We start from the raw sequence: 288,358 nt of genomic DNA on the forward strand, positions 1-288,358 counted from the left end.
AACTGGTAATGGATCTTTTCAATAAAAGTAGACTGATGTGTGACTACCTTAGGACACAGTTAATACTTAAACCTGAAGAATTTCATTTATTCGTTTGTGTGATATAAGGTTATTTCATATATAGATAAGGACCTTTACAGGGAAGAGTAGGGCCTCCTCTTTCCTCTCATTTTCCTCTCCCAAGTATCTCCACTGATAGATTCCTCTGCAAATTGCACCTTGAGGGCATCTTCTCGCCAAACAGATTCATTTTCGGAGAATGCTGCTGCTGCCACCACACAAGGCTGCTCCACCCAGGAGCTTCTCAATTACTGCCTAAGGACAGCACTGGTGGACTGCTAATGATTGTCTGTATGTTTGACATGCAGAATTACGGGACCTGTTTTTTCTAAACGCACAGCTGATACCTCTACACATAACACTATTTTTAAAAAACAGATACGGTACTTGAAGTTGTCTTGATTAACCAGTAGGGATCCACACAATTCCTTGTGTCGTGATCATATTGCCATATTAGCATGTGCATGCATGCGTGCACAGACACCTCATTCTAGCTAGTTTGTAATGGTAAATAAAACACTGCAATATTTTCATGTTTTGTATATAACCTCTTGCTCATTTCTGGAATATAGCAAGATTATTCTTTTGGGTAATCAGTCTGTTATTAAAAACTATGTTTCCTAATGGGTAAATAAGTAAGAAAATGAAACTACGGTGCTTTGATTTTAAATAAATTTTATTGTCACATGATTTTTAATAAAACACTTTCAAAACATTCTGTACATTTCAAACTATTTAGAACTGCAATACCTGTTTCTACAAATGCAGTTGCATTTCAGTGCCATGATGATGTCTCTGTACAAAGATGTACAATATGTACAGTAACATGGGAGTGCAAGCTGTGCAAAGCCAAGCTCTGGTAACTAATTCATGCCTTTGGGATGAGAGGCGAGGTCTGTGCATAGAACTTAAAGCTTGAATCAGTCTCCTGTGTGCAAATGATTAGCTGTGTTTTGTATAGAAAGGAGTGATTCAATGTCAATTCTCCGTTCAGCTAGAACATCATGCAGCTGGCTGGAGGAGCAGAGTACTATTCGCAGCTCTCTGTCCATTGCACCACCTTTGTTTGGCTTGAACAGTCAGCTCAGGATTCAGCTGCTGCTTTGGGTTGGGCTGAAGCAACACCTGCTGATCGAAACTTTGGAAGAGAGAGGCCAAACTTGTTCTCTATCCCAGCAAACGTAGCTGTGGCAAGTCGATATCCACCTATGTGTTCAGGATTAACAGGAGGAAGGCCAGAGATTCGAGACTTTGGTGTAGGTTCTGAACCAGACGGTTTGCTGAGGGAAAGGAACAGGAAAGTGTAGAGTTCAGCGTCAGCAGATAACAGCAGTAAACTTGATCCTGCATAGCACTATTCTCTTTAAACACGGATCTCTGCACATACTTACACCTGCTTGCTCAGATGCTTAACACCGTCAGCTTTAACAGTGCTGATCACCTTTTAGGGTACGGGTGCAAGTAAATCCAGACCAGGTGATCAAAACTGACCCTTTCAATCACCTATTAGGGCAGGTGTGGGGAACCATTTTGGGTCTGTGGGCTGGATGCCCTCCCCCACAGACTCCAACCCAACAGTCTGGATGATGTTAATGGGCAGAGCCCCACCCCCTAGTCTCATTGGGTTACAGGCTGAAGTGCCAACTCCAGCTCTTCCAGGCAGGGCCTCACCCAAGAAGTACCTTTGCTAGTCCTTCGCCTGCCCCATGTAGGGAAAGCGGGGGATGAGTGCAGTGCCCTCTGCCGGTGCTTCCAGGAGCCTGCTGAGCACTAAACTCGGGACGCAGCTAGTTCCTGGAAGTGCGGGCTGCGTGCCCGTCACTCATCCCTGGCTTCCTCTGCGTGAGGAAAACGAAGGATGAATGGAGTGCACTCAGCTGACACTCCCGGCCGTGTTCCTAGAAGTGCTGGCTGAATGCTAAGGAACTAAGCACCCAGTCACTCTCCCATTCCCTCTCTCTTTGGAAGGGGAGGGGCCTTGCCTGACTGCAGCTAGACGGGCCAGTTTTGTGGGCCAAATTGGCCCATGGGCCGAAGGTTCCTCATCCATGCATTCGGGAATGTATAAGCAAAATTATGTAGCCGGAATCAGGCCAGATGTTGGACGCATGGTACCCACCCTCCTCCATGAAGCATTCTTTTGTACAGGTGGCTCATATCAATCCCGATTACATTGAATACCTGAAACTTTTTAGCAGCTAACAACTTAGTTCATGTACATCTAGAATTAATGTATATACCTTGGCCACCACTCAACACAGTGTAAATGGCACTTAATACTTAAGACCATTGATTTCAACAGATGCAATTCAACTCTGTCTGATTGTGGCCCTTGACTTTAAACATCAAATAAACATAAACATTGTAATTATATATTAAATTTTTGGGAATATTGCTTTAAATACCATTACTTAGTATTTATACATAAGTCTCCCGTATTATAATGATGTACTCATAGATGCTTTCAAACTCCATAGGCTTGGATGCAGACCTTGCCTTCTACAAATGGAAGGGCTCTTTTTGTCCTCAGAACATTACTGATGCAAGGGAGCATTTCTCCTGGTGGTACAGGACAGGAGGCAAGTTTTGCTGATTCCTCACTCTGTCTGCGGCCACCTACGTCCCCTGACAATTTGCTCTGGGGAGGGAAAACTAGCAAAAATTGCCTCCCCATTGCTGCCAGAGTGCAACTCTGTTTAGGGTGTGATTCTGCTAGTAGGAGCAAACTCTGAATTCAACGCATAATATTTTTGGGAAAGTTATTTTGCCTTTAAAGGTAAACCTTTTTATTTCTTGCTGCTTGGAAGTGGGGAGAAATAAAGATCTCCAGACTTCTTCTTTCATTGTTCTAAATATCCCAAGTCTTTCTGTGCCAGCAAACGAGTTATTACTGTGGCACATAGCAGATTCTGTGCCACAAGCAGATACTAATGGGAAAACTAATATTTAAAACAAGTCATTGAGGTATCCAGTAGCTGGTAAAAGTGCAGAAAAGGGCAACTAAAATGATCAAGGGACTGGAGCATCTCCCCTATGAGGGAAGGTTACAACATCCGGGATTGTTTAGCTTGGGAAAAAAGGAGGGTAAGGGGAGACGTGATAGAGGTGTACAAAATGATGCATGTTGTGGAGAATGTGGAAAGGGAGACATTTTGCTCCCTCTCTCATAATACTAGGACCCAAGGTAATCCCATGAACCTGATTGGTGGGAGATTCAGAACAGATAAAAGTCCTTCTTCACACAGTGCATAGTTAAACTATGGAATTCGCTACCAGAACATGTAGTGATGGCCACCAATTTGGATGGCTTTAAAAGGGGGGTAGACAAATTCCTGAAGGAGAAGGCTATCAATAGCTACCAGTCCTGATGGCTATATGCCACCTCCAGTTCAGAGGCAGTATGCCTCTGTAGACCAGCTGCTGGGGAACATGGGCAGGAGGGCACTGTTGCACTCAGATCCTGCTTGTGGGTTCCTGCAGGGAGCTGGTTCTTAGGACTTTTTTGTATTTCGAAACAAATTAATGGAAACGTACCTAGACGGGTCATCAGCAAAAACGCTAATGCATGGTTCCTACTTCAACCAAGACTTAGGGGATGATCAATTGTACTTACATGCCTCCAAAATCAACATAGAGCCAACGCTGCAGAAGTTCATATGTCAGTAGAGTAACTCCAAACTGGGGTGAAGATCTGAACACTCGTGCTGTTGAACAGAAGAAAGGCAGTGTTTCTAGTACAGCAGTAGAGCAGGCTTTGAAGGTGACCACGGTGGAAATAGCTACAAGGCTTGGTCCACTACACTCATATTGTTTAATCACATTAATTAAAACGGGTAAGGGTTCCCCCCACCCCCATATATGAAATACTTTTCCTACCTGCAGCTCCTTTCCAGAAAGCAGCAGGGCCTTCTTCTCTAAGTATCTTCCCAAAGCAGTCAATAACTCCGCTGTACGTTGTTTGACCAGCACGAGCAGCCACTTGCAGTCTCGTCTTGATGACATCAGCAGGGGTCACCAAGGAAGCAGCAGGCACACCTTTCAGGAGAAATGAGTGTTTCGTTGAGACTAAGCACCAGAGAACTGTTTCTGGCTCCAAAGAATGCATCTGTAAACTTTTACACTTTCGAAGAATAGCTGACGCTGTTTATTTAAAATAAAATGCGAAGCAAACAACAAGAAGCTCTTCCCGTCTCTCCTCTCCTGCACAGCTTCACACTTAATGCCAGAATACATTTCGCCACATGCATATGTGCTAGCAGGAGCTGTGGCAAAGCAGAGGCACCTTGCAGCATTTGACTACACTGACGTGTTTTAAAAGATGTATTTTCGAACATCAAACACTATATTTTTAGTATGTATAATTTGAGGAAAGTGGTCCCAAGAGCATTTGGGCCAGGTTTTTTCCCTGCCAGTGTTTTATCTAGTAACATAGTACATTGCTCCAAACTGATACTGCTAACTAAGCAAAATTACTGCAAACAAAGGTCAGTCTTTATCTTCTCACAAAGACCTGGGGTACCATGTGCCACTGCAGGCACGGATAGGAGCAGGCTGCAAGTTAATACACATATGAAGCATAGGAGGACATGTTATCAGCAGTGACTGGATGCACTGCATTGTGCCAGGCTGAGAGCTAGCATGGGGAAGGAGAGCAGAGGCTGCAAGTAAGAAGCTCTGTGTGATCCCCTCCACACCCATGGTCTCTGCGTGCATGTGCCACACGTTTGCTTTCTGCTTCTAGGAAAATATTTTAATGGCTTCTCCTTCTGAGTTCCAGCCGAAATGAATTTAGCTTTCTTACAAAAAGATCCTGAATGTTAACCCTGCCCCTGCACCTGAAAAAAGACTCTCTCGCTCTGCATATACTGTCAGATTAAGAGTTTCTTCCCAACTGTAGGAAAATGAGACTCGACCATTTTTACTTTCCCCAGTATGTTTCCCTGAGATTTAAACACTGTCTCCAACGCAGAGCGCTTTGAAACAACTGCCACCCCCCTGTTGAGGCCAAGAGACCAAATTTGACTACAAGTTGCTGAGCTGCATTAAGCTGTTTATCCACATTATGCAAATGTAATTAGCTCTCATCAAAATTACACTACCTCCCACCAAGGATAAAAGTGATCAAATTTAGATTAAGTTAGATACAATAGTATATTAGCTTCCTATACATGGGTCTGATGAATATTAACTATTGCCAGGAGTGGGGAGACGGGGGTGGGGAGAACAGTCTGCAAATTGTGCTATAAAGTTACCTGCAACAGCACCAGCTGTAAGGAGATTAAACCCTCCCACGTGGCCATTTTCATCTGCAAGCATCAGTTTACAGTGGGCATATACAGGGAAATAGATGGCAGAAAAGGGAATGTCTCGGAGGAAACATGCTTTGGCACCCTGTCACAGGAAAAAGAGAAAGAGGCACAAGTCAGTCATATACACAGGAGACATTCAAGCTGTCTCTGCACACAAGGCTACTGGGCAGAGACCCAGGGACTTCCCAGGCGCAGTGGAGAGGTGTGTGGCATATCTCTCCCAGAGCTTAAACAGAAACATTTTGGCTATGAGAGAATGCGACTGTGCTGCAGCAAGTGAGAGATACAACCGTGAGTGCTGGGCTCTTTGCACTGGTTGCAAGGGGGGGGGGGGGAGTCGGCGCAAACAACTGAAAAGGGAATAGCAACCCTCCGACAGAACAGGAGGAAGAGATCCTGTGTGTAGTTGGGGCAGCGATCGAGAAGACCTAAGGGTCCTTGGCGGCAAAAGCTATGGGAGATGCTCTACAGCTGTAAGTGCCAAGCATCCAGAGTAATCTGTTGGGCTGAAATAGGAGATGGAGAAATAGCAACTCCAAAGCCAGAATGCTTTGCTGTGGGACTAGTACCCAGTTTGCGCGTCGCAGCTGCCCAGAGTTTGTTTATACCCTGGGTAGCCACATGAACAAGTGAGGGCAAGCAAGTGTGCTGGCTCCCAGCTGCCCTCCCATGGAGCTAAAAAACCCAGGAAGGTTCCATCTGTGGATTGTTTAGTGTGATGTCAGAACCCAGAATTGTGGATTGTTGGGGGAGAGACAACCCAGAGCTTTAATCCATGTTCTAACTCTGGGTTGTCCTTCCCCCAGCAACCCACAATTCTGGGTTCGGACATTACAACAAACAACCCAGGGATGGAGCGTCCCTGGCTTGTTTAGCTCTGCCTGGATGCAATGGGGGTGATTGGGTGGCATGAACTAGCACTTGCTCTCTCCCCCTTCATTCACAACAACCCATGGTTTTAAAAACCGGATGTTGTTGTGACTTGCGAACTGGGTCAATGTGTGCAGTGGGAGGTGGCACTCTTCAACATCTTTTCTGGACTTCATTCATGACCACTGCCTTTCTCTACCCTGCGGGCAGTAGATTCTACTTGACTGACTCCAGTGTTACCTCCCCTTATCTCTGTTCAGTGACATCTCTGTTGCTACCCCTACAACAGGCCCAGTGCACTAATGGTGAAATCCATGGGCAGTTTGCGGAGGGAGAATCTAAGGGGCATATGTTATGGGTGGCTTTGTGCAGACACTATTTTTGGAATTTACTTCAATCTCAGCCGTAGCCAAAATTTTTATAACCTGCCCCCTTCAAAATCTGTTCGCTCCATTCGGATGGGTCTGGGTTGCATTTTTAGCAATCTGCTCAAGCTTCATTTAAAATGGCTGTGTGGTTTATAAGGACAGAGTCCCATTCTTCTTACAAGCAGCAGTGACAGCCAGTTGCTCCACTTATTAAAATGCCTGTAGAAAAATGCTATTGCTGTATGATTCTTAACTGATGAACTTCTGAAGGAAAGCTGCCATTGCAGAAGCAAATTTACAAAGGTGTCATCACAAGGCCATAAATAAACATGACGTAATGCTATTTCACAAGGGCACAGCTGCTTGTACTGGCTGAATTTACGTATTAGCCCCTTGCACTGGCAAAGGGTGTCAGAAGAAATACTCTTCCTAGTTTAAGAAAACTAATAGCTTCTGCTCCATTACCTCTGATCTGTAATGATGGAAGTAAGGAGACCTGCAGGGAAAGAATCTATTGACTGGCATTCTGCTAAAGTACAGTACAGTATGGGTCTGGCTGTTTTTTGTTGTTGTTGTTTAAATGGAATTCATTATTGACAAATCCCATCACTTAACTTCTTAAAGATATGAATCCTGCTACTCTACTACTGTTTCACTACTGTTGCATTATTAAGACAAAGAGAGCAGCCTGCTGCGAATGTATCAATAGAGATGATGGAGACAAAAAAAAATGTTAACAATTTGGGCCTCCAAATCAAACATAAAATGGAAGCAAAATAAACTTTTTCTCTCCCCCCCGCCCCATCTGAAACAATCCGTGCCAGAAGCCAGCAGACCTGCAGTACCAGACCCCTGCAGCTCAGTACAAAAGCCCATGGAAGAAAGCGGGGGAGTGTTTTTGTACATCCCACTGCCACTAATATAAATGTGGGCTTCTCTCCATTTTCAACTATGGGGCTACCCTGCAGGAAGAGATTGTTTTCAAATTTGAAAAGATTTCTCCTCCCTACCACCACATACACATCAACCTCTTTTCTGTTTTTTTTCCAACAGCCTCTCTGGTAAATTTAGCACAAAACTGATTGGGTACAGCATCAAAAAAGAGAAAATATACCTTATAAAGCCCGAAAATCCCCAGGTCCTTTAGAACGGTGAGGGAACTAACTCTGGGCCCAGTGGTGATTTCTCCTGCCACCTGCAAGCGGATCTTGACAATCTCCAGGGGATTCGTGAAGATGACCTGGGAACCTCCTGCCTGCAGGGCCACAGGAAATATACAGTTAAGCCATTGCCCCAAAGAACAGCATATCTTGATCCGGTCCCCAGTTGGTCAAACAGCCATGTTTTGCAATGCAAAGCACTCATTGCCCATTATTCAGAATCAGCCAATGGCTATGAATAACAAACAGCTTGCTATTCTAGAGGCTGGAACCCCAAGGCAGTTTTGCAGTACAAATAATCCGCTTGATCTGAGGCTTAGTGTAGCAGGACAGAATGGTACCACTGCAGCTTCACATTGGCTCTGTGCCTACAGCCTGACGCAGCAAAGCACATTCAGCCACTGAAGTGGGGGAAGAGAGGAAAATCAAACATGTGACTGGCCAGCAGCAGCTGACTACATCGTGTTAGCCCGTAAGGCTGTTCACTAGGCAAAACCGCTGGTGGCCATGGCACAGTGACAGAGGGAGGAGCGGACATCCCACCCTTATTCTTCAGCTCCGGCAGCAGTGGTGGAGGAGGGGAGTGCCGCAACCAGCACTGTGCAAGTCCACAGTTGCTGAGCGGATGATTGCCCCAGGAAGGACACAAGCAGCCAATGTCATCAGGGGTGACCCTCCATTTAGCAACAGTGTGCTTGCACAACGCTGTCCCGGGCCCACACCCCTTATTCCACCATTGGGCCATCCAAAATAAGGGCAGGCACGTCCTTCTCTCACTGTGCCGTGGCTATCAGCAGTTTCACCAAGCACAGTGTCTCACCGGACAGCACTGTGACTACACAGTAACAGCCAGAATGTGGTGGCGGCAGTTTTAAATATTGCAGAAGAGCAGCTTCGGAGCAGGAACAGTCTAACCGAACAGTGAAAATGTGGAAGTTCAGCAGCCCTTTCCTTAAAGGCCCACAACCATTTCCAACTCTTCCCAGTGCCGATATCTGGGGAGGTAAGATACAGAATTGGGAGCTTGCAGTGGCTGTTGTTCCGAGAAAGAAGCCTGGCTCCCCACAAGCCTGGCAAAGGAGACTTTTCACTTCTGTGCCTAAGCCGCCTGCCCCAGGGATCAGAAGAATGCAGGAGGACACAACCATTTAGGGCAGGGATGGGGAATGTGTGGCCCTCCAGAGGTTGATGGACAGCAGCTCCCAGCATCCCTCACTGTCAGCAATGCTGGCTAATGCTGATGGGAGCTGCAGTCCAACAACACCTGGAGGGCCCCACCTCCAATTTAGGGCATGCAGATTTACTAACACAGCCCCTTAACATGAAAGCACTATGTACAACTGTAAAGAAATGGAAAGCATTAAGGGTGTCGCGGGGCCATTTTGTCAGTGTTTCAGGATTCTGCTTGGTGGTAAAAAGTGAGCTGAATGAAAATGGGCTTTTGTTACTTCAAATAATTGGCAGAGCTCTTAGGCTTGGATATGAGAGCTTTTTACCATTTTAACTGGAAATTCATTGTTTAAGAGTGAATAATGGGTGCACCTCCATTACCACATCTGTTACAGTAAAAAGAAAGAGAGGGGGGGGGGAGAATACAGACAGAAGCAAGCAGGCATTACCCATTTCTCCAGCCTGGGCATGACACAAATTTAACAGCTGTCAAGTTGTTTTATATTTCATTAGCAGAGCAGAAGCACCATCCCTCACAGGATGTTGCTGCATGAGCTCCTCTCTCCAAGTTGTGCATTTTAACCTAAGACATTCACAAAGCTGCATTTCACAGGGAGATTCAATGTGACAGTTTTGCTCCAGAAGCATGTAAATGCACTGGGATGATTAGACTTTCCCTTGGTATGCCATAGGGTCCACCCTCCACTTCTGGCAAGGTGCAGGGGGTCACTGCGGGGCAGAGTGCCGGACTTCTCCGTCTACTTGATTAAAGTGCTTGTCTGCTTCTACCAAAATTAAACCTGTTAGTACATTTAAAACATGCAGCGCTAAACCTGGCCAGGATTTGTTAGCACTTTTCTGTTTTAGCTGAAAACATTTTTCACCTCTTTAGCCTGAGATTTTCCATCCCAACTTGTCAAAGACTCCATTTGACAGACAAGAGAATGGCACCTTCAGGAGAAACTTTTTTTGTTCAGCCTTCCCCTCTGCACAGCCCTTGGTCCAACGGGAATGTAAGGGATGGCCTATATAAACAGAAGGCCATCTGGTAAAACTGTGTGTGGCCTGTGTCACTTCAGGCTACCGGTGGTGGACTACATACGCCCTGCTGGTCTCAGGGCATGGTCTGAAGGCACATGATACAGCCACCGTGCTGAAGCTAAGCGGGTGTATCAGCAGTCACTGCCTGAGAGTTCTACTATACACACTGCTTTGAGATCTATGATGGAAAGAAGTTGGGATATAAAGAAATGTTATATACGCACACAGTACCTGCACACAGAAAATGAGATGTTAGGAAAAGAGTTCTTGCCCAGCTTTCTCCTTGACACGCATCTATCTATCTCAACTAATCTATCTCAATGTGCAGGAGATAGATTGTTCATAGAGGAGCATTAACCATTCAACCAGTCCACTCCAACAGTCTCAAATAGGACAGTCCTACATCAGTTTCACCCTGTGATCCGTTTGTTTGTTTGTTGGTTTATTTACTTAATCGCCCATCTGGCTGGTCACCCAGCCACTCTGGGCGATGAACTATTAAAAAAACAATTAAAAACGACAAAATTCTACATTTAAAAACATCATATTTCTAAAATACCCTAACCCACCCCAAATGCCTGCCTGAACAACCACATTTTTAATGCATGGCGGAAGCTCATTAAAGAGGGAGCATGGCGGAGTTCCCTAGGGAGGGAGTTCCACAGAGTGGGGGCCACCACAAAGAAGGCCCTCTCCCTCATCCTCACCAGTCTAGCTGTCCTGGCTGATGGGACAAAGAGAAGGCCATCCAAGGCTGATCTTGTTAAGCGGCCTGTCTGGTGTTGCTGGAGGCGCTCCTTGAGATAGGTTGGGCCAGAACCATATAGGGTTTTAAAGGTCAAAACCAACACCTTGAATTTGGCCTGGAAAACAACTGGTAACCAGTGCGACTCCTTCAGCACCAGAGTGATGTGATCACACCAGCGGCTGCCTTTAATCAGGCAAGCTGCCGCATTCTGTACCAGCTGCAGCTTCCGAACCGTCTTCAAGGGTAACCCCACGTAGAGTGCATTACAGTAGTCTAAACAAGAGGATGTATTACCGATGGGAGCAGATGGTCGGGAAGGTAGGGGCGCAGCCGCTGTATCGGATGGACTTGGAACAGCACTGTCCGGCTCACAGCTGACACCTGAGCCTCCATGGACAGCTGGGAGTCTGAAATGACCCCCAGGCTGCGGACCTGGTCTTCCGTACCCCACTCAAAACCAAGTCAACATCCCCCAACATCCTCTTGTCTCCCACCAAAAGTACCTCGGTCTTGTCAGGGTTCAGCGTCAGCTTATTCCTCCCCATCCAGCCACTCACTGTCTCCAGACATTTGGACAGGGATTCTGCGGCCAACCCTGGTGAAGATTTGAACGAGATAGAGCTGCATGTCATCCGCATATTGATGACACCGCACCCCAAACCTCCTGATGATAGCCCCCAGTGGCTTCACATAGATGTTAAATAGCATCGGGGAGAGGATGGAACCCTGTGGCACCCCACAAGTGAGCGGCCATGAGTCCGAAACCTCCTCTCCCAGTGCTACCCTCTGGTACCTGCCAGAGAGGAAGGACTGGAACCACCGTAATATGGTGTCTCCAATGCCCAACCCCTCCAGGTGGTCCAGGAGAATATCGTGGTCAACGGTATCAAAAGCTGCTGAGAGGTCGAGGAGAACAAGGAAGGCGAATTCATCCCTATCCAGAGCCCTCCTCATATCATCCACCAAGGCGACCAAGGCCGTTTCCGTCCCATGCCCAGGCCTGAAGCCTGACTGAAATGGATCTAGATAATTGGCTTCTTCCAAGTGTGCCTTCAACTGCATCGCCACCACCCGCTCAATCACCTTGCCCAAAAATGGCAGATTTGAGACTGGGCGAAAGTTGTTCAGAACTTGAGGATCCAAGGAGGGCTTCTTGAAGAGTGGTCTTATCACTGCCTCCTTGAGGGCTGATGGCATCACTCCCTCCTCAAGGGAGGCGTTCACCACCGCCCTGATCCCCTCACCCGTTATTTGTCGACAGGCTGTCAAGAACACTGGCCTGCTTTTCCACCATGAAGCCAGGCCTTGCTCTCACGTCAGATGCAACTACCTGGGAGTGTGTTATCTGGGGAGCTCCTCGGTCCTGCAGCTCAAGGTCAGGCTCAGTCCTTGTTAACTGGGAAAGAGAGAACAGCTGGGCTTGGTGGGAAGATCCTGCCCCCTCTGGGGTGAGGGTGGTGGACCCAAGAACTGGGCTGGTGATTGGCTGGGGGGAATCTGCCTTGGGCTGCTGGGGCTGAGCCTTAAAAGGAGCTGAGGCATAGGTGTGGTTGTCTCCCCTCGTTATGGTGGCCTTTGGACCTGGCTCGATGGTTGGACTCTATCTCGGGAGGCCCTTACTCTGGTATGTACAAGGATAGACCAGCCAGCTTTTGATATTTTGCTTGGGTGTGTTGTTAAAAGGCTCTCTATGCACAAGGGTTTCTTTCTCGAGTATTTCAGCTTTGTACTCCTCTGTACAATCTATTACCTCCACCCTTCCCTTTCCCTCTACCCCACTTCCCTAAACTAAGATTTATCCAACTTAAGGTTGGGAGTGATTCCTTCTGGGTAACCTCGGTGCTAATTTCAATGCCTCTTGGCCTGGGACGGTGGCTACTGGGTGTCTTGTGGGGACCTGAGGCCAGACATGGCCTGTCCTACCTTGCAGGCGAGTTGGGACTACTTGCAGCTCTCCTTCACACTGGCCTTATGTCTGTTCCTTGCACCTGCCACAGTTCTCAAGCATAGAAGCGATAAAGAAGCCAAGCCGCTTCTACTAAGCCACATCAATAGTCCATTTGGCTGAATACTACCAAACTGGACTGGCAAGAGTTCCAGCCGGCCCCACTCCTGCTACCAGAAATCCTTTAACTAGAGATGCTTAGGATGAAATCTGGATTAAGTATGACACAAAACAAGTGCTTTGGGGCTACTGCTCCCCCATCATCACCACCACACAGCAGCCTCACTTCTCTCTCTAAAAGAGTAAAATCAGTCCACCAGTAATCCTTAGACGTTGGTAGAACTGGGTCCTTTTTGCCAGGAGGGTACTGGAGCATTTACAAAGAATGAACACCACCAGCCTTGCCCAGCAGATGGGTTGGATGGCAACTCCCATCATTCCCAGCCAACATGCTGGCTGAGAATGATGGGTATTGCCATCTAACACATCTGCAGAGCAACAGGCCAGGGAAGGCTGGCTTATGCCTCCTTCTTTGCTTTCGGAGCCTTTCCACAGATCACAACTCAGTTGTTGAAGGAGGTCCAGGTACATTTCCTCTACAAATGCCCCCCTGCCCCCGGTTCCCCATGCTAAAAAACCACACATTTTCCCAGCATTCAAAACCACCGTCTCTTGTTGCTAGGAAAAAGTATCCACTCAACCCCGTCATAGTGAGTTTTGAACGGCTCCAAATGTCATAATGGGAATGTCACAAGCACCCCACCAAAGCCTTTGGATACTGGGGGCGGGCTGCGGCGGGGCAGGGCAGGGCAGGGAGAACATCCAGAAGAAGACACACCTCATTACAGATGCCAATAAGTAAAATTCAAAGTCTGCTGTGCAGTCCACTTAAGAACATAAGAACATTAAGATCAGTCCTGCTGGATCGGACCAAGGGTCCATCTAGTCCAGCGTTCTGTTCACACAGAGACCAAACTGATGCCTGTGGGAAGCCCACAAACAGGTCATGAGTGCAACAGCTCGTGTTCCCCAGGAACTGGTGTACACTGGCATGCTGCCTCCGATACTGGAGCTACTATATAGCCTAGAACTGGGGAAAGGCAGGCCTAGGGCCAAATCCAGCCCTCCTGGGCTCCCAATCTGGACCACTGGGGCTCCCCAGATGGCCACACCCGCTTCACCTTTCCGCTAGCCAGCTATGTTGGTGGTTTCCCAACCTTTGTGCAGTTTTGTTCCCATGCTAAAAGGCTGACATGCCTCTCCTAAGGTTTAGTTACTGGCAGAAAGAACTTTAAGCTACAAAATGCTGGGATTTTTTGTACTTTTGGCCTCACCCTTTTTGTCTTTGGTGCCACCCCTTTGCCCCTGGCCACCACTGGAATGCAGTCCCCAGGAGCTTCTCTGAAACTGAATTTGGCCCTCGGCCTGAAAGAGGTTCCCCACCCCTTGATAAAGCCATAATGACTAGTAGCTATTGGTAGTCCTATCCTCCATGAATTTGACTCATCTTTTTTAAAAGCTATCCTAGTTGGATGTAACTGACCTAGGGCCCATCTCATCTGGTTCTACTCCAGCCTCAAGTCAATCGTGTCAGATGACGCACACCGCTCCCTGTAGCTAGCCTGGTGTTTCTTGCCTCGAATCTGGTTTTTTTTCAAACTCGTTTTGTACCAGATTTTCCTGTCAGAGCAGCTTCAGTGCAGTGTGGGAGTCCGTGTGACCTCAGCTGGCTTCGGTGCGGGCTGGTGGAAGTGGAGCTGATTGGCGGAAGGGGAAGTTACGTGGGGCAAGGGTGTGGGGAGAGCAGAGGGCTAAACATGTTTACCCGGAAGTAACTCATTGCCTGCAATTCCACTCAGCTGAGTAGGAGCAGCCCTGCTGCTTGGAAACTGCACTGTTGCGAACGTGGGCTCAGTCGCTGCCTCTCCCTTTAAATGGTCATTGAGTGTGAGAGTGGGGAGGGGAGCCGGCCCTGCTGCTCTGAAACTGCGCAGCTACTAAGGAACACCGCTAAGAAAGGGTGGATGCCTGTGGATTCGAAGCTGCGCACCTATGGAAGGGTGGATGCCTGTGGATTCGAAGCTGCGCACCTATGGAAGGGTGGATGCCTGTGGATTCGAAGCTGCGCAGCTACGGAAGGGTGGATGCCAGGGCGGATGATTTTCATGGACGTGTACTCAGAAGCGCTTCACTGAGCCCGTGTGCGTGTGTGTGTGTGTGGGGAAGCCTGTTGATCGGGCAGTTAATACACATCAAAGACAAAGTGCTGGTCGCGTGCCCTCTTCCCCGCTCTGCGCTCTCTGCTCTCAGTGCCTCTTGCACTCCCGCTCATTCTGCTCAGTTTCCAGGTGGCGGAAGCTGCCTGCCCGCCTCATAAATGTGTGCATATGTGGGGTTTGTCATGAGCATCTACTCGTAAGCAAGTCCTCCAGTACACTTTGTTGCACACACAAGGGAGGCGGAGCAAGCCTCCACTCGTCGGCTGCCCCGCACCTATGCAATTGATGACGTTCATTTCTACCCGCCACCCCACCCCAACTACGGCAGCTTCAGTTCCTGTTTGCTCTGCAAAAGCGGAGGAATACAGCACTGCGTGTGCCGTGGAGAAAGTTAATTCGTTTCTGTGAAATTGCAGATTTTGCCCAAATCGCTTCACAAAGCGTTTCCATTTAGATTGGCCCCTAGATTCTGTGGGGTCAAATTCCATAGTGACTATGTGCTGTGTGAAGAATCATTTCCCATTGAATGACCCTAGGCTCTAGTATTATGAGAGGGAAAAAATTCTCTATCCACTTTCTCCATACCATGCATAGTTTTATATACCTCTATCATGTTCCCCCTTACTTGCCTTTTTTCCTAAACTAAATGGCCCCAAATGTCATAACTTTTCCTGATAGGGGAGCTCCAGATGCACTGTTCCTTTTACAGAGGAGCTCCAGATGCACTGGCTCTTTGGTACATGTAGTGTACACTATGGGCCTAGCTGGCATTACTCTGACACCTCAGGAATCCATGTTGTTCTGGAAGGTATGGCTTGACTGCTGGCAGGAGCAATGTTAAGACTCTGGAACCACCTCAGAGGCAAAAGAGCCACAGAATGTATGTGCTTCCTCCTGTTGCGACATCCAGCTGAGCTCACAGAGCTCTCAGTGTGCAGCAGAAGATTCTGATGGGGATGAGGCACAGGCTACTTCCTTAGGGGTAGGACTGTCGAATTCAGGACCTTCCCAGCCAGAGGACACAGCCCTGCCATTGTCCTCTGGCTTGGAGGATGATCCCGTTGCAGAACTTCCATCTCCTCAACCTTGCTGAACTCTCAGTCTACAAAATCAGGTGAGGGCCTTTCAACACTCCAGTCACTCCTCCAGGAAGGGTGGAACTGACAGTTGGCTTTAGTTCCCTGCTGAAACAACATCCTTCTATTGTTGTAGTAGGAGAGAATTTGGAGAAATCCTTTTGGAGCTCTTCACAATCCTTTTTTGTTTTTGTCACCCTGAAAAATTTGGCATCATCTGCAAAGCTGGCCACCTCACTATACACCCCTAATTCCAGATCATTTATGAACAATTCGAAAAGCACTAGTCCCAACACAGAAGTGGGAGAACCATGTATTCCTACTCTCTGTTTCCTGTACTTTAAACAATTACTCAGCCCACTCACCAAAAACAAACAAACAAACAAAACCCATAGACAAGTTTCCTAAATTGTCAAACTCCAGGAACTGATTTTGGCAGCAATGTAATATTGCAATTCTAGGTGTAAATGTTGGGCTGAAATAACATTATCACTCTTGATAGCTCACAGCAAGCATCAAACCCTTCCAGTTCAGAGTTTTTGTTTCATAATGTAAACCTAGATATATCTTTACTTTGATTTTTCAAAAAGGCCCTGGACAGTGCAAAGACATCAACTGCTGTTACAGAGCCAGAATATTAAACTATACCCGCAACAACCTGAATCCCAGGTACTCTCTAACACTCTCTCAAAGACAGGAAAATGAGTGAATGATTGTCAGTGCAATTAATAAGCCTGATCCTAGGTGACAAGAAATCCTCTTTGGGCCTTCCCAGGTTGTAAGAAAGGGAGATTTTCATTGCTGGCGGTAAAGTAACTCAGATGTGATCCACCTTATGCCATTCCACATGTAATACGGCTGGGAAGAAGTAGCCTTCCTGCCAGAAAGGATTCTGGACAGGAATTAGAAATGTAGGTATGGTGTGAAAAACTAGTTCCAGTGAATTTGAGGGGGAAAAGACAATGTTCGAGTTTTACTTGCCTTTTCTTGGAATGGCAGCTGTGGGACTGACCAGTTCCTACTTCTGTGCTTTATCAGCTGCATGGCAGGGAGAAATCCATCCACTATAGGTTTTTCTGCCACAGTGCCCTTTGCAATGGGAAAAGCAGCAGGTACTGCTGCAGAACCACCTCAGAACTCTTGAGGACCTTCTTGAGGGAACCTGTCCAGGATTTAGTATGTCCATAGACATTTTCCCTTCATGTGTCCACTGTTGCTCTGCAGAAAAATGATGCGCATCATGTGTGTGAGTGTGTGTGTGTGTAGTCAGTAGTTCATTCTGAGCTAAATAATTGATAACACATTGACATAAGCATTTTGCAAAATAATAGTCAAAGTATTTTTTCTTCACTTTCCATTAGAAAACAAAATTGACTTGAAACCAACTGATACTCCATTAAGTTGCTTCGATCATAGAAATCACTGCCACAAAAAACAAAACACCCCTAAGGAAGGAAAAGAAATTGAGTTCTGAAAGAAAAGTACTTGGGAATGGCTTGCTAGAGATTACTGTTGCACCTGCATATACAGGAAATTCTGCTTGGCTGAGCTTTGTTTAGTTTTTATTTTTAATATTTAGAAATTAGAATGCCAGCTCACAAAATAACCCAGTAAAGGAAGTAAATATGCCTATTCATAAATATTTTTATTTTTGAGAGAAAAAGAGGAGCCAGTTAATTTCTCCTACTCCTTTCCTGAAAAGCGGTTTAAATGGTTTTGTATATAAACAATCAAAGTAAGCTCTATTAAGGAACAGAATTTCTGAACAAAGGCAGCTTTGCTTGATGAAACCTACATCAGTAGTTTCATGGTGAGAGAAATTTTATTACAGAAGCATCTTCATAAAACTCTCAGTGGCCTAACAAACACAACGTAGTTTGTTTATTGCAAATAAATACCAATTCCTTTCTAGGGATGTGCCTAGGCTGAAATCCTAGACCGTCGTCTGTGAGGCCAGAACAGAATTGCCTGCACAGCTGTGAATGCTCTGAAAGTTTCTATTACAGCCAATCACTCCATTGAACAGACAAGGCTATTAAATGAGAGTGCCAACTGCTCCTTCCTTCTGCAAGATGAACTTCCAGACACTTCCAGCTATGTGTGCACTTCTTCCTTGCCTATGCATTTAGCTGTCTATGTATGTGGGCCCCAGGCCCTGATCTAGAGATCCCTGCACACGGTGCTATGCTGCTGTACCTGAGCATCTGTGCTAACACACCCACCCAAAAGGTGGCAATATTGCTTGCTTGAGCAACCCAATCAGCTTGTAATCTGGTTAAGGAATATTGGGAGAAGATAATAAAAGGCATCAGAGAAATTACAGGCTATAAGCTACAACTAACCCCAGCAACTGTACTTCTGCATGATATTAAAGATTGGATCCCTAGAAATTCAGTGGTGCCAGTGAGTTATATGTTAATAACTACAAGGATCCTCTTAGCAAAAGCTTGGCAAACAACACATATACTGTCTCTTGTACAGTGGAAACAAGAAGATTGGGGGTATGATGGTGATGAATCAAATAACAAGTTAGCCATTTCTATGGAAGGGAAGAATGAACTCGATCCAGACTTTCCCCAAAAGCTGGATACTATTTATCAACTATTGGAATAGGGTTAGGCCAGGAGTTGTAGCAATCCTAGATATACTGTATGAGTGTTAAGTTGAAGCATTGCAATCAGTATGATTGTAGTGTCGGGGGAGAATAAAAAGTTTACACGCACACACACACACACGTATCAGCTAGGAGGGTACAAGGACTTGGATTCATTCTACCACCCCTTCAAACAGGTGATTGATGCTGTCAACTGTAAATCCCTGTTGCTAGAAGACACATGGATGCAGGTATCCAGCCACACAAATTGCTGTACCCAGAAGCCTAACTGTATGCACTGCCCTTGCTGGATGAGAGTGAATGAACTGTGGAATAATTTGTATTAATGTTCCACTGTTTAAATTAATTTATGGTCTATTTATCATCAAAGGTATGCTGTTCTGGTGGCACTGCAATCCCTCTGAACAGGTGCCACATTACTCAGGTTCAGTAGAGTGCTTGGCATAATACTGGCATCCAAGAAATGTCTCAGGGATATTTATCACTGTTTTAGAAATGGGAATGTATTCAGAAGGAGACTTGAGTCCAAACCAGGCTGGGTGGAGAAACAGTGAAAAAGAAAGGAAGCCACATAGACACTCTGAGGGCATTAGCACGATTAGCATAGTCTGCGCTATAAACAACGGCCCCATTCAAACAGGATGTTCAGATAATACCCCCAATACAAGCCCAACTATTTGCACATGGAAAATTGTTCCTAAATCATGACAGGCACCTTTTAAAGCAACACATGACAAATTCAATCCTGAATGGAGGTTATTCATATAGATCAGGAGTATGAACAATTCAAGCTCCCTATTTAACCTTAACGTCATGTAAAATAAAATCTCCATGAGGAACAAATAAAAAAAACCTCAAGTTGACAGCAAAGGTTATGAGAGAAGAGATGCAGTCCGAGATCCCACTGCAAACACCTCTTGACATGCCAGAGGCTGGAGGAAATGCACAAATGACCCTGCAACAGGAGACCTCTTGCCCTTTCCAGTTCCACCCGTGAGGCACAAGCCAGAAACGGGGAGGGGGAGGCGCCTGCTCCCAGGCCCTGCTCGACTTCCTCTTGCTCAGAACAGACTTGGCCGGGACCAAAACGTCTTCCCACACTGAAAGCTTCCTTTAATGCAGACTGCTCTTTACAACATCAAGGTATTTACACTACCTTCTGCCAGCATAACTCCAGCTCTTTATGCTGACACTTTCATACAAATACACTTTAAACTCCCTTTATATTTAGGGACCTTTTTGGAACAGCAACAAAGGAAACCCGCTCTTAAAAATGCAAAGCCGTCTAAGCACAGAATCAAGCTGAATGTTGGCTGTTCACAATGGCTGGATATTAACAAGAGAAGATTTGCAGCTAGGTTTCTATATGTCTTGCAACGTGCTTCGCCATTCAAAACACATACACTTTCTCACTTAAAAATGTGCCCTTTCCAAATCTGCCATGGCGGCAGCAGCACAACCCTGTTCAAATTGTCTGCTGTGCAATGGTGTGCTGTTTGAGCCAATCGTAAGCAGTTTAAGTGCAGATGCACAGGAAGCCTTAGGGTCAAACTGCCTAATTAGAGCAGTGATGTATTTGTCTTTAAAGCAAATAAAGACAAGACAGCAGCAAAAGCCTTTTTATATTTGTTAAATAAATATATGTATATATTTATATGCATATATACCTCCCTCCCTACAGGAGCCAGGGCAAGCATTTCTGACAAGGGGCAAGACATCATCCCTCCAACTTCACTTCTCCAGTGGCACATGTAACTGGCTACGATAAACCAGACTGAATATGGTGGGACTTACTCTGGAGTACACTTGCACAGATCAGGCTGTACAACTGAAATGCGAGCTGGCAAATCTCTGGTTCAAATCTCACTTCAGGCCTGAACTCACTCGGTGGCCTTAGGCCTCTCAATCTCAGAACACCAATTTGTAATATGGACATAATAACTGATGTACTTTACTGGGCAGTTGTAGGGCTTAATGAGATCTCACTTTCTGAACACTCACTTGTGATATAAATGCTCAGTGTTACCGATATGGGTGCCAGCAGTGCTGTAACCCAGCTGCCACTGGAGCTGAGGGTGTGGCGGGTGAGATGTCTGTACCAAGGAGACTAGAGCCAAAGCAGTCGCTACTGTCAGTTGATACAAGGGCTGTCAGTACCAGAGTCGGTACGGAGACAGTCAGACAGTCAGAGTTGAAGCAGTAGGGACCAGGGCAGCTGCCAGAATCAGGAGCATTGGTCCCAAGGGCAGTACCGAGTCTGATACCACGGATACCAGAGTGGTGTAAAGGGGCACTGGACGGAGCCAATGATGGAAGAGTCAAAATCGGCAGCACCACAGAGGTGGGAACTGAGGACAGTGCAGCCAGCGGTGTCATGGTGGCTACAGGTTCAAGATCAAGCAACCTGGAAAGTGTAGAGGTGACCTCTCACTGATGGGAGCAGCACTCATAGTGAGGTGAAGGGGAGCGGCTCAGGAGGTACTAATGGGCAGCACAGCCCCAGCCCTGGCTTTGTGGATCATAATACCAGAGTTCATTGTGGGGAGTATATTGAGACAAACTTTGGTCCCAGTGGCAAGGTGATTCCCTGTCCAAGTTATAAGAGTGTTGTCAACAGTACCTACATCTAGGGTACTCTCTCCAGGAGGATTTCCAACCACAGAGTGTACTGTGGCCAAAGTCTGAGCCCCTGGAATAAAAGGAGGCCAGTGATGCAACCTGAGAGCAAGGAGAATGTTACAGTAGGTTATGGCAAATGCGTGATCTCATGCATCACGCGAACAGCGGTCCAACAGTGATCTGTTGTCTGGTGACTGGTCTCAAATGTGGCCCTCTGAAATGGAGCCAATTATCTGGATGTCCTTGGAAGAAGGATGATCCAAGAGACTTCAGATTTTATCCACTACAGGTATAGGTGTCTGAAGGAGGGTGGACGGGCAGAAGTCCCCAGGAGAGTTAGTTGAGCTGCGGAGTCCTGTTGGTGCTGAAACAGCTAGCACCAAAGTGGCCGGTACAGAACTAGCTGGTGTCTGCTCCCTGTCCTTCTTACTCTTCTTCAGCTCAAATGACCTTCTTGGTGTTGGGGTCTCAGAGGAGACAGTGTATACTGGCATCAGTCCTGAGCTCCATAGCGAAGGTGTTGCTGGAGCTGAGGAGATGGTCAGTACCAAAGACCTAGATCGGGGTCAACAGAACTCAACAGAACCGATGTCTTTGATTGCACAGGCCCACTTGAAGCTGTGAGTAAAACAGTCTATGCTTGGGTGACCAAAAATGGGGATGGATCCAGATTCAAGGGGGGCATCGTTTGGGCCAGGTTAGAGCACAGACCCAAGGCAGGAATCTGTGAGTTCCAATTTTGGGCAGCAGAATCAGTGGCCTGTAAAGCCTGTTTCCACAGAAAGCCCCCAAAACGCAAAGACTGATTCTGCCAACCTGTGTTGTCATCCTTGGCTGACACGACTCAATGATATGAACCTCCTCAAGGCACAACAAGCACTTGGCGTGACTGTCAGTTGAGGGTAGCTTCCTACCACCACTAGAACGTTTATGAAACAGTACCTTAAGAGGCCATAAGCTCATAGGTGTCAGGGAAATTCCTGGAAGTGTAACACGATAGAAAGATGAAAAACTGAAAGGGGGGATGAAGGAAGAGGAATCAATCAGAAGCATAAAAAGAGGAAGGAAGACTCAACTCAGTCTCAAATGCAAATCACTTGAGACAAGAATGTGCCTGATGATGCTGTTGTGGCTGGAAAGGAACTGAGCAGAAAGAGTGGAAGCCATGCCCTTCGAGCATGTGCACTGAAAGGAGGCAGTGGACTCCTGCCAAAATTTCACTCAGTTCTAGAACAGTCGGAATGAGGCTCTGTGCAGGGACAGAAGCCAAATGTGTGGGCCACATAGACCACAAAGAGGAAGCGTGGTGTCCAAACCCTGGCTTGTTGCTCCACTAACAAGCCAGGACCTGTAAACCAACTACAATCCCTGGCTTCAGACTCTGGATTGTTAGAGGAGAGACACGGCAAGGTGTTCAGGTTCAGATGCAACAATAAACTTTTCTGACCTAGTATGTTCCTGGTTATTAATTAATTAATTCTTATATGTCGGTTAATATAATCAAATCTCTAAGCAGTTGCAGGAGGAGCCAAGTGGGAGCAATCAGATAACTTGTCCCATCATGCTTGCTCATGAACGATAAGCCAGGATTCTGAAGAATTCTGGCTTAGCATTCCTGTCCCCATTACTTTGGTACTTTGTGCAGAGGACATGAGATTCAGCATCAGAAAAGCTTTCGATGCCTTGCCTGTAATCCAAACATTTTCAGGGTGGCAATTACTACTCTCTGGTCTAAAACACTTTGGGAAGAGACGGAGAGAGTGCTTAATGCAGGCTTTGCTATGCGTGAAACATATTTTGGTACAAAATGATATTAAGTTAGTAACCTTGATTATCAGATTTCATTACCAAAACAGAAATTGCTAACATTCTTGACTGAACACATGTCACAGCAGGGGGGGAAATATCCTAATGAATGCATACCTGAAAACATCCTCAAGCAATTTTTTTAAAAATAGGAACCCAGTCTAATTTAAAATGTGCATACATTTTCATAAAAATTATACTGCTATAGACTGTACAGGCTTCCTCATGAAACCACAGCAGGCCCCAGCAGTCTATAGCAGACTTAGTAGTGGGGAAAGTTAGCAGATGTGTCAGGCCTTTGAATTACATTTATTTGCAGAGTTGAAGGGTTTCTTACATATACTGTAGCAGCTTCTAATGGGCCTTCAAGAACAAGATTAGATCCTCTCTGGGGTATGGTTATAACTTGCTTGCTTGTTACCTTTCCCAAATGTAGATTTACGTGTTGACAGGTGAAGACTGAGGTGTCTACAGGGCTGCCACTCCTAATCAGGGAGAGCAAAGAGCAACGTCACTCTAGGGCTGTCTCACTGGATTCAGAGTCTGCAGAGGTCAACAGCCTTTATTGGCCACGGTTTTGGTGACAAGCTGAAGCGATTTTCGCCCAGCCTCCTCAACTGGAAGTTATTAGGGCTCCCAGGTTGAGACCTTGAGACAGCTGCTGCCCCTTCCAGAGGTGCTTAGAAGGGACAATACTACCAAACACAACCTAGTCCATCACCTCGCTGTGGTGATGAGAGAAGACACATCTGATGACATCTTCTCTTCTATTCAAGTCTTAAAAGGGACAGAGGTCCTCACAGGGTTTGGACACAGCAGTGCTAGAGGACCTGGTGGGCAACATGCAGCCTTCACTCCCTCCTGCCCTGCCAACTGTGAATGAAAATACTTAAAACAAAATGGTGCTCCAGAGCAGCTACGGAGCCCCCAAACAGACAAATGTAGCTCATTTTCAAGCTAAATTTGTCCATTTTACCACTACTGAGCACAATGCAGCCTTTAAAAATTATTTTATTATTTAAAACATTTGTATCCCACCCTGTATCATTAAGATCTCAGGGTACCCATCCCATGTGGCCCACGGAGGAAGGTCCAGAGGTCAAAAATGGCCCCCGGACCTCCTGCAGTTGCCCACCCCCGCTATGGACCCCGTCCCACCAGATGTTCTAAGACAGTAAGCAAAGGTTGGGTGATCCCTCAAATTACATTTAAAAACACAAACATCTGATATAATTCAAACCCCATTACAGAAATGTTCTGGAAACTAGCAGGAATATTCCGGCCCATTGGCAGGCCTCACCTGAATTCCACAAACCAAGTGCACAATCCAACTGAAGTAAAACACTGATAAGCTCCACTGACTTCTCTGGGACAGAATTAAGCACTTACTTAAATCTCTCCCATGGAAATCAAGGGGACTTTAAAGTACTTAACTTTGGCTGGCATATGCCACATTCTGTGTAAGCAGATGTTTTGATCTGTCATGAAGGAGATAATTCAAGCTCATCAACTTTCAGACAATAGCAACTTTTTCTGCAGAAAACACAGTGAATCAATACAGAAGCCCTCCACCCCACCTCACACCCCTAGCAGCCTTTTCAGATTTTCATTGGCTGTCCAGTATTTACAACCAGAGCTGTTCTGTGGAAACAAACAACAGGTTCGTGCAGATAGCAGTACTGTAAAGAAATGATCCATTTTGCTGTAACCTACTTGGTGTAGTGGCCCACTATAATGGGAGTGTCAATAGAAAGGGACGGACAGCATAGTTGCCTTGAAACTGTGGCAGCTCTTCCCATGACACAGCTATGAACTGCTGTATGTTGGCTGTTGTTCTAACAGAGATATGCAGCGGAAAGGCACTTTCCTGTCCAGAACAGTAGTACTTACACAGCCTCCCGCAAGGATCTCTGCAAACAGTGGAATGGAACCATCTCTCTGCATGAACTTGTCTCTGACAAAATCATTGACCTAATATAAAAACATAAATTAATACCACTGTGCTACTCACTGAGTTTCTCATACACAACTTGATTTAACACATTCAGGAGATCTAATGCAAAAAGCCAGAGGCTGGAAATTCTTACAGTGGAGAAATCACCTGGGAAACATTTGTGTATTTTACAGCAGTAAAGCAGTAATTTTATATATCCGCTTACCTGAGAGTAAGCCTCATTGAGATCAATGGAACTTACTTCTGAGTTGACATGTATAGCATTGTGCTGTAAATCTTTCAAAAAGAAGTAGTGAAAAGGTGCCAACTTAATATACTTACTGTAAGCTTTATGGCTTTTTCTGGAGCAACGCCAATGAGTTGTGGAAGTAACCCTATATAAATAGAATAGATTTATCACAATTAGTGTACATCCATATATACAAACACACACACACACAGCTAGCACAAAATGTGCTTCACTATTAAATAGCTTAATGCATCAATTTCCACTTAAAGGAGTTCCTTTGACAATAATGCTATTTCTCCATTTGGATACAACTGCAGTGCTTTGTGTTTGGTGAACCATTGTGCAAGCTAGCATTTCAAGACTTCTGCTGCGGCAAATGGCAAAGATAAGTTTGTTGACACAAGGATTTGTTCATGATGTATTTTTGTAGATCTATTTGCTCAGTCTCCATTCCCTGCCATGCACTGAAATCAGCTTTATTGCTGCTGAGTTATTCCCAAACTGTTCCTGCAGTATGCGCAAAGTACCCAGTGTGGCTCTCTTTTTACCACAAGATGCTCCTTGTCGGTTTGATCAATCGACAATCGGTCACTGGGAAGCTTCATTCATTCCCAATCAAATCATGTCGCTTTCCCTTTTTTATGTAACTACCGCTTGGAAACAAAATTGAAAAGGCCAGGAATTGCAGTGAGCTCTGTAGATGCTCAGGCGAGACATCATTACATACATGGCAAGGCAACGTCACTCCCTGTAGTTACCTCATTCATAAGGCAAAGACAACCTGAGAACAGTGAGCAGAGGGAAGATTGTGGAAAGGGATTTTTACAGTTCCCTGCTTCCCCCTGCAGCCCCTGGGAATAGCGAGGGATGGGGCATGGCCTGGGAACGTCACTCAAAACAGGGAGGGGGGCTGCTCACATGATGTTCTTCCACCTGATTTTGGGCAATAGCCGAGAAACAGGAAGCATGAAGCACTTGTGTGCTTCCTGTCCTGCACCTCACTCCAACGCCTCTGAATGACCAGAGTTGCACATACTTTGTCTTTGAAGCAACACAAGTCAATAGTATAAAGTAGGAGTAGGCAACCTGGTGCCCTCCAGATGGGACTACAACTCCCATAATCCCTAGCCACTGACCATGCTGGCAGGGGCTTATGGGGGTTGGAGTCCAAAATATCTGGAGGCCAACAGATCACCTAACCCTGGCACAGAGCATAATTAAATCAGTTAGGAGCATATTAACAGAAGCATTTGGTTATATCTGGTTAGAACAAATTAATCTCTGAGGCATGATGAATGATTGGAGGACTTCTTGTAGTTCTTTCCAGTGGCAGATCCGTGGGTATATTAGCCCTTTGCCAAGGTCAGCCATGTACAGGATTCCTATTTCTGGCAGGGGATTGAATTCAATGACCTAAGAGCTCCTTTCCAACCCTACAATAATACCAGTTTAAGAAAAATAGATCAGTAGAGGGCAGCCTTAACTTGCTTGGCTTTAGGAGGGCCTCTTGTAGCTTTTAATCCTTCTCTTTCCAACCATGACAGCATATTCATGGGTTACCTGTCTCCCCAACAACTCCTTGGTCCAACTTTCATGAAAAGCTTACAGGATTGTAATGAAGTGCTGATTCATCTCACTGCAGTTTCAATGGAGATGAAGTTAAATCAGTCTGTGAGCCAACTGCCAGAGTAGCAAACCAATTCTGTGCAACAACACCATTCCCGTTAACAGGAACAGCATGGGAGTTTTTCATAGCCTTGCATCAGCAATGCAGACAGCACACCAGAAATGTTCAATTCCTAAAGGAAATGTGGGATTTACTTTCCATTCTCTTAAGAAACCCAAAGCAAATGTGTACTTACACACATGAAAAAGGTCTGCATCTAATGTATACCGTGGCTTAGTTTCTTTCAACGTGCTCCTTTTTGTCTGAGGCTTAACAGAGTTATTATGATGGGGAAAGGTAGTTATTAGCACACAAAGGGTGGCTGGCAACAACAAAAAAAGAAATGCTGCTCTCCCAGCCTGAGTCTCTGATCCTCTGTTAAAAAGAATGTTTAGCACAGTGGTGCCTACGCTAAGGGAACTAATAGACAAGAACACCTGCAGGCACACTCCCACAGCCATTAATACACATTGAAATACAGTGCACATCCATGCATGTGTACACACAAACACACACGCACAATCAATGGCTGCTAGTCATGATGGCTCCAGGTTCAGAGGTACTATTCCACTGGATACTGGTTGATGCGGAACGTCAGTGGGAGAGGGCAATTGCCCTCATGTCCTGTTTTCGGGCTTCCCAGTGGCATCTGATTGGCGACTGTGGGAACAGCAGACAAGGTGGACCTTTGGCGTGATCCGGGAGGACTCCACTTGCATTCTGACACACAAAGATCTGAGCTTTATACCATCTTCGAGCGGATTCACATTTTACGTCATTAAACTCGTGTACAGAAAGTACATGGCAAAATGCACATGTGACTCTACCATCTGCGTGCATGTTTAAATTACCAGACTGCCTTCCATTAAGCCACGGAGCAGCACTGAGGAAAGGAACTGAGCCCCCACTTCCATGTATACTAATTGCTGGGGATCAGGAGTGGGAGGGTGTACTGCAGCCATGTCCTGCTGGTGGGCTCCCCATAGGCAGGTAGTTGGGTGCTGCACAAACAGAAGGGAGCATCCAGTGCTGTCATGGCACTGGTGTTAATGATGCTGCACTAGCTTCAACCAATGCTGGTGTAACGTTGTTAGTGCTTGCTAGGCAAAGGAGAAAAGAGGTAATCTGCAGCCAAATGTCGACAGTGGGATTCAGTCCAATTTAGGCACTTCTTCCGTTTGCCCAGCAAGCGTTAATGACGTTGCACTAGTGTTGATTTACCCTAGGACTGTGACAGCATTGGATGTTGCCCAGAAGGCTGGCCTTTAGGCCTTTCATGTGATTCGGCATGGTTGTTCTTAAGTTCATTGCAAAGAAACCTAGTCATTTCAATGCATGTTAAACTCAGGTACCTTTTGCGCTCGAGCATCAAAAGTAAAGTATGACTTGACTCTTTACATTCTGCAACGTTCCACCAAGGAATGCTAGAATATAATTCAGATCTTTTTCTAGAGCTCAGTTCTAGGATGTTGGGAACTGTAGGAAATAAGATTTTTTGCACAACATACGGCACAATCCTACGCATATTTAAACAGAAGAAAATCCTACAACTCCTAGCACTGCCCAGCCAGTCATGTGTGTCTAAAGGGTGTTGGTGGGTGGTATGTATGGGCACAGAAGCAGAGCACAACAGCTGATAAGTATTCATCAGTTCGTACATACAGCGTCATCAGTGTACATGTTTTGCAGAGTTTATACAGTTATATTAGCAAAACAACAACCCAACACACAGACACATGCATACAGGCCCCTGTCTCCAAGTCGTCTCCTTTTGCTATTACAGTCTCTGCATACAGTCAAAATCAGGGAGACACAAACCTTGGCATACTAAAACTTTCTAAGAAAGTAAAAATATATACCTGCTTGTATCTTGCCAAATATAACATGGATATAAAATGGAGAAATAACTCTTCCTGGACCATAACTGGTAGTGAGGAAGGCTCACTGGATTGCAATCCTGATGGAAGGAAGTTCCATTAAAATGGATGGTGCTGACTGCTACATTCCAACTCCAGCTCTCTAACATGGGAGCAAGAGCTCAAATACAGACACAGAGCCTCCTCTGAGCCAAATGGGTTCCCTGCTCATTGCAAAGGAGGGAGCCAATCTGCACATACATTCTTTTGGATTAGAGTGCATGAGAGAGAGACAAAGAGAGCGAGAGAGAGCAAATGCCAGCGTGATGTAATAGTTTGAGTGCTGGATTGGCACTCGGGAGAACTGGATTCTAGTCCCCACTTGGCCATGAAGCTCACTGGGTGACTTTGGGCCAGTCACTAACTCTCAGCTTAACCTACCTCACAGGGATGTTGTGAGGATAAAATAGAAAGGAGAAGGATCACGCATTTTTTATCAGTTCATTAATATACGTGCGTCGCTTTGGGCTCTTTGAAGGACGAGTGGGCTATAAATGTAACAAAATAAATGAACAAATACACAAATAAATAAATGTGCTTAGGACAATTATGTTAGCTTTGCAATAACACAGTTGATGATGTATTTGATAAGGCCTTTCTTTCACTTACCTCTGTAAAGGCCAACAAAGCCTTCATATCGCAAGACTTTCTTAAAACAATCAAAGCTGTTTTTGTACATCAACTCTCCCACAACTGAGCCAGAAGAGCGCTGGTTCTGCATCCGAGTCTTCACCAGATCAATAGGGTACACAGCAGTGGCTCCAACAGCTGTAAACAAAAAACAAAAAATTATGATATTTATACCCCAGTTTTTCATTGCCCGCATATGAAAATATGCCACTGGCAGATTTAATATTTATTTATTACTTTTATTTATTGCATTTATATCCTGCCTTTTTTCATCTTGCAAGCAACCCAAGTTGGCTTACATTATCCTCCTCCTCTCCATTTTATTCTCACAACAACAACCCTGTGAGGAAGGTTGGGCTGAGAGTCTGTGACTGGCCCAAAGTCACCCAGTGAGCATCCATGGCCGAGTGGGGACTAGAACCTGGATCACCCGGCTCCCAGTCCAACACTGTCACCACTACACCACACTGGCTCTCCAACTACATACCAATACCAACGACAACACACGTGAGCAGTGTTATAGCAGCCTTCCCCCACCTAGTGCCCTCCAGATGTGTTGGACAATGGCCATGGTGGCTGGGGGGGAGTGATAGAAGTTGCAGTCCAATTGGCCATGCTGGCTGGGGATGATGGGAGCTGGTTTTCCCAACAGCTGAAACAAACCAGGACAGAGAAGGGAGCCTGATGGAGCACAGAGTGAAACTTAGCATCCGAGGCAGCAGAAAGGACACTGAGCAGGCCTCTGCTCCTACCCATAAAACTCTTACCCATAATCCTAGGCAGGTGGGGTACTTAAGACCCAATAATGACCGAAAGACAAGCGGATTACCCTAACGGCTAGGCTACATTCCTCAGTGTCTCAAAAGGCCTGGAGATGGATGGATCCGGATCCTGTCCTTAACTACTACCAAAACCATCTCTTTACAAAGGCTCATTTAAGTGGAGAAGAGCTTGACTGGAACATCCTGAATTCTCCTTCCACCCCTGCCCTAAATAGTTCACGTATATAAAGTAAGAGGGAAAAGATTCAGGTCGAAACGCCAACTGTTTGCCTTACGTTATAAACATCTACTGTTAGTAGAGTATGACAAGGGTGCAGAACCTCTTTCAGTCCGAGGGCCAAATTCCATTTCCAAGAAACCCCCAGGGGTGGGGGACGTATTCCAGTAGTGGATGGGGCTGAAGGAAAATGGGTTGGGAGTAAAAAACCAAAAACATCAGCATATTTTGGCTTAAAGTTCTTACTCCCAGTAACTAAGCCTTATACAAAAGGGAGGAAACCACCAAACGGTTGGTGGTTGGGGGAAAGGGGCATGGCCTTCTGCAGGACCCTGGAGGGCCAGACCGGGACCCCCAGATGGCTGGATTTGGCCTCCAGGCCTGAGGTTTGCATCCCTGGAGTATGACTGGCGTGGGTAAGAGTGCATGGCACATGCCAGTGTGTATGGTGGACTCTCACTAAGTCCCATTTTGGGAGAAAATTAGTAATTCAGTGATAGCTGATAAGTTTTTTAAAGTAAGAGACTAAGACCTCATATTCTTTCTGTCCCTTCTTTCACTTTTGTTTTTGGTATCAGTCGCATCCAATATAATTGGAAGAGGGGCCCGAGGCTGTATCTGAGAAGCCTCTGCATGTCGTTCGGCAAGTTTTCCTCTGAAGACTGTCTGGAGCCAGCAGTGCCAAAGCCACGTTCCATCAGGATTTCTGATCGCAGCTGCTTTTTTTCTTTTAAGTAACAATGAAGAGCTCTCTTCAGAGCCCCACCGTCCATACTTTCGTGGACAATGAGCTCCATCTTAGCTGATCTGCAACCAGCACAGCAAGATAATATTACAGCGACCCCAGCTTGAAAACAGCGCGCACAGACATGTCACTCACCTCCAGCAATTGAGCCCAGAGTGAACCTGTAAGCTGACTCAGCTACCTGGAGCCAGATAGGTCGGCCCAGTTCGCCATAAGATTGCTGTGAATGAAGAAGAGAAAAGGAACAGATCAGGCAGAGGGGAAGAGGAGAGAGGGAGAGAGAATAAGATTGAGCAAATCTGTATGAGCACTGAAAGCAAATGTGCATTCAGCTTCTGTAAAATTAAGTGAGAATAAAGGAAGCACCCGCTCAGGGCCAAAGTAGACGTGACATTAGTCACATGACTGGCGCGCTTGGTTTTTTCTTTGCTAAATAGCAGCTGTGAAGGACCTGGTCTAAATTGGGGCTGTGGTGGGGGCAAAACATTACCCTCCCTGTCTGGATCATGCTGGGGCTTGATCCAGATTTCACCCCAACTGCTATTTAGTAAAGAAAAAACAAGCACGCAAGGGCCAGTCATGTGCTTAGCACCACTTTGGGTATAGCGCTCAACTGAAACATTTAAAATGTAGGCTGTAATCCTAAATGCAATTACTAGGGTGGAAATTCCCTTGAACATAGTTGGACTCCATTCCAAGTAGGCCTGAACAGGACTGCATGGCAACTCTCCCACATCCCAGAGACAGGTTGAGCGAAAAACTATTTTGTGAAGACACATATGGACAACAACGCCCCTTCTCTTTCCTTTATTCTTCCCTGCCTGCATTCACACGTAACACTAAACCCTGGTTACAAGCATGAACCGCAGTCAGCTTGGGACCCATGCCCTTCCCTTCCCTTGCCTCCTCCAGAATGGCAGTGGTGGAGGAGACTGAAAGCTTCCACTTCCATTCATATTAAATGCAGTTTAGCATTATGTCCAAACACTACGTTGTGGTTAACCTTGCTCTGGATACCACCAGGGGCATTACTAGGCATTTAAAAGATTTGGGGTCCACGTACCTATAGGAGACAAAACTGGATAAAATGTGCATACTTTGAGTTAAATTATGACTAGGATTGACTGACATTTCACAGGAGACAAAGGAAATTAATTTCTCATCCAAAACATTGCAAATAAAATAAATTCTTTGATTAATTTGTACCCTGTCTCAGATCATCCCAAAGCAATGGAAAACATTTTTTTCCCTAAGCTTAATTGCCGTGCAGGGAGATTTGGGGTTGGGGGTGCTGCAGCATGTGGGGAAGGGTTAACGGCAATCCCTCTTGAAAATCGCCCCCTGCATGGCAATTCAGCTGAGAAAAAAAAAAGTTCATTGGCACCAATGGACACTGAGGTCTCTGTGGAATATATCCAGGGGCCCTGGGAAACATACCCAGGGCCTGGGCCCCATGGACTCATGTCTAGCAATGCCCCTGGATATTGCAACAACTTATGTTAAGTCTAACATGGAAGGGAAAGCCTCCTTCTGGCTGCGCAGGAGGAGGAGGGGGGAGTGCACAAACAGGAGGCTCGCCCCTGTAATGCTAAACCATGGTTTAGTGTTATGTACAATCTCAGCCTTTGTTCATTTCCTTCTCATCCTCAAGAACCTAAAACCACACTGATTTGAGTCCTAATGATATGTCTCCCTGCACATGCATCCTCTTTCCTTGTAATAGAAATATAACTTTCAGACTATTTGTGAAGGTGCTTACTATAGCCTGAGACACGCCTGTGTTCAGACACGATATGTAAATTAGTATAATTAATGCTATGGCTTTCAGAGCATGAATATTTATAAATAGAAAATTACTGTCACTGGCATCTCTCCACGAAGCCACTGTACACAGATATTTAGCAGCTAGACAAAGAAAATCTTTCAGTGATAATATCAGCAGCAAGTATGATTGAAAGACCAGCTTCCACTCTTTTATTTTTGCTAAATAGGCAGAAAGGGTATGGTAATAAAAAGTTAAGCATTCATCATGTACAAAGTTCCTGCTGCCTATAGCGCACCCTTCATTAGTCTAATGGTGTGCTCTTACACATTACTGTGCTGAGAAAATGGCGCAGGGAGTGGGGGATCCCAGCACCAGGCAGTACCCGGCTCTCCTTGGAGTGGCCCAGGGATCCAAATGTAGTCCAAGCCTGTCAAAGAGATAGTCATCACTGCTGTTGTGACGACAGCAAACCTGCACAAGTGACTTTCCTGGGATGGAAGGACTGCAAAAGAAATACGCCACAGCCCAGGGGTGTTGAACCTCAGGCCTGTGGGCCAAATCCAGCCTACCCAGGATTTTCCAGATGGCCACACACCCTTACCCTGGCTATGCCTCCTTTCCCCCAACCACTGATTGGTTGGGGGTTTCCTGCCTTTGGCGGGCTTTTCCCCCATTCTAAAAGGTTGAAATGCCTCTGGCTAAGGCTTCGTTACGGGCAGTAAGAGCTGTAATTAAAATGTGCTGGTATTCTTGGTAATTTGGCCCTGCCCTTTTGCCTTGGGCCCCGCCCTTGTTGTCTTCTGCCCGGCCCACCACTGGAATGTGGTCCCTGAGAGCTTCTCCGCAACTGAATTCAGCCTCTGGTTCAACACCTCTTGCCACAACCGATGGGCTGTTTCACCGCCACCACAGCAGGATGTCTTTACCGTCAAGTACACACTGGAATCCAAGTACAAAAACGATGCTAAGAAGCAGACCTCCCTCATAAGAATGTAGCAGAGCAGCATAAAGAATATCCATCTCTTCACATGCAAGAGATCGCATACGCACCAAAAGGTAACGCTACTCTAGAGAGATGGTCTCCTTTCATCAGCCCTTAAGAGTGGATATAGGCCAAAAAATGAATACGCTGAAATACGCTGAAAAGGAATAAAAGCTAACACAGGTAAAGTAAGCCTTCAGTAGGCCTACCAACTCCTTTTTCCAGATGCTCTGCTACACCCAAGCTGGGTAATTACAGGGAAACATTCAGCACTGATAAAGACAAGAACTGCCTTGCTGGATCAGACCAATGGTCCGGTTGTTCTGGCACTCCGGAGTAAGAAAACAAACAGCTTCCAGTAGCTCCTGATGAAGGAAGGATGCTTTCCAAAATGCGTCAAGCATAGGAAATATTGTTTTCGTGAGCACCAGAGCTCGTTGCCCCCCTTTTCACCGTCATTTACAGTGCTCTTTCCCTCTTCACCTCCGTTAACACAACACTAGCCAGGAAGATGGCCTCGGAAAGTTCACAAGCAGTACACGATGGAGACAATCTCCTCCTGCTATTTGTTCCTAGCATCAAGTAATCAGAACTATGTTGCTCATGAACATGGAAGTTCCATTTTCTACTGTTACAGCTAATATCCGTTGATTGAACAATCGTTAATTTGTCTAATCCTTGTTTTTTAAGCTATATCATGGCCATCACCACATCTCATGCAAATGAGTTCTACGAGTTAATTACAGAAAAACTAGCCATGCCCACCCATACTCCCCATCACCATCACCTTGGCAATGTAGCACAACAGGGGGGATCAGGATGTCTCTTTCCTTGCACCTCCACTGAGCTTCTAAGTGAAATGTTGGCCATAGAAGACTTTCTAGTGATTATATCATCCAGTGTGAGAAGACTGAAGCCCTATTCAGGCCTTCTCTAAGTGGGTGAACTTAAGGCGTGAGGAGAAGATGCAGTCTAGGCCAGTCCCCTTCATTTTTATTTTTTTTTTTAGCTATGGTAGGAAATAAAGAATGACATACCCGGTCCCCTTCACTGTTGTGTTCATTGCCCTCTATTTGTGGGGGCGACTCTGTGAACAGGAGAGCCCTCAGTATCCATGGAACATCAGTGTTCTGAGTCACATGGAGAGTCTCCACAGATACAGGAGGCGCGTCTCTTCACAAAGTTGCCCTCCATGAGGAGAGGGCAGCAAATGCAACAATTGAGGGGGGCAGGGTAGAGCGCTCCCTCTCTTCACCCATTAAATTTACCCACTTAGAAAACATCTAAGAAGGGCTTGAGTCAGGCCTAAATAATGTTAATTCTTTGACCATTCCCAAAACACAGAAGTTTCCAGGAAGTTCCGTGTATCTCAGTAGGTGAGAATTCAGTATAACTGCAAAGCTGGTTTTCCCAGAGAAGTTACATTCATTTTAACAGAATTACTTCAAAGCAGTATTTTCTAACTGCCATAGTTGAAAACAAAATTAAAATGTTTCCTGTTGCTATAGGGACAAGGACTAAAAACAAACAACATAAGCACAATTCAATAAAGCAGTCTAGCCAACGCGTCCTGGTCAATCTCCATGAGAGATAATTAGTCTAACAAATCTTTCATGTGCTGATTGTAAAAGTGTAACAAAGACAGAGTGGCATTATTGGGCAACAGAAAGAATATGCTGAAATATTAGAGACAAGTTAATTTTGAAATGAGCTTTAACACAAAGCAATCCAGATAATGTATTCATTTGCAAACAGTGAAATCCACATACACAGACTCGTAAAATAATTGGACTAGACCATGGTTTTCTTCCAGAACAAATCAATATCTGGCAGTTTGATTATATGCTCCAAATGCCCAGATTTGTACTTTTAAAAGGATTAATTTCTGATGATTTTTTTTTTTTACAGCTTATCGATTTTAACACAGTTATACAAACTTAACAATGAATACAAGCTTACGCAAACACAACAGTCTCCAAAGTCTGAAGGAGAGTAACTTCCTTGGAAATGCTTGGGAGCCATGTAGAGGCATCCACATCACCAGAAGGTTGTGTGTGTTCCTTGTAGAGGAAGCTACAGCACCACAAACTGTTCTTATAAGTCCCCTAATGTAAAGGTTTGGTGGAAGACTTGTTGTGAGAGCGACTGAAAGGGCAGGAAAAATGTGACTGGATCAGTATCAGTTCTGCTTATACCATCCACTGCTCATGCCAAACAATTATATTATTATTATTATTATTAGTTTGAAAAACTTTTTGATAGTTTGGCAGGGACTGTTTGTGAGAGGGGGAAAGTCCCCCCACATTCAAAAGAATGCACACATGTGCCTTACAGATCAAGCAAACATAAACATGAATTACGTGGAAGTCTTTCAGTAGGGAAGACTGTGAACTTTAATCTCTGAAGTCCTAGGTTTCAGCAACCACCAAACATTTACAAGGATTGGCAGGTGTTTATATTTTCTTGAGGACACCTACCTGTCTCTGCAATTCTGCCAAGTTGTAAGGCAATGCTCCTTCAGCCAAGGGTGCTATTCTCTCAATGTCCGCCAGCGTTAAGCGTCTGCATTAAAGGTCATGGGAAAGGAATCACTGTTAAACAGAATAGCAAGCAGAGCCCACCACATACTCTTCCCTGAACATAGAAAAGAAGCACGGGGGATAAAGATTCTAGCTAAAACTTCTTCCTGATGCACTAGCTTTCTGTTTAAAGGGAGTTCAGCATTTACAGGGCCAGTTCACACAATTGTGGGCTGGACTAAATAACCACACAACGTAGCATGGCAGGACTGCGGTGCCCCTCCCCTCCATGTGTACAATGTAATAAGTGACTTACAATGTATGCTCCACCCCCATAACCCTTCCCCTTCCTAAGCCATTGAGAGACCTGTGGAAATACCTGGTCCCATGTTACATTGTTATGCACACCAAGAGACACACGGCATCGCCAATACCTCACTATGTGTACAGAATTTCTATCCCAGTCATCAGTGTGTGTGTTTTTAACCCATTTAAGGACAGCTATCTGGAAATGATAGTATAGAAGACTTTAAAAGGTTAGGGTTACCCTGTAGCATTATACAAGTCAGACAGCTGGTAGAGGATATCTATTTCCAAAGGTGTGACTTGTCCAAATTTGATTGCAGACTGAGAGAACTCCTCTGTTTTAAGAAAATGGATAAAAACGGATGGATGATTATACTAACTCACTGTAAGTTTTAAATACACAATTTATACTATTTGGCATAAAGATAAGGGAACAAAGTCCAAAGCCCAGAGTGAAATGAGCACCAACAAGAAATGAATCTATTATAGAATAACAGCCAGAAGCACAGAATGGAACCAGCTCTGCAATTTGTTCAGAAGAACAAGAGCAAATTCTTGAAAATGAAAGAGGTTGAGGCTCAGTCACATCACTTTGCATTGGACATCCTTCTCCTAATCCCAGATGGATAGTGGCTCTTCAGTAGGGCAAGAAAGGCCTTCTGCATATGGTCAGGGGCAACATCTTTTGCAGTACTACTCTACAAGTTCCAGAACTGAACCCTGCCACTGAGAAAAGGAATGGAACCCTGACTCAAGTTAAGCCTTACAGAGAAGCTTAATGCTACAGAACCAGACACTTGGTTCTTTCATGATCAACCTGCTAGCATACTTTTAAAAACTCTTATTTATTTATATTTAAACATCCCTTTGTTCTAAGGCTGCAAGTGTCCAGCACTGTGTGTGGTGGTTTTTAATGTCTTGCAACATTTTATTTGGCTCATCTGAGAGTTGACTGAGATTGTCTTATGAGAACAAAAGTGAGGCAAAGCCTAGGTGCATGAAATATTCTATGTTAGGCCCAATGCATTTCAAATAAAATCACTTTGCAAAACAGTGTGGAGAGCAAAGTGCACTGTGTTTTACAGTGCCCCCGAAGAAGATTTTATCCAAAACACATTAGGCCTACAAAATAATGTTTTCTGTACTTAGAGGTCTCTTCTCCTTGTTTCTGCACTGGTGCCTTCCTTCCTTTTCATCTTTGAGATTGTCTTGCAAGCCAAAATGTCAGAGCCGTGTTAAAATAGCCACACCTACAGATCACAGCAAACAACAATTACAGCAATTCAATGCAATCAGTGGGCTAACTGGATCCAGGTCCACTGTCCAGCCAGCAGAAAAATACTGCTTGTAGAACAGGACTTCCATATCCTCTCCTCCACCTTGCAGCCCCCTGTGCACCCTCCAAATCTGAGCAATCCAGAGGGTCTCCAAACCCTGCGAGGGGTCAGGGGGAGGTTGCAGAAGTCCTTTTCCACAAGCGGTATCCTTCCTGTGGTGGAATGATGGACCTGGATCCAACCTATAACATTTGTTACCAAAAGAGAAACCATCCAAGAGACATAGATGTGAAGCAGCTGTCCAGGTGCCATGCTACACTCTGGGATATTCATAGAATCATAGAACAGTAGGGTTGGAAGGGGCCTATAAGACCATCAAGTCTGACCCCTATTCATTAGCACATCCAATATATGGAGGAGGGATTCTTCCATACTTCTTCTAGAACAGGGCTTCAGAGCAAGAAGTTTTTGTGGAGATCACACCTTTCTACCCCACCAACTTTTCATAAGCTGCTTTCTGAAACTTGGAGGGAGTTTCAAGAGGCCCAGTGCATACTAAAATTTAAAGTAATCTCCTGTACATCTGCAATTCTTTGCCTACGCATAAATGGCTTGGGGCCAGGTTATCTGAAGCTCCCCCCCTTCTCCTGCATGAGTCTGTTCACCCTTTACAATCATAATTGGAGATCTTGCTCATTGTTCCTTTGACCTCAGGGGCATTGTTGGCTGGCACATAGGACAGAGCCTTCTCAGTAGCAGCAACAAGGTTGTGGAATGTCCTTTCCCAGGAGGCCCCATTAGCTCCCTCTCTTTTAAAGTTTATGGTGGAAAAGGGTTAAGGTATTTTTATTTTGCCAGACTTTCAAAACTGTTTTAATTTTCTGTCCGCTACTACGAATAGTTTTGGTGCTGCACTGGTTTTTAACTCTCAACTTCTTTGCATTTTTATGGTTTGGTTTTATGGTATCCTTTGTATTTGTTTTAATGACATTGTAAACCACCTTGGGGTTCTTGTAGCTGAAAAGCAAGATATAAACCTCTCAATAAATAAGGGCACAATCCTACAGAGATAGACATCAGCCTCCGAACTTGGAGGCTGACGCCTATCCAACGCAGGCCGGCGAGAGCACGGAGGCGATCCTCACCTCCATGCTCCAGCTGGCCTGCATTTTCAGGTAGACGTGCAAATTTGCAAATCTAGCCAGGGAGTTTGGAGTGGGGGGGGGGAGGCCACAGCGCAGTCTCCTTCCCTCCCTGCCCCCAAGTCCGCCCCCTTTTTGCTGTCTTCGTAATCCGTTTCTGAATGCGGGGACATAACTGGCGTGGAGAGAATTGCACCAGCTACAAGAGGGCGGGGGAGTGCGGTTTCTGGGAATGAGTTCACAACCAGGGTTCCGGCTTTGGTTCCCAGAAACCAAAAAATCCTATGGCCCTCTGGACAGTGACTAGTGGCCGTAGGATTGCTCTCTAAATTGCTTTGCTGGACCATGGACAACTGCTTTGAGTCCTCTTTGCTGATGCAAGAGTTCTGAGGTGCTTACAAAGTTTTCCCCATTCACTTCACATAAAAATGAATGAGGGGATATCAAATGATGTCTGTGTGGGTTGGCCTCCAGCACACAGGCAAATGGGGGATGCATGCTCACACAAGTGCTGTTTATTGCAGATACATGAGACGCTGTCTTATACCAGGCCTGATGACTTGTCCGTTCTGGCTCAGTTGTGTCCACTCTGGGCCCAGCTCTCCAGGACCTCAGGTAGATTAGGGCCTTTCCCATCACCTGCTACCTGGTCCTTCTAACTGGAGATGCCGGGGAGCTTCCACATGCGAAACAGATCCTCTACCGCTGAGCAATGGTCCCACCCGAGAGACCATGAGATGTCCTGGACCTTGCGCAGAGCCTTCAAATCTTTTTCCACATATGGTATCAAAGTTTGGCCATCTCACAGTTAATGGCATGCAATGCTCTACCTTTTGTAACTTCAACATCTTTTCTAGCACCTGCGATGAGGCTGTATATCTTTCGAACAAGCTCCATGTTGTTCAGCAAGGCATTAAAAGCATTGAAATAGGAAAAGCTGACTTGGTGTGAAATAGATCCACCTGCAACCTTGGAAAAAGAAAAAACAATGAGATATGTTTATAAAACAAATACAGGCTTATTGGTTTAGGACTCCTCTATAAGATTCAGTTCCTATAAAACTGGGGTAGGGGGGCTTGGACATATCATACAAACAGCCTGCAATATGCAGTAGTTTATTAAATTGCCTATAGAGAGTGCCAAAAATTAGACAAGAAGCATGGATTAAAAGAAATGATTTTCATGGGAAATCACATTGAAAGGTACATCAAGGACAGAAATGGTCATATGACCCAAATGATTGAATTTGGATGAGGATTCCTGCACCTGGTGCCCTCCAGATGTGGACTACGACTCCCAGCATTCCTGACCATCAGCCATGCTAGCTGGGGCTGATGGGAGTTGAAGTCCAAAACATCAGGTTGAAGAAGGCTGAACTAGAGTTCTAAAACCTGATTCAGAGGTTCTAGCATGCCTCCACATGTCGGTGTCAAAGAATTAATCTCTCTGTTACACAGAGAGAGAGAGAAGTGAGGTGATATATTTTAATGCAGGAATGGGGAATCGGTGACTTTTCAGAACTTGTTGGACTCAGATTCCCATCAGCCCCAGCCAGCAAGGCCAGTGGTTAGGAGTGATGGGAGCTGTAGTCCAACATCATCTGGGCAGCCACAAGCTCCCCGTCTCTGCTTCAATGCACTGGTCTCCAGTTGCTGGGTTGAGACCCAATACGGGGTCAAGTCCAGACTTGAGTCACAACAGCAGCACTACCCACCATACAAAGAGATGGTAAAAATATTAAGAAGGGGGTCCCCCAAATGCATGTTTGGCTGAAAGGTGTATCCCGGATCTGAAAAGGTTGAACAGTCATTCATTTATTTGTTTGATTTATACCATGCCTTCCTACCAAGGAAATGGCACACAAGGGAGCTACTTTATTTAATGAACCAACGTCTGCTGGTGAAAGAATAGACAGGTGTTCCAAGTCTCATATCACTGCCTGAAAACCAATCTGAGGCTCCAAAAGACATCAGTCTGAACAAAATACGACATCTTAAATACGTTCTATCGGTGCTGGACCTCTTCAGGATTTCTCATGTATATTATCCCATTCACATCTTAGTATCTTCTGCTGAACAGAGCTCCATTAGAAAAACACCTAGCAAGGTCACAAAATCTGGTCTCAGCAGTGGGCGACCTCACATTCCCAATATTTGAGAATTGGAGCATAAACTCTCATCTGAACAGCAGCAATAAGCAATCTGAATCAGAAGTTTCTTGATACTTACTGAGACTAAGTTTTCCTCCACAAAAGGAGTGAGCATGTGTGGACGAATAGTGGCCATGATGTTACCGAAATCCAAGCCAGTAATCATGCCTGTTTTGTTTTTGTCTTTCAGTGCAAACGCTTGCCTTGCATGTTCTGACTGTAGCTCCTGAAATAATATTATAAGGAATTATACATGGAGAGACTCATTCTGAATACCCACTACAACAAGGACGGGGAAGCTCCATCCCACAGAAGTTCCCCATTGGCTCACCGAGTCTCTGGCCCCTCCCTAAGCCCTGCCCCGTGGAGGCTACCAAGGGCTTGGAGAGTGATCTCAAAACACAGATCCAAGACAGCAGGGGATTCCCCTTAGTTAGCGCACCACTCGTCCTCCCAATTGGAAGGAGGAGCAGCATGCTAAGTGCTTTGCCCACCCCAATGGGTGATGGCACGAGGCAGGCAAAGCTGCCCTGACTGAAGTATGGGGTGGAGACTCGCTCCTCCAGCCTACCCCTTGATTGGGGCAGCTTCAGCCATAATGCGCCTTCCCCACTGAGGACAACAGAGGGTGGGCAAAGCACTTCGCACACCATTCCCCCTCCCAATTAGGAGGACGCAGTGCAGGCAAAGCTGCCCCAACTGAGGCAGCAGCTGGAGCGCTCCTCCAACTGCCTCTTCAGTCAGAGTGGTTTTGCTGCGCACAAGCTTTCCCAAGCTGCATACAGCGGAACCAGTTTCCAGCTGGTGCTTTGGTTGGGGACCAGATGACGTTAGGGGCGTGGCCATGCCCCGATGTCATCCAGCCTGCAAAGGACTGGGGGGGGGGCAGTCATTCAGCACTCCATCCCAAAACTGTTCCCCCACCCCTGCATTACAACAATGCACAGAATCCCCAGCAACACCACCAGCACTCCTCCACCAGCCATGGATGCACATGAAAATTAAAAAACAGCAGAAGTCAGTGCGGATCAGCATTTTGCCCGACACTATTGAAAAGCTACTGCTGCCAGCAGCCTGAAGAAAGTCACTCCATACTGAGTTCTGTATGTGGTGTTGTGCTGCACACTACCATCTTTGTGCCTGGCCTGCAAGGCTGCCAACCAATACCAACTGACCCAGAACTGCAGTGCCACAGTGCCCTTCGGTTCATCTTTTAAATTTTTTCATGAACGCTTCTGGCCCTTATGGTGGTAAAGGCTGGATGTGGACAATAGCAAGTGCAGTCTCAGGAGCCAGTGGAGCAGCACAGATGAATTTCCAGCGGTCAGGGAGTGCAGTTTCTGTACCCTACATAATCCTTGACCTTCCCTCCAAAAAGTCAACTGACGCTTGAATGTTGATAAACTATGCAAAAATAAGCAAGCATGTGCAAATTTTCTTGATATATACAAGCTGCAGAACTTTCTTGGCACAGAATTCTGTCTAGGTGTTGTTTTATACCAACCAGGGGACTTCAGGACCAGAGAGCCAGGGCCTGCAGGAGAAGCTGCCACCATTGGGGAAGAGGCGTGCCTGCTGCTGCTGGGCCTGCTGCTGCCGCCGCTGCCACCAACACCAGGCCTTCCCTGCGGACTTCTGCCTGGCAGACCGCCAATCCCTGCAGGACCAGGCCCCCAGGTACCAAGCCAGCTGTGCTGCTTCCACCTGCCCCTTCCTGGAGGGGCTACATAAGCTGGCTGGCTGAGGTGGCCTGGGAGAGCCAGGGCCTGCAGGAGAAGCCGCCACCACCGGGGAAGAGGCGTGCCTGCTGCTGCTGTTGCACCGCTACCACCACCACCACCACCACCACCACCACCACCACCACTATCACTACTGTGGACTCCTGCCTGGCATTATTTTTAAGGGGATTTTTAATGCGTTTTTTAAAAAAAATTCTGGGGGATTTTGTTGTGTTTTTAGAGGTGGGTAGCCTGCCTGACAGGCAGGAGCGAGGGGGCATGTGTCCACCTGATGGAGGCAGTGGGGGGACTGTTGGGGGCCAGAACATACTGAGGCTGGGCGGCAGGCACTGGCGGAGCGCTAGGGGCAGGCCACGCCAGGTAAGGGGAACAAGGGAGAGATGTGTAGTACCTGTCCCCTGCTCTGGGCCTGTCCAGAGCCAAAGGATGGCTGGGGGAGGCGTGACTCCATCTTCTGGCCTTTGTTTGCTGCTCTGCAATGCCAGGTCTGGACATGATCCTGGATGAGGGTGCAGACCTGGCATGTATTACGCAGACCTGGCTGGCCGAGGCTGCTGCTCCAACCCTTGCAGCCATGTGTCCAGCTGGATTTTCGTATGCACAGCAGCCGAGGGCTGGGGATCGGGGAGGGGGAGTGGCTGTTATCTACCGAGAGTCCTTGGTCTTCACCAGACCCCCTCTCCGGGAGACCAAGGTTGCTGAGTGCGTGTACTGGAGGTTGGGCCCGAAGGGCAGTCTGGGGATTCTGCTCGTGTACCGTCCACCCCACTGCACGACTGACTCCCTGGCCGAGGTGCTGGAGGTGGTCTCTGATATGCGTGTACAGTCCCCTAACTTACTGGTGTTGGGGGACTTCAATGTACATTCAGAGGCCATTCTCACAGGATCACCTCGGGACTTCATGGAGACCATGGCTTCCTGGGAGCTGCACCATATTCTAACTGGGCCCACCCATGTAGCCGGTCATGCACTAGACCTTGTGTTTGTTTCTGGAGAAGCGGGGAGTGATCTGGAAGTCGGGGGTATATCCACCACCCCCTTTTCATGGTCAGATCACTATCTGGTGACGTTAGACTTCTCGGTTCCACAACCCCTCCGCAGGGGTGGAGGACCGATTGAAATGGTCCACCCCAGGCATCTGATGGATCCAAATGGATTCCTGAATGCGCTTGGGGATTCTCTGGGGCACGCCAACAGCCACTCGGTCGAGACCCTGGTGGGTGGCTGGAATGCCGCATTCACTGGGGCATTAGATCAAGTGGCTCTGAAACGCCCTCTCACCCTGAACAGGGCTTGGACTGCACCATGGTTCAATCCACAGTTACAAGCTCTGAAACAGGAGGTGAGACGGCTAGAGCGCCGGTGGTGGAAGTCTCGCTCCAAAGACGATCAGACACGGGCTAGAGCTGTATCTTCAGCCTATCACGTGGCGGAGAAGGCAGCAAAAAAGGAATATTATGCTGCCTCTATCACGTCTGCAGAGTGCTGTCCCAGGAGGCTGTTCCAAGTGGTCTGGAGCCTGGTCGGTCCTGTGGCTCCTGAACCACTGGAGCATTCTGAGGCCTCCTGTGAGGCCCTGGCAAGGCACTTTGCAGATAAAATTGATCAGATTAGGAGTGTTACTCCGCATGCTGTGGATACAGTTAGTGAGCAAAAGGCTGCCTGTGGCAAACCGGTTTTGTGGGATTGGTTCCAGCTTCTTCCTCCTGATGAAGTGGACAAAGTGCTTTCATCTGTAAGGCCGACCACCTGCTTACTTGATCCTTGCCCATCTAGGCTCATTATGGGCTGCAGAGAGAGACTGGGTGAGGGCGGTGGTGAACGCCTCCCTTGAGGAGGGAGTGATGCCATCAGCCCTCAAGGAGGCAGTGATAAGACCGCTCTTAAAGAAGCCCTCCTTGGATCCTCAAGTTCTGAACAACTTTCGCCCAGTCTCAAATCTGCCATTTTTGGGCAAGGTGATTGAGCGGGTGGTGGCGATGCAGTTGAAGGCACACTTGGAAGAAACTGATGATCTAGACCAGTGGTTCTCAACCTTCCTAATGCCGCGACCCTTTAATACAGTTCCTCATGTTGTGGTGACCCCCAACCATAAAAATATTTTCGTTGCTACTTCATAACTGTAATTTTGCTACTGTTATGAATCGTAATGTAAATATCTGATATGCAGGATGTATTTTCATTGTTACAAATTGAACATAATTAAAGCATAGTGATTAATCACAAAACCAATATGTAATTATATATTGTGAAATATTTATTTCTAATTACAAATAAATGAAATTTTGTCTTGAAGCATGGTGTAGCATGGGTAACAGTCTTAATATAACAACCTCAAATTGGGACCGGAGTATTGGACTGGAGAGGAGCAGACAGCATCTACAACTTACATAACCCATCAGATCAGGCATGAACTCAGCTGGTGGAATTCAAGATGGTCAGAAAATAAGACACTTGGGTCGGGAAGTCCAAGAGCCTCCTCCTTGATTAGGTATCTCCCCGCTTGATTAGGGATCTCGGCAGGATGAAAGACATCCTCTGTGGTGAAAGAGACTCACCTTCTATCTAGGCCACTTTCCCCAACCAGCTGCCTTCCTGATGTGCTGAACAACAACTCCTAGCATTCCCAGCCTGTTCAGTTGGCCAAGCTGGCTGGGGATGATGGGAGATGCTGTGCAACACATTGGGAAGGGACCAGATTGGGGAAGGCTAAGCACCTCATCATATTCTCAACACATGGAAAAAGAGACTTTGATTGTTTCTTTATTATTTATTTCATAGATTTATTTATCGCTTATCATATTTTTAAAAAATATATCTGAGCAGTTAAAGATGTCAGGAATGGGGGCTTTGGAGAAAGGAGGTGGGGCTTCAGGAGAGAGTGAGCCCACCCCAACATTATCCTGCCCCCAGAGGTTGTCCCAGGAGGCAATCCGGCCCCTGGGGCCAGAACAGTTCCCCATCCCTGGACCAGAGTTCATTCCAACTCTGATGGTATGGTTTTATCCCTCTGCATCTTTATGTTCTCCTCCTGATCTTTTCCTTTTCTTTCTCCCTTACCCCACATCTTGCCATTTGCTTTGTGTCATTGCTCCCTTAAAAAACTGAAAGTTACTATAAAACTTTATAAACTAAAACACACACAGCAGTTGGAGGCAGATGGTCTGATCTCTGGCGCACAACCCACCAGGGCGTTCCCCTGTGTGTGCCCCACACTGAAAGCACTTGCACTTTCAATGGGGTTTGTGCAGGAGCATGTCTTGGTGGGTCAGGTCCCATGTTAGCATGAATTTGGTAGCAGGAAGAATTATGTTTGGATTTTCTGCTTCAGGCACCCAAATACCTTGGTCCTGCCCAGGAAGTGAGCCCCACTGTCAGTTCAATAGGGGCTTACTCTCAAGTAAGCTTACTCCCACATAAGCACACATTTAATTGCAGCCTTAATGACACCCATAGCCCACTCACCCCATTTGACTGCCTCTCCAGTGTTCCCTTCCAACAGGGCCATTTTGCACATGCCCAAGACCTTTGCACATGCTCAAGAGGCTCACTATGCATCTTCTCACAGCTGCAACTCTGCACACGCTCAGAGACACCATTCCTCTCTTTACGTAAAAGGCCAAGACAGGGGCGGGAAGCCAGGCAATAACTTCAAAATCCACAGCTGGGCAATTGGGCAACTCTGGATAAAATCCAACTAAAGCCCTTCTTAGAGTAGAGCCATTAAAATGAATGGGACTTAAAACCATCATGACTACCTTGGGGTTGGACTCGATGGCCTTATAGGACCCTTCCTACCCTACTATTCTATGATTCTATGAACGTCAGTCCCATTCATTTCAATGTGTCTACCTTAAGTAGGGCTTTAGTTGGATTTTACCCAAAGCTTTTTGGCTTCTTTTGACGGTTAACCTCGAAGGGTTGGCTCAAGACCGACCTCCTCATCCTCATCCCCATCCCTATCCTCTCTCGCCTCCTGGATAGGCCCATCTCCGGAACTCCTCACATGGTCGGAGGCAAGCCCTGGGCCTGTTGTGGAGCCTGCCCACGAAGCCTGCCACGAAACCCTGCCGGTCCTGTCCAGCGCCTGGCGCCCCTCCGAGCTCATCCTGGAGCAGCGGGACACAACAGCGACACCTTTGTGTAGCGAAGAGACGAGAGCAAGGTGAGACGGGAGCGGGGTGGCGAGGGAGAGAGATGCCGGTGGGGGCGGGCAGAAAAGCCCCCTCGGAGGTGGCAGCTCGCCGTCGGCCCGACGCCTCCTCCACTCACTGTCGGAGCTGAGTGTATCGTAAGCGTTGCGCTGGCGAGATGCGCGGCGCGCCCCGTCGGAGCCGCCGGGCTCGCTGTAATCCACCCAGCTGAGCCCTTCCAAGTTGTCGTAGTGATGGTCTAAGGAGACCCCTGTGAAAGGGTCGTGCGACCCCTGTGAAAGGGTCGTTCGACCCCCAAAGGGGTCGCGACCCACAGGTTGAGAACCGCTGATCCAGACCCATTTCAGTCGGGCTTCAGGCTTGGGCATGGGACAGAAATGGCCTTGGTCACCTTGGTGGATGATATGAGGAGGGCTCTGGATAGGGGTGAATGCTCCTTCCTTGTTCTCCTCGACCTCTCAGCGGCTTTTGATACCGTTGACCACAGTATCCTCCTGGACCGCCTGGAGGGGTTGGGCAATGGAGACACCGTATTGCGGTGGTTCCGGTCCTTCCTCTCTGGCAGGTACCAGAGGGTAGCACTGGGAGAGGAGGTTTTGGACTCGTGGCCACTCACTTGTGGGGTGCCACAGGGTTCGATCTTCTCCCCGATGCTATTTAACATCTATGTGAAGCCGCTGGGGACTATCTTCAGGAGGTTTGGGGTGCTGTGTCATCAATATGCGGATGACACGCAGCTCTACCTCTTGTTCAAATCTTCACCAAGGTTGGCCGTAGAATCCCTGTCCAAATGTCTGGAGATGGTGAGTGGCTGGATGGGGAGGAATAAGCTGAAGCTGAACCCTGACAAGACTGAGGTACTTTTAGTGGGAGACAAGAGGAGGCTGAGGGATGTTGACCTGGTGTTGAATGGGGTACGGCTACCCTTGAAAGACCAGGTCCGCAGCCTGGGGGTCATTTTGGACTCCCAGCTGTCCATGGAGGTTCAGGTGTCAGCTGTGAGCCGGACAGCGTTATATCAACTCCATCTGATACAGCAGCTGAGCCCCTACCTTCCCGACCATCTGCTCCCATCGGTAGTACATGCCCTGGTCTCCTCTCGTTTAGACTACTGTAATGCGCTCTACGTGGGGTTACCCTTGAAGACGGTTCGGAAGCTGCAGCTGGTAGAGAATGCGGCAGCTCGCCTGATTAAAGGCAGCTGCCGACGAGATCACATCACTCTAGTGTTGAAGGAGTTGCACTGGTGGTTACCAGTTGTTTTCCGGGCCAAATTCAAGGTGTTGGTTTTGACCTTTAAAACCCTATATGGTTCCGGCCCAGCCTATCTTAAGGAGCGCCTCCAGCAACACCAGACAGGCCGCTTAACAAGATCAGCCTCGGATTGCCTTCTCTCTGTCCCATCAGCCAGGACAGCTAGACTGGTGGGGATGAGGGAGAGGGCCTTTTCTGTGGTGGCACCCACTCTGTGGAACTCCCTCCCTAGGGAACACCGCCATGCCCCCTCTTTAATGAGCTTCCCCCGTGCATTAAAAACGTGGTTGTTCAGGCAGGCAATTGGGGTGGGTTAGGGTATTTTAGAAAATGTTTTTATTGTAGAATTTTATTGTTTTAAACTGTTTTATTATATGCTGTACATCACCCAGAGTGGCTGGGTGACCAGCCAGATGGGCAATTAATAAATTTAATAATAAATAAATAAAAATAATAAATTATACGTAGAGAGAGAGAACATGTTGAACAGTGAATCCAAACAGAGCAGCACAACCCAAGATTGGACTGAGTTGTGATATAAACCAAGAGGTGATTTACAACGTTACTTAAGGAGCTTCTTCTCTCCTCCTTTCATCCAGGTGTGTGCTCTTGGACTGACAATATATATATATATATATATACACACACACACACACACACACACATGGCAGTGCAAGATTGTGAAAAGCAGACATCACAAGAACAAATCACCAGTCTACATGCAGCCTCTCTGATTTTCTCACAGGGATCATGATGCGCAAATCATTGCAAAGTGTTTAGGCTCAGGGTATCTGAAAACTACTTAATGCCTGCCATGATACTGTAGAACGGACAGAATAATCTGTGGAACAGTGTATGTACACAGAAGCTCATGTTGTTTAAAGAGACTCACATTGTGAAGGAAGCCACAACTGTATTCTGATTAGCAAGTCCTTTAGTACAATGTAAATCCATTTATAGCAGGATGTATAGCATTAACATAGCACAAAAGAAGGTACTATAGTCACAAAGGATTGATCTGATGATGCCACAAATCTTATCTAATCACATAACTTTTATGGAATATCCATATACGAACGAAAATGAAAAGATTAGGGCCTAAAACATCAATAAAAATACTTTAAAATAAGTCTTAAAGTAAAATTTTGCAAATCTAACACTCAAATGTAGTTTTTCAAAATCAACTTGATCCATTGCAAATTACTCAAGCAATAATATGCAAGTCAAACATTCCTAAGTTTGACTGTTGATATCCACTTCATGCAATGAAAAATGCTGAACCCATTTCAACTTTTGTCTTCCTCGGTGGCTATTTTACAACCTGGCATCTTAATCTGCAGTACATATATATCCATAAAGGTGTCAATTCATTGCTTATTGATCAAGAGAAAAACTTTCTGCTTGCATGAAGGTTTAAACACTGTGTACAATATAGACTGATTTTATAATAGGTTGTGTTATTTGTTGATTGATATTGTCTAGTTGTAAATAAATGTTTAAAAAACAGGAACCATTGTGAATATAATATTGGGTTCTCGGGTTGTATCACTATTTTGCAGAGTATTTGTTAAGCACAAGAAAAAGAAGCAGTCATTATGGTACAGGAAAATATAAATAACTGACCTGCAAAAACTGAGTGAATTCCGAATACGTCAGGTGTTTCTTTCTATTATGTCCAAAGTGCAATCGAATAAATTCGCAGTCCCAATTAAAAGGGATGTGGTGGTGAATAACAGTCTGCCCAAATATTTCTTTCACATTTTCTTTGAAAAGAAACAAATTATTTTCATTAGAAAATATCAGCCCTGCTTCAAACTGTTCTAATAGAAAACAAAAGCATACTTTTGCCATTCTGAGAAAACTTTTTAAAAAGTTAGAGAGCTGCTTATTTTTTCCAAGATTGAAAACATACTTTGTATAGAGTAGATTTGAATACTACTTCTTAATAGTATGTAGATCCTCAGGATCCATGATTTTGCCTTATTCAGTTTTAATTAAGAAGCAATTTGTTTCGTTCATTAGAAATACCTGGTGCTTTGCATGCTAATATAAAATCAGTCTTGTGTTCCTTGATTCTAAAACATGTCAAATTAAGACCTTATTGAAAGGCAATGAATACCTACATTTCTGCATACCACAATACTTCCCAGACGATGCACCGTGTGATTGAGACTTGATTATTACATTCACACTTGTGTGAATGCAACCATTACAGACAGGTATAAGAAACATCAACCAAATTGTGTCATTACCATCACAGAAAATATGTTAACTATATCAGATCATTGCCCAAAACACCACTCTGATAAAGAACTACAGAAAGTGCCTAATTATACTAACGTTCAAAATGTTCGGAAGCATGCAGTATTGAGCCTGTTCAGACATTTCCTTTCCAACAAGAAATCTCAGTGCTGGAAAGCAGCTTGGGAACATGCGCTCCTTTCGCTCACGCTGTAAGACCCAAATGTATCTGTTCCAGTCTACATCTCATTTATTTTCCTAAAGCTACCCCACCCGCCACACCACGCCACCCCTGTTTCTGGGGATGGAGTCCTTGGGTTTAGGGAGTTTTTTCATTCAAATATACAGTATGCAGGACAGCCTGAATCAGATGTTACTATCCTCTTTATGGTGAGAGGTTCAGAGAACAATGCAAGAGAGCCTGAAATTCTTACTGGGCCTTCCCTACATCCAAATAGATCTACCTCTTAAAACAAGGTCATACAAAACAACACTGTCAAATAGTCTTGAAAGTTCACTGTCCAGAGTATGAGTGAAGTCTTATTTCAGGCAGTCAGCCAATTCAAGGTGTTTTTTTTTAATTGTTCAGTCATCTACCTTCTGACATTTACATTTCGTATTTATAGCCCAGTCCCTAGTTTTAAAAGGCTGCCCAAATGGTCTTAATCATGGTTTTCCTGTAGGTTTTAATGTTTCAATATTATTTTTATTGTTTTTGATATGCTGTATACCGGCTTCGTAACTTTAGCAGAAACACAGTATAAAAATATTGAAAATAAGCAAGAACTTCACGAATTCTCACTTCTTTTCTAGGATATCATAAGCAATGTCAGCAGTCCAAAAAAAAAGAAAGAAATTCACACTCTCAGCAGCTCATCTGAAAGCACTCTCGGAAGAGACACAGATTTCTGAAAACCAGGCTCCAATCTACAGCAACACATTTTCATTACAGGACTGAACCTGTTTGAATGTGGTTTAATGGTCATGGAATCATCAGAAAGATCTCTAGGAACTGTAGTCTTTGTGAAGATGTTGAGAACTGTTAAAGATTCCGAGCCCCTTCATGGAACGACAATTCTCATAGCTCCTTAGTAGCCAATTCAGTTAAAAAAGTGTGAAATTGACTTATTTCATTGCATTTTATTTAAACAAATTATATGCCCCATTTAAGGGTAAGAACCCTCTCAAGGTGGCTTCCAGAATACCTGCTTCTGCCTAGTAATCATCCTAAACTCTTTCATTTCCATTTATGAAACAATAAACAGTTTTTGAATATTGGAGTGAGAGAGGTGGGCTCTTGTAATAGGTTGTAATCTAGAGGGCCCTAATTAAAATTCCACAATCCACTTCAAATCTGAATTATTTACTGGATGACAAGGCGAGTCACCAGTTGACCACAGAGAGAGTTGACCATAGAGAGTAAAAGTCAAGAACCTTGGTGAAATGAGAGGTTCTCAACTCACCTCTCATATAAACAATAGCAGAGCTATTCTCCCTGGTATTCAGGGGAGAATTGAGTGCACTGGCTCCTTGAGAGAGTTGGTGAATAGTCCAAGACAGTATGAAATGACACGCAGATGAACAAAATGAAATTCCTCATCTGAATGGCCAGATGTTGCCTTGGGATCACAGCCCTGAATCCTTGAAACCCAAAAGGAAGAAGCTGATTCTATGCATGTGTATTGGCCCCAGGAGTGTAGCCAAGTCACTGATAGTGTTAGAGGGGCCTAGAGATCCATAATGCTTGCTTAAGTTCATTATTGGTGCAATTCCCATGCTAGTAGGCCTCTGAACATGTTGAGATGAGACAGAAAGCCGATATCAAGATGTGCCAGGGAAGCAAAGTTTGTTTATCTTAGGTAACTGTACTGAGAACCAAACACTTCTAGTCTATGCTGGGAATGAACGCCAGGGGTGCTTGCTTCTGTTATGCTGCCTTATTGCTAACATGTATGGTATAAAACCCATTGTACCCCATGGCTCTGGGTTCAGAGAAGCTGTCTGATCCAACCATTGGGTATGCCTGTGTGCTGTAAGTTACTCAATAAAGTAGTCCTTGTAAGTAAACCTGGGTCTGATTTATCACTATCTTGGCACCTCTAAATTAAGAGGTCGACACCCACGACCTCTTAACAGCCAGGAAACAACAGGGAACTTTTAGACACTTCTCAAATAAGCACGAAGGAAACTGAGGCTTGCGTGTGACACCCACGGCAATACAATTAGTGCAGTGAGCAGGGTGCCAAGAATACTGCTATGTTCAGATTCCCAGGGAAGGTGGATCAGAGGGTCAGCGTGTTAAACTGACTCCCAGGCTGGCCACAGGTGAAGCTGTGGGGTCCAGCCGCAAAGCAATTGGAGGTCCTGTGTGTGGCCTGATTGCATGGCCAGAGGTCAAAGAGGACTGCACACCAGTGGGTCTGGAAACTTTGTTGGAATCTCTGCAGCTGGAAAAGTGGTCGGCTAAAGAGAAGCAGCATGTAGGACCTCTAGCATGGTTAATGCTGACAGCTTTAAGCACTGTCGGGCAGAAGGAGTTAGAGTTGAAAGAGAAAGCAGAAATGTTCAAGGCCGAGCTGAGATTAGAGCAAGATGGCTGTTAATTAGAGGAAGATTGCCTCTAACGAGGCATGGAAGCGTGAAGCTGAAGAAGTAGCTGTTAGCCTGGTATGCCGAGCTCCAAAGAATTGCCCAAAGAGTGCCAGAGTGTGCAACATCATCACTTCGCCTGATTGGGATGAAATCCCTAAGAAGTGGAAACTGAAGAGGAAGACCTGGGAGATGAGGCCGAGGAAGAGGATAAAGGTGAAGAATCAGCGCCCAGAGCACGGGCTAGACCCCTTTTAGAGCGGGAAGTGCGCCAGAGGACAGTCCCAAGGCGGAATGAAGTGGAGAGACCACGCTGAATATCTGTGTCAAGGTAACAATGTTTAGTTTTGAACTGTTCTAGAATTTCATAGAGCCTGTAGCTACTGACCATCAGCTATATGATTTCTGAGGAGTGTAACCATTAAGCCTTTTCGCCGTGGGATTCCCTGCAATAAAGAAACCTCACTGATTTGAGTGTTCAGTATTAGACTGCCTGAGTGTGTGCGCTAAAGAGATAGAGAAACGCACTACCAGCATGCTCCTGCAGGCTGCAACAAATTGTGTAAGCTGGGAGACCCAACCTGATTGAGAAGAAAAGAAGATATCGGAGTAGTTGTCTTCAAGAACACCAAAACCTGCATAGCTGGCTGGCCGATGCTGTAAGTGATGTTACAATTGCAAACTAAGATTGTTTTCCTGTTTGAGACCCCAGCGGAAAAAAGCTGACCTGAGTCATTTGTTGCCCCTGACAAAGCAAAGATTTGGTTGCCCTGTATTTCATTGTCTTGTTTCGAACTTGGGATTACAAATATAAACTGTGAAGCTTTATTTTCAAGTCCTGCAAATCACCCTGCCATCTCCCAAAAAAGACTGATGGCTGCATAAAGAATGCAAGTATAAAGTGGCCCCCCATCTCCCTGCAACATCCTGAGTTCTGGCACTTCGTTTTGTGTGCCAGGTTAAGGGAAAAGATTTAGAGAAAGGTTGCCCAGGATAAAGCATCCCAACTAGACAGCTGAGCAGTGCCATTAGTCAGAAGCCTTGCTGAAAGGCCCTTGTCTGTGAAAAAGGGGAAGAAGGGTCACACCTTCCCCTTTGAGCTGATGCAGAGGTGGGGAGCCTTTGCTGGAAACACCTCATCTTCATTGCCCAAAGCCTTCTCTGTTTGGATCTATTATCATCTGGGCTTTTAGAGACACTCTGTACATGAACTGGAACTTTAGACTGTTAAAGACTTGCCATGGAAAGTACTGTGAGGCTTTTCATAGGCTTGAACTCTCATTGCTGTAGATTGTGTGTCTGTGTTTGTAGTCAACTCAGTGTACGGCAGGCTGAGTTTGATCTATGACTTTTGGACTTCCCTCTGCCAGAACTCATGCAGCATAGAGTTGCCGATGTGAAAGCAGTGGCCTAGAACTCTTTGCATGCGTGCGTGCGTGTGTGTGTGTGTGAGAGAGAGAGAGAGAGAGAGAGTATGCCCTCCCTTGATCTTGATGGGCCCTGACCATGCAGCCTGGAGGAGCAGTATGATTGTTGGATCTGCTCCATCATGCCTCACCATGCAAGAAGTGTTTTCCAGTCATGGTGTTAGATTTCAATGAAAGTTTGTTGTGTGCATTTTATGATTTCTTAAATATTATGTGATATTTGCAAACATCTTTAATGTCAGTTGTAACCCCAAATGGCACTGAGTGTGGATCCCAATAGTTTGATGTTAGTGCCACCTGAGACAGAGCCTTCAAAGTTAACACACAGAAGGCAAACAAATCCATGAGTAAGGACAAAGAAAGTATAAAGAAAGAAGAAGACAGTGGCAGAAAAGACAGAGAAGGGGAAAAGAGAGGGAGAAGGAGAAAGGCAAGGAACAGGTAAAGGGAAAAGAAGAGGACAAAGAGAAAGAAAAAGAAAAAGAAAAAGAGGGGGTATCTGGGGGTGGAGGAGCCACAATAATGTACAAGGTGAATGTTTTTAGAAAGGCAATAGAAACAGTATTGAACAACACTGCTGAAGCACTAGAAACCACTGAGATAAAGATGACAAGCAGAGTGTGATAAATCACAGTGTAAGGGCTCTGTATGTGCAAAGTAAGAAGATACATCACCTAGAAGGGGAGTCCCTCTTCAAACTGATTTCAGACTGGTTTCAAGAAATCGGGGGTGGGTGGGGGTGGAAGCGAGTGGTTGCAATAATTCTGACTGCTACTGGCAGCTTTATAGCTTTGTGTGCTTGCTCATACGGCTGTCGCATTTTGAAGTATACATGTAAGTAGATGCCAATCCCCCAGTAATCAAACGGCAAGGCAAAGAAGATCCGACCCTCTGGGTAAGAAGAGATTGTGATGCGTAGACTGCTATCAGCCTTTGATCATCTGAGGGTGGAATGTATTGGCCCCAGGAGCGTGGCCAAGTCACTGATAGTGTTAGAGGGGCCTAGAGATCCAAAATGCTTGCTTAAGTTCATTATGGGTGCAATTCCCATGCTAGTAGGCCTCTGAGCATGTTGAGATGAGTCAGAAGGCCGATATCAAGATGTGCCTGGGAAGCAAAGTTTGTTTATCTTAGGTAGCTGTGCTGAGAACCAAACACTTCTAATCTACGCTAGGAATGAACGCTAGGGGTGCTTGCTGCTGTTATGCTGCCTTATTGCTAACATGTATGGTATAAAACCCATTGCACCCCATGGCTCTGGGTTCAGAGAAGCTGTCTGATCCAACCATTGGGTATGCCTGTGTGCTGTAAGTTACTCAATAAAGTAGTCCTTGTAAGTCTGGGTCTGATTTATCACTATCTTGGCACCTCTAAATTAAGAGGTCAATGCTCACAGCCAGGGCAATACAGCATGTTTACTTGGTGAAAGTATGACCCTCCCCCTTGGGTAAGAAACCATTGAGGCTTATTCCTAAGGAAGTGTGTGTTGTTGCTGCCTCCAGGACCCAACTAGTACAATTTGATGCCTACTCAGAGGAGAGAGCCCATACTGCTGCACATTCCTCCAAAAAAACCCTCCAAAAATTGGTGCAAAATGTTCTTTAAAAAGTCAATTAATACAGAAAGCAAGTGGCTAGACACCCAAGCATAAATGTCAGATTCTTCACTGACAAACGTATTCTTATGAATATTCATATTTAATAACATTATCGGCTTATCAAAAGCATCCACATTCAATATTTCTCATCTTAACAGTCTTGAAAACTCTCATAATTCTGATGTATTTCCATGATTCAGTAAGACTAGTGGAATACCACCCCACTAGCTAAATTCTAAGGGCAAAGACATCTGGGAGCTGGTTTTGATGTTAACGCTGCCCTACATGGAAGAGAAAGTTTTAAAAGTTTAAACATTTAACAGGAGTCAAGAAACTCCATAGTGTCAGAATAGCCAGAGATAAGACTGCCACACTGAACTTGCGGTCCTGCTTTTAGAGCTCTATAAGTTCAAGAGGTCACTCTTATGTCTTCTGCTATTTTCTATTAGTCACCCCTCCTTGCAGCTTAAAGAAGCAAGTAGAAAACAGTAGTTGATGAGCCAGTTCCAAAAGCAAAACTCATTTTTTCCTTGCACAGGCACAACTCAGTGTGATCAGTGGTGGGGGGAGGGAGAGAGAGAGAGCGCGCATGCACGTGTGTGGAATGTGGGGAAGCACAGTTCCAGGACTTTTTTGGGGAGTAGGAGTTATGATGTCATCAGGTGAAGCTAATGGAGGACTTTCTTGCTCTGGCAAGTAAATGAGGGCATAATGAGGCTTTCAGATTTTACTGTTTGTGATAAATTAGCATTGAGATCAAGGAAAATAATGAAGCAGAGGAAGGATACTTTTTATTATACTTTTTAAATTGTTTTTATTCTTTAATTATTATGTTATTGTATTTTAATGTGTTTCATTGTTTTAATCTATTTTAAATTGTTTCTGTAAGCCGCCTTGAGTGCCATTTCTTGGAAGAAAGGTGGGGTATATATCAAATCAGTCAGTCAATCAATACTTCTTGCCTTTTCTTTGAAAGGGTTCCCTACTTCACAGTAGCAGTTTAAATGGCAAGATTTCTTTGCAAGATAGTTTGCATTTCTAATTAAAAGCTAAGCTCCATTTGTTTTACAAGCTGGACCTGTGCTGTCCAAAGGGAGCACCACTGAGTTCAATGGAGCTTACTGCCAGGTAACTATGCATAGGATTGCAGTCACAATAAACTCCTGTACCTCAATGTTTACCACTACACCACTGAGTGTGATGTATACCAGCCAGTGTCGTGTAGTAGGATCAAGTGGTGGATTTAGACCTGGGAGACTTCATTTAAATTCCCACTCAGTGATGAAGCTCACTGAGTGGCCATGAGCAAATCACCATCTCTCAGGCTCGCCAATCCCAGGGTGGTTGTGAGGATTATAAATGGGAAATCCCCACGTATGTCACTCTGGAGGAAGAAGTAGGATAGTTCTGTGATAGTTCAAACATAATCTAACATTTTCTGAAACAGAAAAATAGGTTGCAGACCTAGAGTTCTTACACTATCACTTGTTTATCCCTACGTTTTCCAACTTATAAATTTACAAAACTTTCAGGTTATAAAAACTTTACTTTGGGTTGGATCTGAAGTGTCCCTTCGACAAATGGAAGTGTTTCTTCCATTTGCAGGAGGAACTGAGATGCAGCAGAGGCTTCCAGTGGACAATGTGGGGGGAAAACAGTTTTCACTTATTCCCCCATCTTTCTGTAGCTTCCAGTAACACCTCCCACACTGTTCTGGAGGGTCCCCCAACCCTCCAGAGCAGCTTTTCTGGGAGCACAGAAAGCTGCTGGGGTGGGGGGGGAGGAATCGACAAAAAAAAAAATTACACACACACACCTCCATCGGGATTGTCTCCTGAGCACAGTTCCACTCACAAGAACTCTGGTTCGATGCCATTATTTATAAGTTGATTGTATGTTGCTGTTCTGGATGAAAAGATGTGACTCAGGTTCTTAAAATAAGTTGTTGTTGTTTTTAACGAACTAACTTTCTCTAGGCCTGAGCTGAAAGGGGAGGCCACACTTTGTGAACATTTCAGACAGATGTGAAAAACAGCCCTTCGGTGATTTTCTTTTGTTGCGACAATGTTCACAGCATGATTCCTTCCCTTCTTTAGTCAATTCTCAAGTACTTTGCCAAGACAGAGAATGGGGCATCTTCCCAGGTAGGTTCATGATTAGGCTTGAAAGAGTCCATGGTTGAACAGATGACTCCGAGAATCCAGAGGTAAGTGAATCAACTCATTGGACTATCCTTTCTGTTGGGTTCTCCAGAGGGCCAGAGGGCATACAGTGATTGGGGTTCCCTCTGTGTTCTCTAATAAGAGGAAATTCCATTTAGGCCTCTCCTCTGCCTGCCTGGGAGCTGGCTAGCTATCACCAGTACAGGGTCAGTGAGCACTAGGAGGAAGCCTTCTGCACCTCAGCGTACCAAGTGCTCCCCTCACATACCCTTTTGAGTGCCATCCTGCCGCTCTTGGTCACTCTGGCCATCCCGATGCTGAGGTTCACTGGCCTCACTTACTACTTTCAGGTTAGCCCACTGACACCTCTGGATGACACAATTTTTGGGTGCTGTCAGCTATGGTTGAGCCAGGTGCATATTTTGTCAACACAGGAGTTGAGAGATGGCCTGGCAGCTCCTGGCTACAGTTAGGTTTGCACTCTGTCTCCTTTAAACTGTCAGTTTAAAAAGCTCAAATGATACACACTGCAATCCATCACCCTATTTTGGCAAGACACTTGGAAACTGATTGGGAGTGGGGAGGATCGCACTCAGATTACCTCCTATAAACTGGCAAAATAATTGCAAATTGACTGTTTAAAGGAGGCAACCCGCAGCATGACAATATGCAGCTCAATCCTTCCCTTACTCTATTTAGTTTGCAAGTACTTTGCATGCTTAATGGAGAGGCAAATGATTCCTGATGGGTTAGGATTACCTGAGACCAAGAAACACTGCCCTCACTCTACATTTACCCTCAAAAAAGTCACCACACTTGCTATGTGGTTGTTGATCAGCTTGGATCAAAGCAGCAGCTGTCGTCCAGGGAAACAATGCTTGCAAACAGTGCCAAAAACATGGTAGTATATTCTTCCCTGGGAATCAGTTCAGTCATAGGCTTTAACAGAAAAGAACCATTGTTCACCTTGAAAATGTGCACAGGTAAACATTCAGCACAACCATGCCTGCCTTGCAAAGAATTTTAGCTTGGCTGGCCCTGAACAAACAAGTTTCACAACAGTTATTTTAGGAATGTTCAGGCGCTGACTGTAGAATGAGCCACAGTAATCACATGGTGAGATTGCATAAAGTGTTGTGTGTGTGTGTGTGTGTGTGTGTGCGCGCGCGCGTGCAGCAGCCAAATCTTGGAAAAAAATGAAACAACATGCAAGTGTAAACTACTAGGATCTATGAAGAAATACACCCTTTGTCCTGAAATACTTATTGTGAGGTAGATTTCTGAGAAACAAGTGAGAACTATCCTCCCCATCTTTCCCCACTGCTAAAGAAGAAGCATCTTTAGATCTGTATAAGTAGCACTCTTACCAAAGGTCACTTCACCACTGCCGCTCTTGTCAAACAATTGAAAAGCAACAATGAACATTGCATCTGGTGTGCATAAAACTGACTCGAACGCCAAAAACTCTTGGTAGGAGATCAACCTACAAATTAGAAACCACAAATTTCAGATTGGAGAAGTAGGGGAAGAGACACATAAAATAAAATCCTGGGAAAAGTCAGATGGTCCATCCTGCCCTTGCACTTACAGTGATGAAAGTAAATCTTAGCAGAATTCACAGCACTGTTTCATTACTACACATAATGTCCCAAGATCACCAGCAAAAGTAATTTAAAGCGATTATGTTCTTTCAGCAAAATGCAATAACAGAGAGGAGATGGTTGAGTGAAAATAACAAAATAGGAATTCCACACAAAAGAATACCAGGATTGCTTGAATGGGTTTGGCAGTTTCTCCTTTCCTGTGGGCAAACTGGAGATGACATTCGTGGCATTGAGAGGGTTAACACTTCTATCCTATACACTGTGTTCAGAAGACCTGACTTGTTCCCCCACATTCCTGAAGAGGATGGGTGGGGAGAGGAGCTGCGACATGGCAAGTTGCCCTCAGAGCAGCAACAGCTTCCCTGTTTCAAAAGAAGCAGCAGCCCAAGTAAGCAAGGCCTGCAGCTTTGAAATTGCCCACAACCATCAGAGCAAGTGAGGGACAGCTGCTTTGAAAGTGCCAGTTATTGCTGCTGCTCTGGGGATGACTTATGATGCGGCAGCTGATTTGTCTTCTCCAAGTGGGGAAAGGCAAGGGGGAAACTGGCCCTCAATACCTCTCCCCCACACACCAGCAACTGGAAGGGGTGGAGGACTGGATTCTTCTCTCCAAGGCTCTGTAAGAGGCTGGTAGGGGCTCAAATACATATGAACTTGCCCGACTGTTAAGATGTTCCATGGAAGTGCCTCCTCGGCTACAGCTGCCCCCACCTTCAGAAGTGAGGTGGGTGGCTAGCAGGAACAAAGCTCTCCACACCATGGAACTCCTGCACCAGCACAATTCTCCAGGCAGCAGCACACCTAGGATTTAAATCAGGGGTGCAGAACCTCATGCCTGGGGGCTGAATCTGGCCCTCTGAGGTTCCCCTGATGGTCATGCCCCCTTGCCCCACCCACCAATCATTTGGTGGTGCCCCGGCTTTTGTGCATTTGCTCCTATTCTAAGAGGCTGAAATGCCTCTCCTAAGGCTTAGTTACTGGGACTAAGAGCTCTAAGCTACAATATGCTGGTATGTTTTGTATTTTTGGCCTCACCCCTTTTGCCTTCAGCCCCACCCACCACTAGAATGTGGCCCCCATGGGCGTCTCGGAAATGGAATTCAGCCCTCGGGCTGAAAGTAGTTTTGCGCCCTTGTTCAGACGCTCCAGATTAAAACTTTACTTTTCCCTTGGCTGTTCAGTGGTATTTGAGTAATTAATGCTGTTTCATTACTGCCACGTCCTGGTTAGTGCAGTTATGCCCAGTTGTAGATTTTGGGGAGGATGTTTCGTTGTATTATTGCTGTTTGTCTTCTAAGCTGCCTTCAAGACGTTGTGGCCAAAAAATGGGATTTGTACAAAGTTTTAAAGCAGATCAGTAAAATTCATTCCCCTATAAGGAGAATAATGTGTCAGGTAGCCTAGCATTATTGTATAATCTGAAATAATACATTCACATACTATTCAAACATGAAACTCTTATTTTAGTCCTGAACCCACCCTTCTCCAACCTGGTGCCTGCCAGATGCTGTCAGCAAGGCCAGTGGTAAGAACTGCTGGGAGTGCAGCCCAACAGATCTGAAGGGCACCAGGCTGGGCAGAAGAATCTCCACCTTTCCTCTAGCAAGACTCCTCAAGCCAATAAATGAATGAATGAAGTAGATGCTTCCTGAGGTTAAAAAAGCTAAAGCAAAAATAGGCAGCTGAACTGGTGATATTATCTCTCAATCTGGTTTTGGGGACATACGGTGGGAGAACAGTTACGTCCGATCCGTCACTTTAAGGAAACAGGACAAAGCACAAGGCCTATGAAGTTGTCAACTATTCCGTCGCAGCTGCACATCACATAGGCACCTATAGCATCCGAGCTCAAACCCAATTCAAGATGGGACAAAGGGGGATCTTACACCTCCCTCAGCAATAGTTAGAACATCTTAGATGCTAGTTAGAGCAATAGTTAGGGTCACTTCACAGTTTAAAAGCCATGGCTCCAGGGAACCAAGTGTCCAAGGAGAAATGCCACAGTTTGCTTTTAGTGTAAGATAAATAATACTGAATACAATTCGAACCTTATTTAGAAACTGTGCTTGGCGAACCTATGGCTGCATCGGATTAAAATAATACATATTAAAGTCATGCAGTAAGGTAAATAAAAGCATTTAGAATAACCTTAAAGGTCATATTTGCACACAAAATAACCCTAAAGAATTTAAGAGGCTTTTAATTTCACATGAATGAAATTTAGACATTTCCCCCCTCCCCTTCCACCAAAAAAGTAACCTTTAATTGTCTCTCTATCACTGCTCTCTGATGGCATTAGTAGCCTCTGCTCCCATCTGTTTACTTCTTGGCTACTGTCCAAAAACATCTGCACTTCCCTGCTAAAATACATTTGGAGATCCATACAGGAGGTGGGATGCAGGGCTGCTTTGAAACTGTGTGGGTTAAAAGGCTATGTCTGAGAAGAGTGGATATTCTGTAAATTACTTTCACAAAGCATTTTAAACAAAGAATATTGTCTATAAGTAATGTTTTAAAAGCTCTGTGCAGTATTTATCTTGATCAGGCAAAATTTATCTTGCCACGTACAGTGATTAGTGTCTCTCTCCCCTAATACATCATGTTTTGAGGGTCCTCCAGTGGTTTGATGCACGACAGTCAGAGTGCCCTCGTGCTACAAAGGTCATGTAGCTTCCTCTCATTTCTCAAGCCTTGATTCTGAGGGACCCAGAGACTCCTCAACTGGGAACCAACTATAAATGAGGAAGAGAACTTCTCCACAGCAGTCGTAAATGAATGGGTGAACTTACATTATTATTATTTACATTTCTATACCGCCCCATAGACAAAGCTCTCTGGGCAGTTTACAAAGATTAAAAACCATTAATGATACAGTATACAACGTTTAAAAACCATTTACATAAAAACACACAGACAGTGCACACAGAGACAAGATATATCTAAAAACGACTTTGAGCAATCAACTATTAGAAAAATCCAGGACCTGATTAAAACTCATCATATGCTGCCAAATGCCTGAAAAAAGAGAAAGGTCTATAGTGGCAGGCACCATGGGGCCCTCCAAATGCTTTGGAGTACAACTCCCATAATCCCTGAGCTTTGGCCATGCTAGGGCTTATGGGAGTTGTGGTCCAAAACACCTTGAAGGCACGAAGTTGCCTACCCTGAGATTCAACTTACAATGGAAGTGTTGCATGTCAAATTCCCCCATCCTACTTCTTAGACTACCACAAAGTGCTTTTGACTAGTCTATGTCTTTTTTCTTAATGTTCTTATAGATTACTCATAAGAAACTGGTATGTTTACACCATTCACTTGAAATATAATGAAACAATCTAAAGACGCTGTTTATGAGAGTGCCGTTTTGATCCATGGTATAGATGGCACCCTCTTTATCATTTTTGCCGCAGTAGTTCTGATAGCTGAAGAGGTAAGCTGCTTTTAAAAACCAACAGCAGCTAGTCTCTTCAGCAGTGGGAGCTACTGTGGCATAAAAGTTCAAAGCAAGCTATACCTGTGTGCAGTTCTCACCTTTGGATTACAGCTTAATCAACATAATTTCCAATCAAAGGTTACAATGAACTGGTAGAATCCTCACCCATCCTTTGTCTGATCTGCCACTCCTGCCAACAGCTGCACTGTTTTAGGATTATAATGAGGTTCTGTATACAGTCCTAGGTATCTCTGCACAAAATCTCCTGGTGTCATGTAACGTTCTCCATCTTGTTCAACAGTGGCATACTAGAGTAAAGACAAAAGAAAGCCAGTTATTATTGTATAAATGGTTAGCATTTGTTTTAGAGTAGGCAATAGTCCAATACAGACTACAGAAATTAATTGAGTATAGCTGGCCTCCAAACCACTGAATTCAGATGGGGTTGCTTCTGAGTAGGCATATACAGAATTGCACTTTAAAGCATGTTTACTTTTTAGGCTGCAATCCTATGCATGTTTACTGGGAGCAAACTTCACTAAACAGCAGATATGCATAGGATTGATCTGTAATTTTAATAAATATGTCAAGTGGTACAACCAGATATCCTAACCAAATTATAAACTATGCATTTTAGGTTGTTAACACAATAAAGTAAGATTAGGCTTGATAAGAAAATAAGTATTACATATATTTCCAGTTCCTCCAAAAATTTCCATTCCCCCACCCACCAAATGGAAAAACATTGGGGTGGGGGTATGTTCCATGGCTTCAACATTATATCTCTAGGTTACACACAAGTAATTCTCGTGTAAACTAAAATAATTTTTTTAAAAAGTATGTAAGTTTGCCACCTAGATCAAATTCAGAGGTGGATCATTCACTTACGTGACCTTGAGTTAGGTTTAAAAAAAAAACACACAGCTGGTTGGTATGTTGTATTTATTACCTTTGTTTTATTTGTTCCAAGTTAGTAGCTTCTACCTAAAAGCTACTGAAGATGCAATCCTATGGCTGCTAGTAATCAGTAATCTTGCTCTTAACCTTTTATGAAAAGTAATGCATAACTCAAAATTGTGCAGGCTGCTACACCAAAAAAGTTGGTCGTAAAAATATACTGGCCGGGCTTGATCCAGACTAATTTGCCCACTGGCTGGGACAGTCTACTTTCAACTAGCAGTAGCTCTCCATGCGGTTGGGCAGAATCAGTCTCTCAGTACTGTCTGTTGAGATCTTATCAACTGAAAATGCCAAGGACTGAATCTGGGACCGTCTTGCACACAAAGCTTTTAACGCAGCAGTTTATTGCAAAATATTTCATTTCTAGACACCATGTGCATATTGCAAGTGGAAGTTCCATGCATTGGGAAGTCTGCAAATCACTCAAGAGGCACACTCTCAGGCAGTCCAGATGGAGTAAATGAATCCCACTAAGGTCCACAGAATTAATCAAGAATAAATGTATGTAGTTGCATCTTTATGGTAAAAGACTGGATACCCTTGGGATATTCAAACCATCGTCTCAATGTCTTGGATCCTAAGTAGTGCAAACAGAAGAATGTTCATGCAGGGAGACTTGCTCATCTTCTCCTTCCCCACACCACTCCAGTCAGGGGGCACTCCAGTATAGTGTGGGATGGGGCACAGGGGGAAGGAGGAATTGCCCCAGATTGGAATGAGATGCCTTGCCCCAAACCTGGTCCACTCACAGAAGAGCGTGTCCACTTGAATTGGGGTTATTTCCTCCCCTAAACAGCCCCCCATGCCCCACCCCACACTGAATCCCCATGCTATATCCACCAACCCTCCAGTGGGGCTTTTCAGAGGGCTGGAGAGGGAGAAGAGGACCAGAAATTCCCCTTCTCCAAGCTTCCCCCTGCTCATGCACCCCAGTGCAAGCTCTCCCATTGCCTGAGGTGGCAGAGCGCATGTGCCGCCACCATGTCACCCTCAACCCCTTACCACAGCCACCATGTCACATCATTTACCCCATGGCCACTGCATCACTCACCACTGCCTGCTCTCTGGCTCTTGCTGAGGAGCCTGTATAGGCACTCTCCTGGAACAGCCCTCCCACAATCCTTGGCTCTGAGAAAGGTCCCCCTCAGAATCAGACATTTTGGCCTGGCTGGCTCTCTGAAGTGCCACACCAGCTGCTTCCTCTGGCCTATGTGGCTCTCCAGAAAGCCCACCTGCCCTTTTGGATGAGCCAGAGGGTGGGGGCTGAACACAGCCACCCACCCTGTTTCCCCTCAGAGTGAAACAGGGTGGCTTGCTGCTCCAGAGAACCCCACCAGCTACTCTCTTCCACAGCAAGAGAGGGGGACTGGAGGGGCTCTCCGGAGCACCCGGTAGTGTTGCTGAGCAGGTGGCTGCTCTGCAGAGCCCCACCACTCCAACTCTCCCACTGCAGCAAATGCCACAGCAGGAGAGCAGCTGATAGGGCTCACTGGAGCTCTAGCTGGAGGAGGCAGGGGCAGGGAGGAGTGTGCAATTTGCTGCTCCTCCTACTCTGTCACCTCAGGCGGGGGATTCATCCCGCCTCACTGGAGGGCCGGCCCTGCGCTCATGCTACCTAGGATCCAAGTCAGTATTTTCAGAAGCATTGCATATGGAATTGTGAAGATCCACTTTCAAATACAGCACAAGCACTTGGCCAACCGTATTCTCACAAAGACCTGGGATGAATGAGAAAACTTGTTCTTTCAGACTGGTTGTGTTGATCAGATGCCTCCAAATCCTGTGCAACAAAGATTATTTAGAAAGATATGTTGGATGACGAACATCTCAAGTTTGAACATATGACGTGACTTTATACAGAGTCAGACCATCGGTCCAATCAAGCCCAGTATTGACTAACTGGAACTAGCTCTCCAGGAGTCTTTCCCAGCCCCACCTGGAGAGGCCAAGGGCTGAACCATTTGGGACTTTCTGCATGCAAAACCAGCTGTCTACCTCTTGAGCTATGGGCCCTCAAGTTTCATGGGGCTCTCACTATAAAGGCATATATAAAAATTTACTCATGAATAGTCCCATTGATCTCTGAATATTACCCACTCCATCTGAGCTATGTAAAACAGTGCCTTCCAGGTAGGGTGGATTGATTTAAATCAAGGTCATTTGACTAATTGAATTAAACCATGATATATCTCTCCACCAATACTTCTTTACATATTTCTTAAACAATAGTGCAAATCTGATCACTAAAACATGTTAATTTACAACTCTACAGCATTTTACATGAAGGAAGGTGTACTTTTTGTAATTTTTGTAGATAACTTGATTTTTTTAAATGTAGAAAATAATACATCACACTGATTACCTGTACCAAGCTGCAGTTGCAGTGGCATACCTTCGGAATGGTAAGAACTAAATCACATACAGACCAAATACACAATAGCACTTTCTTTCTAGTCCACTCCACTGTTCTTTTCTACTCTGCTTCCAAGCATCCTTTCCTTTCCCTCTGTCTTAACTAACTCCCCTGCCCTTGCTTGGCTCAGCTCCACCACCAAAACAGCATAGAACAATAACAATCCTATCCAGTCTGTGTCTTTGCATTTGTGACTCTATTCGGAGAAACAGAAAGCCCAGAAATTTCAAGAAGTAAGAGCTGGTAGCTACACTACACCCTGCAGCATCCCACTCAGTTTCTCACTCCAGTTTGATGAGAAACCAGTGACGAGCACTCCATGGCCTGGTTCACATGTAATGACAACCCAGAGTATGGGTTGAGCATGGGTTGTTGTTACATGCAAACCCTGCACTATGGTTTAACTATGGGTTAACCATAAACAACCCAGAGTTCACAACCCAACAACAAACATGCATTCTTTTCCTGGATTGTTAATGGTTAATAACCCATAGCAAAACCATAGTGCAGGGTTCATATGTAATGACAACCAATGAGTCAGCAACAACACATGATTCAACAACAATCCACTCAACCCATACTCTGGGTTGTTGTAACGTGCAACCCAGGCCAGTGACATTTTCATGAGATGAAAAACTGAAATGAATGCCCATGTCTGATTGCCAGGTAACTCCTTTTTTATGAGACTGTAAGTGTAGATTTAGCAAGTTTGTGATGAGATTTAATTTTAACTATGTTATTTTGTAACATGAGACAAATGTAGTATCTTGCCTATCTATTGATTTTTTAAAATAAAAAACACAAATTTAAAACTTTAAATCCTGATTTTTTCTTTAAAAAAATAATTGATTTTTAAAAATCTATGCTGTTCCAGGGGATTTGCAATCTTCCATTTGCATACAACTGCCATCTGTAGTTTTCACCTGGTAGCTGATGTTTTTGCCCTACCTGGTGCTAAACTCCTGCACTAATACATTCCATCACTGAAATATGAGCCCTCCCCAAGGGGAAGACAGCATACAAAGCATTATTCAAACCACTTGCTCAAATATATGTAAAGTGAATAGAAAATTCATGCAAAGATGCCAACTGAATGTTCTAAACCAAAGAAATTATTCACATTTTCTTAGAAACTCTGTCAAAGCAGGATCTGGAAGTTTCTGGATAATTGCGCCCAAACAAACTGAAGATTCCTTGCTTGTATTTAAATAATATCAATCTTGGAATGTCTGACAAAAAGTGTAATATACAGTATATACTCCAAACAAAAACAATATAAACAATGCATCAAGAGATCCAAATTGTACATTCGGAATAAGCTGCATTAGCTGGGAAAATATGCATATATTTTACACTGTTTATTCTGCTGCCAAGACTCAGAGAATTTGGATTTATTTATAGTCTACATGTCCCAAAGGCTTGGGGTTGCTCACAAGATATTTAAATGTTATTCACTTCTCTGTCTCTGTCTCTGTCTCACACACACACACACACACACACACACCCCACCTCCATGCCAACCACCAGTCATCAAAAGCCAGCACATCCCGCCCCCGCCCCCTACCATCAAACCACTTTCATTTACACCATATTACCATCCGGGAAACCTCCAGGAACAGGGCATTCCACGGCTAAAAACTAGCCACGGAGAACTCCTTCTATGTATCCCTCCAGTCCTAAACTATCTCAACATACTGCCTACTTGTGCAGCATTACATTAGCATGCCAATCCAGCATAGTCCCAGGACATGGATTCCTGTTTGCACATAACAGGTACCCATGGGTTGTTTAAACCATGGGTAGTCCGGAACTGTGCAACAGCACGCAAGCGTGCTGCCTTCTGCCCGCTTCCCCTTTGTTTTTGCTCTGGCAAGAAATCCAAGAATCAGAACTCGGCACTCTGGGTAGTTGAAAGAGAAACAACCCAGAATTGTTCCTCTCTAGAGTTGGGGCCCAGAGGCACTTTGGGAAAATGAAGATGGCAGGTGCTGCTGGACTCTTGGCAAACATTTCACTGAGCAGTGCTCCCACCCAACTTTTTTTGTTAAGGATATTGTGTTGTGACTGGAACCAACCTCAGTAAGTGGCCGCCTATGCTAGGTGCTGACGCAGTGCCTGTTTCCCTACCAGGAGCTGGGCCTCCTTGGTAGTGGTGGCATCCTTATGGAATCCCCTCTCCAAAAATGTTCACCAGGCCCTGATATTATATGCTTTTACACACTGGAGACTGGTGTTGGGTTTTTAGGACTCTATTTCATAGCCAACTGTAGTATTATTATTCAGTTTCATTATATAATGCTATTGTGGGAATTGCATTTTAAGCTGCTGCTGTTTTTCTGTTTTTCAATGCTGATATTTGGTATATGTTTGTTTTATTTATTTTTAATAATCATACATTTTATTGATTTAAAAATGAAAACTGTTTTGGGATTATTTCAGAGATGGGGAAGCTCCAAGCCACCAGGCCAGCCCATCTGGCCCACAGGGCCTCAGGAGAAGCCCCTCCCCAAAGCCCCATTCCCTGAGGGCTTGGGGAGGTGAATCCCCACTGTTACCTCTGATCAGTAATCGGAGATAATAGCAGGGATTCTCTCCCCACTATCTTGGCTCGCCTCATATCCTGCCCAAGGGGGGAAGGCTCAGGGCAGGCAAAACTGCCCTGACCAAGATGCTGGCTACAGAAACGCTCAGTTGGAGACTTGGCTTTGCTATGTGGGGGCTTTTTTATTCTACATTTTATTGATTTAAAAATATGCCCATGAATAGAAGAGATACGTCTCAAGATGCCGGAACAAAGATTTTATTTGTAAAAAAGCCCAAAGCGTTTTGGCCTTTTTTATTTTAATGCCTTCTTCAAAGGGTTATAGACACGTCTGCAGAAATTCTTATAATTATATCCCCTACTAAAACTCGCTGGCTCCAGTTATCGCAAATGGGAGCTGCGAAAAGCTGGGGGAAGGCATAGATCTCCCTTAAAAGGACTTGCTGGAGACTCATGGAAGTGTGGAATGGAAGCAGGGCACCCCTAAGTGCCAGTTCAACACTTAAAACCTTGGGGATCACCTTGCTAAGGGGACAATCTGGTCCCCTTTTCCTGACCTGCCTACAGCTGCCAAATTAGCCTATATGCAGTCCTATCTTGTCAATTACCTTGAATGTTTCATACTGGGGTTAGTTCCTTTTGACGGCTGAAACATACAACGCAATAGGCAAGGCAAGGCTATATATATTTTTGACAGCCGCTAATGTGCACTTGTGCAACTGCGAGAAACCAACAGACTAATAATAAAAAAAGACATTTGCGCAAATTCCTTGGGCCAAAAAATCATGTAGAATATATTCTGGCCCCATTTGCACAGATGTGCCTGCCTCCCAAGCCAGGGAAGAAAAACGGGGTCGCAGTCAGAGCGGGGAGGGGGACGGGATGGGCATGCAAGATGGGCTCTGCCGCAACGTCCCTGGGATATGTGCCGGAGCCGGCTGGAGGACTGACGCGGAAGGATGGGGAGAACAACCCACAGTAAACCCAATTGTCTGTCGGGCTCACCGTGGGTTGTTCTATTAACAACACTGCACAGCTTGTTCACCAGGGTGGGTTGTCGTATCATAAGAACACAGCCAGTATTATGTTTGGAGGCCTACTGATAGCATTGTAGAACTACCAAGCCTGGAGTTTATTTACACCAAGGCTTTTAAACAATCGTTTGCTGGTGCAAATTGGTTGAACAACCCTCCACCAAGAAGGGACAGACTACTTTAGCTATTTGGAAAATATGAAGGCCAAAGAATACTTAAGTGGCTGATGGGCCACTGGATGTTGCAGACTGCCCTCTCTACCCAGAGAGGGATTTCCACCCTCAGAAGTTGTCCCTGGGTGACAGGGCCACCCTTTTGCTGCCTGAGGCAAATGACAAAATGGCTGCTCCGTTCCACATATAGAAGCCAGCTGGAGTAGCAGTCGAATCTTATTTCAACACTTGCGATGAATAATGTCCTCCACCACACCTGAGGCAGTGGCCCCAGGATAGTTTTTGTAACACAGACACACAACCCCTCAGACAGAGGAGAACAGCTGGAGAGTTCAGGAGGAAAAGCTTGGAGGCTGCCACTGCTGCCCCTCAGCAATTGCCTCACTCTACCTAAATCTCTGCCACCACTGGCTGCTCTGTCTGGGGTGGTGGGTTAAAAGTGGTGTGTTGGTGGTGCCTGAAAGGAGGCCTTGGATCCAAAGTCCCCTAGTTCCCCCAACATACTCCAAGAAAGGAAGAAGTATGCCAGCCCTGGAGTTTCCTTTTGCTCACCAAAGGTAAAATCTTCAAGGCAAATGTATCAATAGACTGAAGACTCCAGGAAGGGAGAGGGCACCCAGACCCTTCAGTCTGAAGGGGCACTTTGACAGTTGCCTTAAACTGTTATATGGCAGGACACAGCCAGAAACGTGAGGAAGCCTCCTACACCAGGGCTGGTGTCAAGGGTTGGCATGGTCAGGCACCTGCGTTGGGCCCACAGTGCACCACAGCGCAGCAGGGGGTGTACTGGACCTGCTCCTCCACTTCACCATTGCAATCTGCTTGTTCACCCTCCTCACACTGGCCCAGCCAACGGTGGAGCCTTGAGGTGGAGCAGATGTCAGTGGTGGGTTTGCACCATCAGGGAAGTAAAATAAACAATGGTGACTTATTTTCCCACCCCGTGCATGCTGGTTGCACACCACCTAATTCCCAAAACTACCCTCGCTGGGCACAGGTTGTCTTCTTGTCCAAACCCAATGGGAGTGGGTGGTGGGGTGCCTTACAAGCCGCTCTGCTACCCTAGAGCAAGCCATGGATTCCAGGTGGTTTGTAAGCTGCCCCGCCACCCACCCTCACCGGGTTCGGACAACACAACTACCCGTGCCTGTGAGGGTAACTGTGGAAATTAGGTGGTGCACAACCAGGGCAGGAAAATAAGCCACCATGGCTTATCTCCCCTCCCTGACTGTGCAAACCTGGTCAGTGCCTATTTGCTCATTGGCTCTGCCTGGCAAGCAAGGGCGTGGCAGCAGTGATGAGGAAGAGGAGGAAGAGCAGTAGCAGCTTGTGACAATAGCGGTGAGAAACAGACTCACTGGGGGGGCACTGAGGGTACCTTGCACAAGGGCCGTCCAAAACCTAAAGCCAGTGCTGTCCCAAACTAACCACTTAAGGGAACTGTTAGAATGCCTCACTAGGCTGAAGACGCTGGATGTTCCCACCCGTCCGGGAAGGAGGCAGTTGGCATGCACAAAGTAAGGGGTGGGTGAGAGATGTTTTGTAGGAGGAGAGTGTGTGTGATTAAGTGGAGACAGAGAGGATACCTAAAAAAGCTTGGAATTCTTTTTTCAGATCACCTGCGTTTTGTTTATAGTTCTATTGTTTTTATTGTTACTGTTTGTTATTGGGCAGCCTATTCATATCGATAATAAATAGAATAATAAATGTTGTGCCTATACACAACTCTTTATAAAGTCAATGGTAGAGCTGAGGCCCTTATTTGTTTATTTATATCCATCCCGCCCATCCTCACAAAACACTCAGGACAGCTTTAATGTATGTAACTCTGAAGGCCTAACAAGAAATCATTTTTAATAGTCATATTAAAAGGTATTGATTTCCCCTGAAGTGTTCCAGAACTTGTCACAGGAATTCCCACCACAAAACGCATGCAACCCACTTCACATCAACCTTACTACCTAACCGGACATATAGTAGGCATAAAGTGTCACATATGATAAGACACGTCATGGGAACAGAGGAAAGGGCATAAATATCGTGTTCCACATCAAAAAGTAAGTACATGAACTCCATTGCACTTAATGATCTTCACCTTCACTTGACTCCATTTCCAAGGGTAGCCAAATTTAGGCAGGAATGCACACCCTTTAGGCATAGCAGTACTGCATAATCCAAAGAGCACAAGAGAACTGACCCATGAAACTGCTGTTATACCCACAGTATTTCAGCACAAGGTGCTTTAGGTTTTGACATAAGGGGTTATGTTGCAAGAAATGATAAGCCATGGAAAGATGGGCATTGCTTAACTTAAGCACTTGGAGTAAGGTTAATATACTTAAGAGCGCAATCCTATGTGGATTGCCGGAAGCCTCCAAATTTCACCTCCACACTCCAGCTGCCCTGCATTTCTTCTAGACAGGCGATTTCGCCCATCTAGCAGCAGCAACTTGGAGAGGGAGGGAAGGAGGTTGGAGCGGCCATAGGATATTTTGTACTGCCACAGCTGCCCCAGTCTCTTCTCCTCCCCCAGGAATGCCCCCTTTTCCCCATCACCACACTCTGTTTTCCGAGTGCGGAGAGGTACCTGGCACGGTTTTCTCTTCGTTGGCTACAAGGGGGAGGGGAGCGTCGTTTCCTGGCTCCAAGGTCAGTGCTCCCGAAGTCAGAGCCCAAGTGATTTATGTATTACATAATATTCCTTTATATATTCCTCAAACATATTTTCAAAAAACTTATGTAGTATTTCAGAAGTTTATTGGGAGTGGGGGTTCCGCTCCATTTTTCATTGAAGAAGATGCAGTTGTAATTTAAAGAGGGAGGATATAATTTTCCAGATCTTATTTTATATTACAAGGCTTATTTGTTAACCCATACTAATGATCGGAAAACAAACTTTCCTTTAATACTCCTCCACGGGCTGCTTTATAGTCAAATTACTTGGTACCTCTTTCTGGCCGGCTTGCATTAGGGTCTAGGTATATTAAAAAGAAAGAAATGGCTCCACCAACAATCGTAGTAGCAAAAGAGACTTGGAATGCAATGGCTCACCAACTGCAACTTCATTCATATTCTCATGCTAAGCTAACCTTATGGGAGAATCCAGTTTTCAAAATAGAGACACTTTTAAACTACATCCCTGCTATACGAAGATTAGCAGATGGACAGCAAAAGTGGATACTGAGAGCCTTTACAGATGCAAAGAGTCTTAAGGTGCAATCCTATGCATGGCTAAGCAGAAAAACATCCTACAACTCCCAGCATTCCCCCGCCAGCCAGTTTTTTCTGTCTGAACATGCATAAGATTGCACCGTTATGCTCCAAGCTTAGAAGAAAAAACACCCACCAGCTATCACTGCCTTGTTGTGGCGAAGGGGCTTGCGTAACTCAGTGAAGCCATAAGCTATGCCATGCAAGGCCACCCAAGATGGACAGGTCATGGTGGATAGTTCTGACAAAATGTGGTCCACTGGAGAAGGAAATGGCAACCCACTCCAGTATTCTTGCCAAGAAAACCCCATGGAACGTATCACAAGGCTAAAAGATATGACGCCGGAAGATGAGCCCCTCAGGTCGGAAGGTGTCCAATATACTAATGGGGAAGAGCAGAGGGAATTTCCAAGTAGCGCCAGAAAGAGTGAAGCGGCTGGGCCAAAGCCGAAAGGACACTCAGCTGTGGATGTGTCTGGTGGTGAAAAGAAAATCCGATGCTGTAAAGAACAATATTGTTTAGGAACCTGGAATGTAAGATCAATGAATCAAGGTAAGCTGGAGGTGGTCAAACATGAGATGGCAAGATTGAACATCGACATCTTGGGAATCAGCGAACTAAAATGGACAGGCATGGGCGAATTTAATTCAGGTGACCATCATATCTACTACTGTGGGCAAGAATCCCTGAGAAGAAATGGAGTAGCACTCATAGTCAACCAAAGGGTGGGAAAAGCAGTACTGGGGTACAATCTTAAAAACGATAGAATGATCTCAGTACGAATCCAAGGCAAACCATTCAGCATCACAGTAATTCAAGTCTATGCCCCAACCACTGATGCCGAAGAAGCTGAGGTTGATCGGTTCTATGAGGACCTACAACACCTTTTAGAACTAACACCAAAAAAAGATGTCCTCTTCATCATAGGGGATTGGAATGCTAAAGTAGGAGGTCAAGAAATAACTGGGATAACAGGCAGGCATGGCCTTGGTGTACAAAATGAAGCAGGACAAAAGCTAATAGAGTTTTGCCAAGAGAACATGCTGATCATAGCAAACACTCTTTTCCAACAGCACAAGAGATGACTCTACACATGGACATCACCAGATGGTCAATATTGAAATCAGATGGATTATGTCCTTTGCAGCCAAAGATGGAGAAGCTGTATACAGTCAGTAAAAACAAGACCTGGAGCTGACTGTGGCTCAGATCATGAGCTGCTTCTTGCAAAATTTCGGCTTAAATTGAAGAACGTCGGGAAAACCACTAAACCATTTAGGTATGACCTAAATCATATCCCTTATGAATACACAGTGGAGGTGAGGAATAGATTTCAGGGATTAGACCTGATAGACAGAGTGCCTGAGGAGCTATGGACGGAGGTCCGTAACATTGTTCAGGAGGCAGCAACGAAATCCATCCCAAAGAAAAAGAAGTGCAAGAAAGCCAAGTGGCTGTCTGATGAAGCTTTACAAGTAGCTGACGAAAGGGAAGCGAAAAGCAAGGGAGAAAGGGGAAGATATATCCAACTGAATGCAGATTTCCAGAGAATAGCAAGGAGAGACAAGAAGGCCTTCTTAAATGAACAATGCAAAGAAATCGAGGAAAACAACAGAATGGGAAAGACTAGAAATCTCTTGAAGAAAATTGGAGATCTCAAGGGAACGTTTTGTGCAAAGACGGGCATGATAAAGGACAAAGAAGGCAGGGACCTCACAGAAGCAGATGAGATTAAGAAGAGGTGGAAAGAATACACAGAAGAACTATACAGGAAAGATCTGAATGTCCCCAATAGCCATGATAGTGCGGTCACTGAACTTGAGCTGGACATCCTAGAGACTGAAGTCAAGTGGGCCTTAGGAAGCATTAGTAACAACAAAGCTAGCGGAGATGACAGTATTCCAGCTGAGCTATTTAAAATCCTAAAAGATGATGCTGTTAAAGTGCTGCACTCAATATGCCAACAAATTTGGAACACTCAACAATGGCCGCAAGACTGGAAAAGGTCAGTTTACATTCCAATTCCAAAGAAGGGCAACGTCAAAGAGTGTTCAAACTACCGCACAATTGCGCTCATTTCACATGCCAGCAAGGTGATGCTCAAAATCCTACAAGCTAGGCTTCAGCAGTATGCGAACCGAGAACTACCAGAAGTACAAGTGCGGTTTTCAAGAGGCAGAGGTACTAGAGATCAAATCGTCAACTTTCGCTGGATCATGGAGAAAGCAAGAGAATTCCAGAAAAACGTCTATTTCTGCTTCATTGACTACGCTAAAGCCTTTGATTGTGTGGATCACAACAAACTGTGGCAAATTCTGAAAGAGACGGGAGTACCAGACCACCTTACCTGTCTCCTGAGAAACCTGTATGAGGGTCAAGAAGCAACAGTAAGAACCAGACATGGAACAACCGAGTGGTTCAAAATTGGGAAAGGGGTACGACAAGGCTGCATAATGTCGCCCTGCTTATTTAACTTATTTGCAGAGTACATCATGAGAAACGCCAGGTTGGATGAATCAGAGGTCGGAATTAAGATTGCTGGGAGAATTATCAACAACCTCCGATATGCAGACGATACCACCCTAATGGCAGAAAGTGAAGAGAATCTAAAGAGCCTCTTGTTGAGGGTGAAAGAGGAGAGTGCAAAAGCTGGTTTGAAACTCAACATTCAAAAAACGAGGATCATGGCATCTGGCCCCATCACTTCCTGGCATATAGAAGGGGAAGAAATGGAAGCAGTGACAGATTTTACTTTCTTGGGCTCCAAGATCACCGCAGATGGTGACTGTAGCCATGAAATTAAAAGATGCTTGCTCCTTGGGAGGAAAGCTATGGCAAACCTAGACAACATAGTAAGAAGCAGAGACATCACCTTGCTGACAAAGGTCCGTCTAATCAAAGCTATGGTTTTCCCAGTAGTAATGTATGGCTGTGAGAGCTGGGCTATAAGGAAGGCTGAGCGCTGAAGAATTGATGCTTTCGAACTGTGGTACTGGAGAAGACTGTTATGAGTCCCCTGGACTGCAAGGAGGCCAAATCAGTCCATCCTAAAGGAAATCAACCCTGACTGCTCATTGGAAGGACAGATACTGAAGCTGAAGCTCAAATATTTTGGCCACCTAATGCGAAGAGAAAACTCTCTGGAAAAGACCCTGATGCTGAGAAAGATTGAAGGCAAAAGGAGAAGGGGATGGCAGAGGATGAGATGGCTAGATAGCATCACTGATGCTATGAATATGAACTCGAGCACACTCCGGGAGAGAACGCAGGACAGGAAGGCCTGGCGTGCTATGGTCCATGGGGTCACGAAGAGTCGGACACGACTGAACGACTGAACAACAACAACAACAAGCTATCACACAATGGACTGAAGATCTTACTGCCCTTGCTATGTTTGAGTGTATCTCCTACAACCATCAAAGTCATACAGATGCTTATTTAGATATATAGACTGCTTATATTAACATGTACATTAAAAGTGGAAGTGTTAATCCATTTCCCCCCACCCTAGGTTTTCTCTTTTTCTTTCCCCTATATCCATGGGGATGTTAATGATTACTGTATGTTGATAGGTTTCATGATGTTAATTTCTTCCCTTCTTTTTTATTTTTGGGGGTTGTTTGTTGTTGTTATCATTGTAATCATTGCAAATAAAATGATTTAAAAACACACACAAAGTTGCTGCCGACAACATGCAAACTTGCACATCTTGCCAAGAAATGCAAACTTGCACATCTTGCCAAGAAATGCAAACTTGCACATCCTGCCAAGTGACGAACAATTCTATAAACACACACACACACACACACATTAAGATTATGATCCAGCCTAAATTAAAAACTCATGGTAACATAGGAAGCTGCCTTAATACTAAGTTAGACCAAGCGGAAGAGGCGGATGCACTGCAGGCAGTACACCCACTCTCTCCTGCTCGAGCATGACAACCCACCAGTTTTTAAACTGTCGTTTAAAAACGGGTTGTCGTTCCGTGTGAAGAGGGCCTATAACTCGCTCAGTTTCAGTAGGAGAGTTAAACATGTTCTTTAATCCCTCCTAGTGTAATGCGTAGGCTTAAAAGTGCATAACTTTGGCTGGATTGTGCCTGAATAAGAAAGGCAATAAAATACACCTTTGACATTCTGATCTTTCAGATATAAGAATCTAGATTAGCATTGTCTGAAACTTGTATTTGCAAACATGCTCTTTCATGGATAGAAGTGCTCCTTCTGTTTGTAGAAGGGTTACTGCTGCTGGAAACAGGAGTAATTATTTTCACCAATTCCCCTTTCTCACTGCAGCTCCTTGCACCACCTCCTGCACTATCCCAGAAGTTTCCCTGATTCTGCAGAGCAAATTTGGGAGAAGCACAGGAGGCTATAGGGGAATCAACAAGAATAACATCCCCCTCTTTCCACCCGTAGGAACACCCCATGAGCGAAGTTCTTCTATTTATAATATAATAAAGATAATTAGTGATCTACTATTATTCTTATATTTTCACATTCAGTGTTTGGGTTCAACTGTTTTTTCCCAGGCAGGGAAGAGTAATCTTCTGGTAACAAAATGCTTTTAAAAAAAATCAGTCTTTTTTAAAATGCAAACAATTAGTACATTATTTATTGAAATATTTTTATTTAGGCTTTTCTGTCCAAAAGGGATCCTAAGGTGATATACAACTTTAAAAATAATCCCATCTCAGAATAGTCAAATCAGAAACAGAGCAAACCATCTTTAAAACATCCAAAAAGCAGAATAAAACTATTACACCCCCATCAATAGCCAGCTTAAACAGTCTTTACAGACCACCTAAAGTTAGATCAAGATGGGGCCAATCTTTTGGAAGGGAATGGTGTCACAGAAGAGTCCCTGTCTTGTGTCCCCACCAACCCAGCCTCTCTTGGTGGTGGGACATGTATCAGGGCCTTGGATTGAAAATAATGGGCAGGTTCATATGGGAGGAGCCAGTCTTTCATATATCCTGGCTCCAAACGGTTTAGGGCTTTATAGGTAAGAAACAGAACTTGGAACTGGGTGCAGGTACAAACTGGGAGCCCACATAGTGGGTGTGATATGGCCTACAAACTGCACACCAGAAAGTAATCAAGCTGCTGCATTTTGCACTATAGTTTCCAAACACTGTTCAAAAGCAGCCCCATACAGAGTGCACTGCAGTAATCCAAACATGAGAAATGTTTACTCAAGTCTTGTTTTAACATTAGGCACCATATGTATTACGCATCATTTTGCAAAGTTAAAACTTCAGACTAAGTGGGAGTTGCAGAAGACTCCATTACTGCTACCTCCAAATACTACCTCCCGCATGTGTTCCACAGCAATTGGTACTGAAAGGCATACTGCCTCTGATACTGGAGATAATATACAGCCATCAGGACTAGCAGCCATTGATAGCCTTACCCTGCGTAATGTTTAAGCCCTTTTAAAGCCATCCAAGTTGGTGGCCAAGTTGGGAGAACAATTTGGAGGTGGAGTGGGCAGAGAAAAGAGGAAGGCAAGAAAGCGCAAGCAAGCCTTCCCAACATAGATGCAAGACTCACAAGTTGGCTGCAGCCAGAGCTCTCTCTATTTGTGGCCCTCCTTATTCTTCGTGGGAATGTCTGTGGCTCCCCAGGACTGCCAACCGTTGAGGCAGAGATGAGAGAACGTTACGTCTCTTCTCCCTCATTCAGGGCCATGAGGTGGGACTGGTGCCTTCTTTTCCAGCCTGCTGTATCCTGCCAGCCATGCTATGCAGGCTACCTGCATCTGAGACTCCATCAGGGGTGTGAGTGGATGGAAACATAAAAGCCTTGTGCGGAGCTACCAGAAGAAGAACAGAGATGGGGGGTAGGGGAGAGACACAGAAACAACCACAAAAAAAACAACTGAAGAAAAAGGTGTGTGCGAATCAGATCTGGGGCACAGAGAAACCTGTGGGGTGCGGAAACAAAGAGGGGTGACAATAAGATGCAGTGAATATGGTTGAAGCGCAGAAGAAAAAAATAAGAGAACAACAGAGACAGGGGTGCAGTGGAGGTAAGAGTATGCTATAGGATGCAAAGAGAAAATGGGAGGAAATTTAAAAGATGATGCTGGCTTAAAAAACGTAGCAAAAATGTTTTCCCATGTCAATATAGTGATGCAACCCACCTGAGTTAATCAAATCATGGCCCCCAGATTATTTTTACCTACGCAGTTCCGGGTAAAATGTGACATGTCCCTCTGAAATTTCTTAGTGCTACAGAAAACACTTCCTTGATCTATCCATCTGCACACTAACTGGAAAAGAAAGGTAGGTAGATAGCCTTGTTGGCTGCTCTCAAGCAGTCCTAATCCCTAATTGGCACTCACAGTATCAAGCTGCGCATGGTAAACAATTAAAGCTCTTTCTGTATGAGCCTTTGTAGAAATGTTTGCACCACTTTTCCATCATACCACCAGAAGGCAAGAAATGACAACAGCTAAAAATATAGAATGCTGGACAGCATCAAACACTATCTCTCATTCCACGTATCTGATGAAATGGGCTCTGGTCCATGAAAGCTTATAATAAATCTGTTAGTCTTCAAGGTGCCACAAAGACTCTTTGTGATTTCTGCTGAGACAGACCCATACGGCTATCCCACTGGAAAACATCAAGCAGACCTGCTTACCTGCAAAAATATGTTGCGTAGCTCATTTGGATCTGCTCTTTTGGTTGTTTGAACCTATAAAGCCAAGAGGGAAAAAGAAAAGAGAGTTAATGCTTCACTTGTCAGGTTACTTATCTACCCAGTAGGGAAACCTCACACTTCAATCTACGCTGATAAGAGTAGTAAATATCAAGTCTCTTATCTAAATGATAAAGTGAGTACCAGACATTCAGACACGTTTGTATTGCTTCATTTTAAACAACTGAGATGCTCATGGCATCTGTCAAACTCAGGTAGGACTGCTGGGAAAAAAGAAACAGAGAAGAATAATGAAGAGAAGTTGCAAATGTAAAAGTGTCCCAACCAGAAGACAGTTGCGTTCTCGGACAAAGAAGTCATAGTAAACCACAAACAAGAGTGAGGACATATTGTGGATGCCAGGAAGTACAAGTAGGAATCTGCAAATAAAGTAACCTCCACCCACCCACCCCGCACACACACTGCCTCCAGAACATGATCAGGTAGCCACTGCAATTTAGCATGTGCAATGGAATATAATGTGTTATTTTCCCTGCGGTTTTCTAGGTGAATTCCAACACTCTCCTAGAGACCCACAAAAGGACCTCTCATCAAGACTGTCAGTTGTCTTGACCTCTAGCAAATCTCAGGTGGGAAAGCCTATTTAACACACTTCATACTTCAATGGTCTTATCTCTCCCAATTAAAAGTACCTTTCCTCATGTCACCCCCCCCTCTTTAAAACCGCTTATATTCCACATTCCATACCAAGAATGGGCAACTTGTGGCCCTCCAGATGTGTTGGCCTACAACTCCCATCAGCCCTAGCTGAAAGACAATCAAAGCATATGAAACTTGGGTACATGCTAGACAAAGAGCATACTCCACCTTGAACACTCACTCCTACATTAAGGGCACAATCTTTATGCATGTTTATACAGAAAAAAAGTCCTACAACTCCCAGCATGCCCCAGCCAGCATCCCTAGTTGGGGCATACTGGAGGTTGTAGGACATTTTTTTTCTGTCTAAACATGCATAGGATTGCACCCTAAGTTGGAAGGTCCACTTATTCCTCACCCAGGAAGTGCAACAGAACAAGTTATTATGTGGGCTGCCCTACAATAGATCAACTTTCATTTTCTCTCTCTCTCTCAACGACACCAGGGGCCTCCAAGGCCCTGACCCTCCTCTCTCAATCTACCCCTGGGCCTAAGCTGCTAATAAGGGCAATATGCTTTTTTGTGGGGGGGGGGCGCTTTAACTACATACATAAGAGTGCATTTGTGCACTCTACAGCTAATTACTCCAGAATAATCACCACCCCAGCATTCCATAGATCACTTACTGTGGCTTGCCCTATCCATGCACACACACTAGAAGCCTTTCACCACCATGTCTGCGAGCACGACAGGATAATTAAAGAGTCTTATGGAATAGCTAATTAAGGGTGAACTCTCTGTTGAACTCCTGAAGAGGCAAAACTCTTTGGGTGTGCGCAGCTTGTTTTTATCTTAGGAAGGCATGGTGGGGCAGGGATGAAAAATACATGCACTCCCTCTTCAGTATCACTTGCCTCGGATTCGACTTTTCCCTTACTTTCATTTATTACGTACCTCACCAGATATCCCGCTTCAACTAAGCTGAAGTACCTAACACCTCATATTTATAGCTAGCAAGGCAGGTTACAACTCACAACCCGCATTTCACCTGAGCATATTGGGGAAGGCAAACAGGATGGCTAAACAAGCCCGCAAGCCCTGTGAAGTGGGCTCGAGCGTGTGCTTCTCGGGCGCGCCCTCCACCAGACCTCTGCCGCCTCGTTCTCCGCAGGCTCCATTTGCTTGACCATTTACCCTTCCCCGGTCCCCCCCTTCCCGCTAGGGGCGCCTTTGCGTCCACTCCTCCACAAACGCACGCAGCCGCCCCTCCGAACTCTTGCCTCCCCGCTGTCCCTCGCAGCGGGCCGCCGCCGGGGGTCGAAGCCAGCCCAGCAGCGGCAGGACGGAGCTGCGGGTTCTCCGCCTCCTCCCACCCCCTCTCCCGCTCCCTGCAGCCGCCCAGGACAGCGTGGCCCGGTCGCTGGAAGAGCCGCCCGCGCAAACCGGCTTCTTATGCAACAAGCTGAGAAGGGGAAGAGAAAGGAGAGTCACCTTGACCGCCATGCTGAGCTCGGGGAAGCGGATGGAGGAGGAGGAGAAGGTGGAGCCTCTCAGCAGCTCTGTCAGCCGGCGGGTGCGCTGCCGCAGCAATACCAACTCGCCCCGTCTGCCCTGCCCGCGCCCGGCCCTATGTTAATGAGGATCCCCGGCCAAATTCGGAGTTTGTCCCACCGCGACCTCGCTTGCCGGCGCGCCGTTGCCAGGCCGGGCTCGATTCTCGAAGGCCGCGGCGGCGCGAAAGGGTGTACGCCCCGCCGCGTTCTGACGAGCCGCCCGCGGCGTCATAGAGGGCCCCTGCCGGCCTGCCTATCGCCGCCTTGTAGCGGCTAAACAAGGAATTCTGTCCCCAAAGAGCTCTTCTTCTCCCCCAGCCTGCTTTTGACAGCTTGATTTATTCTGAATTCGCAGTTTCTTCCTCCTGTTTTTTGTACCACCGAGCCTGAGGAAAAGTTTTGGAGCCTAAGGACACATCATATTTGACCCTCTGCCCCCTTGGGCTTGCTTGACCATAGGACGGCACAACTTGTGGCCCAAGAACCTGAATTCTTTTGGAACAGCCAAAACAGACATTACTTTAAATCTGTATCTAGAAGTTACATCTTTTAAAAAAATTTTACTCTCAGCTTCTAACAGGAGGTCAAACAAGGGTCTCCTCTCCAGCCAAATGAGAGCAGCTAGTCAAGTTTTAATTGTTGTGAACTGCCCAGAGAGCCTTAGCTGTTGGGCAGTATATAAATGTAATAAATAAATAATCTCGCCAGAAAATCAGTAGCAGTACACTGGAAAAGGTGTAGCTCAATACCACAAAAATACCGAATGTGAGATCTACAAACCACTTACATAGAGCATAGACTATTGTAACCCATAGTTACACTGTGTTTGGCAAAAGCTCAAGTTCACCACCTTACAAAGGCTGTCTCATTTGTTATCACAGCTCATTAATTTTGCTAGATCAGCGGACAGGGCAAGTAGCTGATAAATGGAAACTTCTGAACTGTAAAAAAAACAAACCCCCAAGATCAACCATCCTTTGCCACTTCCACATCTTAAGTCTCTGATGACCAAACTGGGCAAAAAGATTCTCACAGTTTTAATCAAATACATTCTTTCAACATCCTCTTTATTGGCTGGTTGCAGAGAAGATCTTGCTCAAGATTGGGCCAATAAATTAGTAATTTGCAAAGAAACAGAAATATCTAGAGGGGCTATAAAAATCTATGCTTACAGCAGGAATTATTTTCAGAACTTACTCGTAGAGTGATGGTGCAGAGAGGACTCCTTGGGACAAGCGTTCAACCCACAGAAGGAGGAAAAGAGTATTTGAGGAAAGGCTCAGTGGCAGAGCACATGCTTTGCTTGCAGAAGATCCCAGGTTCAATTCCTGACATCTCAAAGTAGTGTCATGGATCTGCCACAAAAGGTTTGTGGCATAGCCCTCAATGTGCTCAAAATGATTACTGAAGAAAGTGACTATTCACACACACACACACACAGCAAAAGCTGTCTTGTCTTGGAGCTGCAAGCCTCAAGCAATTAAGCATGTTGTGTAAAAGGTAATTGGGAATCCAGATAATTAAATAAATAATAAGGTAACTGGTACCAACAGAGAATACACAAGCAAGTTCACAATGAATGCTGGGTAACTGGCATAAAAAAATAATGGTCAAGTTGACCTGGATGGTATCCAAAGAAAAAATGTTGAGTTAAAACCCTATCACTTGGACCAAAAAGTTGAGTAATGAACAGCTGTAAGACTGTATTATTCTGGTCAAAAGGGTACTTAAAAGTTTTCACTTATCAATTAATGAGCAAAAAATATTGTATAAGGTATACACATCAAGAAGCTTGATATACAGATATCTAGAAAAATGTATAGATTTAAGTTTAATTGGAAAATTTTGAGTAAGGAGTTATCTTCTGAAAGGTATAATTCAAAACTGATTTTAACTAGCCTGAAAGGTGTACGTGTAAGCCTTTTATGTATGTTCTAACTTTTAAGAATGTTTAATAACAGTGAAATAATTAAGACTGAGCTCTAATTTATAGCACAGTAGATAATATTAGTTATGAGGTAATTTCTACACAAAAAAGGTTTAAGTATGTGCTGATTTTAGAATGCTGGAGCTTCTTAATAGAATCTCACCAGGCCTGTGTACCTGTCAGCTGAATAGCTTATTCAGTATTGAATGGGGAACTTGGTGTTTAGAATGAGATTTCTCCTTTTTGCGGTATTAGGAGTAAAAGACTAAAAACAAGAAATGTTTAGGAAATTCTATTTTCTGTTAAACTATTAAGATCTAAGGATCTTTAGCAAAGCTCTGTTTAACAACAAGAAATGTTTTAATGTTATTTTATGCAAGTTATATTTTGATGTGATGTTACAAGCATATTTCTAATAAAAATTATAAATGGATCAAAAAATATTTTCCTTTACTAATTCTTGTTAATACAGAACCAAAACTGAATCCACCTAAAATAATTTTCCGTGAACACTTTGTTTGAAATGGATTGATCAGCTATGGGTAGTTAACTGGCAGCCAAAGGCTCCTAAATACTGGAACTATAGATTGAAAACACTCAGCAAAGGCCCAAATCCATAACAGTAGGGCTGAAAAAGAGTCCTGTGTGGAACCCTGGAGAGCTGCTGAGAGTCAGTGTCGACAATACTGGGCTAGATAGATCAATGATTTGAGTCTGTATAAAGTACCTCCCTATGTTCTGTGGGCATTTATATCACAGACTCCTGGTAGTTCTGTTCAGAGTATCTCTATGAAGCAGAGAACACTAACTACCTACACTAAGCACCAAACTAGGCATGGCACAATTTGAAGTCTGATCTTTTTGACAGTTAATAGCCACAGCAGGAAGGGGGATTTTTGTTGGGACCGTGACCTACAGAGATCCTCTCACTCCCCAGGAGCAAAGCTAACATTGGCCGTAAGGTCCTGACCTGAACACTTCAGACAGAAGTTTAGTGTGCCATCTTATGCTCAAACTACACTGATTGGAGAGTTTGGGGATTTTGTGTAAATCCCCCATACTGGTGGATTTTGGAGGTAAGACACTGCCAAGTTCCTGACACCAGGAATATATCCAGCGTAAGATTAGGCCAGTGGAGAGGCCATGTTGGAAAAAGAGTGAGATTAGTGTCAGTCCTAAACTCCTTCAGACCTTGCAACTGACTCTTATGCTGGTATATAGTTACACCAACAAATGAAGTGGTGTAAGTTAAAACACTCCTTGTGAATGCAAAGGAGAGCCAAAATATTGTCTCTGTCTCCCCTCCTGCTCTGCCCACCACTACTGCAACAGAGCTTAGGCTTTTCTTGACTAACTGTTCATGCAATCACAGCACACTTCTGTTGGGGGACCCATTATTTAGATTATAAGTCATGTGGTTCTATCTCTTTGGTGTCCTGCTGTGCACACTTAGAGCACAAAGGGGGGATTTTGGAGAAAGAGCACATTGCACAAGCAGCCTGGCCTCAGAACAAATAAAGGAAGAGCATTTTGCTGGCACTTCTCTTTTTAGAAGGCTTACAGGTTCTCTGTTCTCAGGATGCCACACACAAATGCTCAGCAGGATCCTGAACATCATTCCTTCAACTGGGGATGCAAGGACAAGGGACCCCAGATAGGCAAGCAAAGGAAGGAGTAATCTATTGTGTAAAGTATGGCTGCTGCAAATGTCTCTGCCCCACTGCAATATACAAAAGCAAAATTGTGTATTGGCTAACCAGTCCTTCCTCTCTCAACAGCTGCTATCTCCCATATATGGGACAAATGGTTAAGTATGTTCTGTGCAGGAACAGGGGCCTTGAACGTTAGGCCCTCCAACTATTTGTACTGCTGGCCAAAAACTCAAGATCCCTTTTGCCTTGCAGGATCACAGCCCAGACACATGGAGCAAAACAAACAGGCATTGCACACATACAGTTCTATCTCAGCTCCTCATAGGGTATTGTCTCAGGGTGCTTCCAGATGGAAGACTCCTAGCACTATCAATCAGAAGGCATTGTGCAGCTATTCCATATTTTCTATAATATATATTTTTTTCTGGTAGGAAAAAAGATGGAAGAAATGGTGGGAAAGCATAGGAGGGATACAAATGGCAGATGATGTCATCTGCACCCCCTATAAAATTCCATGAATGAGGAAGTAACATTGCACAACTGAAGCCTTGTCTGGAAGCACCACCAGCCATTACACTCTCTCCCGTAATGGGAAGGAGCCTGAACAAGAGCGTTGGAAGAGCACCTAGGTAGGGTTCACTTGCTCATTCAATCAAAATATCTTAGGCGCCTCCTATACACCTAAGTCTGGAGACAGATACAAATCCCTGAGAACACAAGATGAGCCATGCTGGATCAGACCAAGGGTCCATCTAGTCCAGCATTCTGTTCACACAGTGGCCAGCCAGCTGCCCATGGGAAACCCACAAGCAGGATATGAGTGCAACAGCACCCTCCCGCCCATGTTCTACAGCAATTGCTGTACATAGGTATACTGCCTCTGATACTGGAGGTAGCATACAGGCAGCATGACTAGTAGCCCTTGATTGCCTTCTCCTCCATGAATTTGTCCAATCCCCTTTTAAAGCCATCCAAATTGGTGGCCATCACTACATCTTGTGGAAGTGAGTTCAATAGTTTAACTATGTGCTGTGTGAAGGAACGGGAATTCCTGTTTCACTTTCTCTCTTGGCTTGCCACAGGCAGCCTCCCAACAGGTGCAGAAGCAAGGACAGACCTCTGTTCAAGTGCAATGTGGACCACAACTGAGTATCCACCTGCTTTCTATTTGAGTGGACTCATGGGGCTTCTAGTCCATCCAAACAGCTCTTTGGAACAATGAGCATTTCAAGCACCACCCCAACCCAGTGCCCTCCAGATGTGTTGGACTACATCATGCTAGCTAGGGATTATGGGACTTTTAGTCTAATACATCTTGAGAGTACCAGGTTGGGAGGGGGCTGGTAGTGTAGTCAGGAGAGGCAATTTCACTTTAGAGCCTGTGATGCAGATATTGTCAAAGCAAATAGTGCCTGAGGGAGAATTGTGAATGCCAGAAACCCATAGTGCTCATCTTGCTTCTTCACATCTTTGAGGATTTTGTTTACATCATGTTGGCAGTCATTGGACTATTTGATGTGTTCACACACTGCTGCAGAGCTTTCTTAGAGATGCATGTGCTCCTCTTTTTATGATGGCAATTTTCAGCCATCAATTGATTGCAGTGACTCATTCTTTACATAATGCCCTTTATCATATGAAGTTGTTTGGCATGTCTGTATTTCAATATGATGTATATGTTTTAACATTCAGTGCCTTGGAATATTATTTTTCTATTATTGCGTATTAAATGTTGCATCATATGCAGTAATGTAGTTATCTGCAAAACTGTTGTATGCCCAAGAACATATTCTTGTCTATTCTACTCTTCGATAAAAGCCTGCACATTGTTACAGTTTCTTTGTTAATGGGGGTTAAACAGATGAGGATCCCTTTCCTGTGCCCTGGTTCTTACTCACCTTAGCTAGCCTCTAGTCTAGATGGAACTCTGAATGGAAAGGGGTCCCAGGCAGTGGAGGCTGATGGCTTTGATTTCAGTGGGGCTGTGAATCCATTCGGGGTTTCAGCCAGAACTCTAAAGGAGCTATTCAAGGTGCTGAACCCTATCCCCAAAATCGGTTCAGCACCTTGGATAGCTCCTTTAGAGTTCTGGCTGAAACCCAGAATGGATTCACAGTTCCACTGAAATCGGAGACACCAACTTCCAGTAGTCTCAAGGGCTTACCTGCTACCAGACTCAAGGTCTGCTTCACCTTCCCCAACCTGACACCCTCCAGATGTTTTGTATTTCAGCTCCCATCAGCCCCAGCCAGGGATCCTGGGATTTGTAGTCCAAAATATCTGGAGGAGTACACCAGTTTGTGATATTGAGCAAGCAAGTCATTTGTCCCTATTTAGTCCAATGTTCTGTTTCCATTCCAGTAGTTGGTTAATCAAATTCTTCCAGGAAGCTTGCAAGCTAGTCATGAGAGCAAGAGTGTTGCCCTGATGTTTGCCCCCAGCATCATCCAGTATTTAGAGGTATACTAGTTCTGACCAAAGAAGTTCCATTTAGCTAGTGTTTAAGTTAGCGTTCGTGTAACATAAGTCCCAGTCATCTACTCTAAGTAGGGCTAACAGTGGATACAGCCCATGATATAAAGCAGCCTTCCCCAACTTTGTGTCCTCCAGATACTTTGGACTATAACTCCCATCAGCCCCAGCCAGCATGGCCACTGGCCAGAAATCCTGGGAACTGTAGTCTCAAAACATCTGGAGGGCACTAGGTTGATAAGGCTGCTCTCTCTACTTGAGCTCTGGAGAAAGCCTCCCATGAGCCGTCCCCCCCCCCCGGAACTCTCCACAGGCTGCACTCCTCCTGCCGCTGCACCACTCAGTTTCATGGCAGCAACCCCCACCCCACCCCACCCCACCCCACCCCACCCCCCATGATCTGCCACCAAATGTGCAAGGTATATGGATTTGCTCCAATCCTGAATGTAAAGATGTTTAGGATTGTACTGTATGTGTACTCAGGACCACAGTCTAGATTTTATTCATGTTTAAATGTGCATTTTTATTTTTACACAATAACATAATTTAAATAAAACATTAGTAGATAGTAGCACTTCAAACTGTGCATTTCCCAATTTACTTCCCATTACTATTCAAAGACCATTCTAAGACCATCTTTAAAAACCCATACACTCTATATTAATAGATCTGTTACTGAAATATTCAGCATTAATTATTTTGCTTGTTTGTTACTTGTTCTTTCATTCTGTTACCTGTGATTGGCATATTTTCCTGTAGTATCAAGTGTATTATTATACTGGATTGGTAATTCTGAATGAAGTTCAAGTTTAATCGCTTCAACTATTTAACATACATAATGAACACGAACTTCAGCTTTATCAGAACGATTCCATCCCCGTGATTAACTTTTAACAAAGCCAACATGACTGAACTAAACAAGTGCAAAATCAGAGATCTTCTGTTCTGACTTGCTGTGGTGCAGCATATTTTTGAATATAAAAGGACATCAGTAACTAGAGGGAGCCACAAATCTTTATCCTTGTAGCATAATGTTCTTCAGGGGAGTGACTGATCTTTCTCTTACAGTTGGTGAACACTGAGTCCGCAATATGTTGGGATGGATAGTAACAGTGAACAGAAACCTCATTAGGGATAGAGCTCATGGCAGTAGTAAGTAGCATACCATTTTGAGTAATATTTAATTGAGAGCCAGTGTGGTATAGTGGTTAGATACTAGGACTGGGTTCTAGTCCCCACTCAGCCACGAAGCTCACTGGGTGACTTTGGGTCATTCACTGATGCTCAGACTAAACTACTTCACAGGGTTGTTGCGAGGATAAAATGGAGAGGAGGAGGATCATATATGCCGCCTTGGGCTTCCTGAAGGAAAGACAGAATAGAAATGTGACAAATAAAATAAATAAAATGGAGGGCTACTGTAGCCTCTAGCCTTGCTGTCAGCCCTGATGTTCTGCTTTTGTCTGGTCCTAGCTTGTTCCCTGAGCAGGAGGCAATGGAGAAGTTAGACAAAGAATCAGGGAACTGGCCAAGACCTAGGGAGTTAGTCTTACTCAGAATCTTGAGGAAAAGCTAAAGTGAAGCACAATAAGACAGTCCACAATTAGGCATGGTCCAATAGCAGCAGGGTCAAACACAGTGGAGCAGTCAAAGGGTAGGTAGGAGCAAGGTATTAACTGAAATCCAGGGGTCAACAGCATGGAGGTCAATCAAGATAGGCAGCAGGAACAAACAGCTAGGTTGTACCTAGCTAAGACCTGTGTGGTTCCAGCAACTCACAGACCTAAACCTGGAGCTGGTCTCCCAAGCCCAGCTGAAATCAGTTAGCCCAGCCATCAAGGTTCTCTACAGTCAATGAGTCCTTTACTCTTGAGGAGCCCATTACTCCAGAGGAAGGCCCATACTCCTGAGGTGCCTTGTTCTTGCGGCCCTTGAAGTGACATTCCCTGGGGCTGGGAGGTAGGCTGATATCCCCCACCGGGGGAGGGCAGCTGGGAGGTAGGCTGATACCCCCTCTGATTCTGCAGGCAAGTCAGGGACCCCTTCTGCGGGTCCCTCTAAGTCCTCTGCTGCAGATGGGCCTGGTGTAGCTTCGCCTGAGATGCTGGAGGTGTCTGGGGTATTGCTGGAGTCAGGCAGTTCCACAGGGTCTTTGGGCTTTGTGACATGGGGATCTTCATCTGGAGTTTATCCAGGCTTGGGTCTGGGGCAGGCATGACATCTGAACAGCGTCAGCCCAAAACAGATTTTGCTGCCTGAAGTGGAGCCCAATAGTGCCCCTCCCTACTAGGGCCAACACTTTAAAAAGTCTTGCTGTGCCATTCAGACACCACTTCCTGCCTTCATTTATCCCTCCCCCATGCTGTCACCTGAAGTGAGATATAGCCCCATGTTGCTTGCTCTGTCCCTGTGTGCAGTTTATATCCTGGTGCTGGTGTGCTGTGGGTTGGGGCTGACCTGAGCCAAATCCTGAACTCTTGTCATGACAATGTAGGCAGGGTGGTCATTATTTTAAGATGTATTTTCCTCCCTCATTGAACTAAATTGAGCGGGGTGGGTGTTGGAATTCCAGGCTATGATGATTCATATACGTGGAATGTGTATTCATATAAGTGGAATTGATCCGCCAGAAAATAAACGGAACAATTTGGGCTGTGAAGCAGAAAGGAGTGTTCATGGCACCCCTTCACGTAAGACAATTCTTCTGCATGTGAACAATTTGTCTGATAAACAGCAGTTTATGAGTTTATATGGATAACCTGTGGGACCTACAGTAAAATGTTGCCCTGTGGACTGCTTCTGTTCCAGTCAGTTCGCATTTGGTGATTACAGAAAGAGCATGCTCAGTCCCCATTGGGCTCTTTCATCCTTCCTTACAGAGCTGCGTTCGAAGAACTGAGATTCTCTCTCTATATATATGATGCTATATAATAATTTAAAACTAGGGCTGCAATCCCAAAACATACCTATTTACAAGTCTCATTTCATTTCATTGAAATGAGACTCCTGTGTAGATACAGTCAAAATCGGCTATAAAACAAGTACCGAATGAAGAACGCGCCCCTCCCCTACAACAGTACGAAGTAAAATGAAATGGAGGCACTTGAACTTCGTCAGTGGCATGAACTTTTACGGACACGAACCTACATTCAATCTAATCTTAAACATGTTTACTTGGAAGTAAGTCCCATGGATATCAGCGGATGTTATTTCCTAGTAGGCTTCCTTAGAATTATAGGACGAATCCTCGGAAATTAACAGGACCCACTTCCTACTCCGTGTAGGATTGTTGCCTTAGGACCATTGGAATCCAAAAGATAAGTTCTTTCTTCTCTCCCCACCCCGGGGTGGGGTGGAATTTCGGTCCGAAAACGGGAGGCGGGAACCTAAAATCCCCACCCCCGAATCGGCCCCGCGCGCCCACACAAAAACAAGTAAGCCAATCATGGCACGCCTCTGCTGTGCGCGATTAGCCGCCTGTTTAGTTCGGCCCTTACAGTGACCGAGAAAAGGGGGAGGGGGGGGTAGGACGCGGGCGGGGCTATGCAAATCAACCCTCGGGAACCGAAGTTCGGCGTCGTCTTGCGGAAGAAGCAAGCTTCCGAGATCATTGCGCAGGCGCGCGTTAGCTTGGCAAACGTCTCTCCTTTCCCCCTGAGCCTAGAGCGAGCGGAAGTGTGTTTCCTAACTCTAGCCGGATGTCATTTCCGGCGTGTGGGCGCGCGGCTTGATTCGCTCAGTTTGGCTGACTCGGCTGGCTTCACTGGCGCTGAGGCCGCCGCCGCCGCCCGCCGCCGTCGGGGAAATGGCGGGTAAGCGGGTCGCCGCGGGAATGGAAGCGAGGCTGGCTGGGGGGCGCGGGGAGGAGGAAGAGGAGGGCGAGGGCTGCGTCTCTCTCTTCGTGCCGTTCCGGGCCTCCCTGGAGAGGTTGCCTGGCCACAGGCAGCCCGGGCACGAGCTGGAAACCCGCCCCGCTCCGCCCGAGTGTCTCTCCCTCCTTTCCCGCCGCCCCGGGAAGCTGTAATGATTTCTACTGCGCGGGAAAGGGCTTGTTTGGGTCTTTCCTGAGAGACCTGCCGTGACTCCGGTGTAGGGGGAGGGAGGGTCGACGCAATCTGGGAAACCGCTCAAGTGCTTCAGCTGCCCTCACGTTCACGACTGCCTCTTCCGTCACTTCGGTTGTCATTTGTTGGTGGTTAAGTTACAGAACTTGTCGTTCTCCGGGCTGGAGGTGAATTGGTCCCTCAGGTTTGTTTGCCATGGAGCGTGTCTGTGCGTGTCTTTGGCAAAATAGGGTAGACCAGCGATGCTAGCTGACTGGGCAGCTGTGTCGCAAGGTAAAGTATTGAATACCGCAGTTCAGCCGTGCCCAACCCGTTGCTCTCCAGATGTTTCGGACTACAACTCATATCGGCCCCAAAAACATCCGGAGCGCGACGAGTTTGACGGGGCTGCTGAAGTACGTTATCTTTCAACTGGTGGGTTGGGAACTAATACAGGGTTGCAGTTGGGCCTAAGATACTGCAAGAGCAGCATTTGCACCATATAAATAGATGGTTAAAAAGCTAAAGCTGAGTTCTGGGTCCAGAAAGGTCGACGACTGTTGCTCTAGTCTGTTGCTCAGGCTGGCTGCGAGGGGGATATTGGGAGTTGTAGTCCAACACATCTGGAGGGCACCAAGTTGGGGAAGGCTGCTGTACAACCCCAGCTCCATGCCTTGCTGTGGCTTTGCTTCTATGCTACTGAGCCAGGGAGCAGGGCAGCCTGCAAAGTCCTCCTGCTCCTTTCCAGAATTGCTGCAATCCCCACAGACTGTGCTGCTGCTCAGTCATTACATTATCAGTTATGTTCTAGCACTGAACATAGTTCCTTCCATAACTTTTTTTGAATGGGAAAGCTCATAGTATCTGTGCTGATTTGAAGATTTATGTTTTTACATAGAGTCTGATATTTGAGACTCTGGAGCAGAACTTGCATCTGTTTCTCCTGTTGTCTTATTTGTGTTTAATTCAACAAACAATTTGTCTTAAGTACATAGGATATCGCAATCTACCTCAACCTGGTGTTCTCCAAATATGCCAGTGGGCATTCTAGCTGGAACTGATGGGAGTTGTACTCCAACACATCTTGAGGGCACTTGGGGAAGGTTGGAATATCATGTTTCTGGGATGACTAGCCATGATTGAACTGAAGTTACTTAGGCTGCAATCTTCTACATGCTTAGTAAAAAGACCAATTGATCACAGTGGGATTTACTTGTGAATAAATCACAAGTAAATCCCACTTTATCTGCATCCTATCCACATTTACTTGGGGCTGGCTCCTGTTGAAGTTAGGACTTGCTTTTGAATAGTCATGCACAAGATCATACTGTTAGAAGTTATTGATGTATTTTGCAATGACATGCTCTAAAACAGTCTTTCCCAACCTGGGTCCTTCCAGATGTTTGGACTACACCACCCCTCTGCCCCATCTAGGAAGTGATGGGAGCTGTAGGCCAAAACATGTTATAGATTGACCTAGGTTGGGGAAGGCTCCTGTAAAAGATAGCAAGCCACCCTATACCATGGGTACAGTCATGACAAAACTGGACAGAATTTGGAAGAGCCCACAGGCCTAGCTATGGCATAATCAAGCTGCACTCCTGTACTCTGCTTATACCCCAGCTCTGCCTTCCCCAACCTGGTGACCTCCAGGTGTGTTGGATTACAACATGCTGTCTGGGGGATGCTGAGAGTTGTAATCTCAGGTTGTAAACACATCTGGAGGGCATCAGGTTGGAGATGGTCGCCCTAGCTCATTAGGCCATAGTCAAAGTCACACCAATGCATATGGTGGTGGAGGATGGGAAGGAATGTATGTATTATGTATTGCAGTGTCTACTGGAGTAGTGCTATCACATCTTGGACATTTGTTGTATGCTGGCCAACACTGCTCTAAATGTAGCTTTTTGACCTACTAGTGTATCTAGATTATGAATGCCCCCTTGATGTGTTAATCATGTGAAGTCTCTCCAAACAGTTACCAGGGAAAGAAGCTGTAGTGCTAGCCCTTCCCTCAGTGTCAGGTCATTGGCCCCGGACCCTCAGTGTCCATGTGGTAGGCAGGTGTCTTCGTTATCAGAGCCTCATGTGAGCAGTTGCTCATGCATAGCCTTTCATGTGAGCAGAACTCCCATGCAACTGGGGATCCATGCAAACAGCTGCTCACAGTCACATGTAGGCTATTATAGTGCAAATGTGCACACCAACATGTGGATGTGCTGGAGACAGGGCCAGTAGGACAGCCCTACTTCTTGGTAATTATGCAGCAGCCCCTTCAAGTGATTAAGGTCTGAAGGAGGCTTTAGGCAAGGATTAAAGTCTGCACCTGCAGTAGCTGAAAGCTCCTGGAATTTTAGTAACCTGGAGTTTTAGTAACCAGTGTTAGTACTTTTAGGAGCTATTAGTGGATACTAGAGCCATTCTTCTGTTCTTGAAAGCACATCATATTCTCAGTTGCATAATATGCTTTGTAGCTAACATTATATTAATAAAATACTTGAGTTGCAAGAATCCTGGAAAATAAAACCAGAATATGAAAATTTCTACAAATGGAATTTGTAATGGAAATTAGTTTGACAGTCTTCCAGCCCTGTGATATTTTATTTATTTCATTTTTATACTGCCTAATAGCTGAAGCTCTCTGGGCGGTTCACAAAAAGTAAAAACAAAGAGCACACAATAAAACAATACAAAATATATAAAACATTAAAACCACAATAAACAGTACAACCAGAATAAAACCTAGCAGCAGTGCAGGGATTTAAAATACAGATTTAAAACAGCAACGCTAAAAGTCTAAAGAGCTAAAATGCTAAAATGCCTGCAAAAATGAAAAGGTCTTCACTTGGTGCTGAAAGAATACAATATAGGTGCCAGGCGAACCTCACTAGGGAGCTCATTCCACAGTCAGTGTGCCACAGCAGAAAAGGCCCTCCTCATAGTAGCCACCCGCCTCACTTTCTTCGGCAGGGGTCACGGAGAAGGGCCTCTGAAGATGATCTTAAGGTCCGGGCAGGCACATATGGGAGGAAGCGATCCTTCAGATAACCTGGCCCCAAGCCGTTAAGAGCTTTGAATGGGCCAAGAAATGGACTGGCAGCCTGTGCAGCTGGAAAAAGTACTGGCATAATATGAACTCGTTGGCCAGTCCCTGTTAACAGTCTTGCTGCCCTATTTTGGACCAGCTGAAGTTTCCGGACCATTTTCAAAGGCAGCCCCATGTATAACGCATTGCAGTAATCCAGATGAGAAGTTATCAGAGCTTGGATAACTGTAGCTAGGCTATCTCTGTCCAGATAAGGGCATAGTTGGTATACCAGCCCAAGCTGATAAAAAGTGCTCCATGCCACTGAGTTCACCTGTGCCTCAAGTGACAGTTCTGGGTCCAAGAGCACCCCCAAACTATGAACCTGATCCTTTAGGGGGAGTGCGACCCCCTCCAGAACAGGTTGAATATCACCTAGCTGGGCAGACAAACCACCCACTAACAATACCTCCATCTTGTCTGGATTGAGTTTCAGGTTATTGGCCCTCATCCAGTCCATTACTGTGCCCAGGCACTGATTCAGAACAGCAGCTGCCTCACCTGGTTTTGATGAGAAAGAAAGGTAGAGCTGGGTGTCATCCGCATATTTATGGCACCTCAGCCCACACCTCCGGATAACCTCCCCCAGTGGTTTCATGCAGATGTTAAACAGCATGGGGGATAAAATAGAGCCCCGTGGAACCCCATGGCATAATTGCCATGGCACAGAGCAATAATCCCCCAGCACCACCTTCTGGAATTGGCCATCCAAGTAGGAGCGGAACCACTGCAGTGCAGTGCCTCCAACTCCCAACCCAGACAACCTATCCAGAAGGATACCATAGTCGATGGTATTGAAAGCCGCTGAGAGGTCCAGGAGAATCAACAGGGTTGCACTCCCCCTGTCCCTCTCCCTGTGATAGGACCAATTAAAATTAGTTGTTAGATGTTGTTGTGTGTAGGCAACTAAAAATTTGGTGTATATATAAAGTCCACTCCTGTGGCTCCTCTTACATACATCTCATACACTGTTTTTTCCATTGTATGCTGCATTTATTATTTTTATTTATTATTAAATTTATTAATCGCCCATCTGGCTGGTCACCCAGCCATTCTGGGCGATGTACAACATACAATAAAAACAGTTTAAAACAATAAAATTCTACAATAAAAACATTTTCTAAAATACCCTAACCCACCCCAAATGCCTGCCTGAACAACAACGTTTTTAATGCACGACGGAAGCTTATTAAAGAGGGGGCATGACGGAGTTCCCTAGGGAGGGAGTTCCACAGAGTGGGGGCCACCACAGAAAAGGCCCTCTCCCTCGTCCCCACCAGTCTAGCTGTCCTGGCTGATGGGACAGAGAGAAGGCCATCCGAGGCTGATCTTGTTAAGCGGCCTGTCTGGTGCTGCTGGAGGCGCTCCTTAAGATAGGATAGGCTGGGCTGGAACCATATAGGGTTTTAAAGGTCAAAACCAACACCTTGAATTTGGCCCGGAAAACAACTGGTAACCAGTGCAACTCCTTCAGCACTGGAGTGATGTGATCTCGCCGGCGACTACCTTTAATCAGGCGAGCTGCTGCGTTCTGTACCAGCTGCAGTTTCCGAAGTGTCTTCAAGGGTAACCCCACGTAGAGCGCATTACAGTAGTCTAAACGAGAGGAGACCAGGGCATGTACTACCGATGGGAGCAGATGGTCGGGAAGGAAGGGGCTCAGCTGCCGTATCAGATGGAGCTGATATAACGCTGTCCAGCTCACAGCTGACACCTGAGCCTCCATGGACAGCTGGGAGTCCAAAATGACCCCCAGGCTGCGGACCTGGTCTTTCAAGGGTAGCTGTACCCCATTCAACACCAGGTCAACATCCCCCAACATCCTCTTGTCTCCCACCAAAAGTACCTCGGTCTTGTCAGGGTTCAGCTTCAGCCTATTCCTCCCCATCCAGCCACTCACCATCTCCAGACATTTGGACAGGGATTCTACGGCCAACCTTGGTGAAGATTTAAACGAGAGGTAGAGCTGTGTGTCATCCGCATATTGATGACACTGCACCCCAAACCTCCTGATGATAGCCCCCAGCGGCTTCACATAGATGTTAAATAGCATCAGGGAGAGGATGGAACCCTGTGGCACCCCACAAGTAAGTGGCCATGGGTCCGAAACCTCCTCTCCCAGTGCTACCCTCTGGTACCTGCCGGAGAGGAAGGACCGGAACCACCGCAATACGGTGTCCCCAATGCCCAACCCCTCCAGGCGGTCCAGGAGGATACCGTGGTCAACGGTATCGAAAGCCGCTGAGAGGTCGAGGAGAACAAGGAAGGAGCATTCACCCTTATCCAGAGCCCTCCTCATATCATCTACCAAGGCGGCCAAGGCCGTTTCTGTCCCATGCCCAGGCCTGAAGCCCGACTGAAATGGGTCTAGATAATCAGTTTCTTCCAAGTGTGCTTTCAACTGCACCGCCACCACCCGCTCAATCACCTTGCCCCAAAATGGCAGATTTGAGACTGGGCGAAAGTTGTTCAAAACTTGAGGATCCAAGGAGGGCTTCTTTAAGAGCGGTCTTATCACTGCCTCCTTAAGGGCTGATGGCATCACTCCCTCCTCAAGGGAGGCGTTCACCACCGCCTTGATCCCCTCACCCAGTCTCTCTCTGCAGCTCATAATGAGCCAAGATGGGCAAGGATCAAGTAAGCAGGTGGTCGGCCGTACCGATGAAAGCACCTTGTCCACTTCATCAGGAGGAAGAAGCTGGAACCGATCCCACAAAACCGGTTTGCCACAGGCCGCCTCTCGCTCACTAACTGTATCCACAGCGTGCAGAGTAACACACCTAATCTGATCAATTTTATCTGCAAAGTGCCTTGCCAAGGCCTCACAGGAGGCCTTAGAATGCTCCAGTGGTTCCGGAGCCACAGGACCGACTAGGCTCCGGACCACTTGGAACAGCCTCCTGGGACAGCACTCTGCAGACGCGATGGAGGCAGCATAATATTCCTTTTTTGCTGCCTTCACCGCCACGTGATAGGCTGAAGATACAGCTCTGGCCCGTGTCTGATCGTCTTTGGAGCGAGACTTCCGCCACCGGCGCTCTAGCCGTCTCACCTCCTGTTTCAGAGCTCGTAACCGCGGATTGAACCATGGTGCAGTCCAAGCCCTGTTCAGGGGGAGAGGGCGTTTCGGAGCCACCTGATCTAATGCCCCAGTGATTGCGGCATTACAGCCACCCACCAGGGTCTCGACCGAGTGGCTGTTGGCGTGCCTCAGAGAATCCCCAAGCGCGTTCAGGAATCCATTTGGATCCATAAGACGCCTGGGGCGGACCATTTTAATGGGTCCTCCACCCCTGCGGAGGGGTTGTGGAACCGAGAAGTCCAACGTCACCAGATAGTGATCTGACCATGACAAGGGGGTGGTGGATATACCCCCGACTTCCAGATCACTCCCCACTTCTCCAGAAACAAACACAAGGTCTAGTGCATGACCGGCTACATGGGTGGGCCCAGTTAGAATATGGTACAGCTCCCAGGAAGCCATGGTCTTCATGAAATCCCAAGGTGCTCCTGTGAGGATTGCCTCCGAATGTACGTTGAAGTCCCCCAACACCAGTAAGTTAGGGGACTGCACACGCACATCAGGGACCACCTCAAGCACCTCAGCCAGGGAGACCGTTGTGCAGCTGGGTGGACGGTACACGAGCAGAATCCCCAGACTGCCCTTCGGGCTCAACCTCCAGTACATGGACTCAGCAACCTTCGTCTCCCGGGGAGGGGGTCTGGTGAAGACCAAGGACTCTCGGTAGATAACATGGCTCTGCTTTGGTACATGGGGTGTTAAATTAGTGCAAGTCTGTAGTAACATAGTTACTTGGTTCTGCTGTATTCCTGGCTGGCAGGAAAGAATAGGAATAGAGGTGGCTGTGATAGTGTAAAGATGGTAGCCTGATGATCCAGTTTGACTGTGCAGATTCCCTGTAAATTGCAGTGGTGGATTTCTGCCACCTGGGCAGAAAGCAGAGTGGAGGTACAGGATCCTTAATGATGCTGAAAGAGAGGAGGGAAGGGGCTCATGGCATGTTCCCAACCTCCACCCCATAGTTTAGAGTTTAGAAACATAACTGTTGAATTTAGTTGATAGGTTTACAAACCATGGTTAACCGCTGGGTTGCTTAGCCTCTAAACAATACAGTGCTCAGGGTTTGGACGACATGCTCAACAACCTATGAAGGAGAGGCTTGAGCATTGCTGATCAAAAAATGGAAGTGTTGGGTGTGCAGGAGGCAGCAGGTCTGCTCTCTCCTGCTCATCCCTGATAGCCCATGGGTTGTTTAAATATGGGCTGTTGTGTCATGCAAGCCAGCAGAGCATGTCTGCTGTGTGCTGCCAAAATGAGCCCCAGCCATTCCATCTGGCAAGTTTGGAGCTGCTGGTGGTGGTCATAAGGATTATCCCTGCAGTTGTGCTGGGCCTCTGAGGCCCTCTGAAGTCCCTGCCCGCTTGAAACTTGGAGCTGGGGAAGGGAGGCAGAGAATTGTCTCTGACCTTGCATGGAGATGCAGTGTGAGGTGAGGGACCAACAGGCTCCAGCTCAACCCTATGCATATCAATTCAGAAGTAAATCCCACTAACTTTAATGGTAGTTCATTCCTGATAAGAATGGAACAAAGTGTATCCTGTATACACTTACCTGGGAGTAAGCCTCTTCAAACACAGATGGCCTTACTTCAAAGAAGACATGCATAGGATTGCACTGAAGCAGAGCAGAAGGGTCCTGGTGACCTCACAATTCGGCTTGGCTACCAAGGCTAGCCATAATTGGCTTTATAGCATTTCCTAGGATCACTGTTCCCTTGTTTTGTATTAATATTAAAATGTTTATTTAAAAGCACTTGTTGATCTATAGAGAAACAGATTGGAGTGTGTTGGATACGCAAAAGGATCTTCTTAAAAATGAGAACTGATTTTAAGATCTTTTCCCTAGGACTCTCTGCTATGGAGAAGAAACTGGCTGAATACAAATGTAATACAAATGAAGCAATTCACCTAAAATTAGGTATGTTTTTAAAATATGGTTTTGATACTTAACTCGGTAATATTTTAGCTATTGTCTTGAGTTTTCATTTTAGAGTGTTAGAGCTACTAAAGAACCAGTAACCTTAGTTTGTTCACTTCCTTCTGCCCGTGTATGTGGGTTCATCACTCCCTAATTACTGTTGTAGTGTAATAGAAATGAGTGAGAACAGAAACGGCATTGACAGCAATTTGCAGCACGCACTCCAGCCTCCCACCTAACTGTGTGCTGAATATATCACAGAATGATCTTGATCGGCCTTATTGTAGCTTCTGTCAGCACTGGACTAATAAAACAGACAAGTGGGGTGTGGTCCATTGAACAGAGTGTGAGACCTGGTTTCAAATACCTGTTTAGCTTTGAATTTGCTGGTTAGGGGTAAAGCTGTTTTCCATTCCTCTTATGTAAAATGTTAACAAGTGTGCGCTACTTGCGGAGTGGAGGCCAGGGTAAACCACATAAAGTAATTGTCTTCTGCAGGTTACAGTCAAACTGTTTATATTGGAAGAACAACACCTATTGTGCAGCAGTTTGCTAACACCAGTCTTCCTTATCTTGGAATTGCTTGCTCAGCTCCACATTTTAAGCATGTTCTTTTTAACTATGTATTCAGCTGATTTTTTTCTGCATTTTTGGCTTCAATTATTTCATCTTTCATTGATGGCCTTCACTTCACATGGAAGTGTAGGAAATTATGTTGTGTGAAGCAGCCCTAAGATTTCAGGAGGTATAAGGAAACATATAAAAATATTTTCTAAAGAATTATGGAAAACAGATACTACTTCTCCTCCCACACCCAATTCTGAACCAGAGAACCTGCAATTCTGTGAACTGTGGTCAATTTTCTAAATGGTATAGTGACTATGGCTAATTTTAAACATTAAGGGCGCAATCCTATTCAGATAGGCGTCCGCCTCCAAACTCAGAGGTGACTGCCTATCCAGTGCAGGGCAGGAGAAGCATGGAGGGGATGGTTCCGTCCAGGCTTCTGCCCTGCATTTTCGGCTAGAGAGCTGATTGTGGCTGTCTAGCCGCAGGAGGGCCGAGCGGGGGAAGAGGCTGCTGTACGACACATCCAGTGTGTCGTACAGACATTTCTGCCCTCCACACCCTAGAATGCCCTCCTGGAACACCCATTTTCGGTTGCTCTGCACTCCTCTTGCAAGCGTGGAGCACGGGGCTGTTCCACACTGCCTCCGAGGCAGCACGGAAGTGGGGGGAGGTCAGTTCCCAGAAGACTAGATATCCTATGGCCTTCTAGCTGTCTAGGGGCCATAGGATTACTCTCTAAGACTGTTATTTATTTTAACTAAAGAAAACCTTATTGTGGCAAATGTTTGAAATAGAAGAAAGCAAGAGAGTATTGGGGAACGATCCTATGCTCCATGGGAGGGTAGCTGAAAGGCCAGAGGCCCCTCTGCCTTTGAAGTGGGAGGTCCACCTCTGGAAGCCTCCCCAGTGCAGTGACAGAAAGCTCCACCTTCTCTGTGCTGGTGCTCCATCAGCAATGAGGCCAGTGTGTTCTGGGGAGGCCATGGATCCATAGGATCCTGAGCCCCTTCATTCCCCCCCCCCCAAATGGTCCTGGAGCTGTGCCAGTCTTGGAGCTTGTAAGCAAACCCCTCCCCCTCAAGTAGGGGTGGAGTTTAAGAGAAAACACACACACACACACACACACACACACACACACACACACTATCCTGGCCACAGTGATCAGGCGGGACTTTGGATGTGGTGAAACAACCATCACGGATTCTCTCCATGCGTACACACACGTGCACACCCTCCATAGAGTTAAGGAAATATCCAAGGCAGGTTAGGTTGAACAGTCAAGAATTTATTAAAGCACAACACAGCTGCAGGAGTCAGTAGGAATTGAGTCTCACAAAAAAAGAAAAAAAAAGAAACAGGATGCATTTATACAGACCGAAAGTTGGAGAACAAAGAAAATACACTATGCATGCTCAAGAGCTAGTTTAGCTCAGCAACAGTCTTATCGGCACAGCTGGCCTCTTATCTTTAGGGATGAGCTGTTTTGGTGGATAGCAATTTCCTGCTTATAATGAGCAAGTTACAATTACCTTCTCGTGATCAGACACATACATATTCTCTCAATCCCATCAGGCACCTCGCCTGAGCCAAACTACTTACAAGGCCTAGTCAGGCCTACCTTCACAATAGGAGAATGTCTGCCTGCTGTCATAGGTTTCCTGTGAATTAAATATTTTGGTAAACAAGTGGTAGCTGTTCACTCATAATCAACTCTTTTTCTCATCAGTCCGTTTCCCAGAGGATTTGGAAGATGACAGCACAACATTTCATCCAGAGTTCAGCCATCAAGTTTTTGGAGATGAGTAAGTGATATAAGAAGATATAAAAAAAAAATTGAATTTTATACTGGTGCCTTAAAGACTAATATTAAATGTTTATTAAACTGCATTTAATTGGTCTAGTAAACATACTTGTTTGGCCCTATATTTTTCTGTATAACTCTTGACTTTGCTTCCTAGCTGCAAGTCTGAAGTTCTCTAAAACTGTAATTGGTTTTAATAGAGCATTTCAATATTAGAATAAACATATTCAGTTACCATTGCAATCATGTTTGGCTTTGATCTCAACATGAGCATTACATTGGGGCTTTCTCCATCATAGTGAACTTGTCCAGCATCTGTCTCAGTCTAGATCTCAGAACTAAGCTGTACCAAAAAACCCACACCAGTCCAGCTGTTCATCTCCTTTGACAACATTGTTGCTGGACTTAATAACATTAGCCATGCTATTAAGAACTAATTTATTTGTACATCCACTAATACCGTGTATACATAACCTGCTACCAATCAGACATTGAAGCCCCTATGTAAGAGAGAGAATATACACATTGGACACTAAAGGAAAAGAGCTCATCAGATTTCCTGGATGCTCTGACTTTAGAATTGCAGCACTTAAACAGAAGCCTGTTGGAGAATATGAATTCATTAACAAATGTGATTACATTTTTTAGACCTAAAGCAAGGATTAGGTGATTATTTTAAAAAATATGTTATGTATTCATGATGTGTTGAGCTCCAATAATCTGTGAGTGTATTGTATTGGCACTTTTTGTTTTTAACATGGCATATTCTCCAGTGTCTCTCAGCTTGTGCATATACATACCATTGTTAGTTGTATATAATTTGTGCCATGATAGATTAGTTTCTAAGTGCCAAGTCACATTACTATTTTTGCTGATGATTTTTAAAAATGTGAACATCCTTGGTCACATGAATTAAGATACAATTTAGATAAATGATACATAGATAATATTTTCAGTGATTTCCATAACTGTGGTAATTCTAAAAAGTATTGCTGGTTCATGTGGCTTGTTTTTCTATGTGGTTATGTACATAGGATTAGTTTTAATAAGGAATAAACATGTAAAATGGCTGTTAACTGGATCTAGGATGACACCACACTTGTTACCTTGCTGCTATAGATGGATACAGCAATCCTTCTGGAGGTTGCTTTTTATAGTTAGGCTGAATGGCTTATGGTCCCTGTCTTCATGTTGATGTGTTGGTAAAAGTTGGAAGTATTAAACAGTGACACATTTATTTAATGAATAATTATGGCATTGTTTGTAAATGTTAATGGGTGTGGAATCATTTAAGTCTTTGGTATGCTCTGGGTTTTTTATTTTTCTTTGAACAGCAGGCTCCTATGCATACCACAATCTGCCTTTGCAACTCCCCTGAAGTTCAAGAGTAGTTTGAGATGTGGCATATTGAGTATCTGCTATTTCACTGTAACACCTAATTCTGCCCTATGAAAGAAAACCTATGCATGAAGCCATACAAAACTAAGGTGAAATACTAAGGTTCAACAGCGTAAAGTATACCACTGATAAACTTGTAGGCTTATCCATTTTATCTCATGATGCTGAGATAGTGAACTGACTGGACACCAAAGTTATGTTTGGATGAACTGAAGGAATGTATTATACAATGTTAAAGAATATCTCTTTAGACATCTGTAGTAAAATGCTTTGTAATTTTGAGGAGGAGTGACACCTTTCTGTATAGGAGCAGCTAATTGTCTTGGTAGAGTTGATTAGTGTTCAGCTGTAAAAAGGCAACTTCTTAACCTAATTTTTCTTTCTCCTGCAGTGAGGTTGCCTTTGGTTACAAGGGACTGAAGATTCTTTTGTACTACATTGCTGGTAACTTGTCAACACTGTTTCGCGTTGATTATACATCCAAAGTTAATGAGAACTTTGACTGTGTGGAGGTAAAGTCAAATGTTCAGATGTTGTCTTAGCTACCTAAGTTTGCCATTCTACTGAAATCCTCATTTTACTTCTCCCAAGCTTTTAATGACCATGTGCATTTCCTCTGATTCCTGTACCACGGCACATTCTGCTTAAATGAAATGTTACACTGATGATTTTGGTCATTCAGGCCCATCTTTGAGTTCTAACAATTCCATAGTATCTTTCCATTTCTACAACTCTCAGCACAATAACCTGAGTAAGGATTGCTGAATGACAAGTCTTTTTTCCTGAATGTTCATTTCATTAGCCAAAAGGAGAAGTGCTGTTCCTTCCACTTTGTTATGCTCAGATCCTCCTATACTAGATCAGTATGATCGAGCTCACCGCCTGGACCCTTTTAACATGTGTAATATAACTACATAGATATTTCCAGTGTTTCTTGAAGATTGGAAACAATTGTACTGATCTGTGGTCCAATGTAGTGACTTGTAGATTTAACCCCTGTTTGAAAGTCCATCTGTTTTTGTACAAATAAAACTGCATATGCAGTGGAGCTTGTGTGTACCAGTGTTTAACATTTGTAGATAAGTGCCTTATATCAAAAGCATACCTCTGAAAAGATCCTCACAAATAAAATTTTAGCTGTACTTATACCTGGCCACACAGTATAGAACAAATGTAGAAACATAGTTTGTCTAACATCACAGGGCCCACTTAAAAATTACTACATGGTAGCTCTAACCTTATAGGGAGGTTGTTTGTATCACCTAGTTATGAGGTAAGCCAAGTGCTGTTACACATATGACCTCCTTGGATTTCTGAGCTGTTAGAATGTGCTAATACTAGGCTTATTACAAAGCAAGAGGCTACAGACGATCTCTTCACAAGGTCAGAAGGACTTGCAGTTTTAGGTTTCAGCATTTAACCAATGCATTCTTGGTTATAGAGGCTCAATTCAGATCTCCATGGATAAGACTTTGGGAGCTTGCTACGGACTTTTGGGCTTTACCTGCGCGCCAGTTCTCTTCCTTTCATACGTTGTCATAACCATAGTTTGTCATCATGTCCAAAGCTGTGAAAGAAAGGAGGGGGAACATGCAAGCCCATGGCATGTTCCCAACCTCCAAACCATAGTTTAGAGCTCAGAAACATAGCTTTTAAATTTAGTTGATGGGTTTAGAAAGTAAGATGACTTGCTAACTCATTCTCCCAGTTCCTTTGCCTTCTGCTGTTCAGCTTCCAGGCAATCAAGCTGCCTTCCTTGCTGCTTCAAAGTTTTCTTTGGCAAAGCCTCTTATGAATTAGTTAAGCCTCACCATACCAACCTCCACTCAACATAATTGTCTCCTTGTCTCCACAAGCACTTCAGGGAGGGAGCTATGTCGCTTCTCTGTTCTGTGCAGCACCTAAATATTTCAGGAAGAGTGTGTGGCCATAACATAACCATGCTAGTAGAAATGTTTAAACTACTTAGAATTAATACTAATTTCTTAAAGTATGACATTAAAAATGTATCTAAACAAAAGTGCAGTTCTGCTATCTATAGTTATGTCTATGAGCTTTCCACCCCTTATAAAGAGCTGGAAGTAAAACCCATTTGGGTACCTAATGAGAGCAAACAATAACACTACATAAAAACAAGTTTGTTTCATATCAACTCTTAATTCCAGGCAATCTGTGCAGAGATTTTTCAGCATGGGTGGCACATTGCTTGGGAGCAACAGTCCTTTTAAAAAACACCATGTGGTAGAGAAGCATTTGTCTACTCACGAGTTTTATAGGAGCCTTAGGCTGCAATCATATACTAAATTACCTAGGATTAAGTCCCAATGAACTCAGTGGGACTTACTTCTGAGTAGACATGTGTAGGATTGTAGTTAATTTGCATGTGATGCTATGAAGCTTTTAAGTTGAGTCATCCATTCATCTGAGTTGGTTGTTCATAGATTATAGTTGCCACAAGTGAGCTGGTCATTCATAGAATTTGACTACAGCTATCACTGATTGCTGCAGTTCTGAAATATACCTTAAGAGTTCACAAAAGTAGTGTAATTGATTATCTGTAACACCAGTATCATTACATTGTTCACTTAAGTGGAATCCCATCCTCCATAAGTGAAGAAGGGCAGCTGAAAGTAATAATAATCGTAACATTATAAGCGCTGTACAATCGTTCACAGGTGTTATTTAGTTATAATCCTTTCCAGCCATCAAGGCAAGTCAGTATTATCCTTCATAATGCAGATTGATAGTGGGGAGGGGAACTGAAACAGAGAGAGCAGCTTGCCTAAGCCCACCTAGTGAGTTCATGGCAGAGGCAAGATTCAAACCAGGGACTTCCTCATTTGCTGCTTAGTCTCTTAGTCATTATGAAACCTCAGCCAGCTTATAGCTTTATTTTTCAGCTGGCACTTCCATTATAAGGCTGAGTGCAGTGTTAGAAATCAGATTTCTGGGTTTAGCTACATTTCTCTCCCCTGCCCCCAAAGACTAGGATAAACCAGCATTTCTGTGATGGTTTACTCAAAATTACTCTTAATTACTTATAAGTGGGTATATAGTAGGGATGCTTTAGGAATTCGTTGTGTGAATTCCTATATGAAGTGACCTGATTCACACCTCTGGGACTAATGTTCAAATTGGAACTTGGCTATCTGTCAGTTCTTTGCCAGCTGACTGCAGCTAGCGGTGATAACTCACTGGCTGTAACAGGATTGTAAACCTGTCCAAGGCTGAGAGAGGGAAAAGGAGGCTGAAGCGGGAAACTTTACCAGTTCATTCAAATCCAAGGCAATGTGGCAAAGAGAAGTCCGTTTTCCAGTCCCAAGTCCAACACACAAAGGAACATAAGCAAGGCTGAGGTTCAGATTCGGGGTCCAGGCAAGGCTGACAAGATCCAAGGTGTGAACACGATGTTCTCCAGCAGCCTTGCCCCTGCCTGCTTCCTGCTTTTAACGGCAGCATCCCAAAGCAGCTGCATGTAATCTGTCTTCTTGCTTTTGAGAGCCTATCTATCTTAAACAGACAGAGGCCCGTCTACGTTATTATTTTACATGCAGCCGCCTTTGCTCTGCTGGGGTCAGTGGCATTTCACCCTCTGAATCCTCTGGGGAGGCTACAGCCAGGCAAGGAAAATCCACAGGAGACGAGGGGGCTTGGGCTCCTTATGTGCTGGTCCCTTCCCCTGGGTCTGGAGCCTGACATTCCCCTTCATCCTTGGAAGAGTCCGAAGGAGGCATGACACTATCCACCAGATTCCACAATTCCATGAATGCTGTGGTATGGTTCTCAGTAGTTTAAACATATTTAACTGTGTATTTTGAGGTGATGTTTTAATTTTAAAAATGGCAGATAATGCAGAAATGGAACAGAATTATGTGAGACTGACACAGTCCAGAAATAAACAAATGTGTCTGTCCTTAATGTATATCTTTGTGGCATTGCTTTGGAAAAATATCTTGATATTTACATTTGAATCTGCTTTAAAGCAATGTAATTATTAGGTTTTTTGCAAAACAGTATTAGGGAGCAAGCATCAAGAAGGTGGCTGTGTTCATGGGGTATAGACCCAAAGATTGTATAAGTGTATTTGCATAACTTAATATTCTAATGTGTTTAAATTCTTTGGCCAAATTCCTTCACTGCAGCTATGTGCTGCATTGGCCATTCTAATTTCCTTGAATATCCCATTCTAAATTAAGTTTTGGGTCCCAAAAACATCTCAGGTGTCTGCCTGAATGTGAGGCTTCTTCAGCATAAAGAATACTTGTACTTGTCAAAAGGAACATCCTGTGGAGAGAGGTATTCTTACATTCTTTCATGTGCATGTGATACACATTGTCTCTCCCCATCTTCTGCCTTAGGCCTCTCCGAATCAGGCACAATTGTGGGACAGCAGGGTACAAGGACTGAAGAAATATATTGGTGGGAAGGAAAAGAGACAGATGTTCTGGGTTAGTTCTCTTGTACATCACATTAATAAACACATAGAGAGTAGGCATGCTGCCTGGGTTTTAATGCGCAACTCATGATTGGCTCCTTCGTAGGTTCTGGAGTGTGATGTCTGAACCTGGAGCACTGGATTGTTTAGGGGCTAAACATCCCACTGATTAACCTATAGTTGGTTGTTGGGTTAACTGCTGGGTTGTTTAGCCCCTAAACAACCCAGCGGTATGTGTGTGCACATCACACTTCACAACCAGCTCCTTCACAGAAAGGAGCTGATTGTGGATTGTGGGGTAAAAGCAGAAAACAGTGTGCTCGCTGTCTCCGACTCGTGCATGACAACCCATCAGTTATTTAACTGATGGCCTGTTATGCGCTAATAGCCCCACTGGGTCTTCAGATTTAGCTGAGCACTCTGTCCTGTCAGTCTACTGTCATATTTCAGGACCAAAGAACAATTCATTGAGAGCTATGTAGTAGTTCCTAGGTAAAAAATATCAATTGCAGATATTTCTGGGACTTATTTGCCTTACATTTTCTTTCTAGAACAGGGGTGGACAATTTGTGACCCTCCAGGTGTTTTGGCCTATAACTCCCATCAGCCCTAACCAGCATAGCCAATGGTAAGGGATGATGGGAGCTGGAGGCCAAAACATCTAGATGGCCACAAGTTGTCAACTCCTGTTCTAGGGCTATATCCCCGTCAGCTGTTTTTCTTATACTGTGTGCCTGACAGTACTATCTATGTATATCTACTCAAAAACTGAGTTCAATAAGACTTCTTACTAGATCAGTGTGTATGGGATTGCAGCCTGAATGTATTGCACTTCAGAGTTTTCTTCATGTAGCCTAGGCAAGCATGATGGAACCCTCATCTTGGCCATTGTTCCTCCTTAACAATAGGAGTTGCATTATTATCAGCATGGTAGGCCTCTAACTGTCTCTATGTGTCTTCAGTGCTGTCTTTGTTTATTAAATTAATCCAACCTGAACACCAGTCCACAATCCTAGAATTCAGAGATATGTACATATTTGAGGGACAAACCAAATGTTAAGAAATGCAGTGTAGACTGCCATCCTTTACTCCCCTTCTTCAACATTTTTAATTTTCTCTTACAGATTTTGTTCTTTCTGTGCATTCTTTTTAGACACATGCCCTTTTTCCTTCTCTCCTTTTTCTCCACTTACCTGCTCAATATTGTCTTCCCTCTATTTTGACCTTTGCAATGCCCTCTTCCTTGTTTGATACCCTCCCTTTCTTTTTCTCCAGTGGATTTCCCTAGAAGCAGAGCCTAATCTTTGCAAAATATTAGCACCCATACTTGTAGATGGTAGAAGCTAATAAGAGTCCTTAGCATGAAATTGAAATAGACAAAGGCCAGCCCACCAAAAAGGTGCTACACATTGTGCGCATCTTTTAACAGATGAGCCCTGACTTTGCTTAGCTTGTTACATAGTGGGATATGTAATGTGACAGCTTAATAATACATTTGGAAACAGTAATAAACTAAAAGATTAGCCATGGCTTTGTCTGCTTCTCTTCTCAGTTAGAACACACTAATTTTTTTATTCACAACACTTTCTAAGAACTAGTTTGGCAGTTCTAATATAGCTGCAGGCGCATTCATACTACATTTTATACTAAATAAGTTTAATTAAGAAAAATTTCCTTCATTTTTTTCAAACCAGTCTACTCAGTAGTGCAAGACAAAAGCAAGTGTTGTGGAGCTATATACATTATCTACATAATGGCTCTTTAGGAATATAAAGATGATTAATATGAATGTTGGTGGCACTAAAGCATTAAGCATGAAGTGTGCTTGGGCTGAACTCCATCCATATTCTACTTCCTCAAAATATAGCTGATAGTAAAGTATTATTCATTTGCAGGTGCATTGCTTCTACTTAAGGGGACGATAGTTGAAAGGACAGGAATTAGTAGTATGTTGTATTAGCCTTTTGTAGTGTATTTTGTCCTAAGCGTCTTAATTTCCCTGTTTTGAATGCTAAGTAGCAAGGGTCTTGGTTTAGAATTAATACTCATCATGCATGTAAACGGTGTGAAAGAGCTGCTTAGTAAGTTAACACAAAGTGTTCTTGTGTCAGTCCTTATGGAAATAGATACAATACAAACATTACAGCTGAACTCACGGCAAACTCCATTAAGTAAAAACCTGGGCTCATTGTTCAAAACAGGGTTTGAATAGAATGTAGGCTCATTTTGTTGAATGTAATGTCAGGCTTTTAGGGGTTGTATTGAGGGGATAGGGTTTTGTTAAGTTGAGACCAATTCATTAAGTTTTATTGCCTGGTGAGAAGCGGCAATACGTTATTGTGAAACTTCATCAAATATTCATGGTTAAAGAGAAGTAGTAAATGTATTCAATCAAGTGGTCTTTTGGGGGCCTGAAAAGGATTATGATGTCTGCTCAGCTGATAGTCTGTAACAATCACTCTGGCTGTTTAATGAGGCTAATCTTCATTTTTTCTTATAGAATTTATACCATGTTCTCCTTCTTTGGGTAAATTAGATTTAAAACTTAGTCCTGTGGGCAAAATTAGTTATGGTCACTTTTCTTGTGTGTTTAATTTAATGCCTACCATATTTTGATGTGGAACAATGTTCCAAAGTCTATATATTTTTGTCACTCGTGTATTTAGGTTTTTCTTGTTTTCTGGTTTAAAAGTACAGGTGGAGAAAAAGTAGATCTTTATTCCAGTGTTGCCAATTAATCACCTAAATGCCCTTATTTGTTTGGGCTGCCTTTAGGGATGTGAGATTGTATTCAACACAAGCTTCTCAGAAATAGTGATCAAAGACTGTCCACTGAATTCTTTGCTGAATGGTAGATTTTTATGTGACATAGTTGCAACACACCTAGCCTTCGAGATCTTTTCACCTACCTAGCAAGCCATTGGCTCAAAAGTTGTCTGCATTTAGTAAAAACAACGAAGGGTCTTGTGACACCTAAATGAGTAACAAATTTATTCTGACATAGGCTTTCATAGACTATAGCCAATTTCATCAGATGCATGGAATGTTACTGAGAGTTTCAGGTATATATACATGTGGTGCTAGTGGTGGGGAGAATTGTAATTAGTGAGGTCAGAAGGAAATTAAATGCAGAAAGTACTGACAATGGCATTATTGACAGTGGTCATTCACAGTGCAGTTGCTGTTGATAACACAAACATCTTGGCACTAGTTAAGTCAATTAACACATGTAGTGTGATAAAAAAAATCCTTTATCCTGATATAAGCCTCTGGCGATGTAATTCATTAGCAGACTCAGTTCTAACTCAGCAGTCTCTCACTCTAATCTTTTGAAGTTTTTTTGCTCCACAATGGCCACTATAAGGTCACTGACAAAGTGTCCTGGGAGGCTGAAGTGTTCTCCCACTGGTTTTTTAATATTGCCATTTCTGATGTCTGATTTGTGTCCACTTATTCTTTTCTTTAAGTTCTAGACTATTTGCCCTGTGTACAATGCAGAAGGACATTGTTGACAGAAGGTGGCACATAACACATAGGAAGATGACCAAGTGAATGAATCCCTAATGTTGTGGGTGATATTATTTTATTTATTTATTTATTTATTTATTACATTTATATCCCGCCTTTTTTCCTCCAAGGAACTCAAGGTGGCGTACATAATCCTCCTCCTCTTCCATTTTATCCTCACAACAACAACCCTGTGAGGTAGGTTGGGCTGAGAGTATGTGACTGGCCCAAAGTCACCCAGTGAGCTTCCATGGCCGAGTGGGGACTAGAACCTGGATCTCCCAACTCCCAGTCCAGCACTCTAGCCACTACAGCATGCTGGCTCTTATTATTATTAAGTCCTGTAATAGTGTTTCCAGAGTAGATATGGGGATAGAGCTGGTATCTGGGTTTCTTCCAGGGAGTGGTCCCTGTGTTTGTATCCTTGTCATGTGGTCTGTGGCTAGTGAGTAGCTGTTGTAGGTTGTGGAGCTGTCTTACAGGCTTAGCCCTCAAGCACTGAGAGGGAAGTGTCATTGTCTAGGATGGCCTATAGATTATTAATTATAGATTTGAGTGGTTTTAGCTGTCAACTTTAGGTGACAACAAGTGGCATTTTGTTTTAGTGACAACAAGTGGTGTTTTGTTTTATCTTCTGGGTATGTCCTGTAGTAGATTGTTCCTGGGTACCAGTCTGATCTTTAAATCTGTTTTTTCACTTCAATGGGTGGGTACTGTAATCTGAGGAATGCCCCATTTAAATCCTTAAGTTGTGAGTCTCTGTCTGATGAATCTGAATGGATACAGTTGTGTTGTAGGGCTTGGCGGTACACAATGGATCCTGTGGTGTGTTCTGGGTGTAAGCTGGAAGCATGTAAGTATGTGTAGTGGCCAGTGAGCAGTATCCAGTACTGCTGCTGCACTTCTGCTCATTCTGTTGCACCAGAGGGAGTTAAAGTTGCCTAAAGCAAGCCTGGAAACTAGCAGAAACAGTCATTTCTGGATCAGGACAGGTCAGTGGAACTCCTGTTTACAAGTCTACTGACCTGCCCAATTGTAGAAAGGAGTGTTTCCGATAATTTCTGGTTGCTTTAAGAACTGCTAGCTCCACCTTGTGCTAGCGGTGCATACTGCCCAGTAGATTTCCAGTATAAGGGGGTGGCTACATGTTCATTATGTAGTTGCACAGTTGTGCCCAGAAAGTGAACCTGTTGTGTGGACTGGACAAGGCTTAGGTTGATGGTGGGGTGAAAGTGTAGTTTTTGCCGCAATAGACTAACATGGCTATGTTCTAGAAATGTTTGCATTTAGTAAGAGCGGGGTGGTAAGATGTCTGGCCAGAACTTAGTGGTAGCCAAGAAGTGAGTTTCTCATGCCAACCCTCGAAAGTCAAGAATCTGAGCTGGATGCTCCTCCTTCCATTTGTGTTTAGTTTATGTTTAAAGTTTAATGATATAGTATCATCAGGTTTTACCTGTCAAGATGGGTATGTTTGGGATAATACTGCCATTTTAAAATTTCTTTTTGTTAGATGGTTGTGTTATAGTAAAAGGTGATTGGTTGCTTCTCTGTTGCTGTAATTATTTTCCCCCCAATATATATTTTTTTTAAAATCTGAACTGGAATCTTGAGATAGTAGAACAGCATTCCTGCTACTAATCATTAATGTATTATCCAAGACACAGTGACTCATCAGGGATGTGGCCTTCAAGCCTCAGAATTTAATTTTTTTTTTTTAACATGCTTGTTGAACTAACACTTTTTTCTTCTGCTGCTGATATCTTCAATAGCCTGCTTGACCATGTCAGTGTTAGCCCCCTGTCCTGGCTTGCCCAAAAGGAAGACAACTGAGGAGCAGGCCACAGAATTAGCTGTTATGTATGTGTAATCACCTAGTGAGCATCAATGATAATATAAATAGCCAGGGCCTTTTTTTTTTTTTTTGCCTCCCACCTCCAGTTAGAGGGGTGGGGTGGGAGGACAGTTTCCCTCAGAAAAACCTAAATTGGGAAGACTACAGTATCTTTATAACGTATTTCTGGTGGATCCATCGGAAGGGCAGATTTGAACAACATGAGATACTGTTCACCTTCAAAAATCATTTGGGGGAGGAGAGTGAATGCTCTGAATTTTGTATATTAAGGGCCACAAGGGGGCATCTAGTGAGCGCCAACGTGCCATATATAAGACTTCGTTGTGGCTGGGTCAAAGATATCGGCAAAACTATAGGAAGCCACTGTGGTTACTAGACTGACACTTTTAACAAGGGCGGGCCATAAACATTTCACTCTGTATGAATTCTAGAGTCACTAATTTCTTTTTTCAAATGAACTGTAGTGCATAAATCTTCTGTAAAAAGTATACTCCTTATTTCCTCACTGCATCTCTCTTCCTCTCCCTCTCTTGGTTTTCAGGCAGATGATGTGGAAAGTAAAATTAGAGAAATCATTCCACCAGGATTTAGCAGAAGTACAGATGACTTTGGATCTCTGCTGGAAAAAGAGGTTAACTTCAAGCCATTTGGGATATTATTACATACCTATTCGGTGCATAATGAAGAAGCGGGTGAAGATATATCATATCAGATATACAAGGTAAAGAGAGAAATTCAAAGTCTTGCCTAGACAAAAGTGATACAGCTTTCATGAAAACTTTTAAGTGACCCTTATGTAATTGCTTGAGGTATATGTAAAACGTCACTATATCTTTACCAGATCACTTTTCAGTGTGCTTACAAACAGTTTCCCCTGGAGCAGTTTATTATGCCCTGCAAGGTGCTCCCTTCCCTTCTGTGAAGAGTCTCACCTGACTTCTTCTGGCTTTTTCCCTAGGCTGACATGACATGCCCAGGCTTTCGAGAGTATCATGAAAGGCTTCAGACCTTCTTGATGTGGTTTATTGAAACGGCGAGCTTTATTGACGTGGATGATGAAAGATGGAACTACTTTCTAGTGTAAGTACAGTTCTAAAGCAACAGTGGACCTTATTACCTCCACAAAGGCTGTATTTTAATTGTGGCTAGCCAATTATTGGGACAGTATAATGATATTTTTCCCAGAAAGGAAAAACTATTGTTTATCTGGCTGGAGTTTGCATCCATTATGCTTTGCGAGACCTTGAGAATGAAGCCAAATTAAATACTGTTGTCCGTTGGAGCCCTGAATGTAGGGCTTAAACAGTAAAATGAGCTTTGCCTGTGTTTTCTTTTACTTGCCACCTATTCATCTTTATAATAGGCAAGTGCACTGAAGTGCTGTAAAGAGGTCTGATTTATCCAAGTTGCTGCACACCAATTAAGTGAATTGTACATTCAGAACATAGCAGGTGTACCCATTGGGCCCTCACAGAGTAGCTTGCTGACACTGAAAATTCAGTCAGAGAATGGAAAAGAAAATGGACACTGCATGGGAGCGCGACTGTAATTGACCTGCTTGGCTTTCTGTTTTATCTGCAGATTTGAGAAGTATAATAAGGACGGAGCGACGCTCTTTGCGACCGTGGGCTATATGACAGTCTATAATTACTATGTGTACCCAGACAAAACCCGGCCACGTGTAAGGTAATTGGCAGCGTAACACGTGCCTTGCCTTTTATTTCAGAAGAGAATACTGTTGAAGTTCCCAATACTTGTTTGTAATGGTGTTAATTTTGTTTTTTGAAAAAAAATTAAACTCTTGGCTGGCTTTGCATTTATTTATTTCATTGTTTGCATCTGAAATGGGATGGAAACTCAAACCCATAGTGCAATCTCTTAATGCACTCTTTAAGTTTTGTGTACATCAAGCTTTCTGTACAGTGAACTTGCAAGTCACTGTAAATAAACTTCAAAGGGAAAATGTACTGCTGTCTTGTGGTGGGTATAGTTCGTATTTTCTATAAGCATTTTTCTTCTTTCCATAGCCAAATGCTGATATTGCCTCCATTCCAAGGAGAAGGTCATGGGGCTCAGCTTTTGGAAACAGTTCATAGATACTATATGTCATCCCCTACAGTACTTGATATAACAGGTATGTGAAATGAGTCTTTCACTGGAGATGGGAATTCATTTATAAAACTGTTAGCATTTCTTTCCTCACGGTCAGTGCCATAACTTTCTGAATTCATCTGTCAAAATTAAACGATCTTTCAAAGATTAACTTAAGCAGAGGTCAAGGTTAATACTATCCTTCCTTACATAAGAACTGTGTATAATGTAATGCTTCAAATCCTTTCCTTAGTTAGAACAGTGCACCATGGAAATCCAGTCCCTAGCGTGAAAGGATTACCAGTTAATTAGCCATTTTTATTGCGAACTACACAGCTGACTTGACAAGAGATTTAGGTTTTTGAAACTCCTTGAAGAGCTTGCTTCTCGTTTAGGCAGAACACTAAATTAGAAAAACAGTGTGAGAGACACTGCCTTTCTGAAAACTAGAACTGTATGCTCCTATTCTTATGATCCCAGAGATTAAATGTATGAATGCCTGAAGAGCATAAACTTAGAAACTGAGGACATTTTTAAAAGGGATATTAGAGTGAACGTTTTAGATGATGCAGGATTATCTTAGAACAAAAACAGAGCCATAATAGACTTGTAGAGTAACCTTTCTTGGGCTAAAGCCCACTTCAACAGATGCCACAATAAATCTGACAGCTTTTTTGGTATCTTAAAGTCTATGAGTTAGTTACTCAGTTCTCTTCTGTGAATGGAAGAACTTCTTCAGTCCACAGAAGAGACTCCAGTCCAATGGAGGTTTCTACGGGAGGAAGAGGGAAGGGTGATCTCTACTGATTTCCCCCCTCTACTTTGCAGCCCCTTGCGCCACCCACTACGCTGTCCTAGGTTCCCACTTCTCTGGAGCAAATTTCTGTGGGTGCAAGAAACTTCGGGGAGGGAGGGGGAATTGTCAAAAATCCCCTCTCTTCTGCCAGGAGGAGCATCCTGTGAGCAGAACTATGCTGTGGGGATGCTTCCACCAATGGAGCATTAGTTAAGATACAAGCCATTGTTTTCTGATGCACCACACCACCAGGGCTGCTACTCTGGAAATTGCTGTCCTGCAACAGTACAGCATGAATTGTTAAATGCAAATAAAATTAATCAGCTTGCATTCAAAGGTGCTTTCAGCCTGTGGTTTTGGGGTTGTTGTTTTTTTCGATGATTTCCCTTTCCTGCTGCAGTCCTGTGCAGTATTCCATAGCTTTCTCCCCTGGCTGTCAGGGGGTTGTAGTAGGGAGGGGGAGGACAGGAAAGCGCTCTTCCCCTTGCAGTAGTTGGGATCCAAGCACTAATTTGAAATTAGCAGTGGGCTTAACACCTCATTGGACTTTTTAGGAATTCTATGTATCGGTCTTTATTTGCTTAGATTTAAATAAACATGAGGTAGCATCCAGGGAGCTGGCTTAGGCACACTTAATAGCAGTTTTTCTGTTTTTAGAAATAAACCAATATGCCCTATCATAAACTGCTTTTGAAAGACTCTGAACTTTGAATGCTCCTAAGGCAGGGGTGAGCAACTTGTAGGCCAAAACATCTGGAAGGTTGCAACTCCCATAAGCACTAGCCAGCATAGCCAATGGTGAGGGATCATGGGGGTTGTAGGCCCAAACATCTGGAGGACTGCAAGTTGTCCCCTCCTGCCCTAGGGCTTGTGGAACAAGTTAAGCAGTTCTTTGAGTCATCATCATATTATCTCTCATTCTGTTCAGCCACATTTAAAAATTTTAATGGACCTCTCAATGTATTTCCTTACAAAACTTTGGGAATGAGGGAAGTTAGACTCCAATATTATACTACCATCATGTGTGTGTCTGGAAAAAAGCCACTACCAAATTATCACTCAAATTAAATCTTTGGCCACAGTTTAAGAGAATCTTTTATGCATGAAAACATTTTCTTGTGCCCAGTGGAACTAAACCTATTTTCTTTTAACACCAGTATTCATATGTTGGATCATAAACTCAGAATCATTTGAATTTCAAAAACTGCTTGCAGTTTGATGTTGGGCAGGAGTAAAACCCCAGTTCGCATGATCTGTGTAGACATATACTTGAGTGCTTAACACATCTCTGTATCTGTTACTTGAATTTCAATCCTATTTATTAAACCCCCATGGAATGTCCACATACTTTTCTTCATCTGTTAAAAAGTTATAAAATGTTAATTGGTGATTACAGACAAAATTCTACATAAATGTGCACATCCATAAATAGAATATTCCATCTGAATCTTCTAGTAAGACATATTTTACAGTGTCTCATCCTTGACAGTACATAGAAATAGAGTTAGGCCATATGGTGGGAGACAACAGGCTTCTTCATCAGTGCATGGTACATGGAGTGTATTTTTTTCAGTAAAACTGCTCTAAAACAGATTTTAAATTGCCCTGTAGAATAATATGCTAGGGAGCATGCTGTTTTTGACTGGGAGCTTGAAAGGTATGGAGAGATGAATTTCTTTTTCATCCATTTCTCATTTCTGCTGTTAGGGGAAAATTGGGTTGGACAGACAGGAGGGGACAGGAAATTATGAAAGTGAGATGGCATTGAAAGTTATAAGGTAGCAATAACAAGGGTGCATGAAACTGAGGAAAATGTACAAGGTAATCGGATTTATAAAATAGTTGTTGGGTTAGAGTGAGTTTGAAGTGGTTAACCAATTCATGAGTTTTTCATGCATTTTCTACTTTGTGAGTTAAACCGTCCTTTTATCATTTCATATAACAGAAACTTGCTGATTTGTATACCTAGTTCATACATTTGATTCATGGATCTTAAACAGGGGGCTCTAAAAAGGGGCACTTACTGCCACTTTTTTCTAACTCCCCAACCCAGCCAAACTTTCTGGGTTTTTTTTAAATGGAGTTTGTATCATTCCCGCAGTTTCCTTCAGTTAGGTATAAAATCATTACACATGATATAAAAGACCACAATCTCAAGTTATTTAGCTGCTAATTATTGGCAGCTCTTAATAAGCCAAATCATGAAAATACATGATTTTCTTATATCAAAATGACAGCCTGAGCAAAGACAATTCTGTTAGGATTAAAACTACCAAGGTGGACTCTGGATTCTCTTGGGTGATAGGCAAATGCTCTGAATTTGACCTGTAATGACTCCCTTTTTAAGGGTATAGCATCAACTGTTAACTGTCTCTTTGGGTATGTTAATTCAGGTTCAGAACTGCTTATATTCAGAATGAGCGCTGTGCATACAGAATCTAGTGTATAATTTAGCCACCAGTGAGCCACCTTTACTTCCTATTATTTAGAAGCAATTCCTGTTAATTTCAATGAGACTTACTAACAAGTGTGCTTAGCAGACAGTTTTCTGTATCTGATCTACTCAAAAGATGTGACTGTGAGAAAAGTTCCTGTCCCAATGATCTTCTTCTGGAAAAGGGAAAGGTTCAAATTCACTCCCAGTTCCCTTTACTCAAGCTGCAGTTGGCTCTGGTTGTTTCTGTGGGGAAGAAACTAGGTGAATATTCAGGGTGCGCAGTAGATAAATTTTTCAGGTATACCTGTTCCTCCCTTACTTGAGTGGATTCCCTACACTATGCTCTTTTCTTGATTCTTTGATGGCATGCTCCTAGAGGAGTTATCAGTCAGCTTACTGCTACATTCTCCTCACTGAGATACTTGGCAGTCAGTCTTACAGAAGTTGGAGTTGAGTAAATTCATACATAGCCAGCTTCACAAGTACAAAGTGAAGCTGGCTACATCTAGAATAATACATGTGGGTTACTAATCGCCCAAGGCTGCAAGATTCAAAGAGGGCTTGTATTTTTGGCAAGAGCCAATGCCAGTGATGATTTTGTCTGCCAGTGAAGAAAACGATACCAAGGGTCAAGTATAGAAGTCTGAATATTACCAGTATGTTAGGGTTTTGACCTATTACTATATTGTGTTTAGATAATATATCCAGTGGTGTCATTCTGCTACTGCCAGGATGGGAAACACATGGGCCATTCAGCGACAACCCCCTATGGAAGCTTTGGAAGAATAAATTTAGCTTGTTTTCAACCTAAATTTGTCTTTCTGATGCCTCTGTAGCAGTTTGCCACTGGCGGTGCAGCAAGGAGTGCGGGCCTGCATGAAAGTCCAAGAGAGCAGGGGTGGAAAGTGGCCTCCAGATCCCTGGAATTGCCCAAACTTGTGCTAGCACAAGGCTTCCACCGCTTGTGGAAACCCCATTTTTATCCTTGTGCAAGTGTCAAATCCAAATATTGATTCGACTTGTATGAGGCGTTGCACAGCTCATTATGACTTCATTAGACTAGGTGTTGTTTGTGCTAGTAGTGCTAGGTCTGATAGGCGTGTAATGCCACCTCCTATAATTTTTCCATTAGCATAATGTTTGATATAACCCATAAGCTCTATATCAGCGTTCCCCAACCTGATGTCCTCTGGGTTTTGGTGTATACCTCCCAGCATTCTTAACCATTGGCTGTGCTGGCTGGGGTTGATGGGAGTTGGAGTCCAAACCCCTTGGAGAGCACCAGGTTCAGGGTGGCTACTCTATATGATGGAGAGACTTCCTCTGTTTTGTTGTAGGGGACATACCAAATCCATTTGAGGTGTTAATCTATTTTTTTATTAGCAATGAGAGCATTTAAATTGAGTATCAGTGTCGAGACATCTAATTTCCCATAAACTAGATGCAGATTTGGTAAACTTCCATGCAAATATAGTTATGAAAGTGTTTACTTCTTACATAAGCAAATAGGACTACAATATCTGAATGTTTTGTTTTCCTCCTATAACTATTATCACTTCACTTGACTTGTTGATAAGCATTTGGAGGTAGGTGGAGCATATTTTCAAAGCCAATCTGAAGTTTTCATTATAACCAGTGATTGAATACCTACTTATTCCTCTAAAATGTATGTTGCGTATTAAAGGACATTTCTGAAAGTCTCTCAGAAATGTTTGTCCAAATGTTTAAGAGAAATTAATTCTGAGAATCCTACAGACTATAAACATGGGTCAAGGGCTGTTTATTAGTATGCAACAAACTGAAGTGCAGTTGTTAGGCTGTAATGCTAAAAGCCCATTGAATCCACAGCCTCCTGTTTTGCCATAGCAAATGGCTCATTATTTTTATTTTAGTAGGCTTTGTTATGCATCTAAAGGAGGAGAGAAGGGCAGTTAAATCCAGAGAGTAGAAATTCATATATGTGTTTGGTCTAATTTGCAAAACTTTAGAAAGTAGAGATGGTACTACTTATAAAATGTGTTGTATGTAGAAAATGAGAAATTACTTCAACAGTGATTGTGTGGATACTTCAAATAGAGCAAGATATAAACTAATTGTTACAATTCACAATGTTAAAAATATGTGTGCTTTTCTCTTTCCCAAACTTTAAAAACGTTCAGTAATTATCCACAATGAAATACTGGAGTTCTTAAAAGAAAATTTCTGATAGTATTGGGTTTGGTTGCTTGGAAAGGAAAAAACATGTTCCATAATGTTTGTATTTTTCTTTTAGCTGAAGATCCATCTGAAAACTATGTGAAACTACGAGATTTTGTATTAGTGAAATTATGTCAAGATTTACCTTGCTTTTCACCAGAGAAGCTCAAGCAAGGTTTCAGTCAAGATATGGTAACAGAAGCTCAACAGAAGCTGAAAGTAAATAAGGTATATATATTTAAATATTGTATTGATGTGCGCATCTTATGAATTGCATCTAACATTGCCCTTCTGCAAGCAGGAGTCCTGCTCAAAGAAGGACTTGATCTAACTGAAGACTTTGCTTATAGATGGAGGGGGGCAGCATTTTTGCATATTCCCCTTCCCCCGCATCCCCCTGAAAATCTCCCAGAACAGCGGGGAGAGGGAATTGGTGAAAATTACTCTCTCTCCCACCACCAATTTTTTAGTGGAAGTCTCCCATAGATAAAACGTCCTTCCATTCACAGAAGGGCAGTATTGAATACAAACCTATGTCTAGTACTTTAGTGTTCAAAATTATTAAGGACAAATTTCCTTTTAGTGTCTGGGTTCCCAAAGAACTACTAGTCTTAAGGTAGTCTTTTGAATCCCAGTCAGTGTTTCTAGATCAAGACAAGGCAACACTTGGCTTGCATAAATTACACTATTGTATTTTAGTTATCAAGAGGCAGCTTCAAATTGTACTTCAGCTCTGGCTTCAATTGATTAGATGAAGTTTTTAATCCATACCAATAAGGTGCCACTGGTGGTAATGGATAGAGTTATGCCTCTGAGGAATTTAGGTCACCACTTTTCTAGGGAAAAATAGTTTCAGAAGAGACAGCTATTTGAGGACTGTATAGTTTGCAAAACACCTGAAGTAAGGAGTGATGGGAAAGAAAAGGAACAATTGCTACATTTAGTGGTATTGGTATATTCATGGGTTGCCTTTTGTGCATCTTATTATTTGCCTAGAAAGAAAAATGTGCTATTAAACTTGAAAATACATATTTTTTAAAAGATGGTAAAAGCAGTAGGAGTTCTAAAGCAGGATCACGGTGTTATTGTGAATAACAGCAAGATAAACTAACTATATGTGCCAAAAAAACGAAGCAAGCATTTGCAGCATGCTTGATATAGGCTAGTTCTTTGGTTCAACGCCAAAGAAAAATATTGTCAAACTAGCATAAACTGAAAGGCAACAATTGATAGCCAGTGAGAAACATTGGAAAACTGGGGCCCTATAAAGAAGAGACTAAGGACGGGTATATGTTTCCTTCCAAACGAGTTACCCTCATATGAATGGGCATTTGTTTGCAGCGTCCACTGAGGTGTAAGGTATGGAAAAGTTGAATAATGAAGGTAAAAAGATAGTTGTCCCATAGCAGCAGCAGCTGATTGCGTGAGGAATCATCTTTCTATACGCTGATTTCCTGAGGGGTGCAAAAGGCTGCAGCACAGGAAAAATCACATCGCATTTTGCAATCAGTCTAAGCACCTGGTGTAGCTACCATTGAGTGGTCTTGCACGCATCAGCAGTATATTGGTGCTAGGAAGAACTTCTGAGCGAAGTATCTAAGTATTGGTTGGGTTGGGGGGTTGAGAGAAGAGGGGGATCTCCTGCCCTCTCCCCAGCCTACCAATTGCTGTGGGCCTCCACAAAACCAATCCTGGGGCGGGGGGGGGGTGTAGAGTGAATCGAGAGGCCCACTTTCCTCAGCTTCGAGCAAACATGACATTTGAACAGCTGAGCCTTCTGCTCCCCAGCCTTAAGAAAACACATATACATCATAGGGCAGCAGTAGCATTCCCAGCAGTAGCATTTTCAGGTCTCCAGGCTGGGGGCAGTGGATAAATACTTACAAAGCTATGGATGAAATCCAATTAAGGTGTTCTGCTGACAGAACTATTTCCATCTGCAGAACGAGGAGGGGGAGTGATTCCTTCTCCCCCTTGCAGCCCCCCATTTGCACTTGAAATCTGCTTCAGAGGGTTGAGGGACCTCTAGAGCAGATTTTCATGCTGCAGGGACAGAGAAGGAGAAGGAAGCTCCATCACGTGTGTAGACGGCATTGGACAGTACAATTGTAAAGTGCGTTACCAGAAAGTAATTGGAAGTTAGCTATATCAGGATTAAGGATAGAAGATGGGCTGCACAGCCTTGAAATATATATTCTTAACCTTGTACATTGAGGGCAAGTAGTAGTTCTAGGCCTTTGATCCATTTGCTTCTCCTGTTTATTAGCAACATACAAGACGGGTTTATGAAATTCTCCGATTGCGTGCAACGGACATGGGCAATGCAGAACAATCCAGAAATTACAGATTGGATGTAAAAAGAAGACTGATGGGCCCTTATAAGGTGGCTTTTTATTTTCATTTATATTTTAAAGCTGTTTTAATTGTTTAAAAGCTTGTAACTTAATTGTTCATATTTATTAAATTTGCTCCCATTGTTCAGACTACTTTGTATAAATAGACTTAATTATGGAAATTAGCTAGACAAAGGGAAGGAGAAAAAGGTATTCTTTGCATATTGTACTTCAGAAAAAATCCACAGTCAGTGGTCAATATTTAGAAAGGTCCAGTCGGATATGCAAAGCACTTGAGCTGTGGCACATAGGGTGTGTGTGGTTGCTTTTTCTTCCTGGCAGTAGTCCCTTACATGCCTCATGGGGTGCTGCTCTGGTGAGCACCCAGCCTTCAAGAAAGTTCAAGAGGTAGAAAGTTGTAACTTGAAAGGAAAGCTTAAAAGTCCGCTTGCATGTGGGGGAAGCTGCAGTGCTGTTGGATTTTGGCAGGTAAGAGTGCAATAGTAGATTTATTCTAGGAAAAGATATTAAAACGTTATCTGAAAATGACAGAGAAGGCACAATATGCCCTTCAATCCCCCAAGCAAGTTGTTTTACTAAAAACAAGAAGCAATATTTGGCATAGGAGATATAGAATAGAATTCCACTGTAATTGTTGTTTAATTTAATTGTTATTTTTTGGCTCTTTTTATTGTCTGCTGCTTTTTGTTTGATAATTGTATTATTGCTGTTCTTGTGCTTTTATAGTTTGTAAGTTGCTTCGAGTGACTCCCCTTTTTGAGGGTAAAAGCAAGGTATACAATCTTTAAGTAAATAAGTTCTTTAAGTAAATAAGTCATTAGGTAGAGCTAGAGCAGCCTTCCCCAGTGTGGTGCCCTCCAGATGTTTTGGACTACAACTCCCAACATCCCTAGTCAGCATGTCCAATGGTACAGTGGATTAATTGTATTGAATGCTTTGCAGTATGTATTAGATGCTATTGAAGTTGGAAATAAACCATTGCTTTCTATGTCGGTAGAAATCAGTTCCAGCCCTACTGTTCCCAAAAACTTCTTGTAACTGGTACAGTTAACTAATCAATATATAACTACCAATGTGTAGGGAAATGCACTAGGGTTTTCTGAAAGATCCATTCTTGAGATGTCATGATTTTGAAAGGTTAAATTGCTTTATCTATATCTGTAATAGCAGTGAGATGTGATCATGCTGTTCGTGTGTGTAAATATCTTTTTTGGTTTGTTTTTAGAAAAAGCAAAGAGAAATTGCTAAGATGAGAAGATGTTTGAGACCAGAAGAGTTGACCAACCAGTTGAACCAAATAGATCTAAATTTGCAACACAAACAATTAGAAGAGACCTTCCAGCAGCTTGTTTCAGACTATCGAAGGGTCCTAGAACGGCTTGCTCAAGTCTGAGGAATCTCTGTACCAGTAACGTGCGGATTTCTGTACATTGTGTTGTGAAATACATCCATGATTATTGCTTCACTTCAAACTTTCATGTGACACCTTAAATCAGTTTCAAGATGATTCTGTGGTTTTCTGTGCATTTTGAATATTTTCTATTTTTGTGTTGTAGATTTTAAAAAGCTGTGCTTAGATTTTGGGGCACTTTGCTGAAATAAAAATAGTAGATTAAGATGCATTCGTAGTGGTATGGTTTGAATTTTTGTAGTACTTGGAATTTTTAGCTTGCCTGTTAAGGTGGAGCAGTAGGGGATCAAAGTACAATTGCACAAATATCAATGCACACTGACTAATATGTCCAATAATCTTCAAAGGCAGGTGAAACAAACTGTGGCGTGGATCCAACGGTGCCTTTTGCGTGACTGGAAAATCACTTTTGCTTCGGCAAGGCGGCTTCACCTTGATTTTCACTGCAGTCCCCTGTAACCCATCCTATGCCATTCTTGCAGGGTGGGGTGGGGGCAATCCTCAGAAGCAGTTTTAAGGAAGCTGCAGTGAGGAGTAGGGGGTAGGAAAGTCCCATTGTGCAATTGGCATTCTGCTTGCAGTTCTGTGGACCTAAGCCCATAACTTAAGATGGAGTGGTGCGGGGAGGAACTACCAGGGAATTATAGAGTGTTTTGGAAAGGGATGCAGTGATAACTACATGTCCATAGTACCCAGAAGTTAAATTTCTAAGATAATTTTGTGATTAAGAAACTGATTTGATATTTAGCAGCACAGATGTTAGCCTGGAAGAATAAGCTACTGAAAGCAGTTACTACACTTCCCAAGTTGCTAGGAGCTGTTTCTTAAGGCTAAAATACTATACAAGGCACTTCACTGGATACATAAAAAGACAGTTTGTGGGAAGACTGTACAAGGTTTAAGGATAGGTGATGATGTCTGATTAATATCTTCAACATGTGCTTGAGGCAGTATATATACTTCAACCCCTATTTCAGCAACACATACACATGCACACACTTCAGTCAGAACAAAACATCCTAAAAAAAGTTCTTGGAAATCCTAAACAGCATCACAAAAGTAGTACAATTTGTGGTAAATGCATCTCCATGAAAACTTATGCAGATGAAAATACTAGTTCAGGTATCTTGCTAATGGTCAGGCCTTGGGACTGAACAAGGTACTTGTGTATAAAGGACTTATGCCATGTATGTTCAGATGAATTCCTATACAACTGAACAGGTAAGTGAACAAAGATAATGAATGCAGACTACACATTCTACGTGCTATAAAATTTGTATTCCCTCTACTATAGAATAACATACTGATTTATCTATGCAATTCCTAACTGCAAAACAATATAACTCAAGTTGCAAGATTTACGGGGTAAATTAATAAATGTATAGCTTTAGATGATCGGAAGGTGCCAATTTTAGTGGGGAAGAGCGCTCCATTAATCTGAGGGCTGCAAGTTACTTTTTGAGGTGGCTTTGGTTTTACTATAATGGGGAATGAAAATGATAGCCTTTCCTTGCAATAAGGCCCGTATTTTGAGCCTTTGCTAATATCCACATATCTATACATTTAACTAGATTCTTTAATAGATTGACAGCCCTAAATATACACCAGCTCTCTTGCTTACAGGAGAAAATATAATGGGTTTTAAAAACTAAAAATAACTTAATAGCTCTTCAAAGGCTTATTAAAGTAAGGATGGCTTTATTTATTAGATCAGTTCCTGTTGGGAGTATATTGGACCAATAAAGATACCCATGTTCCTATTTTGCATTTTTCTGGCACCAACATGGCAATAACTTTTAGAGTCCCAATTCTTTCAATGATTCCAAATTAGGCTAGCTAATTACACTGATAACAATACATCTTGAATTGTCAAATTTGTATTAAGCCAAGCTGTTAAATATTTCAAATTTATAATTTATATTTCCCCTATTCTATATGCCTTTTTAATTTTAAGGTTAGGATACTGTCATTTCAAGGAAACAATGGTTTGCACAGACCAAAGTTTAATGGTGATGTCATAGCAAACTATGGTTTGCGCAAATTGGGCAGTGAGTGACCATGAAGGTGAGAAGGGAACATGTGAACCTCAGGCTGACTGCTGATAAATTTGGCTGTGACATCGGAACTTGGGCTCTTACCATCCCCAGACCTCATTAAAAACATTTGCATGCTAAACATATGGTGCCCAGCCTGCAAAACACTGGCACTTCATCAAACAGGAGTTAATGCATTAAAGATAAATTTTGTTTTCATGCAATACACTACACCACTGATGCTACTTATCTAGGGAATTGAGCTATTCCCATTTCTAAATTTTCTGAGACTCAGTTGTCTGTTGTCTTTAAGACAAAATGACCCAATTAAAATGTAATAAAGTAGTTAAAAATAGAAGGGTGGTGCGTGGATCAGGAGAGAGGGGGTGGGGCACAGAGAAAGAATGGAATGTCAGAAAAGGTGTATGCGCACACAAAGGGATAAAAGTCAGATACAGTAAAATGGATCCTCTTGAATCTGCACAATTTTTACATGGGTGCCTCCCTCCCAAAACACTAGGTCTCAGATCACATCTATTTCCATGAACAGAAGCAGAAAAATTACCAATTTCACATTTTCCAGTACTGTGATGGCACAAAAACATGGGTATGAGATGCAGATCATTATGGATCCTTGTTATTTTTACTAGGGATCCCACCAAATACACCATCAAATCATAGGTCACCTCTGAGTCCACCGATGTGTTCTGTGATTTGGATGGCAGTTTTCTTGGCATTCCATGTAAAAATGGAGGAAAAATGTGAGGATCTATGCTTTGGATCCTTGTTCTTGTGCCATGGCAATGTTAGCAAGTGCCTGACTGGTTTTCACTGTACTGTCTACAGACACCAGCATTACCTTTAATTTCATCATGGTTTTGGGAGGACCCCATATAAAAGTCATGAAAATTCAAGATTCTACTGGGTCGGTCTTTTACCCAGACCCCATGGAAAAGCAAAATGTCTGTGGAGGGGGATGCTTTCTCCTTCTCAGGCTGGGGTGGAGTGATCCAGAAGTACTGCAGAAAGAGAAGAGCAACCTGGGGGACACCCATGGCACTTTCTCAAAATTCCAAATGTTTCCATGAGCCCCAAAGAGACTGGGGATTCCATGGTTAGGTCATCTTGAATGTTGCCATTCTTGTCCCTTTGAAATCCTATTAATGTGACTTTTCAGAGGTTAAGATACAGTGATATATCATCTGATATCCTGGCAATTAGAGATGCCAGTACTTAAACTTTAATACAGTATATATAAGTATTTTGCGGGACAAAGTTGTATTTCATATCCAGAAGGAGGCTATTACTCTAGTTATATTTTCTGAGTAAGTCAGTTTTCATTGTGACAGCAAATATAACAAGACAGAACCTGTTGATGGGTCCTGAAGACACTGGCAGTTATTTAGGGACATGTCCTTTGTTCCCATATATTAGAGGGAAAGTGGTTTAACCTTTTGATATTGTCTCCAAAATAGTAATCTTTCAAAGGAAAAACAATATAGACATTGAAATAATTATTTATTGATGCCCCTCCATTAGGGAAACGTACTGGATGAGAACCAAAAATAAGAGCAAACTTGGAAATGTAATGTGATTTGACATAAAAGTCACCCTTGGAGATGATGTCTGTATTGGGGGGGGGGGTTATATAGATTGCTTTGGGCAAAATGATGTAAACATATTTACTATTAATCCAAAGTAGATGACACATTCCAAATCTGTTCCTAGTTCTAGCATTGTCTTTGATTCATTTTGCTATATACATGCACTGGAAAGCAGAGCTGTATGCTGTATGCTGGTGGTATACATCACTTACAGATACAGTTCTTTAGTACTAATTGGGCAACCAACAACTTCAGCTATCAACAAACTGCAAGTTATTTCTTTAAAGCACTGCATTCTCTTCCAGTCCTGGGTTCAGGATGAGAGCCTTCCCTCTGGGACCTCCTTCAAGAACTTCTCTTAGCCCTTCGGCTCTAAGACCAGGTCAGCTTCAAATACTTTAGCTCTCTCTCTTTAAACATTGCCCAGGCAACATTCCATCTTGTTTAGTTCTTGCTTACCTCAGAAATCATAGTGCTTTTTTACATGTTATTTAACGTTATTACACGTGTATTTAACTATGTTTTTAACAGTGGTGTAGTGCTAAATTTGGAAGTGCAGACACTCATCATGGCAGTCCAGACCAGGAGACTATCCAGACCAGGAGACAGTCCAGACCAGGAGACTAAAGTATTTGAAGACCAGGTCAACTTCAAATACTTTAGCTCTCTCTCTTTAAACATTACCCAGGCAACATTCCCTTTTGTTCAGTTCTTGCTTACCTCAGAAATCATAGTGCTTTTTTACATGTTAGAATAGCCCTTTGAAATAAGTCCCATTCATGTGTATTTAACTATGGTTTTAACAGTGGTGTAGTGCTAAATTTGGAAGTGCAGACACTCATCCCCATAGCCACGCCCCCCAAGGAGAGTTCAAATATGCAGGTAGCTGTGTTGATCCGCATCAACAAACCAATTCTACCAGTTTTCATCTCCACCAGGAGCAGGTATTTTGTGAAGCTAATGGGCTTTAAATGCCTATTCAAGACCAAGCCACCCTAAAATAATTTTCATTACAACAGGGATAGTTCACAACTATATATTGTTGCTGGGAAAATCCATTTTCATCCCAGGTGTGAGGATTGCAGCTAAGCTTGGAGGGAACAGGGATGCTCAAGGGAGTAGCAGCCATGTCATTGCACTGCTAATCAAAAGGTCTCAGTGCTTCAACCCTGTGAGGCCTGGCTCCACTACAGCTCGGGTTTTTCACTGATTTGTTTTTATGTTTTAATTTTAATTCTGTATTTTAACTGTATTTATTACTGTCAGTTGTCTTGAGCACTGTTTTTAGTGGAAAGGTGGGATATAAAGTAAGCAAACAAATAAAAACTCAATGGAGCTTACTCGGTGGACTGCAGCTCCATCCCACAAGAATGTTTTCCTGAAATACCACAGAATAAAAAGTGGGGGGGGGACACCCAACAATTTATTAGTATCCAGTTCAACTGGAAGATCTTTTTTAAAAATTGGAATCACTTAACCATCCCGTGACTGCAGACAAAAGCCCAGGGCCTTGACACTGTATTTGCTTTCCATATCATTCATCGTTAAAAAAAAAACAACAACTGGGGGAGAGTCTGGATGGCAGCAGCAGAGAGAGCAAGGCTGTCTCTTTCTGCAGCAGCTGGATCTTTTCTTCTTGTAGTGATCAGGGGAAATGTAATGCAGTTATCGTGTCTCAAATAAGAAGGATGTGCGCCAGCTAAGGCTGCTCTGCGCAGTTACAGTAGATTAGAACAAACAGAAATGAAATCTGGTTCAGTGCGAATGGGGAGAAGATCCAACATCTGCCACCTTTGTTCTAAACACATTGCAATAAACAAAACACCTTGTTTTCAAACTCCCCACCCCACCTTTTGCTTAAAACATAAAGCCAAACACTGAATATTATGAATTTTTAATCACAGTTACTCTAAAATGTGCCAACTGAGTAAAAAAGAGGTGAGGCAGTAAGTGTACAAAACAGATCAGTGAGCGTTCTAGGGCATTTTCTATGTTATACTTATCAATTATCTGAGGGCGCAATCCTATGCTGGGAGCTGTAAGCCTTTTCTCTGTCTAAACATGCATAGGATTGCACCCTGAGAGTGCTTTCTTCAGAAACAATCTGCGGCCATTTTGATAACAAATAGCTAAAGTTATGTGCATTGAGGGAAACAGGATAGATACCTGCTGGATGGAAAGATTATTCGATATGTGCTTATACCAGAAGAGTTGATTATGGCCATCTCTTCCAAATAGTCAAAAATGGGGAAATGTGGAAGGCAGTGTAATAAGGTTAGGCTTTAGCATATCTTGCCCTTCTCTCTTATACCAGACAAAATGACTGCACAGATACCTAAAATGCCCAATCATAAAGTTTTTTCATGAAATGTTACAACACAGGCAGTGACATGCCTGAAAGCAATATTATCTCGCCCGGCCACCCTTCCCCTTTACCAAATATGTGAGGAGTGGCTTACACGATAAAGGAGAGGTATCAGGACTGAAACTTGGCATTAAAAACAGGGTTCAAACATAAGTCCAGGTTCAAATTAAGCTTTGAAAGCATGAGCTTTCTGCTTTTGGTATATACTGTGGTCTAGATTAATGCATTCCTGCATGTAGCTCAGTGGTAGAGCCCCTGCTTTGCATGCAGAAGGTCCCAGGTTCAATTCCCAGCATCTCCAGGTAGGGCTGAAAAAATTCCAGCCTAAAACCCTGGAGAGCCGCTGCCAATAAATGTCAACAATACTGGGCTAGATGAATCAAACGGCTGACTCCGTATAAGGCAGCTTCCTTCAGCTGAGGAGCTGGTGGAACAGCACTTCGTAAAAATAAAATAGTGGGGGGGGGGAGCTTGACTTGGTAGCTCCAATTCTGTTGCTCTGTAAGTCAATTCAACTAACTGGCATCGTGGCTCTGAAAATCTTTGGAGCATATCCTTCTTTTATTTTCCCTCTCCAAAGATAGCAACTTCATGTGCTCTTATCTATCTATGGATGGCCTCTAATGACCACTTGGGATGATGTTCTCCTTTGGTTCTCAATCTCTTGCTCCATGATTGTTCTTTCTTAATTTTCTTTCTTCATTTTAGTAGCCCATGATGAATTCTTCAGTGTTTACATTCACATGTCACTGTATGTCGTGAATTCTTCTCCCTGGAACTATAATGAAATTTGGGGTTGGTCTAGATGATCTCCTAGAGAGCCCTTCCAGCTCTGTGATTCTTGATGCTAAAGGTGCTTCCAGAGGGATGGCTCCTCTCACCACCAACCAAAAGGCATTGTGCAGCTATTCCACCCTTCCCTCCATAAAGGATTTTCTGTGGTAAGAAAAAAAGAAGTGGTGGGAAAACACAGGAGGGTTACAAATGGAAGATGACAATGTCAGGGCCTACCCTACATTCCAGAGGAGGCTGGTAGCTCCAATTTTGGTGGGGCAGAGCTTCCATTCTGAGTTTTAGTTACAACCAGCCAGAAGTCTAAAGGAGCTATCCAAGGTACTGGACCTATTTGGGGGATAGGGTCCAGCACCTCAGATAGCTCCTTTAGACTCCCGGCTGGTTGTAACTAAAACCCCAGATGGAATCATACTCTCACCGAAATTGGAGCCACCAGCCTCCCCTGCTAAACTCCATGAATACGGTAGAGGGATGGCACAATAAAAGCCTTGTCTGGAAACATCCTCAGAGTAGAGCTATCAATGTGGGTGGTGCTGAGGCAATGCCTCTTAAGATGTGACAAAAGGTGGTTGATAGTCTATCCTAACCCAAGCCAAGGAAAGGGAATGTATGTATACCTTGACACACAATATACAACAACCAAAGAAGCCAAAGATATCCCAGTATTTCCACAACTTCAAATGTAATGTAATAAAATACTGAGCACAAAATTTATTTAAACTATGGGCACAATCCCCAATTATTTAAAAAGCACAACACAAAAATCAAAGTCTGTACAATACAATGTAACAGGTTCTCACAGAGCCCAGCACAGGTTACATAGGAATGAAAAAAAAAATCAATATATAGCCCATAAGATGAGAATGATGGGTTAGTAGTTCATATAACTTCTTGCTGGATGCTCATGGAATTGGTGAACGGAATGTTTTACCATTGGTGCATGTACTTTTCTTGTTCTGATGCAGCTTTTATGTTCCCCTATCAGTGCCCTTTTGATTGCTAAAAGACCGATACTACGATACTGGAAGGATAAAAGCTCACCACCCATAATGCAATGGATTGAAGACTTAACAATGCTAGCAACATTTGAAAGAGTGGTATATAGGTGTAACTTGCAAATGGACTTATATGTGGATACTTGGTCTACTTTTAATGAAGTTTATGTATAATCTATATCTCCACCTTTTGTTTTACTCTCTTCAGAATATTGTAGTAATTCGAAATGGAAGGTTTTAGAATATTGTTATAATCATTTTTCTTTTTGGTTTTGTTACGTTGCTTCTTTTTCTTTGTTTTGTTTGTTGAAATTCACAATAAAAATTTTGGAAGAAAAAAATAACACAGTGCCACCTAGACGTTATGTATTGGGAAAGCAGGAAGTGCTCGGATCTCAATTCTGCAACAAAACCAAAAGTAGATACAATGGATTAACAGCCTCGTGTAAAAAAGCTACCTTAGAAAAATATGGTAATTGTTTGCCCTAGTGTATGATGACTTTCCCCCTAAGTAGCCAGCCTGGCTCAAGCAAAGTACTGATCTTTCAGTAAATAGGATTGACTGGCTTGCAATTATTTAATGTCCTGAGTTTGTTTCAGAAAGTCACATTTTGCAAGGCTGTTTGAGAGCACCATTTCTGTTCTGGTGGCATGTGGTGTTGCCATCAACCAGCAGCTTGTAATCTGTGCTTAAGAAATGGCAAACTGCTCTAGGTTAGCTGGTTACCAGAGCTGTCAAGATCCCCATGTTCTTTTTTGTGCTCTAGGACTCCATTTGGCCAGGCTGAAGTTGCCCTTAGTGATACAACCACCTGTGTATGTGTTATCTCAAGATGTCTCTAGCTCCGAGCTCAGAGTAAGGGTCAGTTAGTTGGACTGAATGATCTCAGCTGCGTTCCTGTGGGAACTCTACCCCCCACCCCCACCTTCCCGGGTTTTGGGAACACTGTTCCAGCCAGCCTGTGATTGGCTAACAGAGATTTCCTTGGAGTTGTCAGGGGCTTGAGCATAAAAGCAGGGTGGCTTTGGCCTTGCTTCTGGTTTGGCGCTCTGAGCCGCACCTTTTGGGCCCTGTTCTATGTGACGACCCATACTTAGGTACATATGAACAGTTGTGGGTAATTTGTTATTCTCTGCCTAAAGTGTGGTTTTCCAAAGGTTACTCTGGTGCTTTTATGCCTTATTTCCTTTCCCCCTTTCCTTATGTAAATAAACAACGCCTACCTCAAGAGTTGTATGTTTACTTTCTTCCAAGTAAGCCTTAGTACTAAATTCAGAGCCTTTTGTTTGGGCTATTGCTACTATTTAAAGTTCCAGGCCTAGGGCTTGAAATAGAGGGCACCAGCTTGAAACAGAGGGTGCCTAGGAGTGTCCTGTAAGGTCTGAGAGTTCCCTAGCTCTGGCTAAGGTGGACATAAGGGGCGATGGCAGCCTACCTTGGTAATTGTTTGTCCCTGCCTACACAACCAGGAGTGAAGGCAACCTCCCTCCCTCCGTTCACTGCAGTGGTGCAAAAAAGTTCATCTGCCACCTTACCACATTTCTATAGAATACTTGAGTGTCTCTCAGTCATGCTGCAGTATGGCCTAAAGATGGAGCACAACTATTCAGCAAGAGGTGTGTGTGTGTGAGAACTATCATTCCTGCTGCGGCTGCCACCAGAAGAAAATTTCACTCCTATGCTGGTGGTAGAACCAGCACTGCTGTGAGGGAAAAGCCCACCCCTTCCTCCTTGGTTTGCTGTAGCAACAGCGTTGCAACCACAAAGGCCCTACCGTGCTGATGATGCTCCTAGGCTCTGCAGGGCCTAGGGCAGCCTTCCCCAACTTGGTGCCTTCCAGATGGTTTGGACTACAACTCCCAGCATTCCTGACCACTGACCATGCTGGCTGGGGCTGATGGAAGTTGAAGTCTAAAACATCTGGACTGCCCCAGGCCCTACAGAGCCATCAAGAAGAGCTGCTGTGAGCAGAGGAAAAAGACTTTCCCCCTCTCCTTGCTGTGGCAGGATCATCAGCACATCTGGCCCTGTCCCCTTTGCTTTCTCTAACCTTGGGACTGCCCTGTGCCCTTAGCCCGGCCCACTGCTGTAATGCGACCCCCGACCCTTCAAAAATCCCCCCCTCAATTTACCACCCCATGTATTGAGTTCCAGTAGCGACTGCTGACCTAAGGCACACTTTATTCAACAGTGGTTTTTTGCTTCACTTTTTACTTAAGTCACACTTTCCTCAACTCGTCTTTTTTCCTCCCCAAATAAAGGTGCTTAGAATTTCAGCTCTGGGCCCCCAACTAGACAATGTGACTGATTTGGAGCTTCTATGCCGAAGGAAAGTTCATTGAGAATGGCAGCTGCAGCGTGTTGTCATTTGTGTACCAAGACTGTCTTCTAGTTGTTGAAAATTGATTCCTGCCACGCAGCAGTCACAATGGCGCCATTAAGGAACGTGAGATGCTAGGCATCTCCGCTTGTAAACAAAAGGACAAGATTTTATTTGTATTTCTTCTTCTTCTTGTTCTTAACCTCACTCATCCTCCCTTAAGTAAGTGGTTCTGCAAGCCAAGTACATAAAACACAAGTCAAGGGCTTCCTAAAAAGGCAAACGCTACCCAACGATAGGATTCAATCACCCTCAAAAGTCTCTGGGACAAGTGACGCTGCCTTCCACGAACGGATCTTTCCTGTCTGCTCGCTGTTGAGTATGGAGACTCCACGTCCGGCGATCTGGAAATCCTTTTCACTCGCGTGCCTTTTAAAGCAAATTAAAGCGGATGATTTCAATCTTTTACATACAATAATCCTACTAAGAATCCGGAAGAGCTGGAAGAGGGCAACTGTCAGATTTTGCAGCAGTGTATATAAAACCACCTCAAGTTTGTTCCAAAAGCTGAACGATTTTCATTCAACTTGGCGTGGGGCTACTTTTTTGGCGGGGAGGCGGCCTTTCAAACGACCTGGCTTGCTAGCGCAATGGGGGAATTGCGTCCAGGCTGCCTGTGCCGCGGGGCAAAGCTTTGGAGAGGAGGGGACGCTGCTGGGGGGAATCCGACTCGGCCCTTCTTCTCTCCCCGTCCGGTACCTTTTTTGCTTTTTCGCCCTCCGGGGCAAGTCGTCACCTGCCCCTCAAGAACGGGTTAATACGCGCGCCCACGTGACCTACCGCGCCTGTCCAAGATGGCGGCGCCCAGCGGTAGTGTTGGCGTGCTGCGGCTGTTCCGGGGTAAGTGCATTCTATGGGCTGGATCAGGGATGAGCTTGAAAAAACGTCTCCAAGAGCGAGGAGAGCGGAAGACTTGCAGGCTATCTTACGAGACGGGTTGAGAGAGAGAGAAGAATTGCGCGTGCATCTCTCTCTCTCTCTCTCTCTCTCTCTCCATAGAGAGGAAAGTTGCTTCGCTTTTTGCGTGTCATATGTAATTATAATTCATATTTAGTTCCCTGCTCCTTGGGCAGGGGGCATTTGTCGTATTACATAATGGGAAAAAGATTCCCCCTCAAAACCCTTTATTCACATTAGTGCTATGAATTCAGAGAGTCCCCGGCTGGGATTCCCACTTTCTCTGCTGGGGTGGAGTTATGGGGAGCACAGTTATTCCAGGACATCGCACCGAAAGAAGGTGTCATAATCAATGTCCGCTTGTCCAGAACATTAAAGCTGTATTTTAAATCTGGCAGTTGTATCCTCCTAAGCACCCCTGTGCTGTTGATGGTATTCATTTCAGGAAATGATTGTATGTAGCTTGCACATATTTCTTCTGCTTTGTTATATAAATCGAACATACAAGGCTGCCTTATTCAGGGTTGGACAATTGGTTCATCTTACCTAGTATTCTACTCCAACTGGCAGTAGTTTTCCAAGGTGGACCTGAGTCCTGGAGATGCTATGGATTACAGGTGATACTTTGTGTATGCAGAGCTTTACCTCTGGACTGTTTTTTTTCCTGCTGGTGGCTATTGTATTAATATAGATGCAGTACTTTATTGGTGGGTATCCTTGGTTCTGTCTGGATTAAAGCTTCTGATGTGCATAAAATAACTTTTTGTTTAAACTGTTTGTCAAATTATTGCTTGAAGTGGATAGCTCCGGGTATGATTTCTAATGAGAAGTGACAAAACCTAACCAACCATTTTCAACTTGATGAGCTGATCTAGTGTTGTTGAGGCAAATAGTCTCCCATGGCTGATATTACATTAAATGGTATGGTCTTTAAAGTAAGTAAATCAAGTTTGGAAGAACATATTCTTTGGGAGCTCAGCTATGTGTCAACCACTAGAAAAGCCAGGGAATGGTCTTTTGTGTAACTCTGGCAAAAATATGTGCATACTTCATCAAAGGCACAATTAGTACAACTCCCTGCATGCCCCAACCAGCATGGCTGGCTGGGGCATGTAGGGAGTTGTAGGTTTCTTCCTGTCTAAACGGCCATAGGATTGCACCCTAACTTAATTTTCTGAAAAAGGAACTTGAGCAATTGTGAGGATTGTGCTGGTGGAATAATGAACATTTTAATTTTAAAACAAAGGATGATGAGAAATGCATTCAAATGTCTCTCTGTGGAGACAGAAATATTTAACAGCACCAGAAATACTTAAAAGCACCTAAAATTCAAAAATGAGTGGCGATTGTTAGGAATTGCTTAACAATTGAGAAAAATGGAGACTGTATTTATAATTCTTATGGGAGCAATTCTTTAAAATGAGTGGCAATTCGTAATAATTTCTAACCTATTTTGCTGCTGTATTTTGCACTATATTTTAAATCCTATGGCCCCAGTCCATACAAAGTTAGTCCCACAACCTGTTGAAATCAGCAGGGCTTAAGTTACTGCAACCATATGCATGTTTACTTGGAAGTCAGTCATATTGATTAAAGGGAGTTTACATGGGATTGCAAACAGTTGCAACTAACTTGTTTCATGGATTGCAAAAGGGCTTTACTAGCATAACTAACCTTCTATGGATTGGAGCCCATGTTTTAGGAACAATCTGAAAGCTGATAAGACCTTTGCTGGATCTTTTTTAAAAAATGAGACAAGCGTAACATAAAAGCAATACAGATGTTGTCAGTTTAAAGCTTTGATATAGTCTTTCTACATTGACATGATTGGTTATGCTATTGTAGTAGACTGTAAATGTTCTAATTATGCATTAGAACAGTTTTCAAGTATTAACAATCATTGTATCAGAGTGGTACTTCTTTTGCTAATAACAAAAATCAGAATAATGCCCTTTGAAAACCATCTTAAAGGGGCACAAGAGACTGCAGTATCCTTATGAGCGCTGATTTGCTGATTTTGAAAAGCTAAATTATTACGAAGCGGGCACTCTTTGCATTTTCCTGTAAGTGGCTCTCAATCTTCAGAAATATTCAGTTCCTGGACAAATGCTTGATTTTATATTTGAAATCCAAAAACAAATAAGAAGGCTATAATTTTTTTTCTTATTTGTGACTTCTTGAATGCGAAGGATCAGGATGTTGACCTGTAAGAAAATAATCATGTTTACAAGAAGTCAGTTATTTAATAGATCACTTCTTGCCGGTGTGCTCATACTAGTGTGTTTTCTTTCACTGCTCAGCAAGCATAAAAAATTGTTTAACTTTAAATTCATTGCAAATAATAAAAGCATCCAGTATGCATTTCCAGCTTATATATTTAGCTAGTTGAATGCCTGCGTTAATTTATTGTTCATACAGTTTGTGTGGCACTTTAAAATATTAAAATATAAGGCAGATCTGTACTTTGAGTGCTGCTTTGTATAAAAAAAAATACAATTTTTGTATGTGTTCACATATTACTATACTGTCTACAATTTCCTACTAGGAAAGTAGAGGACAGGTCCTCTTATGGATTGGTAACTAGTTAAAGAACATGAAGCAGAGAGTAGGAATAAATGGATATCAGAACTATCAGTGGCTACTAGTCATGATGGCACTATCCTAGTATCAGAGGCAGTATGGTTACCTATAGCAGTTGCTGGGGAACATGAGTGGGAGGTTGATGTTGCGTTCCTGTCCTACTTGTGGGTTTCCCACAGGCAGCTGGTTGGCCACTGTGTGAACAGAATCCTGGACAAGATGGATTCTTGGTCTGATCCAGCAGGGCTGTTCTTGTTCTTATGACAATTCTCAGGTATGTAAAAAGCGGGGACCCTCAAAGATCTGCATTGGCCCTGTAACTTTTTAATGTTCATAAATTATTGGGACTGATGAGTGAGCAGTGAATTGGCCATGTTTGCTGACAATACCAATGAGAGTGATAAAAACAAAAAGGGACAGCAAAGAGCTCTAAAAGATTCTCTCCAAACTGGGAGAATGTAAGTGAGTGTAAAGTGATGCACATGGGGCAAAAAATCCTAACTACATATACACTGATGGGGTCTGAGCTGGCAGTGAATTACTAGGAAAGGGATCTTGGAGCCTGTTGAATTGCTCCTTGAAGACGTTGACTTGGGTATGAAAAAGGCAAATTCACAGGGATTGCCTTCACAGGGATTATTAAGAAAGGGGTCAAAATAAAACTGCCAATATCAATAATGACTTCTAGTTCTTATAAATCTGTGGGTGGAATTCAGCTAGTGTCCCTCTGCAAACAGAAGGCTTATGTCAGCAGGTGGAGGGGGGGTTCAACAATTTGGTTCATCCCCCCCATGCCCCACCAAAATCTCTTGTGGAGCAGAATGGAGGGCATGGGAGGCTGCAAGGGGAGAGGGATTGTTGAAAAGTCATGAGCTTCTCCATTCCTCAGGCACTAGTTGGATTCCACACTATGGTGCAAATCTACTTGGAATACTGTGTACAGTTCTGCTTGCTGCATCTCAAAAAGGATATTGTAAAGCTGGGAAAGGTACAGAAAAGGGCAACCAACACTATCAGAGGGCTGGAGCAATTCCCCTCTGTGGAAAGGATGCAATATTTGGGGCTGTTTAGCTTGGGAAAAAGATGGAGCATATAAAATTATACATGGTGTGGAGAAAGTGGATATTGAGAAGTTTTTCTCCCTATGGTCCATGGGGTCATAAAGAGTGAGACACGACTTAACGACTGAACAAAGTAATACTAGAACCTGGGTTCATTAAAAGAAGCTAAATGAGGAGTGGGGAGAGATTTAGGACAGACAAAAGAATGTTCTTTACAGAGTACCTAGTCAAACTGTGGAGCTCAGTAAGACAGGATGTTGTACCAATTCAGATGGCTTTGAAAGGGGGTTCATGGAGATAAAGATAACTATCTTTATCTGCCAGTGTGGTGTAGCGGCAAGAGTGTTGGACTAGGAGCTGGGAGATCCGGGTTCTAGTCCCCACTCGGCCATGGAAGCTCACTGGGTGACTTTGGGCCAGTCACACACTCTCAGCCCAACCCACCTCACAGGGTTGTTGTTGTGAGGATAAAATGGAGAGGAGGTGGATAATGTAAGCCGCCTTGGGTTCCTTGCAAGAGGAAAATAGGTGGGGTATAAATGCAATAAATAAATAAATAAATAAAATTCATGGAGGATAAGGTTACTAGTGGCTATATATACCACCTCCAGTATCGTAGGCACTATGCTTCTGAATACCAGTTTCTGGGAAACAACAGTGGTAGAGGGCTATTGTGCTCATGCCCTATTTGTGGGCTTTCCATAGTCACCTGGTTGGTCCCTGCAGGATACAGGATGCTGGACAAGAGAGGCCTTTGGACTGATCCACCCCAGCTCTTCTTTGGGGAGGGGCTCCAAGTCTCTGGCAGCCAAACACAGCAATACAGCAGCAATACAATAGGAAAGGGCAGCAACAGCCTGTATACCATCATTATCCAGCTACATAACCTGGTTAGTAGGAGGGGGGCTGTACATGGAACCCATAGGGCCCACTCCCCCCCCGCCCAAGGATTGGACTCCTGATGTAGGACCAGGCATCCCATGCAGATGTGTTTGGAATGCTGCCCTTCCAAAAGGATTCTGAGGAGTGTTACTTATTTGCCCTTGATTTGTTTTTGTTCTCCATGGCTGTTGGATGCTTGTTGTTTTATGCAAGGTGCCTCCTTTGTGTAAAGTTCCCCATCACCAGAGTCCTTACTTGTGTGCTCATAGTTCTAAAGACATGGGGATAGAGTGACACAGATTGTTGGACGTCTTAATATGAGAACTGTCCCTTCCTAGGTCTTAGTTGTGTGCTGTGATTGTTTTCTGAGTTGGTCGGAAATGCCATCATTTTGTGGCTATGGAGGCAATGGCAGGGGAGCAGTGCAGCTCTATTCTGGCTTAAATGGGAGTGTTTTAACTTAGGTCAGCTCTTTTGTTAGCATAATGTTAAGCTTACTCATTTGCTGTGCCCTAATTCCATTCACTTGCTCCCCACCTTAGGAAAACAATAGTGTCTACTAGTACAAGGGAGTTGCTACATCATTCATTCATTCATTCATTTATTCATTACATTTCTGTACTGCCCGATAAAACATTATAAAACGTAATATACAACCATTAGCATTCAAGAATGTAAAACAGTTAAAAACAAGTTAAAAACAATTAACAATAAAACTACCAGACCTGATGAAAAACTAAGACACCCCGTCATATGTTGTCAAATGTCTGGGAATAGAGGAAAGTCTTTACCTGGCACTGAAAATTGGCAATGTTGGTGCCAGACAGATCTCTCTGAGGAGAGCATTCCACAGTTGGGGAACCACCACCAAGAAGGCCTTCTCCCTTGTTGTCACCCTCCAGACCTCCCTCAGAGGTTGATCATAGTGTGCGGGAAGGTTCATACTGGGAGAGGTGCTCCATCAGGTATTGCGGTCCCAAGCCATGTAAGGCTTTATAGGCAAAGCCAGCACCTTAAATTGGGCTCAGAAATGTACAGGTAGATGGTGCAATCGGGCCAGAACTGGTGTTTATGCTCAGACTGTCTGGTCCCCACTGTCAGTCTGGCTGCTGCATTTTGCACAAACTGCAACTTCTGAACCATCTTCGGGGGGGGGGGCACATCCAGTGCATTGCAGTAATCTAAGTTGGGGGTTACCAGAGCATAGACTGTTGAAGCCAGGTTATCCCTATCTGAATAGGGGCATAGTTGGGCCACCGGCCAAGCCAGTAGAAGGCACTCCATGCCACTGAGGCCACCTGAGCCTCAAGTGACAATGAAGACTCTAAGAGAACTCCCAAACTACAAACCTGCTCCTTCAAGGGGAGTTCAACCCTATCCAGAACAGGATGAACACCCTGCATCCGGTCAGAAGAACCTCACACTAATAGAATGTCAGTCTTGTCTGGATTTAGTTTCAGTTTATTAGCCTTCATCCAGTCCATTGTCGCAGTCAAGCACCGATCTAGCACATCCATAGCCTCACCTAATGAGGATGAAAAGGAGAAACAGACTTCATGTCATCATCATACTGATGGCAATGTACTCCAGAAGTCTGGATAAACCCACTCAATGGTTTCATGTCATGTTAAATAACATGGGGGATAGAACCGACCACTGTGGCACCCCATACTAAAAAATCCACAAGGCTGAGCCATATCCACCAAGTACCACCTTCTGGAACCATCCATCCAAGTAGGAGTGAAATCACTACAATGCATTACTCCCCACTCCCAGCTCAGACAGTTGCCCCATAAGGATACCATGATCAATGATAACAAAAGCCACTGAGAGATCAAGGAGGATCAACAGGGGAACACCTTGCCCAGGAAAGGAACATTTGCCACTGGTCTAAAGTTATCAAGATCTTCCATGTCCAGGGAGGATTTCTTCAGGAGTAGTCTCACCACTGGCTCTTTCACATGGCCCAGAACCTCTCCCTCTTGCAAGGAGGCATTAATCACCTCCCTGGCCCAGCTGGCTGCTCCCTCCCTGCCAGATTTAATAAGCCACAAGGGGCAAGGATCCAGTACAGTAGTGATCACACAAACCTGTCCAAACACGGTGTCAACGTCTTCGAGCTGCACCAACTGAAACCCATCCAACAAAACTGGACAAGACTGCACTCTGGATACCTTACCTGGTTCACCTGTTATAACAATGGCATCTATGTCCTGGAGGATGCAAGAGATTTTATCCTGGAAGTGCCTTGCAAACCTGTCACAGCAGGCATTAGATGATTCATACCCTAGGGGCCAGCTTATAGTAAGCCCTGAACAATCCTGAAAGTTTCACTGGAGGACACACAGAGAATGCAATGGAGGTGGAGATGTAATGTTTCTTTGCCACCTTCACTTCCCTGAATAAGGGAAGGGGACAAGGGGACTGATTCAAAATCCCCCACCTTCTGGTCACCATCTCCCTTGCTGGCTGAAAAAAACAAGGCTAGGGTATGCCCTCCTACATGTGTTGGGCTGATGATATGTTGGGACAGTCTCACGGTTGTCATGGAGGCAATGAAATCTTGAGCCGCCCCAAACAAGTCACCTGTGAATGTTCATGTCCCCCAGAACCAGCAGTCTGGGGACCCTAGCGTCACATCCGAGATCACCTCCATCAGCTCAGGTAGGAAGACGGCTGAGCACTGTGGATGGATAGTACACCAAGAGAATCCCCAAGCTGTCCCATTGGCCCAACACAAGATGCGAACACGCCAGACTAGTAGTCAGATGGACAGGGAGCCTGGAAAGAGAGAGAGAGAGAGAGAGAATTCCTCACTTCCTGGCCCTCAAGTCTACACCAGTGTAGATTCACTAGATTGGTATATCTTTGCACTTTTCCAGACCTGTGGGATGTAGGAGCAGCCCTATTCTTGCACCAGCTGGTATAATTCAAAAATGCACAGCACAATCCTATGCATGTCTACTCAGAAGTAAGTCCTGTTGAATTAAATGGAACTTACTCCTATGTAAGCGTGTATATGATTGCAGGCTGTCTCTCTCTCCATTTACATTTGCATCTGAATGAAACAATAGTGTCTGATATGTAGGATTTCTGTTCACACTTTTTTGGGGGCAGAAAGATAAAGTTGCTGTCTTCATAATGGCATAATTTTCTATGCTACCTTGGAAAAGAGAGGTGAGGAAACAGGCACACTGCTTGATCCTAAATTGATTGCAATCAGTATTAAGGCTGTAATCCTCAACACATTCACTTAAGTAAATACATTTAGGAGTGATGTCTAAGGCAACGAAAGCACAGCTCCTTGAAAGGAAACCCCGCTTGAATCAGTAATGCTGGTGCCTCAAACTCTTGTATATTTGCTGAGGGCCTCTGTGTTGTAGTGGTGCTTTATGGTTTTATTGTGGCCTTCCCCAACCTTGTAGCCTCCAGATGTTTTGGACTACAACGCAGAGCATTCCTGTCATGGGCCAGGACCCTGAACCCTTGTCCCCAGAAGATTCCACCCCCTTATCCTCAGAAGAAGAGTTAATGGTTCAGGGAGAGGACTCGACTACAGAAATGCGTCATGAGGCTTCCACCTCCCTGGGAACCAGTTCTCCAGAAGGACCCCAGAGACTGGCTCCTCTTTGTCCAGAGGAAGTTACATTGTTGTCCTCAGACTCTGAGGACTCAGGCCATGTGGAAATTGTTGCAGCCTGAGATTGCTAAAACAGGCCAGGCCCCTTTAAGAGACAAAGCTTCAGTCAGTGTGGAGGTGGGCCAACCAGCTAAAATGTGGCAATGCTCCTATTTATACCTCAGTCTTGCTCTGCTCCTTTTTGGAGCAACAGGCAGACAACCCTGTCTGGCTTCCAATCCCAGCACCACTGTAGTGTTGGTCTCTTTCGGCCTTGCTTCCCTGAGTGACCTGATTTGACCCCTGCTCAAGATCTGATCCAAAACAAAACCCTGCAACCCAGGTTACAGTCCAGGGCCTCGACAGAACTCACGGCTTGAAACGGTACAATTCTTCACCATTGGTCATGCTGGCTGGGGCTGATGAGAGTTGATGGGCACCAGGTGCGGGAAGGCTACTTTGTGGCATATTTTAGCTTTTATGCCTCTTATATATTGTCCTAGAGTCTATGAGGATGAAAGGCGTTTTAAAAATACTTTTAATAAATAGCGCTTTGGAAGTTCCCCTCACCACAGGATATTCTATAACATTATCAGTTGCTTTGACTGCCCCATGGTATCATTGCTGTGGTTTAATAGTAAGGCCGAAAGCTGAAGTTCCAGGCTTCGGACACAATCGTAAACACTGATCGCAGCTGAAATCACTGGATGATGGTTATGTTGACTGAGAATAGTTCTCTTTTATTCCAAATCCTAAAATAATGGCTGAAAGCTGAACCATATTTATACATCCTGTTAGCAAAATATCAACTAATTAAAATCAATAGTCTGCTAGTGCTGTGATTCTTTATTACATCTTTTAAAAAAGCTGTTAATTTGCAGGTATTGTGGCTTTTCCCCATGTTTTTATTCTATCAGTGTCATGATGAGCTGGGCTGCAAATTAGGAATTTTGGATCATTTGAAAAACTGTTCTGATCTTTTGTTACACCTAGACCCTAATGTTCCTTCCTTCTTGAGTGGGTAATAGTCATGGTGCAATCAGAACTGATCTTTGTTTTATCCTCACCCAACATTAGATTAGGCCAATCAATTTAGAACAGGGTGGCCAGACTTCAGACTTGCGGGATGAACTTGGTATTTTTACTAGAACCTGAAGATCCACCAACTAGAGCCTGGTGCAAAAGACGTAGGCTGGGTTCAGACGTCATGCTAAGCCATGGTGGGTAAGTAGCCTGAGCTGTCCATGATGGGCTAGCATGCCGTGGGGGTGGCGGCATTTTCCCTGCCAATGATGGGTTAATTCCCCTGATTAAGCTACCCTAAGAACCCATGCTGTGCAGTAAGGGTTGTTTTATCCATTGTGGGTTAGCATGTTGTCTGTCGCACCAGCGCAGGTTTTGGAGATTGCCTATAGCGGTGCTTGGCAAGAGCGGCCAAAAACGCTGCTGCTGCACTGCTCCTCTCAAGCGATCTCTATTTCCGCCACAAAGGAAGCTGGGATACCTGCCCAGCTGGGCAGGAGGACTACAGGAGGAGGAGGGGTGAAAGGGTTTGTGTGAAATAAACTAATCTGTGTAGCTGGCTTGCTTGATTGTGTGACGGGAGCACAGTAGGTTGTTTGCACAACCACCTACCCAGGATAGCTTGCCTCCCACCATGGGTTAGCGTGACATTTGAACAGACCCATTCACTTACAATTAAAAAATTCTGAGCTCACACAAAAATTCACTCCAAGTTACCCAAACTTCTTCATTTTTCAGCAATATAATTTTTGGGGGAATCATTTTGTTGCTGTTATTGTTAAAAAAAGTGCGACTCAGAAATCCTTGCCAATATGCTGCAGATCACACAGAGATCTATCAGTAGATATAGATCTTCCTTCTGCCTACCCCTGGATTAGGCCACTGTGTCACAAGAAAACCCCAATAAATGCTTAACCAAGACCTGTGCTGGGGCAACTTAGTTGGCGTTAGTTGGTAAGGCTCTTTCAAGACCGTGTTGGTCATCTGCCGAAAGGCTGGAAAAGAGACTGCGGAATATATTCAGATGCTGAATGAATTCTGTTCTATTGACTGCTGACTCAACTGTTGCTGGCAAAGTGAGATCATCTGCAGCACCTAACAGAACTTGCTTGCCTATTTTAGCAGTTAGGACAGGTTTAGGAGTTAGAGCAAGCTCTTCGTGTTTATTTAAACTGAATGTTCTGTATATTGTATTACTAAAACCAGCTGTATGGTTAAAGGACAGCTGGTGTGGTCTGATCCAAAGAGATTCTGAATAACCTCCTGTATCTCACCTCACATGACATCTTTGAGCTCTTCGCCAAGCCACTGTGGCAGTGGTTACTGACCCTTTTTTGGGTGGGCAGAGGTTGGGAGCTGGAATAGAAGTGGCTCAATAAGCCAGTAAAATTTCTTCTCTGCCCCCCCCCCCAAATATGGTAGCGTCCTACAGCTCTGACTTCAGTAGGTGGTGGTAGCTAGCAATCCGTTGGGCTATTCTGTCAGCAGTTTAATTCTAATGGTAAAGGTGGGGTACTTAGATGCCCATTTAAGTTGGCTTTCCATATGACTTCCAAGAGATTGCAGGGTACAGAGGAGTAAGATTCTCTGAAGGACCCCAGAGCTGACACAGAGCTATGATATATCAATAATAACTACTGATAAGCACTTATTTAACTATAACATTAATACACATGTCAGAAAAGGAACAGGCAGTTAGGGGCAGGGTAGATTTGTATGTGCTGTAATACATTTTAGGAGTATCCAGATTACCGTCTCTGGAAAGGACCGCAAACAGGAGGATGTGTAAAATTAAAATAAAGGTTTTGTACTGTGTGAGAAATATCTACTTTCACTTTTAGAATGCAACTTTCTAGAATTCGTTGTTGTGAAGATCTGCATGAGTGGTGTGTGAGCGGTGGAATCTCAGAAGCTAGAGGAGTTTCTGAATGGAGATGGGGCAGTATTCTGTGTAGCTCCTTGCTCTGGCAGAATAAGTTACAAAAAAGAATTCATAGAAATAGCAGAGTACGCAGAAATATATGTAGAGTGAATGTATGCATGTTGTAGATTTCTGCTTTTCTTGTCACAGAATTTTGATAAGTGTCGTGAAAACTATTGATTTCTTCCTAACAGAGAGTACACATGGCCACTGTTCAAAGACTTGGCTCTAAAAGGAGCCTTATCTCCTTTTTTGCCATCCTCAAATGTGTGCCACCCTTTCTCCTTTCTTGCTCTCACCCTCGCTAACAATGGAATCCAGTGCCTGTGTATTCAGATGTAAAACCAACTGAGATTAATTGAGATTAATCACTTACTCCCAGGTAAGTGTGTCTAGGATTGCAGCCAACACTGCTGTTGCACAGACCAGTTGCACTGCAGCAAGGCCAAGAAGACAACTGCCAGTGCAAGACATTGATGACTGCTTTTGTCCTGGCACTAGAGTCAGGCTTCTGCACCGGCCCCAGCTATGCCCCTGTGGGAACCCAAGCAACTCACTCAGTATACCTATTATGTTTGCATGTAGCAACTCACTAGAAAGAGTGGTAAGTTCCTTTCTTCTCAATAGTGGTTGCATGTGATATGCTGACACTACCCCCATCTTGCTCTGCCTTCAACCCTGTTCACCTGCCTCTCCTCATTGGTTCCCTCTTTCAGACGCTATCCAATGACATTTTTGCATGTCTGCATCTTAACTCATTCAGATTCTTTCCTCTTCTTCCCCATGACTCCTTCTTTCCAGCAGTGTTCCATTCTCCCTCCCACTTCTGATTAGGTATATCTTCACTCCATTGATTCATGATGAAGGGAGGTCTTCAGGAAGGTGGGCTTTGTATTGGCAGAGGACGCTCTCTTTTACCTGAAGGGGAAAAGTTAGGGAAGCATGCAGGCCTTTTAATCAGTCTATCGGTGTTATGACTTGCTGTTTTGCTCCTTTTTTGAACAAATGGCCTGTGCATCTTTTAACCCTTGCACCTGAATCTCTCAGAGATGTATATATCATATGCAAATAAGGCATAGTATTCATCAGCTGGTCTCTCCAAATGTAATATAAATATATACTTTATTTCAAAAAATCAGGTAGAGGTGCTCTCCTTTAATCTTTAATCCTTCTTCTTCTGATTGGTCCTGCTTCCTGGGGCCCAGAAAGATCTCCTTTTATAATTAACATTGATAGGAATTTCCCAGTTTCCCCCCAGTTTTTAGTATATGGTGTGTTTTTTTAAATTGTTTTAAAAATGTAACGGTTACCTTACCATAGATGAATGTGTAAAACAATCTGCATCTTGTAGTTATTGCATGTTGCAGAAAGAAGCCCTTTGGCTAAAGCGGTGTGCTAACTTCATTTTTTAGTCTTCAGTTACAAGCTTCTGGCAGGCTTTCTGACCACTACTGTTACCTGGTGGTGCTGATATTTCATCAAGGTTAGATGAACAGACTACCTGAACCTAGGCTTAGAGGTACCATTGTAAGTGGTAAACATGATCCCTCATGTTAAGGAACTCAGCATTATAGTATTGGGATTCCCAAGAGAGGTGAAAGAGAACTGCGTTCAAGGCTCAGCTCTTGTTTTCACCTTTCTCTTTGTGCTTATTACATAAGGCCTTGTGAGTTTGAGCTATTGCATGTTGCTCTGATGAAATCCTTTTCCAGTTGTCAGTAACTTCAGTAGAAACAATTTCTGGAGCAGTAACCACGTTACAGCAAAGATAACAAATAGTCTTGTGGCACCTTAAAGATGAACACATTTTTTAAGGCATATGCTTTCAAAGTGGGCAGTAGTCCACAGAAGTTTATGCCGTAATAAATTTGTTAGTTTTGTTCAGGTGCCACAAGGCTCTTCGCTGTTTTTTTCAGTAGAAAGATTCTCTTAAGTAATGCAAACCATTAAAGATGTGCAGTCTTGATTGCTTGTTTAGAGATGACTTGACAACAGTGACTAAAGAAAATGGAGATTATTTATAGCACTACTTTGTGGGTTTTTTAAATTCCAGAAATAATTAACACTAATAGTTATGTTAACAAAATACATCTCATTCTAGTAGTTTGAGTGACTCTTGTTCCCTTTAAAATCTCACTGCTTAAGCTGGGCCATTTATGAGTTAATGGCAAAATCTAGCAACCATTGTTGCCTTGCACCTTTCAATAATTTCAATGGAACATGTATGGGGTTCTTGAAAGCTCAACTGAACTGAATGTTCGGCAATGGTGCCAGGGGAGGTTCATCCATAATACAAGAGGAAACAAATAATACCATGCCAGAACATAAGCTATTTTTTCATTTATGCCACAGTGGTTACTATTTCCTGGCCAAAAAAGGTCACCAAAGCAGCTTTCAATAGAATAGGATAAAATAATACCAAAAAACAAAAGAAGAAAAAAGCGGAATAATAAAACAAGAATAAAATAAGACATCATCCTTCATCAGTGTAAGCAAGGGATATCCACTGTTCTCGTGGCTGGTTGCTTTGTTGTGAGCCTGAATAGAACTGTGCTTGTGGCAAACTGTACTAGGAACCTTTTGTTACTAGCATGGGCAGCAAATCAGTTACTATTATAGATAGCAAATCGGTATGCCACCTCTAGACCCACTTGAGAAAAACACACGGCAGCGCGCAGGATTGCATGGTTCAGACCACCGGCTCACCATAGTGCGGCTCCATCCAGGCACACAAAGGAGAGACAAGATGCGTACGGCATATGTTGTTCATTTGAAGTGGCTCTGGTTCTTATTTCTTGGTACAACTGAGTTATTCCTTTCTAAAATTACTTTAGTATTTGAAATTTGTTTTGACATGCCCTTGATATGTGTGGTTTGTGATATTTGGTTTCTGGAGAAAATGTGGCAAAAGCCACTGGATGAGAGAGAAATACAGAGCTGGATCCAAAGCTGGAACGAATTGGAAAGCTGGATCCAATTCTGGATCCAAAGCTGGATCCAATTCTGTGAGCAGAAGAGGGTTTTTTGGATCCACCCTGTAGTTCACACCAAGTTGGAGTGCCTGGTTTTAAGGGAAAACATGGATGTAGTGGATGTAACAGAAACCTGGTGGAATGGAGAAGGCCAGCAGGATATGGTCATCTCTGGCTGCAAACTCTGTAGGAAGGACAGGGAAGCGCTTACTGGAGGTGGTATCACTCAGTACATTAAAGAGGGAATAATGTCAAGAAACTAGTAACCTTAAAAGGGCGGGTTCCTCCACAGAATCACTGTAGGTGACAATTTGTGATGGCACGGCACCCGACTGGGTCCAGGAGTCCTTCGGGCTCCCCCCTGCCTGCACCCCTGGACCATGCCTGCTGAGTCTCTAACCTTGCTCACCCCTGCTCGTGCCCTCCCGGACACTCCCTGCACTCACCCAGACCCGTCCACGAGTGCCCCCCATTTTCCCAAGCTTGTTTTTTTTTACCAAAAAAAGGAGGTCTTTGAAAAAGTGCATGCTTAAATATGCTCGAATTTGGGCTTGGAAAGGTGGACATATGCAATATTAGAGGCACATATGGCTCATTTATGCCTCTAATATTGCATATGTCAACCTTTCCCTGCCCTAATTTGTGCATATTTAAATATCTGCATTTTTAAAGACCTCCTTTTTTTTGTAAAAACAAGCTTGGGAAAATGGTGGGCACTTGTGGACGGGATTCAGGGTGAGTGCGAGCAGCTCAGCAAGCTCGTGGGGGCTCGAGTGCAGGTCCGGGGGGGCTTGAGCAGGCAGCGCTTTAGCAGGCCCCTGCTGAAACCAGACAGGGGTGGGTGTGTCCATCCCTAGTGACAATACCAGGTTCCAAAAAGAAATTTAGTATGAGGGACATACTACTGTCCCCCTGACCAAAACCCTCAAGGTGATCTTGAGATGGAGAATGAAATCAGGGAGGCATCCAAGTGAGGAAGTGTTGCATTAATGGGTGACTTCAGTTACCCTCACGTTGGCTAGATAAATGCATGTTCCAGTCATGACAAAGAGGTTACATTTCTTGATATCCTAAATGACTGTGCTGTAGAACAGTTGGCCATGGAACCGACCAGAGGGGAGGTGATCCTGGACTTAATCCTAAGTGTGCAGCCCAGGACCTAGTGTGAGATGTGTGCATTGTTGAACCAACTGAAACCCGTGTCCATAGTGCTATCAAGTTTAATTTATATGTAAGTGAAAAATTACCAAAGAAGTCCCACACAGTCACATTTAGCTTCAAAAGAGGAAACTTCTTTAAAATGAAGGAATGGGCAAAAAAGGAAGTTGAAAGGAGGAGTTTAGAGTGTTAAATCTCTCCAAAATACTTGGCGTTTACTCAAAACTACAATAAAAGAAGCTCAGCTAGAATGTATATGACTGCCCAGGAAAGGTAGCACCAAGTCGAAAAGGTCACCGGCATGGTTAGCCAGGAGTATCAAGGAAGCTATTAGAGAAAATAAGGTTTTCTTCAGAAAATGGCCTTGCCTAAATGAGAAAAAAAAGGAACACAAATGTGCATGAGGGACGTGCAAGCAGAGATGTCATGAAAGTATTTTTAGGAGCACATCACAAATAAAATCAAGGCCAAGAATAAAGAATTCTTTAAATATGTCAGAAGCAGGAAACCAGCTAGGGAGGCAGTTGGCCTGTTGGATGACAATGGAGTTAAAGGAGTACTTAAGGAGGATAAGGAGATTACAGAGAAATGGAATGAATTGTTTTCATCTGTCTTTACTGCAGAAGACATAGGGCAGATACCCATGCCTGAATTGATATTTTCAGGAAGGGAATCTGAGGAACTGAGGCAAATAGTGGTGACAAGTGATTAAGTTCTAGGCCTTATTGAGGAATTAAAAGCTAACGAATCATTAGGTCCAGATGGTGCTGGTATTGGTGGTATTGTTATTACTAAATATTTCTAGGCTGCCCTTCAGGGCAGAAGCCCTCGATAACCATTCAAGAGTTCTTAAAGAATTCAAATATGAAATTGCTGATCTTCTAACAAAAATATGTAATATGTTCCTAAGATCAGCCTCTGCATCAGAGGACAGGAGAGTGGTAAACAGAACGCCAGTTTTTAAAAAGGGATCCAAGGGGGATCCAGGAAATTACAGGCTAGTTAGCTTAACATTTGTTCCAGATAAGTTGGTATAAAGCGTTGGAGAGCCAACACCTGTAGGAGAGCCACCATCCAGGAGGAGGGAGTGCCTGCTGCTTGCTGCTGCGGCCACCACCTGGCAGACCGTCACTCCCTGCAGGACCAGGCCCCCAGGTACTGAGCCGGCTGCTGCTGACTGTCGCCACCTGTTCCTCCTGGAGGACCATATAAGCTGGCTGGCTGAGGTGGCTTGGGAGAGCCAGTACTGATAAAGGGGACAGTTTGTTTTGATTTTTGTTTAACTGTTGGTGTGGGGGGGGGTTGTTGTGTTTATAGGAGTGGGTTGCCTGCCTGATAGGCGGAAGCAAGGGGGCATGTGTCCACCTGACGGAGGCAATTTGGGGAGTGTTGGGGGCCAGACTATATGGAGGGTGGGCGGCAGGCACTGGCGGAGTGCTAGGGGCAGGCTGTGCCAGGGAAGGGGAACAAGGGAGAGATGTGTAATATCTGTCCCTTGTTCTAGGCCTGTCCAGAGCCAAAGGATGGCTGAGGGAGGTGTGACTCCATCTTCTGGCCTTCGTTTGCTACTCTGCAATGCCAGGTCTGTTACCCAGAAAACATCCCTCATCCATGACATGATCCTGGATGAGGATGCAGACCAGGCATGTATTACGGAGACCTGGCTGGCTAAGGCCACTGCTCCAACTCCAGCGGCCACGTGCCCAGCTGGATGTTCGTATGCGCAGCAGCCGAGGGCTGGGGATCAGGGAGGGGGAGTGGCTGTTATCTACCAGGAGTCCTTGGTTTTCACCAGACCCCCTCTCCGGGAGACCAAGGTTGCTGAGTGCATGAACTGGAGGTTGGGCCCAAAGGACAGTCTGGGGATTCTGCTCATGTACTGTCCACCCCGCTGCACGACTGACTCTCTGGCCGAGGTGCTTGAGGTGGTCTCTGATGTGCATGTGCAGTCCCCTAACTTATTGGTGTTGGGGGACTTCAATGTACATTCAGAGGCCATCCTCACGGGGGCACCTTGAGACTTCATGGAGACCATGGCTTCCTGGGAGCTGCACCATATTCTAACTAGGCCCACCCATGTAGCTGGTCATGCACTAGACTTTGTGTTTGTTTCTGGAGAACCTTGAGTGATCTGGAAGTCGGGGGTATATCCACCATCCACTTGTCATGGTCAGATCACTATCTGGTGACGTTGGACTTCTCAGTTCCACAACCCCTCTGCAGGGGTGGAGGACCCATTAAAATGGTCCGAACCAGGTGTCTTATGGATCCGAATGGATTCTTGAACGTGCTTGGGGATTCTCTGGAGCACACAAAAGGCCACTCGGTCAAGACCCTGGTGGGTGGGTGGAATTCTGCAATCACTGGGACATTAGATCAGGTGGCTCTGAAACACCCTCTCCCCCTGAACAGGGTTCGAGCTGCAGTTACGACACCTGCAACAGGAGGTGAGATGGCTAGAGCGCCGGTGGCGGAAGACTCGCTCCTAAGACAATCGGACATGAGCTAGAGCTGTATCTTCAGCCTATCACGTGGTGATGAAGGCAGCAAAAAAGGATTACTATGCTGCCTCTATCGTGTCCGCAGAGTGCTGTCCCAGGAGGCTGTTCCAAGTGGTCCGGAGCCTCGTCGGTCCAGTTGCTCCGGAACCGCTGGAGCATTCTAAGGCCTCCTGTGAGGACTTAGCAAGGCACTCTGCGGATAAAATTGATCGGATCAGGAGTGTTATTCCATGCACCGTGGATATAGTTAGTGAGCGAGAGGCGGCCTGTGGCCAACCAGTTTTGTGGGATCGGTTCCAGCTTCTTCTTTCTGATGAAGTGGACAAGGTGCTTTCATCTGTAAAGCCGACCATCTGCTTACTTGATCCATGCCCATCTTGGCTCATTATGAGCTGCAGAGAGAGATTGGGTGAGGGGATCAGGGTGGTGGTGAACGCCTCCCTTGAGGAGGGAGTGATGCCATCAGCCCTCAAGGAGGCAGTGATAAGACCACTCTTAAAGAAGCCCTCCTTGGATTCCCAAGTTTTGAACAACTTTCGCCCAGTCTCGAATCTGCCATTTTTGCACAAGATCATTGAGCGGGTGGTGGCGATGCAGTTGAAGGCACACTTGGAAGAAGCCGATTATCTAGATCCATTTCAGTCAGGCTTTAGGCTTGGGCATGGGACAGAAAGGGCCTTGGTCGCTTTGGTGGATGATATGAGGAGGGCTTTGGATAGGGGTGAATGCTCCTTCCTTGTTCTCCTTGACCTCTCAGCAGCTCTTGATACTGTTGACCACAGTATCCTCCTGGCCCGCCTGGAGAGGATGGCACTGGAGACATCGTATTACGGTGGTTCCGGTCCTTCCTCTCTGGCAGTTACCAGAGGGTAGCACTGGGAGAGGAGGTGTCAGACTTGTGGCCACTCACATGTGGGGTGCCACGGGGCTCCATCCGCTCCCTGATGTTATTTAACAACTATGTGAAGCCGGGGGGGCTATCAGGAGGTTTGGGATGCGGTGTCATTAATATGCGGATGACATGCAGCTCTACCTCTCGTTCAAATCTTCATTGGGGTTGGTCGTGGAATCCCTGTCCAAATGTCTGGAGACGGTGAGCGGCTGGATGGGGAGGAATAAGCTGACGCTGAACCCTGACAAGACCGAGGTACTTTTCGTGGGAGACAAGAGTAGATTGAGGGATGTTGACCTGGTGTTGAATGGGGTACAGCTACCCTTGAAGGACCAGGTCCGCAGCCTGGGAGTCATTTTAGACTCCCAGCTGTCCATGGAGGCTATGGTGTCAGCTGTGAGCTGGACAGTGTTGTACCAACTCCATCTGATATGGCGGCTGCGCCCCTACCTTCCTGACCATCTGCTCCCATTGGTAGTACATGCCCTGATCTCCTCTTGCCTGGACTTCTGTAATGCGCTCTACGTGAGGTTACCCTTGAAGACGGTTCGGAAGCTGCAGCTGGTACAGAACTCTGCGGCTCACCTGATTAAAGGCAGCCGCCGGGAGTTGCACTGGTTACCAGTTGTTTTCTGGGCCAGGTGTTGGTTTTGACTTTTCAAACCCTATATGGTTCAGGCTCAGCCTGTCTCAAGGAGCGCCTCCAGCAACACCAGACAGGCCGCTTAACAAGATCAGCCTTGGATGGCCTTTTCTCTGTCCCGTAAGCCAGGACAGCTAGGCTGGTGAGGACAAGGGAGAGGGCCTTCTCTGTGGTGGCCCCCATTCTGTGGAACTCCCTCCCTAGGGAACTCTGCCATGCCCCCTCTTTAATGAGCTTCCGCCACACACTGAAAACTTTGTTATTCAGGCAGGCATTTGGGGTGGGTTAGGGTATTTTTAAATAATGTTTTAATGTATAATTTTACTGTTTTAAATTGTACTGTTGTACGTTGCCCAGAGTGGCTGGGCGACTGGCCAGATGGGCAATTAAGAAATTAAATAAATACATAAATTATTAAAGATAAAATTATCAAGCATATAGAAGGACAAGTCCTGCTGAAAAAGAATCGACATGGTTTCCCTAAAGGTAATTGCTGACTCATTAACCTTTTAGAGTTCTTTGAGAGTGTCAATAAACATGTGCACAAGGGTGATCCAGTAGACATTGTTTACCTGGACTTCCAAAAGGCTTTTGACAAAATCCTTCACCAAAGACTCCTGAGCAAATTTAGCAGTCATGAGATAAGAGGAGAGGTCCTGTTATGGATTTATGAACAGAAAGCAGAGAGTAAGAATTAATTATCAGTTCTTTCAATGGAGTGATGTAAAAAGCGGGTTCCTCCAAGGATCTGTATTGGGGCCAGTGCTTTTTAATTTGTTCATAAATGATCTGGAATTAGGAATGAGTGTTGAGGTGGTCACGTTTGTTGATGATACCAAATTATTTAGGATGGTTAGAACAAGAAGAGATTGTTAAGATCTCCAAAAACGATCTCTTCATCCTGGGAGAATGGGAATTAAAATGAAAATGCAGCTCAGTGTAAGGAAGTATGATGTGTGTTGGGGCAAAACCTCCCCAACTTCACATATATGTTGATGGGATCTGAGCTGGTGGTGACTGACCAAGGAAGAGATCTTGGGGTTCTGGTGGATAGCTCAATGAAAATGTCAACCCATTGATCTGGTTCACATGACACAATGACCCATGGTGGGTTGCCACCCATGTTTGTTTCAGGGTGACTTGTCGTGATGTCCAAACCTGGCATGGTTTCCTCGGTGTGGTTTGTTAACCATGCACAAGCCATCCTGAGAACCCATGCCTTGTTATTGGGTTGTTTAGGGTGGCTTGTTTTCAGGGTGGCTTGTCGTGACATCTGAACCTGGCAGAGTGGTTTGTGCATGTTTTGTCAGAAAAGGCCACAGAGCCGCTTAGCAAGAGTGGTGAAAAACCCGGCTGCTCCTCACAGTGCCCTCTGACCCTCCTCTGCCAGCTCCCTCCTCCTCCAGCTCAGCACTTCATTTGACAGCAACCAGCTTTATGCCCTTGTGAGCTGAGTACGTGCACATGTTCTGGGTAAGCGCACATGCCCCAATTTGGGACGTTCGAGTCCAATTGGGTCTGAGGCTGAAAGGGCTAGATTAGCGGTCATCTAAATTCCCTCCATAGCCATAAACCATAAGACTACATGTGAACTCTGTGTGCACAGCCAAGCTCCTGTACCTTGTTCCCTCTGCTATTTGTTCCTCAATAAGCTGTGTGTGTGTGTGTGTGTGTGTGTGTGTGTGTGTGTGTGTGTTTTAATGTGATTTTCAAAAGGGGTTTCTGGTATAGAATGTGAAGCTACTTTAGAGAAATGAATGAGAACCCCACATACATGCCTTGTAACAGGGGACTCTGGATCATAATATGATCCCATGCAGAGTTGGGCACATTTAACAGTAATGAAATCAGTGAGCTTACGCATTCCTAACGCTGTACAGGACTCAGCTGTACATCTCCAGTACTTGGAATTGGGTTATTCTTCCCAAGGACTTGCATGTCTGAAAAATTCATGAGATCAAGAACCAGAGACCTCTGGCTTCTGTTCCTGAAATGTATGCTGTGCGCTAGCAGACAAAACCATTTAACCTGCAGCCGCGAAAGGGAGGTATTTCCCACTTCTTTGGCAGGTTAATTAGTTTGCATTTGTAAAGCTCTTTGAAGATGAAAAGTGCTATAAAAATGTTAAATAGTATTTTATATGCAGTTCTCTAGTAGTTTAACGGGTGTCAGCTTTTCCTTTCAGGGTTAAATATTCACAGCCATTTAGAACATGTTAGCAATGAAACACACTAAAGGAAGTCAACATCTCTCTTCTCTACTAATTGTGTGTGTGTGTGAGAGAGAGAGAGAGAGAGAGATTAAATCTTAGAAATGGCACAGTGAAACCATATTATCTCCATTCTTTGTGCTACCTATAATAAATATATAAATTTCAGAAATGGCTGAAAGAAGTTTATTTGCATTATAGAAACCATATTTTCTAGACCTATACACGATTATGCACTCACCCCACTGTTTCTGAGATCTCATTCATTTTTGCAGAATGTTACTGTTGCTGCATCATTTTTTCTGATTTTTGATTGAAACAGCTTGGGATTTGCAGTATGTAAAGCAGTTGGACAGAACATGCTGGAGGATCAGGCAGTGAATCCAAGCATGTCGATAGTTTCTGAAAAAACATCCTGGCTAGGCACCTCTCACAGACTCTGCCCACTGTAGGCGCTTTTTACATTCAGTGTCAGGCTCTTCCATTTAAAAGGCTCATCTTCCAAATTATTTGTTTTGGTGAAGAATGGTTTGTTTATATAGTCACAGGACCTATTTTTGCTGAATTGCTGTGACTGCCACTATTCTCAGTCTCATGTGTGTGAATAAATCTCATTAAACAGGTGGCATTTACTCATCAGACGTTAGCCTCTACATGTTGCGCTAAACCAAATAAAAGCAAAGTAAAGCATACGTTAGGCAAACATGTTTTTGAACTAGGATTCAAGAGAGAAAACAAGAACACAACATTTAAATGGATCTTCATGGGGTGTTTCACAAATAATATGTAGGTGTATGTTAATGGAGAAGCCAGTTTCTATTAACCTTGGGATTAAGAAAACTAAGTGAAGCATGTGCTGGAGTAACTTGGAAGTAACACTTACCAATCTTAGCTGTTATTTAATGAAACCCTCTTGTGGGAACATGGACTTACTTTGACATGTCTTTTGGGACTAGGGGATGGCTGTTAAAGTGATATGGCTGACTGTTTAACTGTACTGATGATAAACCGAAACAATTTCTATTCTTGATCATTTACATTTGTGTGAATCCTTGGCATGGAAACCATGGCATATCCTATCCCAAGGGTAGGCAACCTGCTGTCCTTCAGTTGCGTTGGACTACAGCTCCCATTAGCCCCAGCCAGCATGGCCAATGGTCAGGGGTTATGGGAGCTGTAGTCCAAAACATCTGGAGGGCACCAGATTGCCTACCCCTGCCTATTTCATATAATAAATGTTTGACCACATCAGTATTTTAGTGGTCACCATAGCAAAAAGTTATTATTTCAGTCCTGACTTTTTTCTAATCTGTGTGGGAGTGAGCATGTGTGTGTGTGTGTGTGTGTGTGTGCGCGTGTGTGAAAAATTCTGCACTGTGGTATCAGCCATGGCAATAGTGATACTGCAGCTAAAATTCTGAAACAGATTCTTGTGTTAAGATCAAGAGCATTTTTCCTCACATCTGTAACTTAGGAAGGCTCTCAATTTTTTCACCAAAATTATTGTGAATTAAATCAATAAGAATTTGCTGAAAAGGCGAACTATTATTTCTATCTCACCTTCCTTCCACTGTGGAACTCAAGGTGGATACATGGGAATTCCAGTTAATATTGTTAATATATCTAATAAAACAAGCTCCAAGTGTAGTTTAGTCACTAGTGTGTCCCCACATCCAATGCAATCTATATAAATCAAGGCTTTGTTGGGGATCTGTGCCTGCTCCTATAATCTGTGGCTGCACATTCCCTGAATAGGAATTCCTCCATAGCCATGCCAAAGCTTCAGAACTGAACTAGTATAAGTAGGTATCTTCTGCAGTAGTAGTGTTGCACAATCTTGACTCATATGAGCCATTGCTTAGAAAATTTGCCACAAGCCTGCTGGTCCCTTAATTCTATACAAAAAACGATCATTTCCAAAGTTTAGAAATATACCATGTCTTTCTATGTAATCATATATCATCTGGGCACGCTTCATGACCCAATATTTTTCTTAGCTGTAATTTAGCCTTTCCCAACCTAGTGCCCTCCAGATGCATTGGACTATAGCTCCTCATCATCCCCAGCCAGCATGGGAGTTGTAGTCCAATGCATCTGGAGGGCACCAGATGGGGGAAGGCTGCTGTAACTCCTGGTACAAAATAAACTCTACATATAAATTAGTGAATAAAACATCCAATTTCATACTAGCTTGAGATGCTAAAGTGTGAACACCATGATGTGGTTTGCTGCACTGAAATCACCAAATTTACCATGTTGAAGAAAACAGCTGCCATTTTGGAAATGTGCCCATAAATGCTGTAAGCATTAATGCTGGGAACTCTTTCTGAATCTGCATATGGGGAGGTAAATGCAGCACCCTATATCTGTGTTATCTTGCCTCTCCCTCAGTTTCTAATCTAACCCATTCAGATGCAACAGGTGAATATGAATCTCTCTGTAATATGTAAACTTCTTAAATTGGGAACATTCTTTTCATTTAGAATAATATAAACTACTTGATGTGTGTGTTGCCCTCTTGTTCATATATATATATATATATATATATATATATATTGGGTTGACCAGCCTCAGTTCTCAAATGTTTAGATAACTCTTATCTGAACTTTTATTAGGTTTTATTTATGTCATCAAGATTTGGGGATTTATCTTTTCAGGTTGTTATCTTGAAAGAATTGCAGGTTGTTTGCCACACCTCCTTGCTGCGGTCTTAGGGAGGTAGATAAGGGCTTCTTATCTTGGCAAGGATTGTTGACATCTTTTTAGTTCACTTCAAGCTCTGATTAAGCCCTTAAAACATAAAAAACAAATCAGAATTTGAAGGGTGTACAGTGGTTATCATCTCAGGAAAACGAATGGTATAAACAGTTCCAAGTCACGTAGTTAGATCATGCTAAACATGAGCTTCCCAATATGAGATATACCACTTTGTGTAGGATATACAAGGTGTATCCCAGTGCTTTGATACTAGTTGAAATAAATACAGACTGTCAAAAACCCACTGAAGTCCTGTGTCGCTACATGCAGTCTAGGTAACACGTCAGTTGGACAAAGTCATGTGTTTTTGACGGAGGGCCTTGAATGTAAACCTGCAAAAGAAGAACACTGTTAAGACAAAGAATTAATTTCTGTACCTTCTTGCCTTCCACTTGAATAATGTCAAACTACCAAGGTTAACTATTTGTGAAGCACCTATAGTTTCTGGACTACTGGCTAATGCAACAGTGGTAGAAAAATGTGTAACTTTTAACTAGTTGGCAAGTAAACTCTGATTTAAAACATTATGGATGGGATTACCACCTTTAATTGGTTGGGATCCCCATGCTAGGGATTAATAGGAAAGGGGTTGAAAATGAAATTGCCAGTATCATCTCTTTATACAAATCTATGGTGTGGCCACATTTGGAATACTATGTGCAGTTCGAGTCACCCCATCTCAGAAAAGGTATCATAGAGTTGGAAAAGGCGTGGAAAAGGGCACAATTGGGAAGATGGAGCACTCTCCCTAAGAGGAAAGTCTTAAGGCTTTAGGTTTTTCAGTTTAGAAAAAAGATTACTAAGGAGGGAACATGATAGAGCAGGGATGGGGAATTGCCAGCTGGTGAACCAAATGTGGACCTCCAAGCCTCTAAGTCTGGCTCTCCAGACTCCCTGCTCTGGGCTATGAACATGAGTTTCTCCAGACTTTGCCCTTTGGATTCCATAGCTGTAGAGAGCTTCAGCTGTTAGGCAGTATAGTAATGTAATAAATAATAAAGAGAAACTTAAGGCTAGCCCATAAGTTTGCAGTGACTAGATGACTTCTCTTCATCCTCGCCCACTCTTTAAGGCAGAGATGGACAACCCACAGCCCTTTGCCTACTTTCAGAAGCCCTCTGCAAGCGATCAGTTCACACCTCTGGGAAGAACAATCTGGAAGCCCAGTGGGCAAGGAGGAAAAGAGAGTGGGGGGTGGGGGAGGAGATGGGCCTGCCCACTTTTGGCTCAGGCCTCTGCCCTGCTCACTATTGGCATCCCCCCCCCCCCAATTACCCTCAAGGGAATGCAACTCTTGACTAGGGGAAAAGGTCTGCTTTAAGCATCCTGCTTTAAGCAGTAGAACCGGGTGCCACATATTATGAACTGCTTTAGCAGCTCCTCAGTTTAAAAAGTCATTTTTGGGGTAGCATGGATGGCTGCTGTTCAAGAAACACAAGTCCAACACAAAAGCGAGACGTATCTATTTTTTAAATGTTAACTATACTTCTTTTTCTATTTGTGTTAGTCTCTGTTATTGCTCTAAAACATGAAAAATATTGATAGACTGTTTATCAGGAGGAGAAAAAAAGGAAGACACACAAAAGAAAAGCACTGTAGGTACATAGAACTGCTTGATCCACAGTTGGGCAATACCTTTATTAGGTCCAACCAAAATTCCACAAAAATGGACAAGCTTTCAAGTTCTCCAGAACTCTTACTCAGGCTAGATGGCACAAAATTTGGAGTGGGGAACAGAAAAGTCCAAACATTTGGCAAGATATTGTGTCCATGAGGTCTGCAGTTTAGGTAGACCCAGTCTGAAAATGGAGATTCCAGACAGCATTAATCAGTAATAGATTCCCCTGCCCCCCTTCATGGATCAGCACAGCTCTCTTTGCTTTTTTTATGTGCTTTAGAGCTACTTGAGTAATTCTTTGGATCTTAGCCTACATCTATTAAGTATACAATATAAAAATAAAAGCTGGACCCAAATTACCACCTCGCCTACACTTTAGCACTAGTCATCGAGAGCTTGTTTACATGATCAGGAATACCTATGATAGTCTACATCAGAAGTTATTGATTTGAGGTTATTGGCAGGAATTAGCAACACTGTTTATGGACAGCAAATGCTCACTGTTGTGAGCAATGCTTCTTACTAGGCTGCATATGTTGACATTTTGTTCCTTATTACCCCGAGGCTGGTTTTTTTCTTTTCTTGGCTTTCGACTAATTTTAGACTTAAATTAACTGGATAAATAAATTGGAGACTGAAGTGAATTGAGAGGCTGTTCCTACGGTCCCTCTTCATCAGGGCTACCATCAGCATAACGTGAGTCCTCTTCAGTCCTTATTACCTCACGTGATTAACACCGCATGATTGGCTCGGCCACACACTGTCCATATTTTGGGGGCCATGTCATACAGAGTTCCTACGTCAGGATATGTGCATTTATTGGGCTTCTGCTCTGTAGACATGCTCCACATGTGTAGACATTACTGCAGTGGGGCTGGCAGGGGTGGGACCAGGACATGCAGCCCTGTTTCCCTCCCTGCAATACTAATTGCGTGGAGTAATCACTAATCTCTTGTAGGGATCCACTGGAAGACCCTTGTGTGGCGAGAGGTTAGGATTTGATGCATACAATAAGTCTTCTCTGTGCCTACGTCTTTGCTGTACCCAGGACCAGGTGCTTTGGGCTAGAAACAATGAGCTACTCAAGTGTTAGGTGTGTGTTATCAGCAAGGCCAACACACCTGTGTAATGAATAGGCAATTTACATAGCAGTCATGATGGAAGGAATATAAACCCAAGGACTCCCTCCACCATGGACCTCTCCATGGGCTGGGATTGTGATGTATGCCATGGCATGCTGGGTTAGGAGCTACGTCTGTGCTGATTCAGGGGTTCCTCAGCAACAGAAGGGACATGAGTTTGTGTACCTGCTTTCTTTCCTCTTATGTTGCGTGTAATTTCTCTGAATAAACCAAATTAACAGAGGAACTTTCCAGTGTGTGTTCACTGACTGATCTGAATTATTACGAACCTTTACCTCCCTGGCAGAATAGGGCTATGGTTGCAACCATATGCATTTGGACTGGCAAAGTACAAAGCCAAACCATGCTAGTGAAAATGAGAGAGGACTGGTTTGCATGGGTACCGTAGCCTGCCATGGCTTATTTAAGCCATGGTTAGTTGCAGTGCATGATGGCAGTCATTTTGATTAGTCAGCCCCTGGTGGGGGTAGCCATGGATTGCCATATTGTCCAAACCTGGGCAGCAGGGATTGTTGGAGAGGGAAGCAACCATCAAATAACCCTTGGTACTGTTGCACATGCATGGGCTGTTATTGGGTAATTTGAGGGTTGTTTCTCCGGCCAACAAGCCATGCCACCGGGGTTCGGATGATACAACAAGCCACACCTGGGCAGGTGATAAGGCAAATGGCACCTGGCATGTGCTGCTGCTTAAACAAGCCACCAAACAAGCTTGTTTAACCCATGGTGATCATGCAAACCAGGTCATAGTGTTGCATACTCATGACATCCCAACCTTAGCTATGTCGGCAAAGCACCAGTGAACCCATGGCAGTGGCCGCAGAGCTATGATGTTGTCATCCTACTCTGTCCACATCCCTGGCCACACACAATGCTCAAGTAGACTGCCAGAGAGAGCTTGCAACACCCTCTCTTGTCAGAGACTACCTGTGGTTTAGGGATGGCAACTGACACCTGCAGACACGAACTCCAGGTTTCCTCTCAAATCTGGCTTCTGAAAGATAGCAGCAACTGTGAATAACCTCCCTTTTGTTAGAGAAAATCCTAGAGCCCCAAAGGGAAGGAAGGACTGCCATTCCAGTTGCAGCAATCAGCCAACATCATAGTCCTGTGGAGGAGACTTGCATGGGGAACTCATAGACCAACAGGGAACCTAGGAGAATGGGTTGAGTCCTAGATCAAGGATACAAATATTTGCTTCATAGGTGACTGAGACAAAGGTTAAGTTCTCACCATTGCAGGAAACCTGTACAACTTGAGGACTATAACTGGAGACTTGTATGACTAGACTAGAACTGCCTAGTATGAAGTGAGGTTCAGGGGCTGAAAATGGGGAAATGAAGTGGCTGGTTACTTAGGCTTTGTCAACATTTCCAGCAACTGCTCTCTGTGATGGTCTGAGAGAGCATCGTCTGACCGCATAGGATATACAATCAGGGCCAGAAATATTGGAACAAGGATAACTGTTTTGGCAGTTGGCCTCCGTACACCACCACATTGAAGTTGAAAGGAAACACACCCACATGGGAGCAAAGTCAGGACTTTCAGCTGTAATTCAAGGGGTTTGACAAAAGTGGGACACTAACCATTCAGGAAGGACAGCCAGTGGCATACACACACACCCATCGTTGGTGGCTCATAAGTAATGGAACAAACCAACATCATTTCAAACTTAAGGATTGCCTTTAACACCTGGATGAAAATTCTTTGCAGTCAATGACTGCTTGAAGTCTGGAACCCATGGACATGACCAAATGCTGAGTTTCCTCCCTCGAGATGCTTTGCCAGGCCTTTACTGCAGCGGCCTTCAGCTGCTGCTTGTTTGTGGGTCTTTCTGCCTTCAGTCTTGTCTTCAGTAAGTGAAAAGCATGCTCTATGGGGTGGAGATCAGGTGACTGACTTGGCCATTGAAGAACATCCCACTTCTTTGCCTTCAGAAACTCTTGGGTAGCTTTTGCTGTATGTTTTGGGTCATTATCCATCTGCAATATGAAGCGGCGTCCTGTCAGTTTGGCAGCATTCGGCTGAATCTGAGCAGAAAGTATAGCCCTATACACTTCAGAATTCATCCTGCTGCTTTTATCAGCAGTCAGGTCATCAATAAACACCAGTGACTCAGTTCCATTGGCAGCCATACATGCCCATGCCATAACACTGCCTCCACCATGTTTGACAGATGCTGTGGTATGCTTTGGATCATGAGCTGTTCCTTTCCTTCTCCATACTTTTCCACAAATTAATCTTGGTTTCATCAGTCCAAAGAATCTTATTCCAGAACTGGGCAGGCTTTTTTAGGTGTTTGCTGGCAAAGGCTAATCTGGCCTTTCTGTTCTTGAGTGTTACCAGTGGTTTGCACCTTGTTGTGAAGCCTCTGTATTTACATTCATAAAGCCATGTCTTGACTGTAGATGTTGACAATGACATGCCTACCTCCGCAAGAGCATTGTTGATATGGCTAGATGTTGTGAAAGGGTTCCTCTTCACCATGAGCAGCATTCTGCGGTCATCCACTTTAGTTGTCTTCCGTGGTCTTCCAGGCCTTTTGCTGTTGCTGAGCTTGCCAGTTAATTCCTTCTTTTTCAGGATGTTCCAAACTGTTGTATTGGCCAGTCACACTGTTTTTGCTATCTCTCTGATGGGTTTATTTTGTTTCCTCAGCCTAATGATGGCCTCCTTCATTCACATGGACACCTCTGTGGACCTCATGTTGGGAGTACAAATGTAACACTCAGAACCACCTCCAGGCCTTTTCTCTGCTTGATTGGTCATGGGGTACCCAGGAAACAGGCCCCACCTGGCCATGCAGCTGTTTGTCAGCCATTTGTTCCATTACTTATGAGCCATCATTGATGGGGAGGGGGTGTATGCCACTGGCTGTCCTTCCTGAATGGTTAGTGCCCCACTTTTGTCAAACCCCTTGAATTACAGCTGAAAGTCCTGACTTCGCTCCCATCTGGGTGTATTTCCTTTCAACTTCAATGTGGTGGTGTATGGAGGCCAACTGCCAAAACAGTTATCCTTGTTCCAATATTTCTGTCCCTGACAGTAGTCACCTTGCTGAAGCTAAGCAGTTCTTGGCCCGGTCAGTGCCTAGAATCTCTTTGAATTCTATGTGACATTGGCTTGAGGTTAATGGAAGAAAGGCAGGATATAAATGTAACAAGTTTATTTATGACATTTTTGGGCTGACTAATTGATTTATCTATTTGTTACATTTATACCCCGCCTTTTGTCCAAGGAGCCCAAGGTGGTATACATGATCCTCCTCCTCCTCTCCATTTTATCTTCACAGCAACCCTGTGAGGTAGGTCAGTCAGAGAGCCACCCAGTGAGCTTCATGGCTGAGTGGGGACTAGAACCTGGGTGTCCCGGGTCCAAGTCCAACAATCGAACCAGTACACCACACTGGCTGGCTGTTTTCAAAAGGTTTTCTGGGCAGCTTACAATAAAAGTTACAACCTTCAAATATGCAAGTAAGGACATACAGCTGTAAAATCAAGCAGGTTAAAACCAGCTAGAAGGAATGAATGAACTAGACTGTGGGGAGGTGGCGTATGGGCTCTATTGTTAGTTGCTGGGCCCAGAATCACAGCCTGAATTCCATAGCCATTGGGAAAGATCCTAAGATGGGAGCACTTCTTGTTGTTAGTGCTGCTTTAGAACATGTGTGGCCAGCATACAGGGCTCAGGGTCAGCCAACTTGGAGCCAAGTTCAAAATAGTGGTTGATAGGGCGGAGTGGTAGGGCAACTTGGAGCCAAGTGCAAAATGATGGCTTGGGGCAGAGCAAGTTACGTACCGTATGTCATTGTTCCACACAGCGGGATGACCTGCATATACAAGTTACTACCGATGACAGATTCTAACACATCAGTTATTGGGTTGTGGGGGAGCCTTTAGTTTTGCGGTTAGTAGTCAAACTCTTCCTAGTCATCTAGTGATCTTTGTGATTTGCCAGTCGATCCCAATCAATCTTCTACCCATCCCTGGTTTAGAATATATTACGCCAGGGTGTCTCTCTGTTGAAGTTCTTCGTGTTTTCATCTGTTTTGGTTTGCCCTTAAGTATCTACTGCTCTTTTGTGTATTTCCTGTCAGTATCCATTTCCCCCTCTCAGGGTTATGAACTGTTCTTTGGGACTGGCAGTATTTTTTTTAAAGGAATAAATATGTGCACAGTCAATTATGCAGCAGTAATTTTCAGTGAGTGGGGGACAGGGGATGAATTTCGACCTCTCCCATTTTTCAAGGTAGCGAAGACTGGTCTGTGTCAGAAAAACACACACATAAGGCTGAGGAGAAGAGAGAACTGAACTGTGAATTGGTGCAGATGGATAAATAGGTAGAAATGGACATATATCAGAATTGTTTTTGCAAAGTGAAAAAAATAGCTCAGGAAATGGAAGATGTGGTGCAAAGGTTAAGAGGTCTCTTGCTGGATGAAACTAACAGTCCACCTAGTCCAGCATTTTGTTTCACGAGCAGATCATGGAGGTGATGGCCTTCTGTTGTTTGTCTCCTGCATGTGGTACTTAGAGGTCTACAGTCTTTGTGCATGGAGCTGGTATGTGGAGTATACTGTCTCTTTACATTCAGCCACCGTGGCCATTAGCCATTGGCTATCCTCCATGTTTCCGACTAATTCTGGGCTACTACTCAGAAGCAGAGTGTTAATTGGGACAAGACCCAGGCTGATGAGCAACTGCATAAATGATATGCATTGCATTCTGCAAATCATGTGCAAAACAGCAGGTGCAGGCCTACTGAGAGAGACCGCGTGCAGCAACACATCCAAAAACAGGCACCGATTGCCAGACTCATTGACAAAGCATTTTCTATGGCAGGAGCAGGCTAGCCCTGTGACTGTTTCCCATTTGTTTCCTTCCTGTGTCCCAAAATTAGTTTCATATTGTTTGAACAGAGTGGTAATGGATTCTCCCTCATGCAAGCCCCAGTCTCTTTCCCACAAAGAAGAGAGACTTGTTTGGTGGAGGGGAGGGAGGGGGTGGGGGAATGAATGCAGCGCTGAATATCAAATACATGTTGATGATGCTGTAGTCCCAAGTACTTTCCCTCCATTTTTCATACACCTGTTTGAACAGAAAAGGGTCACAGAACAGGGTCCCAAGAGAAGGCTGTTGAAGAGATGATTAATTGCCTACCTGCTGATTAAAAAGATCTGAGCTGCTGAATTTATCCAAGCCACTTCCCATAGTTGTCTCAATACATTGTAGCAAAAACACTAGCGGGTTAAAAAACACACACACAGCAGCAACAACACGCACGCACGCACATGAGTATGAGCTGTGGACATCTGTCCTTTGACCATTCCGTTTTTCCATCACTGAGGTCCTTCGAGCGCTTGTGTCCTGGCAGTTACGTATGTCAAGGAAACGTACTGCTTGGCCTATGAAAAACCAATACCAATTAGCAATATAGAGGCCTTTGCCTCTATATTGTAATAGTCTTGCAAGCAGTAGTATCAGGGATGCTTGCCTATCTCTTGCTCAGCTTGCCTGAGCTCTCTGGCCTCTTTCTGCTTCTACATTTCCTCCACAGCACACCCCTCTTCCAAAGGGAATGAGGCAATACCCTCACTGCTGCAATACCGTCAACCCACAGCTTGTTGTTAAGGTGACAGCTCTTGTGTCTTGTCATTCCACCTTCTGGTCTGGATCCAGGGACGGGTGGACCAATCCCAGCCAGGATGTGTTTTCTCTGCCCCAGTGCCGGCTGTAGGCTTGGGGGCTATCGGGCAAGGCACTCTGAATGGTCCCCCTCACTCAGTCAGCCTAATTCCTCTCTGCCACCGTCATGAGCTGCTGCTGCTGCTCCCCTTCCTCATCATTTCCGCTTGCTTGCCAAGCAGAGAGCCAGTGAGCAAGCAGGCAATGGCATCTACCACTACTTCTCACCACTTCAGTTTGCTTGCCTGCATGCTTGCTCCCTCTGGGCCAGAGTGAGAGGTGAGTGAACGAGCAGGTTGCAATGCTAAAGAGGAGAAGCAGGTTGAGAGCCCTTCTGATAAGGTGTGGGCCCTTGGCAAGTGCTTAACCATGCCAACTTTGATGCTGGCTTTCCTCTTTCTCTCTGGATGTGAGTGGCAGTTAGGAGAGAAAGCATAGCTTTGGTGGACTGCCGTGTATCCTGTAAGTAGGGGCATGCTGTGACCGCCCTCGCTCTAGGCCCCCTCTGTGTCTTGGAGGAGAGAGGTGCTGAGTGAACAGGTGAGAACTGTGCTTGTTGCATATCTGCTGTCTTGGTGGCAGGGCTGCATCTGGCCACCTGAAGACATTTAAAAAAATCACAGGTGATCAGGCAAGTGCCCAATTATGTGGCTACTACATTATTGCAAAAATATGCTTGCTTGGTACAATTGCCTCTCAGTTTTGGTTGTGTGCTGTTTGTATAAGGCCTCTAATGCACTCCAGCAAAATATTGGTGAGGTAAACATTCATCCTCTTTGGCTTTTTGTTCTGTCTGTGTAACTTCATAGTAATAATAGATCCAAGTCAAGTCATAGTCAAGGCACACCGGCTAATAAGAGGGCTTCATAGGAATGGGGCAGTTTGTATGGGTTAAAGCTGCCATCTTAATCAACATAGCAAAGCTGCCTCCAGGGGGTGATGTTCTTGATGAGGGTTAGATTAGTCAGATTGGGGCTTTGTATGATTTTGGGGCCCTACAAACATGATGAGACCAGAACTTTCCAATCACCTGTCCCCCAAAGCAATACTCCATGGTGGCTTCTCAGTTTTAGCTATCATGTTAAATCTCCTATCTGAATCCATCGTGTCTCTGTACATGTAGGGCCTTTTATTTCTGTCTCATTTTATACCCAGGTAAGTCTCCTTCAACAGCTACTTCATCACCAGTTAACCTAGCAGGGGTTGCGATCAAATGTGATCATTCCATACCATTGCACCCAGTGATTTGATACAATTTACTTTTTATGACTCTGTGTGGAGTTTCAGAGTAGCAAAAACATCATGGGTGAGATAATCTTCCCAACCCACATACTCGCTGTGAAATGGTTGTGCCATACTTCACAAGGGAGAGTGTGCACATTTCTCTACCCCACCCTCCAGTGTAAAGAAATGCATACAGACTTGTATGAAGATGGCACCGGTGTTAACCTGGTGGCAATTAATGTGGGGAGGGCCTATAGCTCAGTGGCAGACCACATGTTTTGCATGCAGAAGGCCCCAGGTTCAGTCCCTGGGCTCCAGATAGAAGATACGAGTAGCAGGTTATGTGAAAGCTCTTTGCCTGAGACCCTGAAGAGTTGCTGCCAGTCAGAGTAGGCAATGCCAGGTTAGATGGACAAACAGTCTGAGCTGGTATAAGGCAATTTTCTTATGTTTGGAACTCGCTGTGCACATACGAGCACATGCATGTTGGCACAAAACTGCCACTATGTCACCAGAGAGTCTCTGAGCTCACAGGAGGAAGAGCAAGGGTATAAATGCAACATCATAAAGATAAAAAATATGAGACAGAGAGGATATGTGTGCATGTGGATTCTCGTTTGGTTGTTGGGGGGTGGGGGTGGAGAAGAGAGCCCATGTGTTTCTGGTGCGATCTGCTGGCAAAATTAAAATAGATGGAGTCCCTCTGGCATAATACACCTGGCTTAGAGGGAATCTTGCAGTTGCTGAGATAAAGGCAGCAGCAACGTAGGGCTGAAATGGAGTGTATGCATGAGTACTGAATGTTTCTCATTTAATACTTCTTTGCTTTCTAGCCTGTCTATGCTCCCCTCATACTTTGTGGAAGAGCCTCACTTTTGCACAGCAATACTTCTTAATTAACAAATTGCAATTTTCCTGACAATTTGCCATGTATAAAAATTGGCCTCCTGTGCAACGGCCGCTTAATTTGGGAACCGAGCCTGCAGCCTTGACACGTTCTGTGAACGACTGGTAATAAATAGCTCAGAGCCTGCCCCATTTGCTTCAATGGAGTTCTGAGTACACTCTGAATTCTTACCAGATAAGCTTTCCACCCTCTTTCCCTCTATGCTAAGTTTGCTGCTGATGCAAGTGCTCTTTGAAAACTCAATGGACTTCCATGAGTGTATGCCAACAGTCAATTTGTTCTACTGATCTAAGTGGAAATTTGGTCTCTTAAGTGTGAACACAAATGCCTCCTTTCTCATTCTTAATTTTGGCTCATCAGTTATCATGCCTTTTAGAGATATGGAAAATTATTAGTGGTATGTGTCAGTGAGTTTTTTAAAATCTTCTAGTTTAGTTTTCAAGATTTTTTTTCTTTTAGCTGTCTGAATGATTAATGTGGATAGGAAAATACTGTTGACCCATTTAAACCATGTTGGACAACATCCATTGCTCATCTGCATAATGAAATACACACTGAACGTTAACATCTGAAATGTAGGAACCAGTGAACTATAAATATTTTACTCATTTAAATTATGAAAAAATATACAACACCTAGTAGTATTAATGGTATTAAATACTAAGCCACCATATAAATTGTAATGATCAGGGAGAACCATAAATTAAAAATACTATTATCAATTTATCTATAACAAATAGTTTACAGCATGAACCTATATGTGACTACTCAGAAGTAAGCACCATTGACCTCAGTGAGGCTTACTTTTAGGTAAGTGGGTATACCAACTGCAGCCTCAGATTGTTTGTTCTTTCTAAGTCTGCATTTTACAAAAAGCTGCTATGTTGAAACCCATTTGCAATAAAACTACTAGAATCAGAGTGTTGGTTTGTGCATAATTTTGTGTTCCATTTTAAGTTAGCAATATTACTTTGCTAGGCTAAAACATATTTATGTGTGTATTTTCATAGCACACCATTATCTTTTTGCTTGAATAAAAATTTTAAAAGGCAAATTATCAGTAATTGAGATGGAAAAATCAGTTTGAGCAGTGGTTAGGAAACAAAGGAAACAATCTGGGGCTTTAAAATAAAAACCAAGAATTTTATCAAATGGGGACATAATTTGCAACATTTTAAAATAAACGCAAACTTAAAAATGCTGAACTTAAATCTGTGGGTTTCTATGGTTACCTACCTTCCAACAGTTCTGCAAAATGTGTAAATAGGTCTAAGAGTGATTTATAATTATTTGTTGTTTTGTTTGTTATTTTGGGAACCTTGTGTTCGCTTTGCATCTAATACAGTTCACACCGCATGCTTCGGTTTATGTATATTTTAGCGTGTATGATTGACAGTGATTGAGCATTTCTGAGCAAGTGCTTGCTTGCTTTGTCCCATAAATGATGTATGTTGATAGTGTTGAAAATATAAACAATTTTACTTGCATCACTGTTTTGATAAACAGGGACTCTCATATGCCAAGGAGGAAAAATTTGTATATTTTGAACAAGAAAGCCCATTCTTTTTTGTTGGACTGCTTCAAGCATGGTCGGTAGTCCCGTCTGGTAGTCCCGTCTGTTAAATGTATTCATCAAAGCAAATGCCACACACTTGTGGATAAATATGCTAGGTATGCAAGAATACAACACTTTAGTGTCTGGCAGGAAAACAAACATTGACAATAAAACAACCAAAGTTTACATGCAATTGGACTTTTGTCTGGTACATCTTCATTACACAGTATGTGGTTTGTAATCCCAAAAAATATTTTCAAACTCCATCTGCATCTTATAAATGATAGACAACATTTTGTCGGCTTCCATGTTTAGCAGAATGTATCTTCCAAAAATAGTGATGGCCCCAACCTTGTCCCTCCCCAGCCCCCACTCTAGTTTAACTGCAAGAACTAGGGGACGGGAGCTGAATCAATGCCTTTGTTTAAACTTTGAAAAATTAATATTTAATTTTGTAGTGGAATGAAAAATGCCTAAATGTACCCTTTTTCCTAGGCATGTGGAGGAATTCACATCTGTAACTTGCATTTGTAAATTCTCTCTCAATGGGAGGTTAACCCCCATAATGTATAAAATTGTGTTTTCAAATGCCTGCAACTGCTGCTTATAAAACAAGATAATGCAGGTAATTAACCAAACCTGACATAGAGGAGGAAACACTCCGTGCTAGATGTCATTTCTAAACAAGCACTATTTTATTAAAAGATTTCTCTCAGAATAAATTGCTAACATAATTTATATGTTTCTCCCTGTTTAAGATAAGGCTGACTTATGACTCGAACAATTGCTATTGTAGTTCCTCAGAGGTATGTGAAGACATGTAAAAGTGAAATGAGGAAAATGAGCAATTACTATGGGGGATGGTATCTATTTTTTTTGGATGTAAGAATGCTAACAGTAACTTGGATATGGAGATTAGAGAAAAATATTCATCTAGGTTCCATAGAAATCATATTGCACACAGTTGTCTTTTTCATGGTTTCCTATAAACCATTAATTTCTTGGCTGAAAGCCTTTTTGGGGAAATACAGATTTATGGATTTACTTCTTTTTTTAAAGGGACACTGAAGGATTATGCCTTTCTTTTTTCAACAGGTTATTTTCATATATACTTATTACACAGGAAGTAAGATGTACATATTAGTACATAGGACTACTGGTACATTGTGCACACAACAGAATTCCAATATTTGTTATGATTCCTTTCCTATTTGAACTTATTTTTATGAAGACAGATAAGAATGATTCCTAGGCAAGCTCCACTGAAGTAACTGGGAGTTGTGTAAGCATGCAGCAGATTGTACTTAGGATCTCTGCCTTTTAATAATTACTTATCTTAATAACAATTCATTAGTAGATTTGTGTATGTATTTTAAAACCTAAATACTAAATCTGTTGAACATTTAGTTTCCTGTCAAAATCAAGAAGGTTCATTTTTTTTGGTTTGCTATCACTTCAAATAAGACTAAACTCACTTAATTCATAAAAGCTATGAGATCTGTAGATTCCAGTTATAATTTTAGACATTTTAAAGTTATGTGTTTCCCCCTTTTTAACAGAAGTGCCAGCAAGTTAATAGAAATGTTTCTTTAACTAGGTTTTTTAAAAGTTGAAATTTGCCAGATGTAATAGGCTAGGTCTGAGGCCTGTATTCCCTTGGTGTTAACCATGTGTGAAACTTTTTTTAAAAATTGCTCAGCTCTTATGTTTCATTTAGCTGTGTTGCTGCCCTACACTGCGCTTGACTTATGCTTTCTCTTTATGTTATATTGGTAGGGGGAAATTTACCAAAGGAATACTTAGATGTAAATACTGCATTTTTGCTTTCTGAGTAATCCTTTTTCCTATGTTGACTGTAAAGATAGATATCTTCCATCAAAGAAATGCTTGTGGTGTTAAAAAAAATGTTAAGAATCCTGGTTGTTAAAAATAGAAAGAGCATTACTTCTAGTCACACTTTTATTAATAGACAATGAAAACCCTTTGGTGAATGAATGAATAGAATAGGCTCACAATACTTTGCTTTGGTTATATTCCATACATACTCCCTGGCGGCTTCATGTTTTGCTCAGTGAAGCATTAAATTAACTGATCTTACTGTCGTGTTTTGTTTTTTTTTTTGGATGTACAACTACTGGGGGATTCATCAATGGAAGATTTGGGGGATTTATTTTTAAGGGTGTAAAATGAGACGTCTTCCGTCTTTCTCTAGGCTTGTTAAAGTTGCACAGTATCAATTGCTATTGATAAAAGGTGGCTCCAAGCCAACTTCCTGAAAGAACTCTGGGGAAGGGTCATGGTTTGTCATGACCCAGGCACTATTACTTGAATGTTGTTATTATTGGACTAGAGTACCCTTAGGCTGTCATCCTTCCTGTACATAGTAGAGTTCTGATTTGCCCGAGTTTTCCAGCTTACCTTCTTCTAGGACAGCGACTTTTTAAAAAAACAACAACAACCTAGTCTCTTTGGCTTGTATTGCACAATGGGTCACAGAAGAACTGCATTATTCTCAAAGATGTCGTGATCTCAGCATGAATGTTGAAAATGGAATTGAAGAAATCAAAATAAGCTATGCTAGTAGATGTGAAAATGACTGCTGAGTTTTAACATAGTTGTTTACAGTCACAGCAACTTTTATTTGCATGCTACCAATAAAGAATGCCTAGCTCTGCTCCTACTGTTGTCAGTAGCAAAGCTTCATGTTCACTGAGAAGAGTGTCCAGACAAGTCCTGCTCAGTTTCAGGCTGTCCAGGAGCCTTAATAATGTCTGGTTTAAAAATCTGGCCCTGATAGTCCCATCAACTTGTGTGGTCATGAGAATATTCCTACTAGGTGAGATTGGCAGTCCATTAAACATCATGGGTGGCCAACCTGCAGTATGAGTACTTCCTGTGGCACAGGAGCAGGGATTTATTGTATTCTTAAACAGGCACAGAAAGGCCTGTAGGCCTGGCTATGGTATAGTCAGGCCAATACGCTTTCTTCTCCAGTGCTCTGCTGCCAGCTTCTTGGCAAAGTAGGCTAGAGTCAAAACCATACCAAGGCATGGAGGTGGGGAGGATAGGAACACCATGGATGTGTACTGGAGTGTGTACTGGAATGATGCTTTCACATACTTTGGATCTGACTTGTGGCATGCTTGCCAAAAAGTTCAGCTGCCATTGATCTGCCTGTTACCTTGTCTCCCCCGAAGGCCATATACAAATACTTGAAGAAATGTCCAGGACCCAGGACCAGGCCAACTATAGAGGCAAACTAGGTAATCATCTGGGGTGCCAAAATTCCAGGGGCACCTGCTTCAGTTGTGTGAAAGTCTTGGGGAGGAACTCAATTTAGGAGGAGGGACACAGGGACAACTTCGTGGGTCGTTGACTTGGTGATAGTTCCTGCATCCCAGAGGACACAGTGAGAGCCTTTAGATCTCCACTGGCTGCTTAGGACAAGGACAGAGTTGCAGATATAAAGGAGAGGAGGAGGATCAACAACAACAAAACACAAATGAGAAACGCTTCTCCAGTCAAGTCTTGATAATTTAATATGTATTGTTATGCTGTTCAGTATATAATAAGGTGGAACGGCAATTCTTAATTCAGTGTTCTAGGGCAACAAAAACTCACCAGAGGCACCCAGCCCTGATAGCAGAACATGATATTAATAGGCACACCTTAGAAGTCTAGCCTGAGGCTACTAGTAGTTGTTCATGGCACACTGAATAATGCTTGCCTTGGCCCAGGCTCCTCTCTCAACTCAGGCATGGTACATATTCGTAGTAAAGTGAACTTGGGCAAGTCCATTTCTTTCAGTCTCATTCGCTGATTAAGCAATCACTTAAAAGTAAACACAATCCTGTCCAATCAAACAGTTGGCCACTGGATTAAATAAGGAACTGACTTAGTTCACAAAGACAATGCTGTAGGGAGCCTGCTTTACATGTGTGATGCAAATTGCTAATTTCGCTGCTAGGTCTCCCAGCCATCACTTTGTATTTTATTTTAATTAAGTCAAACGTATCATGTCTAACCAGAATTCTAGCCATTTTGATGGGGGGCAGGGAGTTGGTGGGAAGGAGCTGTGCATATTATAGGACCTGTGTATTAGAGAAACCCTTGGGTCTGTTTGTGAGATGCAGTTCTGCCCCCGTCAGACCTGAGGCAGGCAGGTAAAAACCATCCTTGGGCACCTGCTCCAACTGGACTGACCCCGTCCTCCCCACAGGGCCATCTAACACCAACTGCCCTGTGGAAAGGATTGGGATGAGTTTTTGTTTTGACATTGCCTTATAGTGATTTTATTTTTGTATTTTGATTTTACTTGTAAGCTGCCTTGGAGGGATTTATTTTATTTTTCCATGTAGGAGTGAATGGGCAGCCACTCACTCACTTGCATGGGAGAAAGACAGGGACATCACTGGTTCTTGGGTCACCACTGGAGCGGGAGCTAAACTTGTGTCAGGTAACCACAGTATGGGTTGAAGATCAGGTTTTGCTCTTGTCTTTCCACTGTGTCCCAGATTGTAGCCCCATATATTTTATCCCATAGAAGTCAGTGGGAGCCACTGAAGGCTGAGCCAGCCCCTGGTTCCTCAGAAGCTCCATCCTGACTATGGAAATCCCCCACCTTGGGTTCTGCATCCTAGTGTGACAGTATTGTGTGCTATGGGAACTGCACATACAGTATATGTATATGTATATTTTTGTGACACCCCACACACACACATGGCGCGCATTGCCATGACACACGCTACTATCACACCAAGAACCAGAACTCAGCATGGGAGATTTACGTAGTAAGGATGGAGCTATTGAGGCAAGGATTCCACACATGCACAGACATAATACAAAGCCACTGAGGTGTATTGCTGGTTTTGTGAATTGAGACTGAGGCTGCAGCACTAAGGCAAGTCCTGTTTTTCAACAAGTTTAGGACTTGGTTGCGTAAAATACTGCTTGGCCTGACACTATATATTGACTGAATCAATTAGAGATAGGGGACTTCAGCCCAGGTCTTGCTCCAGGCTTCTGTCCCTTGGGCCATGCAGGTTCTTAACACTTGCCCCCCATCCTCCAGCCTCTGTGTTTGTATGCAGATGTGGCTGCAGCAGTGGCTGCATGGTGTTGTGGCCTGTTTGTTTTCCCTCGCCATGAGAGAGGGCGAGCAGTGACAAGAGCAAGGAGGTGGAGCAGCATTCTCACCTGCCTTGCACCGTATCTCTGGGCAGTTGTGCTGTTTAGATTGGGCCCGGAGGAAGAGGGCAAGTGAATGGGTAGCTGTGACAGTGGCAAGGAAGGGTGTATTGCCTGATCCCCCCCAAACCTGAAGCTGACACTGTGCAAATCTCAAAAGCCTGTGATGTAGGGGTCCTTTTGATTAATTATATGTATAGGTTTTCTTACAATCCCAAGAAGTCAAAAGCCTGTGAGAGCACGAAAGGTTAAGCAGACTCCCAGGGGATTGTTTCTTTTGGTGCCCCAGTATAGATTCACAAGGGAAGCAGACTGGATGGGAGAGTTCTGGCCTGTTGTTGGATCAGGCATCTGGGACCCCCTGGGTAGGGCTCTAGAGGCTACGGTTTCTGGAGAGTTGGGTGGAGGGAGAGGGGAAGAAACACATGAGAATTGTCTTCCTTGGGGCTAAACATTTCTTCTGAGGGGCCTGTCCATAGTCATGATTTCCGGCCATGGAGGAAAAGGGTGGAAAGCATCTGGAGAAAAGAGACTCTCTTTACCAGCTTGTTTCCTGTAAGTTAAATTGGAAGACCTTGTCTGTGCAAATAGATTTCAAAATAGAGCCTGCCCTTTGACTGTATCTGTAATTGCACGGCTCTCACAGTGTTTTATTTGGCTGCCAGAGCAGTTAACCCCTGGAAGTAAAGGGCTGAGGATGGCGTGACCAGCACGAGTGTGCAGACATGACCATGTGAATGCTTTGTTGTTTAAAATAAGCCTGCTTAACTAAGGCTCTTCTTCTACAAAATTTATACTGATTAAAAAAAAAAGACGTGCAGAAAGTTGATTTAAGATATGGTAGCTTCTGGGTATACAGATAATGAGGTAGTATTAGTTAGCTACCAAGGAGGGGGGAAAAAATGGTTTCATTGCTTTGATGTAACCAACATCTGTCAACAGGGCGAATTTGCTTTTGTTTAATTTCAAGAGCTCTTGTCTTCCTTCTTTGCCCAATCAGTTTAAGCTTCTGCCCGAGGCACTCCCTGTGTTGTTCTTTTCTTCTGCCAGTGCACAGGTTATTGCGTGTGAAATGTGAGCCCTACTTCTCTTGCACAGGTTACACAGAGTTGCAAAGAACCTTTAATCTTTCATGGTGTGGTTTTCAAGGACATGTGCACATATCCCTCCCCCCCCCCCCCCCGCAATATAACACAGATCCGGCAACATCAGTATATCGCTGAGTGCTTTGGGCCTTTCCTATTTCTTAGATTCTATTGCAACAGTTGGTATCTCAGTTTTGACCATTTAAACCACTGAATGACCTTTGGAAAACCTAGAGTTAAGAATAAAAACTTGCACATTCCAGTTTAATTTATTGGAGCCCATAGTCTGCTTTCTTTTTCAACCTGTAGCAAACTCAAAAATCAAACCTGTTGCAAAAGAGGTTTTTTTTATTTATTTATTTATATATATATATACACACACACACACACACACACATATACATACATACATAAATACATATATACACACACACGCACACACACTCAAATTCATCAGGAAAGTTTTTTTTAAATTTAAAAACACGAGGCAGGGGAGCTTGTGTGCTTATTTCTTTTGTGCAATGTTTCAATGGGCTAAACATATAAACAAAACTTTATAGGAGTTCGCACATTAGTTCTTTTAAAAAAATTGCCGAACAATTTGGAATTCAGATCAAACACTAGTGGGCAATATTTGGCATAAGTCAGCACAACAATCTTGGAAATAGCTAATCATGTTATGCTTGATTAAGCAAATCTTTGTTCAACCAGTAATCAGTTGCTTATATATGATAGATTAATGGGCCATTGTACTGGATATTGGTTCAATTTTTAAAAAATAAATGGTTTGATATGTGGTACATAATTGGTATTTGTAACTGCTATTAGAAATACAATTTAGTATTTTAGAATATTCAGATCCTTTGTTATGTGTGTGTGTGGGTATACAGATAAATAGATGGATAAAATACATATTATTTAATTAGTTGTTGCCTTTATTTGCACTGTGGATTCTGCTGTGGCAAATTTTCAGCAGCCTGATTTAAAGGTTAACTAAACAGGTTTTAATAGCTTGATGAAACATGAGAGCACTTGCACTAATGTGTGCTGAAAATAATGTGGACATCTAGTTCCAGTTATTGATGGACTATGTTACAGCTCTCTAAAACATAAAGCAATTATTCTTGCTACTGTTAAATAAGAAACACTTTAAAAGGAGTCATTGCCAACCCTTCTCTTGTGGCCGTGTTGTCTTGGGGGGGGGGGGGGCAGATCTTGTTGACCGGAAGAAAAGTCACATTTGAATTACTAAAATCAGCTTAATTAAGGGTCATTATGCAAGTACACATAAAAATCCTTACTACTCAGTGAGTGAAATGGGAACATTTTATTATATAGTGTAGCATGCGTGAACAGATAACAATTAAAATAGACCTGCAATAAAAAGGCTAATAAATGTAGGGCATGCCACCTGCTGAAAAATTAAAACAATCTACTCATCCCCATCATCCTCATCCTCATCAGTCCAGTTCTCCATTCAATTCCTTTAGTCGAATCAGTTAAAAGATAATCAAGTGTAGTTTTCATAAAAGGTTATTATTGTGTGTGGGGTGTGTGTGTGTGTGTGTGTGAATTGCTGAAGAGGAAAACTCCCCAAATAAATACTAATTAATATCACTGGACGATATCCTGGGGGGGGGGGGGCGGGGGGGTTGAGCACTTACAAAAGACATGCAAACATTATATTCTGATTCTTTGTGATTGTGGATAGTTCTCCTCCAAGCAGTTTAAAAAACACTTGCTGATTTATTTATTTTTGAACTCTGGTAATTCGTATTATAGAACATTGTAAAGATTTGATTTGTCAAAATTTCTGCCATGGATTTGCAGTCCCTAGGTAAAGGTGGTTAATGTTCCATGTTACACCATTTTTAAGGACATTTTCCATCATCAAGAATGCTAAATTTTGCTTTTTTTCTCCCCGTGAAGCTTATAACAATTCCCCTGTGGAAGCATTTTTAAACTAAAACTGTACCAGGAGCAGGAATTCAGTGTCACTGATAAATCAATGGACTTGAGGAATTATATATAACAACGCATTCAATTCTTAAACCAGTGTTTCATCCTTCCTGATATGTACATTTCAGGACACTAAACAGTTTAATGCATGAGGGGCTGTCAGTTTAAGAATAAACAGGAGTAAACAGAATTTGACAATGGGTTAGATGTGTTTAAAGCGGGGGACATAGTTTGTGTGAACTGGATTGGGGAACACAGACAGTGGCTCTTGTCTCTAGTGGCTGATGATGTTAGTGTATCAAATTGGCTGTGAATGTTAGAAGGTTGGAAATGGAGAGTAGATCTGGAGGTTTTAGAAGAGTATTCTTCATAAAGAAAACCTGCTGATGGGGATCAGGATTTCTGCTGTTCTTAAAGGCGTCCGCATATTGATTTCCCACGCACACTCTTTTTAATCCATGTCTTCTTAAGTTATATCATCTCATGGGAACACAGGGGAAATAATTAAGGTTTTACTTTACACACGTTTATTTTATACATTTGTGACAAGATGCTTCTTCGTATGCTGTGCTGCCTGATCCTATTCTGGGCTAGCTCTTGCATCACAAGTCTTTGCTTGTGCTACAGCAGCTGCTGCAGCTTCCTGTGAGAGACAAATGAACTAGGGCTGTAAGCTGCATCCCGCTTGCCATTAAAAGCAAGGGGGGAAGCCTTGCTACAGCTTGCGGCAGTCACAAGAGGGAGCTGAGGACTTAATCCATTGGCTTTAGGATGGAGCATAAGCAGCCTGACTCCCATCTATGCCTGTCCCACAAGCCCCTAGTGTGGTACTCCTGCTTTGTCCTTAGAATAGCGGGATTGATACCTTCTGCTTTACTGCAGGGGGCAGTGCTTGCTCTTCCTCCCGCCGAAGCAAGGTGATGATGAGAGCGGCCCTTGTGCCAGTCCTTGGAGCCCTGAACACAATCCTGTGCTCTGCTACTTGCACAGGATCAGGATTTTAATGCAACTTATCCCTTGAATGTGGCACATAATTAACAATTACTGGAATAATTTTCTACATTATCCTGTCCTTTGGTTGCTTACTTGTAGCGCGCCCTCTTTGGGGTAAAAAATATGAGAACTCTGTGTGTCAAATGTGTGCTCCTTGTCCAGGGTCAACTAACAAACAGATTCCCATTGGGTGCTTAGTAAATGTTTATAAACTGTAGGTTGCTTTATCATCCTAATCCATCTTTACAGCAACTCAGCCAACAGTATGGCTTGACAAAAGCAAGATCTATGTCTGAGCAGGGATTTAAACTCAAGTCCAGTTCTCTGATTTTTAGACTGTGCTAGCTCATGAAGTCACTTGTAATATAAATGAAAGGTGTGTTTGTTTCTTTTCTCTGTCCATCTTTAAGAGCCTATGCACAGTCAGGTTGGGCACCTTGACAGCACATGACTACTTAGATAGCAAAACTCTGATACACATTTCTGTGATGAATGGGTCAGTGTAGCCTGATTTACAACATACTTTTAAGTTAAAAGATTTACAGTGTAATCCCATGCATGTTTATGCAGATGTAGGTCCCACTGTTCAACAGGGTGTACTCTCAAGTAAGTGTGCACATAAGACTGTAGCCTTGGTCCGAGTAGACCTGGATAGATTTTCTTTGGATGTAGTTTTTATTTAGATTAACCACCTACATATCTTCCATTATTTATTTTATTTAAAGCATGGGTGCAGAATCTCCACTCCAGGGTCCCAATCCAGCCCATCTGGTGCCCCGGTCTGGCCCGCCCTGGTTCCCCAGATGGCCACACTCCTTTCCCCCAACCACGGATCGTTCGATGGTTTCCTGGCTTTTGTGCAGTTTTCCCCCATTCTAAAATGTTGAAATGCCTCTGCAGAGGCTTAGTTATTGGCAGTGAGAGCTTTATGCTAAAACAGTGTGGTATTTTTGGCCCAGATCCATTTGCCTTTGGCTCCACAGCTTTTGCCTTCAGCCCCACCCACCACTGGAATGTGGCCCCTGAGAGCTTCTCCCAAATGGAATTTGTCCCTCGGGCTGAAAGGGGTTTCCCACCCCTAATTTCAAGGATTTTTACTCCACTCTTCAGCTGAAATGGTTCCCAAAATGGCTTACATAAGGTCAATAAAAACATGACAGTCCCTTCCCGCAGGCTTACCGTTTAAAAGAAATGGCACAATAACAAAAAGGGGTGAGTTGGGTTGCTGTATCAAGTAATCACTGATCAACTGGTGCACTATGTGCAGCTCCCATCCAAAATATTTCAGTGATGCTGCAGGCATTTGGGCTCCACCCCTTTTTCTGTTGATAGCCAGTGCAATAGTTATATGAACTGGCTACACGGATTGATGTTAGTGCGGCTTAACAGTTTACATCAATGATGTGCTAGGCACTGTGCAGAGTAAAGCAGCAGGATGAATAATGCCCACAGGCATCACTACAGAGCTATGTGCACACAATAAATACTTGGTGATTTCCACTTACTGATCATCTGTTAAGAGGGATGGGTTCCCAACCTCCCCCCACCCCACTACTTTAGAAGCAAGGAGCCGGTCATGGCTCCTCCAAAAAAGGTGATTGATGTAATCACAGCTGACCATGCTGACTCTCTCTTTGGCATTGTTCATGTATTTCTCAGTGTAGGATCATGAACCAGTGCACAGAGCCCAAAGTGCTAGATCCAGATATTCAAGACTGGGAACCTCGTGCTTAGCGCTGTTTTGTGCATGTCATTCTTGCTTTTGTGTATACACATAGCTCTCATTGGTTTGGGGAAACCATTGTAGGATAGGTCAAGCATTGACAGTACATTGAGTGGATGGTGTGAGAACTCCGTCAGAGTTCAGGTATGATGAGGTGAGGGTGTTTCAAGGAGGAACATCAAGGGGCATGCGAAAGTGATTTGATGATTAGAGAGGATGTGGCAATGCCAATAGTAGGAGAACAGAAGTAGGAAGAGATAATGGAACTGGGAGCAGATGCGATAAGGGAGGAGACGAATTGGGGTACAAAGAGAAGTGATATTGAGGTTTACAAAGCAGGATTAGAAGACAGGTCTACATGTATTCCTCTGTCATGAGATTTACTGCATCAGTGCAGAGTTTCATATTGAGCAGAGAATTCAGCATCCAGTGAATAATGGCTTCAATTAAAAATAAATGTTTGAAAAGGATGGATCTAGAAGTATGTGAGCAATGCCTGATAATCTTAGAAGCAAGATGGGGGTTGAAGAAGAATTTTCAGTTGTTAGCAAATGAGAACTTGTACACGGTATAGCTTTGCCTCACCTGTGATTAGCAGAATAAATTATGCAAATTAAGCAAATCGTACACATGTGTTTATGTTGCATAATTTATACAAATCACATAATTTAGCATTTTAAGCACAGAATTTGGGTTACTTTGAAGAATATTTTTATTGTAGTGCAATGTACACAAGAGAGGACAGATGTAGTTGTAACACCAAGATTAAGGGCCAAACAGACTTTACTTTAAATCTGTATTTAGCAGGTACATCTTTTGTTTTCTTTTTGCATTTTTACACTAGAGGAGCTGCAGGGGCTCCAATCTGGATCAGGAACTTAGCATACTGGGTAGTGGGGACTTCTAAATTCCAAATCAGGCCTATTACATTTATTCTAGAGTAAAAATGAAAACAAAAACAAAAACACCCCACCACGTCATTGCTAGACACAGAGGGCTGGATGTGCCTGATCTCGTCTGATCTTGGAAGCTAAGCAGGGTCAGCCCTGGTTGGTACTTGGATGGGAGACCGCTTGGGAATCAGGCTTCCTGCACTGAGCAAGGAGTTGGACCTGATGGTCTTGTAGGCCCCTTCCAACCCTATGATTCTATGACTTAAAGTAATGTCTGTTTTGTCCCTAAAAGAGGGGCCTAGCAAAGACATTCTGAATCCACTGAAGACTGGAAATAGATGGCAGGAGAAAAGGCCAGCTGGAGCAGGCTTCTGTAGTCCAGATGGGGACCAACCAGACAATGGTTTGGGCATTAGCTGTATACAGATAGAAGAAGGAAGTTCTTGGAGATGCTGCAGCAGCAGGAACCACAACAGCAGGACTTGATAAAGGCTTGAATGTGGAAAGGAAAGTGGAATCAAAGATCGGCCCCAAGACTGAGACTAATGAGACTTATAAGACAGGGGAAGTCGTAAGAAGATAAAAGATAAGAAGTTAAAGATATCCATCGTCTGCATGTTAAACTTGGACATTGACAGGATAGGCAGGAGAAAGTCTTGGCAAGGCAGAGATGCAGGATTGGGCAAATCTTGCGGGATCAGGGATGTATGGGGAAAATAGTGGGGTATGATGCATTATATAAAGCTCACTAGGAGGCCTGCAGACGTTGGTCTATTTCAGTCTCTAACCCAGAGGAGGGCACATTTATTTATTTATTTATTTAATCAATCAATCAATCTGTCGCCCATCTGGCTGGTCACCCAGCCACTCTGGGCGATGTACAGCAATAAAAACAATTTATACAATAAAATTCAACATTAAAAACATCACATTTCTAAAATTACCTTAGCCCACCTCAAATGCCTGCCTGAACAACCATGTTTTTAATGCATGGCGGAAGCTCATTAAAGAGGGGGCATGGCGGAGTTCCCTAGGGAGGGAGTTCCACAGAGTGGGGGCCACCACAGAGAAGGCCCTCCCCTTCGTCTTCACCAGCCTAGCTGTCCTGGCTGATGGGACAGAGAGAAGGCCATCCGAGGCTGATCTTGTTAAGCGGCCTGTCTGGTGTTGCTGGAGGCACTCCTTGAGATAGGCTGGGCCGGAACCGTATAGGGTTTTAAAGGTCAAAACCAACACCTTGAATTTGGCCTGGAAAACAACTGGTAACCAGTGCAGCTCCTTCAGCACCGGAGTGATGTGATCTCACTGGCGGCTGCCTTTAATCAGGCGAGCCACCGCGTTCTGTGCCAGCTGCAGCTTCTGAACCGTCTTCAAGGGTAACCCCATGTAGAGCACATTACAGTAGTCTAAACGAGAGCAGATTGTGGTCCTGCAAATGTTTTGGCCTACAACTCTGATTATCACGCACAGTTGGCTATGCTGGCTGAAGGGACTGATGGGAGTTGTAGGCCAAAACATCTGGAGCACTGTAAATTGCCAACCCCTGCTCTAACTGAACTCACAGATTAGTTGTGAGAAAAATGAAATAATAATGTGAAGCATATTGTATACTGGAAAGCGCTACTATCTAATGTAATTACAATCAGAAATAGATTCAGGCAGCCATGAGATCAGATTTGGCCACTCATGGTCAATGGCCAGTCTTGGGCAGGGTGGTGGTACAGGGTGAAGACAAAAGGAAGGAGTCACAAAAGGAGGTGGAGAGATGATGGCAAGAGGCTTGAGACAGATTTGCTGCTATAAAGGCAATAAAATGGTCTTTTGCTCTTATAAGAAATCATAATGGAAGTTGCTTTTTTTTGTTTTAAGAGCTGCTTTTTCATATATGCCCTTTGTAATTAGCCATAAGGCGAATTAAGTGGAAGTCAAAAAAAGCACTACTGTAGTGCCCCACTGAAATTTATGGCCCCTGCTAGAGTGTAATCATCACAGAATGCATCTTTATGGAGAGTGTGCCTATCTGACTGCCCAAGTGGGGCTCCTTTGGAGGTCTCCTTTTGGAGCTATTGCTCTGAATGCAATAGCCGCTCCCATGCATGACTGAGGAGCAAAGACCACATTCCCAGTTGGGAAGAGAAGACACTGAAAACACTAGCAGTCTGTGCAAAGGGAAGAATAGACAAGCTGTGGACCTCACAGAGTCCATCTGAAATGTGGGAGCAAGAGGGGCCAAGGGATGCCAAGAATCCATACTCAGCCCCCCTTCCTGCTGCTATTGCTGCTTCCACTTTTACAGAGAGCTGACAGGAGTCGAGAAATGGTTGTGTTTTCCGCCCCCACCACTCTCTTTAACCGTGAATGCAACTGGTGATGTACAGCCTTCCATAGTTCTCGTGGTACTCTGGACTGTGGCCTTTATGTTTACATCACTGTACATAGCAAGTTTTTCTTCTTCAGAGCTGCACTTCGTATTGCGTTTTGCAGGCATGGGCTGATATCTCTTTTCTATGGCTACACATAGCGTGCATCAGTGAAATATTATGTATATACAACTGGCTTTCTGACAGATTTGTGAACTGTTGGCCATGTTCAAGGCATCCATTTTTCATGAGTCTGTTGAACTCTGTGTCACATATGTCTGTTACTCATGTCCCTGCCAGACATCTTTACAGACATAGGAGTCATCCCAAAAATCTGTTGAATTAACATAAGCAGCAGCCCCCTTTTCCTTAATTACCAGACAGCGTCCCCTTGCTTGCTTACAAGAACTGGATTTCAGCTCTCCTCCTCCATTCCTGTCCCATTAGTCCATATACTATGCTTGTGGGATAATGGAGAGGAGAAAGTTGCTGGTAAAATGTTGGGCTTCTGTCGTCCTGTGAGGTGCTATACAAATCTAAGCAATTTTCGCTTACTTGCCACTTGTCAAAATCTGGAAAGAACATTATGAACCCTGCAGAAATTCTTAAAATGGCAGCTCCTATTCATCCAGGCCTTTTGTTCTGTATTTTTTGGGCTCTTGAAAGGAGTGCCCCACTGCTCTAATTAAAATAAATGGGTGAAGGACAAGCTTCTGCATTTCATATGTTCTATGGAATACAAGACGGGGAAGGAAGTATAAAAGAAGCCAAATATTTTATAAATGTGGAAGGGAAAATTTCTCCACCATAGCTACAAAGGGTGTATTTTGCAGGAAAAAAATAGGTAGAACTCCAAAGCTAGTATCCTTGAAGAAAACAAACAAAACCAAGTTTTCCCCCAACATATCCTAAAACTAAAAATTTAAACATTTTAAGCGAATTGTTGAACTGGACAAGAAGATGGAATAAAGAAAAACTGGGGGATCAACATGGAAATAACTCTACACAATGTATTAAAGTCTTCTTAATTATTATTTTTTATCATTGAGGGTTTTTTATATCTCTGAAAAGGTGGGTACTCATAAGCTGGAAAACACAGCTGCTTTTATATTTGAAGTCTTCAGTAGATAATCCATTCTATGACGTTTACTTAATACTTCCAAACTAAATGGGTTGGATCCAGATCTAGTCATACTTGGAGTAGACCCATTGAAATAAATGGAATCTAAATTAGCCATGACTAACGTAACTGATTATCTTCATCCAAACATGTGCAACTCAGTCCTAAGCATTTTACTCAGAATTAAACCCCATTGAGTTCAGTGGGTTGTACTCCCTAGTAAAGGGTTTAGATTCTTCTCAGTCTTAAATAAAGACAATGTCTTTACCTGGCCAAGTGGTTAATTGGAAGGTAAACACACTCAATGAAATAAAAGAATATCAGTATATCCACTCCTGTCTTTCTCATTCTCCTTTCTCAGTTTTAGAGATTGATCCTTTATGCCTGTGGCGGCCTTCCCCAACCTGATATCCTCCAGATGTTTTGGTCTCCAACTCCCATCAGCCCAAGCCAGCATGGCCAATGGTCAGGAATGCTGGCAGTTGTGTTCTAAAACATCTGGAGGGCACCAGGTTGGGGAAGGCTGGCCTATGGCATAACTGGGGTTCAGTTATTTTAGATTGCAAGTATTACTTCATTCACTCCATCCTTGCTAACTGTTTACCAGACTCTGGCCAATCCCTCTGATTTTTTCTCCATTGTGTAATTTCTAGCACGTTTACAGTAAAACAGTTTGATATAACAAACAGTGGCTTGGATCCAGAGATGTCTTGAGCAAGTGGAAAGGGTTGCTCAAGGCAGGCCGGCTGAATTCTCCTGAGCTGCCTTACCTCAGTGCAGCTGCCTGTACACCATTGCATGCCATTCCAGAGAGTCCCTTGACCCCGAAGAGTGGCTTTTGGGGGGTGGCACAGGGGGCTGTAGTGCAGGGGGAGGAGTCAGGAAAGCCCCATTGCGGTCCATGAAGTCACGAAGAGTCGGAAGCGACTGAACGAATAAACAACAACAAATGTCTCTGGATCCAACCCATCATCTGTGTTCCTTCTGTAACATTATATTATCATTCTACACCATGTAGTGGGAGTGAGGGATGAATGAAATTGAGATTGATAGAGCTATTTAGGTTAATGGTAAATAAGGGTACAAGAATAAATGACTAAAAAGTGTCCAAAATATCAATAAGGCTGCTATACAGAGATAGTGGAATTTCTCTAATGTTACCAACCAACATATTGTGCAGTAAAAAAGTCCTCCTTCCTTATAAAAAGGAAACCAGTTAGCTCCTGATAATGGAAAACATGTACCCTAATTCTCAGACCCTTCATTCACTTGCTCAAGTCAACCAAAGCAAATGAATGAAAGTACTTTTCCCTGGTAAACAAGGAGCCTTATCTGGAAGTTTTGCTCCTCTGGTGGGCAGAGATTTTCTTCGTATTGCTATGCTGTTCGTTATCAGGAACTAACTAGTTTGCTTTTTATAGGAAAGGAAGATATTGTTATTCTAGAATGTATTGGCTGGTAACAATGGATAATGTCAAGTATCCCTTTATACCACAATGAATAAGGTTGCTAGGTTTGGCTTAACTGTAACATGATGTACCTTGGTTTCTTCTGATCTTTCATTGGAGCATAATACACTGTGGCTTAATTTAAATCATGATCCTCTATTGCAGGGTTGAGCAGGCTTCAGGAATGTGGGATCTACTTTGTTTTTTACTAGAACCTGAAGATCCATCAACCAGAGCCTGGTGCAAAATAGGGGGTCAGGCAGGAGGACAATATGCAAGAATGAAGGAACAGCATGCCACAGAGTACATGCTCAGCCCAGGAATTTGTGATCAGTACCAAAACCCAATTCACAAATTGTTTCACTCAAAAATCCATTCCTGGTTTTCCCTCAAGTGTCCTATGTCAAAAACCTAAGTTTGGGGGTTCGGGGGGGAGGTTTAGTTGTTATTGTTAGACGATTGGAAGTCATAAACCTTTGGTGCAAATCACCTGGAGATGTACTCGTAGTTCCCGACCTACCTTCTGCCCATCCCTGCTCTGTTGCATGGGCCAATTGGCTAAAAATGTTTAGATAACCTTCTGTTGAGGGGTCTGACTAGAAGATCTTGACATGACTCCCAGCAGTACTATTCTGTGGTTGTAAATATGCTGTGCTTGTAAAGATATAACAAAGCAGGACTTTCTAGAAGGCATAGTTTTTTGTTCATATTTTAATGTTATTGTAATGTGGTAATAAAAGGCCATTTAACCATTCCTGTTATGCAGATATTATATCTATATATCTGTATCAATTCACAGGTTGTGTGACTGGCTGTCAACTACTTTTCTCTTCATCAGTTAATCATATCTACTTACATAAGCAGTCAAGCATTCATCAAAGAAGATATCTCTCTTTCTGGAGACAAAGCAATGCTGCTTATAGCATAGTCCAGCCAGCTATGGTTTCTCCAGCTCATGCAGTCCCTAAGGTACTGTAATTTCTATTATCTGATCCTTTCTCCAGTCAATATAAAAGTTGACTGCACGAGTGATCAAGTACATTCATCCCCAACAGCTGGGAGTTTGAATCATGGTTTTGTTACCAAGAGCTGGGATTTGATATTGGAACACTGGTGCGCGAAGTTTTCTGCTCCCTGCTATGCTAAAGAGAGCGCCAAATCAATTTCTCAGCCAATTTAAATCTGATGCTCCTTCAGCTGCCGTGACCCAAATGTGATTTTTTTTGTCTCTTGTTTATAAAACGAAAGTTATTGTGCAATTGGTTATAAGTCAAGTCGATGGGAATTGACCACACTTGAGCAAAAGTCATGGTTCTTTCAGTGTTCATTTTAACATGGCAAGCTTAAAAACATTTCTGTCCACCTCCAGTATTGTTGATTTGCTTCCAGCTAAAATGAAATGCATATTAAAATGTCCACCAGCTGCCCTACTATGTACTTTATCAAGTAAACCTTCCTGTTACTGGTTAGGACTAGTTTCTTGGAATTACAAAGGACATATTTCACCCTTTGAATCCAGATTTTAAAACTGTGTGTTCATATTGCCATTTTGCTTTTTCAGTGTTCACTGAAAGTACTAACTTGAGTTATGTAGTAGTTTTGATTATATATGTAACCTACGTATGCAAGTTTTCCACAAAATAAGTCCTATTGATTTCAGTGGGGTTTACTTTCATTTAACTATGCTTAGGATTTTAGCCATACAGCCTGCTCTTATGAAGATTTACTTGGAAATTAGTTCCACTAAGTTGAAGGGGATGTACCCTTTTATAAATAATGGGTACTCCAGGGTAAATGTGCATAGGATTGTAACCTTCCAGGCAGTTAGGATAGTTAAAAACAAATGTTTTTAAATTAAAGACAAAGAATTTACTGGACTACCCAAGAACTTTGAACAAAATCATATGGAAATGAATGACATTTGATAGGAGGTGTGGGAGCCTGAAACATGGTATTTTCATTTATAAAGCACTTTTTAGCTTACAGGCTACATTCTTATTCATCTTTCTAACTGTTCTGTGATGTTGGAGATTCTAATTCCCATTTTACAGATGGGTAGCTGAAGCTAAGTGAGTGACTTGCCCAAGGACAGCAATAATTCCATGGTTGATCATTGTAGATGACTGCCGTGGGTTGTACCCAATGTTAGTCCTAATTAGAGTAGACCAATTGAAATGAATAGGACTTAAGTTGCAATTAACATTGGATTCAACCCCGTATGTTTAATCCATTTTAGCAGGGTCTCTGAAGTGTGAGTATTTATCCCATCTGTAGTTCCCACTAATCATTTAATATTCAAATTGGCTCTTACTTTGAGTGAATGTCACCATTACATTATCAGTAGGAACTGTAGATCTGAGAAATGCTCCCACAGAGTCTTAGCTTTAATTTCAGTTTCCCAGGTGAAAGCAACTACCTGGCCCCCAAGGCTGGGCTTTAATCCTAGTCTTTCAAATCTAACGCTGTATCCTCTGAGTGTTACTAGCTTCCATTATGGAAGCTTTGAATACAGGGGGGTGGGGGTGGGGGGGACTAGAACCCAAACCCAGATGTTTTCCAAAATCTTATATGTGAGTGATAGCGCTGGTGCCAGTATTTATGTATACATTAGGTATTCCCTTCAGGACAAATGTGGTGGCAAAATGTTCATTGAATACTGGTTTGTATAGATTGTGGAGTACAGGTTGTCTGATTGTTTTTAAATTATTTGTACTGATACAGTTTAATTCGTTCTCTTAAAAAAATTAATTAGGCAGTGGCTGTTCTGATTTGACTTCTCCTTTGCCAGCTATCTATGACTGGCATGGGCAGCCACATAACCAGAGCACTGGGTTTCCACAATGCAGTGCTGAGATGCCAGCCAGTCTTGGCTCCTTTCTGCCCTTTTTAAGGTCAGAAGGCAGATGGGGAATAGTGAGAACAATCTCACTAAAAGTGCAGTATAAAAGTTAAGTTGTTGTTACGCAACAACATTGTTTGGCAGCAACATTTTCTTGCTCTGGCCCAGTTTCATTTATATGTGAACTTGTGTCTATTTCAGGTTGCAAGTGGGGGATTGTATGGTCCTCCATACAACCCCCCCCCCTTTATATACAAAACTGGCATGTCAGGGAGAAGAGTTCTAGCCTAGCCTTTTCCCTGACATGCTAATTTTCTATGTAGTGGGATTTTTTTGTAGGGAGGAGCATTCAGTCATGTCCACATGCAAGTCTGGAGTGGTAAAAAGCAGTCACACAGGTTTACCACTACTAATAAGAACTAGGCCTCACTCTCTGTCCATAGGCAGGTAAACCCACACATCCAAGCAGCACCACAATGCAAGAAGAGAACATGCATTGCAATAAAGGTACCTGTAGAACAGCTTCAAATGAATGAGGCAAAGAAAGCAAAAGTACATGCCCCAGGGTAAGGCAAAATCTGAGCAAGGGTTAACGAGAGCTCAGCCCTGGAATCTGCCTTCAGTGCCAGCGCCCAAAGCTATTTCATTTATTCATTAACATATGTATTTTATTTTTTTAAATGCCACTTTCCCCTTGAAGAAAATCAAAGCATCTAACATTAGAATCATAGAATCATAGAATAGTAGGGTTGGAAGGGGCCTACAAGGCCATCGAGTCCAACCCCCTGCTCAAGGCAGGAAATTGATAAAATCAACAATCCTAGAATATCGTCATATAGAAATGGCCAGGATCCCACATGCTCTTTTTGCCACACACTTCGTTACACTTAGAGCATATCAAGGATACAGGAATCCTGCTGTCAGCTTGGGAGAGAACGAGAGGGTGGCAATACGCTGCACTTGGAAACACTGCTGAGGTAAAACCTATTCCTTCCCTGACACTGCCTCCATTGGAAAAGATCCAAGGTATGGGTGTTGCAGTGTGTCTCTGTGTGCACACAGAGATGCATTGTGTCCCCTTTGGAGTACACAGATGCTCTTTCTCTACCCATGAGGCGATACTATTCTAGTGAAGAAATGATAATAAAGATGAGAATGCTTCGCACAGTGCCTTTTCTCACAACAGAGTAACCATAACCAGCCTTCCCATCATACAGTTGAAAATTAGAGGCAAATGCTTTCCAGAACAGGTGGTGTAATAGCACTCATATTATGGGGGAAAGGAAAGTGTGTGTGTGTGTGTGGGGGGGGGGGAACTAAATGAAAAGCACAAGCCTTACCCCCTGGCTCCTTTTATTTTTAGACAGATCATGTACTCCCTCTGCAGCCCTCTAAAAACATCACCATAGGGCGCCTTCACAAAAGGTAAAGGGGGCAGCCCTCTGAGCACCGTGTAATATTCAGGCAGGTGTGAGGCCTAGCATCTATTATTTTAGAAATGTAAGTAGTTGTCTTGCCTTCAAGGGCTGATAAGGAATCGTGTGTGTGTGAGTGTATAAGTGTGTTTGCTTGTATGTATTTATCCGTGTGTGTGCGTGCGCGCACACGCGCGCGTGTGTATAAAGTACTGTGATGCAGATAAATAAAGCAAACTGCTAAACGTGTAGGTATAGCTCCTCATCATTCCTGCATAATTCCTATCAATTTCTACAGTATTATGGCTTATGTAAAGATGTCAGGATTCCTCCCACATTAGGTATATGTCCATTGAAAATCAAACATACTTCAATGGCTTTTGTCCAAAATATAACATTTTTGTTTTTTAAAAAAATGAGGAGGCAAAGCAAAAGTTAGTGTGGTTTTTGAGGAGCTTTTCAGTAGTTGTAAGCCTCAGAGTTCCACGCTTCTGTGGTATCTTGAATTTCAGTGCTGTAAGGTTAACAGACCATCGGAGCTGCTGGTAACAGGCAATGTTAAGTTCAAAAGGGCAGTGGGAGAAATACTGAGGCAGCCTTGAGGGTTTGCCCTGATGGCTTAGGAAGGTCGCTACGACGACTGAAAGGGCAAGCTGCCATGAAGCAGAAGGCTCTATCTGAGAAAATGATCCCATTGTCATGCTTCGTTTTCTGATCTTCATTTTCAATCCTTTTTTCTCCAAGCACATAAAGAAGCCAGACTATGTGACGACAGGCATTGTACCAGACTGGGGAGACTACATAGAAATTAAGAATGAAGATCAGATTCAAGGGCTTCGTCAGGCTTGTCAGCTGGCCCGTCACGTCCTACTTCTAGCTAGGAAGAGTTTAAAGGTAATGACCACATTAAGGCCTGAAAGAGCCTGGACAGTTCTAGTCTTTTCAAGTTTTAATAATACATTTTCAGGGAATTTTGTTTTCAGTTTGCCTGTAAATATCTTTTTTTTAATCTGCAGAAAGATTAAAGGGGAGTTTTTTACCTTGACATGCTTGCTTCGACGGAACCATGTGGGGTTTATCGTGTACTTCCCCGTCTGCCCCCCACCCCAGGTCTAAGTCTGCACCAAAGAACCCTAAATTCAGATTTCAAATTAAATCATGACAATTAAAGCAGATATACGTATGTGTGAGTCAGCACTTTGTTCTATTCTGATTGTATGTTGAAAGCATTTTTTGGCAAGCATTCACCTTGTGAAAAATGGATGAAATTAAGTGTCTGTAAGGAAAATATGGGAACCGCACTGTGCTGTCAGCTGGAAAAATGGGGCATAGGAGCTATAAACCAAAAAAGTTGAAAAGGATTTTTGGATTCCAGATTCCATGTCAAGTTCAAGGCTGTGTGCAGCTCATCGCATATCTGAAGCTTTGTAAAACATGTGTAGATAGCTGTACATATGAACCTAATAATATGTTTTATCAAGGTTTGAGATACAATTCATTTGAATATATATTCCAACATGCCTGGTTGCTTATGTTTGTCCTAAGTCACAGGAGAGCCTCTTGTTGTTTAGTCACAAAGCAAATCCCTTTGCTCACACTTGCTAATTTTCAGCTGTGTATTTATGTAAATTGGATTGGGTTGTTCACTCTTTTCTTAGCAATTTTACTGTTTTGCCTCCCCTTTCCCCGTAAGTAGGCATATTATGAGCTTCAGACTGATTTGTAAAGCATGCCACAGCATCAGGTCAGGAATACTTGCTTTTCTGTAAAGTCTCTTCATTATCCCCATTTTATTAAAGGCAGAACATTATGAAGAACCTTTTACAAAATACTGGATAATGGAGGATATTTTTTGAAAATCTGCCCTAAAAATAGAAGAGAGAATTTTAGTCACATGCAGACATGGGATAATATCCATGTTGACTCTAACACTAATGCAAATTACATTGCACTAGCAGAAGTGACCTCTAGTACAACATCAGTAGTGTTAATTGGCTCTACAGGTCCTTGGAAAACCTGTCACACCAGCTATAACACTATTGGCGTTGCCCTAGAGGTCACTTAAAGTAGTGCAATGTAATTTATGTTAGCCCTAGTGTCGACTTGGATACTGCCCATGCTACATACTACTGAAGAGGAATGATAACAACCCTTTAACTTTGTCCTTCTGTACATATTCATTCCAATAGCTTGGATCCAAAGAACTGCATGGTATGGGGTGTTCCATGTACATACCAGGGCTTTCCTGCCCCTTCCTGCTGCAGCCCCCTTGCCCCCCGAAAAGCAATTTCTGAGGATTAGGTAACTTCCAGAATGGCATGCAGTGTGCACAAGCAGTTCTGCAGCTGCGGTGCGGACAGAATTGGTGATATTCCCTGTGCATGAGCAGAAGTGCCTTCCATTTTGAACATGGCACTTTGGAACTGAGTTAATAAGTTGAATGGTATTTCTGAAATAAAAATATAGTCTATGTTTGTATACCACATCTCTACCACATTGTGATTTAATAAATTTTATTTTTATTTTTACTGTTTTAATTTATTTCCACTTGTAACATTTATTGATATCTTTCAGTTGTAAATATTTTATAATACCATTTACGTTAATGTTGCTTAATGCCAGCACTCACCTACATGTGGATTTCGTTTTAGAAGTCAACATAATAGTTTCTGAACTGGACTTCAGTGAATGAGGCATTCAGTAATCATTCCTCCAAACATTTGTTCTCAAGTTTAACTTTAGTCATTCCACAACAGTGATCCACTTAGACTGCAGTCCTATGCACACTTACCTGAGAGTAAATCCCATTGAACTCAGTAGGACTTGTATTTGCATAGTGCATAGATTTCACTGTTAATCTCAGAAGTGTGTTGACTGCAATCCCATGCACCCTTGCTTGGGAGTAATACCCATTGAACTCTTTGATGGTCATGTAGGATTGGGCTGTAAGTCATTGATACTTGATTATTCATAAAGTAAGGATAAATTTTCAAGATTACAAACTGAAGGATCTGCTGCAAGGTGGCCATAATTCATAAGTATTCAAGGGACCAAAAGGCCATCTAGTACTCAAAATTACAATTAATAATAATAATAATAATAATAATAAGTCCAGCTCATGGCAGACTGGTAACTGATTATTCGTGGAGTTGTCTTTGGATGGCATTTGTAGAAAAGCATTTGGTAGAAGATGCCATTGCTGGACCTGATCAAACAGTTGTAAAGTTCCCTTAAAAAACGGCAAAGCCTACACAGTTGACTCTGTTTGGGCAGACTTTGTGGAACTGTCCTTTACACGAAAAGCATTACCAACAGATTCAAGGGTAGTCCACTAATGCACTGTAACAAGAAAAATGAGATAGAGATGGGGAATAGAAGGAGAGGTGAGGGCAATGTAGAGAGAAGAAGGGGGGAAAGGGAGCATGGAGCAAGAGCATGCAGAGACATAAATGTAAGCTAAAGAAGTTTCTAGTGAAGATGAAAGGGAAATGGGAGTCAGTGAGGGGAACAAAAAGGAGGAATGATATGGCTGAAATGACAAGCATTTGAACATGTCAAGCAGCTGAATTAAGGACTGAAATAAAAGGCAAAAGAAATGAATGAGGAAACCCAAGGAGAAGAATATTGCAAGAATAGAGACAAGACATAATGAAAGAATGAAACAAGGATTTAGCTACGTCACAGGAAATTTTTGCTAACATTCCAAAGATGAAAACAGGAAGTTTGAATGACAGACTGAACTGAATAGAAAAATTAGGACAAGAATTGGAAGATTACACACAGGTTATAGGCCTGGGTAGGCAAAGAAATAACAGTATTAATCCAGGATGAAACAAAAGTATGAGGAAATCAGAGGTCAGGGAGAAAAAACAAGAAACCGTCTCAGAAAGTTTGAACTTCAGATGCTGTGATAACATCCATGAATAAGTAGAGCACATAACATGAGTAATAGAGCAGAAAAACAGCTGGAAATGGCTGACGTAAACATAACAACCAAGACCAAGAGAGGAAATTAATGAGGAGCAACAAGCAAGGAAAAGATGAGGAAGGACCACTGAGACTGACAGAGGAGGAAAGCAATCCAAAGTAGAGGAGAATACAGAAAAGAAAGATCCATAATCAAGAGTTTGAGGTCAAACTGAGGGGAGGAAATGCCTGAAGAAAAAAACAGCATTGAAATTGAGAAGGAAGGCAAGAAAATAAGGAAGGAAAGGAAAGCAGAATCAAGTGTCCTGAGTGGGCAAAGGTTTATTAAGTGAACCAAAAAGAGACCCAAAAGAATAAGAACAAGAGTTTTATCATTAAGGGAAATGAAGAAAGAAAGAAAAAATTGAAAGTTTCAACAAGAGATAGAAAGCTTTGCATAGGGGTACTGACAGAAAGATTAATATTAAGAGCAAGTAATGAATTGAAATTAGAAAGGAAAGTGGACAGAGAACTAGGAAGAGATGGATATCTGAAATATGTAAATTGGAAGGGATAAAACCAACAGTCCATGTGTTACTCAAGAAGGAAAATAGGGAGGAGGACAGGAAGAAAAATAGAATTGATGGAAAAAACAAGATCAGCAGGAGTTATAGAATCAGAAGGAGAAATACAAGTTTTAGGATGAACAGTATATTAAGATAATGAGAAGACTGTGAAAAATAAAGGCTTTGTTAAGTGCAGAATGGCATCTTAAGTGACCAAAGGAGGGGCAGTGGGGAGGTGGAAATCAGTGTGAACAAGCTTAAGAAAAAGGTGGTAGAGTTTTATCAGGAATGACAAGTGGGATATGCAACAAAATGTTCCACTATAGCAAGGATGGAGAACCTCTGAGCTATGGGCCTAACCTGACCTACAGAGGTTCCCCATCTGGTCCACAGAGCCTCCTTGGATTTCTCCAGGGGGTGGGGCTTGCCCTAAAGCCCCGTCCCCAGGAGAAATCCCCCTGATACCTTTGGTCTGTGATCAGAGATAACAGTGGGCATTCCCCTGCATGCTGCTCCCCCTCCCGCAGCCACTCGGCCCAGCACCACCCCCATGGGGTGTGGCACACAAAGACAGGGACTGGGACTGCTCCTCCCAGTGCCTTCATACCTCTCTCAGCACAGAGAAAGGCAAAATGGGAGGGGCATGGCAATGACATCAGCAGGCATGGCCATACCCACTCACTTGATCTGTCCCACTGAGGGCCTGGTGGGGACAATTGAGCCCCGCCATAAACATGCTCCCCACCCCTGCAGTATAGCCTCATTCCTTGACAGGAGTGCTCCTGTGTGGCATTCCCGCTAGCTAGCCATGTCTTCCTCCAGGATAGGCTGCAAAGGGCTCAAACAGGCCAATTCTGTTCTAACTTACACTAAGCGTTTCGTAGCTCCTGGTGATCACTCAGTATGCTTAGTCCTCATTAGGTTGTTTTGGGGTGGGGGCTTTTGGTTGTTGTTTTTAAAAATATTTTTTGGTGCTTCTGCAAACCTCAGGTTTTTCCCAGGCATGCTGATGCCTCCCTCTGGTTTCTCAATGGCCTCATTTTGACTTCACTTCTGTCAGCCCGGGGCCACTGACTTAACTATTAGATGGCATGATATCCAGCAAGAATCTCAAGAAACTGATAAAAACATAATAAAGAGAAGAAGGGAAAATATTGGTGGGGTGGGGGGGAAGGAGGAGGGATATTGGTTTTATTCTGTTATTGTTGTATTTTTAATTGTTTTAATGCATTTTTATTATTGTTTTAATCAAGTTTATTTATGATTGTAAGCCACCTTCGGTGCTATTTTTCTTAGGAGAAAGGTGGGGTACAATCAAATCCAATAAATAAACAAACAAACAAACAAACCCTTTCTCTGCACACCATTTTCTCAAAAGAATTCATCCCACCACAGCTTTTATTTGCCCCACTAGTTTAAACATAGTGCCAAAGAGCATGGGGGGGGGCAATCAGGGAAACAGAGTGAGGGGGAAATTTTTTTGAAACCCTTCCCTTATGCCATGGTCCCAGTCCAGAACCCACTCTCCGGGTGGCTAGCAATACATTCACAGATCTCAGTCATCATAATATCATGGTGGTTCTGCGTGACACAATGGCAGCTGTGCTGTGGGGTCCCGCAAAGCTCCATCTTATGCCCCATGCTTTTTAACATCTCTATGGTGGAGGCCATCAGGGGGTTGGAAGTCAGGTGTTATCAATATGCTGATGATGCTGTGCTATATTTCATCTGAATCAAGTGTGGCTGCACAGATGCTGAACCCAGTGTCTGAGCTCAGAAATAGACTGGATGACGGCCAATAAAAAGAGTCCTGATGACGGAGGTCCTGTGGGTAGGTGGTTCCCATACCTGGGAGTTGAGTGTGCAGCCTGTTCTGGATGGGGTTGCACTCCCGCTTAAAGAGCAGGTGCGTAGCTTGGGGATACTCCTGGATCCAGCTTTGTCACTTGAGGCCCATGTGGTCTTCATGACCGGGAGTGCCTTTTTCCAGCTTTGACTGGTTCGCCAGCTATGACCGTTCCTGGATAGGAATAGTCTGGCCATGGTAGTCCATGCTCTAGTAAGCTCTTGATTGGATGACTGCAACTCGTGGAATGTGGCCCTTGGAAACAACCCAGAAGTTTCAACTAGTGCAGAACGTGGCTGCTAGATTGCGAAGGGGTGTGTCCAGATGGGATTACATTACACCCATCCTCAGGAAGCTGCACTGGTTGCCTGTTTGCTTCTGGGCCCAATTCAAGGTCGTTTTAAAGCCATAAACTAGGGGTAGGGAACCTTTTCCAGCCCAGGGGCTCAAATTGGCTCAAGACAAGCATGTTGGGGGGCACAGACCCACTGTTGCCTGTGGCCCCTGACATCATTGCCCAGACACCATTCACACACGTGTATACATACATACACAAACACACATGTGTGCTGCATGCGCGCACACACACACTCTCCCCCCCACCCTCGGAAACTTTGTAAAAGCCCAATTGCAGCAGGAGAGGAGCTATTTTTGAGAGAGGGCATGCAATATGGGGGAGTGAAGGGTTAGCTTCTCCATCCCCAGCAGCAAACCCACCCAACATTTGTCCCTCCTTCAGCAGTTAGGTTTTTTGAAAACCTCAGTTGGCAGCAATGGAGGCTTTCTAAAGGTCTAAATGCAAAGCAGCGTGGAGGAGAGCAGGGAAAATCTGATTAGTAATCTGAGATGAGAGCTTCGTAGGAAGGAAAGTCTTTTATGGAGATCCCCTGCAAGCCTGCAGGCCACAGATTCCCCATCTTTGCCCTGAATGGCTTGGGACCCTAATACCTGAAAGAACGCCTCTCCCTATACCAGTCTGTCCAAATCTTAAGATCAGCTTGGAAGGCCCTTCTCAAAGTACCTTCGACACAAGGGGAAGAGCCTTCTCTGTTATGGCACCCTGTTTGTGGAACAAGGGCACCCTGTTTGTGGAACTCCCTCCAAATAGAAACGTGGCTGCCAGTGACTTAACAATCTTTTCAATGCCTGGGTAAAATGTTTTTGTTTGCCTGGGAATTTAACTGCTTAGTTTATCCGTTTATATTTTACTACCTTTTAAATGTTTTTATGTTTGTAGGCTGTTTGGTTTTTTGTTTGTATTTTAGGATTGTGTCGGATCTAATGGTCTTGTTTTGTACACTGCCCTGAAAACTTTGGATGAAGAGTGGGTTTAAAAGCTTTTATTATAACAACAACAACAACAACAACATGTAGTTTGACCCTATGGCCATCTTATGAGTTTATGGCCTGAGCAGCTTCCATTCAGGACTTAACATTTCATTTACCCCTCCACCCCTAGCCAAATCCTGTGGAGTAGCTCACACTTTATTTTTTTTAATATATGAGATCTGAAGTGGAAAAATTGTGCCTTTTTGAGATCACCCACTGACTCAGTGCTGAAGTCTGGAGTTGAACCCTGTTTTCCCAAGTCTAAATCTAAATCATTCTGTTCATACTGAAGCTGTAGCGCTGTTTGAGGAGAAACTGTACCCACTGAACTGCCTGTGTCAAACTGCGGCTGAAAGCACAACAACCATCTTTGGGTCATGAGTTGGCAGCCCTACATCTCAATGAAGGCAAACGCTGTCTTGTTTATTTATAGCTTGCCTCTCTGCCCAAAGGCACCGAGGTCTTTCCCATCTTCTGCGGTAGCGGAATTCTTTACAATGTGAAGGAAGAGAAACGGGCTCATTCAGTTGCTTAAATCCATTGCCGCATCTCTTACTGCACCTGAGCTGCTCCACATAGTGTTGTTACTCCCAAATTTCAACTGGAATGTCTATTTTACATGAAAAAAGGAATCCAGCAATAGTTTCTGTGCGACCTAATTCCTAAATCTTTTGCTATGTTGCAGGGAGCTGCATATGGTTGTACACTAAGGAAAGGTACAGAAAGTTTATACCCATCATAGTGGCTCTGGTAAAGTGTACATTCATAGGCTTATAGCTCATTCAAATCACAGCCAATTTTCACAGGAACACTCAAAGGCACTTCTTGACAATGAGGGAGGTTTTCCTACCAAATTTCGACTTTCAACCCTTGTCATTTCACAGCTGGGTTCTGTTCTGGGGAAAAAGAGTTGTAATGATAACGTTTAAAGTGTATATTTTCCTCCACTTTACTTATATTCAAAAATGGCCCAGGCCTTTTTGCAAAATCTTACTAGAAATCATCAGCTTCCATATAAAACAGAATCCAGAAAATCTGAGCTGGAAAAATGAAAGTTTCTGGAAATGATAGGTGTCTGAAATCGGGGTGTTGGATTGGAAATGCTAATACAGGTTTAACTGCATTGTAGTCACGGCTGCTTATGTTGCTATACAAGCTGTTTCCTGGCATGAACTGAAATATTAAAGTGGGATGCCAGTACTAGTATAGCCAGAGGGAAATATTTTTGATATTTGAAGAAGAGAAGTGGAGAGAAGTTTGAAAGAGGAAATTCTTTTGTCTAAGCTGCTAAGAAGAAAATGGCTCCTTAGGAGAGTGCAAATGTTGTAAAAAAAATAAAAATAAAGAAAGGGTTTAAAAGGAGCCATATTGTTGTTCATTATGTCACTATCAATGTACATGGTATTTTACTGTGTAACATAAACAAATAGATAGGACCCTGCACCAAGTAATCTCCTTCAGCTGATGCATGAAAGTGGATTGAATAAAGATTTCCAGAAATCTTGAAGCAACGGGGGGGATCAATTTTTCCCCTTAGGAAAATAAAGGATATTTGTGAAGAAATTGATAAATAGGCAATACTTATTATTATTATTATTATTATTAGTCTTTTTTTACAGTTCTAAGGTCACTTTGTTACTTTAGGACAGCCTTCCCCAAGCTGGTGCCCTCCAGATGTTTTGGACATCAACTCCCATCAGCCCCAGCCAACATGGCCAATGTTCAGGAATACTGGGAGTTGTAGTCCAAAACATCTGGAGGGTACCTGCTTGAGGAAGGCTGCTTTAGAAATATAACATGTATTGTGTATAACTTTGTTTGCTCATGAAATCATCATTAAAATTAAAAACATTTAAAAGTAAACTCAGCATATTCATAATTATTGCCCAAATAAACTATGCTTTTAAATTAAATATACCAAACATGATAATTCTATGAGCAAACCAAGTTATATATAATACATTTTAGGTTCTTATTTTATGCCTGACAAGAGGTAATTTCAGCAAGTAGTCCCTGAAGCTTCTGAAACATCCTAGAAGCCAGAAGAAGCAGGGAGAACTGAAGGGAGGGGAAGACTGGTGTACACCATCTGTTCCTCTTTGTGAGGAAGTTTAGGGAACATCCTAAATCTGTTCCTGTTTGTGGGGTGGAGTTTAGGGAAGTCTGGTCTGAAGGAAAAGCTATTGAGATCTTATTTAGCTGGGAAAGACTATCTTACCTATTAGTAATGGTAACCAAGAATGTTTATTTTAAGAATGTTGGAGGCTGTTTTTACTCTGTTACTGTGTTTTAAATTGTGTTTAATATATATTTTTATTGTTGTTGTTATCAAGTTTTATTAGTGTTTGTAAGCTGCCTTGAGTGCCATTTTTTGGTAGAAAGGCAAGGTACTGGTCAAATAAGTAAATACATATTTAAGCAGTCTCAACCTGTTATTTGAAGAATGACATTTTCTTTCCATTTGTAAATAATTTCCCTTAATAAGCACTTTATTTTCTCTTCCTTTTGAAAAGTTGTCTCTACAGGTGCTGGTTTCAATACCATGCCAACACCATAGGAACCAAGCTTCTCATTCTTTTAGGTGGAGAGGGTTTAGTCTGGTGGCAGCAGTTAAAGGATTTATAGCTGAGGCAGCATTCACTAGTGGTGAGGTTTAATTGGGAACTTTACTAAAAACTGTGGCAGTGACTTCCATAGTCTTAATCTGTGAGGTTATTTTTTAAATAAGAAACATAGGTGGGATGTTCCATTGTATCTGGTGGCAGTGGCGGGATAACCTGCAGTTTTTCTTTCACATGTAAATTTTAGATTAGAACTACGTTCATTGAGTGCTACAGCATCTAACCAGAACAAGACTAGAAATACAGGACTCCATAGACTAAAACCCAAACTGTCAAGATTAGACATTTTCTTCTGTGACTCTAGTCATACCTTGGGAAACTGAGCATGACTTGGAGCATCACTAAATGTCTATCAGTGAAAGAGACATTAGATCAATAATTGTAATAAGGAATGAAAGAAATAACTATGCTGAGAATTTTTCAGAGAAGATTTTTTAAAAATGTGTTTTCCTCATGGCTCCAATATTTCCAGAAATTTTACATCTCTAGTCTTTCTGTAAAAGTCTTCCTATTGCATAGCTTTTAGAAATTATTGCAGAGGGTGGGGTAAAGGCTGGGTAGCAATATATAAACACTTTGTCTTAAACATTGCATTTGTTAATCCAAAATAATTTCATAATCCAAAACTGTACAATTTTTCCAATTTCTCAGAATAAAACCAAAAATGTTCCTTGGGAAAAAATAGGGGAAATCCCTGTTTTCCCCCCTGAATTTTTCCAGTTTTTTCCTCTGGACCTTTTACATCTCTAGGACCAGGAAAACAAAGGGTAAAATTATGGAAAGAACAAAATTTATACTGTGTGAAGGCCGACCCCAGAGGGTTGTCAAGGTTGGGTGTTTGCTAGGGCCCCCAAGCCAGCAAATAACAGTTCTAGCTGTGCTGCATTTCTCAGTTTACATGGGCCCTCCAAGAAGTAAAGAGGCTGCATGAAAGAATTCTGCTTGCACCTTCCATCTCTTCCAGATTAAGGTCTGTCTACACATGCAGCAGAATGCAGTGGTAGCCCATTACCACTTCAGACTGCAGGTGGGGGATACCACTTCAGACTGCTCCCCTACATAAACTTCTCCCTGGAGGTAAAAAGTGAATATGTTGGGAAGACAGGTACAAACCTAGCCTGCTCTCTATTATGGTGCTTCTCTACTTGCACAGACTTGTATGTTTAGAGGAGCATTCATAAACGTGATCTACTACCTGCGTTATGAAGTGGTTCAGTCTGTTTTATTACTGTCACCGCATTCTTCTGCATAGGCCAGGCCAAAGAGTGCCTACTGAGGGCTTTTTGCCTAAGTGCCCCAAATCCTGCTGCCTGTTAGTGTATTTTTTCCCCCAGAGATGTCCAAGTGCTTCCCATAACAGTCTTTTGATATGGAACCATTCTCTTCAAGTAAGCCTAATTTTTGTTAGGGGGGACAAGGTATTTTGTAACTCTAAGCTCGTTGTTTTGTTTCTTTAAACCTTTTGTCTTGTTCAGTATGCAGGATCCACTAGGCACTTAATTCAGCACAAATTTTAAATTGTCATCTTTTAGGTTGGCATGACTACCGAAGAAATAGATTGCATGGTTCACCATGAAATAATCAGCCGAAATGCCTACCCATCACCTCTGGGCTATGGAAATTTCCCAAAATCTGTGTGTACCTCGGTAAACAACGTGGTGTGTCATGGTATTCCTGACAGGTACTCCAATTTTTTCCCTACTGCAATATTATGCTAATGTATATTTCTTTTCCCATTTTATGATAATGAAAGTATAATGCATTAAATCCCACCCAATGCCAGTACTGCATACCTCTGTTTATTTCGTGGGCTTGCATGGAAGCTCCTGCCTTACTGACATGACATTGCATGACAGCTGTGCATGGTGGATTGTGCCCTTTGTAGTTTTATCAAAAACTACCAAAAGGACTAATACAGCTGGTTGTCATGCCGTAAGAAAACTATGTTGGCACACAAAGAAGGTGTGTAGTAATAAAAACAATGATTAGTGCTTTGCCATATCTCTTCCCACCATGTTACAGCGCTTCAGTCTAAGGTGTATCATTCAAGAGAGAAAAGTCACTCAACAGAAAAATGATACTAACTTTTCCAGGTGCCTAAAGGTGGTGGTGTATGTGTGTTTTAATTAAAAACTGATACGTTGCTAATTATCAATGAATATTGCCAGTTCACAGAGTAAAAGGTGTCAACTGTCACTGTCTTAATTGTGATAAGATAAGCATGACTATAATTTTCCTTCCTTGCCTTTATATTATGAGTTCTTTTTGTGATATAAATTATTTGTTTGGGGTTCGTTTGAACTGTTGGCTGTTTAGAGACTAGGAGTGGTTATTCCATTTGCCTCTTCCCTGTTCTACTCAGACAATTATATTTGCACCTTTTAGTTTTGTTTAGGTGTATATGTGATTAGGTGTGTGCTCTTATATTTCTTTCTTGAGAACTGCTTGTCACCTTTATGTGTTCTTCCCCCCGCCCCCGACTATACTTAAGCCGCCCTCTCCAGGATGGCGATATTATCAACATTGATGTCACAGTGAGTAACTATTTTTTTTTAATAGTCTTTGATCAACTTTTAGAATTTCTAGTAACAACAGGAAGAATAGTAGATTGCAAATGTAGCATGCACAGATAAATGTGCTGGTTTTACTTCTAAACCAAGGCATCAGCAGCTGGTTTCTTCTTTTGTTTTTTCTACTCTGTGTTTATTCCAACTAGACCTAGGCCTGACTTGAATTTAGGGCTGGAATCAGATGCACTGAGATCAATGTTGGCCTAAGTGAAATGTCAACCCAATCCTGCTATGTGTCATGTTTTTGAGAAGGTGTAATTGTTATTGATCCACTGTGTAGTTAATGCAGAGCACCACAGTACTGGGCAGCAGCTGAAGACAGATATGTATGAGATGAGCTAACATGAAGAAAGCCAGCATTTTTCCTTCACTCTGCCAAGATTGATCTTCCTCTTCCTGCTGATTTTGAGTGGGGCCTGTCATTATCTTACTCTGTCATTAGAGGCTACATTGGCCTGTGTATGTCAGTCTATTTGGACAGCAACTCTTTTGCTAGCAGTGTTCCCTACATTTATTAAAATCCCCGAAGATAGTATTGTGTTCCATTTGTGGCATAAGAGCCCTGAACCCTTTACTCACAAATGTGCGACTTGATCCACAGCCCAGTTAATCCAAAGTACTTGGATTTCCCATGGGACCAAGTCAGTTAAAAACCCAATCCTTTGGGTTATGGATCCCACTTTAGGCATGAGATATAATCATTGACAGAAACCATTAATACAAACACTGAGAGACCATTTTTACAATATAAATCATAATTAGAAAATTAACCACATAGGAACCAGAAAAGCTAAAAGCATAAATTGGGATATTTTTCATTATCAAAAGATGAATAATTACAGTTCTTCAATATTTTGTAACTAGCTTTTATTTAAAATTAATATTGAAAGATAATTAACTTTAGTTATTCATTCTTAGTTATGCATACATGTCCTGAGTTTTTAAACTCATTTGATATTATGTATTGAAACTTCACGTAAATTGAATTATAAATTTTGGGATGGCAAGTGCTTCCTTGGTACTAATGGTGATTTTACCTTTATACCATTATGTGGTGCCTTTGTTTTCAGTCATATTTTTATTCCATTATATTCATTTGATGGTTTTTTAAAATGTTGCTGGGGGGAGGGTGCCTCAGATATTCAGAGACCACCAGCCAATTAAGACCGATTTTTGGATACTGATTTTATATGGAATTATATGCAATGTATAATTTAAGGGGAAATTTGCTTAACCACTTACTGCGTCTCTTGGTGCCATAGTGATAATTCCTTGTTCCCTGTCTCTTTTCCATTTATCTAATTTATCACTGGCACAAATAATACAAACTCCACATACCATGGCTTTAACCTCTGAAATCAACCATCTTTTATTATGGTTTAGGTAAGTATTTAGATATTTTTTATCTTTATACCATAAGTATTAATTTGTGTTGCTCTGTTGTTTCTTATAAAATATGTCAGATTGGTCTCTGCACAACTCTAAACTAACATCTTAATATTGTCTGTTTAACAACAAGTGGCTTATACTTCTCAAAATACATATATAGCCGTAATCCTCAAGAGTTAGTTGTTGGCATGGCTCCATCAAATCTGTCACAGACAAACTAAATGTGAAATGCAAACATTTAAAATGTCTCCATGGGTAAACATGTATCTGGGACCCTGTGGAAGGGAAGAAGCCTGGTGTGAAGATTTGGAGTGGAGAAACAGAGGTGGGGAATGGGTTAAGGAACCCCTTCCTCCCCCACAGCTTCTCTGCTCAAAATGACACCTTTCCAAAGATGCTTTTCTGAACAAAACACATCCATCAGGGCATCACTGCATTCATATTTGTGTAATGTTTACTTTGTCCCTAAGTAGCTAAGCTTCTCCCATTATCTTTGATGGAGAGGTGTCAACTTAATACTGGCATGTTCTAAAGTAGGGTAGGCAAAGTTTTTGGGTCTGTGGGCACATTTGGCAATTTGAGAAACAGTCCTAGGCATCACCTTCTTGGTGGCTGGTCGCACTGCAGAGGAAAGCATTGGCCTGCAGCCACCCACCATCTTCATTTCCTAAGAATGTCTCTGGGCCCCATGTGTGGCCCAGAGGCATTAATGGGAAATGAAAATGGCAGTGGCTATAGGCCCTCATGTGGTTTTGAAGTGAAAATGTGTTATTTTTTTAAAAGTGGGAGGGGTAGGGCACCTTAGGAGGCACAAGAAAGGTTTCCAGGGGCGCACTGGTACCCATTGGGATGATGTTGCCTAGCCTTGGTCTAAAGAACGATGTGGCTAGTTCATGTGCCTGAAAGGGGCTTTGGACTTCTCCTCCATGAATGTGGAGGTAGTGTGTTAAGGCGATCAATGGCCACTATTTATTTATTGCTTGCTTGCTTGCATTTATATCCCACCTTTTTTCCTCTGGCAAAGGAACCCAAGGCAGTCTATTATGACCATAGGCCACCTCCAGAATCAGAAGCAGCATAAGGAACAACAGTGGGAGGGCGCCGTTGCTCATGTCCTGCCTGGGGGCTTTCCCAGAGGCATCTAGTTGGCCACCATGGAAGACAGGATGCTGGACTAGAGGGGCCTTTGGTCTGATCCAGCAGGGCTCTTCCTCTTTTCTTATGCCACACAACCAACCTCTTTTGTAATAGAGGAGAATTTCATAAGCTGTCTGTGGTATGGCATAAGGGTTTGTTGTTTGAAAGGGAAAAGTCAGAAGTTTACACACAAAAACACATCTGCGAGAATTGGTGATCCCAGTGTGCTTTGATAGAATCTTTATGAAGGGAAAATATTTATATTAGTCCTTCATGAAAACTGCCTCAACAAAAAGCTCCTTACTGTAGAAATGACAGATAAACTTTGTCTAAAGAAGAGATCATATGAATATTTTCCCTTTTAAACACCCCTTGGTTTTCCCCCAGGAACACGTTGGGAACACCTTCCCTTGTGGCTGTCTTTTTTTGTTTGTGCTTCCACACTATTCTACAGCTGTGTTTGATCCCCCTGTTTGTTTGAAAAGTCAGACATCCCTCCCAGCACATCTAAAATACCTCTTTGGATCCTTGCCATAGGCTGCAATCCACATACTTTTGGTATGCTGTGCACATGTCCCATGGGTTTATTGACCTTTTTTCTTTGAACAGCAGAGTCACACTGCAAAAGTTTTTTTGAAAGATCCCTTCAATTTCAAAAGCAGATTGCTTTATTTATTTATTTGTTTGTATTAAAGTTTTATATTCCAGTCTTCAATCAAATTGTCTCCAAACCAGCTTACAATACCACACAATACAAGCAATACAAGAACAGAATACAGGCTAAGACTCAGCCTTCAGGAAAGTAGCAACCTTGATCTTGCTCCACCCCTACAAGGACAGCAGCTCCTGTTGGCATTATCCCATCAGTGGTTACCTGTTGCCTGTGGTGAACCTTGGGAAAAGCGTGCACACACACACACACACACACACACACACCATCAGATGCATGTTTCTCTAGGGTGTGAGGCTTCTCCGCACGCAGACCGTGATATGGCATTTGGAGAAGTGGAGGACTACTGTTTGAGAAAGTTCAAAGCCCCCTTGTGCCATGGAACCGGTGGCGTGGTTCTTTGGGTCCTGGCCTCTAACAATTCTGCCCCTTTCAGCTTGAGCGTCCCAATGTTATGCATTTCCTGTGGCTGTAGTGGCGCAAACAAAGGCTTGGGCCACTGCAGTTGCTAAAGCAGCACACTGGGCCTACCAACGCAGCTGGGCCTGTTTCCTGCCAGTGCCACAATCCATGTCCCCAGCTCCTACTTTTCCTTCTCTTTGACTCAGGTATATAGTTGCTGTAGCACCTGCATTTGCCTTGGAAATGGAAACCTTCTGGGACTCTACATTACAGGGCCATCAGCAATTTGACCAATTCCTTGCCCCCCAGCCCATTTGTTCCTTGTGCCAGTCTTTCCCCTTAAGGCTGATCCAGAGAATTCTGGCAATGGAACATGGGATCATACAGCCACGCTATAGGTTTCTAAGGCTGCACTCATAACCTTACTTCCTGGAATGTAAACTTCATTAAATTCAGTGGCACTTGAGTAAACATGCTTGGAATCTGAGTGTAAGGCTGAAAGTACATGTTATGTTAAATCCACAGTGTGCAGCTCTCTTTCTGATTTTATTTTACTCAAAAGTAAGCATGAGGCCTGATCTGGATGAGGACACAGGGAGGGGGGGTTTAATCCTTCCCTCCCCAGCTGCAACACCCCCCAAAATTGCCCCCATCACCTTGTGGCAGTTTGCACTAGTACGAAAGCCCTATTGCTGCATTGGGGGTGGGACTTGGGGGGGTTGTCTAGGGAAGAAAAGATTAAACCTCTCCCCCCCCCCCCCCGTATGCTATGGTCTTGAGGCTGGATCCAGAAGCTTAATTCTACCAGCAGATGGCTACCACTAGCGGAACAGGAGTTCTGCATCCACTCCTTGCCTCCTGCAGCTCTCTGCTCACCTCCAAATCTGCTCGAGAGGGTTGGGGGACCCTCCCAAGCAGATTTGGAGAGAGTGTGGGGGGCTGTAGGGAGGAGGAGAGGATGGGGATGTCCCTTTCCTCTAGTGGTATCCTTCTGCTGGTGGAATGATGGTTCTGGACCCACCCTGGACAGTTTTTGATCCAACCACACACACATTTACTTCTCAGTAAAATTAATGATATTTGACCATAAATTGTAGATGTAATCGTTTTAATTTCATGTTTATTCCTGCAAAGCCTTGTTGGCTGAACATTCATATTTAGCTTTATACCCAGATCTAAGTTAAGCCCAGTTTCACCACCCCTCCTTTTGAAGTAATATTTACATATAAACATTTCATAAAATTCATTTCAAATTTTCCCTGTTCAGAAAGCGCTTCTATTATAAAATTAAAATAGCAAATAAAATGTCCAGTAATATCTACTTCCTGCAGTTATTGATTATCCTCCTTTTGGTATGATGATTAGCACCCCAGTAAACATTGTTGGTCTATAATAATTAATATCTATTGTGTCTGAGGAAGCCTTTCTTGGCAATATTTTTAATTGACCTTTCTAATGGGCCATTTCTTAGACAGAAACAATTATTATGGACCAAAAAAAGACAATTACAGTAGATGGCATTCTATAATAATTTGTTTATGGTTGTATACAAGATCTATAAAATGATTAAATAATTGTCTTCTGTCTATCAAATGTAAATTCTCTTCTGTGAGTACAAATTGTCTTTAAATAACAAACTAAACATATTTTACTGTATTAATTTGTGGGGGGAAATAGAAACTACTGTTGAAAGTGTTTCATTTACTGCAATCACATGGACTTTATATATTGTTTAAAGAATTATAGAATCCAATTCTTTGTACTTCACTAGCCACCAACACATTACATCTCTTAACTAATAGTTATCATGTAGGACGATCCCATTATCTTAATAGACAATCATAATTTTAGCACTGATGCTTTGAATACTATTATATTCTATTTACTGTAACTGTTGTTACAGTAAGAGAACCCTATGCATGTTTACTAAGAAGTAAGTCCTACAACAGAGCAAGCTTTTGTAAAAACTGAATTGGTGTGGGTGGGTGAGGAGTGGCAAGTGTGGGGCAGATGCGGAGGCCTTGCCTGTGGGCCACCACTTCCCACCCATCTCTTACAGCATTCAGAGGGGCCTACTCACCAGTAAGTAAGTGTGCTTAGGATTGAAGCTTTAAACCACAATCCCATGGACACCTGCCTGGGTGTATGTCCTATTCAGTATAGTAATACTTACTCCCAAGTCAGTATAGATGCACTTGGGCTACATGGCTGCAATCTGGTTTATTTATTTATTTATTTATTGCATTTATACCCCGCCTTTCTCCCTCTTGCAAGGAACTCAAGGCGGCTTACATTATCCTCCTCCTCACCATTGTATCCTCACAACAACAACCCTGTGAGGTAGGTTGGGCTGAGAGTCTGTGACTGGCCCAAAGTCACCCAGTAAGCTTCCATGGCCAAGTGGGGACTAGAACCCGGATCTCCCGGCTCCCAGTCCGTCACTCTCACCACTACACTACACTGGCTCCCGGCTCCCAGTCCGTCACTCTCACCACTACACTACACTGGTTTACACTACCTGGGATTATGTACCATTGAATGCAATAGAACTTATTTCCGAATAAACATGCATATACTCAGGCTATAAATCATATTGACGTTGGGAGATGACATGCCAAAATGTCCCTGGATTACACCTAGTCTACATTTTCTTTAATGTTTTTAGCAAGTGGCCGAATCTTGCGGACATTTACTTGGAAGTAAGTTTCACTCTGTACAATGGGGCCTACTTTCATGGAAGCAGGTACTGAATATCCTAGGCATTGTATAGGTTTGGTCTCAGAAGAGTAGTTTCCACTTAAGCCTAGAAAGAAACATTTCAGAAAGTGATAGCCAATTAAAATAATGCTTCTCACATACATTTTCTTAGACTGTGGAGTAGCTTATTGTGCATAGCTCTTTAATCGCAGAAAGTAAGACTTTACAATGCTAGAAATGGAATTGATGTCTGTTGAGAAGTCTATAGAGTGCTCTCGCTTAAAACTATTTAGTCACTGATAAAACCCCGCTGATAATACCATAGTGACAAAGGTAAGGCTTTTGTTTGTCTGAGAGCATCTCAAGTCCATGCTGCCACCATTACCAGTCTTCCCCCTTATTAAAGAAAAATCCAATAGTTAGATACAAAAGTAAACAAATCTCTGTAAGAATAAATGGTTATAGGTACTATTTTTAAAGGTTTCAATCAAAGATGGTGCAGTTGTATTTAAGCATGAGTTAACAGTGGCTTAACCCTAGCAGTGGCTTCATCCAATTTTTAAATATGATTATAACTCAATATACTCTACACAATATATGCTATCAGGTACTTTATTTATACCACACATAACACTAATGGAAAGAACATTTTAAAGGGAAGTTGAAACTAGAATGAATAACTGTCCAGATAGGGCATAAAGACAGCCCACTGTGTTTTTCGTTAATCTTTTAAATTCTCCTAAAATCCAGAATTGGTGCTGTCTTATACTGAGACAACACATAGCATTGTAAGCCCCATAAACCCTGTTCTGGCATCACCTTTTCTTCCGGTAGTTGGTACTCATCACATGCCCCACATAGTCTAATCCAGGGGTAGGCAACATGGTGCCCTCCAGATTTTGGAGGACCACCTCCCATCAGCCCCAGCCAGCATGGCCAGTGGTCAGAGATGATGGGAATTGTAGTCAAACAACATCTGGGGAGCATCAGCTTGCCTACCTTTAGAAAGAAGGGAAGGACATTCAGTGCAAGAGTCACGGGATTCAAATTTGTGTTTAGCGCGTAGTTTCTCCATAACTTATGCTGATGACCTGGAATAGCAGTCCCAGCTCAAAACTGTAGAGTAAAATACAGGGACTCATTCTTCAGCATGTAGCCTGGCTAAAGCAGTGGATTATGCCCTCCCAGGCCTCACCTTTGCCCGTCATTCTCATAAAGATAATCTGCATTGTTTTAAGCATTTCCAACATTGATTTCTGGGTTTCTTACAAGTTTTCCAAGTTTATTCTTTACTGTCAGACTGCTAAATCCCATTGACTTGAATAGCGTCAGTATGCAACCTTTCCTTTAATAGCCTTAATTTGCAACCTTTGCTTTTGTAGCTTGCATCTGTGAAGAAAATCTGCACCTGAGATTTTGTTTGACACTGACTGTTTTCACGTTATCATGACTTACTAACTTCCCCTCTCCATTTTCTATTCTGCGCTCACTCTCACTCTCTCTCTCCCGCTCTCTCATATATATATATATGTTGACCTTAAATGCACATGAAAGAAAGAAAGAAAGAAAGAAAGAAAGAAAGAAAGAAAGAAAGAATGTTCTTTAGTTACAGTGCCATCTAAGAGTGACTGTAACACACAGGTGTCTCTTCTACATTTCTGCATGTGTTTAGGTGTATTTCAATGGCTACCATGGTGACACTTCCGAAACAATGTTAGTAGGCAATGTGGATGAGTCTGGTCAAAAGTTAGTGGAGGTTGCCAGGAAATGTAGAGATGAAGCAATTGCAGCTTGCAGACCCGGGACTCCTTTCTCTGTAATTGGAAACACAATCAGGTAAGTCTTATAGTGACAAGTAAAGGGAAGGCTGGCAAGTGGGACAAAGGTTATTGCTGGTTTGGTATAAAGCTGATGACATGTTTTATGATTCAGAACCATCATTTCAGTCTGATATCACTATGTGAACTGCCAGGCTGTAATGTTGTTCCCTGGGTAAGAAAGGATTTTAAAAAGTAAATTACACTAGGCAGGGTCAGTGGAGATACCTGTGGAAAGAGCCAAAGACATTTCTAAAACTGGCTGGTGTCTTACCTTTGCAGGTATAATTGGTGGCTGCTTTGACTATCTTAATAAAATCGTGTTAGGAATATTGGAGACGGGGATTCATACATTTGTTGTGTGGTCAATAATGCCATCAAGGAGTGTATTAATGTATTGAAGAACTGTTAGAGATCTTAAAAATTACCCAGTGCTAGAATAATACTTCCCTTTTTATACCAACATGCATACAAATATAAAGGCAAGAAAGCTCCCTTTAGGAGGTCCCCCTCTGCCTTTTTTGGGTGGCGGGGGCATTGATCCTGGTGCAGCATGATACAACTGTAATGGCCAGTCATGTTCTGGTTGATTAAAACATATTACCGGGTTTATGTTTTCCTCTATCTGCACAGTTTTGTTTGAAAGTTGCATCTTGCGCCTTGTCATTAATATATTTACTAATGCTATCAAGGGGGAAATTGCATGAATCTTGATAGCTATGAAACATGCATTGCTCAGAATCCTAAGAAGATGCTGCCTTCCCACCCTGTATGAATCTTCAAATACCTTAAGAGAAATAAGAAAAGAGAGCAGCAAAATATCAGTTTGATGTATTTCTAGCTTTAAAAATATTGTAACAGAGTCTGAATCAAACTTTAGTAAAACCACTTTGGGCTATATCTGAGAAGCTTTTATTGAAGACTTTGTATAAAATTGTGTTTTTGACAGTTTCAAATTATAGGCTAACTAGCCTGGGGAAAAAGGATAGTGTCTTTCTGTTCTTTCATAGGAAATGTTGAATCAGACCCCTACTGGGAAAAGAAATTTAATGCATATCTCACTATCTTACTGTCCGTGAATATAATAGAAGTGAATTTGAAATGTAGTTTTATTTTTGCAAATGGGATGAGTCGATGGATGCACCTCCATATTTTTGAACACCTAGGGTTCAACAAATTTACTGGTGGTGCTCTTGCATTTTAACAAAATTTATTCTCGAGTCGAAGGGGGCACAGAAGACGAGATTCTTATTCAAGCATTCTCTCGAGCACTGCATTCATGGCTGTGTCTAAAGGGCATGTCAGCCTTTGATTCTCTCTGAGAGGTAATTATCCTTTTCCTGTCACGGAACAACAAATGATAGCTAACTACAGAGGCACATTTGCAGTAGTCACATTCATCAACTGCAGGGGAAAAAAAATTCAATTTAATTGTGCAACACAGCTGCACATAGGCTTTTTGAGCATTTCTGTTGTTCTCCCTGTCTTGCTATTCCTCCCTACCAGATCTATTTTTTCAACTTTTTCCCCTCCCTGCTTATTTTTTCTCTCCCCCCCTTTTTTTGTCTCTTCTTCCATTTTTACTCTCTGTACTTTCTTGTTAAAGTAATTTTCCTTTGTGGCTCTCATTCTTCCCCCCTCCCCATTGAAGGCTATGAATGTAGAAAATTATCACAATTACTCATATAATTGAGCCCCTTTGTAGCAAGTGCAACTCCAGTAGCCTTTCTCCATCATGAAAATGGTTTCATTATAGGGTTTTTCATATTCTCTGACACCATCTACACAGAGGAACAGGCGTGCAGATGAGATGTACTAGGAATAGGGTAGATCAGGAAGGTCACAGTGGGAATAATTAGCTCTGCTATGGAAAGAGCATCTAGGCCTTTTACTGCTACATAAATGTACTGTCCGTGGCTTTTAGTCACAAAAAAACTTACTAACAAATGGAGCTCCCGCCTACTACTTTGAAAAAAAGATTTGTATCAACACTACAATTTTCCATCATTAAGACTAATAACACAGAGCCTAGTATACATCAAGGGGAATAAAAAGAAAAATCTCACATTCAAGTGGCGACTGGGTGCTGACCTTTGTTCCCCCTTTTTTGTGTACGACTTAACTCTTTGCAAAAAAGAGCCACACGCCACACCAACATGCAGGTGAACTCCAGCCTGTGCTAGCAAAGTACAGCATTCACTCAGAAAATCTGATAAATCTCCATGCAGGATAATGTGTTTCATTAGATTCACTACATTAATTGTAGCTGTTATTTAAAAAGAGGGAGAGAGAGAGAGAGAAGAAGAAGAGCAGAATTGGAAGTGACATTAGTCCCTCCCGTGTCTATCTCTTGCTTGCTTTTTATTCTTTCTTTTTTTCTCCTTCCTTTTCCTTTTTTTACAATGTTCATGCAGAGGTCAGTATTTGCACAGCATGTAAATGTATATGCAAAGCTCTGTTGAAAAGCAAATTAATCTGGATTGGACTGCAGTCACAGTCGCATGCAGAATAACAGACCACGATCACCTGGGCTTTCCCCCCACTTGATATTTTATTTCTTCTTTAAATGTGCTAGTTTTGTTTAAATCTTCATATAGCTAAGGATTTCCCCAGCCTATTGCAACCTTGTATCTATACGGTTTGTCATTTTATATTCATATGAAGAAAACCAGAATTCAGTGGGGAAAATATAGAGGTTTCTGCCTTGCCAGTGTTAGTAGAGAGACCTGTCAAGATGTGAATGTGTTCCTTCGTTCTACAAATCTGCATAGCATGTTTGTGCAGCATATTTTAGGATGTCTTGAAAATAACATTATGTTAATATGTAGGATAGGTATAACTGGATTCTGCAATCCAGAATGTAATTTAATTCTGTGACTAGAACTTAAAGAACCATACCATATTTTATTGTATGTCTAATAAAACAAATGAATATATTTACAGAAATTATATTGCAGATTAGTAATTGCCTAGGCACAGGAAACCAAACACGCTTTGTTCGGTCCGTTCGTGTTGATCACCAGAATTCAGATGAAGTGTAATGGGAACATAATTGGGTTTGAATGTTCTTTAAAAAGATCTTAGAAGATTTAAAATCTTAGAAGATTTTTGTTTTAAATTTGTTAAATCATGTATGAATTGCTGTTTCCAAAATAGGGAGTCAGGATCCCTGAAAGTGGTTACATAGAACCAGACAAATGCAAACACGGTTATAGTTAAATCAAGCCAAGTTTAATCTTGTAGTTAAAATTACTGAGATAAGAGTATCAATAAATGGTTTCTAAATGTTTTAACTTATAAATATATGTTTTGATATTAACTTAGAACAATACAAAGGCAGACTTTTAAAAAAGAAATCTGTTTCTATCAGATTATGCACATTTAAACAATAAGTGGCTCAGGCAAAATAAGTCATTTTAATGTCATCTGTGATAGATTTTCTTTGACAGCTACTGTAAATTACAATTACACTGCTTCTCCCTGCACTTGAAAGTAAGCATTGCAATAAATTATCTTTTATTTCAATCCATCATGTCTACCTTTCAGAAATAGAACACTGCAAATAAAAGTTCAGCACTATTGTAAGAAAAATATAGTAATTTGTGTTAGTTTGAAACTAAAATGTACCTTTAGGGAGAAAGCCCACAATTGTGGGCTTTCAAAAATATTTATAATTATACTTCATCATTTGTTGTCATTAGAGGGAATCCCTGAACTTAAGTCTAGGACTGCTACTTAAGGAAAATATCTTACACCCTCCCGAGAGCAATGTGTAATCCAATTTGGGTAAGCTAATATGTTACAACTGAACAAATTAATAATCTAAAATAAATGTCCAGAAGATGGGCTGCACCTAGATGTCTTGTTATCCTGCTAACCATTAATGTGGCTAACCATAGTATTTTGTCATATGCCCCCTTCAAGTGCTTCTATATTAGAAACAAAGTCTGTGTCTTCATGTATTTGATTATCTGAGGCTGCAATCCTATACACAGTTACCTGGGAGTAAATCCCATTGAACCCAATAGGACTTACTACAGAGTAGACATTTATAGGATTGCTCTATAAAGATGTGTAGCCTTGGCTTGGTTTCCCATCACCATCCTGATCCTTCTTTCCCCCACCTTGTGTTAACTTTCTTGTGATTTATGTGATTTTGCAATATACAGTTATGATCTTGTTTGTTTTCAAATAAGTATCTTCCCAACCACCACTTTAAAAAATGGTTTTTGTGTGTTGTTCCCCCAACACAAAAATTAGTAATGCTTATCTAGCAAATCAGCAGAGATATACAATTACACAAAATATAAAGAAGAAGAAGAAGAAGAAGAAGAAGAAGAAGAAGAAGAATTTCTGCAAATGTCACCTTTTGTGAGGGATAAAAAGATAGGGCTGAAAACAAAGCTTTACGAGGAACTGTGGGCTATACCGACAAAAGACAGATGTCCATATACAGAAATCCTAGTATAGCCATGTGGGCATGGGTAAACTGAAGCTGGGGTATCTTCCCCTTCCATTTTAGTGTTGTAACACCACTCCAGAGCCAGTTTGCACACTCGTGTGCGTGTGTGTGTGTGTGTTGGGGGTGGTCCACATGAGAAGTCCTGATCTTTCCCAGGTATGCACTTCCATGAAGAAATGTGATTTGTGAATGGTTGGTTCATGGATATAATCTGCTTCATGACAATTTTTTTCCATTTGGTGCAATCACAGGAGCTTCTGTGAACTCCATGATCGCAGATGCAGTTCATATGCCATTACTTCATGTGAGCATGTACCTGAGCAACCTTGGGACTGTTCATATGGACAGAAAATGTACTGTGTGAGCTGGAACAAAGATTGCAAGATATTTGCAGTGCAGAGTAAGCGAGTTTGATGAGGTTCACGTATGCCTCAAGTTGTTCCTTAAGGTAAGGTAAAGGTGTCCCCAACCAGTTGTGTCCGACTCTAGGGTGTGGTGCTCATCTCCATTTCTAAGCCGAAGAGCCAGCGCTCTCCGAAGACGCTTCCGTGGTCATGTGGCCGGCATGACTGAACACCGAGGTGCACGGAACGCTGTTACCTTTCCCGCCGAAGCGGTACCTATTTATCTACTTGCAATTTCTTGCTTTTGAACTGCTGGGTTGGCAGGAGCTGGGACTGAAGATGGGAGCTCACTCCGTCACGCAGCACTTGGGTCTCGAACTGCTATCTTGCTGACCTTCCAGTCTGCAGTTCAGCATCTTAACCACTAAGCCACCGCGGCCCCCAAGTTGTTCCTTACCTGCAGGGAAAACGTACTGCCAACAAGGCTGTGGTTCACATCATGGCTATTTCCAAAAGGATAGCAGGCTAAACTAGGCTCCATGTTGAGGCTAAGTAAAATAGTATGCATTCTGATGTACCTCTGTGTAAGAACTATTATTTTCATAAGCCACAGGCCATTTAAGCCTGCAGAAAGTGATATCATACTGTACCATCTCAGAATTAGGGGTGTGTGTGTGTGGCAAATATTAAAGCTTCCTACCCCCATGTGTAAAACTGGCACGTTAGAAAGAAGGCTTCTAGCCTATATGTAACATGCTATGCAATTTTGCTACAAAAGTGCTTTCACAAAAGCAACCCCACTGCATGTCTTGAGGTGGTATGGTTGCATGGGAGAGTTGTATTATGTGCACAATTAAATTGTCCTTTTGCATTCTTTTCTTCAGAAGAAACGTCTTCCTCATCCAAAGGGGTCAAATCAATTTCTTACAGGTTCTCTCTTCTCCCTTCTCAATATTTGCCCCACAATAGTAGGGCACTCAGTTGGAAAGACACTGAGTGAGCCCATAAGATCATCAGAGGATGAGATCTATCTGTATTCTCCAAGGCCACACACAATTTCTAACCCAGCTTAATTGACCTCCTTGTAGCAGCTACTTTGCAGTTCAACCAAGAAAAGAAGAGGAGGTAATTGTGATTCAGCATCTCTTTCCAAAGTTTTACCCTAAGTGAATTTGTCACTCACATTGTGAACTTTCACTAGGATCACATGAGGTTCTGCATAAAGGAAGAGAGACGTTTGCTTTTTACCATATAGCTTTTCTGCCAATTGAGCTTCAAGACCATGGCATCATCCCAAGGGGAACATTTTTAAAAGTTCTTGTCCAACTTCTGTCTGTCTGTCTTGCCCAAGTTTCTATGAGTATTACGCTCGCTGTCACTTTCCTTTTCCTGGATCTTGAACATGGGGGGCCGGCCTTTCACTTCCTTTTTCAATCCCTTCTCCTTGCTGTCACTTACGTGTAGAACCCAGAGCTACAGAGGTGCCAGATGGGTAGCACCTGGTTTCAAAGTGTCCTGTGGAAAGCTTTGCTAAATTAACTCTCCAGTAACATCTTTTAAAATCATCTTTAAATGCTGGTTTTTACATGCCCACTAACAGATGCCTAGTAGCTTGATATATAAAGTGTTGGGTTTTGAATTGGGAAATTTGGGTTCTGGTTCCTCATCCAGCCATCGTCTTACCAGTTGGTCTTGGACAAATAAATTGTTTTCAGCCTCTATTCTAGAACCTGAAATATGGGGGTGGGGTGGGTAACTAAGCACCATGCAAGACAAGGATAGCAGAGCATTGTTTCAAAGGGCCTTGTATTGCCCTGGCAGCACAAAAAAGCCAAATTCTTTGGCTGAGCTATTTGTAAGGAACTTCTCGGACTGCAGAGTCCTAAGTGGAGGGGAATTGCAGCAGAAACCTACTTGTTGTTGTCTGTATGCTTTAACAGATAGCTCCTTGGAAAATATTTAGACTGGACATTAATAAGGACTTTCTGTCTATAAGCAGAGCAGATTGTCTTAAGGATGTGGTGTCATCTCCATCATTAAAGCCCAGGCTGAATAGCATTTGGTTGTGCTAAGTCCTCAAATAGCATTTGGTTGTGAAATAAGCTCCAATGGTTGCTTCCAGGTTCATATAAATGGTCCTTGCTACTAAAGCTCTGGGTGCAAAGATATTTGCACTAAGACAATTTTAGATAAGATTCCAACTTTTGACAGAGAAGTGGACCTGATGCCCCAACCCTTTGATTCTATGAAACTGGATGTCAACTGTTTATCTACTGACATATCAGTCTGCAGGAGCATCTCCTGGCCTACAAATCTCTCTGGACCCTGATGTTTTCAGGGGAGACCTTGCTCCAAGCTGTCTTTTAATGAAATTTGACCTTGTGGTGTCCAGAGCGCAGCACTTTCAGTATCATAGGGCATCTTTCCTAGAGAAACCAGCCAAGTCGCCTTGCTACCCAGCTTTAGGAATGCTGCTGTTTAAATTTCTACATTTCTTGCCAGTTTAAAATAAACAAGAACAAACTTAGCTCCTTTACATTCTATTTTGTAAACCACTTTGTAAACTGATATATTAAGATGATCAATAATTAATTTTCATACACACACACGCATGCACACGGTAAACCGAGATTACTAAAGGCAACATCCAGGCTTTAATCTGAAACATGGTATAGCTCACAGAACCTTGCTTTCAAAGTTAGGACTCAATCCTGTAAAATTAATAAGGAAAGAACATGCCTTTGAGCTTGTCTAGAGTAATAACAGTTCTCTCCCTTGGTGGGGCAGGAACATCTGGGTTTAGAAGAAACAGCTATCAGAGCACAGGTTGAGGCTTCAGGCAGGCTGCAGCCCCAGCATCTCTCATTTTAGAAATTGGGCAGTGGGTTGGATCCAAATTGAGATGCATGCAGCTGGGTCAGCGGAAGTGGACTTCTTCAGCTACTCCAGCCCATGGCAGCTCCTTCAGTCCACTGCAAGTGCTCTAAAGAGGATTGGGGGACCCTGCTGAATGGGGTGACCTATAGTGTGGGAGCAGATGGGATCCCCCAAAATAAGGCAGAGGCAGCTTCGGTGAGCAGAGCTCATCTATCCAGGGCAGGTAGCTCCGGGATCAAACTCTGTGTGAATAATTATTGGAACAGTTGATGGAATTTAATATTTATTTCAACTGCAGGTTGAGCCTATTGTGTTGTTATTTAGTCTTGCTTGTTCACAGTAGACAAAGAACTGCTGATACTATCCTGCTTAAGATAACTTTTATTGGGACAAAGTTGTCAAAAAAGTGATGATAATGTATTTTCTGTTATAAAATTGATGGTAGTAGATTCATGGTCATAGCTGCCAAGGGTGTTAGGAAGATTAACCAGGGTGTGTTTACTGGGAATGATCAAGTCCCATCACGGATGCAGTGCCTGAAGATGGATTCCTATAGGGCTCCATGGAGCCCTGTTCTCTCCCTCTCCCCACCTTTTAATAGTCTATGTACAAGAATATTACAGAAAATGAGTGGGGGCTGTTTATGCCCCCCATATCCTCATGTATCCTCCCTCTCTGATTGGTGCACGTAGCTCTGGCTCTTTTCTAGGGAGGTAGAGTAGAAACAGGGCTCTGGAGAGGCCTATAGGAATTCTCATTATTGAGCGCAAGCATAGTGGGGTTAGATCATGGCTGTAACGTGCCCAGTGTTCATTTTCTACATACTGTTTTTTTTCCGTTTGGTTGTGGTAGCATCACCCCCGTTTTTGGCAGCAGTGTTGTCCAAACTGCAAGTTCAGAGTAAGCAAAGGTACCGTTTGAGGGGGGTTTAAAAATCTTGTACCATGTATGGATGCAATTTTACAGTGCTGTTTCTGTGTAAAGGTTGTGTACATCCATCTGATTTCTCTGTGTTGATGATATCCGCTAGCAACCCTAAGCTTTCATATTGCAGTTCTGCAAGTACAAGACAGACTAGTAGAAGCCCATGTGTGTTGGTCAGCCTGATCCAAAGCAATTAAAGTTGTTGTATCTTTTGTCTCAAATCATAGAATAGTAGGGTTGGAAGGGGCCTACAAGGCCATCGAGTCCAACCCCCTGCTCAATGCAGGAATCCAAGTCAGAGCATCCCTGACAGATGGCTGTCCAGCCTCGTCTTGAATGCCTCCAGTGTGGGAGAGCCCACCACCTCCCTAGGTCATTGGTTCCATTGTCGTATAGCTCTAACAGTCAGGAAGTTTTTCCTGATGTTCAGCCGGAATCTGGCTTCCTGTCACTTGAGCCCATTATTCCGTGTCCTGCACTCTGGGATGATCGAGAAGAGATCCTGGCCTTCCAGGATCAGTGCACAGAAAATCAGTGCACAGAAGAAGATTTGTTTAAATCCAAGCACTCCAAATTAACTGATTTGGGATAAACTTGAATAAGCTGTTGGAACTGAACTTGTACAAACTACAGTAGTAGAAAATGATGAGTCAGATCTCATCTTTCTAACAGGAAAAAGCAGACAGGGATGACACCCTGAGTTCCAGTTGCTGGGATTTATGGCCATACAACATTTTTATAGAATGGTTAGCCAAAGAGGGGAAATTTGTCCCTCTTCAATCAGGTGTAATTTGCCGTACAGTAACACAGCATGAGACTTCGCTTAGCCAGATACCAATCTATTGTCAGCATAGATGCTCAGTGAGATCTACAGCTCAGAAGTGCACCACACTGCTGGTCTGATTATTTCTACATTAACTTCTGCTCACTGCTGACCCACAATAGACTTGTAAAGCAGGCAAGCCCTTAGTGGCAGTTGTGTGGTCCAGCAGACTGTGTGTTGTTACTCTTGGGCTTTGGAGAACCTACATTCATATCTCTGCTGAGCCATGAATGGGTTACTTTGTCAGAAATATGAATGACCCACCTGTTGTGAGGATGATTTAAGAACTATAAAGAACGGAGCAACATGAAGTTTCAAGTGGGAGATCTTGGAATGAAGGAGGCCCTGCTACCTGTTTCCGTGCATTCCACAAACAGTTTAAAATGGCTTAGTGCCATTTGACATTGAGTTCAGGTGTGCTGACTTAAATGTTGTGGATCACATCCTAGATGCACTGCAGTAAAAGACTCTTCTAAGAAATCTTCCAGCAGAAACAATTATTGAAAACAAATAGAATGTTCACCAAATGTCTATGAAATGACAACAGCAAATTGAAATTGTGTTAATGACATGGAGATGTGTGAATATTGGTGGATGTATATTGAAGGTACCTTCTCTGTTCCCATTGTCCATTCACAGGCCCTCATCAGAAACCCCTTTTTTACCCTCACTCGCACGCAAACACCCCACACTGTTTGAACACTCAGCCTAATAGCTAATCACCAATACAATAATAATGCCTCCTTGTATTTCTGCACCTAGTCCCACCAACTCAATGCAGCCCCATCCATAGGCCTTTTGTACTGGCAGATTAGTTTCTTAGACATCTAAATGGCTATACTCATTCTGTAACACCACAGAAAGTCAGCCAGTGGCAGGGCAGAAGACTTAACAAAATAAAGCTGGACATCTTGCAGCTGGACAAACCCATGGTCTGCCGGTGGGTTAACTGCTAAACAACCCATCAGTCCAGGTTCGGACATCACACTCAACAACTTACGAAGGACCCAATTGTGGGTTGTGAAATAAAAGTGGAAGCGCTCTCTCCCGCTCATCTCTGACAGCCAGCCCATGGCTTATCTAATTCATGGGCTGTCGTTATGATAAGTAGGGAGGTTTCAACACCAGTAACCATCATTTGCCCCAGGTGTGTGTGTGTGTGTGTGTATGTTTCATTTTGGATGTTTCTGAATTGGTTTGCAAACTGACAAATCACTATTTTTCTTCTGTAAATCTACATGTTGTACACTTTGGTTTGAAACCTTATTCATGTCTCTACAGTTGGCTTTCACGTCTCTGTTAGCATATAAACTAGACTAGAGACCTGCAGCCAAAGAACTGGCTGATTAAATTAATACATGAAATTCAGTGCCACCATTTCTTGACCCTTGTTACCCAGTTCAGCTTTCTAAGTCACAATACTGCAGTGTTACAGCTCGCAGAAGATCCCTTACCTTACTATTAAAAGGTACAGCAGGCCTGTCGTAATCTAGATTAGTACCATGTGTAAAGGGGACAACATTTTGAACCTTCCACACACACACATCCATGAAAAGTGTCCCCCATCAAGTCCAACAGGGGTTGGACTCGATGGGGGGATTGGACCCAATGGTCTTATAGGCCCCTTCCAACCCTGCTATTCTATGATATTTTGGCAATGGTTGGGAGAGCTGCAAACATGTTTGCACATTGCCCTCCCTCTGATTTGGCTTTGTGACAGCCAGTCAGATTTAGCTACATGATCATATGTGTCATTGTCAGAAGGCCTATTCAGAGTGAGGATAAATGCTTCCTGCCAAGAAGAATTTGTTTTTTAATCGTGCTGAAACAACTGTCAAAAGGGGCATTGAAGAGGAATAAACTGGAGTAAACTTTTGAAGACCCCCCCGCTTCCTTTTTGCTCCAGAAATGTTTGTCCCCCAAAGTTCAGGGCAGCCGTAGCCTAGAGTCTAGATCTAGCTACCTTTGGCTCCTAGGCCTCCAAACTTTTCTTATATTTCCACTTCCCTTCTTTCCCTACACTTGGTGTTGGGTTGTAGGCTACCCTCTTTTCTCTTTGGGCCTTCCTTTATCCATTATATCTCCAGGTCCCTGCTTTGCCTACATCCTTTAGCCATCCTGTGTCTCTTGGCCAGCTCCTAACACTCCTGAATGTCTTCTCCTCTCCCTCCCACCCCATTGTAAACCTATCCTGATGTTAAGTGCTGTGAAATTTCTCCAGAGCTCCCTCTCCCCTCAGTTTCATACCTCCTCTGCCCATTTCTTCATGCTGGCTTCCCCTTCCCTCACCCTTAAGTCAGTTCATTTCCTACTCTGCTTGTGTATACCTTTCCATCAGCTCTGGATCTCCTGTCTCCTAGCTTAGCTACCTCAACCTGCCACACAAAGCTACTCCTTTCCAGTGTGAGGTTTTAATCACAGTCAAACTGACAACCTTCCCATCCTTCACAAAAGCTGGATTGCAAACAGGGAGCTCAACGTAGCAGGAACTATTGTAAAACACAGACACACACGCACACACACACACACACCATTGTAGGTCCTCGTGCTAGCTCAGCCAATCTGTTTCTGAGGCTTCACTGCCAAAAACAATGTGATGTAGATATTTGTAATATACGATATTGTTTCAAATGTTTAGATAACCTGTGTTTCGCAGACTGTTGTCACCTTGTACCACCAGTTAGTGTTTTGCAATATTGCACCCAATAGTGATCTCAAGTCAGTATAACATTCCCACTGGAACTAAATGGACATTAGATTTCAGACATGCATTAGAAACTGTCCAAATGAATGGAATTCCCATTTACTTTCTTAGATCATTTGATGAGAGGCAGTGATGACTCTACTTTGATTTTAGTAATATACTTACATTTAAACCAAGCAAAACCTATACACTAATTTTTTATCTCTAATTATATATAGATAAATATTTTAAATTCCTTACATTTTTGGAAAATCCTATGTTGCTGCTTTAGAACAAGCCCAAAAAAGACAGCCTCCCTTAGCATCTCAAGATAAGTAGGAAGAAGACAGACAACACAGTTGCTTGTTCCTGTCTCTTTTGCCTCATCTTCTTGTGGTGAGAAGACAGTTAACTTTCTGGCTCCTTTTCATTCTTTCGTTCCTTTGGGGTCTTCAGTGAAACAATGTGTTAAAATCCTCTCCAATCCTATCAAGGCTTTAAAAAAATCTTTTACCTTCCGTGTTCCTGTTTCTTTGTGTCATTACTTAACTCCCTGTGAGTATTTAGGAGATCTATAAAGAGCTATCACACATTTGAGATCTATACTCTGTTGTGCTCCAGAATCAAACAAAATGCTGTAATAGCTAAAGATTTTTGTTGGTGTGGTAGGCAAGCAGTAGCTAATCTATAGGACCTGTTCAAAAAAAATCCATTCAAGGTGTTATCTGTGAGCATCATTAAAAGTGATTGACCTAGTTCTCCACTCTTCCACTTTTCATCACTGCAGTGTCATTCCTGGTGCCGGCAGCACTGCTGTAGTGGCAGTATGTTCTTGAGCAATGGGGCAAATAAGTGGCCAGATGTGACAAAGCTGTGTGTAAATAGACATGGAGGCAGGAATAATCTCCTAACCTCATAGGCAAGTAGGCTGGTCTTTTTGAAATTGAACTATTCAACCTTTTGAATGTAGACTTTTTAAATGGCTCAAAACTTGGACTTCTGTTGAATAAATGAATCTCATGCCAGCTGATGCTTCATGGAATCATAGAATCATATAGAATAGTAGGGTTGGAAGGGGTCTTCAAAACCATCTAGTCCAACCCCCTGCTCAATGCAGGAATCAGATGAAGGCTACTCCATTAAGAGATGTAATAGCAGCATTTCCACACTAATCTGTCTCACATTTATGACGGTAGTTTCTTGTGCATTTAGTTTCTCGTATACACGATGTTACTGTGCTCATTCAACAAGTAAGAAGCAGTAACAACCACCCCTATTTCCATGTTGGTGCAATTCATATCTCGTGGAGCAGGAATTGGAATAAGTGGGACCCTTCCTCCAATTAACTTGCCTTTCATGTGGTTCCCTTTAAGTTGTGATGGTGTTATTAAATTCCTAGATGGACTCCTGATTTAAGACATCTGCCTTGAATGTGTGTCTTCTGTCAATCATGGCAGCAACCTGCAACCTATGGGAGTTTGGAAATGTAGAAGTATATTTAACAGTGATTAATCAAGCCCTCTAACAGCAAACTTAGTTATGCTGACAGAAATGGAGCCAAAATGGGGTTACTGAGAAACAGGAGGAATTGGTAGGCTCGATGAACCCTGAAGTTTGCAGAAGTTTATTTTTAAAAAATAAATAATCCAAAGGGGGACCCCACCACCACCAGCAGTCCAATGAGAACTGGGCATGCTCAGTGGATAGCAGGAGCTGAAGAATGTTGAGTGTCAGATGGAAAAGAAAACAGGAAAACTGAAGTGGGGGCAGGGAGTGAATTGATTTGCTTGCGCTTCGAACAGCTTACTCTCCTGGAGAAAGGCATGGCTAGCTGGCTGGAGCCCTGACCAAAAGCATCGCTGTTAGGACAAGGGTGGGCAACTTGTGTCCCTGCAGATGTTGTTGGACTCCAACCATTCGCTATGCTGGCTAGGCTGACGGGAGTTGTAGTCCAACAACATCTGAAGGGCCACAAGTTGCCCACCCTGTTTATGGGGTGATGATATACTGCAACATTTTGTTTATATTCTAATGCCAATTTAAATCTGCGAACTTGTGGTGTGGTGTCTTTCACTTGCAAGATTCCTGCATCTTTTAAATTTTTATCTACAATTGGCAACTGTTGCCAAAGTTACTACTTCCTTATACTATCAACCTGTTATTCTGGACAACAGAAGGTCACCCTAATGTGTCCACTGTTAAAAATCACTGAGGATCATAAGGGTGTTCATTCTGTCTAAAGCTATGGTAGCGCAAGAACTCAAGGCCGTTAACAAATCATTGTTGTTCAGTCGTTCAGTCGTGTCCGACTCTTCGTGACCCCATGGACCATAGCACGCCAGGCCTTCCTGTCCTGCGCACTCTCCCGGAGTGTGCTCAGGTTCATATTCATTGCATCGGTGATGCTATCTAGCCATCTCATCCTCTGCCGTCCCCTTCTCCTTTTGCCTTCAGTCTTTCCCAGCATCAGGGTCTTTTCCAGAGAGTTTTCTCTTCGCATTAGGTGGCCAAAATATTTGAGCTTCAGCTTCAGTATCTGTCCTTCCAATGAGCACTCAGGGTTGATTTCCTTTAGGATGGACTGATTTGACCTCCTTGCAGTCCAGGGGACTCGTAAGAGTCTTCTCCAGCACCACAGTTCGAAAGCATCAATTCTTCGGCGCTCAGCCTTCCTTATAGTCCAGCTCTCACAGCCATACATTACTACTGGGAAAACCATAGCTTTGATTAGACGGACCTTTGTTGGCAAGGTGATGTCTCTGCTTCTTACTATGCTGTCTAGGTTTGCCATAGCTTTCCTCCCAAGGAGCAAGCGTCTTTTAATTTCATGGCTACAGTCACCATCTGCGGTGATCTTGGAGCCCAAGAAAGTAAAATCTGTCACTGCTTCCATTTCTTCCCCTTCTATATGCCAGGAAGTGATGGGGCCAGATGCCATGATCCTCGTTTTTTGAATGTTGAGTTTCAAACCAGCTTTTGCACTCTCCTCTTTCACCCTCAACAAGAGGCTCTTGAGATCCTCTTCACTTTCTGCCATTAGGGTGGTATCGTCTGCATATCGGAGGTTGTTGATAATTCTCCCAGCAATCTTAATTCCGACCTCTGATTCATCCAACCCGGCATTTCTCATGATGTACTCTGCATATAAGTTAAATAAGCAGGGTGACAATATGCAGCCTTGTCGTACTCCTTTCCCAATTTTGAACCACTCGGTTGTTCCATGTCCGGTTCTTACTGTTGCTTCTTGACCCTCGTACAGGTTTCTCAGGAGACAGGTAAGGTGGTCTGGTACTCCCATCACTTTAAGAATTTGCCACAGTTTGTTGTGATCCACACAATCAAAGGCTTTAGCGTAGTCAATGAAGCAGAAATAGATGTTTTTCTGGAATTCTCTTGCTTTCTCCATGATGCAGCGAATGTTGGCAATTTGATCTCTAGTTCCTCTGCCTCTTCGAAACCCAGCTTGTACTTCCGCTAGTTCTCGGTTCGCATACTGCTGAAGCCTAGCTTGTAGGATTTTGAGCATCACCTTGCTGGCATGTGAAATGAGCGCAATTGTGCGGTAGTTTGAACACTCTTTGGCGTTGCCCTTCTTTGGAATTGGAAAGTAAACTGACCTTTTCCAGTCTTGTGGCCATTGTTGAGTGTTCCAGATTTGTTGGCATATTGAGTGCAGCACTTTAACAGCATCATCTTTTAGGATCTTAAATAGCTCAGCTGGAATACTGTCATCTCCACTAGCTTTGTTGTTACTAATGCTTCCTAAGGCCCACTTGACTTCACTCTCGAGGATGTCCGGCTCAAGTTCAGTGACCGCGCTATCATGGCTATCAGGGACATTACTATCATGGCTATCAAGGACATTAAGATCTTTCCTGTATAGTTCACCTGTGTAAATAATTAGTCTGTACAAATATGCACTACTGTGAGCCAGTGTTGACTTTTTGATCTATATTAACTTCTCATTCAATCTTGGCTAAGTAGATGGCAGGGCTCTAAAACAAGCAACTCTTCATTATTATTAATTTACTTAATTGATACCCTGCCTTCCTACCAAACAAGGTCTGCTTGAATAAAAATGTCTTTGCCTGCCAGCAGAAGGACAGCAAATAGGGGGCCAACCTAGCTTCCCTTGGCAAGGAATTCCACAGGCTGGGAGCAGCCACTGAGAAGGCCATTTGGAGTGTCATCCTTGGGATGGAATATAACATTTTATAGAGACCCTGCCCGTATTGGCAATTGGAGACTGCAGTATGGCACTGTAGTGTGTTTCTATCCAGATGCATGGAAACACCAGCATCTGATGGAGGAATTGTTCAGTCATCCAATGCATAGTTGCTTTAAAGGAAAGTGACAATTTGGGTTTTATTAATATCAGATTGACTCTTCTTAAGTTTTGTGTGTGTGTGTGGGGGGGGCAACGGCTACTTTGTAAAGCAGCCGCTTTGCACGCAGAGTCGCAAGTTCAGTCAGCAGCAGCTCCAGGTAAAGGGAGATCAGCAGACCCTGGAAGGCCACCCCTAGTCACAGAAGACACTACTGAGCTAAATGGGCCAGTGGTCCTGACTTGGTGTGAGGCAGCATCATATAGAGGCTATCAAGTACATTTGCGGCCCCAGACTATAATGGAGACCATGAGTGCTGCAACATCATCCTCTTCCTGACGTCTCTATCAACCTATGCCCATGTTCCTAAAACAAACAACTCTGTGTGTCATTTTTCAGCTTCGCACCAAGATTCAGGCTGATCGGGTGCTTGGTGGAGCGTTAACGCATCACCTGCTTATTTAGTTCCCTAACAAATGCAGCTTTGTTTTTAAAAGTGTATCTGATTGTTGAGTAGCGGGATAACCCTCTGAAATTCAGATTCATGTGTTATCTTCCCGAAGCCCTATAGAGAAACGGGAGCTACCACTTCCCATCTCTTTCTGGGAAAGAGATCCTTATGTGTGTCAGTGACCTTTGAAAGGCCGTGTTCACTGTTTCATAGGTAAGCGCTTGGGAAGTATCCAGCCACTCTAGGTGACAAAGTCTCAATTTTTTAAAGAAGTCTTTGATTGCAGTGGTATCTTCTCTGCCGCCAAAATATTGCCAGGAAACCAGTCCTCAGCAATGTTCCTGTGTGAAAAATGTAATGTTACTCAAAAGAGCTTATTGTAACCAACTTTGGAACTTAACAACAGTTACTTTTACTTAAAACAGCGAAAGTCATTTATTTATTTATTTATTTATTTATTTAGTGGTTTCATTGACCAAAAAATGTGTGGATCTGAAATGTTCCAATGTTTAATGCCTTCTCTGAATTCTGGAGTGTCTTTTACTCTGTGACCTATTTTCACTTTTGATCTCCTTTAAAGCCATATAGCCCGTCAGAATGATTTTCGGGTCTGCCCCTACTTTGTTGGGCATGGGATAGGATCTTATTTCCACGGCCACCCTGAAGTCTGGCATCATGGTAAGAAGCTCTCTCCTTAACGTGATACTTGCATTTAGGTATTGTGGATTACAATTCCATCTAGCAACAAAGGGGATGTACCCACCTCATGATAAAAAAAAACGCCAGCTGGCGGTGGGGGAAGGAATAGTCTAAGTCTAAGATACAGCGCTGAAGTCTGAGCTTGTCATTTCTTTGAAACAGTTGTCACATTCTGCATGTGAATGGAAAGGCACTAGGGAAAAAATTATAATTTATAAACCAAAAGCCTGATGTATTAATATCCTGACAGATTCCAGGATTATTTTTTGTTTGCTCTTCTCCTCCCACCCCCAACTGCTGACTATCCCACTACAGACATCTTGTTAAGCAGCATGCATGGCCATGAGTTTTTAGACCAGAGGGAAAACCATGGCTGGAATGACTTGGGTTGTTTGCTGGTGTGTGTGTGTGTGTGTGTTTCATGAGGTGACTAGTAATTTAGATAGGTTGCAAGATCATGGGCCAACAGTACTTGCAACCTCCTGAAAAGTGTATGAAATGTGGATTGAGGCATGGGGTGGTCCTTACCTCCTTACAGTTCTACTGCCTTTAAAATAATTCTGTCTACCTACCTACCTACCTACCTACCTATACAGTCCTCAGTTCAGCTTTACTATTCCCACCTTCTATGCCAAGTATGCTGGTGGGGAGGGTTTACTCATACCTGTTCCTCACCTGGCGACCACAGCATCAAGCGATAACTTTTGAGAAGTGAAGCAACTATCACAGCTGAAACATTCCCCTCCCCCCCAGCTTTTATGCTGCTTCCAACACAATTATTTTTAATGGAGGTTTGCTTTTTGAACTGAGAGCTGTGGCAGGGTAACATATCAAATGGAGTATATATGTGTGGGTAAATTAGCTGCAAGTTCTGCAGATACGTTCTTGAACGTTGGGGCCTCAAACAGTTATCTCCTGGTGTGTCAGGCTGAAGAACTTCTCCCCGCTGCATCTACCGAAGCAAGCTGTTGCCTCCAAAAGTCCATGCCACCACAGACCCTTTCAGTGTTGAGGTGCCGCAGCCCTCATTATATTTGTGCTGCTAAACAGGTGCTCTGAAATTAGGGGAGATGGGACTGAGCTCTTCTGGTTTCCCAGTAATTCCCTATTGACAAATAAGAGGGTTTAGGATCTGGGCTCTTCTCCAAGAAGATATCTCTGTCTACAGCTATTGCTGTTCTATTAACTTTTGAGGTTAACTGAGGAAGGAACACACAGGACTGGCTGTCAGCTGAGTGAGAGTTTGAGCGATTGCCAATAGCAATAGTGGAATAAGCAAGATCAGAAGTTCCAGCTTCCCTTTGACACTAAACGACATCCACTTCCTTTGCCTTGTTTCCTCTCTCAGAATGGGAGTAATCTTTGTGCAGGAACAAATGATGCTCACGCTCATTATTATTAATAATAAAAGGCAGCCCCTGACAAGAACTTCACCTCACACTTTTCACTGCACAGGGACTTTGAAGCAAAGGACTGGGACAGAAAGGAACATTTAGAGGGGGACCGGCGGTAGCCCCCTGCATCTGCACCCCCCAAAAAAAACACGGGGGGGGGGCAAAGCAGTTATAACAAGCTTTTTTATACTTCTACTGGGAAGTACTTATTTCCAAATAAAGATGCAGAAGGAGAATTCAGATGTTAACACCTTCTGATAATTCAGAAACATCTCAGTCTTGCTTTGCTTAGGAGAATGAAAAGTTGCCATTGGCTAATCATTAAAAAAAACTTAAATCCAATGTTCTTCCTTTTACTTTTTCTAAAACGTTTCATTTTAAAAATTCACAGCCTATGGTTGCAATCCTAGACTCACCTACTTAGGAATAACCCCTCTTGGACTCAGTGGAGCTTACATCTGAGTAGACATGAATAGCATTGAACTACCAGTGTATTTTCTCCGGGATGATTTCCGCCCCTCTCACTGATAAAACTCAGAACCCTTAACGGGACATTGAGAGACAAGCAGAACTGACAGCGATCCAGGGCTGAGGCAAAGGCAGCCTGAAATTCATCTGTATTGTCTTGAATTCCAAATAATTAGCTGCGTGCGGAGGAATAATTCTTGGTGTCTTGGTTCACTTTGAAGAAGGGGTGGATTTGTTTTTGGCCACTGATACTGTCAACGGGTCCCTTGAATACACAAGAGAAAGTCCATTACCTGCGGTCCTTCGAAGAATTGTGTGTGTTTTTCCCTTCGCAATTAAAAAATAATACATCTTTTTGTTTTGTTTTGTAGAGAATGAAAATGATTTGTTGATGCAAGAGAGGATGGCGTTCACAATAGGTTAGTTATGCTTTGTACTGAAACGGGAGCAATATCAGAATACCTTTATTAGGATGTACTAAAAATCACGGAACAGTTTTGCCTAATAAAGGTATAATAATATTCCTGTTTGGATTTCATCTCCACCCCCCATCCCAGGAACTAATAAGGTTGTATACATTTTATTTATTCTTTTTAATCTCTCTCCCCACCCCCTGCCCCCAATCTTAGACCCGAGTTAGTTAATGTTAGTTGTAACAGGGTCACAAATGTTGTAGTTCAATTGGGGCCTAGGACTATTAACATTTTATTCTTCAGAATAAGTTCTAAAGCACTGTGGGTAAAATAAAACCTACTTGCAGTAGACTCATTGAAACGAATGAGACTTAAGTAAGTCATCCATTTAGGACGCATGACCTGTGTTTAGATGTGAGTTTATCCTCACGACAGCCCTGTGGAGTAGATCCTTTGGAGTTAGAACAAAATCCTCTCAAGTAGTAATCTAGCGAGGAAAGAAGGGGAAGAAAAAGCTGCAAATGTCTCAATCGATCTTAATGACATATTTGAGCCGCGCTTTGACAACAAAAACGTTTTTGGGGAGCTGTGTTTGCAGCAAGAGGACAATCTAAAGCCTGTTCTCTCCCCCTCCAGCCCAAATGCAATGTTCACCACCACCTAGGTTTCTGGGAACGATTACGCCCTTTATTGGCGTCCGGGAGCTGCTGTTCTCTGGTTTTGGCTGTGTTGCGTTCCGAGTAGCCAGTCAGCAGCCCTTGCCTGGAAGATTGAACGTGCTAAATACCAATCATAGGGCGCTTATAAGGGGGTGGAAAAAAATGTATTCCTCACTCACGGCATGCCTAAATGGCGCAGCAATTAGAGGAAAATAAGAAAATTGTTGTTTTGCTGATTTAATGAACATTTTAAAGCCTGCTCTAAAAAATTCAAATATTTTCATCCTGTCTGCTGTTTGGAGGAAAGCGGCTGGCGCTTTGGTTGTTATGATCCATGGGGATCTCAATTAAGGCTTGATTAAAATGCCCTTCTTCAGTCTTTAAAAACAGAAGACGCCCAAGTTCAAGCTGGAGGTTGCCACTTTCTCCTTTGCAGTTCAGCGGCTGGTTTTTTTTAGGGGGCCACTGGGCAAAACTGAGGACCGCGGGTTTTACTTGGGCAAGTTGAGGCTTTTTAGGGCCAGACAAGTGGAGCTTGTAGGCCAGTGTACAAACTCTGTATTTCATTTTGTTTTATTTTGTTACAACAGAGCCAATAATAATGGAAGGATCTTCTGAATTTAGAATCCTGAGGGACAAATGGACTGCAGTGTCCTTGGACAATAAAAGGTGCCTATTACTATTGTTGTTATTACTTTAAACAGGTTTTCAGATTTTACCCAACTGTTGAACTCATCAGGGACAACAGCGAAGAACTGCAGTTATGTTGCTGGGTGGTTCTATTTTTTTTATTCCTTTCCCTAAAAAATAAAAATAAACGCGCCTCCCCTTCTGGGTCACCTTTGGCCCTTTGCTAATTACCGTATGTATATTTCAGATCGGCCCAGTTCGAGCATACCATTGTAATTACTTCAAGAGGAGCAGAAATCCTGACCCAAGCGGCAGAAGAAACTTGAGAGCCGGCTGGAAACGCGTGGCGTGGAGGACTTACAGAGATCCAGCAAAGAAGTGGGAGAAAGATGCTTCTTGTAGTAACTTGGGGGAGACCGTGATGACCGGAGCTCAACAGGAGAGATTCACACGGCATCCAGACAGACACTGATTTGTCAATGGCCCCGTTATGGACTGGACCAGTTGGATGAAATCTTGTGTGGGGCCAGAGGAAAGTAGCCTTGCGAAAGTATCCCTAAGGACGGAGAGGAGGAGGAGGAAGAAATCGCCATCTCACCTTTTCTTCCAGTGGGTGCTCATGTTGGGCGAAGACATATTCGATGTCACTTTCTTAAATGCAGTTGACGAACCGAGACAACACGGACGTTTCCTGTGAAGAGCTGAACAGTAGCACGAATTCCCCCTCCATGCTTTTAGATTGTATTTTACCTCTCTTTGATTGAACTCAAGGCCGTTTGGGCAAAGCATGTAACCTTCCCCGATGATAATTCCTACCTCTGTTCACTCCCTAGAAGTGTGGCGTTGCGGGTGTGTTGAGATCTAAGCGCTGGGACTGCATTTCCTCTCCCAGGGTTTGTTCCTCCTTTTGTGTGTTTCTGGCTTTTGACGTTAGCCATATAGCTCTATGCAGGCACGCCAGGAAAAACTGGTGTCCGAAGTTATTTAAAGATCAAATAAAACAGGCATCTTGTTCTTGTAAATCCGTCCTCACTGCAATAGTCACATACTTTTATCTGCGCATTTAGTTCCGTTGCTTTCAAATAGCAGGCATGAGTTTTTAGGAGCGATCTAGGAAATGTCAGATCGATAGGCCAGATATTTGAGAGTGATTCACAGTTTGCCTTTCGTTGTTGTTTTAGTCTTTGTTGGTTCTTATAAACATAGCTTGGTTTTTGTTTTAGAGAGATTGCAAAACGGGGTGTGTGTGTGTGTGTGTTTTAAGGGCTTCTTTCCGATCCCAGATGGACAACCTCAGCTTCTCGGACTTGGGTTGGATTTAGGAAGAGGGAGGGGCTGTTCTCTGATCTCCCCGGCTAAGAATCAACTCTCCAGCTGCCCCAAATCCCAAGCTGAGTGAGTCCTAAGAAGAAGGAAGGAAAGGTTTTGATGATCTGCAATTAGGTGCTTCCTAATCACGCTGCCTGAATGCAGAAAAGGAAGCGTTTGAGATTCAAATCGGATTCAATAGGGGCTCGCTCGCGTCTAATCCGACCTCCACAAGCCCCCCCGGACTGTGCCGGCTGACAGCCCGTGGGAGACTGAAAGGGCATGGAGAGCCCCTCCCCAGATTAGGGGCAAAGCAGCTTTCGCTGCGCGTCTGCCTGCCTGGGGGGCGCACGCCAACCAGCCAGCCGCTAGCTGCCATTTCAAAGGCGCAGAGGGAAGCGGTGTGTGGCGTGTGTGGTGGTGGTGGCGGCGGCGGCGGCGGCGGCGGCGGCGGAGGAGGAGGAGGAGGGCAAAGACTCCCTCTGCGGTGGGTGGGTGTGCTTGCTCCCACTCGGATCTCGAAATCGGGCAGCCTTTCTTTCCTGCAATGGATTGGCGGGGGGGGGGGGGAGTATCCTACAACTCTTTAAGGTCGGAGGGGGGACCTTGGCGAGGCGTTTGCCAAGTGAAAGGAGATCGATGCAGGCAAAACGCGGCGACTCCTAAGATGACCTGAGAGGCCAAAAGGGGAAGGGGGGGACGATTGGGGAAGGGGGGCTTTGCACACTGTGACAAAAATATTAACAAAAATATTAATTGCGTTGCCGATTAGCAGTCCGTCTTACCGCCACGCTGCATTTGGGTCCCAGTACATGCTTTTAAAGCGCCAAAACGGCTCAGGTGGGAGGAAAGCCGAGGCGGCTCTGTCCTAAAGAACGCATTGGGAAGCACCTTCCCAATAAGCGCCCCGTTATTACTGTGGCCGCTGCAAGGCTGCGATCTTCCAAGTTAGCCTCTTTACTGGGAAGTAAGTTGCCTTGAAATGTAGGCTACTTGCATCAGAGGAAAGGGTGATCGGCGTGGGAGACAATTCCCTCCCTTATTGGGACATGTGGAATTACTTGATGCGTTCAGCCTTGCCCGGGAAACGGCTTTGGGTTTGGCATCAAGGTCCCCCTAACGAAGTCCTGTGCTGAATGTTTGGGGAAGAGGATTGCTGTGGCGTGCTACTTCGAAAAATGGCTGTGTGTGTGTGTGTGTGTGTGTGGGGGAGATACTCACCTTTTAGTAATTCGATTCACCACTCTTGCAATCAGTGGGGCACACTTCCCAAGAGCTGCGCCAGCAGCGGCTCTGCTCCTGCTTACCGCGGGTACGAGCCCGCCAAGGTTCAGACCTTTCAGGCACGATCCTCTGCCCTGAGCTCAATGGGGCTTACTCTCAGGTCAATAGGCATAGAGGCTTGCAGCCTTGAAGCCCGACCGTCGTCAACGGGTTCCGAAGCACGTGCTTAAGTGCAACACAGAAGAGCTTAAGTTTGGTTGAATCGGGTCCAATGCAGACAGCACTTCAAAGCTGCAAACCCGAGTAATCTCTTTTGGTAAAGTTGCTTTGCAATCTTTCTTGCCTTTGACTCTTCACACCGGCAGCCCAGCCCAGGCGTGGCCCTATTTCACGCAGCTGGGGGAACTGAGGCTTACAGCCCTGACTTGGCTAAGGCCATAAGGGGAACATGGATGACTCAAGCCCTCCCAAACTGAAGCGCAAATTCTCTTAACACTGCAGCACGCTGGTTCTCCATTGACCCAAACACAAAGCCCAGCTACCGGTCTGCATTAAAACCGCAATCCTAACCACGCTTGCCAGGAACAAGAGTCACCACTGGATACAGCTGGACTTCACAGTGCTAAGTAAACATGCTTAGTTAGACCCAGGCAAACTTTACCATGCGTCCAATCGGAGCCTTTCGCTGTTGCTGCCGCTTTTCTGATCTCGGTTCTCTCTGGCCAGTGCTACTTTTTCCTGCTGCCCACCTGGGGGGGGGGGGTGTCATAGCAGTGGCATGCAGAGGTCCCAGGTTCGAGCCCTGGGGCATCTCCACTTCGGGCTGGAAAAACTCCTTCCTGAAACCTTGGAGAACCATTGCTGCCAGTCCGCGCTGACAGTAGTGGGCTGGATGGACCAAGGGGCTGACTGGCGTTAGGCAGCTCCCTCCATTCTAGTGACTGACTCCGTGGAGACATCAGGCCCAGTTAGAAACTGCCAAGAAAGGAAATCGAACAAGGCGATGGGAAGAGTTCTTCTCAACATGGCACTAACTCAGCCTTCTCCCAATCTGGTGTCCTCCATATATTTTGGACCAGAACTCCCAGCATTCCTGACCATTGGCCGTATTGGCTGGGACTGATGGGAGTTGAAGTCCAAAACATCTGGAGGTTGGGGAAAGTGGCAGCAGCTGCTACCACCACCAGCCCCATCACGCTCCTGCCCTTGTGGTTGGCGCAAAATGTCAACTAAGGGCGCAATCCGATGTCCAGCGTAAGACCCCTGTTGAACTCAATGGGACTCTCTTCGGAGTAGATCTGCGTGCGGTTGCGCTGCACATCTCGGACTAGGCCAGCACATCTCTCTTGGTTTAGTTATCTCCTTTTCCCCCGGAGGTTTTCTCTGCCCCCCCCCCCCGGTTAATTTTATTAGGACTGCAGGATTTTACCAACTGCTGTGGTAACAAGCTGTTTGCGTAGCAATTAGACCGAGGTGGTGGCATTTGTGGTACACGTTTATAAGCCTAATTATAAAGGTGAATGAAGCAAGGTTTAGTGAATGAGAGAAAGAGACTAACTCTGTGATGCTTTTACTGTTAAAGCAATGGTTCTGAAACGGTTCCCAAAGTCTGCCCGCCTTGTGAGGGCCTTTCGGTGCCCGGCTGGCGTTCTGGTGACCTCTGCCCCACGGACAAGTTTTACTGCAAAACAAGCTTAATGAATTTCTGGATGAAACTCTCCCCCTTTTCCCTCACCCCCACCTCCCAACCACGACTGATTTCCTGCTGTACAGATGCCCTCCAAAGCAAAGCGGAGTTTGGCCAACACAAATCCAGGTCAGGCCCAATATACTGTCTATTTTACCCCGAGCCTAAGTCCCACTATGTTAAACGGGAGATACTTTAAACAAGAAGTAAGCGTGTAGCCCTAAATGGGTTTACTCACAAAACCCGCTAGATCGAATGGGATAGATACTTCCCAAGAAGATTATTCAGCTGCAGTTAAACTTCAAAAGGCCTGAAGAGATTGGAGACCAGGAAGCGAGGACTTAACCAGCTTGTGGATCGAGCAGAAGCTGCATGGGGGGGGGGGAGAAGCTCCCCCCATCCCTTCAGCCATCGCTACACCCCTCTGGTTACTTAAAGGAATGACACTTCCCACAAACGAATGACCACTCAATCATAAACGGGAAAGTAACAGCGCAATCCTATTTCGAATCCTTTATTCGAAAATCAGCGTTATCAAAATCAATAGGACTTACTTCAGATAATTTTGTTTTAGAATTGGAGGTTTCATGCGAAATATGCCATTATTTCTCTTTCATAAATCTTAACGTATGGGACAAAACTCGCCTTCCCCCTGCAAAATGCACTTTGCCCCTTCGGTGCTGCATATATATTTCTGGTGTCGCCACTGGGCAGAAGGATCGCCAGGGCCAATTTAAGATGAGCCCAGAATCGTCCTAACGCTTCTCTGACGAAGCGATGGGACGTTTGATCTGAAACTCGTGCTGCGTGAAAGAGAGAGGAAAGACTGCCAGACACAGGACGTGGACTTTCTTTGGGGCATAATGACGCCCTCCCCCCGTAAATATACCCACTTTTTAAACCTCAGACTCCGTTGGAGAGGGGGTCAGGCTGAAAGAGTTTCCACCATGGCTAGAAATCAATCCGGATTAACCGCCTAATAAGGAGCAGGAGGGGAATCCGCAGCAAAATCTGGCCCCTGTGAAAGAAGTGCGTGAACTCCAGGTCTTGCGGCGGCGGCTGCTCTTCAAGTATCTGGCCCCCTTCTCAGCTCTCGAGAACAGGGAAAGGGGGAGCGATCTGGAGAGCTGCAGCAGCAACACCTGCTCTCGAAATGTCCTCGCTAGTCCCGAACTTTCTCCCCCCGGGTCTGAACAGTTTGAGGGACTTCAAGTAGTTCATGCATCGATCGAGCTGGACCAGCAAATCTGGAGAAAGCCGCCCCACCCGTAACCCCCCGCCCCACCCGGTTCCCCGATCTTTGTGACGGTCACTTACGCGCTCCGGGCTCCACGCGAGAAGGAGAGCTGGGATGGCTCGGCAGGTGCGCGGCGGCTGCGGCGGCAGATGAGAGAACGCGAGAGAGCCTCGCTCCGCAGCTCGATTCGGGGGCGGCGGGGGTGGGATGGGTAGAAATATCTGATAACCCGCCGAAGAAGCTCTCCTGAAGGAAGGGAGGCTGGGTGGATCCATTTCAGCTTGGATCAGACATCCCCAAGGACTTTAAAACTAAGGGGGGGGGGACGTTATGGGGAGCTCACTTGGATCTCAATTTTCCTCCCCCCCCCCCTTCCCAGCCATCCACAAGCAAGGAAGCTGTTCGCAGGCGCCTGAAAGTGAGCGAGAGCGAGCGGGGAGGGGAGGCCTCCCCACTAATATCTCTAACGCCATCAGCAATGTAATTTGTGTTGAATGTTCATTTTTATTGGTGTTCTCCCTTCGCCAAAATGTGTGCTTGATTACATAGATTGGGTCCTGTGAGCGCCCTCGACAAATCTAGGTGTGGGGGGGGGAGGGGGGAGAAGAAGAAGAAGTTCAGCTCAGGCCAAAGCTGGGAGAAGAGGGGAGTATGTATATATATATGTATATATATATATATATATATATATTCTCCCCCAGGCTGTTTAAACGCGCCAAAGGCTGCGTGCGTCGCTATTAGTGTTAAATATATGGCTAATTATGCGTATGAAAATTAAACATCAGTGTTATGCTAATGGGGCCGCCTTCAGCTGTGGATCAGAGCACTTGAGACTAGCATTTAATCAAATGAATCAGTAACTAATACAGCTGCACGTGTGAACTTTCCGCAAGATCATCCCCCTCCCCCCAACCCGCCGTCCGGCTCTTCGGTCTCTCTCTCTCTCTCTCTCTCTCACACACACACACACACACACCGCTAAATGATGGGAGAAATAATTAGCCGGCGCTTTCTAATTATCAGACGCCGGAAAGTCAGTTGGGATTCAGCCCAGAAAGCCTTCCTCGGCATCAGCTTCGACCGACACGACGCGTTGAGGTTAGTCGGCTTGGATGCTTGGCGAAAGGAGACTGCCGAGGAAAGGAGGCTGCTTCGTGGGAACCGGACCACCACCAGGCCAAGCCAGGTCACACCGCCGGCGCCCCGGGACTGTGTCTGACCGTGAGGTTTGGGGTGACTTGGACACAGGAATTGCTCTGTGGATCCCCAAGAGGAGGCGCCGGACCTCGAGTAACCTTTGGCTCTCTCGCCTAGAAAGGAAGGCTCCTTGATTCACACGGGCCTCCTTTCCCAAGTCAGACCGCTGGGACAAGCGCAGCCTTAACAGACCCGTTCCCTTATTACAGGAAGAGCAGACTTTCCACTGACACAGAAGCCTTCACTGACGAGAGAAGTGAAAAGGCGCTCCTTTTCTGTACACAAAGTTGTAGCCTGAAAAATTAACCTGAAGGAACTTCCCCTTCCAAATCTCCCACTCACTAAAGATTTTGGAACCTCCCCTCCCTTCCTTCACCTCTGCTCCTCATTGAAAGGGTATAAAATTGCATCCGGATTGTCAGTACCAAAGGGAAGTATAGGGTAACTGTGATCTGCATTCGATTATCTTTGAACAGGGGTTCCCAAGAGAGCCAAGACTCACTGGTGCTCAGGGGCTAAGAATCCGTTTGTTTTCCGTATTGTCTGAGGAAGAGTTCTGTGTAACTCTGAAGTTTGCATACATTTTCACTAACAGAAATTGACCAGAACAGAACACTTTTACTATGACACCCCACCCCGCAAGTGGACTTCTAGGGCTGCCAGATAAACATTTGAAAATCAGGTCCCTCGCTGCCTCCCAAGCCCTTTTTCCTGAAACAAGGAAGGCCCAATTCTTTGTTAGGTGGAGGCTTTCTGCTGGATAAACCACAGCAGTCAAACCCTCTGTGCTTGAGTGGTATGATGGAATCAATGGCCTTCTTGGGGCTGGGAGGGGTAGACTGTGGATCCCTGTTTGCCTGGCTGTAACACACAAAAACGCACACTCCAGGCAGCATGCCCACGCCGAGGGACGCATCTCATCCGACACCACCGCTACAACAGCTAACTTTGTACAGGCCATTCGGTTGTCTTGCTGCACAGCAGCGAGGGCCGGAGTTAGGACCCGGGTGATGGGGTGCAAGGCTTCATCCAAACCAAAACAATAAAAAAAAACTCGTCTCTTTCTCCCTCCCCCCGTCTTAAAACCTAATCTAAAAATAATTGTTAGAAGCAGAAAATAATTCGATTCCATATCCGTGAGAGACCCTCAAGGGGAGAAGTTGGAGGAAATGGTCTTTGTGTGTGTAGGGGGTGGGGGCAGTGGAGGCGGGTGGCTCCGGTTTCGGTGGGGTGGTGATTCCATTCTGGGTTTCAGTCAGAAGCAGCCAGAACTCCACAGAAGCTATCCAGGGTGCTGAACCACATCCCCCAAATAGCTTCAGCACCTTGGACAGCTCCTTTGGTGGTCTGGCTGGTTCTGACTGACACCCAGAATGGAATCACCGCCCCACCGAAATCGGAGCCACCCGCCTCCACTGCTGTGGGGTGGAGAGACCCTCAGTCCCCCTCCTCTCTCCATCTCAGTTTGCGTTGCTGGCTAGTCACTGATAACATTAGTAGCGGTAATAGTAAAGTCGATTGGTTGATGGGGAGGGGGGTGCCTAGAGCCTGAGATCCCCCCCAAGCTCTGCTGCGGGGCTGTCTCCTTGTTTGCGAATCTTCCTCCTCCGCCCCCCCCCCACTCCTGGCAGTCGCTGGGGGTCCCGGAGGGGAGTCTCGGCTGCTGGTCCTCCGCCCTGGCCAAGTCCAGCTCCCGCGCTCTTTCTCCCCCTCGCTCCCTCGCTCTCCTTCGCGGCTCGCTCGGGTCCAGACGGCGAAGCCCCCGAAAAGCGTCTCCGGCCAATCGCGAGCGATTATGCCAGACGGCGGGCCAATCAGCTCGCCGGCCTCATGCATATTCATAGCTTTTGGCTGAGTCAAAGCTTTTAGGCGAGTTTGTGTAGATCTCCAGCATCATGCCTGAGACTTTTTCAAAGAGACAAACTCCATTTTCTTATGAATGGAAAGTGAAAAGCCCCGGGGCCTCTTCCATTGGGTCCTGAGAAAGAGAGGCAGGGAGAGCCCCCAAAAGGCAGGCTGAAGGAAGAGAGGGAGAGAGAGAGAGGGAGAGAGAGAGAGGGAGAGAGAGAGAGAGCGAGCCAGCGAGCCAGCGAGGCACCCAAGGCAGCGGCGAGCAATGACCATGACCACCATGCCAGAGAGCCTCAGTAGCCCCGTGTCAGGCAAGGCGGTCTTTATGGAGTTTGGGCCGCCCGGGCAGCAAATGCCTCCCTCGCCCATGTCCCACGGACACTATTCCATGCACTGTTTACATTCTGCCGGCCACTCGCAGCCGGACGCCTCGTACAGCACAGCTTCGTCCTTCTCCAGACCGCTGGGCTACCCCTATGTCAACTCGGTCAGCAGCCACGCGGCCAACCCTTACATGAGCTCGGTGCAGTCCTACCCTAACAGCACCAGCCTGGCTCAGACCCGGTTAGAGGAGACAGGTACGTGCCGCTTGCCTGCAGAGGGGCGGGGGGCGGGGAGGGAGGGAGGGAAGGAGGGGGGCGGGGGCGGGGAGGGGGAGGGGAGCCCCAAACGACCCCCTAAAACCAGAGCCAGGGGGAAGAAGCCCCCCAGTAAGACCAGCCTTATCCCCAAGCCAGCTTCCCCCGGTCCTCCGAGAGAGCGAATTCCTCGAGCCAACCAAGCCTCCTCCGAGAGCTCTGGAGTTTGCACACCAAGCCACGCCATGCCCGGCTGGCAAAACCCAGAAAGAAATGTCTCTCCCCCCCCCCAGATGTGCGCCTATTAGGCTCGGCAATTATTTATTGCGTAGCGCTATAAACAATGTATGCAATTAAGGGTAATTAAATCTAAAGTGCCGCCGCCGCCTGTAAAAATAGCAAACTTTTTCCCCCCGCCACCCTCGGGGCGATGGAGCTCCGGGACTTGCCAGCCTCTCTCTCTGGCTGGCTGGCCGGTGGGGCTCCTCGGGAGTGACGGCGGGGGCGCCTGACGCCGCCGCCGCGCTTGGGGCCCCTCCAAGGCGACCGAGCTCCCTGGGACCACCGCGGCCCTGGGCGGCTGGTGGCCGCTGGAGAGCACGGCGCGATTTGTTGCGGCGGTTGAGCGCCCGCCGTTGCGGTGCCCGCCCGGCCCTCCACCCCTCCACTCACTCCCGGGCCTGCTTCTGTTGGTTCTTGCAGGGGCCGAGACGGAGAAAAGCACCGTGGTGGAAGGGGGCGAAGTGCGCTTTAACGGCAAAGGCAAGAAGATCCGGAAGCCCCGGACGATCTACTCCAGTTTGCAGCTGCAGGCTTTGAACCGGCGGTTCCAGCAGACCCAGTATCTGGCCCTGCCCGAAAGAGCCGAGCTAGCCGCCTCCTTGGGGCTCACCCAGACTCAGGTAGGCAGAACCAGGGCTGGCAGGCTGCAGGCTTGTGGGATCTCCCTGGGTTTTGACTAGGACGCCAAGGTCGGCCAAGGAGAGCCGCGTGCAAAGGAGGTACACTTAGAAAGAAAGGCGAAGGGGCCTCTGAGCACAGGTTGAGCAGTGGAGTTTCTTGTCAGTCCCTGGTCACCCCAAGCTCTCTTCATTTCAGCAGCCTACATGCGGTGGGGAAAGTCATCTTGTTGCTGTTCTTAAACGAGTCAGAGATCCTTGATGATGTACTGCAAATCGCCCAGAGATCTGCCAGTAGATCCCGATTTACCTTCTGCCCACCCCTGCCCTATAGCATCCCGACACCCGCCCTCCCCGTGGCCTCTGGCATCCTCCTGGCCTCGCCTTCTCGTTTCTCTTGGCCCTTCGCCGTGCGCAATGCTCCGGAGGCAAAACTCCGCGAGTGAAAGGCCCGCCGGACACACACGCAACACACACACACGTGCCCGGACTCCCAGAACAAAAGACCCCCGGACCCCCCAAAGGCCTCTTCCTCTTCCCATCACAGGTCACAGAATTTCTCCCCCAGCCCCCTCACAGATAGACACATACACGCCGCCAATTTCGCCCTCCTGCATTTGAGAAAGCGCTTTAAAATAAATATTATTTGCATCTCTTGAACAGCCTTCTATAAAAATGTCGATTCATCCCTTCTCCTACCTATTAAAATTCCAAGTGGGTGCAATGTTTCTTGACACACCCATTGGAAACACAAGAAGGACCCACCAGGGGCATTGACTTTCCCTCTCCTATGCGTGGTTTATTCTGGAGTAAGCCGCGCTGAACCCAAGGGGAAAAACTCCCCCCATCCCACCCCCACCCCAAAGTATGCCCAAGTGACGCTTTGAGGATCTGGGTTTTGAAGCTCTTAATGGATCCCATCTCTTCCAGCGGGTTCATTTCCCCCTTTCCAGCTGTTGGAGGAACAAAAGCCACAATCGCGAAGCGCGGCTTAGCGAGGCCAAAGAGCCTCCTCTCCCACCCATCATATGCCAACGCGCCCACCCTCATCTCCCCACAACAGAAATGTCCTCCTCTCGCTCCTTTCTTCATCGAAGGAAAACAACGTACTCGAGGGACAACGAGGAAAATGCCTAGAAATGTCAGTCACCCCAAGAGATCAGCCTCCCTTGCCAAAGGCGAATTTTTAAGTTGCTGGAAAGAACGAGAGAGAAACAACAACCGGCGGGGGGGGGTGGGAGGCATTCCCTTTGGAACGTAGCAAACACTCAGGTTACAGCCGCCATCCTAAAATGTTCAGATTTGAGCGTAAGGCGGTCTCCCACTGCCATTCAAGCGCAGGACATTTATTTAGGATTTGAGAGATGATTCTAACCCGTTTTTTCTGATGGCGACAATTGAGATGTATAGGCCTTCCTTTCTCAATCTCCGAGTAGAAGTGTGTGCGCGCTCGCGCGTGTGCGTGTGTACACACACACACACACACACATCTTGTGAGTCCCTGTTTTATTGGAAGGATTTTTATTGGAAGTTCCAGTGGCTTCTCGGGGAACATTAAGCCCTTGGCCATTTTTGAATATTACCTAGTCTGGGGCGGGGGAAGAAAAAGCCGTTTCTTGCTCAGTGTCCCCGCCGCGCTAAAGAGATCCCCCCCGGGAGAAAGTGGGAGCGCGCGTCGGTTCCCAGCGCTTTGGCCACCCGCGCGGAAGAGGGCTCTGGGTATCCACCAGGCGTCCCTCGCCGGGGTCACAGCCGAGCGCTGTCTGGCGCCTTGGGGCGGGTACCGTATTGCTCGGGGCAGAGCCCCCCCGGGTGCCCATGTGGCCAGCGCCTCTTGATCGTTGTGTCTTTCTCCCTTCCTTCCTTTCTGGCCCGGGGGCCGCACAGGTCAAGATCTGGTTCCAGAACAAGCGCTCCAAATTCAAGAAGCTGATGAAGCAGGGAGGCGCCGCGTTGGAAAGCAGCGCGCTGGCCAACGGCAGGTCCCTGTCGGGCAGTTCCCCGCCAGTGCCCCCGGTCTGGAATACCACGTCGTCGTCGGGTAAGACCTCCACGGGGACCCCGGGCACTTACATCCCCAGCTACACGTCTTGGTACCCTTCGGCCCACCAGGAAACTATGCAGCAGCCTCAGCTGATGTGATGGGCCGGGGGCTGTTTTGGGGCCTTTGGCTTTTTTGTTTTGTTTTTCGTTTTTTCGTTTTTTAAATGGCAACTTTGAGCCGACAAGCCGATCGCCCCGTCGGCATCAGCGACAATGCGCAAAACGAACTCTGTGGGTTTGGGGGGGACATCGCCCGCACGCACGAACCGCCGTGTCGGCTGAAGGAGCGGGGTCGCGGCGCCAGCCGAGCGCGGAAGGAAGGAAGGAAGACAGGGGGGTCTCTCGTCCGCGACCGCTCTCGGTCAGAGTCGCTGGAGCTCCGGAGCGAGACGAGCGCAGATGCGATGCGGGGCTGGCGGCCACTGCAGACAACTGCCGCGGCAGCCCCAGATCAGCCCGAGACCAGCCGGGCAACAGCCGGACAGCAGCGCCCCATCCGCCGCCCCTCGGCTTGGTTGGACAATTAGGAAGGGGAAAAAATCTGTTTGTACAAGGGAAAAACACACACTCCAACAACCGGCGTCCTCTCTCTCGTCTGTCTGTCTGTCTGTCTGTCTGTCGTGTCTGTCCTGATGAAATGTAGGTCATTTTTTCCATCCCAAGTTCTGCTCCTCTGGCCTCAGAAAAAGGAAAACAAATCCTCTCTCTCTCTCTCTCTCTCTCTCTCTCTCTCCCTTCCTTCCTTCCCCCCACCCCCTTTTCAGTGTTCGTTGTAGTCCTCGGTGTACTTTTTTTTTTCCTTCTGTCGAATGGGAATGGGGGATTTTTTAAATTATTATTATTTATTGACTTAAAACTACCACTATAAGAGTCCTAAACATTTTTTTAAAAAATAAACTTACGGGCAGAACTGTTTTGCAGAGGTGACGCTGTTTTCACGCCGTTTGTTTCAAACCAGCCGCATCACACTGAGGGAGGAAATGGTCAATACTTCTTTTCTTTTTTGGTGTGCATTCGCTTATTTTGGGAATATGTGGAGGACATTAAGGTTCTGCACACACACACACGTATATGTACATATATTTCCCCCCTTTCACACACATCTAAGGCTGCAGTTCTAGAGACACTTACCTGGGAGTAAGCCTCATTGAACTCGATGGCGCTTACTTCTGAGTAGACATATTTCGGATTGCTTTGTTAGTGCCATCTAAACGAGGGGGGCGGGGGAGGCAGAAAGGAAGAAATGCAATGTAGTTCGCTTTGGAAGCGGAGTCGAGGCCAGTCTGTTGATCGCCTTATTTGCGGTGAAGCACTAATGTCCGTGTAGGCAGAGTAGAAGACAAGACGCCAGTCCGGCTCCTTGCAGCTATAAAACCCAATTTCTTGAGATATCCCCCCCACCGCATCCCTTTCACAGAATTGCCATTGCGGAATCTTCCTGCAACCGTTCTCGAATGCAGGCTCTGATCGCAATGTGTACATATTTTCCTAATTAATTAATAATGTTGTTCTATAAACATGTTGCACAAATTCTAGCTTTAAGAAATTGTTCCGGGTTTCTTTCTTTCATTCCCCTCCTTTCCTCCCAATTTTTATTGGGTGTGTCTGTAATACACGATGCTTTGTGAAAACTGAGATTCTTCTTGACGAATTTACTTGAGATAACAACTACAAAAAAAACCCAGATCCACTTTCAGAACACGTGAAAAACTGGAGATCCGTTGGTGTTTTAGTGTTCTATATGTCAAAGTTTAGTTTTATGCTGAGAATGTTAACTTATCGCTTTGTATCTGGGACACACACACACACACACCACCACCCCCTTCGTTGCCTAGACACCCAACACCACCCTGACTCTCCCTATAACATTTGTGCACAAGTTTTAAAAAGTTTTTTTTGAAACAGTAGAATTATGGCTTCGGTGGTGGGGGGAAGAGAGAGAGAGGAAGCCGCTCGCTGCACGTGTAAGGTTTCTTGGTAGGGATCAAAGGAAATCGGCCTTTCGGTTCCCAGTCTATGTGCAGCCATGAAAAGATGCAAGATCTCCGTAAGAAGTGACTAAGCTGCAGCCGAGATGTTGTAACTTGGGGTTGCGGTGTATGTGCAATCATGCAGTCGTTCAGGCTTGGTCTCTAAAGGGCTTTGAAACTAACCAAGTGTGTGGTGCTGACAATCTCGTTCTCATCCATTCGGATAGGCTCTATGGAGGCCGGATTTGCAACACACACACACACACACACACCGGAAGTGCGGAGAATGATGTTCCGCTTCAGGAGTCTCGGGGAGTGATTGGGATGTTCCGAATTAAGAAGCCGGCCCGTGATGTTCTGTAGCAGAGAAGAGGAATAAGGAAGACCCTTTCAAAGGAGACCTATCTACACTTCCGCAAAGGCGATGAACCACAGCCTGCTCCCAGGAGGCCAAGAAAATTTTTTAAAAGTCCCTAACTTAACCTGGATGGGGATCTACACTAGAGGGTCTCTCTTTGCACGTGTGCAATCCCCCTACAATCTTGATTTACTTTGCCTTATCATAATAACTCCCAGCAAGGGAAGGACGTGACAGAGCCATCCTAGGCATGTCTACTCACAAGGGAGCCTCACTGAGTTCAGTAGGACTTACTCCCAGGTAAGTGGGCATAGAGGATTGCTTTGGGAGGGGCGAATGTAACTGAGATCAGATGGAGTTGAAGGTCTGCTAGGAGACCTCCTTTGAACCCCACAGGAAGGGCTTCTCTGCTTAATGCCATCGTATCCGAGCCTCTCCTCTTTTTCTTTGGGAGAGAAATGTAGCCATTGTACGGGAGGCTCTCGCTAGAAGAGAGAGCAGGTGCTGCGAAGGAGGTCACCTGCAGGAGGAAAGTGCCTTGGGGGTGGCGGAGGCGGGCATGCCAGCTTCAAAGGCCTCCGGGCCTGGAAGGTGGGATGCTCTGGGTGTTCCAGAAAGGAGGTTAGAAACCCCGAGGCTTTCAGCCACAAATGCCGGTGGTTAAAAAAGGAGAGAGACCCAGAACGGCTTGGATCAAGCGGGCAAATCAGGTGTGTGTGTCTCTCTCCCTGTCTGTCTCTTTCTCTCTGTGTGTCTCTGTATGTGTGTGTGTGTGTCTCTCTCTTTGTGCGACTGTCTCTCTCCGTGTGTCAGTGTCTCTCTCTCTCCCCCCCCCTCCCGGGTGTGCTCCTCCCTGTAGTTGCCCGGAGCGTTGCCTCTTTCACGAAAGAAGCCCACAGATGCACACCGCCACTCGTCACTCCCTCTTGCCTCGTTTGTCAAGCTCAGACTTTCCGGGGAGGAAATTGGCGGCTACACACGTTTCCAGCCCTAAAGCGTGATGCCTCCCCTCGCCTCTTAATATCGGAGCTGGGACCGGCTCCAGGGGATGCCACAGCTTGTCCCTCGAGGAGACGCGCGTTTGTTTGGACAGCAGCTCCTAGGAAGGGCTTGACTTGGAGGAGGGAAGGAATGGGGACGGGAGGCAGATTTCTGCCCACAGCGCCTCGGTCGTCTATGCGCCTCCCTTGAAAGAAAAGAAATCTGAGGCTGGGTAGGGGGACAGCAGAGAAGTCCAGCTGCGAGGGACAAGGGAAAGTAGCTCGGATCTGGAAAGCGGAGGCTTGTTTTGTCTTGAGACCATTCCTACTGGATGGTCTTCTTTGGGGTGGGGGAGGAGGGGGCTTGCTGATCATTCGGGTCCTTACATGTTATTTTGCAGTCTCTTGGTCACCACCCCCAACCTGGTGCCCTCTAGATGTTTTGGACTACAAAGCCCAGCATACCTGACCATTGGCTATGCTGTCTGAGGCTGATGGGCACTGAAGTCCAAAACATCTGGAGGGTACCATGCTATGCCCCCGCGATGGCCCCCTTTGGGAGAGCTAGAGCTTGGACTTGGAGGGGTCCTTCCTTCCTTCCTTCCTTCCTTCCTTCCTTCCTTCCCTTTCTTCTCACTCACTGGGGATAGAGGACGGAAACATGCCTGAGGCAAACCATGGGACTCTTCCCGAAGGATCTTCCTCAACCCAGTTTAAAACAAGCAAACGCGCCCTCACTTAGACTTCAGCCGCAGCAACTAGGCAGAGAGCAGGCCACCTTCCAGATTCTTCGCCAGCCAGGGAGGCAAACTCGAGCTTGCTGACCTGGAGCTCAGAGCTTGGGCCTGTGCGCTTGCCGTAGTTGGCACCTCTCGGGGTTAAAAAGTTGGCTGTCGCTGGGGCTAGTTTCGCCTGCAAAGTTCAGTAAGTCCTAGTACCACACTGAAAGAAGGAAGAGATAGATAGATAGATAGATAGATAGATAGATAGATAGATAGATAGATAGATGCTAGGATCAGAGATCCCAGAGCCAGAGAGAGCCTCGCTGTCTTGGCAAGATCGGATTTGCTGTGGAGTTCGGACCTAGAGAGGGACATTCTTTTTCTCTTCCTCCTTCCTTGCTCACGTTTGTATCCGCTTGCAAGTTTCCCGAGGGGCGAGTGGGTGGGGAGAGGAGTCGGAGGAGGAGGCAAAAGTGGGTGTGGATCTGGGGGGTTGGGAGTGGATTTCCTGGAGGCTGCTCGAGGAGGAAGCGAATGATAAATTGTATCGATTTTTGTTTTGACACGCACCCATTTTTCAATTCTGGGTGATGAGTGATCAAATGATACAGCCTTCTGGCTAAGGCTCTTGAGAGAGAGAGAGAGAGAGAGAGAGAGAGAGAGAGAGAGAGAAGACTGTGGCTGTGTGTGTGTGTGTGTGAGAGAGAGAGAGAGAGAGAGAGAGAGAGAGTTAGTTTCTGGCTGAGAGAAACGAAGCAGACCATGGGAGAATCTAAGCTTCCTGCCTCCCCTGGGGAAGAAAGAGATAATTTGCCCGAAGGGACTTCCTGAAATCTCCTGGCCTGGTTTCCTGTATTCCTCGGAGGCAAAATGTGGCTGCCACCCGGTGGTTCACCGAGATCCCGAACTACAAAAGCCAGAGCCGGAGGTCCCCTTCACCGAGAGCAAGCCTGGAACCGAATTCAATAGCCCACCGTCTAAACGCAAGATCCCATGCTTCGGAGTGGGCGTTTCTAGAAAGCCACCGACGGTCAAGCAAGCCCCTGGCTGGAATGCTTTCAAATGCTCCGGCTCCTCTTAATTCAATCAGGTCTTGCTAACCCGTCCAAATGGAGAAATTATTAGTTTTCTCCCAGTGAAGGCGGGCTTGAGTTAGCGCCTATTATAACGGTACTATTTGCAAATGTTAATCTCGCGGTAGACCTAATTAATTCTGCCTTCTTCCTGACAAGTAGTTCATCAAATATCTGATTCGAAGATATTCATAATGAGGATATTAATTAAACTCTGAATCATCCGAAGGGGCTTCTATTGAAACAATACCTCATTACAATGATTAAAAACTGATTTCGAATATTGCACCTTTTCCACAGTTCTCTCTCCACAAACACACAACCCTACCGGATAAATCTGTCAGTGGTAAAATGCAATTTAGGGATAGGTATCCCCCCCTTCTTTGGGGGTGGGGGGTAAGCGCCTGCCCCTCATTTCCCAACACTTCTGCAATAGGTTACACACAGCTTAATGATAATCAAAATGACTCTTTTTTTTCCCCTGCTAAAAAAGACCCCCAAAGTGCGCGTACAGCTGCAAAACCCAAGAGGGTCAGCATCATTTCACTGTATTCTCTTCTTGATTACAAGCCGAGCCCATCAAACACAACATAATTACAGTAATTTCAGGTTTATTTATTCTAATGCAGTTTCCCCATCTCTCTGGTAATTATGAGCAATTTTTTCGCCCAGGGAATCTTTTTGCATTAACAAAAGAGATAACGCACTGAAAGCCAAATTTGCTGCGCATTGAGAATGGGGAAGAAGGGAGGAGAAAGAAAGAAATGAAATAGGTGCGCTGCCATCTCTCTCCCTGCGCAATTCTCTCTCTCTCTCTCTCTCTCTATATATATATATATATATATATATTGGAGCGCTGCAAATTGCTTGCAGGTGTATGGAGCAGAGGCTGTCAAAAGGAAAGGGGGCTTCCAAATTAGCAAATGCACAATGTTGAAGTAATGAAGACAGACTTAGCAAAATTGCCAAACAACAGATACCTCTTTAATATGTCCTCCCCCCACCCCAAATCAGCTTCAACTCCCGCCCCCCCCCTTCATATTAAAGAACTATCTCAATAACTGGGGACGTGTCAGTCTCCCACAGCAAAGCCCAGCTGCATCTCTGTATTTTGAAATGGTTAAAATAGAAGAGTCCCGTCCAGATTACATCCATGTGTCCTCATCTTCTCCCCCCTCCCCGTTCCCCCAGTCCCATATTCCAAATTACATTTTCTATTTGTACATTTTCTCCGTTGTCTTTTATCGTAAGGGCATTGTTAGTGGAGGGAAATACTATTCTTTCTCTCTCTCTCTTTAATCCATCCACATTCGTGCAGCCACTATATGCACACCCATACCACCTACCACAATATGCACACACCACACACATGCACAAAGTCAGGCAATTCCATGCCCTGCACTAAAAGTACGCTCAACTAATGTTACAAGACAAAGCTCTTTAAATCAGTGTGCCCAGAATCAAAGAAGAGAGGAGAGGCAGCCAAGGCAGAAACGGGCTCCCGGTTTCTCTCTCCTTTCACTTCTCAACTTTACATCCTGTCCTCTCTCCCTCTCTCCCTCCCTCCCTCTCTCTCTCTCTCCCTCCCTCCCTCTCTCTCTCTCTCGCTTCTTCTTCTTTTCTTTCCTCCTATTAAAAACAGGTAGGGAAAAGGAAGGGGGGAGGTCTCTGGGAATGGAGTGCAAAACCCCAGGTCAGCAGCAACTCCAGCCTGCGCGCTTCACACAGCCACAAACCGCTTCACGGGCAGGCTTGCGCTCGCTCCCTCGCTCTCGCTGTCTCTCTCTCTCTCTCCTATAGCTGAGTTCAAAGCGGACGCTTAATAGAGCCGCAAACCACAACCTGGATTCGCTTGGTCTCTTCGACACAACCCGTAGACACAGCCTCGAAGACAGGCGCCCCCCCCCCCCGCACTTTCCTACCCTTGTGCTAGAAATCTTCAGAGATCGAGCATCGAGGGCCCCCTCCTCCCCACTGGTACACACACACACGCACACGCACACTTTTACTAATCCTGACACTGACAAAGAAGTTTTGATGGAAGAATGAGTTGATGCATAGCTAATCAACTTCTCCACCTTCCTTCTTTCTCGCATCTGGGAAGTCTAGCAGCACAACGCACCCATAATGGGGTGGGGTGGGAGATGTGGTGAGGAGGGGAAAAAAATTACTAACCCCAAAGGGAAACCGTGTTAGCACCACCCTTACTTACCTTCGGTGTCAATGTTCAGGCACTCTAGACGCAGTTTTCTTGCTTTATCGCAAGGTTCGGATGCAGCATGTTGCTAGGAAAAGTTGCCCGGAGAGGGGAATCGTGGGGAGGGTTGGGGCTGGGAGGGGGAGAGAAATAGCCGTGGCCCAAGAATAAATATCCAGAGAACACCCAAAAATGTGGGCTTGAGGTCCTTGGGAGGTGAGCTGAGCTCGGAGCGCAGGAGGGTTTTCGCAGCCCCGCTCTCTCGCAGAATATCACTGAAATTTTCTGCTGTATAGCCTCTGTCTTTATAGCTGATGGGGGAAAAAATTGCAGATTATTAGCATAAATGTTTACTCTTCATTACGCTGATGACATTGTGCACTCGAGATCTTGGTAATCTTTGGGAAAATTATGAGTAATTTTTAAAAATTTTAAAGCAGCAGCAGTTACCGTGCAATTCAGGCTAATTCTGCGTAGGCTCCGAGCGGATATAATTATCGAGGAGTCAAGATGTTATGCTAAAAACTATGCATTGATATTCCCATTTATTATGTACATACAACTTTGACAATGTTGATGCTTGAAATAGCAGGAAATTGTCTTGCGCAAAAATTACAGTCCATATTAGGACATGTGAAATTGCGAAGAATTATATAGTAATTGCAGGCTTTCAGATGGGAGAGCCAGAATGCTCAAACTAGTGCAAATGTGGATAAAATTACAGATCAGAGCAAAAATTAGGGGAAAAGGGGGTCTGGGATTTTTCAAGTTGGCTATAGGATTCCGGAAGTGTCTAATGCCACATGATTGCTACAGCTTTAGGGGAGATATTCATGTCTCAAATAGCTCTTTGGCCAGAGCGGCTTTAATTGAATTTCTTGGGTGTTCTCCCCCACCCCACTTTAATAGGGCCAAATGAGCACATTACCTGCCCAATAGCAAATTTTTACCAGAACTCCCCCCCACCTTCTCCTCCCACCTCCAATGATCCAGAGGGAGATTATTTCCTTTGCTTAGGTTCCAAGGTGACCCCCCTGAAAAAAAGGTGGGGGATTTAATTACACCACATTACCTCCCCCCTCCTTCATCTCCCTCTCCTCATTCCCTCCCAACGCTGTCCCCAGAGGGGATGCAAGCAGTAGCCACAGGGAACTTGTTCCAAAGCTTTAGTGCTGCTACCTTAAATAGGACAGACAGCAGGAGAGAAGGGGGGAAAGCGCGCGGTGGGGGGGGGACAGCCCATACATAGGAAATGGGGTACAGCTGAAGAGAAAGGGGCTGATGGGGATGCACCGGTGGAAAGTCACACGGCGCTGATCATCCTGGAGAAAGAAGCAGGGTGGGGTTGTCAGTGTGTGTGTGAATGAATAAGTCATTACCACCACGCTCTCCTGTTTTCCCAGCACCACTGGGCGGCAGAGGTTGGCGGGTGTGTGTGTAAAAAGGAACCCCTTTCTTTCCTGCCCCCCACCTCTCTCTCTCTCTCTCCTGTGATGTGGCTTTAAAAAAGAGCGAGCGAGAGAGAGAGCGCGCGAGACAGCAGCAGACTTCTCCTGGGCATGTCAAGCTCCCCCCCACCCCCACCCCCGGCGAAACCTTTTAAAGACAAATAAACGCCGCAAGAGAGAAAGGTCTGAAAGGGCTTCGTTGTTGCTGAAGGCATCTCTCTCGCCTGCTGGATTCCATCAGTTAACAAACAACGAGAAAGAGAGCCACTGGGGCTGGGGGAGAAAGAGAGCGAGCGCCTGGGCGTGGAGGGGCAACCTTTGCCCGCTGGCCCTCGGGGGTCCTGCGCCTGTTTGGGAGCCCGTGGAAGGGAGCCCAAACCGCAGTGAGATGAATGCAGCCACGACCGGGCCGGCGGGTGGGCAGCTCTGAGGGCGCAGTAAACGTCTCCTCGAGACAAAACTCCAAGACCGCCCCCCCCCGGAGGGTCAACCCCCAGGAACATGGTCTTCTTGACATCCAAATGTACATATCTATCTAGATATCATTTTCTGGGAACGCCAGTCGATCCCGTGTTCCAGCTGTGATCTTCCGTGTCTCTCTGTCTCCTCTCAAGCTCCCAGTGGGACGGCTTGAAAGGAGGGCTCTTTTTGACGGCCCCAGGGAGGCATGCAATGCCTCGTCATGTGCCAGTTGTGGCCAGACAAACAAAGCCATTTACATACATCCTAATTCCGGAGGCGTCTGACCTCCGTTTCTTGGGCATACCGAGGCCACCGGATGATGGAGACCCAAGGCAACCCTTTTCTCCCTGCTCCTTCAACATCTTAGCCGAAGCGCTGAAATAGAAGATCACTTCCTTAGGTTCATATCCACCCAACCCTGATTTTCTGTATGTTTTCGCTCCCGCTACTGATAATAAGATGCAAGATTATAAAGGATCACGTTTTATACACAACGCAACACACACAACCAGGTACAATGTTACTTTTGTGGTATCTACACCCAGTGACCACTCCTGGGGTAGGTAAGGTGTTATCTACTTGATTCTACTGTAAGGACACCCATTGCTACCTTCAGACCATGGCTTCTGACGACAGTTTTTCTGGTGGCATACACAAATACGCGGCCAAGCCAAACCTGATTGTTCCCCAACTGGTACAGGCTAACTGGACATCTGAACTCGGAATCCAATGCCAGTTCAATCCAGAAATTATTTCAACCCCGTTACTATGGCTTAACTTGTTTGTGGGTGCCACTGAAAATAAGTAAAACTCCTATTTCTTAAACTGACTTCATTTATTCTTGTTCAGAAGGATACGATTCCAGTCAGCAGCAACAACACGTTCCCCTCGTTTTGCAAGCCTAATTAATCTACCTCTATTTTTTTGTTGTGTTTTAGTAATTAAATTGTAAACCGTCTTGGCAGAAAGGCGGCATAGTAATACAAGATGCAAACAAACTTTGGACTCCCTTGTTGGAAACGGGAGGAAGCGGTTAACGGTCACGGAAAAGCTTTCAACCTTTGCCACCTTGCCTTCTCTTGCCACGCACGTTGTGAAATGAGACGTTATACAGAGAGATGGAGAACCTTTATTTATGAAAACATACCCGTTTCTTCCAAATGAGGCCGAGGGCTTGCGGCCTTGGCACGATCCACATTTGATGCATTTGAAAATAAGCGCTGGTAAACCAAGTTGGCGCTTCTGTGTTTCTTAATGGTTCTTTTACCATTTGGAGAAATTTGGAAATCGTTACGGCCTGGGTCTCTCTCACTCTCTCTCTTTAACATATTATGTCCCTGGTGCTGACTGAAGTAAGGTAGGCATAAAGATAAGATCGTTTCGTCCTCCCCCTCCTCCAAAGTTCCCAATTGTGCCTGCCTACGCGTGTATATATATCGTGTGAATACACTCCCTGCATGTCCATATGAACGTGCGCACGGTCGTGCGCCATAGGGCTGAATGTTTGTGGAAAGGCGCTTATGGCCCGGGCTGCCTGTAGGCATCCTTACATGCGAGTAAGCCCCGTTGTCCCCGTGGGAGCTACTCCTGCGTAGACAAGCGTCGGATTGAGCCGTCAAGTAAGCCTGCCCCGGAAAGGAAAGCGGGAGCGCCTGTACCTGGACTGAGGGGTGACCCAGTCAGGGGCGTGACTGTTACTTGCGCTGGAGCGGGCTTCCTTCGGCTTTTCTTCCCAGCTCCCCGCGTCTGAGGGCGCCAGGGCCGGAATGTGGGCGCTCCCCCCGGCAGCAGCAGCGGCGGCGCGGGTGCCTGCCTGCCTCTCCCCCCTGGGCACTTGTGGGGCGGGACAGCGACCCTGGTTTCGCGCACTGAGGGGCCGAGGCAGGGCCTGCGCGCTCCCCTCCCCGTTTGTCATCAGCCCCGTTGCTCACTGGAGGAAGGCTAGCGGGCCGGGCCGGGCGGGGCGGGGCGGGCGCGGCTCCCGGGCGACGGATCACAGGGCGCCGTTGTCTTGGCGGGAGTGCGTGGGAAGCGCTTCCCAGCGCCGCGCCCGAGGCGGCTGCGGAGACTGGCGCAGGCCCCGCCCGCCCTCCCGAGCGCGGATATTCTCGCGGGGGAGGCCGGTGGCGCCGATCTCGGCGGGGCGGCGACTCCATTCTGGGTGTCAGCCAGAACCAGCCGGAACCCAGGAGAAGCCGTCCAAGGTGCTGAACCCCGACGCCCCCAAACACGTTCAGCACCTAGGACAGCTGCTTTAGAGTCCCGGCTGGTTCTGGCTGAAACCCACAAGGCAGTGGCAGCCCACCGGCACCGGAGCCGCCCGCCTCCCCTGCATTCGCGCGCTCTCCCCCGCGCCGCGCTCCAGCTGCTTTCTCTCCCTCCCCCCCGGCCTTCCTCCCCTCCCCCGCCACCTCCCCCCCCCCCGCCGGCCTCGCCGCTCTTCGCTTCGCCCTCGCGAGGTGGGCGCCCGCGCAAAGCTGCGCCCAGGACCGGGCGCGGGGAGGGGGCGGCTGCGCGCGCCGCGTGGACTCCCGGGCTTTCTCGGCCTGCCATCCTCCCGCCTTCGCCTCGGGTCCTTTCGGGGGGTGGGGTGGGGGGGAGGGAGACGTGGCGCCCATCTCTCTCGCAAGCCTTCCGTTGCCCGAGGGGGTCTGGCTGGGACAGCGGCGAAACAGAAGCGTGGAGGCTGGGAAGCCCGCTGTCTCGCGGGCCCCCGCCGCCAAGTGCCTGAACGGCGCCGCTTTCTCCCAGCTTGCGCCCGATCCGCAAGATGGGGATACACAACGCGGCTCTACCTTGCAGGGTTGTTGCAAGCAAGACACCCAGACAGTACGTGAAAGGGATTCGACAAAGTTACCAACAACCAAATAAGCAAGCAGCGCTTTTGCGTTGTGGGCGAAGAGACCCTCGTGGCTTGGGTCTGGTCGGCCTGGCCGCCCCCCCCCCTCGTGCCACAGCCTGTTGCGTGATTCCGGCTCGGGCTGAGCACATTCCCCGCCTCGGGCGCGTCGGGGCTCAGGCCTCTTAATCACCCCGTCTGCTTGGCAGCACAGTCGTCTCCTCCCCCCGCGCCTCCCTCTCCCCTCCCCTCCTCCCCCCGCGGACCGAGCGACAGAGCGGCCTGCCGGGCCAACCCCCCCCCCCCGCGCCTCCCGCGCCGCTGCGAGAGAACAAGGCGAGGCACACATTCCCGCTCCGCCAGAAAGGTCGCCCTGCACTTGGCCCCGAGCTCGCCGCCAGCCTGCTGGTGCCGCCTCGCCAGCCGCGGCCAAGAGGCCCTTTCGACCCTCCCGCTCTCGCCGGCCGTCGGTCCGCCCGCCCGCCCCGCGAAGCCCTTCGCTCTCTCGGGCACAGATGCCGCCGTTTCGGCCAAACCACGACAGCAAAAGATGTGGGCAGGGGAAGGGGCGGCGGCCCCCTCGTCTTTCGAGGGGCCGGAGACGTTTCCCTGGGCCGTCGGTCACAAGCTTCCCTTGGCGAATGGAGGAAAATCAAATAAAACCCAGGAGGGCGGATTAACGCGGTAGTATCGCACAGTGTTACGGTGTTACAGGGTAGTATTGTCCCTAGAGTCGGACACGACTGGTTGGGGACACCTTTACCTTTTTTACCTTTTTATTGCACAGTGCCCTTCCCTTCGCCGAACACACAGGCGCGCACAGCCGTCACTCCACAGCTCTTCTCCTGAGGTTCATAGTGAGGGACAGCCTACCCGGGGGAAAACCCTTCCTTGCCCACCAAGACTTGGGCCCAGATTTAGCCATACTTAGAGGAGACACACTGAAATCAATGGGACGTAAGGTAGTCACGACCGACTTCAGTCCCATTGGTGTCAATGGGTCTACTCTAAGTATGATTAAATCTGGATCCAACCCGAAGTGTTGCGAGTATAGCCTCAAAGACAAAACTTTCACACCAATGGGGGAAAAAGGGGGGAACGGGATGGCCATATTTCGTCGTAGAAACTAGAGCAATTCTTTTTATAGGCCACATGGCTGCGGTGGTTATGGGGAATCTCCAGATTTATAGAAGCGAAATGGAGAAAGTAACCAGACAGGGATGTGCGCGCGTGTGTGCGGATGTTCTCTAAGGGAATTTAGGGGCTTTCAAGATCTAATAACTGGGAACCACCGAATCAGTATGAATTTACAAGTCAGTGAATTTAGGACCCGCGTGCTGGTCGCAGTGAAACTATACAAGTCGTTTCCCAGGATGTTGGTTGGCCCTGGATGTCTTCCTCTTAACTTCCAGTTGCGCTAGCCTCAGCTGGAAGAAAGTGCGTGCAGCATCTTTGGAGATTCGCCGGTTTATTTGTGGTGCGAACTTTTCACAGGCAACTACAGCCTACTTCGTCACAATCACGAAGTGGGCCTGCAGGCTGTTGCCTATGCTGCCCAAACTCGTGCCATTACAAGCCGGTAAATCTAGTTTTTATGGTGCCACAACACCCCCCCCCCCCGCTTTTTCCTTATTCAGTCAACGCGTTATCTGTGTTCTTTACCAAAAATCCACAGAGATCATTATGGAACCTTAAAGAGTGACAGATGCATTGTGGCACAAGTCACAATAAATGTGTTGGTCTTTCAGGTGCCACAATACTCTTTGTTTGTTTGTTTTTGTAGTAACCGACTAAAACAGCGACCCTTTTGGAATTTATTTTCTTTATGTATGCATGCATGTATCCTGGATTTGAATAAAACCTGCAGGCGGTACAGTCAGCGCTAGAACAGTGTCATGCCACCCGGCTCCCACATCCCCGAAGAATGTTTAAAGTGGGAGATAGCACTAAAAAAGAAAAGAAAAAACCTAAATCGATAAAACCATGTATCTGCGTAACATTTCCCTTCGGCGCTCTCTCTCTCTCTCTCTCACACGCGGGAACAGAATGCATTTGGAGCCGCGCGCGCGCGCGTGTCTCGTACCCATCCGGGAACTGATTACCAGTGAGGTCGGTCACTGACAACCTGAGGAGCCGCCCAGCCTCGCCGCCTGGATTCTAACGCGGGAAGCCGCCCGGAGACTGTCCCGGACTCCCTAAATACCTGTGGCGCCAGAGCGCAGTGGGGAGGGGCCGGCTCTAGGAGGAGCGTGCTGAGTGATGCACGGCTGCAGCGGGAGCAAGGCTGCGCGGTTCCTGGCTCCTTCTGGACGGGGGCTCGCTGGCAACAGAGGTCCATTGCATTGAACACCGCCCCCCCCCCCAATGCAAGGACGCCTCAGCCACGTTAGTTCGACAAGTGTTGTGATGGCAGCGACAGAGAGCCGAAGTACAGTAGCTCACCGTGAGTTTTACAGCAACACGGAAGATGTGCTAAAATGTGGTTCTGTCTGACAGAAGCTCATTTGCAGGAGAGAGCGGGAAGAACTAATGCGGGCGTGAGTGCTGAGGATACTCTTATAGGGAAGCGCAGGAAGAAATAAAATGGGCGGCCCTAACTTTGAACAGGGAGAGATAGTGGGGCATAGGGTTTCCAGTCAACCCATTGAGTTGTGCACAGTATAATTCTATACATGTCTACTCAGAAGAAAAACCCATTTAACTGAATGGAACATACTTTCAACTAAGCGAGTAAGAGCGTTGCAGCTTTAGTTATGCTATTGGTGAAGATGAAATTCTACGAAGAAAAGAAATGATTCTCAAAGGCAGTACTGACTGAGCAAACTACGGTGCAAACAATAATTTATTTAAATAATCTCTTCATATTGTAAAAGTAACATTGAGTGATTTTTTTGTTTGTTTGTTTTTGTAATAAATAACCAAGAAAAATACCTTTTTTATGTTTTAAAGGTTTAAACAACGAACTGGGAAAATTCAGTAGCTTATTCTTTTTGACAGTGAAGAGAAATGTATCAAACAGAATAATAATAAGGAATGTATGGAAGCTGCCCAGAGAGAAAGAGGAAAAATTATGGCATTAAGGAATCTTGGTTCACAAACATAAACAAATACAGGCTGTCCAATGAAACTTTCCCCCCTCTCTTTTTTAATAGAAAGAAGTAGGGGGAAGGGAATCAGCACAAAACAGGTTTATTACAAACATATTTTTCCTTGTGGAGAAAAAGTCCTGCAAACATTTAAAAAAAGATAATTTAAACACAGCTGGGTTCTTTTTCATTTTAAATATCTACATATAAAAATTATTTATCTTTTTCCCCCAACATCAAAATGAGGTCATCTGCAAAGGCACCTATAAAAACGTTTACAAAAATAAACAAAATTAAATAAGAAATTCTGCACTGGTGATTTGATGAGAAATGGGAAAAGAGGAAATTAAGTATTATTATTTTTAAAGGGGTCGTCGTTGCTGAAGACTAGGTTGAGGGGTGGGGTGGGGAGAAACCTAAGGTAGGTAGAAAAGGAAGGGATGTAAAAGACGGGGTGAAGTACGAATAACCCTGAAGGAGGAAAATCTACTGAGTGTTTTTGAACAAGACTTCGACCACAGCTTTGTCCGGATTCCATGGTTGTCAATGGGAATGTTGCCAGTGGCTTCAAAGTCACTGACTGGATTAGGGGTGTTCCGATTGCGTGTGAGGGGAGTGTAACCAGACCCTGATTAGGTCCAAAATTTCAGGGAAGGCTCAACCTCCACCAAGCCCCGCCAGGTCAGGAGCGGCTGCTGTTGAGTCACCGGGGGTGGGGGCGCAAAGGGAAGGATTTGATTCTCCAGCAAAACACCAGGGGTGTGTACCTCTGTCCGCCGTGGACGGGAGTGCTGAGTGAATGGGGCCCTCCCTCCCCGCTGGATCTCCTCTTGAGGAGTGGGCTGGGTGCGCGCGCGCAGCGGTGGGGCTAGAAAATCGTCCCTGCACTGACAGCCGCGCTGTGGTGATGGTGGTGGTGATGGTGGAGGTGAGGATGGTGCTGGTGAGACTGCCCTTGCGGCAGGATCGGGGAGGCGCCTTGCAAGTGGGGAGCCGCGGCGCCGGACGCCTGGTGGTACCACGAGTAGTTACCGAGGAAAGCAGCCGCCCCGCTAGGCGTGCCGGGGCTCGAGCCCGCGCTGCTCCCGCCGCCGCCGCCGCCGCCGCCGCCCATGCGCTGCGAGTGGGGGGCGAAGTCCCAGGTTAGAGTGGCCGAGGCCGGAGGCGACGAGCAAGGCGGAGGGGAGCTGCCGCCGCCGCCGGGGTGCTGGTCTGCAGGGATCTCGCCGCTTTTCCACATCTTCTTGAACTTGGACCTGCGGTTCTGGAACCAGATCTTCACCTAGCCAAAGGGAGGAAGAGCAGAGGCGGGCATGAGCGCGAGGCGGCAGCGACAACAGCCGCGCAGGCCCCCGTCCCCAGCCGACTGGGGCGACACAGGCAGACACACGCACCACCACCCCGCTTCTCCGAGATCAGCCCTCCGCCCCTCCGCCCGCCTCTGCCTACCCAGATCCCCTCCCTCCCCGCCGGCTGCTGCGAGTTTTCCAGGGGAGCGAAGAAGTTCCCGCCTATTTGCAAGCGGCGCGCCCAGGCCTACTTCGGTTTTATTTTCTCGCCAGGCCGGAAGTGCCCTTGCCCCCAAGTGCTCACTGCGGAGAGGAGGAGGAGGAGAGGAGGAGGCCGACCCCTGGAGGAGCACCCTCGGCTCCTTTTCCCGCCTCCCTGGTTCCCCTCACCCCCGTCTAGGCTGGGGCAAGCCGCCAACCAGCCGCCCGCGGCTTGCAGTTGGGTGCGCGGGCGCGGAGGAGTGGGCGGGAGAGGTTTTTAATGCCAGGGTGAGGAGTTTTGTTGGGAACGGAGGTCCGCGCATACCCTGGCCGTGTCCCTTCCTCGGATAAGAGGCTTCGTGTCCGCCTCTCGAGGGAGGGCGTTTCTTCGAAGGCCGGTGCGGGGCTTATTAAACGCTGGGGAGGGTGCCCGTGGGAGGGGCGGGGGAGAAGAACTGGGATGCAAGAGGCTTTTGAGCGGGACTTTTGGGTGCGCGCGTCTGCGGTGTGTGTGTGTGTGTGTGTGTGTGTGTGAGAGAGAGAGAGAGAGAGAGAGAGAGAAACAGATTTCTGACAACAGTCGTAAGAGCACTTACTCGGAAGTAGCCTCCATGGATACGAAAGGGGCTTGCTTCCCAACAAAATGCCTTTGGGCGCAGGCGCAAGATGGCATCCCTTTGTTTCTGATAATTTCTCCTCGCCTAACCCCTCCCGCCTGATCTCCCTATTCACCACCATGGATGGCAAAACTGGATTTAGAATCTTCACGGGGCTGCCCCAGATGTGTATTAAAAGAGCGGGAGAAAGGGGTGTTGTTGCTGGGAGGAATCGAACACTGGTCGCTCATCCGAATTGGGGGGGAAACACCCGCGATTATCTGTGTATCTTCATTTAGAGTATGTAAGGAAATACTCTCGGGTTAGCTGAAATATAGAAGATGGGGCTGCCTTTTGGGTGTGTAAATTGGATTATGATGTTTTCTAAAGTGTATGTATATGTGCGATACATGTGTGCAGCTAAACACATAGGCCATAATCCAGCAAAGTGCTATGGCGCGCTTAGTTCCGTTAAAATCAATGCGCGCCTAACTTTGCTGGAAGTGTATTAGGCAGGGTACGATCCCGACCATCCAGTCCATATTTCTTTCAAGTCCCCTTATTTTCAGTGGAATTGTTAAACACTTGCTTAAATCTTTCCCGTTGAAGTCGATGGGACTTAAAAGTGTGTTCCGCTCTGGATCGTGCCCATATGTTTTACAAATGACGTACAAAATATTTTCCACAGACCCGCTGGAGCAAAAACAACAAAGCATCTTATGACATCTTAAAGTCTAACAAATCTATTCTGGCATAAATTTTTGCTGAAGTGTGTATCCACGAAAGCATATGCCAGAGTAAATACAAAATGCTCTATTCCGTCTGCACGTGCGGTCGGAGTGGGACTGGCCGTCTGCACAGGTGGTCTGGAAGGGGGCCGAGGCCACCCGTGTAAGCCAGACCCGGTTTTCGCGGAAGGAAGGCGCAGCGCCACCCGCGATAACCGGACGGGCCATTTTGCCTGGACGGAGGTTCTCTAAACACGCCTTCTGGTTGCGGATGACAAAGAACGCGGCACGCTGTGCCGAGGGGGATCCCGACGCGGAACTCCAGCGCGTCGGACCGGAACCGCCACTTGGGGCCCTGCCTGGGACCTCCACTTATTCTTACCTGAGTTTGGGTGAGGCCTAGCGAGGCTGCTAGCTCAGCTCTCTCGGGCAGCGCCAGATACTGGGTCTTCTGGAAGCGCCTCTGCAAGGCTGCCAGCTGGAAGCTGGAGTAGATGGTCCTCGGCTTCCGCACTTTCTTTGGCTTCCCGTTGACTATCCGGATCTCGGGCTCGCCCTCTTCTTTCTCGGCTGCAAGAAAGGAAAACAGGGATGAGTCACCGGGCAGCGGCGGCACGGACCGTCTTCCGTGGGTGGCGGAGAATCAACGCCGAGCCCGAGCGAAATGCTCCGCAACAGCCGCCCCCGTGGCCTTGGCGTGCAGAAATCCCAGCGCCACCGTCACCACCGCCCAGCCACGCGCCGCTCCGTCCCGGGCTTAACAGGCCGGCCGGCAGAAAGGCGGCGAAGAGCGCCCCGCTCCCCCCCTTCCGCTGCCCTCCCGGAGGCTGGGCGTCCTACCGGGATCATTGCTGACCGGGGACGTCCGTGTCCCGTAGGTTGCATAGGAACTGTAAGAGGCGGAGTATCCCAGGTCGAAGCCGCCGGCTTTGGTGGAGTAGGGCGCCGTGCTGATGCCGCTCGGGTGGTACTGGTAAGAGCCCATCTGTGCGTAGGGTGACCCGCTGCTTCCGTTGCTACCTGCGCTTCCTCCTCCTCCTCCTCCGCCGCCGCCGCCGCCGCCGTGCTGCTGCTGCTGCTGCTGGTTGGTGTAGTAGCTGCTGTCCGTGGCCGTGGACACGGGCAGAGTGGGAGATTCCTGGGGCTTGTGCAAGCTGTGGTGCTGGTGGTAACTGCTGGAGGTAATCTGGTTTGAATGCATATCTGAGACAAGGCTGTCAAAGACTCCAGTCATCCTGTGCCCCTCTCCCGCCCCCTCTCCTCCCGCCCTCGCTCCGCGCCTAGGGAAGGGCCGCGGGGAGGGAAAACCGCCCGGGTCGCCTCTCCTGCGGCAGCGCCGGCGGCGGAGTCCTGCCCCCCTACTTTGGCAAGCTGGAAAGTCCGAGCAAGGGGAGCAGAGATCACTGGGGATCCCGCTGCGCGGCCGCAGTAGCCGCTGGAGGAGGAGGAGGAGGGGGGGGAGGGCAGGAGGTCGCCATGGTCGCCCGGCCGCGCTCAGGCTTCTGTCTTGTCTGCGGTCCCTTCAGACAGATCCGCCCCGGGCAGCGAGCGGCGGCGGCTCCCAGCCTGACCTCCCGGCGGCGGCTTTGCGATTGTCTGCCGCTCCGGGATGCTGCCAGGCGGGCATTTAACACTAGTCACGTGAGAGCGGGCTACGTCACCTAGCAACAGCCAATCCCCGGCTTCGGTCACGCCGCGTTCTCTCTCTCTCTCTCTCTCTCTCTTTCGCGCGTCTCCCTCCCCCGCCTTCTGATCTTTGCTTCCCGGGGCAATGGAGGCGCCTCGCAGATGACACGTGCGGGGAGGGGAGGGGAGGGGAGGGGAGATACCGAGAGAGAGACTTAGATATGGGGTGGGGGTCTGGGGAGGGGATCATTAAAAAAAATACGGAACCCCGCAGTTTTTTGCCTGGGGGGCGGGTGACGGTCCGGTCTTCCCTTTGTAGATAAACTTACTCTGCACGTGCGCGCGGGCGTCGGGCTTGTGAGCGAGAGGGCGATACGGAAGGGTAGAATTACAAGGCTAGTTTCTTGTTTGGATTTCTCCCCCCGCCCCTTACCTTAAAACCAACAAAGACTTCTAATCCAGTCACAGCAGGTCCCACCCACACCGCGGGATCCTAGCCATGTTTACTTGGAAGTAAGTCCCACTGTGTTCAGTGAATGAGGTTTACTCCCTTGTTCAGGACTGTAGCCGCAGTCGATTTGAAAGGCACAATCGTCTATTAGAATCGTATGCAAAATAATACCGTCCAGCAGAAATGCCTAATCTTCATATATGAAGAAATATACTTGAGAATTTTTCGTCCTGTGTGCTTTCTGTATAAACGGGATCACTTCGCGAATGCATTGTATATATACAAAGAATAACTTCCCTGTTTATAAGGTTAGAAAGTTGAAGCACCTAAAAGAAAAGCGAGAGGATTGAGATGAAAGACGAAGTTGGAGGAGGTTTCACAACTCTCAGAAAAGGAACTGCCCTTAAGGCCTTCGCTTTGGCATCTCAGTCTGAACTGAACAACTTTTAATAGTTGTAGGCATGGCAAATACTCCTTCCCCCTAATAGCCTACCTGCTTTCATCACTTTACAATAAAGCTTGCGCAATCATGCACAGTATGACATTACTGGTGGTGCGTGTGTGGTGAGAGGGGTGAAAGCTCTCAGACTTATGAAGACGAGGCTGTTTGTGTTTAAGTAAAGCTGGAAGTTTTGAGTTAAAGGCCCGACGCTACCTGTCAATTGTGCAATTAATAAAGTTTGGGAATATCCTTTCTCCGTTACCTTCATTGCCCGTATTATAGACACAGATTGTTGATGGACTGAGAGTAAAACAACACCTTAGGTCAAATATATGGTTTGCAGTTTCCTATGTGTTTTTTTCTTTACACAAAAATAAAGGGGGAAACGGAGTGGCGACCGGATCGGGAACGCAGCGGGAGGGGAGGGGAAGTTTAATTTTTCCTTCACAGCCTCCCCCCCCGCCAGAATCCCTCCCCCCAAGTTGGCACATTTATGAAGCGAAAAATCAGGTTCCAGCAGCTGCGAGTCCTCGAGTAAGACAAGATCTTTTAAGACTTGCAGGGTTGTGGCGAAGGTAAAGTGAGGCGAGAGCACATCGTAAGTTATCTAAGGCAGAGAAATGCATTTAAAATAATAGCACCTAAATTCACTGCAAGAATGATGACCACAACGTTGAACATACGTAATTTATTATAAAGCCGTAACACATAGGCATGGCATGTAGTAGCACTGCTAATCAAATGGCCTCCTGCAATGTCATATTTTGAGAGATTAAGTGCAAGGGCTGCTTCTATTATATATTTAAAAAGTGTAGACTGTTATGACCCCCCCCCCCCAGCTTATTTTGTTTTTCTTTTAAAAAACGAAGGCTAGGAGAGGTAGAAGGAAAACAGCCTCTGTCTCTGCGTGTGAGTCAGTGCGGCGACTGCGTTTATGACCTTGCCTTTGAGCGCCACCTAGTGTGAAAACCCCTCCCGTTGCTGTCTCCGAGGCCAGGTAGGAGACGGCATAATCGCAGCTCGGCGCCAGGCGCTTCAGTCGCCTCACCCAGCAAAACAGTAATTAAAAGCCACAACGCTGTGCTCGCGCGCATCGTCTGAAATCCCCAGAAGAAAGAGACGGACCTACGCGGTTGAACCGACTTGTTGCAACAGCGGCTGAATGGAAGGCAAGCTGATGTTCTGCGAGACACAATAAAGTGAAATCCGTCTTTCTCCGCGTGCCTTTCATTTCAAGGACCGGGGGGGGGGCGGGGGGGGCTGCTTTTAAAAGCGGGCCTTCGGCGTTCAGGAGGCCCTGTTGTGTTTGAGAAGAGGAACAAAGAACAGGCCCGAGCAGCCCCCTGGGGGCGATTTCGTCGTTGGGTCCATGGACTGCAAAAGGCCCGTACGCCGAAGTCCGTGGGGGTCAGTGGCGCATGACCAGGCCGCGTCAGTCGCCACGGGCGCTTCTCTTGGGTGTGCGGGCAGCTTCTTTCGTCTTCGTGGCGAATAATGGGTTGTTTTCCGTGCTAGTCCTACTCAGAGTATACCCATTGAAATTAATGGGCCTTACGTTACACTAACGTTGGATACAACTCATTGGATGCAACCTAGTGAACGGTTTCTTCCACGGTTGTGAACGAAAGCCATTGCTTTGCCTTTGAGAAGGGGCGGCAGGGGGTAGCTAATTCAGGGCCCCAACCTGACGCCCTCCGCATGTGTTGGTTCACAAACCCCATCATCCCTAACCATGCTGGCTGGGGGACTGATGGGAGTTGGGGAAGGCTGCCACAGGACCACCTCTAACTCTGGTTAGGATGATGTCTTAAAAAACAACGAGTGCTATTCCAAACGGCAACAAATGCTCCTAAGTTAAAGCGCGTTCCTTTCCATTTGTAATCTGAACAGCAGCCCGGCTTTGAACCTGACGCGAATCTTGCTTCGCCGCCCTAGCCTTCCCTCCTTCTCTCCTCAAACCTGAAATGGCGCCCCTGGGGGGGGGGGGGAGGGGAGAGGATCTTGTTTCAGCTTGTCAGGGCAACTTTTTCGAACTTGTTTTGAGCCACTCTTAAATCGACCCCCCCCCCCCATTTACACAGACGTCCCCTTCAATCCTGTGTAGCGTCACTCAGAAAGAGTCATTTTGACGCAGGACGCAGACACACGAGCACGTTTCCTTTCCTCCTGCCAAACACACCGCAACATTGGGATTGGCCCGTGTGTGTGTATTTAGACCAGGAGTGTGGAATGGGTGCCCTTTCAGGTGTCGGGGGACTACAACTCCCATCAGCCCTGGCCAACATAACTGATGGCGAAGGATGCTGGGGCAGGCAGGACAGCAATGTCTAGAAGCCGCACGTCCCCCATCCCTGATTTGGAATAATGGGTTGTATGCTCGTGAGGGAAAAACAGTACCCAGTGACCCAGGATAGAAGGGGTGAACGTGAGGATGTGGACTAGCCACTGTACAGGCAGGTCAAATCGACCATTAATTCGTTTTTAATATGGGACCCAACAACAACAAGAAATACCACTGGTTATAATCAGATTTTCTGGACAGAGTTTGAAGTGTCAGTGTGTATAAGCTTGATTCGAAGGGGGGTATCTCAGAAATTATTTCCTTCCTTCCTTCCCTCCCTCCCTCGTACAAGAACTTTCCGATGCACCCGAAAATAATACTCCATCCTTGTAAAATGCCTCTTCCTACTTCTTCCCTTGACCTATTTCGTCCAGGACAGCAAGATCGTTAGAACGGTAGCCGATTTGTTTCTGTTGGACTCAGTCCACTGACATACAAGTATTTCGACTTAACCGGCATGCAGATCGCGCGGTTACTAGGAAATCATTCCTTCCTCCCAACTGGGCAAGGCAGAGGCGGCTCCTCCTTTCCCTTTCCCCTCACTCCGGGACCAATTTCAACGATTCTGGCGGAAATGGCCCAGTAATGTTTTACTCGTGCTGTTCTCAGACGTCTCCAGCTTTACAGCGGATCCGCAGGGGTTTATTCATCCCTAGGACTGTGAACACCTTGAGGAAAAGAAGGACGAGCGTGTAGGAGAGCGTGGATTCAATAACTCTGTACACAGTATGCCCCGAGGCTTATACACGAGGGTCAAGAGACACCTTACTGTTACATTGATCTTAAGGAGAAAGCAAGAAGTGTCGCAGACAGAGTATGTTACAAACGGACGGAATAAAGCCAGACCGATTTTAGGGAGATAAGTCAGACAAACATGTCCAAGCTTGATGTTTGGAGAGAGAGAGGGAAACACATCTGATGCAAGGTTCTGAACCAATTGCGTCGTCTCTGGGACTCGCCCTAAAAAGTCTCTCGTTTGTTTGATGCTAAGTGTTGAAAAAGTATCTTCAGACAACAAAGGCAAAAACGTTAATGAATTAATAATGCTCGGGAGGCATTAAATGCAGATGCTTATTATAATTAAGCATTGGCCATGTATGGATAGAAACCACCAAATTGCTAAAGAAACTCCCCCTGCCACACACATTCTGCTGTGTTTGCAACAGTATTTAAAGGCCAGGAAACCTTAAAGTATTTACTCTTGAAGAGTCGGTGAACCCACTTCGGCATTAAGTGCAACCTGAAATAATTTCATGTTCATTTTATTTGTTTGGCTGGAGGACACGTTTTATTCGTTGCTTCAGTCTCCCGCTAAAGAAAGTGGAATAAATGTCTCATTTTCTTGTTAAGATTTTATGTTGTCAAAGAAATTATGCATAATGCTTTGCACAGAGAAGCTTGATCACGATCAAGTGGTTATATATAGCACTATCCAACACTATTCTTGAATGTATTACTGGGAACTATATTGATTTCAAGACAGGTTATTTCCATAGAAATGTTCTTATGATCACAGCCACGAAGCCCGATCCTATGCAGATTTACTCCAGGGTAAGTCCACTGACTTCAATGGGACCTGTTCCCAAGGCAGAAGCTGCAGACTTGTGCACGTTCACAAGGGGCTTACTAGGGAGTAAATCCAATTGAACTGGGTGGGTTTTACTTCAGAGTAAACTTGTAGAGCAGCCCTCCCCAACCCGGGGCCCTCCAAAAGTTTTGGACTACAACCCCCAGCATTCCTGACCATTGACCATGCTGGCTGGGGCTGATGGGTGTTGAAGTCTAAAACATCTGGAGATCTACTTTCTGCCCACCCTTGGTGTAGAGGATCATGCTACATATGTCCAAAGCATCTGGCAAATTTTAGTTAATTCCTCCTTAGAACAGCTTTCCCCACCTGGTGCCCTCCAAATGTGTTTGAGGGCACCAGGTTGGGGAAGGCTGGACAGAACAACCCTGTGTTCTGACCAGCCACATAGGTCACTGTTATTCTAATTTTAGAGATGAATAACTGAGATAGAAAGATAGTGACTTGCCCAAGTCCATTGAATGACACTATAGAGGAATTGGGAATACTGGCGCTTTTCTCTTAAATCAAAGTTTAAGCATTTCTGCCAGTGGACAATGTGAATTGTAGAACTGTGGGGCCAGTTCTATTTATATTTATGTAATACTGTTTGACTAAAGTGCTTCATATACATGATCTCACCATCCTTACAACAACCCTGTAAGGTCAGCCACTTATTAGTATCCTTGTATTGCAGATGGGCAGTATGTGAAGGAGAGTGGCTTTGTGAGCTCATGCCAGAGGCAAGATTTGAACAGGCAAGTCTCATCTTAGGTATGTTTGTTGTTGTTCAGTCATTAAGTCGTGTCCGACTCTTCGTGACCCCATGGACCCTAGCACACCAGGCCTTCCTGTCCTGCACTCTCTCCCGGAGTGTGCTCAAGTTCATATTCATTGCATCGGTGATGCTATCTAGCCATCTCATCCTCTGCCGTCCCCTTCTCCTTTTGCCTTCAATCTTTCCCAGCATCAGGGTCTTTTTCAGGGAGTTTTCTCTTCGCATTAGGTGGCCAAAATATTTGAGCTTCAGCTTCAGTATCTGTCCTTCCAATGAGCACTCAGGGTTGATTTCCTTTAGGATGGACTGATTTGACCTCCTTGCAGTCCAGGGGACTCGTAAGAGTCTTCTCCAGCACCACAGTTCGAAAGCATCAATTCTTCAGCGCTCAGCCTTCCTTATAGTCCAGCTCTCACAGCCATACACTGCTACTGGGAAAACCATAGCTTTGATTATGCGGACCTTTGTCGGCAAGGTGATGTCTCTGCTTCTTACTACACTGTCTAGTAGCTTTCCTCCCAAGGAGCAAGCGTCTTTTAATTTCATGGCTACAGTCACCGTCTGCGGTGATCTTGGAGCCCAAGAAAATAAAAGCTGTCACTGCTTCCATTTCTTCCCCTTCTATATGCCAGGAAGTGATGGGGCCAGATGCCATGATCTTAGTTTTTTTCATGTTGAGTTTCAAACCAGCTTTTGCACTCTCCTCTTTCACCCTCAACAAGAGGCTCTTGAGATCCTCTTCGCTTTCTGCCATTAGGGTGGTAGCGTTTGCGTAGGTATGTTTACTCAGGAGTAAGTCCCACAATATTCCAAGTGTGTATAGGACTGCAGCCTTAGCCACACTATGCTATACTCGTGGTTATCTAGCTCCAAGGCCCTGCAGTTGGCAGAATTCTCCATATTCAAAATATCGATCTGTTTACCACTTCTCTTCAAAATCCTCTTCAAGATACACATGTCCAAGCAGAGTCTTTCCTGACCCACTCCAGCCTCACCTTACCTACACCTTCACCTACATGTTTCCTCCACATCAGCACTGCTCAGTTTCTGTCTTTTCCTCTCCTTTCCACCAGTCTGTCTTTGCCATCTAGCTTAGATTGTTGGAACTTCTTTAAAGGTTTATTTCTTAGTTCTGTATACCTGTGAAAAATTCAACACCCTTTGGCATTAAACAAATAGTGCTGCTTTACTATTTTCACATCTAAGGCTGCAGTCCTATCCACACTTATCTGGGAATAAGTCCCATGGAATTCACTGGGCCCTACTTCTGAATAAACATACATAGGATTGGGCTGTCAAAAGGCAAACACATTGATCTTACTGTCCACATAACCAAATCCTGCATTTAAAACAGGGCGTTCTGCTTCCATTTTAAATGCAGGATCAGGACAGACTCCCTTGACACGTGCTTCCTTTCCCCCTCTTTCCCTCCTATCCCCCCTTATCTGAGTCTTTGTTGTTGTTCAGTCGTTCAGTCGTGTCCGACTCTTCGTGACCCCATGGACCATAGCATGCCAGGCCTTCCTGTCCTCTGCTCTCTCCCGGAGCGTGCTCAAGTCCATATTCATTGCATCGCTGATGCTATCTCGCCATCTCATCCTCTGCCGTCCCCTTCTCCTTTTGCCTTCAGTCTTTCCCAGCATCAGGGTCTTTTCCAGGGAGTTTTCCCTTTTCATTAGGTGGCCAAAATATTTGAGCTTCAGCTTCAGTATCTGTCCTTCCAATGAGCACTCGCTGTGTTCTAGCTCCTCTTACTGGGGCTTTTCCTCTTTTCACAGAGGGAACTCAAGCAGAACTCAAGTGTGGTAATTTGATAGCTCATTATCTCTGATCTATTTAAAAACGGAATATAGGTCATTTAGTGCGGGAGACACCCTGGAGGTTGATGATGTCATCTAAAGGACCCACAAACTTCAGTGAGTAACCAATCACAATAGCAGGATAAAAGCTCTGTCTGAAGAAGCCCTGAGACTTGAGAGACATAAGGCCCATCATAGTTGACCCAAGTGTCTGAAAATATTCTGCTCTGATTCAAAATTGTGCTAGTGGAAGGTATTCATATGGGCCCATTAATACACCTGGGAGCTGATCTTGGCTGAAAAGTGGTATATAAATATAACAAATAAAATGAATAAAAAAGCTTGTGTGGTTATGTGCTGATGCCCTTTAGGACAGCTGGCAGGCAGTTTCATTATCTGAGCCATTTACATAGTCAAATAACCTGACCACTTTATGACTGAAACAATCTGCAGACAGAGTTAACACCATGTGCTCAGTCACCCAGAAATATATATTTCTCCCTTAATTTTTGTGGGGTGAGGGTGGGGGTGGAGAGCATTCACTCTGAGGAAGAGTTCTGTGTTACTCAAAAGCTTGCATTCTACATTGTCCTAATAAAGACATGGGGCTGGATCCAGGATTGCCTTCTGCAAGAGGGAAGGCTCCACTCATAGAAGGTCCCTCCGCCTGAGTTTTGAGGATTTCCCCTCCCCACATACATCACAGCTCACCCCATTCAGTAGGATCTCCTCACTCCCTGTGTAGCATTTTGAGGGGGCTGGAGGGGCTGCCATGGGAAGGAGGGGCCAGGGAAGTCCACTTCCCCCAGTGCAGTAGATCCAGCTTAAATCTGGATCCAACGCATTATATCATGTTTCCTTAAGTTCTGCTTAAGAAGCTATGGTGTGACAATAGTCCATGATTATTGCGGGTCCAATGGTTAGCTTTAGGAATTCAGCACGATGTTCACATTCTTCCCCCTAAAGCCAAGCAGGAATCTCTAGTGTGGTGGAAGTGTGGTGCCAAGGAGTTATTTGTATTTCCCCCACCTCAACTCAGCATTAATTGGCTTGGATAGAGTGTTGAATGGACATTGGCTTATGATTGCTCCATTGGTGATGCCCCGGTATTTTGGAATAGTTCCTCTAAAAATATTTAGAGGAACTAGTCAGGCACTTTCAAGTATGGGTGGAAAATATTCCCTTGCATCTTTGAAAACCACCCTGTTCAGAGGGTTTTAAGTGTTTTGTGAGTTAGAACTGAAATGCATGCAGAAAAATAGATTTGCACTGGAAATTGCTGTTCTGAAGGTTGCTTTGCAAAACCGCAAGAAATCCGAGTAACAAATCCAAGTAACAAAAAACAAATCCAACTTTTTGCACTTCCAAGAGTTAAATGTCACCATGAACTCAAACCCTTGTCTTGGTAAAAAGGTCATCTGTCTGCTGCCAGCTTTTGAGACACAAATAGACATGCCATGTTTCACAGCCTTCAAAAATTGGGTTTCACAGGCCTGACAAACCCCATTGTTTTATAATAGATTCAGACAGGATTTGCAGTTAGAGAGTTGATGATTCTGCCTGTGGCAAATTGATTTCATTTCAAATCTGTGTGATTTTAACCCATCCTCACTCCTGGCCAAACCCCTCAGCATTAGCCTGAATCATCTGGTGCTGAAGATGACAAGGTATCTCCAATTTCATGAAGGTTCCTGGTGCTGATATAACCACCACAAAGACAATTAGCTAGTAAGAGAGCTGAAGACACATTTCCTCCCTGCGCATTGACTGTGCTCACCACCGAGAGAACATTCAGCATTCATTAAAGGCAGCATTGAGGGGGTTGATGAAGTTGTTTACAAGCCAGCTGCCCGTGAGTCACCAAAATGCTTAGAAACCATCTAGCATCATTCTACAGCACGTAATTCTTGGTTTCTCTGCTGTTGTTGTCCTGGGGTTTTTTGGAAGTGAATGTGGAGCTAGTAAAAGATGTTTTCAGCTTCATTCACTTTTTAATGCTTATAGTAGTTGATCTAGGTGGGGCTAACTCTGCATGTTAGCAGAAATGCTGTGGTGAAATTTGGAGGATTGCTGTGGAATAAGGAGAACTTCTTAGCGAGTTATCCAGAAAAACGACAACAAAGATGAGTGATGGAGTCTTGTTCCTTTATACTTGGCCATCATGTGGTCTTTGTACTTGGTAAGTAGCAACAGCACTATGGCATATTTGCACAGAGTGGAGCAAATAATAGATTCCATTGCTCTCCTCTAAGCAAATTATTGCATTTTTTCTGATTGCGCTTAAGTTAGGATTATACCTTTTCACTCACCAACTGTAGAATGTTCTCATAAATGAAACGCAGTGGAGGCTGGTGGCTCCAATGTCAGTGGGGCAGTGAATCTGCTCCGGATTTCAGTCAGAACCGGTCAGAACCCTAAAGAAGCTGTCCAAGGTGCCACTGCCCCACTGACATCAGAGCCACCAGTCTCCACGAGTGAAACCTACTTTCTTGTTCTTATGACAGTAATTCATCTTGAAACTATACTGATTCTTTTTATCGTTAGGTGGGTTCCAAGTGGGACCTGCAGCAAAACATTGTAGTGTATCCTTGCCTCATAATAAGGAGTGCTCCTGTTTGGGGTTCCAGACAGGTATGGCCACCTCCACGATGCCCCATTCTATCCCCAGCCCTGGCTTTCTGTTTCTCTTTTCCAACAGACATTCAACATACTGTGGTTCCTGAGCATGCTCAGTCCTCAATGGGCTATTTTCTGAGATTTTTGTGTGTGGTCCCCTTAGGGATTTTTGGTAAATATTTTGTTGTACTTTTGTAAAACTCAGCATTTCCCTGAACATGATGGTTTCTTAGTGGCCCCCAGTTTGGATCCAGTCTTACTATTGGCACTCACCACCTGCGTTCACTATTAGAAGGAGTGATGTAGGGTCCATCAGATGCTTCCACTGATGCCTCAGGGTTTGATCAAGCTTAGTAAATCAACCAAAGTACTCATTTTCTTTATGGCCCCAGAGGAACAACACTGAAGCCCTGTTTTAAAGTCCTGAGATTTATTTATTTTCCTCAGGCACTGCTCTGCCGCATAAAATATTTATCAGTGCCTTTGCTTCAAGGATCCAGTGACTGATGTAATTGAACTGATGTTACATTCAGACTTGGTCCTTGGTTAACCTTCAGTACATCAGAAGAGGAGGAGGCTAACTAGTTTCCATATTGGCCCCTCTCTTAGAATCAGATACCTATCAACGGCTACTTGGTCAGTAAAATTGGTTTGAGGATGCTTACTTCTGCTTTGATATTACTGGATACGGAATAAGGGATAATAATGATACCTTACTGAAGCCCCCATGTCAGGTTCTTCCAGATGGAGGGTCCTAGCACTAAAGATCAGAAGGTATTGTGCAGCGATTCCATCTTTTTTTCCTGAATGAATTTTCTGTGGTAAGAAAAAAGAGGGAAGAAGCAGTGGGAAAACACAGGGGGGGGGGGTTACAAGTGGAAGACAATGTCTGGACCCCCCTCCCCAGCTTCATCTTGAAACACTTTCTGATGATACTGGGGTCACCACCTTCTTTTCTGGCAGACTTCCATCTTGTGACTTGAACAACTGCACAAGAGACAGAAATCCAACAAGTGCAATTTTCTTCATCATTGCTTCTATATGCAAGAAATGGCTGATTTGTTGACTTGTAGTCTGCTGTGCAACAGTTAAAAGCTTTTTGCTTTGGCAAAAAGAAATGGATGGGGCAGCCTAGGGGAATATTGGATTCAAACCATGGTTAGCAAGGCTACTGCGGGGGCAGGGGTGGGAAGAGAAATCCCTCCTCATCATTGCATTACTGGGTTTTCAGCAAAAGGAGAGAGGAACACCTGAACTTTCACCAGTACAGACTTCAGCCTCTCAGTGAAACATGCTGAATAATGGTTACGTGACTTGTATGAAAACCTTCAATTAGATACCCAGCTCATATAACCTCAGTTCTTGATATTTTTGAGAATATATTTTTGAGAAACAGGCTTCATTTAGAACAGGATTTTATTACTGGTCAAGAAAGATCTGGGCTACATGTGTCACACATCTGAAATCTTTGGAGCTCAAGGTAGATGTGGTGTACTGGATTTTTTTTTTAAAGGATACTTATTTGGAGCCAGAAAAAATTCCCCCTTCACTAGTTTCCTACAAAACTGTGTGTGTCGTAGGGATGTGAGGGAAATCTGCAACTGATTCAAATGAGTTCGGATTTCTATGAATCTGACCTGTGGATTTTGCAGTGGACCAGCTTTTTCTGTGTCATGCAGAATCTATGGACTTGTGGATCGTTTTTTCACTTTTGGGGGGGATTTGTGCCTATCTGCATTAGCTAATGTGATTTGTGCATTTGCACAAGTATGCATTAGCACTAATGTGAAGTAGCGCAAGTAGAATGACGTTTTGTTTTAAAAAATCTGATTCCATCAATGAGCAGATGATTGAACAAAAGACACCCGATGATCCGCGACACACAGACGCAACAGATTTAACAAAATCCATACATCTGTAGGGTGTTGTTAAGGAGAGGTCTGTGAGTTCTTTCTTTGTTGCACTTTGGACCAACTTGTGTTGATTTCCAGATGAGCCTTACCTCTTTTTTTGATGAGAAATAGGAATGCAAAAGATGAAAGAAAGAAAAAAGAATTGAGATTCAACATAAAGCAGGCACAGTGTTGATGCATCTGCAGATGAACAATGACACGGGGAGAATGAATGAAATCACAAACACACTGCACAGCAGCTAAGTTGCCTGAGCATGACTTGATGAGTGCAGACAGAGGAGGAGGAAGAGCCAATGGCCTGGTCCAGCTGTGGCCCAGAAGTGAGCCTTGAGGTAATATTATGCAGTGCATAATGCACCGGTCTCTAAATCTCAATCCACCTGCAGCTCAGATTCCAGAGGTCTTGTGCTTGTCTTCAGATCAGCCTCGTCTTGGTTTCTCCACACCTTCCCACATCAGGTCAGTTTTGGATCGCCGCATCCATTACTTGGCTGCTCCACCAAGTCTGCCTCTTATCCTCTTTGAACTGATTTACTTGTTTAAAAGTCAATCTGGTGCATATGACAACAGACAGTGGCAGAATTCGACTTCTGCCATTGACTCAGATGCAATTCTTTGGTAAAGACCAGGCCTTTTCCATTCATGTGCGCTGCTCATTCCTGACTTCCATGCTAGTTGTTGATGGGTTTCCAGAAATGTGCCCTCTGGGCCTGCTTGTGCTGGTCTCCGCTACACTTTCCACCCCGAAACTTGCAAGGATCAAAATGACAGTGGAGTAGTTCGTTAAATGGAACAAAGGCTTGATCTGTCCTGTAAGTTCATTGGGAGCTACTCAGGGGCTACAGCTAGTAAATCCACTCAGGGCCAGCACCAAGGTGGTCAAGGTAGGCATGGTTAGGCACCTGCCAAGGGCCTGCACCCCAGCAGGGCCCATCGACAAGAGCCCCCTGGAGTCACTCTTCCTCTTCACTGTTGCAACCTGTTTGTTCACCTGCCTCTCACTCTTGCCCAGACGACGGTGGTGGTGAGAACTGCCTGCTTGCTCACTGGCTCTCAAGCAAGTGGTAGCAACGTTGAGAAACAGGATGAGGAGCCTTAACAGCTGGTGACAATGGCAATGAGAATGAAGACTCACTGATGGAGGGGGCCCATGGAGGGTGTCTTGCCCAAGGGCCCTCAAGAACATGGAGCCATGCCAGTATCCACTGAATGAGAACTGCAAAAGCAAAGACCCTAGAAATGGAAATGGAAATATTCTCTAGTTGGGATTACTGGTGATCCCTGAATCATCTGCTTCTAAATTTTCTTCAGAATTTTTTTAGGCAGTGTAATGCATTTTTCTCGGTGCCTTCTTTGATTTCTTCCCATGAAATTCTAATCTTCTGTGACTTCTTGGTGGGAAGGGTCACTGAGGTTACAGAGATCGTGTTTTTGTGACCAAAATATTGTTTCTGCTTGGAAGGGGACTGGATACAGAAATATGCTCGATTTGTTTTGCATCACCGAAACTGTAGCCATCTTGGCTGTCCATTGCTGTATTCCCTGCTTGCTTGTTTCAGGTTTCAGAAAGTGAGCAAGGGAAGTATGAGAAGTAAATTAGATCCACCCCAAAACCTACTCTACCACCTCGTTTTCTCAAGCCTTTCCAATGCTATGAACCGTATATACACAATGAGTGAAAAAGTTACAAGTATACATGACCTAGCCCTGGACTGACGTTTGTGGGAAATAAAAGGTGAATGAGGAATGTCTGGGTACCCTTAAATATACTACTGCCGGAATTCCAAGTTCTTGGTGTCCGGGTAGACGGCTCCTGCAGCTGTCTCCTCAACAGTGAATTGGCTCAAATGTAATGGTGCAAAGCACCTGCTGCCTGTCTAATCAGCAGTAGCTGAACAGTGTCTCCAATCACAGGCCTCCAGTTCCTTTCCCACTAGCAGGATTCAATAGCAAAATCTACTTACTGGGTTAGGCTGCTGGCCCAGAGCCAAAGAGGAATTTAAAGAATGGATGTCTCACTGTCCCCATTCAGCTTCCCAGCAAGCAGATACTTGGCTTGTCATCTATCATTTATTATCCCCAACTGAGGAGAAGGTGTTACAGAATTTGAATTTAATTGTTACATGATTTAAATGTATTGAAAGTTGTTTAAATATATTACGTGATCTTTGAGGCCCTTTCCCCTATCAGTCCTTCCTAGTTACTCCGCTACAGGATGAAAATAAAAAAAATACAAGCATTAGAAAGAATCTCTTCCCCACCTTTTGATACACAGGCAGTGTGGTATGCTTCTGTGTTTTCCTACTTTGTCTTTGGTTAGTCACTACCAGAAATGTATCAGGTATGTGGGTTGACCCTCTGCTTGATTTTATTACTTTTGCAATGGATATTATTATTCTACGCTGATTATTTTGTAGATACATTCAGGTGGCTTATTATTTCCCTGATTGCAGAGTTGTATCTGGGAAGAGATCCCCTCACCCTCCCCACCCCACCCCACCCCACCCAATGCCCCACGAAACCAGTCCTTTTGCTGGTGTTTGCAGAAGGTCTTGATGTAGTGAGCACCAATGATCCAGAGTTCATCCTTTGAACTCTTGTTCTCTGTGACGTGGGATAAATGGAGTTTGCAGGAGTGCCTTTTCTGGCAGAATCATAGTTTCACGTGCCAATGTGATGCAATCTCAAAACCATCCTTTGGAGAAAGAACTTGTATGGCCCCCCTGGCATCTAGAGAAGTGTTGACTACTGCTGTTGCACAATGCTAGTTGCTACCCTTGTCTTCTCTTGTTCTTCTCAGAATCTGCACAGGCGCTGTGCCTTAGGACTCCAGGCAGGACCAAGTGACAATACCTTCCCAGTTCTGTATCTGATTTTAAATTGGGGTTGGGTGGGGATTTTGGTGATTGTGTGTGTTGGAAGAATTATTTGAAAGGTTCAGGGCTTTGGTTAGTGGTGGCAGAGGCAGCATTTTTCTTCTTCTCCTTTTACTTTTGTGTGCGTTCTCCTGCTGCGAGTGATGGTGGCAGAACTCCTCTTAGTGGCTGCAAGTTGCCGCTGCCTTCCCGCCTTCGCCGCAGTGCCCTTGCAACGATGCTTTAACGGGGCAGGCTTCCATTTCCTCCGCAATGGCCCCCAGGATGATACTATCCCATGTCGGGGGCACTGTGAGAGAAAACAGGGTGGTTGCCTACAAGGGGCCGCGGAGAGCAGCTTTACTGCTGCTTTGTTGTTGTTCAGTCGTTCAGTCGTGTCCGACTCTTCATGACCCCATGGACCATAGCACGCCAGGCCTTCCTGCCCTGCACACTCTCCCGGAGTGTGCTCAGGTTCATATTCATTGCATCAGTGATGCTATCTAGCCATCTCATCCTCTGCCGTCCCCTTCTCCTTTTGCCTTCAGTCTTTCCCAGCATCAGGGTCTTTTCCAGAGAGTTTTCTCTTCGCATTAGGTGGCCAAAATATTTGAGCTTCAACTTCAGTATCTGTCCTTCCAATGAGCACTCAGGGTTGATTTCCTTTAGGACTGACTGATTTGACCTCCTTGCAGTCCAGGGGACTCGTAAGAGTCTTCTCCAGCACCACAGTTCGAAAGCATCAATTCTTCGGCGCTCAGCCTTCCTTATAGTCCAGCTCTCACAGCCATACATTACTACTGGGAAAACCATAGCTTTGATTAGACGGACCTACTGCTGCTACTTGCCCTGTAAACATTGAGAAACACACACCCATGCTGTGGCTAGCATAATGGAGCCAGTGTGGAGCAGTGGTTAGAGTGTCTGGGAGATCTGGGTTCAAATCCCCACTTCGCCATGATTCTCAGCCTAACTGACCTCTCAGGAATGTTGTGAGGATAAAATGAGGGGGAGAAGAAGCATGTCCATCGCCTTTTGCTCCCCAGAGGAAATGTGGGATAGAAATGTAATCGTGGTGTTGTGCCCTGCGCTGCAGTATTGTTTTGCCTTCTTAGTTACATTTTATGTGTGTGCTGAGTAGGGTAATGTCGTGGGAGCTTTCCCCTGTGCCATTGCTCTGTGTTGATTGGTTCCTTCTGCGAATGGCTAATCCATTCCACATCTGCTGACAGCGGTTACAGCTTCTGAACAGCTTCTGTCATTGGAGACTGTCAGGAGTGATCTAACTGGAGCCCCTGCTAGAAATGTCTTTGCTCATGTAGGACATAGACAATATTCCTATTGTCCCTTGGGTGTTGCCTCTCAAAATTCCTGGTACAGCACCTTTTGGAGATGATCCTGGATTCCCAGATTTCAAAAGGTGTCTCTTGGGAAACAAGTGAATGACTGTGGGGGTTGCAGACTTTAGTATAAAGACCTCGGCGGCTGTGTCCAGATGGAACTCTTAGGCCAAGGCTGCTGCTAGGACCATTTGATTTCATGTTGTTTTATGAAAATTATTCTGCTAATTTCTGTTTTATTTATGTCATGCATGGCATATCATTTTGTTATGACCTGTATGGGCTTCAGACAAATACACTGTAGTGAACTAAATGACCAAGGTGGTAGTACTGGGTTGTATTCAGTGTTAATCTAACTTAAGTCCCATTCATTTCAATGAGTCTACTCTAAGTAGGACTACAGTTGGATATAATCCATTGTTGGCACACAATGCCCTCATCAGTGGGTGCCAGCGGTATTGCCATGGGATGCTTTGGGGGCAGTGGGGGTGGGATGCTCATTAGAAATGCTACATTATCTCTTGCCTGCAGTGGTCTAATTTTGTTTTCAGCTTTGCTTCTGGGGGCTGCATATGATCCTGACTACATTATGCAGTATTTACATTGGCATTAGTTGTAGTAGGACTATAGCATTGCCCCTAAAACTCTTTAATTCTATCTTCATACTACAACACACTACAGACTGCATGATGTCCAGAAATATCTCACCCCATCCTTTTGTTTTGTTTTTCCTTCTTATCCAGTCTGAAGAAGCGTTCTGGTGAACTCAAAAGCTTGCACACTATGGGGTGGTTTTTTTGGTTGCTCCTAATAAAGGCCTTGTCCTCCTATCTCCTGTATAGAAGTAATCAAACTAACCACTGGGGGTCACTATTGGCTCATGCTAGCATATGTGGCATGGCATTTGTCCAGCAGAACAAAGCTTCTCCCATGTGTAAATTAAGTCCTGGGTAGCCTTTGCTTAGTTTTATTGCGATGTGGTGCAGGTGCTGTGTTCCTACAAAGAACCACCAGCTCCATCTGGCTCGCATTTGAATTCATTTGTGACTGCAGCTGGTGGAAAGGTTTTCAAGAGGGCGGGTATTTGCTTGGCTCCCATGCTAGGCAATTTGGTAGATTTAATCACATGTGTATGGTCCTCTGAGTGGAAAAAGCCTTGCGAAGGAACCAGCTTATTGCAAGGGCAGTTCCCCCACCCCTCTTAAGGAGCTATCTTAACAAAATATATATTCTATCTCACCCCTAAGGTTCCAGTCATATCTGTCCGTCTGTCTGTCCATCATCTATCATCTCCCTTTGTTTCTAATGTTCAGGTATGAATGCCATTGTGTTTGTAGCCAAAATGGTACCATCCATGCAAAACAGGGAGACAGAGTAGCAAAATACAAAAGTACAAAAAAAGACCACCCCCCCCCCCCCCGGACAAAATAATCTTTAGAAAAAACCCAGAACAGCTCAATGAAGACTGAATGTGCTCAAACGCCATAGAATGCTTGGTGAAAAACGGAAAACTGAATGGAACAGAGTATTGTGGAGGAGGGTATGGCTGGCAGGCTGACTGGAACAGTGAACAGGAGCGCTCTACACTGCAACGTTTTGTTGTAGCAGGTCCCCCTTGTTCTCTATGAATAGGCAATGTAATTGCATGCGTCAATGATGTATCAGCATCGCCATTAACAGTATATTTTTTGTTGGAAATCTTCTACTGTAAAATTTGTTAGGGATAACATACCATAGCTATAGGCAACAACAGAATATGAAATACAGTATAAATGATAAAGAAAAAGAAGTCATACAAATGATCACAATAATAAAAAAAATAGGTGAACCAATCGATTAGTTTTCGTTACAGCAATTGTGAAGGCAATTCAGAACACATGGCTCCACAAAAGTAGCATGAAATTTAGGATCAAATTAGACTTTATTTTAAGCATGTGATTCAAAAAGATGCGTTGTTTCCCCAAAGTCACCACAAGTTCTCCCCTTGGTGCCATTTTCCTGCAGAAAATCTCCCCCCCACACCTGCTATTTGCCTCTTCTGCATTTAACTTTTGGGGCATTGTTTTCACACACAAGGCCAATTCAACAATTAGAAAATCCATCCCCAAATTTTAACTCCTCTTGATTTCAAACTTGGAAAAAAAGGTCATGTGAATTGGACCTGACTTCCAGGAGTGCTTCCAGATGAGGCTTTTATGGTGCTATTGCCCTGCCTCATTCTCACAATTTTACGCGGGGTCTAGATGTCATCGTATTCCATGCATAACCCTTCTTTGTTTTCCCACCACTTCTTCCATCTTTTCCCTTATCACAGAAAAACTATTAAAGAAAAACAGATGTAATTGCTACACGATGCCTTTTGATCAGTAGAACTAGGAGCCCTCCGTCTGGAAGCACTTTTGTCTCCACTTGCTCCCACCATCTAGTAGGGCTTGACTTGAGCGATATATCCACAGTTGAGGGAGAAGAGACTGAGCTTGAGTCAGTAATCCACTAGAAAGTTTTCATTCATGTTCTTCTAATTGTCACTTTATCTTCTGATAAAACTACATGGTTTAGCTGTGAAAGCAAAGGTGCGTATGGTTACGTCATACACGTTTTGATCTTTGGAGATGTTTCTCCTCAATAGCATTTAGCTCCATGCGAGTCTACTCTAATTGCAAACCAAGCACATGCGATAACAGGATGTGCCGTGATGTATGACTTCATATGGATGGGATGGAAAAGACCACCATCTTATTCACTCCATGTTCCCAAGATGCACTTTGGCGGCACACATGCACAAACATTGAAAATACCTTGAAATCTTGTAACGGATAACTTTCATCTGAGTTTCTCCAATTGGATTCATTACTGGGTGAGCAAATATGAATGAATACAGGGTCAGCTTGCCAGGCACCATTTCCATGCTATTTGGGCGGTACAGTTTTGTTTTTCGAGCTGCATTGGGCTGAACTCTGGAGTTTCTTGTGGCTTCCTCAGGGATTGTTCAGTGAGATGTTTTGTAATGGTAGACAAGTTTTCTAGAAAAATAGTCTGTCCATCTCTGCTGATCTTCCCTTGCAGTCACAGGAAAGCATTGACTCCGTGCATGGGCGGTGTGTCTATTCTAAACTGCACACTGAGTTCACAAGTGACAATGATGAGTGCCCCTTCGTGAACATAGATCATGCCACAGAACCCTCTGCAAAATGCTGGGATTCTGGGGCAGATTTACAAGGGTTCTTTGGCAAACATGGAAAAGGCAGAAAGTTTGAGAGACGTTGAGAGAAGAAGATGCACATTGGTGTGCAACATTGGAGCTTGATCATTTGCAAGTTCTCACAATTTTCAAAATGCCCTTATTTCTGTTTCTGTGTATCTTACAACATTTGTTATGCACCTTGATCTTCTGCGCCGAAAAATAAAAGCAGCAAAGGTTTTCCAGCTGGCTTTAACACTTACCAAAAGATTATCCATGGGCCTGAGGGTCTCTAACAGGATAGTTTCAAAGGCTGTGTGACCAAACATGGCTGGTTGCTTGATTGTTACATTAATTGGCTTCTCAGAGTAACACTCTCAGCTGAATTAGCTTGTTTTTAGGATGTTGTTTTTGTAAACAACTATCTTATTTACTGCACTCAGTATGGAAAAGAGTTGTAACTGAAACCACTGTTAATCTGCAGATTAGTGCATGACACAGCAAGGCTGGGTGTTTCATGTTCCAGTTGTTTTGACAGCAGTTCCATGATTATGCCGTAAACTGCTTTTAAGAAGTCAGTGATGCCATTTCAGATTTCAGTTGTGGGGGGAAACAAAGAGTGGGGACAGGGGACAGGTTTTCAGCAAGGTTTAAAGGCCTCGGTTCTATGAAGACCTACAACACCTTCTAGAACTAACACCCCAAAAAGATGTATTTTCATCATAGGGGATTGGAATGCTAAAGTAGGAAGTCAAGAAATAACTGGGATAACAGGCAGGCATGGCCTTGGTGTACAAAATGAAGCAGGACATAGGCTAATAGAGTTTTGCCGAGAGAACACGCTGATCATAGCAAACACTCTTTTCCAACAGCACAAGAGGCGACTACACATGGACATCACCAGATGGTCAATATCGAAATCAGATGGATTATGTCCTTTGCAGCCAAAGATGGAGAAGCTGTATACAGTCAGTAAAAACAAGACCTGGAGCTGACTGTGGCTCAGATCATGAGCTGCTTCTTGCAAAATTTCAGCTTAAATTGAAGAACATGGGAAAAACCACTAAACCATTCAGGTATGACCTAAATCATATCCTTTATAAATATACAGTGGAGGTGAGGAATAGATTTAAGGGATTAGACCGGATAGACAGAGTGCCTGAGGAGCTATGGACGGAGGTCCATAACGTTGTTCAGGAGGCAGCAACTCAATCCATCCAAAGAAAAAGA

At 44.6% G+C, this 288,358-nt stretch overlaps 5 protein-coding genes across 7 annotated transcripts; 3 read left to right on the forward strand and 2 right to left on the reverse strand.

Annotated features, from left to right (window-relative positions):
* Positions 1–714: 714 nt before the first annotated feature.
* On the reverse strand, positions 715–82,887 carry SLC25A12 (solute carrier family 25 member 12). 2 transcript variants are annotated; one of them, XM_084812762.1, is made up of 18 exons: positions 82,616–82,887; positions 80,468–80,521; positions 63,650–63,792; positions 59,815–59,930; positions 50,055–50,194; positions 41,364–41,510; positions 39,966–40,104; positions 36,958–37,051; positions 36,369–36,453; positions 31,280–31,364; positions 29,380–29,538; positions 25,281–25,333; positions 24,896–24,976; positions 7,722–7,862; positions 5,313–5,451; positions 3,937–4,095; positions 3,674–3,764; positions 715–1,340 (listed from the first exon to the last, which is right to left on the reverse strand). In XM_084812762.1, the coding sequence occupies exons 1-18, from the start codon at positions 82,625–82,627 to the stop codon at positions 1,145–1,147; spliced, it is 2,034 nt and encodes a 677-aa protein (XP_084668888.1). In that variant the 5' UTR covers positions 82,628–82,887; the 3' UTR covers positions 715–1,144. The 2 variants fall into 2 exon arrangements, with proteins under 2 accessions (XP_084668888.1, XP_084668895.1); XM_084812769.1 differs by lacking the exons at positions 80,468–80,521; positions 82,616–82,887 and adding an exon at positions 66,163–66,227 and having other exon boundaries at positions 717–1,340.
* A 9,570-nt stretch (positions 82,888–92,457) lies between these two features.
* Positions 92,458–125,918, forward strand: HAT1 (histone acetyltransferase 1). 2 transcript variants are annotated; one of them, XM_084812823.1, is made up of 11 exons: positions 92,458–92,540; positions 100,784–100,855; positions 103,152–103,227; positions 105,016–105,136; positions 114,960–115,139; positions 115,377–115,498; positions 116,000–116,104; positions 116,446–116,552; positions 122,015–122,166; positions 124,205–124,321; positions 125,518–125,918. In XM_084812823.1, the coding sequence occupies exons 1-11, from the start codon at positions 92,534–92,536 to the stop codon at positions 125,683–125,685; spliced, it is 1,227 nt and encodes a 408-aa protein (XP_084668949.1). In that variant the 5' UTR covers positions 92,458–92,533; the 3' UTR covers positions 125,686–125,918. The 2 variants fall into 2 exon arrangements, with proteins under 2 accessions (XP_084668949.1, XP_084668957.1); XM_084812831.1 differs by lacking the exons at positions 92,458–92,540; positions 100,784–100,855; positions 103,152–103,227; positions 105,016–105,136 and adding an exon at positions 108,198–108,398 and having other exon boundaries at positions 125,518–125,916.
* A 10,741-nt stretch (positions 125,919–136,659) lies between these two features.
* METAP1D (methionyl aminopeptidase type 1D, mitochondrial) lies at positions 136,660–237,268 on the forward strand. Its single transcript, XM_084812842.1, has 10 exons — positions 136,660–136,716; positions 190,690–190,859; positions 194,889–195,038; positions 205,945–206,093; positions 206,904–206,946; positions 214,950–215,113; positions 232,564–232,661; positions 234,916–234,963; positions 236,207–236,285; positions 236,494–237,268. The coding sequence occupies exons 1-10, from the start codon at positions 136,671–136,673 to the stop codon at positions 236,570–236,572; spliced, it is 1,026 nt and encodes a 341-aa protein (XP_084668968.1). The 5' UTR covers positions 136,660–136,670; the 3' UTR covers positions 236,573–237,268.
* Positions 237,269–245,015: 7,747 nt separating this feature from the next.
* On the forward strand, positions 245,016–248,369 carry DLX1 (distal-less homeobox 1). Its single transcript, XM_084829756.1, has 3 exons — positions 245,016–245,328; positions 246,031–246,230; positions 248,115–248,369. Exons 1-3 carry the CDS (start codon positions 245,016–245,018, stop codon positions 248,367–248,369), a joined length of 768 nt encoding a protein of 255 aa, XP_084685882.1.
* Positions 248,370–263,150: 14,781 nt separating this feature from the next.
* Positions 263,151–267,453, reverse strand: DLX2 (distal-less homeobox 2). The gene is made up of 3 exons (XM_084829765.1): positions 267,060–267,453; positions 266,602–266,789; positions 263,151–264,687 (listed from the first exon to the last, which is right to left on the reverse strand). Exons 1-3 carry the CDS (start codon positions 267,451–267,453, stop codon positions 264,274–264,276), a joined length of 996 nt encoding a protein of 331 aa, XP_084685891.1. The 3' UTR covers positions 263,151–264,273.
* Positions 267,454–288,358: the final 20,905 nt, after the last annotated feature.

The sequence above is a fragment of the Heloderma suspectum genome, chromosome 1, assembly GCF_057233095.1.
Source record: "Heloderma suspectum isolate Gila_16-S chromosome 1, 16-S_ref, whole genome shotgun sequence".
NCBI lineage: Eukaryota > Metazoa > Chordata > Lepidosauria > Squamata > Helodermatidae > Heloderma > Heloderma suspectum.

Bases quoted from the DNA above. Each gene is read 5' to 3' on its own strand.
- SLC25A12 (XM_084812762.1), bottom strand. The intron at 37,052-39,965 runs GTAGAGCATTGC...TTCTTAAAACAG, and splicing joins AGATGTTGAAGTTACAAAAG to AGGAGTTCTCTCAGTCTGCA. The intron at 5,452-7,721 runs GTATATTTTCTC...TTCCTGTGACAG, and splicing joins GGATTTTCGGGCTTTATAAG to GGTGCCAAAGCATGTTTCCT.
- HAT1 (XM_084812823.1), top strand. The intron at 103,228-105,015 runs GTAAGTGATATA...TTTCTCCTGCAG, and splicing joins CATCAAGTTTTTGGAGATGA to TGAGGTTGCCTTTGGTTACA. The intron at 116,105-116,445 runs GTAATTGGCAGC...TTCTTTCCATAG, and splicing joins AAAACCCGGCCACGTGTAAG to CCAAATGCTGATATTGCCTC.
- METAP1D (XM_084812842.1), top strand. From the start codon at position 136,671: ATGGCGGCGCCCAGCGGTAGTGTTGGCGTGCTGCGGCTGTTCCGGG. The intron at 195,039-205,944 runs GTAATGACCACA...GTCATCTTTTAG, and splicing joins TAGCTAGGAAGAGTTTAAAG to GTTGGCATGACTACCGAAGA. The intron at 206,094-206,903 runs GTACTCCAATTT...ACTATACTTAAG, and splicing joins TGTCATGGTATTCCTGACAG to CCGCCCTCTCCAGGATGGCG.
- DLX1 (XM_084829756.1), top strand. From the start codon at position 245,016: ATGACCATGACCACCATGCCAGAGAGCCTCAGTAGCCCCGTGTCAGGC. The intron at 245,329-246,030 runs GTACGTGCCGCT...TGGTTCTTGCAG, and splicing joins GACCCGGTTAGAGGAGACAG to GGGCCGAGACGGAGAAAAGC. The intron at 246,231-248,114 runs GTAGGCAGAACC...GGGGCCGCACAG, and splicing joins TGGGGCTCACCCAGACTCAG to GTCAAGATCTGGTTCCAGAA.
- DLX2 (XM_084829765.1), bottom strand. From the start codon at position 267,453: ATGACTGGAGTCTTTGACAGCCTTGTCTCAGATATGCATTCAAACCAG. The intron at 266,790-267,059 runs GTAGGACGCCCA...CCTTTCTTGCAG, and splicing joins CCCGGTCAGCAATGATCCCG to CCGAGAAAGAAGAGGGCGAG. The intron at 264,688-266,601 runs GTAAGAATAAGT...CCCTTTGGCTAG, and splicing joins TAGGCCTCACCCAAACTCAG to GTGAAGATCTGGTTCCAGAA.